The 262,345-nt window shown below is 30.0% G+C and overlaps 15 protein-coding genes across 38 annotated transcripts; 5 read left to right on the forward strand and 10 right to left on the reverse strand.

Annotated features, from left to right (window-relative positions):
* The first annotated feature begins 26,307 nt into the window (after positions 1 to 26,307).
* LOC132943307 (uncharacterized) lies at positions 26,308 to 28,216 on the forward strand. 2 transcript variants are annotated; one of them, XM_061012242.1, is made up of 6 exons: positions 26,308 to 26,498; positions 26,635 to 26,686; positions 26,760 to 26,877; positions 26,957 to 27,033; positions 27,545 to 27,812; positions 27,881 to 28,216. In XM_061012242.1, exons 1-6 carry the CDS (start codon positions 26,440 to 26,442, stop codon positions 28,099 to 28,101), a joined length of 795 nt encoding a protein of 264 aa, XP_060868225.1. In that variant the 5' UTR covers positions 26,308 to 26,439; the 3' UTR covers positions 28,102 to 28,216. The 2 variants fall into 2 exon arrangements, with proteins under 2 accessions (XP_060868225.1, XP_060868226.1); XM_061012243.1 differs by having other exon boundaries at positions 26,339 to 26,498; positions 26,588 to 26,686.
* LOC132943305 (tyrosine-protein kinase RYK-like) lies at positions 28,070 to 30,124 on the reverse strand. The gene has a single exon (XM_061012241.1). The coding sequence runs from the start codon at positions 29,827 to 29,829 to the stop codon at positions 28,231 to 28,233; it is 1,599 nt and encodes a 532-aa protein (XP_060868224.1). The 5' UTR covers positions 29,830 to 30,124; the 3' UTR covers positions 28,070 to 28,230.
* Positions 30,125 to 35,130: 5,006 nt separating this feature from the next.
* On the reverse strand, positions 35,131 to 38,340 carry LOC132943943 (uncharacterized). Its single transcript, XM_061013120.1, has 3 exons — positions 37,856 to 38,340; positions 35,637 to 35,729; positions 35,131 to 35,518 (listed from the first exon to the last, which is right to left on the reverse strand). Exons 1-3 carry the CDS (start codon positions 38,129 to 38,131, stop codon positions 35,393 to 35,395), a joined length of 495 nt encoding a protein of 164 aa, XP_060869103.1. The 5' UTR covers positions 38,132 to 38,340; the 3' UTR covers positions 35,131 to 35,392.
* An 8,031-nt stretch (positions 38,341 to 46,371) lies between these two features.
* On the forward strand, positions 46,372 to 48,292 carry LOC132943248 (ubiquitin-conjugating enzyme E2 N). The gene is made up of 2 exons (XM_061012140.1): positions 46,372 to 47,012; positions 47,420 to 48,292. Exons 1-2 carry the CDS (start codon positions 46,915 to 46,917, stop codon positions 47,775 to 47,777), a joined length of 456 nt encoding a protein of 151 aa, XP_060868123.1. The 5' UTR covers positions 46,372 to 46,914; the 3' UTR covers positions 47,778 to 48,292.
* Positions 48,293 to 53,429: 5,137 nt separating this feature from the next.
* LOC132942540 (dentin sialophosphoprotein-like) lies at positions 53,430 to 71,967 on the reverse strand. 16 transcript variants are annotated; one of them, XM_061011051.1, is made up of 24 exons: positions 71,584 to 71,967; positions 68,417 to 68,613; positions 67,921 to 68,229; positions 67,690 to 67,827; positions 67,463 to 67,563; positions 67,263 to 67,411; positions 66,989 to 67,201; positions 66,489 to 66,638; positions 65,606 to 65,770; positions 65,329 to 65,541; positions 65,116 to 65,269; positions 63,858 to 64,095; positions 63,547 to 63,584; positions 63,403 to 63,485; positions 63,020 to 63,169; positions 61,775 to 61,814; positions 58,680 to 58,700; positions 57,477 to 57,619; positions 57,003 to 57,305; positions 56,197 to 56,379; positions 55,922 to 56,134; positions 55,706 to 55,825; positions 55,491 to 55,631; positions 53,430 to 54,476 (listed from the first exon to the last, which is right to left on the reverse strand). In XM_061011051.1, exons 2-24 carry the CDS (start codon positions 68,575 to 68,577, stop codon positions 54,405 to 54,407), a joined length of 3,498 nt encoding a protein of 1,165 aa, XP_060867034.1. In that variant the 5' UTR covers positions 68,578 to 68,613; positions 71,584 to 71,967; the 3' UTR covers positions 53,430 to 54,404. The 16 variants fall into 16 exon arrangements, with proteins under 16 accessions (XP_060867034.1, XP_060867041.1, XP_060867037.1 ...); XM_061011058.1 differs by lacking the exon at positions 71,584 to 71,967 and adding an exon at positions 70,420 to 70,715 and having other exon boundaries at positions 67,263 to 67,405; positions 67,463 to 67,545; XM_061011054.1 differs by lacking the exon at positions 71,584 to 71,967 and adding an exon at positions 70,420 to 70,714 and having other exon boundaries at positions 67,463 to 67,545.
* A 6,824-nt stretch (positions 71,968 to 78,791) lies between these two features.
* On the forward strand, positions 78,792 to 80,442 carry LOC132943511 (NADH dehydrogenase [ubiquinone] 1 alpha subcomplex subunit 5). The gene is made up of 3 exons (XM_061012539.1): positions 78,792 to 78,945; positions 79,943 to 80,104; positions 80,164 to 80,442. The coding sequence occupies exons 1-3, from the start codon at positions 78,922 to 78,924 to the stop codon at positions 80,335 to 80,337; spliced, it is 360 nt and encodes a 119-aa protein (XP_060868522.1). The 5' UTR covers positions 78,792 to 78,921; the 3' UTR covers positions 80,338 to 80,442.
* Positions 80,443 to 80,507: 65 nt separating this feature from the next.
* On the reverse strand, positions 80,508 to 85,899 carry LOC132943510 (mitogen-activated protein kinase p38b-like). 3 transcript variants are annotated; one of them, XM_061012537.1, is made up of 13 exons: positions 85,425 to 85,895; positions 85,151 to 85,352; positions 84,931 to 85,094; positions 84,728 to 84,866; positions 84,507 to 84,636; positions 82,933 to 82,991; positions 82,733 to 82,874; positions 82,503 to 82,665; positions 81,916 to 81,987; positions 81,744 to 81,823; positions 81,430 to 81,508; positions 81,198 to 81,371; positions 80,508 to 80,885 (listed from the first exon to the last, which is right to left on the reverse strand). In XM_061012537.1, the coding sequence occupies exons 4-13, from the start codon at positions 84,826 to 84,828 to the stop codon at positions 80,827 to 80,829; spliced, it is 1,059 nt and encodes a 352-aa protein (XP_060868520.1). In that variant the 5' UTR covers positions 84,829 to 84,866; positions 84,931 to 85,094; positions 85,151 to 85,352; positions 85,425 to 85,895; the 3' UTR covers positions 80,508 to 80,826. The 3 variants fall into 3 exon arrangements, with proteins under 3 accessions (XP_060868520.1, XP_060868519.1, XP_060868521.1); XM_061012536.1 differs by lacking the exon at positions 81,744 to 81,823 and adding an exon at positions 81,601 to 81,680 and having other exon boundaries at positions 84,931 to 85,352; positions 85,425 to 85,899; XM_061012538.1 differs by lacking the exons at positions 84,931 to 85,094; positions 85,151 to 85,352 and having other exon boundaries at positions 85,425 to 85,896.
* Positions 85,900 to 89,600: 3,701 nt separating this feature from the next.
* On the forward strand, positions 89,601 to 99,793 carry LOC132943507 (trafficking protein particle complex subunit 8). The gene is made up of 17 exons (XM_061012533.1): positions 89,601 to 90,211; positions 90,281 to 90,442; positions 90,512 to 90,625; positions 90,728 to 90,893; positions 91,987 to 92,386; positions 92,447 to 92,547; positions 92,610 to 92,864; positions 92,933 to 93,212; positions 94,115 to 94,300; positions 94,364 to 94,628; positions 94,721 to 94,875; positions 94,942 to 95,124; positions 97,825 to 98,256; positions 98,311 to 98,643; positions 98,703 to 99,001; positions 99,121 to 99,213; positions 99,432 to 99,793. Exons 1-17 carry the CDS (start codon positions 90,064 to 90,066, stop codon positions 99,682 to 99,684), a joined length of 3,825 nt encoding a protein of 1,274 aa, XP_060868516.1. The 5' UTR covers positions 89,601 to 90,063; the 3' UTR covers positions 99,685 to 99,793.
* On the reverse strand, positions 99,662 to 118,492 carry LOC132943508 (tyrosine-protein kinase receptor torso-like). The gene is made up of 8 exons (XM_061012534.1): positions 118,369 to 118,492; positions 111,597 to 111,633; positions 110,471 to 110,622; positions 108,647 to 108,878; positions 107,386 to 107,646; positions 104,811 to 105,685; positions 102,923 to 103,150; positions 99,662 to 100,255 (listed from the first exon to the last, which is right to left on the reverse strand). The coding sequence occupies exons 1-8, from the start codon at positions 118,480 to 118,482 to the stop codon at positions 99,803 to 99,805; spliced, it is 2,352 nt and encodes a 783-aa protein (XP_060868517.1). The 5' UTR covers positions 118,483 to 118,492; the 3' UTR covers positions 99,662 to 99,802.
* Positions 118,493 to 122,419: 3,927 nt separating this feature from the next.
* Positions 122,420 to 145,009, reverse strand: LOC132943051 (histone-lysine N-methyltransferase, H3 lysine-79 specific). 4 transcript variants are annotated; one of them, XM_061011834.1, is made up of 17 exons: positions 144,494 to 145,009; positions 143,556 to 143,596; positions 132,955 to 133,029; positions 132,792 to 132,855; positions 131,335 to 131,469; positions 131,079 to 131,264; positions 130,755 to 131,022; positions 130,582 to 130,688; positions 129,543 to 129,590; positions 129,122 to 129,341; positions 128,543 to 129,057; positions 128,264 to 128,473; positions 127,545 to 128,174; positions 127,117 to 127,457; positions 126,844 to 127,046; positions 123,585 to 123,977; positions 122,420 to 123,332 (listed from the first exon to the last, which is right to left on the reverse strand). In XM_061011834.1, the coding sequence occupies exons 1-16, from the start codon at positions 144,569 to 144,571 to the stop codon at positions 123,586 to 123,588; spliced, it is 3,513 nt and encodes a 1,170-aa protein (XP_060867817.1). In that variant the 5' UTR covers positions 144,572 to 145,009; the 3' UTR covers positions 122,420 to 123,332; position 123,585. The 4 variants fall into 4 exon arrangements, 3 of the variants coding, with proteins under 3 accessions (XP_060867817.1, XP_060867816.1, XP_060867818.1); XR_009664325.1 differs by lacking the exon at positions 122,420 to 123,332 and adding an exon at positions 125,293 to 125,399 and having other exon boundaries at positions 123,841 to 123,977; XM_061011833.1 differs by having other exon boundaries at positions 122,420 to 123,977.
* Positions 145,010 to 145,297: 288 nt separating this feature from the next.
* LOC132943053 (protein mago nashi homolog) lies at positions 145,298 to 147,306 on the forward strand. Its single transcript, XM_061011839.1, has 2 exons — positions 145,298 to 145,548; positions 146,534 to 147,306. The coding sequence occupies exons 1-2, from the start codon at positions 145,506 to 145,508 to the stop codon at positions 146,932 to 146,934; spliced, it is 444 nt and encodes a 147-aa protein (XP_060867822.1). The 5' UTR covers positions 145,298 to 145,505; the 3' UTR covers positions 146,935 to 147,306.
* Positions 147,307 to 151,117: 3,811 nt separating this feature from the next.
* LOC132943052 (heme transporter FLVCR2-like) lies at positions 151,118 to 164,509 on the reverse strand. 3 transcript variants are annotated; one of them, XM_061011836.1, is made up of 9 exons: positions 164,356 to 164,509; positions 164,116 to 164,296; positions 154,745 to 155,082; positions 153,794 to 154,018; positions 153,009 to 153,150; positions 152,217 to 152,428; positions 151,989 to 152,092; positions 151,800 to 151,910; positions 151,118 to 151,708 (listed from the first exon to the last, which is right to left on the reverse strand). In XM_061011836.1, exons 3-9 carry the CDS (start codon positions 155,018 to 155,020, stop codon positions 151,429 to 151,431), a joined length of 1,350 nt encoding a protein of 449 aa, XP_060867819.1. In that variant the 5' UTR covers positions 155,021 to 155,082; positions 164,116 to 164,296; positions 164,356 to 164,509; the 3' UTR covers positions 151,118 to 151,428. The 3 variants fall into 3 exon arrangements, with proteins under 3 accessions (XP_060867819.1, XP_060867820.1, XP_060867821.1); XM_061011837.1 differs by having other exon boundaries at positions 164,116 to 164,223; positions 164,356 to 164,501; XM_061011838.1 differs by lacking the exons at positions 164,116 to 164,296; positions 164,356 to 164,509 and adding an exon at positions 162,417 to 162,441.
* Positions 164,510 to 172,485: 7,976 nt separating this feature from the next.
* On the reverse strand, positions 172,486 to 189,538 carry LOC132943509 (heme transporter FLVCR2-like). The gene is made up of 7 exons (XM_061012535.1): positions 189,126 to 189,538; positions 184,708 to 184,932; positions 179,453 to 179,594; positions 179,064 to 179,284; positions 178,898 to 179,001; positions 176,929 to 177,042; positions 172,486 to 172,989 (listed from the first exon to the last, which is right to left on the reverse strand). The coding sequence occupies exons 1-7, from the start codon at positions 189,420 to 189,422 to the stop codon at positions 172,692 to 172,694; spliced, it is 1,401 nt and encodes a 466-aa protein (XP_060868518.1). The 5' UTR covers positions 189,423 to 189,538; the 3' UTR covers positions 172,486 to 172,691.
* A 4,330-nt stretch (positions 189,539 to 193,868) lies between these two features.
* Positions 193,869 to 194,808, reverse strand: LOC132943823 (zinc finger BED domain-containing protein 5-like). Its single transcript, XM_061012940.1, has 2 exons — positions 194,799 to 194,808; positions 193,869 to 194,737 (listed from the first exon to the last, which is right to left on the reverse strand). Exon 2 carries the CDS (start codon positions 194,731 to 194,733, stop codon positions 194,089 to 194,091), a length of 645 nt encoding a protein of 214 aa, XP_060868923.1. The 5' UTR covers positions 194,734 to 194,737; positions 194,799 to 194,808; the 3' UTR covers positions 193,869 to 194,088.
* Positions 194,809 to 240,714: 45,906 nt separating this feature from the next.
* Positions 240,715 to 255,326, reverse strand: LOC132943523 (doublesex- and mab-3-related transcription factor A2-like). Its single transcript, XM_061012558.1, has 5 exons — positions 255,138 to 255,326; positions 250,132 to 250,327; positions 246,153 to 246,328; positions 245,187 to 245,486; positions 240,715 to 242,415 (listed from the first exon to the last, which is right to left on the reverse strand). Exons 1-5 carry the CDS (start codon positions 255,300 to 255,302, stop codon positions 242,059 to 242,061), a joined length of 1,194 nt encoding a protein of 397 aa, XP_060868541.1. The 5' UTR covers positions 255,303 to 255,326; the 3' UTR covers positions 240,715 to 242,058.
* Positions 255,327 to 262,345: the final 7,019 nt, after the last annotated feature.

Consider the following 262,345-nt stretch of genomic DNA (forward strand, 5'->3'; position numbering starts at 1 on the left):
TATACATACTTTTAGGTATTATACACATTTTTTTTCTTGAGCACTACGCGAATTATGTATGTAACTGTTCTAATTAAATATATATATGCTAATGATATATATAGTTAGCAGTTGCTGATGAATTTAAAAAATATTTATTATGTGATATGATATAATAATTATAAGACAAATAATTTGTTTAACATTGCAATGTATTAAGTAGTGCCGTACTGCGAAAAATAAAAAACAGATGTCAGTTGGGTAATGTTTTTGAAAATGTTAAAGATATCATCAAAAGTTGTAATATATAATAGCTTTCGTTCGTTTTTTTAAGAAGTAGATTTAAGAAGTATTATTATAGGAACAATTTTTAGTAATAGTATAGGTATACCTACACTGCATATATAATAGCGTGCAGAAAACATTATTATTTATATTACAAACACGCTTTTCATTGACGTTTGTGCCTTCTGTGGGTTAACTATTTTTAGATTATGGCCATAATATAAAATTGTTGGAACTTGTAAACATATTTTTTGCGACTGAACTTTGAAAACTTTTTTTTAGCTATAATATACAATTAAAGCTATGTCGTCGAAACAATTAGGTGTTATATTTATATAGTTATTATATATATAATAATATATAGGTACAATATGAAATAATTCAACAAATATATCAATTGGTAAGTTTTTGTTTTCCAAACAAAAAATTCATAAAAACAAAATTATAACAAACTACCACCCAACACATATTAATTATAACCTTTTTTTGTTTTTTTTTCTTGTGGTATCGACGACGTTGCTGGAACTTCTTGTGTATTACTTCGGCGAGATATCAATTATAACCTATGTTATTATAAGGTTTGTAGTTACGCATAAAAATGATGTAGCATAACATACAACTATACAATAATCAAATTGTTACCTGTTGGAGATGTTATATAGATCAATGGTTCTCAAACAGTGTGTCGCGACACCCTATAGTGTATCACGTATATTACCGTGGTGTGTGTCGCCAAGACATTATTAATTTAAACTGTAAGCTCTCAATGCAGAAATATATGATATTATTATAGCATTATGATGAAATAGTAAAAATCACAGATTATAAAAACAATTATGAAGATATTCTTATTGATTACCCTGTAATTATTACCGATATAAAACTAGATACATTTATTATAAATATCATCAAATACAACGTTAAAATCTAAATTATATATATATATGTCTCAAAATGATTCATTTTGGATTTCTTTGCAATAAGATATACATCCATACTTATATATCAAATATATCATTAATGGTAACAAACCAGTAAATGGTAAAATAACATACAGTATTGACGTATTGTATATATTATATAAAAGGATTTTTAGTGACTGCCTGACTGATCTATCAACGCGCAGCCCAAACCAATGGACGGATCCAAGTAGCTGGAATTTGGCTTACAGATAGCTATTACGACGTAAGCGCCCGTTAAAAAAGGATTTTTGGAAATTCAACCCCTAAAGAGGAAAATAAGGGTTGTGAAAATACAACAGCGGCATCATCTATCAAGCAAAATTAAATTAAAATATACAACATTGGTGCCAAAGTACAAAATGTACGAACTTGATATTTCAAATAGTGGTTCCTCTAATGATCTAGATGTGCAGTAAGAAAGGATTTTCAGATATTCGCATTTTAAAGAGATGGTCAAACAGGAATCATAAGATTCACTGTGGAAATTGAAACTTTTGAATCTAAATAAATGAATCCCGGTTTTTCACCTGAGGTGACTTTGTCCGGGCAACGCCGGGTGGGACAGCTATTATATTAATATTATAATATAATTCTAAACTGCATAATATGTACTAAATGTTTGTGTGAATGTAAAAATGTTTCATTATTTTCAGAATGCAAAGTCCACACGATTTAGGTATTCAGTTTGTGTTAGTTTTTTTTTTTATACTATCCGAAGGTTTTTTTTATTTTAAAGACCAACAATACATTTCAAAGGTGTACATCAATATTAAATAATTAAATATTTTGATAGATATATACAAAACATGTTTGGGTTATCACTCCCAGTGCAAAGAGGCTTCGGTCTTCGTCTAATATTTTGTACTAAGTAACAGTGGCATACACATTGGCGTGGAGAGGGGTTGTTCAACCCCCTTGATATTTTTTTACTTATACACATATATAGATGAATACAATTTATTTCAAAAAATATTTTGATATAAATTATACATATACATACATTTTTTTATATAACCCGTCCCATTGAACTTATTTATTTAACCTAATTACTATACTAAGTCATATGATCTTCGACGTTTTAAACGGCTTTTGTGTCTTCACAGTTATCACGTTATGCTAATTAAATTGATGCTGGATTGATGTGTTGGTTAATGTATCACAAAAATGTAGTAGTACCCTGCAGACTATAACCTATAATCATTAGCTATTCCTACACCAATCAGAACGCGTTATTTTCGATTTCTTAAGTTAACCCATAAGTTCATCTATCTCATTAGTCTTCTAATATCTACGATAGTTCAATTAAAGTAGTTATCAGTCATCGGTAGCTGCATGGTACGATACACGCTTTATTTGTACATTTGTGTACATTCTAGCAATCGTTAAATTATATATAAATTACAACTGAGGGTTTGAACTAAGAATGTATAAGAAAATTTCATATAAAATTACATTAGGAATATGGCCCTAAAAATTAAGAATTATGCTTTAAAAACCTATAACTACGATAAAAATATTAAATACCCATTGGCCATTGAAGTTTGTAAAATTTAACATTGGTAGGTACATAAAGTATACTATAAGGTACTATAAGTACATTGTATATATATTGAAACATATTATTTGGATTTCGATAGTTTAATTAAGACATTATCATGATAATTGATTTGATGTTAGTATGGTACTGAATTTGGTCACTTAGAGTTCAGTGATCACAAAATTATTTAGAAGATAGGTCATAATAGGTATCGACACATGTATCGATTTTAAAGGTGAATCATAGACCTTATACTTATTAAGTAGAAGGTCTATGTATTGAATGTAATTCTAAATGCAAGATACGATAGTATATTTTAATTGTTTGTGTTGATAGTAGAATATAATAATATATTATAAAATTCCGTTAAAATCTTTAGAAAACATTTTAGATTTTGAACGGATTAGTGAATGTACATATTGATTTTTACAATATGATGAGTGTAATGGTGGTACAGATTCACACGGAACGCCTTAAATATAATAAAATAGTGGGTATAGGTACTTATATATAATATCTATAATTCTTACCAAATTAATACAAAAAAAGATAAACGATATAAATATCTTATATAAATGTATTAAGTATTAACGCAGTATATTATATATAATATTTTATGTGTTTGTTAAGTATTCATATATGAACCGTTAACACCCTTGTTTAATAAAAATATATTCACAGGATTTTTACGACCGTCGGTGTATAATGATAAATATATATTTATACCTACACGACTCAGTGTCAAAGACGTCGTATAATGCGCTTAACTCGAAAATTCAATTATATACTTTCGGATAACCACCCGTCACACGTGTACACTTTTCGTAGCAACCATATACCCACGTCGTTCCGCCACCGACTTGTTTTGTCAAACATTGCGCGCAACAGGTTTCCGCAGGTTTTTATTCGTCTCTCGGAAATCTTCACGTATAATATAATATTATAATAATGTAAGTTGGAATTGGACTCGTATATGTATATATTTTTTTGTCCAAAGTAGCCACAAGAATAAAAACAATTTTTTTTTTTAAAAAAAAAATCTCGTGTTAACGAAAATGATATTTTCCCGTGATTTATTGAACACGTTTCACGGAATATTTTATGATTTATTTTTCACTCGTCCATTGTTTGTCGTTCACGTGTATATAGCTGCAGTAGTTATATATGTGCGAGTGATTTGTTACGGCTTAATCATAAAACGGGTGTTGCAGCGTCGCGGGTTCCTATATAATATAAATTATAATATATTACACGTATATATAATAGGTATATATTATATATATATATACATTTCATATAAATATACATGCAGGCGCAGGACTTTGTGTAAGTCTGGACGTAACGAAGACACATGCACGCTTGAAACTCGAATTAAAACTTTTTGCGATGATGGTAATACCCTATTATTTATATTATATCATTATTGAAGTATAGAAATTTATCTAAAGTATTAATTCAATTTAGGTACTACACCACAAATTCGTTGGATTAGATCGGTGACAAACTGATATAGTAAGAACGGTTACTACAAAAAAATGACCTGTAGCAAAATACCTTTTTAAGATATTCGTTTGCTTATAATAGCTAAACCCCGCCTGTACCAAAATAATTATCTTTTTATCTTTATTCTTATCATTCCACATTTAAATTTGTACATGGATGTTATCATTGTTTGATGACATTTTGTGTCATTAACCAGGAGAGGTAATAATTATAAAGGGGACTATCAATTGTAACCGTCTATTGGAGATGGTCACAGTAAAGAGTGACCGGTTTGTATCCAATGTGTTAGGTACAACGAATTAATTTTTTTCACCGACCCTAATCCGAAATAGACGTCAATGTCATATACACTGTCTTAGGTATAATATTATAAAAAACAATAATGATTATTGATACAGTGTATAACAATATAATGATGATGATTAACGATAGATAGATAATATGATATTATTGATATTATTATATTATTATTATGATTTTTTTTTTTCGTCGAGTTTGTTGGGCGGCGTCGGTATTTTTTCATACCTTATACAGATCAAAAAAGCCAATTTGTAAATCGGGTTTAAAGAAAAAAAATCGGTTGTTGGTCCTTAGTAAAATAGACAGGCGAAAAATCATATAATCATGCTGGCCGATTAGATAACTAGGCTCATCGCGGCAGTGGTGTCTGATTCCGGTGAAAACCAAATCGAGGCGACCATCCAGTCGGTGCTCCAGGGCATCGTAGCCATGGAATTTGGCTACGAAGAACATCTACTCCTGGACACCGACACCGATAATAAGGACAGAGATAAACGGATGGTCGACATCGTCGATCAGTTGGTGGACGCTATATGGTTTTCTTGGTGTCAGAAACGGTGTCCTCCGTGCCGCACGTACAGCCCGAAGACCCCTCCGTAAACGGAAAGGTTGTACTTCGGTGCGGAGATGAAGAGGACATGGTGAACACGGCGGGGACATCGAGGTCGTTCAAGACCACCTTCCGACCGAGGGCTCATTTGAGGCGAGGACTATGTTAGAGGTTCTGGACGGCAGGCTTGATCCGGGAGTTGAACAGGCAACCCACGCAGTAACTCCACGCGGGTGGATAAGGCGATTCGTGGCCGCCGCGTGGAGGGGAGTAAAACGGGCCGGGCGTGTGGTCATATGCCTAGGTTGCAACTAACGATGAGAAAGGCGTCCGCAGAACCCGGCACCTCCGTTCCTCGGTCGAGGGCAGCAGTCAAGGCGAAGCGATGTGGGGTCGAGGTAAAGTACGTGAAAGTGCACTTTTGGGATGATCGGCGGTAAGTCTAAAGTCACCAACACTCGTTCTCCGGCCACCGGCGGTAGGGTTACGGGATCGCAAGCGTCGCAAGCTCGAGGTCGCCGACACGCAAGAAGACCCTCTGGACGCGCGGCGGACCCCGGCTGCTACGGTCCGAGAGCGGCGGCGACGACGACTGCTGCAGCGTTGCACGAATACGACTCGCGACGGTTAGAACGATTTAGATAAAGTTGTTAGACGTTAGAACTCAATATAATGACAGTTAAACATTTTTATTATGAATATTAGGTGTAAAATGAAAATTGTAGTGCTAGAAGAAAATGGTGATTTAAAACCTTAGGAAAGTTGTTGGAGTAATTTTTCTTCTTCTACGATGTGTTAACAAGTTTGTTCGACCATGTTTTTATATGGTTAGGCACCAGATCTCAATAGATAGTTAGAAATTTTTTATTGGAATATCATTTTTCATATGAACCAAACTTAACTACTTAACACTGTTTAAATTCAGAATATTTTTTTAGTCGATGTCTAACATAATTCCAACATTGTCTTAAAACTGTATTAGTATATTTTTGGATCTGTTTTTAGCGTTTTATTTTGGTTTGTAGTGCTGGTTGTGAAGTTGGCACTACAAACTTCGAACTTGAATAACTTTTGAAATACGTTCCAACAAATTCCAACAAGTGTCCAATAATGTCCAACAATGTTATATGAGTATTGTTGGTAGAGTTTTAATGTTTTTTTTTTTTTTGTATATGTAGTTTTGGTCATGTAGTTGCACTACAAACTTTGAAATTGCATAACTTTTAATGTAGCTTCCAACAAATTCCAACAATTGTCCAACAACGTCCAACAAGCCCGAGTAGAGTTTGTTGGAATGGTTTTAGATTATTGTGCCAACTTTGTAGTGCCAGTTTTACGTAGGTGAAAAAAGTCACCGATTACAAGCAACGAATTTCTGGATACCATATAATAATTCATCGACTTATCGGAAAATTCGTCGATGCTACAGTAACGTGGCAATATTAAAACACATACCTATATGTACTCATCGATCTTTAAATCGGAATTGAATAATAATTAATTTCCTGAGCGGCAGTTCCATATTATGCAACATCATCATAATTTATCGATCTGATTAATTATTATCGCTCACGTGGCGTATTATAAGCACATTTTTGTTTTAAATATTTAATATTAGGTATATACTATTACTTATTGTACATACTGTATAGATCGTAATTTTTCAAATAAAGTTTTCATTCTAAAAAAAAAAAAAGGTATATACTTACAATTAACTCTAAATGTAGCCTACATTGTAGATGGTTCCTGAAAAATTTACAATTATATGTTACTACTTAACACGTCCATACTAAATTATACCAATATATGAACACGTGAACTAGATAGGTACAAGGTACTTAACTAATAACTAAGCTCAGACTTCGATATATTTGCATTTTTTTTTCTGTAATACTTGACACGATGATTTCCATGATACAAATGTGTTTTAAGTACATCCTGTGCAAACAACGAACTTTTTTGCTTTTTTCGAGGCTTTTTCTGTTTAAGCGCATTTTTAAATATTTTAGGGCATTATTTATTTTTTTTAGTTTATTTTTTAACATATTTCTAGAATATTACGAAAATTAATATATTTAATATATAAATACACATATTGTACTAAGGTAATTCGGTTTTTAAATAAAACGATTAAAAAATTTATCCGGGGTCAATTCTGGGGAATTTTTCAAAACCTATTTTACTTCAGCCAATTAATATAACTCGTTCGCCAGACTATTTTTATAGGTACACTGCACGATTTAAACGATCCCCCGACGGCCGACGGTATAAATACTGGTCACACACACGCACGTCACACACATTTAATAATACTTATGTGATAACTGATAAGATAGGTAAGTATATTATATAGAACTTAGGTACGTGAATGAAATCAATGTTAAAAAATATAAAATGGTATCTTTATATTATTTATATACGCTGTGTTTTCATTGTTATTTTATTAACATATTTTGTAGTAATGCATTATTTTGAGTTGTGGCAGTCTTGTTCTATAGTGTATAATATTTAGGACGAAGTATAGTAAGTTGTATACATGGTATACATGGTTATACGTGAGTGTTTGTGTTTGGCAGAATTTTTGATTGGGTACCCGCAGGTATCTGTCATGCCCGGGTGGGGGATGGCGGCATCTTGTTCTCCGGACACCGTGACTTGCCCAAAGAAAAATGCCGCCAGTGACCAAGGAATCGAACCGGCGCCTTAGACCACTCAGCCACTCCGTCCCCCACTATCAATTTATAATAATGCCTATAGTCTTTAAAAGTTAAATTGTTTTTGATTATTTTGATTTAAAAATAGTTAACAAAACGTTAAATTAATTAATTTAATAAAGCGTTAATGTTTTTATGTATATATGTACATAGATTACTGACATATTACAGCAATGACTGGTTATTGGTACATCATCATCATGCATGCAATTCGATGCGACGGTTTTAAACATCGAGCGCCCTTCGTGTCAAAAACTCTGGCAACATTATACGCTTATATGTACACTGCTGTCGTGTAAATCATTTAATTTAGGTCCCTCGCTCATAAAATCAGTAGGTAGTTACACTTGTTTTTGTAAACTGTTATTTTTTTTTTGTTTTTAATTAATATTTTCATAACGAAAATAATTGTGAACATGTTTATTGACCGTGAGCCGCTATATTAATTACTATATATAATATATATGTAGTATGTACCTACTATATATTCTACATATTCAAGCCATAGTTGTACCTACGTATATAGCTTTGACATAATTTTGTGGTATTAAAAAAGCGATATTAATATAGGTAGGTAGAAGGCGATTCGCATGAATTCATTTTTCAATATGTAGTTTTTCAGATCCTGATTTTTTGAATATACATGCCAGTATATTATATACATATGTTGTAAACACCATATTTTCAAATACTTAGTATGGTCGATATAATAAATTTTTTTTTTCAAATGAGAACTAAAACTATACCTATAATTGGTATACCCTTTTTACTGTATATTTTTAAGCATACTATATTATTTAAAAAAACGTTGATACTTGATGTAGGTACGTATTTATATATAAATCAACATTTTAAAGAGTATCTATATAGTTTCTGATTTATTTATGTAGGTATATACCTATGTAGTATTTTGTAGTATGTATTATTTGTGTGTATAACATTGTGATTATAAAGTCATATAAAACTTCTAAGGATAGTTAGGATATATATATCCTTAGGATACTATAAACGATACATTATTATAATGTTATTAATATTATAGCTACGGTATTGTAAATTTGACATAGTCCGTATGAAATAAATAAAAATACCTATAAAAAAAAAAAAGAAAAGAATGATCAGTGGGGCTAAAATTTATAAGCAACAAAAAATTTTAAAATATGCGTTTCATTTATTAAAATATGCAAAAACAAATTTTTAAACATTTACATATTTTGTTTGGAAATTAAAAACAATCTTATTGTTTTATTATTAGTGTATTCTTTACGATATAATATTATATTTTTACACTTTTAAATGACATATTTATTATAACTATTGTCCATATAGAAGCTGCGATTAAGATCAATAAAAAAATTAATAATAATAATATGGATATAGAAGTCCATGATAAATTATAATAGAATTAAAGATAATATAATATGAACATCATTATTTGTAAACTCCATCTGAGACTTGAGTGTATGCCGTATAGCGATGACTAATAAGTATTATATAATTATGTTAATAATTGTTAAGTATAGTATTGCCCTATTACATTGCCCCTCTAACCTCTTTACTTTAGTTAATAAACTGAAAACTAAGGTAATCTTTGAAATATTTTAAGTACCTAAGGCCTAAGAGGGGGGCCTCCTTCAGCCACCATAACCCCCACCCCCTTGTATCCACGCTAGCATAAAATCATTTTTAGTACAAAACGTATACAGTCTAATAACTCAAAAATTATTCGTTCAAATAGTGATTTGAACGCATCAACAAAAAAATAACTGCAGGATACTCCTTAACTGGTAATAAAAAGTTCAAATATCTAAAATAAAATGTAGGAACTTAAAATATCCAAAAAAATAGAATTTAAACAAATGCTTTATTTTAAAGGATAAAGTGGAAAGATCGTTGAGTCACCCTGTACATAGGTACCAAGGTACTTTAAATAGTTTATAAAACTAAGAAAGGTATATGTACTTACCTATATGCTATCATCAATTCCACGTTATGCGCGAGCACGCTGATTATAATTATATTATATAATACAGAAACCACGGAATAAACACGAAATATCTCTTTTCCAAAAAAAAAATACGGAATGATTCATTTGAATTTCGTATCCGCCTCTATATAAGTTTTATTATTACCGTCCGTTATATTTAAAAATAATAAATGATAATCACCATTTTTCTACACACTCGCGTGTGTATAATATAATATAGGTAGTAGCGGCGGTATATATATATATATATATATATATATATATATATAAGCTGCGAGGTCTATAATTTTAATCTATACCCGCAAACTTCATCTAGCATGTATAATATTATATATAAGTACATAATATCATTATACTATTATAACAGCTATTTATATGTCTAGTCGTAGTTAGACCGGATTACATTATTTTTTCGCTTGCGTTATATCACATTATTGTAGCGTGCGTGTTTTTAAACGTGTTTATAACAAATTAAAGACAATAATAATTATGTACATAATATGTTTCATATACACACATCATATATGCACGCGTAATATATCATGTTCCCCTGGTTTGAATATTTTTGATGCCTGACATAGAAACGGAATGTTTAATATAGGTAAGTGGATTATATTTTGTTCCGAATATATATATTCAAATTCGTTATCACAGTTGAAATCTTTCGAAATTGAAATAAAAAAATCATTATACTATATCTGTTACCTATCAATAATCGTTATACAAGGACGAATGTTTTTTTTTTTGGTTTTTTTTTAAGCTTTTTTACACAGTGTGGCGACCGTCTGAAATATTCAGTAGGTAGTGAAAAATAAATAGGGTAAATGTATTAATTTATGTAAATTCAATTTAGCTGTACAAATATACAATATGAATAGATACATAATATTACAAAGATCATAGTATTATTACCCAATATCTAGGTATAATATTATAATATGATATGTGTGTAATATCACATTCACATCAACGTACGTTTTGGGACTTTATGCGTGTGGTATATTATATTATTTTGATTCTGTTTTATAATAATTGTACATATCATATAATAGGTAAGGAAGCTTTTAATTTATTATTTAAAGTTTTATCATTGCAGTATTGCAACCATTGTACACAATTAATTTCTGACAATTATGTGCGAGTTATGACACGTACAGATACAATCGTGTAACGCAATATAAACTGCACAATCATTTGTAAAGTATGACAAAACTGAAAACATAGGCGAACTTATTACAAACTGCAAAACACAATCCTACACGTTAACGCATATGTGGTTCAACCAATATACCGCAGGCCAGCAATTATAATACTATTCATTACCACAGTACCACCCACTGTAGATTAGTGATGGGCCACACATTTAAATGCTGACAAGCACCGACCAATGGAAATACTGCAGTTACCACGAGTATAACGCAGTAACCGGCGGTGGTCACCGGTCAGTCCGGTGGACTGTGGTATAAATTTGGTGACTGCCGCTGTCTACGGGTAACCTTCGATATTTTTGGCGTTTGCCATTCCTTATAGTAGGTACTTACTGATCGTCAGCTTATAGCGAAAAGGCGGTTGACGATTTTTCTCCGTCGGGTCCGTCGCCCCATTAAATATTGTCGATTGAACCGTTTTACGCGAAATAATTCGTTAGTGGTCGTGTGGTACAACGAAATGCCATGAATCTTATTGTATACGCATATTTGCGAGTATCGTGATTTCTGTTCCGATTAAAAAGAAGAACATCGCCCGTTTCCTGAGGATCCACACGTTGACAGACATGACCACTGCTGATTCGGTTATACACATGACTGTAATTTGGAAGTCACTCTGATTGTAAGTCCGTATAGAGTTTTTAGACATTTTTTAGAATATTTGATTTCTTTTTTGCCCGAATTATTAGTACCTAATTCACAATATGACACTAGATGACTTCCAATACGGTGAAGTAAAATACATTCTCAAATACTTATAAATTCTAAGAAAATACATACTACATTGTCTTACTAAACGATGCAGTAAACAAGACTCATACATGCATACACGCATACATGAAAACAGTTCAAAACATGTTTGATGCATCAATAACTCGTTAAATTTGCTTTCAAAAAATAATAGAAAATATGTTTAACAACACGTTTAAGTCATTATGATATAGGTACAATATTATATTTATATAATATATAATATACCCACTTTAATAAATATAATACGTATTTGTGTCTACCGTCTACCTAATAAAAGTATATTGGTAGGTATACTTATAACTTATAAGTTATAACGTATCATAACACCGATGACTTGTACAATTTTAAAGTATAGTTATTTACATCGGGGGTCGGCAACCTTTTTGATGTCAAGAGCCAAAAAATAAATATTCATTTTACTCGGGCCACAATTTTAATATACCAAATTTTGTTTTAAACAAACATGTTTAACCATAGCAGATTTAGTTTATTGTTCATAACTGTTAGGTTTATTAATTTAACAAGGTATCAAACAAACAACGTTTTAATCCGCAGGTTCCAGTCCATAGGTACTATCTTAGTTCGTGATTTTTATACAAATTATAAATCTTTACTCTCGGGCCACAAGTGGCCCGCGGGTTGCCGACCCTTGATTTACATTATTGATTTTGTACAATATATGATTTATAGTGTAAACTATGTCAGGGAAGACTTATTCATCTATATGTTATAGTACAATTTGTTTTTCGATAGAGTAATAATTAATGATATTATAAATTTAGATTTATTCCATTTTCGATTACTATAATATTATATTAGGTAATGTAGTGAACCATATTAAGTAGTTAGCCTACGGTAACTAATAGATTACGAGATAATATGAAAGTACTTATACGCATATAAATTCCAAAAAAAATATGTTTAAATTACAATATCGAGTTTTATAGACATTGTTATTTATTCAGTCGTATGTACCTAGTAATAAGGATATGCGGCGTGTAATAAATAGGGTACCGAAGTGATTGAAATGATTTACACATAAATTATAATAAAATAGTCACGTTTATAATAAATAATGATATAGGGCTTTAAAGATGATGTGTTCAAAGTATCCATATAAATAGTATAGGTAAACGCGTAATATTGTTATAAATAATGATGTAAGTGACTAAATTATAATATACCAAGTGATTAAATTATTTTTCTTATCTCTAATACCTAAAATTATATATAATATTTTCAGTATACACAGTTGTAGAAATAAAGCATCTTTCTACAATTTAAAAAGTTTTATAGCCTATAGGTATTTAATCAAACTTATAAAAACTTTTTTAACTTCGGTAATCCGTCATTTTACAATATTCTACAAGCAATAAATTCCTGTTATAACTTAGGTACACATCGCAGAAAATATAAATACATATTTTTAATACCTTTTGATGTTGATGATAATATAGTAATATACAGAGTGTAACAGGAAGACCTGACAGATGAAATAACTTTTGTTCTAATCAATATTTTTAAATTGTTTTTTATATACATGATTATTATATTGTATAATTTACTATAATCACTTGTTTAATATAAAACTTATTTTTATTCTTTAATATTGAATATAAAAAATTCAAAATAGCCAACTTGTAAATCTGATTATAAGAACAATTTTGACGGTAAAAACATTAATCTAAGTTATAAGTAGTTTATTTTTTAGAATTGTTTAAAATATCAATATTTTTTGAGTCAATTATTTAAGAACGCAATAATACTTTTTTCAAAATATTATTTTTGGGAATTTCCTAAGATGAGTATATTTATTAAATTATTTATTAACCATATGATTTTTACAATTTTTGTCCTATACGCGTATTTTTTTTTTTTTTGTTAGGTCTTCTTGTTACAGTTATGCGGTTCATATTTAATTTATTTTATCATACGCAGATACATATCATGCATGACGTACAATGTGCATTTGAATCATGACTCTAATATGGTTATTGGTTAGTACTTACGTCAGAAACGTGATTAAATGCGCTCATTCGGTATAATGTTGAAATCGTTTGCAATCAAATAACTAAAGTACTCAATTACTATTAGAATATTATAGATAAGGTACTTTCTATACTTTCAGCTATGCCGGTAATCCTCAATTTATTATAATATTATAACACCTGATAGTTATTTTAATAGAATATTATTTTCTATCAATCTGTTATATGCACCTCCTGTAGGTAACTATTATGATTTGTAAAATATACGTGATATTTTTGGTTTAACTTGTGGTGGTTAGTGTTACTAAACTGTTTGGTATGAATAACTTAAAATAAAAATGTTCCGAGCATGTTCAGCGCATGCTCTCGCACATTCAAAGAATGATTTTAGCAACTTTTAAGTACATAATACTTGGATTTGTATGCCACTTAATTTGAGTGTCTTGTGGCGATAAAACTTTTTTATTTTTCAAATGAAAATCACACTTTTTCGGGCCCTATGTATAGTGTATTATATCGTTATTATTTATTATTTCATTACATAAAAATAATTCGCAGACGGCGGCGGTCGGGTAAATCCGTCGCGTAACTCGTATGCGGCTCGAGCGCGCGGGACCGTCGCGTCGTCTGCTCCAGGAGCAACACAATTGCTGGGGGGGGGGGGGGGGGGGGGTACTATACCTATATAAATATTATTATTGCAAGTCCTGCTGCGGTCGCGGAACCACGTCGTCGGCCGAGGGAATATAAATTTAAATCAATAAAATAATAAATGGCGTTTAGAGAAAAATCCTATGATTGTATATACGTATAATATTATATCGTGCACGCCTATATATATTATAATATACAGTTCCACGGCCGAGTGTACCTACCGTATATATATATATCATGTACATATACGCGTATTATATAAATACACTGTATAAATCGCACGCGTCGCCATTAATAACAATAATAATAATTATTATATTGCGGTCGCATGAGCTCGGCTGTTTCGCCGCTGCGGTGCACTGCGCGTATTATAATAATAATAATATAATAATTTTCTTTTCCTCTGCCGAGTGGAAGAAGCCGCGTACGCGGAGGGCAATAAAGACGTCCGACTGAATTACCGAGGACGTAAATTATCGCGCGCGTAGCGGAAACCGCAGGCGTCCCGCGTGCAACCTCCGACGCCGTTCGATCGCTCTGTCTCAGTTTATATATTATTATTATTATTATTATTATTATTATTATTATTATTATTATGTATTTGTACGCACAGCCACTGCTATATTATTACCGTGTAGGTAATAATCTCCGAGTGCCCGCGAAATATATAAAATTACTATTATTATTATTAATATAGTTAAAGTGTTGAGGGACAGTATTGTATTATGTAAGCCGGCAATATAACATACAATTGTATAGCCAGTGGTCGAAGGGAGGAAAAATCGTACGGGAAACTATGCTATGCAGTTTCTAAATAAACGTGTCCCAGACCATAATATATTTCTTATATAGATATCGCATATACTTGAGTCGCATAAATAATTTTTTTTTTGTTCAATAATAATAATAATTATATCAATTTATAAATATTATGAATAATTGTAATAACCGATAGGTATATGATACGATCTATATCAAATATATCGGTCATACCTATAATCGTATTATAGATCATAAAGAATACATATACATATAGGACGCATAGGCGCAAATATAGAGGCGGTTGGGTGGGCTTAGCCCCCTCCCAATACCAAATCTTATATATCATAAAGGATACATATTATACATATAGGCCGCATAGGCGCAAATATGGGGGTGCATGTTGGTATATAATTTTCTTATACATAGATTGTATAATATTATATCCCCAACAAAAACCCAACGGTGAAAAAAGGCCAAGTTCCAAACTCCCTCCCAAAAAAGTCGGCCTATCGAAGTAGTGAAATCTACATTGTGGCCAAGTCTGCTATTTTTTAATTCATAACCTCACTGCACTCATACATTAAAGAGCAACACTCCTCTTTTATTTTTATAGTTTAACACTTGGCCAGTTTCTGAATGAGGCATAAACTAGACTTGGCCGCAATGTAGATACAGTACTGTAGATACACTACTATGATTCGCTGTCTTTTTTGAGAAGAAATCTAAACCTTTTTCTTTTTTCTGAGTCATCTTCTCCTCATCACCCACGTAAGTCATAAGTGAGTACATTCGATAATGATGTTTTACTGGCCAAGTGTTAAACAATACAGTTAAAAGAGGAGTGTTGCTCTTTAATGAAGGAGTGCAGTAAAAGTTTATTAAAAATATTTTATTTTACTATCATCTATATCAGGAGTGGGCAACTGGCGGCCCGCGTACCATTTTTCACTGGCCCATGCTACATTTCAATTTAGCTTATAAAAATATAAAATGTCTAGATTTCTATGTATTTTATTTTATTATATTCAAAAAATTATTAAAATATTTATCGTAAAACGTAGATATAAATTCTTATCTATAGTATTGAACTATTAAATGTAAATAATATTATATTATTTATAGGGGTATAGTTAACATTAGATTTTTTATTTTCATTCTATGTTCTCTGGCCCACTACATTTTCGCACATTAGTAGCTTTGAGTTGTCCATCCCTGATCTATACTATTAAACATAAAAACAATGTCTTACAATTGTAATCTTAAATACCTAATTAGTTTTGAATAATAATGTTTATTTTATGGTTTTAGAGCGTATTTTTAAATTTTTTCACTTATGTGTGCATATATTATAACAATTTTTGGTGCACCAAATTCTCAGCCTAAATACATATTTCAAAATTAATTTATATAATATGAGTTATTTGAATATTTCACACCGAATCAAACATCATATTATAATGACGTTATTAGTACCTACCTACCCATATTATAATAATATAATAATATATATACTACACATATTATTATACCGTATGCCCGGTATGGCGTATAGCGTTTATTATAATATAGAACCAGTATCGACTTTTGCTTTATTAACTCGCAGACTATAAATTACAATTACAATTTGTAGGTATAATATAGTTTGAGGTGAAACACTGCAGCGTATTATAATATGTATATAAGCGCATTTATCATAAAACATTGTCACACGACTCGAATCTCCGACCCTTGCACACACATATTTTAATATTTATATATATATAATATATATAAATATTATATATTCCCGACAAGTGTATTTTGTCACACTCTGTATATACACAATTATAATTTACCTTCCTTCCTTTTTTTCTCTATAACACGATAATTTCATTATTATTACGACGTTATATGAAATATAAATTAACCGCGTTTGACATATTATTTTCTTTGCCCCGGTACGTTATTATATATTATATATATTATTATGTATGTACCTTTGGAACGTTCTTTATTGGAATTTACGTACATATACACGCATATACAAATAAAACGAAAATGAAAAATATATATTGTGTAACTTCGGAGACAACCTAATAAAAGTTTCCAAACGGTGGTAAATAACGATTTATGTGCGTCCGAAATATTAATGAGCTTCTAACGAGAGGCGCTATAAGAGATGTGTGTGTGTGTGTGTGTGAGAGGTAGCTGCACAGCCTGCAGAGAGTGTGAGGGGGGAGAAAAACTCGCACAGTTATTGTGTGCATATAAAAAAAAAAAAATGTTTTTCCCTCATTTTTATTTATACATTTTAATATTGCATTCACGCATAATATATATATATATCTTGAGTTGGCTGATGTAAGTATAATAATATATATTATTATTAATTCGTGCCCAACACATAATTTTACGAATGCTGCACGCATAATACACCTATGTAGGCTATAATGGATATGTTTGAGATTTGAAAATTATTATTGGGTAACGTAATTAGGTACAGGGATATGATAGTTACGTCGACCGTGCCTGCTATACCTACCTATAATATACGTATGCACATAATATACTATATGTCTTATAGTATTATAATATTGGCACTCATTCGTAGATTCAATAAATAATTCGCAATTCTATCCGTGTGCTTCAAAATTCACCCGCCTAAACGCCACGAGTATTTTATTTAGATCTCTCGACGGATCTTGTATTTAAACGAACCACGCGTGCAGATTTTCGTCGATATTGTTATGTGCAATATTACTGTAATCAGTGGCATATCCTGAATTTTACAATCGGGGGGGGGGGGGGGGGGGGGATTTGATACCCGTTAGCCGTTACCTTATACTAGGTCGTTTTTATACTATATAATCCTGTTACCGTAATGATCTCTACAAATAATTAATATATGCTTAATGATATTTATTAAGTATACTATGCCTTTTACTATATAAGATTTATACCATGAATAAAGCCCCCTTAGTGCCCCTGGGTACGCCACTGACTGTAATTATTATTCAGTTCTGTGCCTGAAACGTATATAATAATTATTATCATAATGGGTATAAATATAATTCATGAACTTTGAACAATAATATCTTATACAGTTTTACCGATATTACTGATTGTACGAGTGGATTGACTTGACATAAAAATGCGCCACTGTAGGCTGTAATATCAAACATTTTAGTCACCATATCCTCTCTCCTAAGTCTACAACATACTGTCACGAACAATATTATATCTTATTGTTTGCGTTATATTATTACTATAGGTGTGGTAAGTTGGAAGTATAAATTATGATGTAGGCAGTGGCGGCTCGGTGGAGGTATATATTTGAATCACGTGATTCACAAAAAATATTAATGGGGGGCGGGGGTTCCTATTAAAAATTGAACGAAAATGTAGTTCGAACAATTGTTAAGTGTTGTTTAACCATTATAACAACCTATGAATTCACTATTTGGAGAACAATGAAAATATGTTTAGAGTGGATGGTGTAAAAATATTAAAATATGTGAGTCAAGGAAAAAAAAGTTTAAGCCGACACTGGATATAGGCATTGGTATATCACAATAGGAATATTTATTTTAAAATTTTGTTTCTGACCGCAAATCGGACGCGGTCAATTTCTTGCTATTATAATACCTAATTGTATAAGAAATTAAGAATTATATATTATAATAAATACCAATATAATACCGTACCTAGGTAATAATATAATAATGTGTATAAAGACCGCATATAAACTAATTACCGTTTGATTGTATAAAAAATAATAACCCCTTTTTATTTATTTTTGACGAGCACCCATCGGGGGCATGTCCGCCGCGGTAGTACCTATACAGTACCTATACCTATACCTATACCTACCTACCTATGCATTATACGAGATGGAAACGTAATATTTATACTAATAAAGCAATTATTGTAGCTTAAGGGCACGCCATGTGTTTATCATCACGCTCGTATATATAACTTAATTATTTTCTAAGGCAAGCGCACACATACACGATATACACAAAGTCATCGTCGGCTGGCCGTTATCTCTGCCGACAGATCAACCCCCGAAACGAGCATATATGTACATATAGCTATACATATTATAACGTCGTCGTGTATACTGTAATATACGTATACATAATATTATAGTGACGTTGAAAAAATGAAATGACTGCATATTAATAATAATATATAGGTACGTGTCCAAAAAAAAAAATAAAAAAAAATTCAAACCGTTTTGTTCTTTGCCCCGCGCACGGACCCGATCATTTTAATATAATAATAATATGTATATAATCGTATATGTAGGTGCATATACCCGCACGCGTTTTATCGGATCATCACAATATTGTACTCTGCTTGTTATCGATCAAGTATTATAGGTATATAATATATTATAATACGCGTTTATATTGTGTTCAGTGGATCAATAGACCTCCGCCGACTCTTGTGATGTTATATAACACATGTGGTGATTACTCGGTATATAATATATATACCATATTACTATTATACCTATCCACCTATCATAGTACATCTACCCGGTGATTATTTTATCATAAACCACTCGTTATTTCAAAAAGTATTAATGTTTTTCAAAAAAAGAATTTACATGGTTTCTAGTCGAAAAAAACAACATTTAAAAAAAGTATACATTCATATACCTACTTGTTAATATTTTTTTCATTTTTTTCATTGACAACATACAGTTTAAATTTCATACGTAAATGAAGAAATTGTTTAGGTATTTAGGTAATTTATGTATTTTGATACATAAAAATCGAATTTACGGCGAGTAGTTTATGAGTTATTATACCTAAGTATTTAAAGCTTAGATGAGCGGAGTAGCGGACCAACAGGTACCACTACAGTCCGCTGATGAAACTGGCAAATGAGGACCCCTCTTTCCTTAGTATATATAAGACCATATAGGTCGTATGTACTTTGTATTTAATAAAATATATAAAATAATAAATAGTAAAAACATTATATCCATATATTTTTATGGTGATCTATATAATGATGCGCATACGAAAACTCGATTGAGACTCTCTCGGACACCCTTGTGGATATACGGTCGATATACGGTCGATTAGTTGATTAATCGCAATTGACAATTCACAATACCATATTATAGTATAGGTATCATGTGCTTGAAGAATAAGAACCCAGCTCGTTCCATATGTTCCGTATTGTTGTTCATGTATTGGACATTTAAACATTTTATACAAAAGGAATAATATACAGAGCTATTCACCAAGCGTATTCAACCACATTTTTCATTTAATGATACATTTTAAATGTATTCAAATTCTGATTTTTTGAATTCTTAAATATAATAAAAATACCTACTTAAAGTCCATGCTATCTTCAAATCCTTTAAATTGTTTGTACTAGTTAAGGAGTGTCCTGCACCGATAAGCAAACTTCTATTTTTTAATGAGATCCCACCTTTTTAATGTAAATTATTTAGTGGATAATTATTTTAAAAATTTGATATACGTACCTACCTATAATTCAAAATTTTCAGTTGACAAAATGTTTTTCTATAAGTATAAAAATAGTTGAAAATGGTCTTACAAAAATTTAAAATATATTTAATATTAGATCTAGTGCGATAATTATGGATATTTGGACCATTTTTACAAATTATAAATGTTGATATATTAATATTAGGTAATAACTAAAATGTTCAAGTCACCGTGATACTCATATAAACTGAACCCGCATTATAATGGACCTATTGGCATTTTTCCTTAGTATGTATACAAAGTTAAATAACTCAAAAATTATTCGTTCGAATTTTGATTTTGATACGGAAACATTTTCAGAAAAATGTACACTAAATGTAACTTACAGTAGAAAATAGGCGAGGGAGGTTATTATTTGAAAAACAGACGTTTGTATCTTCATAGAACACTCCATAAGACTAAAATAGTACAACAATTCTCAAAAATTTTAAATACATGATCTTTTGGTATATTTGAAAATTCTAAAAATCGGATTTTGAATAACATTATTGAAAAAAATATGGGTGATCATGTTTAGTTAATTACCAGGTTTAATTTATTAACTATCGTAACGGTTTTGAGCGAAAAAAACATCACCGCTGCTGCATAACGTGCGTGACATTATACCTATACATAGCGGGGTGATGGTAATTACCTACACATAAATTATTATCGTATTCGATAATGTACATGTGCTTTGGCCTAACCTAACCTAACCTAACCTTTGGGGGGAATATAAACAAGTTTGTCGTTAACAACAGTCGTCACAAACATATTGTATACGTACGTCATAATATAATATAATATATGTTGATTACTGCATATATATTATATATACCTAGCCAGTAGCCACGTATAAAGATTCGTAAACTAATAACACACACACACCCAAACACATAAAAGTGAACATTTATATTAATTTATAACAAAAGGGACTTAAAGATTAGATCTAACATCTAAGTTATTAGTTTTATTCTCAAAATCTAATGTAGATGTGCATTGCATAGTTTTCCAAAGATTATGATGTATAAAATAAATATCTGCTCTTATTACAATTATTTAACAAACATGGTATTTTGTATAATTATATGTACCTACCTACCTGCAGGTAAGTGTAACATTATATTAAAATCTAAAGTACATAGACGGTACCTATTTATAGCAATTTAAATGATGAACAAGTAGGTATAATATGTTTTTGTATAAAACATACATTTATTGTGCGATAATGAATGTTAATTTATACGCTGTTGAAAGACTAATCATCCTGTATATATTTAATTAACCTTATAGACTATAATATTATAGAGGCGTGTGATTTTGTAATGGGTATAAGACGTATATTGTACGGTGGCGACTTGTTAAGAGGTGCAGAATACGTGCCACCGAGACCCTAAAAACTATACTATACACTATTAGTTATTGGTTTCAAACATTTACACATTACACATCTAGGCATAATGCGCTTAATATATATTATGTAGGCCATATAGGTATACTGCAATAATGAATAATACGCGTGGTATAACTGTAGGTATAAGTACATAAGTAGGTAAATATAATATCTATCAAGGCGGTTGTGCACTACGCGGATAATACTAACTATAGATACATATTGTATGTTGTCTGTTTCACCGCCAGCAGAAATATATAATATTATTATAATACCTGTGAAAAAATACTGCACATTTCTACCGATATCGTGATGGGAACACGTTTAGATTGTTTAGTAATCTGAAAATCATACTGTATAAAATAATACATAAATAATATACAGAGTGCTGCAGATTCTTAGGGCGTGGCCCTCGACCGTTAACATTTTATCATCTAGTCCGCTGTTTACCGACGAAAACCACGCGTACTCCGATGTCCGTAAAAATAAATTAAAAACTGTGAGATCAGTTTTTCAGGAGGTAAACGGAAGCTGTATTTGGCCAGGACAAGAGCCTGATTCGTAGAGGATTATAATACTTGTTGGATAGAGTGAGAGCTTGTACGTCAGCAGATAATAGTGAAATCGTCTGCGTATAACAAAGGTGTGTTTGGATTTGCTATACCTTCAGAAACGTCTTTGATAAAGAACATATAAAGTGTTTCTGATATACTGGAACCTTGAGGGACTCCGTTTACTATGTAAAATATATCTGAGAGGGTGTTAGATGTTTTAACTTAAAGAATTACTGAGGAAGTTTGTGACGAAGTCAAGCATTTTTCCTTTAGAAATTATGTTTCTTAGTTTATGGACTATTCTGGGTCTCCATGTCGTGTCATATGCTTTTGCAATGTCAAATCTGATCGTTCCTAAGATTTGCTTGTTAATTAAAGGAGTATTAAAAATTTCATTTCATTTATTGTCAAAAAAAAAATAAATTGAATACGGTTTTGGGGGACTATTATAATAGGTGTTGCAGGGATGCGTTTTATACTTAAATTCGGCGGTATTAAATGGTTATAGTACGTACAACTCGAGTGCGAGTATAAGTGCGAAACATGTACTTACATTGTACATAATTTATAATACCTAAATAGGTATATCGTGCACGTGTATAGTACAGTCACCCCTTACCCCTATAGGTGCGTACTGCCTATGTATATAAATTATAGTAGGTAGTATAGGACAGTCGTCAGAGTACACTCAGCTGCGAGTTGCAACTGCAGGCAATTAAGTGACTATACAAGAATACAGAAAAGTTTATTACGATTGTCAAAGCAAGTATATAAACATGTATAACAATAACAATAATATTATAGCCTATAGGCTTAGTGGGCAAGTATATTATAGGTAGGTACCAATATAATATAATATATTATTATTGAGCTATAGCTGGTACCTAACTATTGGATTACGATAACGACATGATATTATATGTATACATACATAATATTATCATATACATGAATAACGCTGGAACAGAGACACAGAGTGTAGTAATATAATAATAATAATTTAATAATATTGTAACATCAGTGACATAATATAATTAATAAACAAACCCAATGGACGAAAACGTACCTTCTCATGATACATATATATATAATATGTACCTACTATTTATATTATTATATTATATATATGGTCATAAACACTGCTGCGCACACGAACCCGCATTATTATATTAGGTATATACTCGCGCTGATATAATATGAAGTACTCACAACTAATAACCCGGTATACATAATATACCGCATCATAATAATATATACTATTATTGTTATTATTATTATTATTATATAGCTATTAGCTGGTGGTACGTATGAGCACACTGCCACGCAATTTGGGAATTACGACAGTGTTTTAACGATTTTTATTTTTTTTAATAACTTTATTACACTCGGACTTGGACCGCCGCGCGCCGTTATAATTTTATACCTAGGTATATTATTATTATTATCATTATTATTGAATTTGTTGTTGAACACGGGGGCGATGTAGTGATCCATTTAAATGCAAGCGATATAATATTATACCTATTGTAGTTAGCGGCCATTGCACTAATTACCTCGGTCAATATTTTTGTTATTTAAAAACATTTCTTTATGATGACTGAAGCGTATGACTTGAGTAGGTAGTTAGTTTTACAAAATAGAATAGTTTATTATTTCCACAGTTGTTTTCAATTTATTTTCATAGAACATTTACAAGGTAGGCTGTGATTTTGCAATCAGAAGAATAATATATTAATATGTAGGTAGATGATAGGAGGTACGTTTTTAAAATTGATTGTTTACCTATAAACTAATATTTAGAAAAGTAGATATTTTGTTTTAGTGCTTCCGCTTCAAAATTAAAAATTTACTTACCTGGGGTCGTTGAAAAAGTTCTTCTTCTTTTTAGTGGTCTATTTAGGACCATCGCCGCTTTCAACACACTCTTCCGCTTCTCTCTATCCAACGCCGCTCCTACGTCCAGCAATAGGTCGATTTTCTTCAAGTCTATTAATATTTAGGTCATTGTTGTGTATAATGGTCCATATATTTTCCTCTCGAAACATTGCAGTCTTTCTTCACCTCTCTGAGTACTAGAACACGTGTCGCATGCGTATGTCACCATGGGTGTACTTTGTCCCTACTTCTTGAGTTTTGACAGTAACTTGGATGAGAACATATTTTCTCTCATTGTAAAGTAACATCTATAAATTGCTGCATAGTGCATTCAGTCTCATCCTGTATTTCTAATATTTAGTATCATCCTATATTTTTATAGTATCAACATTCAACATATTATATAATATAGACAATATAGTCTTGTAGAAAAAGTTAATAATAAAAAAGCGGGTAAATATGGATGTACAGTAAGTTACAAGTGGGTCACTGTAATGGATATTGTAACCTGTAATGGTATTAAATTAGAATTCAATTATATATCATTGTATATGAAAAAGATTCTGAACGGAGACGGTTTGTCAGTGTAGGATATTTTACATTATATTTATATTGTTATTGGGTACTTATTATTAATACGGTAGCCAGTTAAGTTGAATTAATATTATAAAATTACAACAATATAACTAAAATCGTTACCTATTCGTAGTTATTTAGTATGTAATTTCCTCCAAATTTCCTCCAAATAACTATAAAAAATAACAGTGATTTATATTTTTGAAATTTGTTGGTTACAGAATAACCTATTTACGTGGAACTTTGTTGGTTGTATGTTTTCTATCCGTATTACTTAGCTACAAAAGTTGAACATTTTATCAAATTTTAACTATAAAATCATTTTTGTATTTTAAATTTGATAAATGTTGTCAAAAATCAAACTTTAAATGCTTGTAAAAAAAAATTGTGCATATGTATTTTTAATATTTTTTTACTGCTATTTAGGCAATATATCAGGAGCCTTGTATTAAATTTTCAAACTTTTTGACCCAACAAATAAATAATAACAATTGAAATTAATCCCATAAAATATCAAAAAATATTAAACGCGATTACTATTTATATTATTATTATTATATTACTATTACTATTTAATTTAATTTAACTCTATTTTTGAACGAGTAATAACCTACATATAGTTATTATTTTAGTTTAAGAGGAAGTCAACGCGATATTTATTTTTTCTCTCAGACCCACGCGCAACATAAAACGCTTTACCTAAAACCCTTTTATTTTATGATTTTTGAGTAATTTATAAAATTTAATATTACAAAAATTATAGAGGATACTATTTTTGAGTGTATGACATATCTGTTATATAATTCATTGTCAATTGACGTTTGACTTTGTATTCGACTTTCAAAATAAACAAAAAAATTATATAAATTTAAATTATGTTTAAATTGTTTTGAGACAATAATTAGACAAATCGATGAGTAATACCCTCGAAAATATTATTCTCTATCGTTTTTTTTATATGATTTCAATGTGATTTTACTCTAAGATTACTTAAAAATATTAAAAAAAAATGATTCTGCGTAAATGCGTTTTGTCTATGTTGCGCGTGGGCCAGAGACGGAAAACAAAATAATCAAATTATAGTGCGCTAACAACCCAAGGTACTTAATTTGATGTAAACGAAATTGGTTAAGAAGGGTTATCTAGCGCACTCTATTGGACTTTTTACGTAGTTTTCGTTGATAACGGATAAGTAACAACCACAGAATAATATTATAATAACATATAGTCTGTGGTAACAACAATTTCGTGATAAAACCGCCGCGTTGTGACGTGATTTTGAATATGTGGACTTTTTAGTATTCAGATTTTTATGCTTTAAACACATCATTCCACTGTTGAAGTTTTTAAATCATAAAATTACAACTGAAATGGCGTCGATCACTGTCAATAGGTTATTGAGCGGAACGATCAAACGGGTGTGCAAAAGGTAAATATATTCATACCTTGTACACTCGCATATTATTATTAAATATTAATAATAATAATAAGATTGTGTGTGTGTGCGTGTGTGTGTAGTTAGAAGCGATTAGTAATCAAGATTTTGAATTTCTAACTATGAATAGAAGTACGATTTGTCTGTTCGATGTCGACGGTACAGTCACAGAACCTAGACAGGTATGATATCCCTGAGTTATGCCTTACATAGCACAGATGGTTGTAGTTTCTGAACGTTTCAAACATTTTGTAGCCAATAGATCCGTCTGTGAGGTCGTTCATGGTCGACGAGCTCAAGAAAAAAACACTCATTGGGTTGGTGAGTGGTTCAGATATATCAAAGATAGAAGAACAGCTTGGAGGCCCAGAATGTAAGACTACAAATGTCTAGTTGCTATTCCATTTTTGAAAAATAATTTTACTAAATAAACTTATTTTTTATTTGTTCAGACACAGCCCAATTTGACTATGTATTCGCAGAAAACGGCCTAGTTGCATTCAAGAATGGTGAAGAGTTAAAAAAGCAAGTATGTTAACCTATTATGGCACGTTACAATCTTTTAAATAAATGTATTCATATTTTAAATACTTTTGTACTGGTCTATATATTATAATTTAATTTAACTATTAGAAAATAATTTAAGATTATAAATAGGTAGGTAAAAATGGATTAAATTACAAACAATGATTATTACTTATTAGATACACAATAACTAATTGGATCATTATTATAATTATTTTTGTGAATTGTATTATTTGTGATTCCAAACGACAAGCCAATGGTCATCTATATAGACTATGTGGTAGGCATTGAGGTAACTAGTGGAAATTATAAATTCACATTTTGAACATAATTTATAAGAACTGATACAATTTAGATTTACAATTTTTTTTTTTATGTAAGAACAGTCAAATACCAAAATACTTCTATTAAGTTTTAGTATTCTAGTACTAAAAAGAATATGTAGGTACTTAAATACAATATTAAATGTAGTTTTTTTGTGTAATAATATTCAAAGGTATGTTTTTATTTAATAGACAATTGTTGATTATTTGGGCGAAGAAAAACTGCAGACATTCATTAACTTTGCATTGGGCTACATGTCAAAAATACAATTGCCAGTGAAACGTGGAAATTTTGTAGAATTTAGAACTGGCATGATCAATATCAGTCCTGTTGGTCGGTCATGCTCAAAAATTGAACGTGACAATTTTGAAGAGTATGATAAAGTTCATAACATTAGAAAGAAATTCATTGAAAGCATTAAAGAAAATTTACCAGATATTGGTTTAACTTACAGTATTGGTTAGTACTTAATTCAATTATATTGATGTATTTATATCATGTTTTGTAACACAATTATTTATGTTTAGGTGGCCAAATAAGTTTTGACTGTTTTCCTATAGGATGGGATAAAAGATTTTGTCTACGCTATGTTGAGGATGAGTTTAAAGAAAACATACATTTTTTCGGTGATAAAACATTTGTCGGAGGAAATGATCACGAAATTTTCAATGACTCAAGAGTGATTGGACATACAGTTATTAATCCAAGAGACACCATTTCGCAATTAAACAATCTGTTTAATAAATAATAATAAAATTTAAAGCATTAGAAATAATTTATATGTACACTTTAACTCTTATATAGGAGCAAATAAAAATAAATAAATAAAACAAAAATTATCACAACTGCAATACAAAACATAAGTCAATAGTAAATTTTATACAAATTTAACAAGTTGATTGTTGAATTCATTCATAAATATAGATAGTTGGGAAAATGTTGGCCTTTCATTAGGGGCTAATGCCCAGCAGCATGCCATCACAGTGAACAGTTCATCGGGACAGTTGACTGGCTGAGTTAATCTAAAACCATCTTGAAGGTAAGCCGACATTTCAAATGGATCAATGTCGGCATATGGTTGCTGGCATAAAGTCAAGAGTTCCCAGAGTAGAACACCAAACGACCAAATATCTGAGGCAGTACTAAATTTCTTGTGTTCTAAACTTTCGACAGCCATCCATTTTATCGGCCTGTTCTTGTTATCTCCTAGACAATGATAGTCACTAGGAAATAGATCCCTTGACAGAGCATTATCGGCTATCTGAATTTTTAATTCTTGGTTGACAAGACAATTCCTTGCCGCGACATCTTTGTGTAGATGTCTGTTTTTATGTAAATATTGCATACCAGTTATTATTTGTAGTGTCATGTCGATTATTTCTCTAGTTGTTAATGTGTATGAAATGCTTTCAGACGTCTTACAGTTTTGTAAAAATTTCTTTAAATTTGTATTATTGTTGTACGCATACAGAAGAAAAGGTTCTACGTGTTGTTCAACAGACACTGCTTGAATTGTTAATATATTTTTATGATTAAGTCCATACATACTCAGTCCTTCATGTAATAGCACAGATATTTGTACAGCACTTGCTTGATCGGTTACAGTCTTGACAAACACTTCTTCATCTTTTCCATTGACATCTGTATACAGACCTTTGTAAACTCGTCCAAAAGTACCTTCCAGTTCAATGCTCTGTAATCTAACTCGTTGCCTCTGTACACTTAGCTCTACAATGCATTCGTGTAAATCTTTCACCTTGGTTTTCGACCCTGGTAATGATTTTTGGTTGAACTTGTTGCTTGAATTTAGTGCTGATTTTAAAAACATGTTTACTTCATTGTTCTGGAAACCTTTAATTATCATGAGATCTCGTGCTTTATCACGGTGATAAGTGGTGGCCAAACAACAAATTATGGCTAGTGCTACTAATGAGGACGCAGCAGATATCATATGGTAGAAAAATGATGGTTCGTAGTAAGGTGGTACGGAAGAATCTGTTTCAGGAACAATTGTTGTTTCGTTGGGATGTTGATCTATGCAAAATTTTTTGAACACAAGATTGACATCAGTGACATCATTTGGCCAATTCTCTGACATTTGAATTGACAGACTAACTTCAGCGTTGCCAGACTTCACTGCACAAGGCAAAGATACAGAGAATACAGATGGTATGTCAGGCAAGGTACCCTCTTGAGCCATATTGAGTTTTGGCACCACAATATCCTTGTCAGCCTGTACAGACATTTTGTACAACAGAGTACTCTTGGAGCTCCACGTTAAGTTCAAAGTGGTGACAAACGACGGTACCTCCAAGGCATATTGCACAGCATTGACGTTGAGCTGGCCACCTCGCACATAGTACAGTCGAGCAGCCAAGCCCATCAACGGTTCCACGTCGTTGGCATCGAAATACAAATCAAATTGTTTGCAATCGACGATGGTCAGCAACAGCGGCAATATCAATAGATGTTCCATATTATTCGATTCGTTTATTGAGCGGTCACGGAGACCATAAAAGTGTAGTAGACATTAGGAACTATCGTGAACTGTAATTTACCTCGTTTGGGCGTAACGAGTACGTCGCGAAGACGTGTAAGCGGTCCCATTGCGGTTTTTTCACATTACAAAAATCAATAACAAAACCATAATATTTAGGAAATAATAATAATAAAAAAAAATACTAATTAAAATGCAGTTACGAGTGTTACGATTATCGCAAGCGACGGAAGTGCATTAACATTTCACAGTGTAAACAAAAACAAATTACTGTCAAACATTTGATAGCATTGGCACAGTCTGTCCACATTCGACAAAAACTTGTTTTTACAGTGTGCAACCATAGAATAGATAAATTATTTAAATTGGTACAACTTCCTAACGATCCAAGCAAAGATAATATTTTAAAAATGTTATCTTATCTTGTTATTGTTATATTCTGTGATCTTAATGATCTTATATTATCGATGGATCCATGTCATGGCTTAAGATAAGCTCTTAAACTACCCATTTTAAAACTTAAAAGTCGACTCTACGGATTAATATTAGTATATAACACATTGTTCTATGATTACACGGGATATTACATTATATTATATTATATTACTTTAATTAATCACTAAGGATCCGACCTAACACAACGTATAAGTTATAGCATATTATTATATTGAGATTATTACAAAGGGCATATTATATTGAAGTTATTTGAGATTATCATTATTATTCAGGCGCTGTGACTTGGACAAGATATTGCAATCAATCAGGAGGGTGTTCCGAAATAAGCCAGAATTGACCATACCATTGTTGGAACAATTACACAAAAGTATAAACTATCAACAATAATATCTTGGAATGGATCCTCGGATTTAACAATCATAAAACGATTACGGTTAAGGGTACACTAGCACATTTAAAAATATAACATTGTATAGTGATAGAAACATAACAAATTTAATTTAAAGTTAATTAACATAGAAACTAAGGCCACGTTATACTCGGGATATATGTGTAAGAAAAATTAAAATGAACGAGAGAATGTTAAACTTATAAGAGGCACATGGATTAGTGTGCAATTTTAAAGACAATACACGTTGGGACCCTAGTTACATACTCGATTACCCTAAATAAATAAAATACATATATATGAACATACATTTATTTATATTATATTCTTAAACTAACAATGTATTTAATATTATAATTTCATGTAAATAAATATTATTCTTATTATATACTTAATTAAAAATTACTAATAATTAACAAATACAAAAAAAAAAAAGGAATGTAAAATCAAATATTGTAAATGACATTATAATTGTAAAATGTTATAAAACATAAAATATATAACAAAATTGGCATTAGAATCAATAGAAGCTAAACAATTACATCTTTATGAAAACAACCACTTTCAAATAACCATACCCAAATTTAACCACATTTATTATAAAAAATATTTTTCATTTTAACCGATATGAGCACTATACATGATTTAAGATAAGATCTTACATTAATTTAAATAACAACAACAAATTAAACATAATATTAATAAAACAATGATAATAATTGTAGAATGTCACGGGTCATAATAATGACTATGTGTTGTATGTACAACACTATTTATAAAAGTTAAAAAGTATATAATATAAATATATTTTTATTCTACGACCTGGCTTTGGAATAACAAAGCAATCGTTTGGATTGTTCGGGCTAGCATATTTTATACACTGGGCTTTTGGGAATAAAAGTGTATGCATCCACGTCACCCACTTAGCAGATTATAGCCTTAGCCTATAAGCCTCCAAATAATATGAAAACAAACTAATGTTTAAACATAGATTATTCCGGTGAAACCTTGCAATGCCATAATATCTTGAGTGAAGACGAGTCAAACAAATATCTTTATATCACTCCAAACTGAAACTTTAAAGTATAGAGATATTTTATGAGAACAACCAGAATGTTACAAAATATGTGCGAGTACATGTTATATAATAAATGAATGTTTTACGACTTGTCCGTCTAGTGTAGGCTTATTTTATGTATTATGTTAAATGAAATTATTGCAATTGTTAATAATAATATAAATATTAATAATATATCATTATAAATACATCGCGCAAACCTAAGTTATTGCACGGTGTACTTATAGTATAATATGTATAATAGACTATATTGTCAAGATAGGTGCAGATTATAACTGGGTCACGGTGAAACGAAGACAGCTTTTAGATTGTTCGGGCTCAAGTATTTTATACATTGCGTTTTTGGGAATAAGAATATAATTTGCTTCCACGTCACCCAGTTAGCAGACTGCCTGTGGCAATAAATACTTAAGTACATTTTCATTTAAGCACCAAAATAATATGAAAACAAACCCACAAACTTACGTGTAAACATCCGCTCTCCAGGTGAAACCTAGCTGTGCCAGTGTGCTATATTTAGAATCATAAATGTCGGTCAAGTCCCCCCAATTCAAAATCTAGTAATTAGTACTAATTTTTATATTCTGTGGTACTGAGCAATATGGCCTATGGGGGGGGGGGGGGCTTGAGTCCCCCAAAAAATTTAGTCAATTTGCTCCTATGGGTAACCCAAATAAATAAAAGAATTACTATTTACCCAATTTACCTTAACTACTAACCAAGACAGGTGGTGTCCTTTGAAATTACTACCTACCTACTCCTTGAAATAGTTGAGCTGCTATTACCTATTATACCAGGTTTACACCTAACTGACGTAAAAAAAAAAAACGAATAAAACACCCAACTACTAAGCATTATTATGGTCTATACTCAATGGCAAATATAAAATACTGTAAAGTGTAAGTAATAAAATACAAATTAATTGTATTATGTCTATTTATAGTTTTGTCTTAGTGATAAGTGATAGCAAATAGCAACCGAAATCAAACAATTTTTGTTGTTGTACACTTTTAGTACATAGTACCATGACAAATTAAATTTAAATAAATTTAGGTTAGGTATGGTTAGGTTAGGCTAAAACGAAATTTTCACGCTTTTTTACCCAACAAATAAAATTTTATTGATATTTATAGAAAAAAAAACTAAAAAAATTGAAAACTGACAATGTCCATAAACAGCTCAAAAAGAGTCGAATTATTTTCAAAATGTTATCGTGTATAGAAAATGCTAGTACAAACATTCAGTGAAATTTTCAAGTATCTACAGTCATACGTTTTTTAATTAAAACAAAATAAGAAAATCGTTACACGAGAAATCGAGTGAATATCAAATGTTGTAAAATTATGAATTTCAAACGCTCATAAAAATTTAATTTGATTTTCTCGTAGACATTTTTTTTTTGATAAAGGTAGACGAACTTATGGATAATCTTGTATTACATTTTCAAATCTTAGATTTAATAAGAAAAATTTTTATGAATTCTCAACTCAAAATAATTTGCTAATTTTCGTGATTTTTCCGTATTTTGTCAAGATTTGAACTTTAAATGCTTATAAATAAAAACTGTGACTAAGGATTTTTAATATTTTTCAAATGTCATTGTAACAATATAGTAGAAGCCTTGTATTAAATTTTCAAGCTTTTTTACCCACCAAATAAAATTTTATCGATATTTGTAGAAAAAAAAACTAAAAAAAATGGAAACTGAAAATGTCCGCAAACTGCTCAAAATAAGTCAAAATATTTGGAAAATGTTATGGTGTATAGGAAATGTAATTATTATAAGCGTTCAGTAAAAATGTCATGCCCCTACGATCATTTGTTTTAGAGTTACACCAAAAACCAAAATCGATTTTCTCAAAAACAAATTTTGCGTAAAAATTCCCGTTTTTCTTAATTTTTTTTTTGTTTTTCACGTCGCTTTTGAAAACTACTGAGAAATGTTTACTTTTGACCCCCCAAAGTACCAACTAGATTCACTTTCCTATCAGAAAAATTACTGTTGAAGAAAATCCAAGCACTTTCACTGTCCTAAAAGGTGATGACAGACACTAAAATAAAAAAAAAACACACATCATTGTAAAATCAATACATTCATCGCTTCGCTTAGAATCTAAAATTAAGAAATCAATTAACGGACAATTTGCTAAGCAGTATATATTTCATCACGTTCAGGTTATTTTCCTAAAATATCTCGATACTTATTCAAGTTCGGCGATGGTGTACATAAAAGATGTATATAGGTATATTTTATAATATTGCTATTTAAGTAACTTATACTCACAAGTGACAGTATGTTAAATTTACTTTGTCGAAAACATTTAATTTTTTATACTTTAAAAGTTTTATGTACCCACGAATAATATTTTTAAATTACAAAAAAATAACTAAAAACGTTATTTTTCGTTTGGGTACATATCTAATTACTTAAAAGAACTTAAAATGTTTATAAAAAAACTGTGTGAATATATTTTTAGAGATTTGTGTTACAATATCAACTACTTATGAATAACTATGTTTTAATTTTTCAATCTTTAACTAAAAAAATTATCATTTTATACATTTTTAACTACAATATAATTTACAATTTTTCGTAATTTTCTTTTCATTACATACAAGCAAATTAAATTAAGTTTTTATGAGCGTTTGAATTTCATATTTTTTACAACAATGGATATTCACTCTACTTTTCATGCTGCGATTTTCTTATTTTGTGGTCTGGCATCGTCAAGCTCACTGCTCAGTTGCGATGCGCGAAAGCGGTCTGTTCTTATTCTGAATAGAGTAGTCAGTAGAGCATTTATGTAGTTTCTTAGAACTTTGGTGCGCTTGTACACATTTATGCATAATATGAAATACGTATGTATATTATATATTGTATATATACATCCCATACGCCTGCATAATTTGCTATCCTGTGTTTTTATTAAAATATAATTTGGTAATGTTTTATATTTATTACATATCCGATTAAAAAATAAATAATTTGTAATAAACTGAATAAGATAATAAACCTCAATTTGTGTTCTTAAATGTACGGTATTAGCATTGCTGCTGTTAATAGTTGAAACATTTTAGATTATTATACAATACATTTAAACAATATACTCACCGCACGTTAAGATCATGAATTCATGACTATAAAAAAAAGGTTAGGTTAGGTTATAGTCGCGCATTCAAAACAACTTCCTCCACCGCACCGCGGCTCTTCGTTGTGATCACGCTTACTTATATGTATGGAACACTTAACGTGAAAACAGAGTCGTGTACGTGTTTATAAAACAATATAAAAGTCACTACAGTAGTGGATTTTCAAAAATTTTCTGGGGGGGGGGGTCCTAAAAATGATATGTATTTCAAATGTTTTAGTTTTATTTTTATAAAATGAATTAATTATTTATGTATATATGATGTCTGGGGGGGTCCAGAACCCTTGGACCCCCCCCCCGTAAATCTGCCACTGGCTCACTTCATATTAATTTTGCAACAGCACTGTATAACTGTCAACAGATTAAAAACTGTCAAAAACCGGCTGCGCGTAACGTACGTAAAACGGTCCGCCGCCCGGTCATGATCTTAACGTGCGGTGAGTGTACATTAAAAAATTGTTACTTTTTCAATTACTTAAATGTTCCCTTTGATGTATTTTGTATGAAAATTATCATACTGCCTACAGATTGCTTGATAAATGGATGTTCTTTCAATTGTATTAACGTTATCAATCCAGTGATAAGTAGTACTAGTATCTATCAAAATAATTACCAAAATAAAAAGGAAAATATTATATTTTATTGTTTTATTATAATTTCTAATAATTAAAAAACACAATTAATTAGGTACTCAAATACTGAATTGCATACTTACAGATACAACAAGATTTAAATTTATATTGAAAATTCCAAAAGCTGTGATTTCGTCTGATTCGAAAATTGATATTTGGTTAATAAACAATTTAACCTAATAAATAAAATATAAATATAGAATTAGAATATTATAATAACAGTATAACATCAATGGTATTGTAACATGTGTTAATAATAACAATTTACAATCATACAATCTTTAGTAAAACATACTTATATTAAGGAATTATAATATTTTTTTAATAACATAATTGTTTTAATTATTTTATTTACTTGGATTTTTAGGTTTGCAGGTAAATTTGATATCCTTATTAATCGTAAATATGATATCATCTTCCGTTTCTGTAGATAAATATAATTCATACAATTACAATTACATAAATTCGTGTTGAATTCATTAATTTATTGCGAAGCATTATATTTTATTGTATTGTGTATTTATATTATATACCTATTATTGATATTATTGTAATTTGATATAAATATAAATATTTTATTTTTGTTTACCTAACCAAAAAAAATAATTTATTAAATAATATTATCATCAGTGTCGATAACCAAATTTTTATTTAGAGTATTTTTAAAGAATAAGTCAACTGTAAACAATTAAACTAACATTACCTATGCATATAAATAAAATCGTTGTTTTAGATTCCGAGCGAAGCGATGAATGTATTGATTTTACAATGATGTGTTTTTTTTTTTTATTTTTGTGTCTGTCATCACCTTTTAGGACAGTAAAAGTGCTTGGATTTTCTTCAATAGTAACTTTTCTGATAGGAAAGTAAATCTAGTTGGTACTTTGGGGGGTCAAAAGTAAAAATTTCCCAGTAGTTTTCACAAGCGACGTGAAAAACAAAAGAAAAATTAAGGGAAAACGGGAATTTTTACGCAAAATCTGTTTTTGAGAAAATCGATTTTGGTTATTGGTGTAACTCTAAAACAAATGACCGTAGGGACATGAAATTTTGACTGAATGTTTATATTAGCATTTTCTATACACCATAAAATTTACAAAATATTTTGACTCTTTTTGAGCTGTTTACGGCCATTGTCAGTTTTCAATTTTTTTAGTTTTTTTTTCTATAAATATCAATAAAATTTTATCTGTTGAGTAAAAAAGCTTGAAAATTTAATAGAATGCTCCTAGGTTATTGTTTCAAAGGCAGATGAAAAAAATTGAAAATACCGTTTTCGCTCAGAATTGTTTTTCCTATACAATGATATTATATCATTGAATTCAAATTTAACACCATTCATTACAGTAACCCACTTGTAACCTAATGTACAGCAGAGCGACATCCACTTATCCACCTTTTCATTATATCAAATACCAAAAATATTTATAAATATTAGATTGAAATTAAGAAAAGTGCCACGGAAGAAAAGAAAATTACACTGGTATAATATCTATATTTAAGTTATAAATTTAAATTACATTTATTTATATTAAAACAATATAGGTAATAAGTAACAACAGTAGCGCCAGATCACCAAAAAAAGGTGTGACAAGTGACAACATTTCACTAGGACCCCTCCCCTCAGACACTAATATATACATATATAATGAATTAATTAATTTTATAAAAATAAAATAATACATTTAAAATATATATTATTTTAGGGACCTCCCTCACCAGAAAAATTTAGAAAATCCGCCACTGGGTGTAAGTGTTACACATAATATTTTTTTCTACAAAATTAATCTTCTTCTTTAAAAAATCAAAAACTGTGGTCTGTGTTACACATAATATTACTTGCATCATTAATTGAATAATGGTTTTAATTTTTAAACTAATATTTTTACTCAAATTGAATAAAAATACCTAGGTATGTACTTAGATAATACTTTTTAGTAAAATAAAACAACATTAAATATTCATAATTGTTTTTAAACAACATCATGTAAAAATAAACGTACAACATATAGTAAAAACACGGTTGGCGGGTAGGTACACACATAATTCTATGTAATAATTCTATTAATTATACTAGAGACAGAGTGTTCAAATTTTTAGACTTCATAAATGAGAATTATATCTATGAGGTATTTATGGATGTAGCGTTTCCACTTTTTCGGTAATCTTGTTAGTTGTTATATATTAATAATAATTAATCCATTAATCTGTACAAATTTGATAATTCTTTTAAATTTTTACTTAAAACTAATAGTAGTGCCGTACTAATACTTAAATATTTGTATACATATTAGGTACCTACCTTATCATGTACTCGTGACGCAGCAATTATAATAGATAAAATAAATGTGACATTCTGTAGGCTCGCCATGCATATTATAAAAGTTTTTAGAAAATAAGTAAAAGTGAACTCTTCACTTTTCGCACTGTTATAATGAATCATATAATAAAAACTGAGTAGCGTATTGATATAATTGAATACAAAAAATCCTACTAGCATTTGTCCGTAACCCGCACTGAATATTCTTAATAGGTCCGACAGTTCAGCGTGTAACAACCGTATTTTATCCAGCGTCATTCCTGTTATAGAATGTGTTAATACACCAGCTGGGACGGAAATAAATCCGGGTAAAAGATATTGCCAGGAATCATTTAACGTTTGGAATCTATAGCCCAATTGTTGTAAGAAAAAACATGTGGAAAAAATTACTGCGACGTCCACGATGAATTCTAATCGAACTGAATACAGGGAGATCGTGAAGACGTCTATAGTATTCAGTGGCCATATTTTAAATTGCACTAATGTCATCATAAAATAGTAAATTAACGTGAAAATGAAAATTATGTTCCAATAATTTTTCTTCTGTGAGTGTTGGGGAATAAATAAAAATCTTGGAAGCGATGTTAGCTTTTGGTCGTACTCGATGATGCCATTCATAAACCTGTAAAAACCAAATAAGAAAAAAACCAATTACTTATTTTATTCTTTCGTTGCACACCTAGTAAGACTATACAATTTTCATGAGATAAAAGTAAAATTCATTACATAATATTTATAACATTTCGTTCCACCGTAAAAAACCAGTTCACGTTCCCCAATATTTTAAATCACTAAATTTTAAAAAAAATTTAAATATAATACCTACCTACAATATAATTTTCATCAGTAAAAATTAATATAAAAAAAAAGAAAACTAATAATATAGTACATTTAAGTACAATACAAATATATTTTATACTCTGTCACCAGCGAGGGAACGCTCCACGGGCCGACTAAAATTGGATATTTTGCTCATCCCCATCAACAAAGAACTTTTTTCGATAGCAGGGTGAAACGGAGGGATGCACAGAATCAGCGCGTTCCTCGCCAAACAGAATATACATAGATAAATTTGTAATTATTATTTATGTTTCGATATTTCAGTCACTATTTATTTTTAATTTAAAATGTCAATACCATATTATATTAAAATTATTTACAGTAAAATTACATATTTTTTTCATAAAAAAAATAATTTTAGTATATAGTTATTAAGTTTAAATTTAAATTGCCTAGAACAGAATTTTCTTCAGTCAAATTTAATTTTTAAATAATATAAGTAAATTATGCCCTATATGACTAAATAACCTCTTATGTATTATAATAGCTCCCGTGGGCCAAATGTCCTATTTTAATAATTGACCGAGACGAAACGTCCATGATGGTTTTTTTTGACGGGGATGAAACGTCCGTTTATATTTATCCAATGATTATAGGTTACAATCAAAAATTAAAAAATTTTATTTTTTAAATTATCCTAATTTATTATTAAGAATAGTATATTATTTATCTTACTGTATCACCCGTTTTTCTGATATTCTTGACGCAATAATGACGGACCATACATTGCATAAATATATTGTATGATGAAAAGCAGTATTTTTGTGTACATAATACGTGAATATTATTAATAAGATCATTCGCGTGAATTCAAGAAATGTATATATTATGTCTGTACTTCGTATTAATAATCCATCTAATTCTAATATGTGAGATATGTTAATAATACCAATAAATTTGCACAAGTATAAAATATTCCTTAAAGTTAATTTATAAACATTAGTCATTTTGAGAAAACGTTTTTTATAAACTAAATATTGAAACGAAATATTTTATTCATACAGTTATTTGTTATTAATATTCAATTATAAATTCAATATATTTTATTTCAAACATTTTGTTGGAAATTAATATTTATTTAAGTAGATGATATAATTATGCCGTGACAGTAAACAAAATCATCAAAATAATTTAGGTTCGATAGATTCGTATTACATAATATTATACGATATAATATTTACCTTCTTAATTATAATACCAGACGATTCAATGATGATTGACGTGCATGTCCGTGTCTTGTGTTTTTTGGATTAATAATAGCGTCTAGAGACACAAATTAATGATTTTTTGTTGTATAATATTGTAAACATAGGTATACAATATAGTCACCACGATTCAACCACTTAATGGTGAATTATTTATTATGAAGTCGACAACATAAGAGGTTAGGTTAGATATTCATAATACCTACGTTATTACTTATTTGCGGTCTTATAATAATAACAAACACATTAAATTAGCGACATTACATATTTTGTTGAGTATGCGCATGCACATATCTGGTGCATTTTTGATTAATTAATTAGTATGTTTTAGCTTGTGTTGACACTTAACAAATGACAAAGTGCTAGTGCCAACATTTTAGAATTCCAAAGCGTTACTGAAGCCAATTACACTCCCTAGATCCCCGTGAATCTGTAGGCATATCGTTTTTATAAATTTGTCCAGTGGTTTCAAAAATTAACTGTTGTTAGCAAAAATCAATTACTCATTTATATAGCTTCTATAGGTGTCCCCGTACTGCCTTGCTCGTAAGCAATGAAACCTCTCATTTGATTCAAAATTACTTTGTTATTTTCGAAACGCAATGACTAGTACTAAGATAGTTAGATAAATATTTATATTAAAATGAAATCAGAAAAATAAACGGAATTTTGCTAATTATAGGTAAAATCATTTTTTTATTAACTTTACATGTATTAAATCATGAGTCATGAGTGATGTATATGATTTAACATATAATTTTTAACTTATGTATGAGTATTAATTTGACATAGGTACTTGTTCTGATTTATGAGACGTAGTACGCTCAAAACCTAACGTACAATAACCATAGCGAATTCCTAAGTTATTAAACATTTTTTATTTTTCAATTTTGTTAATTTATTGGTGAATTTATGAATGGCGTTATGTATCTTACTGTATCACCCATGTTTCTGATATTATCTTGATGTAACAATAACAGACCATAATTAGAGTAAATATATTATGTGTAAAAAAAAAAAATATTTGTGTATAAAGAAAACATGGATATTATTAACATAATCAATAGTATGAATTCAAGACATTTATATACCTAATATTATGTCTATGCTTTGTATTAATAATCCATCCGATTATAATATGTGAGACACGTTAATGATACCAATACATTTACACAAGTATAAAATATTCATTCAAGTAATTATAAGCATTCGTCATTTTATGAAAACTTTTTTTAAATACTAAATATTAAAACGAAGTAGTCGATTTTAATTTGTCAATTGACGAGAAATTATTATTTATTTTGTTAAGTCAATAACAGTTTATTTATTATATTGTGATAGTCGACAAAATCATCAATATGTGTTAACCCCTAAGGTTGCCAAATTAAAAATATTTGACTTTTTGTTTAGTGTTAATTGATTTTCAAATATCAATAAATTAACAGTAAAATAAAACCGTTAGAATTTTTTTCTTTTAATTGTTTAGATGCCTAACGAAGAAATATTTAAAAAAACTTCAAAAAGGCAGTCTTAAACTTTATTGGTTTTCCATGTGATGGTGGTGTCATTATTTAATATTTATATTATATTCAGGATCGACTAAACAATTTTTGAAAGCTTTTTTTAGCGGGAGTAAAGTCACATAATATTCATGTATAAAGTGGTGGCTACAATTATTTATGATTGTTATTAGCCAATGACAAATGATCTGCTGTATCAAGATTATGAATATAGGAGTTGACAGGAATATACCAGGTTAAGTTAACAGAAGTAATTAGTTTTTTGTCTAATTTTAATTTTGAAAATGCTCTTTCGGGGAAAGCACTTGATATAGGGAGAGTCAGTACAATACCAAGTGCCGTGTATAGAGCAGGGAATGTATCTTTCAAACCGGCTTCATTGCATACTTTATACAACATGTGAATAGTACCATCACTATTATGCAGTCCTGTAAAGTATTCGAGTAAAAGTACTCAAATACTTTTTTAAGTATTGAATAACTTTTTAAATAGGTACTTTCAGCACCTAACCTAAATCATATATAAATAAGTTAGAATCATGTATAAGAATATTATCCGTTAATAAAACAATAATAATAAAGATAAAAAAATAAACTAAATATAATAAATATTGAGTAGTTTTTCTATTTTTTTTTACTGAGGTGAAACTAAAATATATTATTTACTTTGTATATCTATAATAAATATCTATTGAAACTCTATTGAAACAATATTCGTTATTTCGTTAGGCTATACCGGTTGCAAAAATGTTTTGAATAAGAGGTTTAAAAACTGTTAAAATTTTTCCGATTTCTTTGGCTACTTGTTCATCGTGTTTTAAATACTGGTATATACTGGCTATATAGCCATCACAATTTGCAGACTCCCAATTTTACCATAGCTGTTTATAACATAATTGTATCAGTTTTAGTTTTAAAATAAATAGGTTTGATTTAAAGTATTTACCAGTTTAACATTTGTTTTGTCGTTACAATGGTGACGTAAATCATTTATGCTTGACTGTAATATATTATCATTGTCTATTTGCATACTTCCAATATCTGGCGGTGATAATAGTCATGCTGTTATAAAAATAAATACCCAAGTATTAAGTAATAAAATATAACTAAAAATAAATAACCTACCTATGTTTAAAAAACCTTCAGGGGTCGAAGCAGATACGTCTTAGACTTGGTCTCAGCTACCTAGTAAAAGTTTTTAACTTTAATCTAGTCTTAAAAAACATTACACTCTTTCAGTTGGTATTGTAATTATTACTATTAGGCATGGCAAGATACAAAAAATACGGAAAAATCCAAGGCTGCTACTATTCAACGCCATAGCCGCGGAACTGGAGGCGGACCGCCTTGTAACATCAGTTTAACCAAAGTGCAATCTGATACCATAGCACAAATTAGTGAGGTTGCTAGCTATTACTGGCTATAAAACGAGCCTGTGTCAATTGTTGAAATGTCATTCAATAACAACACTACAAATGATTACAGTAAATAACTGAAAAAATAATTTATTTTCCAAAGAATATTTTTAAATGATTAAAAATGTGTAGATAGTCAATTGATTGATGATGAAAATATCGAAGTCATCATGGGAGATGATTATGATTGTAAGTATTTTGTATAATAGTCAATTTATTTATATAATTATTAATTTTAAAATATCAAATAATTCTAATTGCTTATTGTTACAAATTATTTTAAAACGTTCAATTGTCCGGAAAGTGAAGTTAAAGAAACTTTTGAAACTCCTTATGTACAACCAAATCAAATTTCTGCCAATGATCCAAGTATAACTAAGCAACAATTTTATTTGGTTTTTGACTTATTAATATGTCTGTTAATTACACGTTTTGCAGCTGGCATTGACATTTCTGGATCTAAATCTCAAAAACCTTCTTTTTACAAACACCAAAACGAAAAAGTTCTCAAAAGCCTAATAAGAATTTATATTTATTATTTATTATATTTTTAATTAGTAATCTTTTTCATTGGTACATCGTACATGACTATGGTACTGCAGAGGATATTTTAGGAAACTTTCACTAGGCAAAATTATGAAATACAATGATAATATTTTTTTATTTTTATGTACCTATTCTTTTCTGTGAAATATCAAGTGGACACGAAAACTACTGGCATCGGGCAGTTCAGCAGTTGGGTCCCCCGAGATAACAGCTTATCATATCCAGATTAATATCATGGAATAAACGCTTAAATCGGATTAGATTAAATTATTTAAATTGGTACAAGTTTGATTAAAGAATATTTTTGATTTCATCAGCAAAAAAATGCTATTTTACATAATTGTATATAAATTATTATTATTAATTTTAGTTTAAAGTATAATTAATGGATATTGGATAATAAATAAATAAATTATAATACCTATATAATGTAATTAATTTTAATTATGCTATTTATATCATTAACTGTTCCTGTTGGTCAATTAGATCACTAATTTTGAGATCATATAGATCTTTAGGGGAAAATATAAATTTGGTGATCTTAAATACCGTATATATGGATCTAGATGTCCCGAGGAGATTTAGTTGACAGGGGAACTAATTGACCCACGAGGATCTAGTTGACCACAGGGGATCTAGATAACCATGGGGATCTAGTAGGACGGGGATCTAGGTGATACGTCACCGCTTGCCGAATAGCAAATACCGATGGATTTATGAAATATTTTAATAATAATTATTAATTATTATTATTACATTTATTATTATTATTTAATATTTATAGGTATTTTATTACAGAAATATAGTCTATAGCTATAAGCCTATAGACTAGGTACTCTGGTACTGGCAGTGGCGGATTTAAGGGGGGGCTTTTCAAAGCAACATTTAAGCCCCCCCCCCTCAAATTTGATCAAATCTCCGCCTATGGGGGGCAGAGGTCCCCATAGGCCTAGCATTTAAGTTAATAAATTGGGCCATTTTTAAATATTTGTGTCTTAGAACCATAAACCTTTACTTAGTATAAGGTGTATACTTAGAACTTGGAAAAAGACAATGACAATAACCACTCATAATATTATCAGTGTTTGGAAGGAAAGAGTTCCAAAAGGAACGAATTCCTTTATATAAAAAAAGAACGAGAAAATGATCGAGTTCCTTTTTTTCAGGGAAAAGTAACTTTTCGTTCCTTTCTAGTTGGAATAATTTACACAGATATGTAAATAATTGAAATTAAGATATATTTTTTTAAATGTATAATGTAATGTATGTTGCCAATTTTATTAGTGAATGTTACGAGTATCGACGTTAATCGTTAGTCATTAGTCACTTTATTAATATTTCTTAAAGACTAAAGTTATAAGTTATAAATTATAATTTATATAGAAATGAGTATATCTATATAAAATATAATTATTATTATAACAATAAACGATAAGGCAGTCGACATACGTCGGCCAACAATTTAATTTTGAAGAAATCTCTCTACTAACTATTATTTTTATAGAATTATAAAGTTATAATAATCAAAAATTAAAGAAGTATATGCTCATGGAAAAAAACATAAATGATTAAATAAGAATTTTTATTTTATTTGGAACTAAAAAAGGAACTCGGTCATTTTCTAAAGAAACGACAAACGAATTCTTTTTTTTTTAAGGAACAAGGAATGGAATGAATTCCTTTTTATAAGGAACTTCCCAAACACTGAATATTATATAGGTACATATCATGAAATGCACGTGATGATTTACTGTTTAGTATTTATGTGGTTTTTACTTTTTACACAGACCTTAATACTTTATACTTTTTAGTATTTAGGTACCTATATAATATATTATACTGGTTAGTGAATAGTGGCTACAACTTACAAGCCTACAACTAACTACTACTACGACGGCATGACCCATAATTTGCAAACTATTGTATAGTTAGTAGTTACTAGTTGAAAGTGAGCAAAAGATACTTAAATAGTGACTTAATAGATCGACAAAACTGAGGATTTAAATCACGTGAAACCCGTAACTGGTTGGTTTCGCTATGCTCAGCCTCTATACTACAACTGTCTCCGACAGTCCCGTTTTCGACCCCAGAGTAGTTTTTTAAATCTTTTATTCGTAAATTGTATAATAATATTATAAGGTTTTGTATTTTATTGCCAAAAAAAGCACCACTCACAAGGTGGTTTAGGAACCAACTTGAGACACACGCACCATCATTTTGGTACAATCATTTTTATTTTTCCCTTTACGAATAATTTCAAATTAGGAATATTGCAATTCAACATAATATAACTACTGTCCCACAAGAGTACAGGACACAGTGTAATTGTCTTTACGTCGGTCGTGCGGTCGTCGATCGCTTAACGGCTATAGCCGCACTTGGGCGCCCATCAATCATAACCTGAAGGGGGGGGGGTGACAATATCATAAAAAAAATAACTAAGAACCAACCAAATTGATTTCATTAAATAACATAAAATAAATACACAACATAGGTAAACGGTGTAATAATATTATAGCCGCCAGTATATAGTATAATAGGTCAATGGTATAAACAATAAAGTACACACTATGGTCTATATAGTAAGTCAACAACAGTGCAACTATAACAACGTCCGAGTTTTTTCTCTCCATTATCATTAATCACGCATTCACGCGCGTGTGTTATAATACAGAGTTCTTTTCTTTTTTTTTTTTTTTTTTTATTGGTCTTGAAATCTATAAAATTTCTGCTTCGACAACTTGCTCATTAGCATGTTACTATAAATAATAGATACATAATATTATTTATAGTGGGTAATACAGAGTTCTGTACCATGAACATGATATTATTATAATCGCACACCGTACACGACACACGTCCAACACTTCCACCGGTGCAAATCGCTCTACACCCGTGCCCGGTGGTCGTCATAATATTGTTATTACTATTACTATTATTACCGTCGTCGACGCGGTATTAAACATTGAACACTCGTATGCGAGAATATGTACGTCGTGGTATCCCATCAACCCCGCCGACATGTTTTCATTTCGTGATAATAATATTCTCTATATAGTTAATGTGTACAATACCACGATTGTTGTTACTGAATATTGAATATTGTGATCATCCGTGAATCGTGAATAACAGCGAGTTTTAGGCACGACTGTCTAGACGACGCATAGTGCAGTTATTGCAGTTGATGTAGTCGTCGTCGTCGTCGTCGACCAACACCAACACACGCGACTTATTGATAATAATAATTTAAAAATACGATTATACAACAAACACACGTCACACGCACACACACACACACCACACAAACACACACACACACACACACACACATACCCCGAAACCGGTAAGAGAAGAAAATAATATCACATTATTGTACGGAACGGCAGAAGGGCCAACGACCAGCCAGCGCGCCGCATCAACAAACCGCCGCCGATTCCACATTTTGTCCGATTGCAGTGCGGTGTACGTACTCGGCATCCGTTCGATCATCTCTCTTTAGTTTAGCGCAATATTATTATGTCTGTGTTACCGCGGAGAATACTCAAGGAGACGCAACGTCTGATGCAGGAACCGGTGCCCGGAATCAGTGCCAAGCCGGACGAAGGAAATGCGAGGTGAGACGACGCGTTTTCCGCGCATAGTGTGCATCGATGAAATCGGTCGATTGTACCTACTTAAAAATGGCTGCTATTATTATTCTTGCGTCAACGTGTGCGCGGGCTACCCGTCTGCGCGTGATTGGGTTCTGTTTGAATTGCGTTTGTTGAGTTTTTTCCGTAGGTACCTGTACTGCAGTAGGGCGGACAGATAGAATTTGATGAAATCTGAGACTCCAAAATTGAATTTATAATCCGTATTTATATATTTTATTTTTTTTCGGTAAACCGGTGTAACGTCCCGGGAAATTCGGGACGAACGGCCTCCCTAACATATAGGTCCCCGAGTGTTCCCGGTCGATGCGAACAAATAACAATAATGGACGTCGGTTGTTTTATTTTATTTATTTATATTTATGCCGCAGGTATTTTCACGTTAAAGTCACGGGGCCCGAAGACTCACCTTTTGAAGGGGGCCTGTTCAAGTTGGAACTATTTTTGCCCGAAGACTATCCAATGTCAGCGCCAAAGGTTCGCTTCATCACTAAAATTTACCATCCAAATATTGACCGACTTGGAAGAATATGTTTGGACATACTCAAGGACAAATGGTCCCCAGCATTGCAGATCCGTACTGTTCTTTTGTCCATACAAGCGTTGTTGAGTGCACCAAATCCAGACGATCCATTAGCAAACGATGTAGCTGAACTATGGAAAGTCAATGAAATTGAAGCCATACGCAATGCTAAAGAATGGACACGCATGTATGCCTCAGAAAACTGAACAATACGCTTTAAGTGAGGAGTATAAAAATAAAGTTAAAAGTTAATAATTATAATAATATAAAATACTCTGAATGAAAACCATTCTAAATCGAGCAATATACTTTATATATTTTTTTCCAACAGTTGTCTTTTAACTAATGGAAATTTATTAAGAATTATAGAAAATGGTAATGATGGAATATAATTGTTAACATATTGTTGTTTCCTCAAATTGTATTATTATGCCTTTGGTATGTAATCACAATGATAACTTAAAAGGGTAGGAAGTTTTACTAGCCTATTCTACTGAATGAAATATAGAACTGTTAAGTCATCAGTGAATACTAGTAATTTACTTATATATATTTATGTAAAACCTATGTATTTTCATTTTAATGTTGTAATGCTTTTCATCAGTTATATCTTAATTTAAACTTGTTCGTAATCTTTTATTATTCAATTTTTTTTTATGATTATTATTATATTGCTGAGATTTATCATTCTTGTGTGAATAAAACATTTATTTAAGACTTACCTAGCCTTTGAGTAAACTATTATGCACCCAATGGGAATGTTTAAATCACTATCCTAAACACTGGTTTTTTTTTATCATTAAAAATATATTTTTGTTTGGCCTTCAAATGTAATATATTTTTTTCATAAACCTTAAATTTGCTCATTTTTTCTAGAATAAAATTGATAAATTGGATATATTAAATCTTGATTAACTACAATGACTAAGCAACTCAAACAGTCTTATCACTTTAAGAGGATATCAGTAAAATTATTTTATTGTTAGAATATATGATTAATTGGTTTTAGATTGTAAGTAAGACGCAATTTTTATATTATTGGTTTTGCTGAACAATACACTGTTATTCGTTATTATATAAGCCTAAAAAAATTAATGACTTCCACTTCACTTTGTTTGAGACAAAATTATTCTAATTAAATATATTTATAATGCCATGTGGTTTTAAAATTACAATTAATTAATAGTTCACAATATCTATGTTTTAAATATTTTAAGCGAACTTGACATATATTGTAATCTTGTCAGTGAACATGTTTACATTTTGTTTATACTATAATTGTTGTATACTTAAAATATACTTGTATACAATTAAATATGATCATTTTTTTAAAAATTATATTTGTTAAATATAAGAAAAAGAAGTAATTTAAAAACTCATCATGTATGATTTAAATAATCACCAAGATGTGTTCCGTATCTAAAACACTTCTAACTGTTGAGGAAAGTTCCACTCTGCACAACACTAGTTACTAACCAATATACATATTCATTCCAAATGCAATAATTTTTAAAATTGCATTTATACCTAACAACAAAAGTGGAATTATAATTTAATTTTCTGAGTTATGGCAGAATTCTAAGAAGCCTTCTAAAAAAATGTATACTCTACACCCTATTTCAAATAAATTTGGAAAAACTGCTCATCCTTTGAATAAATGTGATTGGCTAGTATTCGGCAACGCACCGACAGCAGCCAACAAGACTTCACATGTGCAAACCTCAACGCATTTTCGTCATGATTTTTTTACAAATTTATTTGGAATAGAGTATACCATCTACTGAGCAAAAAAAAACCTTGTTGAAAAGTAGGTAGACAACTTTTTAAACATCTTATGCATAGTGTACTAAAGTCCTTATGACACATTTCTCCGTTGAACATAATATTTTTGTGAATACTAAGGGAAGGTTAATAGTCCAGGGGACCTGATCTGCAGCTAAGTGAATCAACATCTATTTCTAAGAATAATATGTCTTATTACATTTGGATTATTATTAGTATTTTTAATTAGATAAGTTGAACTCATTTTTGCCAAAAACATTGCATAATATAACTTTATCATGACAAACAGTCTAACAGTCCTCTATTGTTAAACTATTAGTTGGAAAACAAATGTATTTAATTATTTAGGGAGGCCAGGGTTGGAAATTGTCCACTCCCTAAGTTTCACCAGCTAGTACACTTATTCATTTTCTTTTGTGTTTAAATATTATACATCTTAGGTAATGTAAGTTTTCTTGTATATATTGTATGTGTCATGTGAATTGTGAACATTGAAAATTTAAGTATATCCGTCATTGTTATTGTAAGTGTGGTGAAAGACAAGAGTAAACATGTATGAATGCCAAATATTGTATCATATTATTAGGGCAGAGAATTTTATTATTTTTTTATTTTATTTCAAAATATTGTAACAAATTGTAATTTCTAAAAAAAATTTATATATTAGTCATAATACGAAAACCATTAATTTTTTTTTTCAAGAAATATACAACAATCTATACATTCAAGCACAATAAGTATATATGAAATTAGAAAAAAAATATTATGAGGTTGCATGACAAAGAACATGTTAACATTTTTTGTTAATCTCAAAGCCATTAGTACTTGTTAAAATGTTAGCTCTTTAAATTTATTTTTAAACAAATAAATATAATTAGGTGCTTTTAAAAATACTTTTTTTTTAAATTGTCCTAAACATGTCTTTGCCACCTATATAACCCATGGATTACACAAGTTATCAGCTTTATTAAGTCTTGAACCATTTTTATTTATTCTGTACTTCATGATTTGACGAGTTATTAAAAAGCACAACTCGACATTTAGAAAATTCTGAAACTACAAATATATATGTACACATAATCATTAAAAGTGCGCCACACGAGCATTTGTTGTTTCTGTCTTACAAATGTTATGTTCACAATAATACATTTTACTCTAGAATTTCTAAATTTGGAGTGAATTTACCTCTTATAAAATTTAAAGGTAAGAATATTATCTAAGGCATCCTGAAGGATTTTATTGATATTATTTTTAAGTAAGTTATAATCATTTTAAAATGTACAGTCAAATGGTCATGAATTGCTTCTCAATAAAAGCCTCCAAGAGACCCTAGATAATAATCTTACCTTTAAATTTTATAAGATGTAAATTCACTCTTATTATAGAAATTATAGAGTAAAATGTGTTATTATCAACGTGAAATTTGCTATGTTGTAAGTTTGTAAAACAAAGACAACAAATGCCCGTGTGGGTGTGGCGTCCTCTTAAAACACATTTTGGCATAAACATAAATATCTTATTTAGGAATTGATACTTTTATAATTATTATTATTTACTGAACACTACTGTGGACACTCCATAAGTCCTGGTGTCCCAATAAGTTTCCAGATAACCAATTGTCCAAGAATTATACTTCAATACATTTTGTCTTTGATTAAACATTATGTATTACTTATTAGTAAAAAAAAGTGGACAAGTATAGGTACCATTCTGCTGTACAGTAGTTGTAGAGTATGTCTTTGTAACGGATGTGTTATATATTTTGAATTCAATGATAAACCATTACATACTATAAACAATTTTGTGCTGAGACAATGTGTTGGCCTAGCATATTTGTATAAATAATCAAAATGACTCAAAGTAGTTTGAAAATGATACTATGCATGGTAAATGCTTATATAAATATTTAGTAACAATGTCAAGAGAAGTTCTTAAAATATAATAATAGCTTATTCGTTTTAGAAATACAACAAAATATTTAAGATTAATGGGAATTTGTTTATATACCACTGAATATCAAATAGGTACTTAAAAATGATAAGTTCTAACTCATAAAATATTAATGTTCCGTTTCAATAATTTTTTTTTTGTTAAAGGTAGAAATTGCGAATCTTCTATTAAAATGTTAGCTATGATAAGAAAAGATTTTGTGAATTTCTAACTAGAAAAAAAATTTGAAAATTTTGACAATTTTGATGAATTTTCTCAACATTTTAGCTTTAAATGCATATAAAAATGTGTAGTATATCTTTAATATTTTTGAACGTCAATTAAATAAACTTATAAGGAATCTTGCATTCAATTTTCAAGCTTTTTTACTAAGTAAAAAAGTATTAATCGACAATAATTTTAAAACGATTAACAAATTTGAAAAATTTCTCAAGGTTATAATAAGCTTAGAAAAACACAAAATATTTCAAAAATGTTACTACTATACATGGAAAATGGTAATACAAATATTTGGTGAAAATTTCAAGTATACGGTTATTAATTTTTGACTTAAACCAAAAAAATTGATTTTGCATAAAATGTATCACTTTTTTATGTAAATCCTGACGTTTTCTAAAACTACTAGGAATTTTCTATTTTGACCTCTCAAAAGTATCAACTAGATTCACATTCCTATTAAAAATCGGAGCATTGTTGTTCTCTATGTCTATGATTTTTACTTTATAATAACATAATATGTTGTAGAGACAAGAGGGCTGACTGCTGACCATAGTATATTTGTGTGGTTGATCATGAAGTGGTTACATTTTTCATATTTTCCCAAAATAATGTTTGTCCTGATTTGAGAAACATAAAATGTCATCTCTTCACTAACCCCCCTACAAAAGAGCTGCTGGGTTTCATAAGTGCTCCCAATGTTCCAATTTCTTACAATTTAAATACACCTTAATTTATTTTAAGTAAAAATGTAAAGTCATATCAAATTAAGTTTATTTAAGTTCATAGCTGTTTGATTTATTAATTTATCAATGTATCTACAATTAAACAACATTTTCATCTGTAGTTTTCAGTCTATACTATCTTAGTTTGTGATTTTTATACAAATTATAAATTTTATTCGTGATTACTGATTAGGTTCATGGGATAGCTTAAAATTGGTCTACGTATTTTATTATTTATAAATACAAATTAAATAATATGTAATGGAAAAAACTTCAAGTCTACAATTAATAATATTTTTTTTAAATTTCAACAAAATTGTTGGAGAAATTTGAACTTCAAACATAATCTTGTAAAAAAAATTCATGTAGAAAAAATCTTGTATTCAATTTTTTGCCTTTGGGTATTAAATTTGAACATGAAGATTGAATAATATTTTCTGATCCAAAAGATAACTTGTTGAAAATAATGGTGATTACATTTAAACAAATTACCTACAAAGTAAAAATATTCTTCATTTTATATTTAATTATAATCAACTAAACATTCCATTACAAAGTATTATATTATAGTGATTTATGAATTTAACATAATTTAAAAATAATTGCAATTGTCATTTACACAGCTGTGATGACTGATGAAAGTGTAATAAATGTTTCAAGAGGGATAACCCCTCCATAATAAAATTTTGTTACAACCTAATTTTTAGGATGAATTGTGGTAATATGTTTGCACTCATTAAACTATTTTACTGTTATATAATTTTAAATTATATAACTTGATTGACTATATTGTTTCAAACAAATCAAGAATCTTAATTTACCTACTATTCTTTTTTTAATGTTTTCATAAACTCTTAGGAACAATTTACAGTTAAATGTATAAATATTTTGTTTTTAAGGTTAAATAATTCTTATGGTCTTTCTGCGTGCACACTTCAATTTAATTTTTTTTTTAATCTGAACCGTATAATTTTTACAAGGTTATGTAATTAATTGTTATTTAATATGTTCATTTCAAATGACCTTGTTGTATATTTTATTATTTTTTACAGCCCTCTAAAATTGGATGCTTTATTTTACAGATGAAGACATAATTTGTAAACTTTATACAGTTGAAGGCTTAAGAAGTATTTAAAAAAACTTTCAGTGGCAACTAACCACCAAACCTTTGGCTGGTAAAACACATTTTGTAAACATTATACATATTAATATATTATTATGTATTAACATATTATATAATAAATATATATTTTAAATATTTATTTTATTTTTATTATAATACATAATATTTAAGTCTAATGACCACAATAAATATTAGGATTAAAAATTACATCATAACATGTTCATTCACGACAATGACTAGAATAATTAGGAATTAGAATTGTCACAGCTAATGCGTCCATAGACACATTTTATGTATGATACGTAAATTTGAGTTGTTCAAATGACGACAATGCTGTTGTGCTTACAATGCTGTTGGTCAAAGTATAAATGAATACAATGCTACAGCAATGTCATATGCATTAGCAATAAAGTAATTATCACAAATAAAAAATAAAATAACAACAACATTAAAAAAATAATAATAAAAAATACCAAATAAAAGTATATAAAAAATAAACATAATGTATGAAAAATAAAAAGTAGGACCTTAATTAGATTGATTAGACTTAGAAAAACAATTCAATGTATAATACAATAATATAATAATTTTTTGTGATATGGCAATATTTGATAAATTGTGTTTTAAATGTGTACGCGATGTATATTAAAATCATCATGCAGATGTTCTCTTTAATTTTTTAGAGTTTTGGAATCTCAAAATGCACAAAATAATAACAAAAAACATAAATTGAAAATTAAAATCAAACAATATTTGGAAAATTGTTGTTTCCATATTACTTTCTTTTTTTCAATCCTTGATAATATTTATGATTAAAAAGGAAATGGGAGAAGATACCTGCAAAATTGCGCAAGAACCCTTTACTAGTCCACAAACTGACCAGGTAGTGTAACAACTGTTCAGAGAGATACAAAACCTAATGTGTACAATATATTTTGTTGAGTAATACTGCAACATCTCACAAATATACTTATAACTTAAACTCATAATGGCAAATTATTTATACATTCATTGTATAGACTATTCATGTTTTAAGACTAGATGAATACAGGTGTCTCTTGACCAGTAAGAAGACGAAACATGGATGTTGGCATTGTTTTCATCAAAATCTGTAAAATAAACATATTAAAGAACATAAATATAATATTTAACATTTAAATTATTATTGTGTTTGTGTATATTATCATATAATAAACTAATAGTTATAATATAAGTTATAACAATAAACAAAAATGTTTATTACTTATCACACTGTGCATGCAACATTTATTTATAAAAATAACTAGGTTTAGGTATAGTGATACTATATTACCACCACAAAAAAGTGCAATTTTTCCGCGCATTTAAATAATAGAGCAAGGCCTAATTTCTCCCACCATGCAGTCGTTTTATTTTACTGCCACGTGTTTAATTTAAGGGACCACCTAATTGCTCTCTCTTGCTGGACTACGTAAATTCACGGTCAAAAGTACGGATTTTATTTATTTTGATTACACAATTTGTTTTTGATTGAGAGGACGTCACACCTACATGTGTTGTCTTCGTCTTACACATGTACGTCATAGACAAAACACATTTATACAGTCTGAGTTGAACTCTCTCAAATTTGGCTCTAGAGTAAACATACCTATTATAAAATTGAATTGTGACAATATTTCTGAGAGCAAGTCATAGCGTTTTTTCCATTATACCTAATATAACGTTCATTATACAGTTTAGAAATAGAAAAAAATTTCAACATTTTTAAAATACATTTAACTTTTTAAAAAAAACACAATGATTTGCCTTTGGAAAATATTGTCATAATTTAATTCTATAATAGTTATTTTTACTCTAGAACCAAAATTGAGCGAGTTCTACCCAGACTCCGTAAACACGTTTTGTCTACGTCATATGTGTGACATCCTCTTAACTTAAAATAAAACTATAAATCAGATGCGATATTACAAATAAAACCATTAATTAATAATTAATAAATATTGTAGTATAATATTGTTTGCGTATACAATTCAACTCAAATCAATAACTTCATTCATCAGAAATAAATGCAGATGTGCTTCAAAAAATGGCAAGTATTTATTAAAGTATTTAATGTGTAATAACTAAAAACATTGTCTTATTACTTCACCGACTGAAGTTGCCAACAGGTTGACAATTTTTTCATGTGGCACAGCTACCACACTTTGATTGTTTATTTCAATAATTCTATGGCCAACTCGTACCCCACCACGTTCTGCAATTCCACCACGAAGTAAACTGCATATCTGTAAATAAAATAAAATATACATAATACTTTAATTTAAATACAAATAATAAAATAAATAGGATTATCACTTACCACACCATTTTGAACACTAAAACCAAGTTGGTATTTTGTGTCAGGTCTTTTTATTTTCACTTCGACCACAGGGGCACATGGAACAACAGTTAATTTAATCACTGTTTGAGGTTTAGAATTCTTTAAAAAATAAAAATAATAAAAACAATTTATTAAAATTTAAGTGCTTAAGCTAATTAAAGCAACAGTGTGATGAATAAATTTAATAAACAGTACCTTGATATAATTTTGACAAGTGGACAATGGGAGGCCAACTAGTGATACACCATTAATAGCAATGATTTGGTCACCAATATTTAACTGACCACAACGTGCAGCAGCTCCAGCTGGAGCCAGGTTGGCTATCACAACAGTAGGTAACATTGAACCCCAACCCGACTCAACAATAACAACACCGAGTATTTCACCTTTAGATTTGGGCACTACAACCTTGACAACCAAACAAAAAAACGTCAGTATAACTGACATTAGTCAAACAAATTATAACATACTTCTTTTTGCAATTCTTTTTTTGCAAACATTTGCAATTCATCTCCAAATATTTCTTGTGAATTTAATACTTCTTGATAGTCCATTTCTTTGACAAAACTATGATCTTCGATGCCGTTTGCTTTTAAGAATTCCATATATGCCACTTGAAAGGCCTGACCAATAGATTGGGCAATAAACTGTGCCTAATTATAATAAATAAAATTTAACATGTAACAATTTAAAATAATATGTTCACCATCTCAATATATCATTGTAAATATTTAGTAAAAAATGCTAACCGTCAATTTAAAACTTCTAGTTAGGTATAGTGATGTATGTAGGAAAGTTTTAAGAAAAAATATTATTTGTTTTTAATTACATACATTTTGTTGAGATAAAAAGGCAATACTGCAAATGCTATACTACCACGCAATTATTAATATTATCATTACCTCTGTACTTATTAATTATGTTTAAAAACAAAATACTTAAATTAATAAAATGTTTACAGTATATTTTTAATTGTTATGCGCCTTAAGTAAATAAGTTAGCTCTATTAAAAAATTAAATTAAATTAAATTTTGAAATTTCTGAAATTGTACACTACTAGTTAGATGTAAACAAAAACATGTATTATTAGTGATATAATAGGTATTAAATATTTTTGAAAACTACATAGTTAATATCAATAGTATATGACATGTGTCAGTCAATTTACACTTGAGTAAATATAAAAAAAAACTATCAAAAAATGATGGAGGGGCCAAATTTATTATCAAATTCTAGATATAATTATAAATAATTTAGAATTTTTTAGATATCTTACTTCATCACTTTCAAAAACGTGGCATATCATTTTGGGAGTTCTGTTGTTGGCTGTTTTGTCAACGCCGTTTACACTTGAAGGCACTAATGCAGTTTCTGTGGTGGATTCAGATGCTTGGTGTGTAAGAAAACAACGTCTTCGGGCCATTAACACAACCAGTTCACCAATATCGGCTATATAAGAAATGGTCCTGAGGGCATGATCCATCATGATTTCTTTCAAGTCAGTGTTGAGAACCATTATTTTTTCAGTTGATATGAAAAGATCCACTTCTGTACTTGGTTGAGTCTCGCCATCAGGAGCCTGCCAAAACAAATAAAAATTATTATTGCAATATTATTAATATTAACACAGTTGATTTATTTTACTCATCCAACTTACCAAAGCCTATTTTATTATCCAAATGTAACGAAGCAGAATAAAATAAATTGAATATAGAAAAGATTAAAAACAAAATATTATTAGTTACATTACTTTTATTCTAGACACTGCTTCTTCGGCTTGCATCATCCTAGTACTTTTTGTCGGTTGCCCTTCACAAGCCAACTGCGTAGAACCCAAGTAGCGTGCTCGGAATAATACACCTTCAATTAATACTGCAGGTTCATGAATCATAACTAAATACCAAATAAAAATTTAAAAATATATGAGAACGAATTTTAGGTAACTATACTTAAAATAGTTTTGTAAATTTAGTTTCACTTTCACATTCATACAATTTCAATCACTAGTCTTGTAAGGATTTAATATAAGGTAATAAAACGTTGATATGTAACAACTTAAGAAAATTTGTAATGAAGTATTAGATATTACTATTTTATTCTAATATTTTGCATGTATATATAATTAAAATTTAATCGTTGACAATTTCACAACGTTAAAATATTTAAAGCGAGTGTTTAATGTTGATTATAAAAGTTGTGTGTTTTATTGGACTTACCGTGCAATCAAGTGCAATATTGTGTTAATTCCGTGTTGTGCAGTTGATAAAAAAAAATAAAAGCAATATTGTTAGTGTTAGAATAATGAATTCAAAAAAAAAAAGAAAAAAATGGAAATAGTATTTTAAAAATATACTATACATTCTAGGTCACAAAACTTTAACAACTATCATTAATTTCTTTTTTAATATTAAATATGAATAATTGTTAATTTTTTTTTTTTAACACAACTAACAGACCTAAGAGCTACAAAACATCAAAATGTATACTATTCATTCACAATATTATAGTTTAAATAATAAATATTAATTGTTTAAAACTTAACACACAACTTCACAGTCACAATACTATTATATGAAACGTGCACTCATAGAAGCAAGGAAAGTAAATTAAATATATAAATCCAAATCCATTTCTTAGACAAAAATTTAACGTAATTCCACAGTAAACTAAATGGTATATTTTATAACAGAAAATATGATTTAGAGTGAGAATGTAAGGTTTTCAAATAAAAAGCGAAAAATTATTTAGCCAAAGTAGCGTAAAAAAATTAAATATAAAAATCAATAATAACATAACTTTATAAAAATTGAAGAGTATAAACAATTTTAAAGAAATTAATTTTATATTTAAGTCATAATAATTATGTATAATATATATTAATTTTAGTGCGAAATGTTGTTAAAACCGTGCAGATAAAGTTATAAGAAAATAATTCATTCTTATCAAAGCATACCTGTTTGGTGTTGAGGTATTCCTAACGGAATAACAAAAACAAAACAAAGCTGTTAAGATACATAATATATTATAGTATATTTAGACACAGATAAAAATTCTTTTGGATATTAGGTTTTTTGGGAACTTGTCTTACTTTGCTCTCTTGGCAAAATCCTATGTTGTATTAAATATTAAAATAAGTGTTTGAAAACACCTCTTAATGTATTTCTGTGTACTCAGTGTAATTGCACATTTTTTATGATTTAATTACTTATATAAAAATGTAAGTGAAAATTGTAAAGCCATTTATTAAATATTTTATTTAAAATAAAACTTTATATTAAAAAATATAATAATTATTATTTAATAAATTATATAAACAATTTGTATTAAATGTTAACGTTTTAGAAATCAAAATTATATATTTTATTTAAATAAATAAAAATGAATCATCATAATAAAATCTTTTTCATCAAAATGTATTAATACAAATATTAATCGAATATTCTGTTATTATGTACCCATAACCGGCTCAAGGGAAAAAAGTGAACTAGGCAAATTCAAATTTTGCCGCCCTTAACAATAGAATATTATCAGTATTTTGAAAATGCCGCCCTCTTACTAATGTGCAACTTATGTGCCGCCCTAGTCATGGGCCTATGTCGCCTACCCCTTGAGCCGGGCCTGTATGTACCCAGAGGCGGCTTGATCATGCATTTTGTGGTTCACTGAACCACCAAAAAGTTTGGGGTGGGTGTCATTTTAATAGGTAGGTATACCTGGTCTTGGTAATCAGTGTCCGGTATAGCCGTATAGGTAATATAAAAATGGTTAATTTGATGGCCAATTCATTATTAACAACAGATAGATACAATCACATATATTAACAATCAACTCATGAAGTTGTTATAATCTAGCCGTTGACTTAACCGCTTAGAATTATAAAGTTGCAGGTAGCAAGACCGATGTTGATTGGATTAATAGGATTTTGTTGAAATAATAATAGTGTCAGGTGTTGAAGTATAAGTTGAATTAAAAAAACCTGAAATTCGTTTACATTTTTAAAAACATTATTTCATCAACTCGTTATTATGCTTTTCGGTGATAAGAAAAAAACTAATTTATCATAATAATATCATTCATCATTCATCACAATTACTAAGAGGACGCCTCACCCGCAATGTTGTCTCCGTCTTACAAGTGCGTAACATGGCAAATTGTATGCTCAGCAGAATACGTGTAGCTCCTTTAGTTTTAAAAAAAGAGTAATTAACCTCTTATAAAATTTAAAGGTAAGATTATTATTATCTGGGCAATCTCGTAGGTTTTTTATTATGTTTTAATTTTAAAGCGAGTTATACTCAGTATTTTAAAATTGTAAATTAAAATATAAAATATAATAAAAAGCCTATAAGATTGCCTGGATAATAATCTTACTTTTACATTTTATAAGAGGTCAATTTACTTTATTTTTTAAACTAACGGAGCTACACGTGTTCTGCTGAGCGTATAATTTGATATGTTACGCACTTGTAGACGGAGACAACATATGCGGGTGATGCGTTCTCTTAGGCATTTTTTAAAATAAATAATAATTGTCAAAAAAGTTATAAAAATTAGGTAAGTTTTTGTACCTATAATATGAATTTTTGGTAGGTGGGTGGGTGGTATTAACTATTGTTGAACCACAAACTGAAAAATGTCAAACCGCCTCTGTATGTACCTATACTACAGTTGGGATAAAATATGGTTACCATTAACCATTAATGTTTTAAATGTTCATGTCTTAAATTAAAATGGTACATTTTATAAAATAATAACAAATTTCTAAAACTATATATACAATTAAAATAAAATAGGTTTTTTTTTTAAATATTTTATCCTGTATATAAACACTAAAATAAATAATCTGTGAACATTTTTAATATCAAGGATTAAAATAATAATGTGTAATGTCAAGGTGGGACACCGAATTTACAAATTAAACTATAACTGATTACTGCATTCACATTTTTATGTTTATGTACTTAGATTCATTGCATTTGAAAATGTCACTGTATGTAAGTATAAAATATAGTAATATATGGTAAAAGTTTCAAGTTCCCATACACAATATTTTTGAATTACCACCAAATAACTTAAATTGTTAATCCTTGTTTAAATGTATAATTTCATCCAAATTTGAACTTAAAATGTCAATAAGACAAAAAAAGTGCTTATATATTATATATATTTTTTTAAAAAACTCGGGAAAAAATAATTTGAAAATGAATCAAAAATAAAATTATGATATAACAGACCAGATTTTGATTATGCGATACCAAATTCTAAACATGTAAATTACTGTCTATATTTTTCACATACTCCAACGACATATTTAATAAAGTATAACTTTTCGTTAAATCATATTTTAGTATTTTATAGGACTTGATTAGCCACTTTCCCTCGTTTTTCACTTACCGCCCCACCTGACTTTACTTATAACCATCGAGAATCCAGTTTTAGTCAGGTTACATTATTTTGGACTACATTTTTAATTAAAAAGTTGAATTTTTTTATCTCATAAAAACTATTAGGGATTTAAAAAATTGTCTTACAAAGATATTAAATTTTTAAATTTGTAAATAAGCAAGATACAACTTTTGAAGTAGTCTTTCCACTCACTAAAAGTGTTAAGGACATATATATAATACATTTAACATTTAATATACTTCTACCTTCACATAGAAACCTATAGATATATATTAATTAATTTTACATATTGGCGGTGGTAATAATTTATGAATAATAAAAATATTTGTAACTAACAAACTCGACGTACTTTGCTGCTAACAGGCAAGCTGATAGCAAGTGTAAAAAGCATCATTATTCATAACCTCAAGTTTAGTTAAGTTTTTTAGTGAAGCATAATTATTGTTAAAATAATATTTTTATATAAAACTATAAAATATTGCCTTTAATGTGTTGACTAGCAATAAAAGCATTAAAACAAAATCATTATTGAAAACTGCTGAAAATTGCTTCTCAATTTTCCATGCGGCATAATATATTAGCGCTTATTCACTTTTTTACAATTTATTAAAATTATTATTTTATCATTTCAATTTTACTGACCTTCTTTATTGCGAGCTTTCTTCTTAGTTCCATCTTTCTCCTATGGGAAAAAAGTATTATCATCAATAAAATAAATAACTCAAACATACTTTGAAATTTTAACAATCCAACATAATTTAAAAACACTTCATTCCAATATTCAATACAGAGAAATAATACTACATAAATAATTAAAGGATTACAACATATGTAAAGCATTTATTTATATGGAATGAAGCAGATACAATAAAAATAAAAATCCTAACAACAAGTGATTATAAAATTGATTTTATAATATTAGTTTAAATAGTCCACATTAGAATACTAATAAAATTACTTCATTTGTACTTCAAACATATATTTTGAAATTTGGGTTAGATATTTTAAATGTACAACTAGACTTATTTGTTCTATAATTTTCAAGTCTTAAATTCTTAAGACTATAATTTCTTCTAGTGATAATCAAGTCAGCTTTTTTATGGTTATTTTTTATTTAAATATAAGTTATCTATATACTTATAAAACAACAAAATGTTGATAATCTTTAGGCAAATTTTGAAATGAAAATTGGATGTTATTACTTATTAATTATATTTTATAGGAATTCGTTAGATTTTAAGCTATTGCGTAACAATATATTTTCTTTTGGTGAATTAATTAAATTTAAAAAAATCATACATCATAATACAAATCTGTTATACACATTTGTAAGATACTTAAAACTGGAAAAATAGAATAAAGTACAACATTAACAAAAACAAAAAGTAAATCATATTTAATCAAATTGAGAATAGTTAAACATCTGTTTAAAATAATTTTTTTAGTTTTATTCTTAACAATATTTTTTACAGATTAATTTAAATGATTTTTTAATTTCACTTCTAAAGTAATCACATAAAAAACAACTAGTAACACAAGAGTGGAAATTTACAAGAGAATTTTAACTAGTTACAATTTAATATAAATGATAATAATTATTATCGTAATTCTAAGATGATTAACCGATTGTGAAAGAAAAAATATTTGAAATAATGAATCATTTTATTAACAGCACAGTGTTCTAATTCATTCTAAAAAATCATCACCTGTTGTAAGAAATGTAGGTAGTAGGTACTAAAAGCCAAAATCATAACTGTGTAATGCAAATACAAAAAAAAAAGAATAGTGTAAAATATATTTATCACAGAGAACTACAACCAAAAAAATGAATTAAATCAATAAACTATTAAAATGTCTAAAATTGAACACAAAAGCACATAGGCAAACCTTTTTTGCAGGGTTAAGGGTTTGGGTTACGATGAATGGTTTTTCAATTATAGCAGCCGGTTCTACGGGTGTAGGATGTGTGGACGTATTGCTTGACGACGACGTCAAACTAAACGGTAATATAGACCGTGTTTTTGACTTCTTCCAGTCCTGTGGTGATATTTTATACAAAACTAATTTGTTTTCTTTTAATTTTTTGTAACTTAAATACTTATTTTTTTTTCAAAAATTAAAATTAAAATTAAAATAATTGACCGACTGGGTTAGAAACACATGTCACAATTGCTCAAACAATATACGCCACTTGAGTAAATACTATAAAACCACTAGGGGTTATCAAAGTGTTAGGGAAACAAATTGTATAACTTATTTAAAAAACTTACAGATTTTTCATCAAAGAATCCAGTGTCATCAGTTCTTTGTTGTCCTAAAAGTCTATCTGTTTCTAAGTCTGTATCAGCTTCTTCTAGTAAATAAACACATATAAGTGAAACCGAAACCATAGAAAATAATAAGTAAATAAATACCTTCGTCACCACTAGGTCCAGATCCAGTTCCTCTATGCCTGTTAAAAAACAAAGAAGAGATTAAGTAAAAAATAAATAATTTTGTATAACAAATATATTATACTTCAACATTTAATACATATTTAACATTTTTTTTTTTATTCGTATAAAAAATAACCCTGAAATTACAATGAATAGCCTAAACATTTTCAAAGTTTTATGCTAAATCAAATAGACTAACAAATAATAAAAGTATAATAAAATGAAAAATACAAAACTAAATTTTTCTCAAAACTAATATATTGGTTTAGTATTTGGCAGTATTATTTTACCTTGGTACCCAAATAGGCAAATCTTCAGTTTTGGCAGTATTTGAATTCGTACTATCTTTGCTAGGGCTGCAACCTGGAGATATATCATCATCCACATTAGTAGTTTTCAAGGGTTTTGTTTGTCTAAGACTAGATCTTATTTCATGAATAGCAGCTTCAACCAAATCAGCAGATTCATTGGCACTGCGATGTGCTGTTGGTGCTGGTGGAGGAGGAGTTCTGCTCTCATCGGGTCTCACTAAAACCAAATATATGTTTTGTTGGTACTTTCCTGTTGTACGAGACTACGGCTGTTATCGCGACTACCACCCAAGGCTTATATTGTGGGGATGGCCAGAATAAAATAAAGAAAAATTTAAATACTTAGTAATTATTCGTAATGTATTTTACATGGTATACACGCCAAAGTGCCAAATTTGCCGTGGCGTATGGAAAACAATAAAATATTAATAATAATACAAAATGGTAAATCCACAAATAATATAATAAATAATTTATGTATTGTGGGGATGGCCACATTCAAATTATATCAAAAAAATTAAATACATAATAATTATTCGTAATGCACCAAATTTGCCGTGGCAAACACCAATTACAAAAACTAATAATATACGTAATGATAGATATATAATATAATAAATATAATCGCAGCTTATGGATATCGTTCAGCTATAATATCAGCTAAGATAGGTAGTCGCGATAATGGAGGTGGTCTTGGGTGGTAGTTGCGATAACGGAGGTGGTCTTGGGTGGTAGTCGCGATAATAGCCGTAGTCTTGTATAACAGGAAAGTATAATTTTGGTTATCTTAGATAACAGGATTGTGATGTTGTCAAACAACAGGGTAGTCTCGTATGACAGGAAAGTACCATTTTGTTTTGTACTTATTTTTAAGATACAGCGTGATTATTTTTATGATAAAGGTGTTAGTAAGACAGAGACAACACCTCTGGGTCCTCTTAAGTGTACTGATTTACTATAATTATGTTTTTAATCATGTTATGGTTAAAATCGAAAAAAAATTCAAAAAAAACCTAAAATAATATTAAAGTTCAAATTTGAACGGTTTAAGGAAAATTTTCGTTTCTGTTCGTGAAAACCTTAAATTTGACCCTTCCCTAATTATTATGTAAGATATCAGTAGCTGAATGTAAAGTTTTATTTTTTGTACTTTTTATATAACCAAAAAATTATTTTTCAATAACATAAAAATTAGGTACAACCACACTATCAGTATATATTTTATAAACAAACAAACCTAGTGAATCCAATAACTGAATTCCAGTTTCTTGGCTATTGGAATGTACCATCTCACTTGTATTTGCATCAATGCTATCACATTTACTGGCTCTATTTGTACGTTCTATAATTTCCCTTTCAATCTCACTAATTTGTCTTTTCATTAACAATACCTAAATACATAGACATGATATTATATAAATCATAAAAACATAAAATATAAATTACGTACAGTTGGATTATTATTATCTGTATCACTAGTATGACCACTAGACAATCCATCTTCTAAAACTGGCATGGTGATACAGGTTACACCACATAATGGAATTAGGTGTTGACCATCTACCATAGATGATGATTCACCATCACTACCCATACCAGCATCTTCACAGTCTGTTACTTCAGGTGATAAAGTTACATTACGACTATACCTTCCAACACAACTCTAAACAAATATTCATCACACAACATATTATTTATATACTGAGCAATTAAATAATTATACATACTTGATGAACTCCAGCTAAACATCGAGAACCATCTGATGAAGAATCGTGTTTATGTGGGGATAACTGTGAATTTTTGTGGACATCTTCATTTGATAGATGCATACCAACATATGTATTACCTTGTTCAGAAACTGGTATTCTTCTTCGCAATTCATACTCCAAATCCTAAGAAATTTATTAAGTTAATCAAATAAAATCATCACATAAAATATATTACTAATAAGTAATAATTAATAAATACAAATAAATCCTATCTCTATCAAAAATATAGGGTGATTCACCAAATATAATATAATTTATAACACCGGCATTAGCCGACTTAACGGCCATTAAATCCTCCCTGCTTTGCGAATATACTGACCATAACAAAATAATCAAAAACTCGACATGATATGATGCGTATAAGTATGAAACATTACGCTCTACATTTCTTTTACTGAAGTATAAAATAATTCTGAGTGCACTTTAATTTCATAACTCTTGTCTGAGCATTTACCCTTCTCATTTATTCCGTAGACCTTATACTAGATCTTGAGAAAATAAATTTATGTATGGTTCATAATTTGTAAATTGCATTGTGCATGCGCTTATGAATGGTTGGAAATATATTTTTATTTTCCTGGCTATTATAGTTGTATAGCAATAGTCCGGTAAGGGCACTAATGAATTTAAAATCAGGATCGTTGACACATCAAAGTAGGTATATTTCAAATTTGAACAAATGCATTACTGAACGATAAAATATTCAAGAAAACATAATCATTATTAGGTGAATCACCCGAATAAAGAAATAATTTAACTTCAATAAAAATTAAATATAAACTTAAATTAAATAACATTATAATTTATAGTATCATAAAAAAATTAATATATTATTCAATACCTGGAATTGTAACTGTTGAGTATCTTGATTTTCAGCTCCAGATTTAAAGAATTCTTCTAAAACTTTTCTAGTCTCTGAAAATTCATACAAATAATCGAAATTCATAGTTGGAGATGGACTGGAAGACCTAGAATCATCTTGAATCACTCTCTAAAAAAAATAAAAATTATTAGGATTAAAAACACGATAATATTGATACTATCATTGGTTATAAATACTATAGATTCTTCACTTGCCGGTATTTCGATGGCACGATATATTTACTCTCAGTAGATAGCGAGGCGACGTGACTATTACCGATTACAATGACATTACTAACCACAAGCGTGCACCCAAAAACACGGGCGCTTGAATTATTAATGTCTTGTAAAGTTGTATTTGCTAATAGTCACGTCGCCTCGCCATCTACCCGGAGTAAATATTTCGTGCCACTGAAATACAGGCCAGTGAGTAATCTATAGTATTTATAATCAATGATACTATGTATACAATAAGCATACTTGAGGAAATCCCGGTCGAGGCATATACAGTGTAGGAGATGATAATAAAGATGGCATTGATTGTTCTTCCTCCCTGTATTGTTTCGGTGATCCATTAAAATCATTTGCCTGAACTTCACATTGAGACCTAACTAATCCATCAGTGTTCTCAGTGCTAGATATTTCTGAACGATTACTATTTGCAATCATATTTAAATCACCATTTTGACTAGTCTATAAAAAAAATTAAAAAATATTAGTCATCATTGAAATTTAAAAAAAAAGCCTTACTTACTTTATAATTTAAATGGTGTTGACAAGAATCAATTGTTTGGTACGTATTTTTATGATGATGCATCCCGTAGTGCCCGATTGAAGCATCGTGTTGAACTTTATCCCACATATCATTATGTATATCATCAAACAAAACTGGATCATCTAATTCTAAATTAATTAAAAATAAAATTCATTTAATTTTTATATTTATTCACTTACCTAAAGATAATGGTCGTTGATGTTTGGTAGGTTTTACATCAGTAGAAAATACTGCTTCAGAAATCTCTCGTGAAGATTCAGTACTAGAAACATCAAGTCCTCTATAAAATACATAATATAAACATCAAATATAAAGTTAAAAAAATAATAATGAAGTACAAATGATTAAGTTAGGTACCATAAAATCATATTTCCCAATGAGCAACCAAATTAAATTTTCAACTTACCTATTGCGAAGTTCCCATACCCGGCCAGGTGATTTGATCCAATCAACTTCTGTAGGCAAAGGTAATTGACGAGTTTTTCGCCCAGGTTTACTTCGACTTTGACTATAGACTTCTCGACCTCCAGCTATTTCTATTATTCTGTAAGTTAATCACAAATATAATTAAAAATAGTTTGAACCATATGAATGCTCAACTATTTCAGATAGTTTAGATGAAATAATATTGGCAAACCTTGAATCTCTCAATTTATAGGTAGATTGTTGTGATGTCAAATTGATTTTATTGGAGTTTCTTGTTCGATTAGTCGCCCCAATGTCCACATTACACATGCCCCCGGATTCACTAGATGCATTTTTGATATCGGATTCATCATCATCGTCTTCATCCATGTTTTCATTAATTTCTTCCTCATCATCTTCAATACTAGTTTCTAATGATGAATCTTGACTAGCATCACTATCACTTCTTCTGCGAGTTCGAAATTTTCTTATTCCACGAATGCTACGTTTTCTAGTACCATTTCCACGTATGTTATCACACCTATTAATTAATAAGGAATGTTTTAAATTAACCTTAAAATTAAAGTATAGTAAAACTGTTTAAGTTGATTTCCAAGTAACCAGTGGAATAATGCATTAAGCAGAGAATCTTTCATCAAGGGACTTAAGGATGATGACTTTTACAGTAGAAAATTGTATTAAGCTTACTGTATATTCATAATTAGTACCTATTTCTTTGACGTTCATTTGACTGAGTCAAATCCATATCATTGTCTGTGTCGTCGTCACAGAGGGGATTTAAATTTAAGTCTGTAGATCGTACAGTAGATGGGCGACACTTAGGGAAAATCTTAGATAAATCATCATTGTCCAGTTTCAAGCCTATCATAGCTTTTCAAAATACGGGTCCCACCGTTTCTGAAATCTAAAACAACAAAAAAATATATAAATATTTTAGTTTACAAATTAATCAACTATTGTCATCACTATAATAATAAAATATTATAATGTTCTAAAAAGTATAGCAATTATCCATAGATTTTGCTGGAGTTAATAAATATTAGGTAGGTACCTATAATATTCAAAAACAATACTGGGCGGATGTTAAAATTTGTTTTTCTTACAAAACAGCCATTATGAGACACATATACAATTTGGCTACATTGTAGTTGTTATGGTAACCAACAACTAACATTAGAAGTTCAAGAAAAGATCAATTAGTAATTCATTTATACGGCAAACCCAACATGAACACTATTGTACTTTAATATTTTAGTCAAATACTGTATACATTAAAGTACATGTTTGGAGTACAAAATAAGTATTGTTAATACTTAATGAATATTTTTCATTACTGCATCAGTAATACTGATTTAATTTTAATAGCAATATCAGTGTATTTCAGTGTATATTATATTTATCAATTACAACTGTATCTAAATACTTATACACATTTATTAATTTGACAAAAATTCCACTAAATAAATATTGTTTTACTATTTACTAGGCACTGTTTCAATAGATTATTGTTTTAATTTCATAGACATTGCAATTTTTATTTTTACAAGTTATGAGAGAAGTTTGATAACAGAAATATTTCACATAGAAAATTGAATGCCCACGTATCATATACATTAATATCCCACAAAATTATGTATACCATGTATACATAATACTACCTATTATATGTGTATTAATAATTCTTCTATTCATATAATTATACAGATTGTTTAAATAACAAAACTGCTACAACACTTGTTATTTTTAATTATGTAGAGTGTAGATTATACCTATTAATTGTCATGAACATAATGTATAATAATTAATATGGGTTAGGTAATTATTAAGAATTATGAAACGTACAATATGGTTGAATGATCATACAAATATATCATAACATAATTAGGTATAAGAGTATTAAAAAATAAATTAAATATGAAATATTATATCGGGATACAAAATAATTATACCTAATATTAAATATTATTATCTTTGCAAATAATTACGCAGCTAACAAAAAACTAAATAATATTGATTAATAGTAATGACTCAAAAATCATTGGACAAACAGCTATGGAATGTGATATCCATAAGAAATAGTAGGTAATAGACTATAAAATGACACCTTACATTTAAAATAGGTCCAGAAAAAATGTCAAAAATTAAGTATAAATGTCAGAAGCTACAGAACTAAAATATAATAAGTTGGTATCAAACTTTCGGTGCAACGTATGATCTTGTTACAAATGTAAAATGTATCAAAAGAAATTAAATGTATCTATATAGGTAGGTAGATTGTCGTTTATGAACAATTTTTTTTTTAGTTTATAATAGGTAGTTTAAATATCAAACTAAGAACATGAAGGCCACCATGCTGGGTAAAAAGTTAAAGAATACTTTTCAACTAGAGGTTTAAACTAGAAACGATTACACATTAGACGACATTGGCCGAACAGCTAGCCCAGAGCAATCAGAACTGCCAGAAACGTGATCAGAATAAAATAAATCTAGTCACAGCTAGAGACCTAAACTGACCGGTAAGGCCAAACACTTCTGGGGCCACAGAGTGGCCCTTAAGCGACTGCGTCTATGACTCGCTAATCGAGGAAGCAGCAGCAGCAGCAGTGGCGGAGGCAATCCGCGATCGGTCACAGCGCCGGACAGACACGACTACCTACGACAACATTAACGCGGTGTGCGATGTAGGTAACAACAAATCGATGTGGCTCACCTTCCGAAACAGATGGATTTATATTTTGCCGACATTAAATTTATAATGATAAAACGGCGGTTGCACGGTTTCGCGGTGAGTCGACGGTCTCGGCCGATGGCGCTAATGTTGACAACTGGCACGGCGAGTCTGGCCCGGTGGCGGTGGCGGGCAGAAATCGGAGCAGCAGACGCCGCCGTCGTCGCATTCGTGGCCGTCGGGTCGAACGACAGTCGTACCGCCAGCACCGAAGTACAACAGTGAAACGACCAGCGAGCACGGCATACGCGTGTACGCGAGAGTAGAACGTGCGTGTATGTGTGTTTGCGTGTACTGCTTGTTCGCGGGCGCTCACTGTGTGTGTGTGCGTGTATATGTGTGTGTGTGTGCGTGTGTGTGTGTGTGTGTGCGCGCGCGAGCTGCTGTGTGTAGTGCTGCTTGTGATAACGTTATTGATTGTCCGTCACTCGCGGCGCGGACGGAACGCTCGGAAAAACGTGACTCACGGGGACGACGACGTCGTCGCGAGCCACAGTGGGAGGAACGGGTAGCGCGCGGTGTTTGAACGCGACAGACGGACGTCTCGCGCGCGCTGCGTGTGGCACGTATTCGTGCCGTGTGATCGCGGCGCCGGTGCGTATCAAGCGCGCGGCAGACGCTGATCGCGCGACAGACGGACAGCGTCTCCTCGTTGTTCCGGCGGAGTCGGGACCGCGGACGCTGCCGGAATCGATCTAATAGTCGGGGGGGACCACGCCTGCAAAGATCGTCGAGCGCGCGCGTTCGAAATATTATTAATATGATATAATATTATAGTCTATAGGTAAATGGTATCTGTGGTACTGGGCCGCGCTAAACGGACCGCTACTGTAATAATAATAAATAATTATACATAGGTACCCTATCGTTTGCTTCGCGGGCTGTCCGGTATAATCGCCCTGAACACAACTCGATGCACTCGAAAGCAGTGTTGTAGGTGGTTGCTGTATTGCGTTATAGTTTATAGCGCCTACAAAAATTACCGCTGTTGTATATTTTACGCTCTTCTACACACAAGATGTTATACCTAAGCGTATGTATACAGTATATAGTAATATAGTGACGTTACTTTTACAGTAGCTTTATGCCTATATATAGTGCTTAATAATAATGTATATAAATTATGTATAATATATAGGTATATACCGCGTCTTAGACGTGTTGACGCGTTGATGTGTTGTATATTCCACGCGTGAGTGGACTGCTGCAGGAGGCGGCGTTGTCGGCGTACTACTATAATATCATGTACAACCATAATACTGTCACTAAAACTTGAGTAAAACGTACGTTATATACTCATGTACAAAGTATATAACACCACGTCACGAGGCGGCGTACGGAGAGATCGCTGTCCGCGTTATTATATATATTTTATATTATATATAAGTACGCATTACATGTTATGTACATGTAAAGTACCTATGTGTGTGTGAGTGTTGTTGACTCCGATGGAGCGCATGTGCAAGACAAATTTTGTGATTATCGGATGCTGCGGCGGCGTACCGAGAGGGTCAACAGCAGCGGAGAGGGATGATGATGACGCTGTCTCGCGGTTTTCGAGTTAACCGTGTGCGTATGTATCATCTGTGTCAGTCTATTATGCGCGCGCACATAGAAAGATCACCCTAAAGCCCAACAACTTTCCTAGGAGGAAGTTCGCTTCACACAAACCACGGAACGCAAAAAATCACTATAATACTATATAATAGTCTATATACTAAACATGATACTATATATCTATATATATATATATATAACATAATATGTACATTTAGATATATACAATATAACATATATAATCTATATGGTATATATAATATATAAGCAGTAGTGTCGTAATTAAGGTTATGTCGAACGGCCAAATACCCTAAGGCTTCTTTCTTTTTATAATTAATTGTTTTTGATAAAATTTGTCTGCAGATTATCGAAATCAAAACACTGTCAGTCTTCATTTTTTCAATGTATTATAATATTGGACATTAGAAAGAGAGGACTTCCCGAACGAGGTCGATATAATTGATTTTTAAGTGTTCTTTTTTAAAAATAACTCTTTTTTTTTAGTTATTGCTGTCATGTTAATTAACCATACATAGGTGGATATAGAAGATAACTATATATAGGTAATAGGTAATAGGTATAGGTGGATAACATAAGTCAACAATTTAAATTTTAATTACCTATGTGACCATGTCCTATATATGGTCTAAGCTTTAACAGTTGTTTAAAAAATACCTAGGTAGCATAAAAGTGGGTACCTACAAAACATTAATGTCTTAAAACAGGCCATCCATTTTTTCAAATCTAAAATTTGTTGAAAATGTTTATTAATTTTTTATTACGAATAAATGGAGTGTTAATGGTAAAATAAAAGTGTTCTCTAAATTAGTGGAAGCATAAATTCAATAAGGGAAAAATATACATTTTGGGTTATCATTTTACTTGAAACCGATTGGAAAAATGTCGGTTTTGGTTTCGATTGTGTATACCGGTTTCCAATTTTTTTCTGTTTCGGTTTTGGTTTCAGTTTTTAAACGGTTTATACCTACTGGTTTCTAAAATCGGTTTCAAGGCCTGGACTATTTACGTTCATTCTTAGTTTTTATTGCCGGATCGAGCGTTCGCCTGTTGTGTAAAGTAAACTTTCCAAAATGTCAAGACACAAAGATTTTCGAAAAAATACCATTTTTTAAATTATATTTTCAGTATTGGTTTTTAATTTGGAGTTGGACTGGAGTACTGGACTGGAGAATTCGGTTTTCGGTACTATGGATTTTGAGCGTGGTTTGAGTACCTATACTGGCTATATATAACTATACGTGGAGCATGGAAGAGATGATAATATATTGATGTATAATAATGTATATTATATATACCCTTGCGGCTTGCGTTATTTTATAGTTAGCATTATATTTATAGGTATTTATATTTTATATCATATATTTATATATATTATTATAAACATTATTTACTAATTTACTATATTATATTTCATTGTCATAATGCTTATTCAGTGGAGGTTCACGATTACGATTTAGAAAGACGTTAAGGGTGCTTGTAAATTTGGCAAAAAAATTATATTAAATTTCCAAAAATCAAACGTATATATGTATATTATATAGACTTTATGATAATAACTTGTATTCAATTGTCAAGCTTCTTTACTCACAAACAAATATTTTATCATACATAAATCGAAATAAACTAAAAAAACTACAACATTTCAAATGAATAGCAAATAAAATTTAAATTATTCATTATGTCTAGAAAATGCTATCATACCATTACACACAGTAGGTGTGAGTCAGAGGGTCACAGTGGTCAGAGGGTCACAAAATAAAAAGTTCTGGAAGGCTACTTTAGGAATTCAGGAAATTTCCGAGTACATAAAAATGTATAATGTTGCTTATGTTGGTATATGTCTATCCAAATAAAGTAAAAGCGAAAATATCTAATTTCGCCCAAATTTAAAATTAAAAAAATGTCTACAAAAAAAACTGTGTTATTTAGTATGTTTATATATTTTTTAGATTTTTGGGTTATAGATTAACTACTTATGAGGAACCTCGGTAACATTTTCAATCTTTGGCTATAAAATTGTACTTTTTATACATTTTTAACAATAAAATGATTTGCACATTTTCATAATTTTGTCAACATTTGAACTTTAAATACTTATAAAAAAAAATAGTGCATATTATATTATATAACAACTTGTGAAGAACCTTGTTTTATACATTTACTGCAAGCTTATTGGCCCAGCGGAAATTACAATTATTTGTAATTTGTATCGATATTATTTCTAGTAAACAACTAAAAAATTTGAACGTTTCAAATATCTATAAATAGCTCGAAAACAGTAAAAATATTTTCATCGTGTATAGAAAATGGACAATGGTCAAACATACGGTGAAAAAGTAATAATATAAGAATAAAATAAAATCGATTTTGTGGAAAAATTGTTTTGCGTAGTACATTTGCTCTGCGCCCAGAATCTAAAATCAAATAAAAACCTCATTTAATTCACCAACAGAAATTGTTTTTTTATCCGCTTCCCAGATAAAGTTCGTCCACGTGCTGCCCCGCGTACGCACATATTTGAGTAGTTACTAGTAAGTTAGTCATATTAGCATGTGCAGACTTCGTTGCCACGACCTTAGGGAGAGGGCATAATTGTTGGTAAGGTAACACAATCTGTGGTCAATTTATTGTTATTATACTTTTAAAGATAATTTATTATAATATCGCAGTCATGATTCAAGACATAAGAATGCTTTATGTTTGCAATTTATATGGACCTAGTGACCTACTATATAGTTGGAGGAAAAATTATCCCACAGAAGGTGGGTACACCTAAGCTGCACATGATGGTCGTGTTCACGGGTAGGGTTTATGAGGTTTAAACTACCCTCATTGGCCGTTTTCTTACGCACCCGTTATTAAGTACGCCAATAGCCCCCCTATATATATTATGTTCCTAAAAATTAGAGAATAATTTCCTAAGATACCCATAACTCGCTTTAAAATTAAAATATAATAAAACACCCATGAGATGCCCTAGATAATAGCCTAGGATAATAATCTTACCTTTAATGCCCGGTTGCACAAAAATATATTGGTTTAATAAATAGTTATTGCCTATTGGTCCAATAAATAGTTATTGAATCGATAAAAATTGAAGTACGTTGCACAAAGCCATAACACCTTATTGAATCAATAAGTAATCGACCATTAGTCACTATTGATTCATAAATTGATAGGCCTGATTTTGGTACAATAAGTGTTATTAGTTTTATAAAATAAAATGTTATCAACATAATAATGAGATATCTAATTGGATGTTTGTTTTTTTATTATTTTCGAATAAAATGTCAATTCGCATATAATTTTTAAAAGAACTACCTATGTTTATATATTTTAAATGTCTATAAAAAACTCAAAATGAGTCAAAATATCTTAAACATTTTATGATGACATATAGAAAATGATAAAATAAATATTTTATGTAGGTATCTACAGTTATTTTTTTAGAGTTACACTAAAAAACAATATCGATATTTTTCAAAGACTGGTTTTGCGTAAAAATCTCAGTTTTTCCTTAATTTTTGTTTGTTTTTCCTGGCGTTTTTAAAAAACTATTTGGAATTTGTTTACGTTGATGCAATTTTACTGTCCCAAAAGGTGATGACAGACACAAATAAAAATACATGATAATAAAAAAAGACGCACATTGTCGTAAAATCAATACATTCATCGCTCCACTCAGAATCTAAAATTAGTCCCCAAATAAATGATTAGGACCTTCCCTCTAAAAAAAGTACAGTAATTTAGTCAAAATGTATACGTATTGTCAACAGTTTTATCTATGTCGTTGGTAAAAAATATTTATTGACTATAGAAACTATAAATTCAAGTTTACATTTTATCAGCTTATAGGGTCTTGTCTATAACTTGTTCGATATATTATGTATCCTATGTTTTGTATGTTAGAATATGGTTTAATGTTCCATTTAACTTTAACTATACGCAGGCTCTCAAAAGATTCATTTGCAGAAATTTATTTTTGATTTGGGACAAGATTTCACATAAAACCACACAGTTATGCTTTAACTTCACATTTACGATTATTGATCACACTCAGGTTTTATTTATAACCTAGGTCATTTCACCCTAATTTTAGAAATTATTATCATTACCGTAATATTGTGAACCTATAATATGTTGCCTGTTGGTCAGAGAGAGAAAACAAATTGTGCGCTGACATCATCTTTAATGCGGACCAGTCAGCTACGGACTGGCTGGGATGCTGGGATGCTACGGCATCCCTTGCCCTAAAATATATTTGCCTAATATTATTTATTATATATTTAAAGACTCTAGACACCTAATGAACAGCAGATCGTTACCAACTTACGATTATTTGTAATCTATAATATTGTATAATTTTGATTGAAAGTTTGTTATAACTTTTAGGACAGTAAAAGTGCTTGGATTTTCTTCAACGGTAACTTTTCTGATAGGAAAGTGAATCTAGTTGGTACGTTGGGAGGTCAAAAGTAAAAATTTCCTAGTCGTTTTCAAAAGCGACGTGAAAAACAAAGGAAAATTTAAGCAAAAACGGGAATTTTTAAGCAAAATCTGTTTTCGAGAAAATCGATTTTGGTTTTTGGTGTACCTCTAAAACAAATGACCGTAGGTACATGAACTTTTGACTGAATATTTATAATCGCATTTCCTATACACCATAACATTTTAACTTATTTTGAGCTGTTTACGGACATTGTCAATTTCCATTTTTTTTAGGTTTTATTTCTATAAATATCAATAAAATTTTACCTGTTTAGTAAAAAATCTTGAAATTTTAATAGAAGGCTCCTAGGTTATTGTTTCAAAGGCAGATGAAAAAAATTAAAAATCCTTAGTCACAGTTTTTGTTTATAAGCATTTAAAGTTCAAATTTTGACAAAATACGGAAAAATCACAACAATTAGCAAATTATTTTGAGTTGAGAATTCATAAAAATGTTTATTTTTAAATCTAAGATTTGAAAATGTAATATAAGATTACTCAAGTTTGTCTACCTTTATCAAAAAAAAAAAATGTCTACAAGAAACTTAAATTAAATTTTTATGAGCGTCTGAAATTAATATTTTTACAACATTTGATATTCACTCGATTTCTCATGTAACAATTTTCTTATTTTGTTGTAATTTAAAAACATATGACTCTTTTTGAGCTGTTTACGGACATTGTCAGTTTTCAATTTTTTTAATTTTTTTTTTCTATAAATATCAATAAAATTTTATTTGTTGGGTAAAAAAGCGTGAAAATTTAATATAAGGCTCCTGATATATCGTTCTAATAGCAGTTGAAAAATATTAAAAATACATAGGCACAATTATTTTTTATAAGCATTTAAAGTTCAAATTTTGACAACATTTATCAAATTTATAATTTATTAATTATTTTGTAGTTAAAAATGTATAAAATGTTTAACTTTTATGGCTAAGGATTGAACATTTAAAACAAGGCCCACGTAAATAGGTTATATATAAATTACTTTATTCACAATAATATCATCAAATATACTTGGTAATATCATAGGCTGACTGACCGTTTTCGCTCAGAATCGTTTTTCTTATACAATTATATTATATCATTGAATTCAAATTTAACACCATCCATTACAGTGACCCACTTGTAACCTACTGTACAGCAGAGCGACATCCACTTACCCACCTTTTTTTAAAACAAATATATTAATATTTTATAAATAATCTACATGTAATTTGCCCCAACAATTTTTGTTATTTGCCCTTTACATTGAATAGCAATGTAGCATCCCGTGCCCTATTTTACCACGCCCAGAACCAGTTGTGAGTTGTGACCAGTGCCCTGTAGTTAATTCCTAGATGGCCGGACGACATTTTTTAACATATTTTTCGGTGCAATGTGGATTATCCAGATTATAGGACATATCTTTAATCTATGGATTGATCAATCTAAAATCTTTGGTCGGTGATTCCACTCGTCACGGTGATTTGTGATTTATCTGTTATCATTTATATATTATAAGGTATATTTTACGAACAATATAATATAATGGTGATGTTAGCAAGCATACGCTATCCATTGATATTAATCATACCTAGTTCAATAGGTCAATAACGAGTCAAATTGATTTTTTAGTTTCATTGAAACAAGTTTTATGAAAATATTAAACTGTGAAATGTTGAACGCAAAGAAGGTGATAAATGATAATAATTAATAATTATTAGTAATGCCTTATGCTTATGACTTTTGTGGCACGGGCCATGGCAAAATAATATATAATAGTAATTTATTAATAACAAGATTTTTTTGTTAACTATCCATGGAATGGAAAACGGGGGATCTGACTAAGGTACATTACTTATACGAATCGCGGTAAAAAAGTCCGGGTAGAAAAGTCCGAGGCATAAAAAGTCCGCCGTAGATAAATCCTAAGCCTAAAAAGTCCGGAACATTATATTATATACATAACATTATTTTAATTAATTAATTTAAAAAATATATTAATACAATATATTCTCATATTCGATATATTTTCTTTGACGATGGTTCGTAGACATGTCAATTATTGTCAGTACCTTTTTTTTTCAGTTTTGAACCGACGACTCTGCAGGGTCTGCTTTCGCAATTTCGCCTTACTTCCGCGGTGTAATAAGACTATCTCACGTCTACATATCAGTACCTGTGTCACATATTATTGACATGTGGTACTGTGGACTATTATAATATGTTTGTGGTGGTAACTCGATTAATGATAATAATAGTTTAATGAAACAGCTGATGGTCATGGAAAATGAAGTTAGGAGTGTTGTATTTTTTTTATCAGTTTGACAAATTTAAAAATTGATAAATGATAAGTTCAGTTTCTTACATACTCGACCTGCAAAGTGTAAACTGCAAAACAACTTACTGAAATTTTTTTGGTTGCCCTTCAAAATGTCGTATAAATACTTAAAACAGGTAAGCATATCGGTTGTTTGATATTTCTTGAAACAATTGCGTTACAGTTTATATATGTTTACATTCAAACCGTTTAATGTAATTTATAAAAATATACAATATTAAAATTATTAATAACTAGGGCCTAGATTTATATGCTCTAAAAACCTTAGAAATACCTACTATAAAAATATGCATTTATGCTCTTATTTTGTAAAAATATACCCTTTAAAATAATAAATATGCAAAACATGTTTAAAATATTTTATTTTATTATTTTTAACATTAGCTTTAAATTGCAAGTATTTTTCATTGGTATCTCAATTTTCAATCTAACTTCACTCTTATGTCTTGTAACGACAAATGTTGGATAACTGTAAAACGTTATCGCCATTCACTTTAACTTTACATTTTAAACAAAACAAAACTAATCCATCTGTAGAATAAACACAATTATATTTGGCTACAAAGTTGTTTGGCCTACTAAACATAGTTGCACTAATTTTCAGTATTTTAAATATATTGCGCACACTCGGATCACAACAAACACAATGAAATGGATGAAACATGACTAAAATATGGCTTACAAAAACATTCTCAATATACAGATTATAACAACTAAATCCTGACCAAATGTTATTGAAGCGATAATATAATATAATAAAACAAATTCATTATGAACCATAGTCCAGTGGGGGGCTAAAGTCCCCTCCCCCACATTGACTGTGTTGACCAAGAATTTAGAATTTTATCAAGCATAATAATAAAATAAAAAATGTAAATAAAAGACATGTATTTGTATTTTTTGTATGCGGGCCCCCCCCCCATACAAAGTTCCTGGCTACACTACTGCTATAGTCTATAGGTATATTATGTGAATAAAACAAAAGAACAATTGTAAAACATATAGGCCGCATAGAACTGAATGTGTTAATAACACACTGATTACCTTATCAGCAGCTTGCCATAGTTGATTAGTTGTATTTCATCAAGTTATAAATTAATGTGAATTTTTTAGACAACTGGTCTTACTAGACTCAATGTAGCAAAAAGTCCACATTATACTTTAGGAGTTTTATACGGAAAGATTCTGCGGACCTTGCGTAAGATGCCGGAGGATGCAGCATATCGAAAGTATACTGAGCAAATAATTAGCAATAGAGCCAAAATCGTTCAAGAAGTATTGATATTATTGTATTATTGTATATAAGATTTATAACTGATTCACTTTTAATTCAGACCGTAGCAGTTGAAGATTTTGAAAAGAAAATTGATTGTGGACAAGCTGAAGAATTAATTGTACAGGCTGAAAATGAATTGATCTTGTCCAGACAGATGTTGGCATTTAAACCATGGGAATCGTTAATTGTCAAACCAAGTGCTGACCAATGGTCTTGGCCTCCGTCAAAGTAATTTGTTTTAATATTGTAAAATAGTTTGATTTCAATTTGTTAGATAATTTAAATATGTATTCCGCAAAATTTTGAATTTTTATTAATAAAGTGAAACATAAAGTAATGCTTTTTTTTTAAAAATTAGTAAATAACCTATGTGTAAAGTGTACTTTAATATATTTAACAATATAATGTGAAATAAAAAACATGTATTATTTAAAAAAACAAAACAAAAATATAATTATTGCATAGAATAAAACAATACGTGTTAAAAAATATGTTAGAAAATATTTTATATATAAAATAAAATTAATGGTATATAATTACATACTAAATTATCTTAATTAAATTCATAAGCATATGAATTTATTTAACAGTAACAATAATCAAAATATTAATCTATAAATGTAATTATAAACATTAATAAAACTTTAATGAAGCTGAGCATTCTTCTCACAATAGTCTGCAAAATTAATTACACAAGACATCGAAATTGTGTTGAAGTAACTTATGGTGATTCTAATTGTGTGGATGGAACATAACTTACAACTTCTTCCCAAACAAGTTCTATAACATATATGTGATTTAAATTAATGTATTTTTTTTATTTTAGTAATCTAACATAATATATTTTTTGTGAAGGCCTTTGAACAGTGTCAATTTAGATGAGTATGTATTCCCAGGTACATACAGGTCACACAATCAAAAAATAATTTAATTTAAAGATGCATATAATAACTTTTGATGACCATTAAATAATAATTTTTATTAAAAAACTGTATAATTCAAGTATGACAGTATTAGAATGACAAGAAAAACTTAGACTAAATAAACTCGAATAATGAAAAATACAATAAATATTCAAAATGAGTACTTCACCTTTCCATTTTTCTACATTTAATTCCATATCTTCAAAGCTTTGATCATATGGAGGTGAATTTGGTTCATCAGATGGATCAGCATATTGCGCCAGATATGGATGTGCAAGTGCTTTTTCAGCAGTCATTCTTTTATCAGCGTCCAATTCCAACATTTCTTCTAACAGTTTAATTGCTATCCACAAAATAATTCATTAAGAACTAAAACAATAGTTTTTAAATTAAAATGTTACCTAATGGATTAGCTCCTTTGAATACTTCACCAAAATCTTTTTTCGGCATTACCGGTAAAGACTGTATATATTTTTTTGCCTAAATTACAAAATAAAATCTTACAACACAACATAATGACTTATTCAAACGTTACCACAACCAAATAAATGGCAAATATAAGACACACAAACCTCCGAGCTTTTAATTTTATTTAAATATTCATCGGACGGTGTTCCACACAAAACTAATAAACGTGTTAATTGATCCACATCTAAGTTTAGACGCTGTTAAGGATTATAAGCGTATTTAAATTATGCTATAATATGGCACTTACCGATTCACTGGATATCTTTTGCATCAGTTCATTCGATGGAGTGCCTAATATTTCCAAAATCAAATTTAATTGTTGTATGTCTTTAAATATCTTATAAGAAAAATATATTCTATGTTAGATTTTTTTCAATAGTAAATTAGTATAGAAGACTTAAAATTATTTAAAAGGATACGATCTGTGCCAGGAAATAATGTTCTTCCTGTCAAAAGTTCAGCCATAATACAGCCTACTGACCAAATATCAACTATAATTAAAAATAATCAATTATGTGACATAAATAACTTATACAAGGAATATTATAAATATTGTACTTCTAATAATAAACTATTTTTGCACTTTTTTTTGGCTTATCAAAATCAAGATAAAAATATTAAATTAATGATTAACTTTGAGATAACATGTTCATACATTTTAATCAAACAATATATTTGTTATTATAATGAATAGGGGCCAACATTATATGCATTGCAGGTTTATTTTTATAAGTTTAAAAAGTAGCTTGGGAAGACATAGGTACTTTTGAATCTTAGCATAATAAGTTGGCCTGCAAAATGTTATTTTATATATTAAGAAATTTTTTAAGTATTAGGTATGCATATTTTAACATTTTAGATTCTGAGCGGAGCAAGATATAAATTATGAGTATTATATTATGTAACTCAGTCAATTGAAATGTTAAAATTAATGTTTAGTGTTTATCTTAAGATATTGAAATTCAAATAAAAATGCTGGTAAAAAAAAAATTTCTATAAACTAAACCTGTCTGATTGTAATGCATCCAGTTTAGCATAATCTCAGGTGCTCTATACCATCTGGTAGCCACATATCCAGTCATTTCACTTTCAGTTGGTCTTGCTAATCCAAAATCTAATATTTTTAGCTCGCAATCTTCATTTACACCAATATTTGATGGTTTTAAATCCTAAATAAATGTTATACCAGAAATGAAATGACAAATTGTATATAATACATCAATCAATTTTACATACTCTATGGATTATTCCAGCAGAATGGATGTACTTCAAACCTCGTAAAATTTGGTAAACAAGAAATTGGACATGATCATCAGATAATTTTTGTGTACGTATGATATTATTTAAGTCAGCTCCCATTAAATGGGTGACCATATATCTATAAGAATAAAATAAATATTAAGAATACATAAGTTGTATATAATACATAAACTTACAATTGATTAAAATTATTCATAGTATTTGCAGGTGTGAACACGTCTAATAATCCAATCACCTACACATTAAAAACATATAGTTAATTTTAATATCTAGGTTAAATGGTTTTTTAAAGACATTTCCTTACTAATAAACAGGGTATGGGATTTGAAGCACTTACAAACAGTCGTATTATAAGCATAAATTTTTTTTAAAAAAACAATCAACATTTTTACCCACCTAAACTAAAAAAAAAACTGGTCTTCTCTCAAAAACTTTCTTTTTCCTCTTCTAAAGAAATTCAGATATATGAATTTTTAAAACTGCACTAGCAGATAACATTTTTTTTTTCATTATATATGTATAAATTTAATAAATAGAAGAATACACACGTGGCCCGGCAGTCACTAACGGGTTATGAGGTCAAGCATCGGCTGGCGTCTCTAGTACCCTGGATGTGTAACCACCCAAATATTTAATGACAAATCCTCATCTGTCATACATGTATTCCTCAACCAACTGTAACCCCTTCTCCCCAACAAAATGGTAATAGCTGTAGTTGACAATGCTTAAGATGGATAAAATAAAATAGACACAACCGAGAAGGTTGGTTTGTAATAATTCCAATGTGTGGATGAGTGATTTAAAAATGTTGTTGTTTTAATGACCTTTTTTATTTGGTAACCTCTTTGCTGTATAGTAGGTGTCAAATGTACCTCAGCATTGAGGTCACTGTAATGCATTTGTTAAATTTAAACTCAATGGTAATCATTGTATATTATGATGTTAAAAGATTCTGAGTGGAAAAGTTCAACTTTTAGGTAACCAAGGTTACCTGACGAATATTTTCAAGATAATATTAAAATTTTAACAAATGTATATAATTTGTTTTGTAATTCCTGATTATTTTGAATTTTTTTACTTTTAATCCCTCAGTTGAATTTTACTATAAAGTGTCTTTAAAACAACACACATTGTTGTATTATAACTACAATCATTGTTCCGCTCAGAATCCAATACTAGAAATAAAAGCATTTTAAAATAACTACCGAACTTAGCAAAAAAATTATATCATATTTCATATAGTAATATGACATACATTTTCATAGCACTGTACTAAAATGTAAGTAAATCGAAGTAAACCCTGCTAATATTTAATAGAAGAAAAATAAACAATTAATTTTTATAACTGATATTAAGTACCAATATTCAATGTTTTAGGATAATATTTGACATTGAAAAGTATGAAAAAATTAACCTGTGTGGTGAAGTAATTCAATTTTATAGTATACATTTATATACTCTGCCATTATTTTTATTTTAAATTTTGAATGCATACTTAATATATTTGACAAAAATTACATATAGTTTAAAAATTATAGGCAGATATTAGGGGAGGCTAGTGAGCTAAACTCCTTAAGAATGTGTTCAAACCCACCCATAAGATCAAATTAATTGAAGCATAGTTCTTTGTGATAAAACATTTCAAGTCCCATGACTGAAATAAAAAAAAATGACCTATGACTTGAATGTATTAATGCAGAGTGAAATGTAGCCTTTAACAATTTATCAATTAATATCAAAAAGGACATACATTTTCGTGGTTCATGTGTTTTAACATGCGAAGCTCTCGATAGGTACGTTTAGCATGAACCGCTGACTGAAATGGTCTAGCAAGTTTTTTGATAGCAACTTTCAGCCCCGTCTGATTGTCAACAGCTGAGCTATAAAATACAATAATAAAAAAAAAGATCATGCAGTTTATTGAAAATAAGAAAATAATTTAAATAGAAATTAGTAGGTAATATTAAATACCAAACTTGGCCGTAGGCACCAAGTCCAACAGGAGTGAGCATTTGATACCTATCGGGTACTTCCCATTCGGTCTTGTTAATTTCGATTTTGTAATACTTCATCGTGAAACGCTGGTTTGAAGTCTGAGACGGACCTACGACTATAAATTATAATATTATAATAACATAGTATAATAACTGTACCGATATAATATTATTGTGTACTATTGAAATTTGAAGCTTATCAAATAAACGTGACCCTTGCGGCCTCACGATACGAATGAAAACGATTATTATCGAATCATCTTTGTGTATTTTGAGTTGTAAAATGGTGAGCTGTGGGAGTGCGGGCTGCTTCGGCACTCGGCAGTTCTACGCCGTATGAACACCTACATATATAGTTGATAGCTATAAGTGGGTCTATTAAATTTTTTAATTTTTTTACTTGAGAACAAGAAAAGTTTAAGATTATGTTTCTGAATCGTCGACTGTGATTGGTGGGACAACACAGTTCGAATGTGGGCTTTCACTTCGCCCTGAACCAAGAATCAAGATATTACAATATTTTTACATAATGATAAATTGATAAACTGCAGCTGATAACGCGAAAACACGTTAATTTCGCGTTAAATCGACAGTATATTAAACTGCAACAACAGAAAACGATTTACGAATTTACGATAGTGATTATTAATTAATAATTAGTAATTAGTGATTACCTTTTATATTATCATAACAACACTTTTGAGTCTTGACTTCTTTGCTCTAGTCTTGACGTGGAGCTCGTGGACTGGGAAGTTATGGTTTATCTGGCGTCAACAACAAAGCGAAAAGTTCTAAAACGCAATTTATCATTTATATCTTAAATCATAAAACGGGACGCGTGGAAGAGAATTGATACATAAAAGACGTGTGTGATTTGATGGATGCTAACCAATTTGTAATTATCAATAATCATTCGTCAATAGCTATAATATCGAGAAATTATCGACAAAACAACTATAGCGACGACTAGGAAATTGCGGAAAACTATAATAGAACTATCTCCGTGTAGAATACCTACAGAATACAGTGTTATTCCTCTTGTCTAACAACAGTTCTAACTAACTATACAATATGTCGATTACCAAGACACATTAGTACATTACACAAGTACGAAACCACGATTGGCGATTAAAGATAATGTATCTTTAATCGTGTACAAAACCGAACGTTATCAACTATCACCAATTTCGAAGGTCAATACTACAACAGTACAACTTAATTACTCATCATAGTCATTATTATTTATTTATCAATACTATTATTTATTAATATTCGAGATTGAGAAGACGAGAACCGGGACTTCCTTATCGGCTATCGCCATTAATTGTCTACAATATTTATTATTTTTTATCCGCAATAACGTGGTGGTGTCGTTACTCGCCAATCGTTGCTCACTAATTATTGCACACGTTAAAATTCTAAATTGCCTACGTGCACACTTAGTCGGATACTCGCTATTTATATATTATTATAACATTAATATTATAATATACTTACTATATAGTTACCTATATACTTAGAGATATAAGTGTAAATATTATATTACTATTAAATTAGTCTATTATTTGCGTTACATGTAATTATTAATAATAGGTATATTTTATTCAACGTTAATTGAATGATGGGCATTGACTATTGACACTATTATAAGTGCCAAGTGGTTTCGGTGGAGTAGGACATTTTACCCGTTGGTCTGATTTTTAAGGCAGAAATTTCACCTTCATTGCATGTATAAAATATAATTTCAGGGGGTTTTGGATATAAATTTAGATTTTATTAGTACCTTATACAGTATAACACTACAACACTACAACAGTACTACTGCAAATTGTAATGGGTTGTTGTAAAATATTGATCTGTCTAGTATTTGATGTAACTAAGGTTCATATACCTACACTATAATAAATTACATGTTATAATTTATAATCAGTATTCAGTGGCGTAGCCAGAGGGGTTTCAGACACCCGCATGGTGGGGGGAGGGAGGTGTTAAAGAGGGCCATTGTGAATTTTTAACCGCATGCTATAACTAATATTAGATTATAAGAAATTTTTATCTTGCCTCCGGTGGAATTTTATTCTGCGGGCGCGCTTGGGGGGGTTTTGGTTGTTCAATCTCTCTCACCCCACCGTCCATTTCCTTTTCACCATAATAAATGTATTATATTATTATTTATTTATGAAAGCTGTAAAAAACTTTGTTTAATTTAAACTTACCCCCCCCCCCCTCCCCTTTATAATCCTGGCTACGCCATTTTTATAATACTTATTAATATTACTCATTACGTTTTTTTATTTTATTACTTTTTTTATTCTATTAATATTCAATGAGATGATCAATCAATTATATTCAACATTAATATTTATGCATTTATATTTTATTAAAATATTTGGAAATTAACTTTGTTTTATTTTACACTCATAAAAAAAAATAAATATTAATATGAGGGGCAAATGTCAGTATTAAGGAGTTATTTTAGTTGCAACCTTAATTATAAATTATAATATTTTTCCTATAATCTACTGCCAGATACGTTCTGTTTAGGAATCTGCTCGGTGTGTCGGTGTATTATATTAAAGGACATCACAACACTATTTTTTTTTTTTTAATGTTAAGGTTATTGGTATATCACTGTAGTATACATAATGAAAAACGTTTTGGTAAAAATGGTAAAAAAAAAGTTAAAAAAATGACTATTCAACGAGATGATGAGAGTTGATGAATATCCGTGTGACGTCATAGAGCCGACGACTGAGAACCTTTGATTTACACAATGATTTTAATAACTTAAAATGGTACCTATATCAGAATTTTTTTTTTCATAATCCTAAGTGTTTAAGACGATGGTGTGATTTAAAATTTAATATATCTTGTCCTAACATTACTTGCATAGTTACATGGTTGCATTCATATTATAAATTATTGAGTTCGTGAATCGCGTTGTATTGCCGTTTCAACCAAATTTTACGAAATTCACTATAGTAGTTTTATCTACTATAAAAAAACTAGAAAGTATTTAAAAATTATAATCATACCAGTGTCATAAATACAAAAAACACTAAAGGCTACATAACAAAAATTAAAAAAAATATTATATTTTTACGATTGAAATCGTTTGGTGAGACCCACATCATACTTCTTAAATAATGACATATTTTAAATCTAAGCAAATTTGTTTTTAGTGATGTGATGTCCTTTAACAAAAATGAGTTCACTGGAAAGTTCTCAAGCATTGTAAAAATGAGAGATTTTGATAATTTATTTTTTATATGTAAGAGCTTAGCATTTTCTTCATTTATTTGTTGTTATATACTTATATAATAATATAATATACTATATAACTTTGAGATTAAATTATTATAAATCAGTACCTATTCAATACTGCAGAATATTTTACTCTATTCATTGAAAAAATAACAATCAAATTTGGTTGATTATTTATTTACATATATTTATTAATTATAGAGGACAGAATAATAATAATTTTCCCGTAGAGTGTATTTTTGAGAACAAAAATACATTAGTCCCGGGGATTCAATTTCGATACCGACCGTTTTTAAGGAATTAGATATAGGCAATTTTTTTTCATTTTGTAGTGTAAATGTGTGCAAGTTAGTGCAATGCATAAGACATTAAGACACGAGTGCACGTCGCTTCAAATTAAAAATTTAAAAATTGATAAAATGTTCATCTTTTATAGCTAAGAATTGAAAATTTAAAACAAGTTATAAAATATTATTCGTGGGTACTTGAAACATCTAAAGTATTAAAGTAAATTAGGTATTATAATATACAAATATAATAATAAATAAATATTAATAATTTCACTTAACAGGCTACCGTATTAATAAATATTAATAACAATATAAATATAATATAAAATATCCTGGGCTGACAAACCGTCGCTGCTCAGAATCGTTTTTCGTATACAATGATATTATATCATTGAATTCAAATATTTAACACCATGCATTACCATAAGCGTGCGCACGGGGTAGTCGTGGTAGGCACTTGACTACTCTGCGAACTCCCCCCGGCCTCTCTCAATATTCAATATCTATTATTATTACGACAATTGATAGTCAATCATAAAATACTTTTTTACTATGGTAAATGTAGTTAAATTGGGTTACCCCATTCAAATTAGTTTTTATAACTTCGGTGTGAGTATGAATATTATAATATATTATGCGTATTATATATTTTGTGCGTGTGGTAATATGTCTTATGTACTTATGTATATGACTACCCTGCCAGAAATTCTGCGCACGCTTATGTGCATTACAGTCACCCAATTGTAACCTACTGTACAGCAGAGCGAGTTCCACTTATCCGCATTATTTCGTTTATTTTTAAAAATACAGTATATTTTTCCAGTTTTATGGTGTTATTTTAATTAAAAAACTTGGTATTAGTGTGTTATAATTTAAATCATTTTAATTATAGAAAATTTCACAAATGTACACAATTATAAGCTAAAAATGATTTTGGATGGCCTGAAAAGTTGAAACTTATTTAGTGTTTTTGGTATTACCACAAAAATTAATTTAAATGTATAATTACTTATAACATCCCTCCCCCCCTTTGTAAATTCCTGAGCACGCCACTGTGAGCATAATATATAGGTTAAAACTCAAGTCTCAAAGTAACTGCACATCAGCGCCTTGGCAGTCATTATGATTTATGATATATTATATTTATATTAAATCAATAAACGTATAAATGTATTATAATAATATTATGATGATAATGTGTTCCGTGTGGTTGCGATTGCCCTATAAACTAAAGGGGTGATACTCCGGTGATAGGCGATAGCCCTATAAACTAGTTGACGATTGATAAGAATCGCGGTTGTGTATTTATTATATTTTATTTACTCTATAACATAGTAAAGTTGTGTGTCCACAACCGTGATTAGAACAACTGAATATGACGTCACGTTGCGGATCAATCTATATTATGATGTTCTATGATATCAGAATAATTGAATAATGTCAGTGGCCACGGCTGGCCAGTGCATAATAATCCTTATCCATTAGCCGTCACCGGATCGTTTCGTATCGCGATCTCTGATAGTCTGATGACTGATATGAAACATACTGTTAACTGTGTTGTATAACCGAACTACCGAGTACCGAAATAGTTGAAATCTGTGACTCGTGAGTACTGAATTGTAAGTTTGAAGTCGAACTCACTGTTGAACGCTGTGAAGATCGGGCGGTGACACCTTCAGTGGCCGGCACAATATCATCTCTTATGCGGCCATACTTGGTGTATCTGCCCTTTTAATTTACGTCGACCAATCCTGTGAAAATGGCTTGCGACGACGACAACGATTTCATTCGTGGCATATTTTGCCCGCATGTAGCCGTCTTGTGTTCGGAAAAGGCACAAGAAATGTGTCGTAAAAACAATTTGAGCTTTAGCGATCTGCTTAATCCATTTGCTCGGTTGACAGACGGTAAGTACACCCAGGAAATACCCTCATGCCATTCCATGACAGTACTTAATTAAAATACTGTGCTTACAGTAAATTTCAAAGACACCAATGGTGGTACGATAAATGTCCCAAATCTTCAGATAGTGTTTTCCAACATGAACAGCCAGCCCTTGTCGATCACCAAGGAAAGAAGTCGCTTACATGATTCTGTTAATATAACAACCGAACCAAGTAACATTACTGTCAAAATTGGTAACGACAAATGCATTATATATTATTGTAATTTTAACATCTGTAATCTGACAAAAATTTACTTGATAGGTGGACGGGAAATCACAATACCTGAGAATACGCCATGGTTTACTAAGTGGAGAACAACATTTTTACAAATTCAAAATGTCTCAGACCATGAGTATACTAAACATTTTTTAGGATGTATCCTTTACAGAACAAAGTTTAAATATTTAATTAAATCAATGTCAATATTTAATTCAATTAATTTTTGATCAAATAATTTCTTAACCAATATAAAAACAGGTATGATAGTAATAAGCTCTTCTGATGAAGAAAAAGTGTCATCATTGACACAGCAAGTTCAACAATCAATTTTACCAAATCAAAATCAATCACCTAAATGGTTTCATACCACTATATTAAGATATTATGTTGTTTTACATGAAAGCCTTAATCCTGATTTGAGCATGTAAGTTATTATACATTTCAATCAGACAATGATACAGAAAAAAATATTGGTGTGTGGGGGGGGGGGGGTTCTTAAATTAAATATTTTCATTGTTAATCTTTAAATTGAAAATTAAATTGTGCACACATTTGTGATAAATTATATATACACGTAGAGTATACAAATTTTTTAAATAGCTGTGTTGAAAAAAAAGTATCATTTGGAAACATTTTGGGGGTAGAGGTTACAGCTAAAATGCACTTTACCACGCCCCTCATAAATTTAAATTTTTTTTAAAGACGTATTTTTCAACGCTGATTTCAAAACTGTTTGAATTTTTTTGCGGTAACCATTATTTTGGAAGTTATAGCCATCTAAAGTTTGCAGTTTTACGTTTATACCCATGCGTAACACTCCTTTAATGTCGCACGGAGGAACTCGACTTTAGCCACCGGAGTTGGCAGGTGAAAGGAGCCACTATAATACACTTATGTCACTTCAACACTGTTCATCTAGTCTAGTGACCGAAGCCGGTAGGCGACGGAAGGTACCTCGAGTTTAAAGACCAGAGTAGCTTGTGTTACTTTAACTAACGAGGTTCAGTTTACTTGTTAGATTATCTGCATGCCCGTAAATCTAAACTTGTTTTAGGCACTGTGCGTGGCAGTAAAGTAGTGTTGCGCGTATGCGTATAAACGCAAAATTGCAAACTTTGGAAGGCTATAACTTCCAAAATAATAATTTCCATAATAAAATTTAACCAGTTTCAAAATTAGCGTCAAAAAACACGTCTTTAAAAAAAAATTGAAATTTGTGAGATGCGTGGTAAAGCCTCATACTTTTTTTATATACCTAATGAATAATAGTGAAGGTTTGGGACTTTTGACTTTTCCATGTTTTTTGTTGATATATGTAAATTTGTTTTGTAGAATGGTAAAATTAAATATAAAGCTTGGCTTTACATATTTACATGCATATTTCAAACATTTTTAGTGCAATAAGTGATAAGTCCTGATCCCTAATAATGATAGTAACTACAGAGAAACATTGTTTCATTTGATGTAACTTATTGACACTTTTGAAAGAAGATTAATATTTATTATTTTTATTTCAGAGCCAATAAAATTATTGAAACATTGCAGTCAACATATGGCCATAGTAGTTGTCATCTCCTTAGATTAAACTCGTGTAAATCTCCTAAAACCGAGTTAACTGAAGGAATATGGGATTACTTGAATAATTCATTTAGTTTAAATGATAATATAGATCCTCATGATCAGAGTGGAGAATTTGAAAACAGTTTGAACTCTGTAGATAGTTCTTTAATACATCCCCTAAGTCCACAAGAATATAACAAGAATTTGGATGGTGAATCAAAAATGGACATTCAAAAAGTATATGGTGCTTATTTAGATGAAAATGACCATAACAATATACGAGATTTAACCAAACATTTTGTTTCAAGATCACTAATACCGTATATTGAATCTCAAATACAATCTTTAAATGAATCGGTATACAAAAATATTTTTGACCCAATGTTATAATTATTATATTAATTTTTCTTCTTATAGGTAACAAACAAAAAAGGTGTGAGTAGATCACTTTTAAGTGCGACCAAAAGATGGTTTAGCACAAATAAACCTACTGCAGCAGCCTTACCAGCTACAGTTATGTCAGTACAACATAACTTAATATATTTTATAATATTTTAATAATGTATTATTATTTATTTAGCTACACTAATGATTCACCAGAGCTTCAAACCCGACGTTTAGCTGATTTATATATGATTTTGGGTGCCTGGTCTCTTGCTTTTCCATTATACCAGGCTGCCAAAAGAGACTTTAGTGCAGATAACGCTTGGATGTTGTATAGTGGTGCTATCGAAATGGCTGCTATTTGTGCTTTAATGTGCCCTAGTGTATGTGACAATCGAAAAGCCATAGAATATGCCAATGAGAGTGTGTTGACATATTTGAATACTTGCAGGTCTAAAGTACAATAAAACATATTGTTTATGTACTTTTTATAATTAACTGGTCATTTATACTGTACAGGGTTCCACAATTTGCAACAAGAGCTACAATACTATTTTGTGAATTATTTGTCAGTCGGGAAATGTATGGAGAGGCTGCTAAAATGTTTATTCAGATGACAAATGAAGACTCAGATTTACGTAGTGCTCTACTTTTAGAACAGGCAGCATATGCTTTCCTGAAATCACAAAAACCCCCAATGTTGAGAAAGTATGCTTTTCATATGGTTCTGGCTGGACACCGATACTCAAAAGCAACACAAAGAAAGCAGTCACTAAGTTGTTACCAACAAGCTTATCAGGTTGAATTTCATTGATAAATCAATTAAACCCGTTCATAATTATAAGTAGAAACTAGGGAAGTCGCTCTGGTGTATGGTAGATTTCAATTTTCAAGTATACCTTGGTCATTGATAAGGGTACTGTAATGGATGCGTTGAATTTGACTAATATTTGATAAATTTTATCATTGCATTCCAAAAATATTTTGAGCAGAAATGTAGCTATCATAGAAGTTTATTCTATTTTTGTCAAAACTGTATATTATAATATATAATTATTACATCATATATTCTTGTTATTAACTTATAAGTTATAAGTCAATACTAATATTGTTGAGTTTAGGATTATGTTTGTAGATCGATCTGGACAAAAATGAATCCACTGCTTTTAGTAATAAGTAACATTTACTAAACGCATGACATACACATAAGTGATATTATAATGTAGTACCTACAGTATGTTAAAAGTCGGCCTTATATACAAGTGACCTGACCTATTGATTTAAGTCTCACGCCACTGTTTAACAATATCCGATTCGCTAATAATTATACAACAATTTTGTACATTATTAATAACAACGATATTGTTGTTGCACAATATGATGATACTTTATTCAATATTAAATTATATTCAACAAATATATAGTAGAACAGTGTAAGTAGGTTCATTGTTCATGGTATAAATAAATGAAAATTAGTCTAGAAAATAGAAACTACCCTTGAAATTGAAAATTGAAGCATTTTTGGTGCCATAAAAGGAAAATTAAAGAGGAACAAAAGAGAAATACTTATAATTGTAAAACCAATACATTCATCGGTCAAGAATCTAATATATAATTATTTTTATTTAAAAAAAAAACCATTTTTTATTAAAATTGTTAATTTTTTTATGTGGATTAATAATTATTGTTTACATTTTATAGGTCTTTGAAGATACACATTGGACATTAGCAGAAGACCATATACAAACAGCTATTGGTAGACAGGCCACATTTTTAAAACACATGAAACAAGCTTCTGAAGCATATTCCAAATTGCTAGCAAGAGCTTCAAGTCAACCACCAGATCAACAATCTACTATTCTTAGAGATTATTTGAACATAAAATTGGTATACTATTTGATATTTTCCTCATTTAATTTACATAATTTCAGATGGATTATCGTTTTATAGGAATATGCAGCAGAGAAAAATGACTCGTCGATCATTGATTTGGCCCTACCTCTCATAGATCAGAAAAAAATCAAAATATTGTTAAATGCAGACAGTATAATAACTAAAGAACATAGTTTTGATGAAGACTTGTTGGACCCAAGGTGGAATAAAATGGAAGAAGATTTAATTACAGAAGCTCGTGGAATACCGCCATTAATATTTAAGCCAACTTTTGCTTTCTATGGTAGCAATGATGCAATAAAACAATTGTTGTATGTGAATGGTAAGATATTATTTATTTTAATTGAGTTCAAAATAGTAATTATAATGGTTTCTACTTATATTAAAATGTACAATGTATATTTGTATCAACAGAATTAGTGCAAGTACAAATGACATTATCAAACCCATTAAACATATCCTTATGCATTGAAAACTTATCATTGACATATTCTTTTGATAAAGAGTTAAATTTGGTAGAACCTCAAGTGCTAGATGAACTACTTTTAGCACCTTCCAGTACAACACAAGTAGCTTACACATACAAATAATAAATGTTTAATGATATTCTTAAACTTTTTCTCATGTATTACTAGGTTATTCTTGGACTGAAAACTAAAAGTATTGGGATTCTAACTATAACTGGTGTTCAGTTTAGCTTATTGATTCCATCAATTATGAGTGATGACATAGTCAAACGAGTAATAAATGGTTGGCAAAGTTTTGAGATGTTGAGTTCTATACAATTTAACGTTCAACCACAAACTTCCTTACTGAAGGTAGATTATTAATATACTCTTTAATAATTATCTATTAGTTATGACCAGGGCCCTTGACTTTTTGTGCTTAAAATAAAGATAAGTAAAGATATGTTTATTTTTAATTATTCACATTTAAATAGTTTATAAATGTACAATAATTACATATTGTATTATAAAAATACTCTAAAAGTAGTAAAAAACAAATTATAATAAAAATTAAATTACATTACATTTTTTTTTTGCGGGCTTGGTGGTTATTACTGTAGGGTTGCCAGATTTCTAAATTTATAAGGAAATAAATACTTACCTATATCCTTTTTTTATTTAAATATGAATTTTGAAAATATAAACGAGAATAAAAACCATAATATATATTGTACGAATAATCATTTTTAACTTAATGAATAAATAATTTATTTCTTTTCCTGAATAGATTAATATTAGAAGAGTTTTAGTGGAACCAATATTTTAGTTTATATTTAGAATAAGAACAACCAGGAGGTACAACGTTATATCACCGGGAACCATATCTATAATAGTCTAGTATACTCTAGTTTTCTCTCAGTTTCTATTAACCGGGGACAAACTTAATGACCGGCCAGGACACCGAGACATGCCGTTAAAACAGGGGACAAATGGCAACCCTAAATATTAGGGGAAATACGCTGGACACCAAAAATTAAAATACTCTAATATAAAATGCAATAATATTAAAATAATAAATATTAAATAATAAGACCACTTTTTTTTTCTTATCATCATATTCATATCATTCATATATATATTAATAAATATTTCTTCTGTCCGTGTGTAAGTATTCAAACTCCTCCTAAACAGTTGCACAGATTTTGATGAATTTTTTTGTGTGTGCTTGAGTGGCTCCTTGAATGATTTAGATTCACAATTGGACTTGGTAGCCGGTAGGCCCAACTAGGGAAGGTGCTCTTACAGGAATTTTGAGATTTACGATAAAAACTTCTGTTTATAAATAGTTGCTATTGGTTATAGGAGAAATAATTAATATAAATAAATTAGTATTTATTATTGGTTATTTGAGCAGATCAGGTAAAAGCATGCATCAAAATCAAATTTTCGCACATTGCCTACCAAGGTGGCTGAGTTGCACTTACTGCAGCAAATTACACCCAAAAGGAGTTGAACAATCACAATTTTTTTAAGAGTTGTCATTTTTTATGGGCAACAAAGTGCGTGGGATCAGCTAGTATATATTATATAATATTTTTCATAATTTAATAGCAAATCGTTTTTTGCATGTCATGTTAGAAAAATTTTTGATTTCTCGTCTATATAAATACTAAGCCCAGAATGATACCTCTACTATCCACCTATGTATCACTTACACCAGGTTGGTCAAACACGTGGCTCTCGGTGATATCGCTGTCTAATAATACAAACTATACTACAGGTTTTCCTGGACTGAATAAATAAATAATAATAATTTTATTTTATTTTGGCGGTCCCCAATATTTATTTAATATTAATATAATATATATTGTGAATCTGTAAATTGGCCTGCTTAAAATAATAGATGGATTAAGGTTTTCTATTATTCTAGTATACGGTTGACTAGTTACTAGCTAGAGTGACTAAGTCATAGATATCAGTATTAAGGAATAATTTATTTATTTCATTATGACAATATGACTATTATCTGTACTTAAATTATTTGTTTTGTGTTACATTACCTACATAAAATTAATTGAACATTTTTTTTTTAAAATAATGTTTTGTATCTTGATTATTTTGATAATATGAAGTTAAATGTTAAGTGGAATTATCTAATAATTACATTGTACCCATTAAAGTATTAGAACTGAATACAAAAATATATTTGTTATAATACATTTTTTTTAAAAGTTTTTATATAAAACAATCTATTTTCAAAATAAGTCATAGAGTTGTGATCTTATAATAATAGAAATAATATAATAACAACAAATGTGGCGTAAATATTTACTTTGTGCATATAAATATGTTATTGGGACATCCTAAACCAGGAGTCTACAATGGGCAGTCCGTGGAGGGGTAATAACTAGATCGCCAAAAATATTATTTTCAATGCTGGTTTTTGCCACATAATTGATATTTGATCTATTTGGATGTATTTTGGCTCCATATACATTTATTACACGAAACTTCGTTCTCAAACATTACGTTTTTAAAGAATAAATATTGTTCAAGATTAATTGATATCCACCTTGAAAATACTCCTCGCGTTAGTTGTTCTCTAAGCGTACTAAATTTTAAAAACTGGTTAATATATTATATTAAATAATTTGCTTAAAACAGCTTAAACTGTATTTTTAACACAAAAATAAATACATTAGGCAATTATCAAGGTAATATTTAAGATTTTTTTCCAATTATCTGGACTGTCATAGACTTTAATTTCCGATCACTGTCCTAAACAATGCATGTTTGGACGATTAAATATACTACACATGGAATATTTTAATTATATAAATAAGATAAAAGTTGTTCAAAATCGTTCAAACTTTATTGTACATTAATATAATATTGTGGCTCTCATAATATAAAATAAATATGTACATTCAACATTTATTTAAATTATTAATTAAATACATCCAATGGATTATTGATCGGTGTTTAAAACAAAACTCTTATAACTATTTAGTAGTGTTAATATTAAATATCATTTTAAGTATGTGGAAGGTATATTTTTTTTTTTGGTTTCAGGTGGATTTTGATGGAAATCAAGTTAACACATTAATTGGTGAAATGAACATAATACGATTAACATTAGAAAATGCTGGTACAATACCATTGCATAAAATCTATGTGTCAACTTCAATTGAAGATTCATTTTTCTCAGAATCAAATCATTCTTGCAAAAACAAAAAAATTCGAAGTTTGTTAATTCAAATGCCTCCAAATTCAAAAAAGTCTGTAGAATTTTGCTTCAATAGTCCAGACACAGAAACATTTAGCCTTGATTTGTTATTTTATTATGAATCTCAAATTGAAACTAAAAAACAAGAGTACAGATTATGCAGGGCTAGCTGGTTTATGACAGCAAAACCTTGTGTTAGGTTATCTGCTTCTGCGTTACTTGCAAACCAAAACAGTGAAACCCTTAATTTAAAAACAATTGTTCATAATTTATATAAGGTAACTTTTTTTTAATTTCGGTTGAAAATTTTTTTTATTAAATCATCATTTTAGGGAAATGAAGTAGAACAAGTGAAACTAAAGCAAGTATTCTTGTACAGTCCAGAATGGACACTATCTAAAAAAATATACCCTCAAGGAAGTATAAAAGATTTGGATCAACAACAGTCATGTCATTTATTCTTACAAGCTTGTCGAACAAACAAAAGTGGCATTTCCAAAATTAATTTTGATAATGAACAATTTCCTCAAACTGATATGTGTGAAAAATTTGTTTCAATAACAAAATCACTTTCAAAAGAAATTAAAATGCCAAAGTTTGATAGACACAAAGTTCAAACAGAGGTGTTGAAATGTATTGATCTCGTTTTGGCCATTTTATGGCAGGTAATGTGATATTTTTATTTTTATTGTGTTCCATTTTATATCTATAATTCTATTCTCAGGTAATAATCAAAGATCATTCAAATCAGTTGAGAATTATTTGTGGGATTCACAGGGTTTCGTTGACAAAATTAAATTTAAGTGTAGCATGGCCTGAATTTGGGTGTTTAGATGCGTCAAAAAATATCTCCAAGCCAATAGGAAGATTAAAAATATTTGGACCTGATAGAAATATACATCCATATGATGGGACACCTCTACCTAATGATGCAACAGGATTGTTAGAGTCGCCCATGAATCGGTTAATCAATATTGCTTTTTCACATCCTAGTACCGTTTCACATTCCTTTAATGACAAAAAGTAAGTTTTTGATAGGTATATAATTCTTTTTTATCATTCATAAGTTATAACTTATAAATTATAAAATTTAAAAATGTTATAAGTTAATACAAATGTAATAATAATTTTTATTATTTTAGAATGTGTATTGTATCTGTACTAATAATACTTAAGAACTGTGTTGAACACAAAATTGAAGTTAAAATTGATACTAACACAGCTAGTTGTTCAAAGTAAGTAACAAAAATATTTGCTATTTTTTCCCTAAGTATTCGTGGATTTGGCTGATTTAATAAAAATGTAAAAGGTTGCCTTGTCGGGTTACCTAATACACCAGGATATTTCAAAAAAAATATCACTTAACTTGTTAAATTAATATAACCTTATTAGTTTTTACTTATTATCATACAATTTAAACAAATATGTAACAGACATTTTTCTTTGTTTTCAGGTCGGATGTTGATGATCAACATTTCTGTTGGATCGGTGTTATTAATCCAAAGCCGTTTTTCTTGCCAGTTTCGGCAACGCGCACTATTCGCTTGTATGCTGCAATTGCTTCTCAAGGGTGTTATAAAATGACAGCTAAACTTGATGTACTGGCACGACCTTATCCACCTGCTCAACATGCATTCCTATCCCAAATCGTTTCGTCTTCTTCTTTATTAGTCATTAAAGACCCTAAATCTGAGGTAACAAGTTAATTGTTACTACTTCACTTAGGTCTTAATTTATATGTTATATTTTTAAAAAAAAGTTACGATAAAAAAAAATCATATATTATATTATATAGTAATAAAAAAATAATCATGATTATGAGTATTAATTTTCCATTATACCGTCGATCGTATCTTTTATTGTACCAAACTTCGGCCGGTTGGCCGGGTTCGCATGCCAGCACGCAAGCATGACTTCGTACAAACTGTAACAGCACAAAGTGGGCCTAGGCATACGGTAACCACTGCGCAATTCTTCGTATATCCTGGACGAGCTTATCGTCGGGTACGGAGACCCTCCCAACATCATGATTTCCCAGAGAAGCACACCAAACGACCACACATCACTCTGAGTGGTGTACAACTGGTACTTGAGCGACTCCAGGGCCATCCATTTTACTGGAAGTGGATCGCCACGGTTCGACTTCTGGTAGAGATTTTGTTCGTACACGTCCCGGCTTAGGCCGAAATCGCAAATCTTTATCGTGCGATGGTCGCTGAGCAGTACGTTCCGGGCGGCCAAGTCCCTATGCACGACTCGGTTTTTTTCCAAAAACAGCTAGAATTTGCATAAAATTAATGTACCATGAGATATTATAATCTTAATGTTATGTAAAATTGATTCCTTCACGATCCTAGATCTCATTATTTTCGATGTACATTGCCGCTCTACTCGCTCACATTCCCTGTTCCAACCCATAGATACACCTCAAGCCATCTTAAGGGGATTCGATACCGTGATTTTCTGTTTTTGTTTAACACATGCGCGACATAGTACTTTAGACGTGTTTTTTGCCAAACATTCCAATTGATCTATTGAAGCGATAAGAATTCTGAAAACACATTTGAATTCGTCGTTAAGTTTATTTGTAATCAACTTTCCCATATGTTTGATATTATGCCCCAAATTCCTAAGTGTATTAAAAAAAAGTATTTAAAAATTGTCGTATTTTAACTTTTGGAGAAGTTAAAATCAAAAAATCAATGTAAGAAAGTCGATTTCAAATAGACTTGACAACAAATTCAAATCTGTTTATAGAATTCTTATCACTTTATTAGATCAATGTATGTTTGGCAAAGAACTAGTCTAATCAGTAGACAGTAATCCTATGTCACGTTAGACAAAAACAGAAAATTATGGTATCGAATTTTCTTCAATCGTTCGTCTAATGCGCTTATGTGCATTGCTAACCACGCCCCCTCTTTTCACTCTAATTTATATAGGTATTTATGTATATATTTATTCTGTTTGTTTATTCATTAACTGTTCACTTTTGTTTTTAAGGATATATCCCATTGTATTTTATGTGGAAAATAAAATAAATTATTATAATACGCACGTTTCGGGACATTTGCATTTTTCAGCATCACGTTCACCTATGTGGCTCCGTAGCTTGGTTTCAAATTTTACCGTATTTATGTACATGTTATTAAAATCAATAATCACTGTATTCCGTAATTGACTGGCGTCCGGCAGTAAAGTAATGGCGTATTAGCCATATATACCAAGTGTAAAATATTGATAAGAATTTTGAAACGAGGAATTGCGGTGAGTAGGTAGGTAATTAAAAGAATGGATAAGTAGGTAGCCGGTAGGTATGTTATATATGGACGGCGGACTTTCATTTGGTCGAATGACCCAAAATAATATATCGTTTGGGCGAATTTATACATATAATTTGGGTGAAATTTACACGGACCCTTAATTTATCTAATATATCGTTTGGGTGAGCTATAAATATATATTTATTAAAATTTATATAGACTATCACGTTTTCCTTCCCATTTTTAGATTCTTAGGACTTTCAGTTAAGGGTCCCAGTGCCAGTTTTTCAAATTTTCCACAATTCTATAAAATTTGAAAATTATTTTAGTTGCCACCTTAATTGTAAGACTTTTCCACTAATCTATTACCCGACACCTATTTAGTGGGAGGGGGGGGGGTTGATAAGGTGTATTATATCGAAAAAATGACTACGGGAATAACTTTCAAACTTTATAGAATTGTCGGATTTTGATGACTATTTTTTATCTGAAAGAAGAAGACTTCCTACAGCCCGCATCAATCTCTTACTTTGTAATTTATTTCGAAAAATTGTATTAAACAATTTGTAAAAAAATGCTTTTTATCTTGTATTATTTTAGACATATTATAAAGTTTGACAATAAAATATTGAAAAACTGAGATCGATGCGGGCTGTAGAATATTCCCCTCTAGCAATTAAAAAAAAAAATATGAAATTTGGTTGATTTACAAGGCGGTATCGTTATTCCCGCCGAGTGTATTTTTGAGGACAAAATTGCATCGGTACCAGGCGCCTTAACCCTAACTGGTATGGTTAAAAATGTATTGTATTGTCATATAATTTATTATCTCAACTAAATTATTTTCATTAGCATGGTATCTCATGCCCATTTGTTTAATATAATCAGTCATTGGTAATTTTCCTGTTTGATATTCTTCCCATGATTTTAATGTATTGTCTTGTGTTTTTTTTAGTATTTATACGTAATATATTGAGTAAAATGTTTTGTCTCCGTCTTAGTACAATCTAACAAATTATCGTTCACTATCTATATTTACCAATCAGCCGAAACGATATACCTAATAATAATATTTGGCTGTAATAAATATTATAAAAAATATTGTATACTTACGTAGGTATGTTACTGCCCTATTATTCAATAATTTATAAATTCGCCTACCTAAACGATCGGTTAATTTCTCGCCCAAACGGCCAAATGATATATGCTTTACTTTGGTAAATTTTGGGTTATTCGCCCAAATTAATGACGCGTATTTTGACTGTAGAAAAAAACTTGAACTTCATGTTGGATGAGTAGGTACCTACTTACTACTGACTACTGTAGTTGTAGTACTACACGTCTAGTTATAACTAGGTACCTATTCTACATACATTCTACTATAGTGCAGTAAAGTGTATGTGTTGAAAACAAAAATATAGGGAGAGTCAGCGATGGATATTAAATAAAGACATTTTCTTCTTACAGTGCTTGTTCCGTCGCTGCTCGTCCGGCCCACGGTGTAGGTTCCTGTTTCTACTATAGTGCTTACGGCCTACCTACTAATTACTATTGTACAATGTACTGTATTAGTGTATTACATTTCTGTGTTGAAATGTGTGCTGTCGAAATCACGTTTTCGCAGATATCGAAACGGTATGAATATTAACAAATAATAAAATAATAGAAACTGGGTCCTTACCATGCCGTTTGCCGCTTGGCTGGCGAAACGCAACAAGTCATCCACCGTGAGGAATACGTTTTCATCACCGTGGTACAAGTAACAGTTGTTGAAGACGACCATCGGTGGCGGCGGACCCGTCGCCTCCTGCATCGATTCGACTCCCTTGCTATTCGCCGTAGCAGTCAGCGCTGCCGGATCCGTTCGGCCGACGTAAAAGTCGTTGGCGTACCAAGATTTAATGCTGACCTATGCACGATAACCCCAGACGGTTAATTTTGCAGGCTCTTGACCTTTATGTATAGGTATATTATACAATATACCTATAGCTGCCTTAGTTTATAAAGGTAGTAGGTACCCAAATTAAAATATATACAAGCAATTCAATTGTGCTCATCAGATTTACTAATTTTGAGTGAACGTTTCAATAGTGCGATCACTGCGATCAATATAACAAGAAGAAGTAATGGACTCCCAAATATGATTGTTATTTGTTAAAAATAATAACTACTTTAATCTAAAATTATAATACCTTTCGACTGTTTCTTTAATGTTATATAATTCGGTAAAGTACGATCGAGCATGTATTATTTTTTAGATTGAGATATGCGACGTTGTCACATTCACATTGCCGACATTTTGTAATTTATTATTTTTACGTGTAATTACATCAATTATTGTTATATGATACCAAACATAAACGAGCCGTAGCCGTGAGCTAAGCCCTGCTTTATCGACAATGTTATCGATTAATAAATTAGTTCTGGAGCAATAATTATTAGTTTTATCCTTAATATAGAAACTACGACTAACAAGATTGAGCATAAAGCAAATTTTTTACGACACGATTGAGCAAATTTGTCGGCGTATCGTGGATACCAAAGGATATAGAAATTAGAAATACAAAAGAAAACCTACTGCACGATTGAGCATGAAAAAATCTGCGATGTTGCCATTTTCAATTTTGAACTATATAATACGAAAAATATTTATTTAAATAATTATATAATTTATAATAATTCAAAATATGGCACGAGTTAAAAATTACCTAACATATTTCATAGTCAATAATAGTCAAATTTAATAGATGTTTGATACCTAATAGGTAATAATAGTAATAAAAATAATAAAATATTCATACTATTGCGGGTTACTGCCAATCGTGAAGTTAAAATTGATAATAATAATAAATTAAATTGATATACCTTGAATATCTGTTTCCAAGTTTGCTTAGATATAAATTATATAATAGTAGAGATTCCATATTCGTATATGATTTGAATATTAGTCGATGTCTTTTATGTTAAATTCTAGATTTTTTAAATTTTTTTGATGGGTTGTAATTGTGTGGGTTTATGTTGAATCAAATAATTAATCCTATTCAACGTTTCGGTTTGTGTTACGAGCAATACCCTAACAAATCCATGAAAATTAAGGCAAGGTAAATAAAACTGAGAATTATATTATGTGCGATAAAAGCTTTCAGCTGCATTGTTCATTTTACAAAGTTAAATAAAACAACAGAAATTAATATGAACGTTCTTTTAAAATAAAATAATTGTTTGTTTGGCGAAGAAAATTTAGCCCAAATTCTTGGCGGAAATTGGCCGTGATTTTCAATATAGCCGTGAAGATTAAATTTAGTCAGAAAATATAGAATCGTCGTCGTGTGGACGAATTGGTATTAATTCGTGAAATGCATCAAATATTTGTTAATACTATTTCGGCAATGTGAATGTGGCAACGTCGCATAAAATATATTTTATGCTCAATCATGTTGTTAAAAAGCCAAAAAGGTATATGCTCAATTATTGTGCTTTACCAAAGCCGTATGCCTATGATGGTTGAATTTTCCGTAAAAGGTTAGCGCCGACCGGTTTATATCAAACGTATTGTATAATAATCTCACCTTTCTCAGGTAAGTCTGCAAGTCACCCAACTGACAGTACTCGACGACTAGCATGCATCGCCGGTTGGCGTCCAGACAACATCCGATCATGGACACAATATTCGGATGCTTGCCGACCTTCTGCATGAGCAGTATCTCACGTAAAAACTCGTCCAAGTCTCGGCCATTGGGTCGGTCCCGGAGTGACTTGACGGCCACCGAACACACACGGCCATCGGCCGTCTTCAGCGTGCCCTTCCTGACCACGCCAAAGTGGCCGTGACCCAGGAACACGTCGGACACAGTGACCGCGTCATCGTCCAGCAACACGTCCACGTCGTCCAGCCCTTTTAGCACGGCCATGTCGTAACCGTCCGCCGACGCACCGCCCTTATTATTACCGCAATCCGAGCCGGCCGCCGCGCGCCGGTGCAAGCGCCGTCCAACGACCAACGCCGCGCTGAACGCCAACAAACCGAGCATTGTGACCGTCGTCCACGGCAGATCGAACAATGATTGACGTCGGCTCGAGTCCGCGGTCCCGTTGATGCTGCGCTGCAGAGGCACCACAAAATAATGGCTTTCGCCTATGCGTGAAAATGCCTGGACGCTCGTAAAGCACCCGTTGCCAAGCGGTATGTCGTCGAACGACGCCACGTACTCAGAGACGCCCGATGAATTCGTCACCGTGTTCGGCGACGACTCGACCGTCGAAATTATGTAGTCCTTGCCTGACACGTTCTTCGCCTCCTTGTCCAACTTGACCGTGAAGTAGTCCACGCCCTGGCCATTCGTGTTCGGACTCTTCCAGCGCACCTGGGCGTCATATCTGCCCTTATGAGTGCTCCGCACTGACGGCGTGTCGGACAGCCTTATGTCGTACGGTTCCCCCGGAGCTATAATACAGTATGATATAGTATTATATTGGTTTTCTCGGTAACCAGTTAACCGGCGTACCGGCTGTTACTCAGATATCACTTGAACGGTAAACCGTAATAGTTATAGGTACCCAATAACCTAACCTATTACAGTAGTATTATAATTACGAAGGTACCTATAACAATTATTGGGTTCATTGTTCACGGCTTGATACCGTTGACGGATTTTTACGGTATACTAGTTCTAATACCGCAATACCGGTATCAGATTTAAATACCCTAGATATACGCGAATGGCCGTTATCCAGTGCAGCTTGAAGGGACACGGAGGAATGGAGTCCCTCATCTCTTCTTTTAAAAAAATATTTATGAGTATACCAACCCCTTTTAATAACCTATATCCAAATCAATAAGACATTTAAATATCCAGGTACGCACTTTTTTTTACACTTTTGCATCCCCCTACTATTTTTCAAGCTTCAAATCAAGCAATCAGTACCTATTATTAGGTATATACTATATTAATCATGTACTGATGTACGTACGACAGCTCAACTTTTTAATAAAAACCTAAACCAGAATTTTTTTTCAATTTAACGAACTCAAGTTTATTTAACAACTGTACAATAATTCTTTATTCCAACCAGGAACTAATAAAATGTCTTATCAAATTACCAAATAACCGATATAGGTAACTACCAAATTTTTAAATAATTAATTAACCTAACCTTTTGGCTTTTATAGAGTAAATTTAATACAAAAATAAACAATAAACTTCAGAGTAGAATAGGTACAGTTAAACTTGGTAAGTAGGTATACCTATATACCTATCAATAGTTTATTAGTTTAAGTTTTAACTAAAACTTGAACGACATTATAGGTTTGTAATATAATTTATATAGGTAAACTAATATATTATTATAATTTATAATATTATATTATTAGGTACCTATACCTAATAACCTAATATATAACCTATATACTGTTTTATAAGATCAACCTACAGGTTACAAGAGAGTACTTGAAAAATACATCCACCTATGAGTTATGAGTTAATGACTTTATGAGTGATATAACCTATAATCAAAAAACACGACCAATGCCCTACGAATTTGAAAAAAATACCATTAAAAAAAAAACTTTACATATTTATTTATTTTTTATGATTACTGCAATATTTCATTAATATAAAAGTAAAACTGTAATATTATGTTAAATCATACTGTATATAAAAAAATATATACTGTATATAATTAATTATTTTTGAGTTTAAAATTACTTGTTATCTGAATATACCTATCTACATTTTGCATTCTGAAATTATAAGTAGGATGTTTAGAAAAATGGTTGAATAGAAAATGGTGGTTCAATAACCACAGTGACTATAACATTTGGGAAAATCCTAATAGGTACGATATGAAATATAGTTCTTCCAAAATTGAGCTTTGCATCCACCATTGATTAAAAATTAACCATAATAATTAATAAATAATAACTATAGGACGAATACCTAATGTCAAAGACCGAAAATAAAAATGAATTATTTAAGAATAGATTCATACCTATATGTTGGCATGTTGCTATATAGTTAAAAATGAAACATACTCATATTTTTAGGTAGCTAGGAAAACACATCATCACAAAAGATATTATCCTGTACAACACGTTGTAATGTTATACGCCTATTATGTATATAATTGTCAAATGTCTATACTTACGACACGAGTTCAAGTTGAAATTGTTGAATTCCAGACACGACGGCGTCGAGAACATAAATTCTACCTTATTGCCGGAGATGGTGGTTGACGAACCTTTTTTTTTGAACTTATAGTACGGTTGTATTGTGAGCGTGTACTTCCTGTCCGGAATCAAAGCGTTTAATATGTAAGCGTACGACTCTTTGACGTCCGCATAACGAGTTGTCAACCCTGCGGCTGCATAGTTTGAGTGGTAAATGATTTTGTAGTGACAATTCATGTCTATAATAATTTCAATAAAACTCTTATGTAATATATTTATTATATTACATATTATATGTATGTATTGCAATTTTCCGTATTGGAAATAAAAATGGCAATAAGACGCTTGCCGTAAAAATCTATTCCTATATATTTTATTGCTCGTGGGCCGCCGTGTTTGGTTAAGATGTCAGCGGAATATCTGTTTCCCGTTTCAGACTCATATGCGCAACATAAATAAAAACTTTCACCTGTAAAATCGTTTGTTTTTTTCTGATTTTTGAGTTATCTTATACCTAGTAAAATCACATTTAATCACCTATTACAAAAATTATTCTCTAATATTTTTGTAATGAATTTCTCCAAGGACTAAGATTACTCAAAAACACAAAAGAATTATTCTGCGTAAATGCGTTTTGTTTATGTTGCGCGTTAGACCAGAGAGAGAAAACAAAGGTGTGCTCTGACATCCTCAAATATCGGGGTTGTGGATTTTCTATAGAATGTGAAAGAGAAAGATCGATATCGTACGCTCATTCATTTTTTCACCGGCGAAGTCTCGGGTTATACAGCTAGTACTATATTATATAACTATAATATAATATTTACTCGTTATTATGGCCAGTGTCACAGTGTATATTATATAATATATCCATCATCATATTGAATATAATTAAAAAAAAAATTTTTTATTAGATTTAAGCCTTAACGCCTTCGACGTCTGAGGTCATTAGCCTAGTACAGTAGGGGGGTTGGAACGGTTGGTACGGTTGTTTATAGGAACACGTGTATGTGTAGCAAGGATTTTGCGCACTACGAACTCGGGTGGTCACCCATCCGAGAAATAGTGGCAGCGGCCGTTGCTCACTCTCATCACGTCAAGTGATTGATTTCAGCCACTGCGCCGCGCCTAGCCACACACTCATCATTATTATCAGGTCGTGTACAGTAGGTTCTTGTAAACGACGCATATGGCTTATAAGTTATGTTATAATTTATATATTATGTTATGCGTAGGTACCATTCGACGGCATCCAGGTGAGTGACGTGTTTAGTGTAGAATCGTTCGTCACGGTGAAATTGGAAATGTTGATCGTGTGCACCAATCCTTTGTTTTGTCCAACGTCTAACGTCTTGTGGACCTGCGTATCCGCTGCGTGATAATATGTAGTGCCGTTGATCAACTTCCGGAATCTAGAAGCGTACTCGGTGTTCGGCTTTAGACTGCTGAATCGAATGCTTGACAAATTCGTCTGGTACACGCATGATATATATATAAATATATATATGTTGTATTATATACGCATTACGCAGCCATCAAAAACCGAAACAGACATTTTTAAAAAATATAGGTATATGTTCAAAAATAAAACATTATTATTATAACTATCTATACGAATTAGTCTTATACCAAAATGTTGTGTATAATATATGTGTGGTATACATTTTTTTTAAATATCATTAAAAAAACCAAAAATGGTTTATAGTATACGTCTAAATGCTAGAAAGATTGTCGTTTATAAGGTTATTTATATTTAGTAATAATAATTAACTATCTAATTATAGTAATTATAGTAATTAGTAAATATTACTCAAACTATTATAACTATATAGATTCACCAATATACCTAGTCCTCAGTCTTTAGCCCCATCAGGGCCGTATTTAGTGGGGGAGGCACTGCAGGCTACAACTGCACCGGGCGCCAGTATTTTGGGGGCATCAATATTTTGTGGTCGGAAATTCGTTCCTTTGTGAATTATTAAGACTTTTAAAATTAAAATTATTTCAATAACAGTATAACCTATACGGCTATACTATTATATAATAATATAATATTAAAGTATTATGCTGCTTGTGATTCAAATATTTAATAAACATAATTACATTAGTTATTTATAATAATACGGCGTACTTTGTCATCATCGCGTGCAGCGTGTCTACTAAACGTGCAATAAATTATTAAGTACTCAACAAACTCGAGTTACAGCATTTGTGAAATCTGTGATTACTGATTAGTGATTACTACCTAAAATTTCTTTCACTACTAGTTCTGGCCTCTGTTGATTATTTACTATATATTTGTTTTGTACTATTTTAATTATGATGGCAAAAAAAAGTTAAGTGGATATCAAAACCGTTAAACAAACTTTGTTAAAAGACAAAAAACAACCTATGTTATTAACAAATTCAGAAAAATTCAAGACATGTATCAAAATATATTATATTAATTTGCATAGTTTATAATATATAGTTTTATTAAATTTATTTTTATTTTGTTCATATTAATAATATATTAAAGTGATCCATAAAGTACCTAAGCACATAAATATGTAAAAAAAAAAAACAACTTATACAATGAATTATAAGCAGGGCTCAAGCAGCATACACTCAATTGTATCTTTATGTGTTGGTGGGGGGGGGGAGGGTGAGGAGGATGGTTAGTAAAATTATTAAACAATACTTTTAAATAAAATCATACATTGCTGTAAAACAAATATTCTTTTCTTTGCTCAAAATCTAAAAGGTTTATAAGGATATATCCCATATTTCTCGTGGTTAGGCTCCTTACGAGGGCGCTAATTTTTTTTTACACCGTGGGCGCAAAATGTCTAAACGCGGCACTGGCTTCCATCATCATATTATCTGCAGTGCTTTTGATTCATTATCTTATAAATCAACTGATTTCGTTGCTATTTTTATAGTTGTAGAAGATATAAACTTACAATTTACTGCGGTACCTACACGCCGTGTAGTACACGGGTCTTATACATCGCGGTATATCTTTAGTCTATACCTACTATACATAAACATTAAATATATTTCATTTATAATTTTTAAAAATACCTCTAATATCGAATGCGTCTTTATTGTATCATGAGATATTAATTCCACAACTATTTTAACACCTTCAATTTTATTCTTCGTAGTCCAAACGTAAGTTAATGAATCAAGTTCACGGCACAAAATCCGCACATTGTCTAGTATATTTATGTCATCTGGAATATACATTTTATTTTATAGTAAAATTAATAATTATATATAAGTATAGACTCAGTGGCGCACACTCAAAAATAAATAGGGGTAGCATATTGAATCGGTTGCCTCTATATTTACTAATAGGCTAATTGGCCATAGCCTATAATTATTCAATAGTTTATTTTCAATATTTTTATACGTAGTAGAATTTTTATGAAGTAAATATTTTGGAGCCAGGGGGTCTACCCACCCGCCTACCAAAAAGATCAGGGGTAGCAGCTGCTACTATTGAACCCTCCAGTGTGCGCCACTGTATAGACTGAGTTATTGTTTTATTATATTCTGAATTCCAAAAAGTATTAATTTTTCTGAAATTTTATTTTTGAAAAATATATTTTCTATAGGTATGCAATTTTAACATTTTGTTCAACCTTATTCATTGGCGCAACTAGATATTTGAACTAGGGGGTGCTTAAGCTCCAGGTTTTTTTGTGACTCAATGGGACCTAACTCCCAACGATTTTTTAGAGGGTGCTAAGGACCCAAAGCACCCCCCCCCTCCCTAGTTGCGCCAATGACCTTATTATACATCATAACTCATAAGATAACCATACTATAATATAATACATTAATACCTACCTATCAATTTTTAATGGTACCTAATCTACAAGTTTTTTCATGATCTGAAGCAGAATCCCAGTGTAAAAGAATTTAAAAAATGAAAGTAGATATTATAGGTACCTAAGTAAGTATACTATATAAATATTGGATATTGAACGGACAATATTCTTTATTAATAATAACTTAATGTTTAGTTGAGCGAGGAGCGGTGTGAAATGGAATGGGATAACCAGAAAAACTTGTATTTCACTGCTTTATTTGTCTGAACTTTGGATGCTTAAAATATGTGCTACACTAGCTGTTAAAGTATTATTATGTTCATACATTAATCTTCATTTTTATCAGATGAAGATATATTAATTAATATAAATACCTATATTCAGCTTTGTATTGTTGCATGTGATATTTGCCTGAAAAAAAAATAAATACCTTTTGTATTATATCATGATTTTTCACAATAAAAAGTGGTTAGTACATTTTTATTTAGTAATTTATATTATATCCAGTGGCGTGCCCAAGAGTGGGGGAGATTAGGTGTTGTATCTCCCTCCCGTCAGTCGATTTTGACGTCAAAAAACAATATACTAAAGGAATATAAAAACCATTTTGTAACGTATGTATTGTATAATGTTGATTGTAGTATTTTGGTGAATGTGAAAATGTGCCATCAGCAAAAATATGAGTTGAACGACTGAATACATCGAGATTAGTCGGGCAAGTGAATACAACTATATTTGAAATTTCTTCCATGTAGCAAAAATGTTCCTGTGTATTAGTTTTAAGAGTATCGCGTAAGTTAAATAATTGAAATTTGGATTCTTCCAGTGATTTTGCAATTTTTGGCAATTTTTATTTTACGGAAGTCGTACATACTTTTCCTATACATATAACTTAATATCGGAATGAACGGTATGTAAATCATTTTCAGTGCTACGTAATTCATGTCGAATTATTTTATTCGGTCTCGTAAATAAGTCGTTTTCACATTTTCTTTTGATCCGGGAATTTACTATTTGTCTACTAACGATATTTTTTGGAATAATGTTATGCTTGTGTTCATTAAGTACGCTAAGCACTTTCGTCACACCATTGTCAACATAAATACTTGATTGACAATTTTTGTTAGTACCCCGATATCGAATACTGCCTACGTTTTTTAGTACTTTATATCCCCTATATTTATGACCATCATCTAACATTAGATATGAATAGTCTCAAACTTTTTTAGAATAGATAGATCCATGTTTAACACTTGTTAGTTTCACGATGGCACACTTACGAAACAAAAATATCAACACGTTTCACAACAACCAACAGTCAACTGCAGCTAAAATGTAAAATCCGGCTACAGTCTACAACAGTATCATCTTGACGCATACCTATCTGATATATTATATACAGATAAGATAAATTAACAATAAAATATTATCTCGATAATAATCTCATATATTATGTATATACAATATAATAATACTCCCCCTACCGACTTAATAACCTACAGTAAAAACTAAAAATAGCTAATGGCCTCAGCTGCCGGGCTCAAGATCAATTAAAAAAAAAAAAAAAAAAAATATAATAATAATTACCAAAATACCCGGTTATTACTTATTATTTAACTTATGCCTTATAGCATATCGATGTATTTACTCTTTAGTCTTTATCTTATACCTGCATAGGCATTGGGAAAATACGTTTATGAAAAATAATAATGTCATAATAATGTTTATAATGGCATGTATAATACAGTCGAACTTGGTTAATTCGAACTTCAACTTTGAGTTTACCACTTCGACTATATTTTTAAAAAGTGTATTGGGCAAAGACCTATATTTATAAGGGCAAGACACATATTTCACGAAGCGCAATCGTGTTGCGTTTTTTGCATGTAAAAAGGTAGGACGGGCGCAATCGTGTTACAGCCCGCAAAAATACCCTTATTTGTGTCTTCGGTATTACCACCAGAATTTTTTTAAATGTATTATTATTTATTACTTACCTATTACTCCACCCCCCTGCCCACCCACTAATGTAAATTCCCGAGAACGCCAATGAATCCTATATATACAATTAAAATCCATCTATTTAATTTAATATCTACCTTTTATTGAAATAATATTATATATTACATAAAATATGATAGTTAATAGGTAACTAAATACTAACGATATCCGACTATCGGAGGAACGTGCAAACCTTCAAACTACTTATTGTATTTTTGTGAATTTACGATATTTTTATACAAAGATAATAATTTTATTTTAAAAGCTTAATGTAAATGTCATAAAATATAATAGGAGTACGTACACTTAGATAGTTTTCACTTTCCTCCATGCTTTCAAAATCTCAAACGAGACTTTAAAAACTCATAATATAAAAAAAAATTCTAACAAAAGCATAAAAACTTTAGGTTCTTACTCATTTCAGAAATTAATTTTATAGGAATATTTCTAAGCTTATAGCAAAACATTTAGAAATCGGACTCTAGTAATATTGGGCCAAGGATTCAGGATGTTCAAAAAGTCAATCATAGGAGGTATGAAGTAGGTATTAATCGATACTTTATGGATGTCACGGTTTTAAAATAGATAGCTAATGATAGAGAAATGGGAAATTGTTATATTATTATTATAATAATCATAATTATTATTATTTGACTAATTTTATTGACCTTATATATTATATTAAATTTGTAAAATCTGCGTATGGCATTATTAAAAAAAAAAATTATTGTATTTCATGCATTATAAAAATAATTATTAGTTAATAAACATTATATTATATTTGTATATTTTTGGCCCAATCTCCAAGTACACTTTAAAAAATTAGATTTAATTTGTGGCCCAATCTCCGGGTAGTAAAATGTAAACAAATATTTTATACGAAGCAGGTAGATAAAATGTGGCCCAATTACCGACCACCCGAAATTAGTATTCATTATTTTATAGGTTGCCATTGGTTTTCGGGCAGATCTGGTACAAGCATGTATCAAATCGAATCACAATTTTTTTTAAGAGTTGTCATTTTTTACGAACAACGAATTGCGCGGGATCAACTAGTATAATATTATAAATATTTTATTTATTACAAATACCTCTAATGTTTACTAAATATTTATTTCATTCGGCAGTAGGTATGGCACAAGGACATATATGTTTTATTACTATTATACCTAGTGGTTAGTATACCTATTACAATATAGGTTGTAATGTGTATAGGTGGGTATTAGGTAGGTACGACAAACCAATATATTGGAATTTAACTATAGAGAGTATTGTGTATAATAATAATATGTTAGGTACATAATAATATTGTTTTGCTAGTTTGCTGCAGAACGTAGGCACAGTACCTACCTACTGCACGTCTGCACATAAATATTAAGTGATTTCACTCAGAACTATTTTTTTTAAAAGAGGATCCTAAGGAAAACATTTTTGAGGTTTTTAAAGTTATTAACGTGAATTTAATCATTGGATTGTTTCAATGGTACAGTACAAAATACTGTTGTAGACTTGTAGATTATTGATATTATGCATTGCACATAATATTATGTGTAGTCGTGTAGATAATAAATTGTGACAGTGAAATCAATCCATTATGCATTTGTAAAAATATTGATTGGATAGATATAATATGATATATTGATATGTATATATAGTTAAACATTACCTATACATACGCTCTATTACCTGATACCTATAGTATGTATAATGTTAAATGTTTTATTTTTCTGTATTGCAATAATCGCATTTAGCCAAGGTACTATTATGTAATACAAATATGAATTTTAAATTTTTTTATTTGAAATTCAAATTTAGATACGAGTCAATTCAAAGAAAATTCGATTAACATTATGCTTTTTAGTAAGTACCTACCTATGAGCTATATTATAAAACTTGAATAAACTACAGAATACGTATTTTGTAGGTATATCGACTAAAATATTACTAGCAATTTAATATAACTTATAGTCCATATTAGAAGTACCTGTATAGTGTATATACCTACAACTATTTGTAAAAAATTATAATTTAATAAGCATAATATGCCTTCAAATAAGTGAACAGTGTACCTACATAACACAGTTTAGGTATTGTCGGTATATATATTATAGCATTGAATAGATACCTACTCAATGATATTAGTTATAAAAGCTAAGGCGTATATAAATACGTTAAGGAGCAATTTTTTCTATACTTTGAAGTTCGAGGCCAACTGATAACACGCTCATTTTTTTTCAATAATAAAATACTCATAATAGCTTGTAAATAAATATTATGAATGAACGTAATTAACATATATATTCACTGTCGTTTGGCCGCTGGTACCAATACGTCCAGTCGTCAATGCATAATATAGACACATACAATGTTTAGTTTCCACACTTATCACTATAATATACAAATATATACAATATGGTATTTAATCAATATTGATAATTTGGTAAAGTTGTCGTTAAATAAATCGGTCTTCAAAATACAAATAGTAAAAAAAATGTAAATTATGAAAAAAATTACGTTTATATTTATAAATTCTAAGGTGTGCCAGACTAAAATTCATTTAAATGATATGTTCGTATATTAAATTATATCGAATTACATATACATAATAATATACATAATAAATACCTAAAATGATTATTTACATGCCGTGCTCAAACCATGTTATCGCAACGAAAGTTTTGCGACCTAAAGTGTAGGTATAGTACCTTGGTAAGTACTTATTTAGTATTTACGACAAATTGTACCGTGACCAATTTACTGTCTTTAAACTTATCGTGTTTAAGCTCAACACAATGTTATCACACTTTCGCGGTGTCGCTATAATATCTATCATATATTATGTCACTATACTATAGATGGCGCGTCTAGAATGAAAAGGTAAATCGTTTTTATGATATTGTCCAGGAGAGCAATTTTAAGGTTTGAGTTCAAATATTTTACTCTTTGAACAACCTTTTTTTTGAAAATTCAAGTTCTAAGGCATACAGAAACTTGTATAGTTTAATTCACAACATTATAATAACAATTTTCTGTATTGGTTGATATAACAATTAATAAAATACAAATTACAAAATGTTTAGTATGAAAAAAAATATATTTAATTAGAACTTTTTCATTCTTGTTTATTATGTTTATTATTGTTAGCTGAATCCTTTTCAGAATAATTCTTTCTCATTGCTACCAATCTTCTATCATGAAACAATGTAATAATTATGAAAATCTCGATCGAAAATATGAAAATTCTGTTAAATATTGATAAATGTAATAATTATTAGGTTTATTATTGGTAGTGATTAATGTAATTACTAATTAGAACCTTTTCATACTAATGTATTGTTAATAATTTGGTTCCATTAACCAATTTGATTAAATTGTGTTAATAATTTAAATTTTGGCGATTTAGAACCTTTTACTTTTAAAAAAATTGTCAATAATGATCGTATAATCATAAACGTTAGCTTAAAAGATGCGCCTTTGCATTCTAAAACCAAAAAGAGACTTTTGAAAAAAATGCGATTTAGAACCTTTTCATTATATTATAGACCCACGCAATATCTATTACCCAATAATTGTGTCGTGAAAATGTAAAATTGTATCGCCAATAAGGTAAATTGTTTCCATGTATATAATTTTATACACGTATATGTCTGTACAAAATTAAATTAGTCCCGGCAATGTGGCGAATAGTAATAGTTGGAAACCGATTTAGGTTTTAAAATTCAGTATCGAAAAATTATTAAAATACTTATTACACATGCGTCCCAATATCTGTTGTGACTTGTGAAATGTACGTACCTAGAGGTATTGTATAAATACAAGTTATAACACATTTGCAGCATACAGAACTGCACAAGTTATGACAAAAACTAAACCTAACTTTTTATTTGTTCATATTATATATTATATTCTGCGATCTACCTATAGCATCTACCTAGCATCAGCATTACTCGCTAAATTTTAAGATGTATCACAATCACAGAATCCACCTTGACCATGGAATAACTGCAACTGAGCCACTGTACCTATATATCTAATATTATAGTTAAATTATTTATAGCTCCGCACGATCTAATTAGTTACGATTAGACATTACAATAAACTGAATAAAGCGAATTAATTGGGATTAAACCTAAGGTTAAGGTAGCAAAATAATAGTAATTCATTTAATTCAATTTATAACGGAGATTAATGAATCTTGACGGAATAATCATTATTGCGAAGGGTACATTATTATAATATTCAGAAAATGTGGGCATAGGTATGTAACTATATGGTGTTTCGGTGTTTCATATACAATCAATTTTAATCAAATTTTTTAAGTGAGTATTTTGAAATAAAAATTACAACGATTTTAGGTACAATAGTGGCTATAAATATTAAAATTTAAATAATTTAACTACAACCTTAGTATTATTAAGGACACATAATATTCATAATATTAGGTAGATGGAAAATATAAAGATTCTAATTTTCGAGCGTAGCAAGAAATCAATTTTTTTTACTAACTATGGACTATGGTACAATATACATTGGTACGTTGAAGATATTTTTGGTCTTCCTTGTTAGCATGCTTTTCAGCCCCACACCCCATGTTAAAATAACTTAGATTAGTTAGAATATTTTACTTTATTTCAATATTATATACCTAGTGTCATAATATACATTTTTTTCTCATCCACTTTCCTACATTTAATGTACCTACATATTATAACTGGTATACATTTAACTATTACTAAAATGAAAAATATTTTTACTAAAACAAATTACAACATTTAGGTACTTACATATATATTATACTATAATTGTAACTGTCGATTCGAAATTGTAAATTTATATAAATACACTACTATCGAGTATCAACTATTATATTCTTGACAAATTGAATTGTTATCAGTAATATATTATATATATCGTAATTAGTAATTTGTAATACTTTTATTAAACCTATATTATGTTCTGTGGGTGGATCATGTGAATAATGAATTGTTCTTTAAACTGTATAAAATAATTACTTCAAACATTTACTATATTAGATGATTAGATAATTAATAAAGGATTTAATACATCAATTAAAATTTAAAATACAATTTTTTGGCAAGTCACCCCCGAATTTCGCCTATGCTTAATAGATAAGAAGGTACTTACAATTTGAATCGCGTTCAGTTTCCGACAAAATTCATCTTCGTTCCAAAAATTTTGGATTGCGGCAGCCGCAGTTAGGGCTACGCAATATAAGTATAGACACATCAATGCATACATACCGAATGGAAAAATCTGACATTAAAAATCCTAAACTGCGCTGCCGATCTCTCATATTATGTAAATCAGGTGATATTCAAATATCTATGAAAGTGTATACAACAATGAAATACGACACTGTACACAAGAATTTATTTAAAATAATGGATACATTATAAGGGTAATGTTTTTAGATTATGGAAATAAAAAAAACTATTTATACATTATGTATATAATATTTTATTTCATTTTCATAATTTAATAGATATATATATTATACCTACCTATAATATGGCTATGTAGGTAATAGTTTCACAATTCATTCTGTTTTTTTCATCCGTGCATGTGCGTCTGTTCGTTGTTATAGAGTAAATACTTTTTTTCGAAGAAGATTTAATGGGGTTAAAGTTTCATAATAAAGGTACCAATATTAATTATTATATATAATATTTAGTACACTTCTGTACATCATAAATGTCTGAAAACTTTTTGTATCTCGGGACCAATCAGAAGTTTTTGAATATATTTTTTTATTCAATTATATAATAATTTATTTGGTACTTTTATTTCGGTATACAAATTAATTTGAACTTTTTGTAAACTTTAAGATTGCGCGTTATATATATATATTATTATAATTTATAGGCAAAACACATTATGTCTGATGTCTCGGGATAAAGTTTTTAGTTTCTCGATTCATCTGTACAATATATAATACATTATATATGTACAATATTCAGTATAATAACTTATAAGAAAACAACTTAAAAACTAGGTAGTGTTTTCTTAAAGCCATATTGCCAAGTAATTACAATAAGCTGAATTTATAAGTATCTGTACAATGGTTTTTAACACCAACAAATATTTAAACAGGAAATTCACTCAATGTGAAATAAATCAACTAAAAATTATATTTATAGTACCTACCTGGGTACTTGCAATTTACTATGCATTTTAAAACATTAAACAATTATTATAAAAGTCAACAATCTATGTTTTATTACTCACAAATAAAGATCGATAGCTAATTTTTAAATTTGTATTTTATTGATTTTAGCAAGCCTAGGCAAGTTAATGATAATTGTTTATTGAGTTTAGTTAAGTTGATAGAAAACATTTTAAAATGTTAAATGTTAATAGTTATCCTAATTTTTTTTAACTCAGTTAAGTTAAAATTTATATGGAAACTTACAACTTAAGTTTATTTATTTATTTATTTTTTAATAAATAAATAGCCAGTAATATGGTTTGAAATAATAAAAAGTAAATGTTTATGCAATATGTATCATCAATAATAATTTTAATTATATTTATTATTTCAGTATTTATAAATTAACCTAGGTTATTTGGATTTGATTAAAACTAACTCAATATTTATTAAGTTTATATCAATAAAAATCAGTTAAGTTGAAAATTAAGTTAATAAATATTACATTTTAAAAAGTTAAGTTAAAAAGTTAAGATCAACTTAACCTTAACTTTTTAACTCGTGTATGCCCGTGAATTAGTACATATTCAGATATTTATGACAGGAATTGGTATGAATGATAATATGAATAATTTGTAGCTATAAGTAATATGTATTATACATTTATACAGGGTAAACAAAAATTAACGTTCAAATAACATATAATGCCAAATTATATAAAAAGAAAATAAGAAACATGGAAACGTCTGACGAGCCTGCACGGCTGCACACCCAATCCAAGGGCTGAGGCCTGAGGTTATACATGCGTTTGTTTACCGAAGTTACGAAAACGTAGATGGTAAAAATATCACTTGATTTGGCCAAATCAGTGTCGTAGCCCGTAGGCCTAGTTATGAAGTCGGGGTTACAATTATTTTGTAGATTTATTATAAACAAGTTGTATCAAATAAAAAAAATAATAAATAATTGTAACATTTTACCTTCGTTCTTGAATAGTATGACATTTTGACTTGATTTAATTAATTTTGTATTTTTAAGAAAAGTCACCTATTTTATTTTATAGACATCCGTATTGATTTCCTTGTGACATATTTATTTATACAATAAATAACAGATTAAACAAAATGCTTGCGGTATACCTATTCAAACGATCCCAATCCCAAGCACTTTTTATGTTGTATCGTGTCAGTATTTCGCATTCCTTTGATTCGCATTTTTGCATCTTTCATAATATTCTCTCACTTGTACAGTTGTACGAAGATATATTATATACCCACCTACATATACATTATATACATAGTACGTACTCACGCATGTGTCGTAACTGTATACATACTGTAACTTTATACTTTTTACTGTGCGCTACTGGAGGGTAACCAATTTTTTTTGGTAGGAGTGTGGGTGGACCCTTTAGCCACAAAATGTCTACATCATAAAAATTCTACTACGGATAAAAATATTAAAAATAAACTATTGAATAATATACAGGCTATAGCCATTAGCCGCATTAGCTTATTAGCCAATGTACACTATACAGAGGAAACTGATTTAATATGCCACCCCTATTTATTGTTGAGCGTGCACCACTGACTGTATATAGAGGTAAAACACTGAATTCATTGTCAGTGGCAGAGTGGCTTGTTATTAGGGGGCACGGGGGAGTGGGGACTGTTGTTTCCGCGGTCTAATATATTTAAATGTCTAAACGGCTAAACGCCTAAAGTCTATACTTATAAGTTATAACCTTTAACGTGTAATTTTCTTATAATACGCATTGACGTTATTATCATAGCGAATATAGCAACATTGCAGCATAATATTCAGTCGTCCGAAGTCGAGATCCAGTCACCGACTAACGGTCGAATTGATGTATCCAACGACCAAGCGATACACCAGCTAAAATCGGTTTGTTAAACTTACCTAAGGTGGCTTTCCATAAATAATAATACATTTTACACGTCAACAGACATTATATTGTATGACAGAACCTTAATATACAAGTAGCTAAATAGTATTAATTCAATTCATTTGTCATTCATTTAGAAAATAATAAAAGTTTGCAAAATCTGAAGTCAGTGGAGGAATGGGCCACTGTTCTACTGTGCAATTGCACAGTGGGCTGATGGCATATACAATATACATGTCTCCCGGACTGATACAACATAATCCACCTAGTGTAATATTATTATTGTTCGCAATATTTTTAGGACATCTTATATTTATAAAACCTTGGTAGTTGACCAACACGATCCATTTTAACTCCACTCAACTTTAAACACTTATAAATAAGGCCCTGATGTTGATCAGCTCGCAGGATAATTAATCAAACCTTAGGCAGAGGTATTCAAACTGTGCATCATACAGTAAATGTATATTAAATGATTTTTTAATGCATGAAAGATTCTTGCTCTAGTGATGACAGACACAAATAGTAATTAAAATCATATTATTGTAAATAATATATTCATCGCTCAGAATCTTAAAACATTTAAAATTTTAGTTGTTTAATCAAGAAAATCTAATTTAAAGAAATTTAATTCATTTATACGTTTTAAGTGTTTTTGCTAGAAAAGTTATTAGTATTATCTATATTTTATATTGTTATAGAGTGGAAAAAAGGATGATTTAAATTGTCATTCAATTAGTAAAATGTAACATAAAACTATCGTTATATAGAATAAATATTAAATATTCTAACATTTTAACTTTTAGCCACTTTACAAGATATTTTCCTTTCTTAAAGATTTTGTTTTCTATATGAAATTTGAACACTGCTATATGGATGTAATCTTATTGGTAATAAAATTAAGTAGATTGTGTTTATATACATATGTATTGGTGCAAAAAATTACAACACTTGTGGGCGCCAAAGATTTATTTGATCATTGTCAAAGTTTTACAATTAAGACAATTTAAGAATCACCGCATTAAGAGTTTATTTTCACTTATAGGAATATACAAATTATACATTTATTTAAGGAATATGTATAAATTATGTGATAGTACAATTAATTAAAAAACAAAAATATGTACCATCAAAACAATATATTTAACATGTATTTACAATACTTTATTAGTACGTAACATAATTTTGTACTAACAGTACAATGTTCTTAATAATATTATAAAAAGAAATAAATAACATCTGTCAAAAAGTCCACTAAAATATTCTGTACAAAATTGGAGAACTTTATAATAACTTAGGAACAAAAAATTATGCAAATTGCAATACAAAAAAAAAAAGAAATGGTTTACAATTTAAATTTGAACACTTTTAACGAGTGGCAGTTTGAAAAATGTATTATAAAAAGATATTTGAAAAAAGTCTAAGTTCCCCCATAACATAAATTTTTAAAAAATTGTTATACTAATTATTAATTTATAGAACTATAGGTACATATTTATAAATATGGGGGCCTCCATAAAAAGGCAGTGATGAGCTATATCGTCAAAAAAAAAAAAACAAATGATAAAACAGAGGAGACACAGATTTTGACAAAAAAAAAATATTTATAGATACCTATACTAATAACAATATTAAAAAAAAATTAAAAATAAACAATAAAGAACACATTATTTCTATGGTATTTGGGATGCCTAATTAATATTTTACTTACTGTACACATTTTTAAAGTAATTATTTACAATGTTAAGTACTTAATTTCTATTCAGAATATTTATTGTGAACAGATTATTTATTTGATTAATTATTATTCTAAAATCAGTAAATAGGATAACGAAAAAAAAAAAAGAAAAGAATAAATAATAATATTAATAAATACTAGTTAATGATAATAAAACAATCGGTAAACAAATCAAACTAAAGGCAGTTAAAAATATTGCTTAAAAATAAATTCATCAAAAGTATAATTATTATAATTATAATTTATTTTCTTTTCTTCAATAAAAATGTGTACTGTTGAAAAATACAATAACAAGGAACCTGTATTAAAAAAAAACTAGATTATTGTTATTAAGTCAATGATTTAATTAGAATGAATAACATTATTTCCTATTTTGTATAAAAAAAAAATACACCATAATTCGGATTTTTTTTTTTTAATCAAAGAACAATAAATATAATATATTGATACTATTGTTAAGGGTATGAAAAAGTTGTTTTAACAATTATAAATATTTAAAATCTAACTAATAGGGTTGTGGAAAAGACATTTTAGAAAAATAAAATACTTGCATTAAAAAAAATTGCTTGTGCTTTGAATTTCATCATCCATCCATTTGGCAGCCCATGTTTTTGCTTTAGGCCCAGTGGACCGATATTTATCACGAAAAGACTTCTTTTTATGGTTAGTGTGACGTTGATATCTTAATGGTATGTTTGGAGCAGTCACAGTCGGGGCAGGTACAGGACTATACGGCCCATCCAATGGAGCTGGGGAAAATGGGGGTGATGGTGATGGTGGTGGCTGTAAGGCAGGCGGTGGATCACCATGACCTATACCACTATCAGGGCTGGTATTAGCAGCAGCAGCATCTGAACTATTACGACGCCGTTTATCCAATTCTAATGATGCAAATGTTACCAAGCTATCAAATCTTTCACGAATGCGATCATTCCATTTCTCATCTAAAAGTAGACATTTTTTTAGTAAACATAAGAATTATATAGTAAATTAAAGACCAATAGTTTTACATTATTGTGATTATTGAATTATCCAGGCAAACAATTAGTTGTTTTAATTATTTTAAAATTAATACTGTTATAATATATGTTAAGTGTAATGGCTTTTATAAAGAAACAGAATATATGGAAAATTTAAATAGATTTTAGGCAGGCATGCAATAATACTTAACACTAGATATTTGTTTTACAAATAACCAAATATATTGTTTTATTACAGGAGTAAATACAAATATTTAGTAATACTAATACAGTGTTGTTAAAAAGTATTCAATTTTTTTTTTTTGATATGAATTTGTTAAGAAATACTAATCAAACATAATATTATGCAACTTAAAACAAAATTGTATGGTATGGGTATACATTTATGAAAGGGCACTGATTTTTGAAAATATATAACCCTTTTTTATATGTAATATAATAGATGCAAATTTTAATTTATACAGCATACACTATATTAGTATGACATGTTTTATAGAATACTGTCTTAAAAAATCAAATTGCTTCTTGACAGATTTTATGTATTAAATAATACAATATTTAAAGTGACTGCATATTATATTATATTTTTAAAAAATGGAAATACTAGTAAAATCAAATAAAAAATTGTGTTAATAACATTTCTGTAATTTTCTTGAATAGAATATTGCAATTTTAAACAAAGAATTAACTACAGAATAAAACCCAGTTATTGGTTTAAAAAAATAAAATAAACTTCAAAATATTATTTATATTTAAGAAGAGGACATTATCCTACCCAATTTGTAATCTCTGTCTTGCATGTGCGTAACATAGCTTATTTACGTTGTTTTGTTGGTTTTTATATTAGTGTAAATTGATACCTTATCAAATTTTAAGGTATGAACATTATTTGTGTTGGTACATCAGCTATTTTAAATATTTTAATTTTTAAAACAGATAGCAGTAAATTTAAATATTTTACGTTCATAACTTGCCTAGAAATTAAAATATTGTAAAACACTGACGTTCTTACCTAAGTGTGATAATAGGTCTGTGTTCACACTAATATTAAAACTAAAAAACATGAAAAGCAGAATATCTATTACGCACTTGTAAAAAGGAGACAAAAAAATATGCAGGAGTCTTCTTAATTAAAAAAATATATTTTGATTGAAATATTTTACATGCACCAAACCAAGAAAGGGTAAGATTTTATAAAACAATTAATTTGTACAAACAACATAAGAAACATGCCAAAATAAAATATTGTGTATTGTACAACGCAATGCAGTGCACTCACCTTAATATTTTACAATGTAATCCAAATCCATTAGGCCAGCTAAAGTCTCTATTTATACAGCTAAATAATACTTCTTGCGGAATACTTTAGAGTACGAGTATTAAATCCTAAAATAGAAATTAATAAGCGTGACAAGCAACAAAAAACCAGCAAAACATGCAATGAGTGTAAATAAATTACTCCATAAGAATCATTAGTATTTGGTTGAAAATTGTATTCATTATAAATTGATAATAGTAAAAAAGAATTGTCATATGACATTAAATAAATTTAATAAAATATTTTAATTACAATCATTGTAGCAGTAAGAATGATCAAAAGTATTTGTAAAATAATATATTGTATAATAGACTAAAATATGTATTTGGGAGTATTCAAAACAAGAGGATAATAAATTTGTAAAATGTTGGTCATTGAACAGTCAAGAAAAAAACTATTGATTTTATATAGTTTTAAGTTTATTCTATAAATAACAATAGCAATAATAATTATTGTAGCAGTTGTAGTAATAGTAGTAATAAGGGCAACGGCTTATTTCATGACCCAGTTCTTGACGGGACACAGCTGCTTTCAAGCTTATCTTCACAGATTTGCGAGAGTGGAGAGTTTATGCTGCAGGTCATGTGGGCACCCTATGGACAACGCGGAACACACATTCTTCATGTGCGGTCGATGGGCGAGAAGACTAATGGATCTGGAGTCCATAGCGGGTGAGGACGTAAAGCCGGAGTCAATAGTAGTTATTATGCTATTTAGCCGGGAAAATTGGCACACAGTGGGCAGCACATTACACGGATCATGGGCACCATAGAAAAGAAGAACCAACAGAGACAAAGGGATCAGCCATAGTACGACAACAGAGCTCAGGATGCTGATAAAATCCGACAAAAAATTGGATCATAATCATTTGTAACTATTGTAACTATTGTAAATATTGTTATTATCTGTAATATCTGCAAACCTTTATTGTAACTAATGTAAATGTCGTTACTAATTAATACTTGTTATGTAAATAAACGATGGCGAACCGGCGGGAAAGCAAAGCACAGGCAGTCTTCCCCCCGGTTCGACGAATCAGAAAAAAAAAAATGTAGTAGTAGAAGTGGTATAGTAGTAGTAGTAGTTGTAATAATAATAACAATAACAATAAAAATATCCATAATAATATAATAATCATAATAATAATAATAATAATAATCATAATAATAATAATAATAATAATAATAATAGTAGTAGTAAGTAGTATAAAATTAAAAATATAAAGATATAATTTTCTCGAGTAGAAATTATTTTTATATTTGCACATGGCCACCACCAGACTGTTTAATATTTTTAAGTTATTAAAACAAATACAGTTTACAAGACTAAATATTATGTCTGTGAAAATGTTTAGGTTAAGCCAAGCTAAATACAACATTAAAACAATCAGGCGACTGTCTGATAAGAAAAATAAAACATCTATTCGGAAGTGATGAAGTGAAAACGAATTCAAAATACACGCCAAAACCAAAATCTAATACAAGTGTAGATGAAATACTTAAAATCAAATACCTTCTTCAGAGGGAAGTCTGTCGGACATAGGTGTCATTTTTTTAGCATTTAGAGGGCCAGGTGATTCAGAACTGCGCTTGAGTGTTCTATGTGGTGATTGAGTGTCAGATTCAGTCTTTTCTTCTTTAAATGACAAGCCTTCATCACCATTACTATCATCTCCATCATTATCTAATAGTCGATCGTGTAATGATGCAGCCAGTCTAATCAACAACATAACATATTAAAAAATGTTTTTAAACTAGCAAATTTTAATTAGTATTCAACAATTACCCTTCAACAGGTTCCTCTTTGAGAGTGATTAAATGAGGTGGAGGGATATCATCACTAAATAATGATTCTTGGTAAGGTTTGAGTTCAGCTTTTGGTAATGGTATGTACATAAATGAACGTTTTTCTGAAGGCAATGAATGTATAGCTTGGGTGGTGTCTTTGTTTCTATTATGCATGGATAATGGTACAACGGCATTAATTATGGACTGATTGCTTATTTCTAATGTTCGATTATGTCTGTCCATTTCCAAACATCTTTCAATTTCATTATTTAACACATCACCAATTGTTCTTGTTATGACATTTTGTTGCTGTATTGGTGGACTGGGAGAAATTTTTTCCTAAAAGAATATTATTCATAATACAGATTAGTTGTAAATGTAAAATTTAACATGCTACATAATAATATTTGAATTGTTTAACTTTACCTGTGACAGATGCCTTCGTAAAGCAACTTTAGCAGGTGATACAATAGTATAATCTGGTCCTTTAGATGACGGTTCATTTAAAGCATGAGTTATGAGATCTTTGACATGTTCATCATAAAAAGGCACTTTAAGTGAAGTATCTGATGAATTTCTGTTATAGATCTTATTTGAGCGTTGATACCGCGTCGATAGTTCAACTTGTCTACCATTTTCTATTATTTTTCTGGCTTCAATTTGTCTACCAGTTTCTAATATTTTTTGTGCCAGAATTTCTGGATTTTTTTCATCAATTCTAGCTATATCTGGTACTTCTGGCCAGTCTTGGGAGCGTATTCTTGATTTTTTATTATTACACATTTGATTTACTAAAGAGCCATTGAACTTATTTGATGAATTTTGTTTTTCTAAGTTATCAATTTCAGTTTTGACTCCTTCAATAGTTGAAGACAAAGCATGTTTTCTTTTTCGATTGGCCATAAGTTCTGTCATTAATAAACGTTGGGTGTTTATTTCTTGATCTGTTGAGTTATCAGTTTGATGTACTAATAAATGTCCAGGGGTACCAACAGCATTCACCTCAGCAGCTCTTTTACAGTAATAATCCCAATGTTGATTTTCTAATACATTTGTCTATAAAAATAAATATTAATTAAAATTATTTTACTTAGAAAAATAAAAAAAAATATTACTAATGGATAATTTAAAAAAATTCAACTTACTTCATTTTTAACTTTGGCCACTTTAGTTTGTAGATCTTTATGACGCAATACGATTACTTTAGCTGCTGTCAAAACATCTCCTGTGGTATTAGTAGGATAAATATCAAGTTCCTTCATACGAGTCTTTAAAAGACTACAGCTATCCTTAATTAGATGGTCAATTTGTTTTTTTATTTGATTTATTTTCATGTTTGAATTTTGTTTTTTTTCCTGAAATAATATTTGATTTGTAAGTGTATATAATAATAATAATAATAAATAATGTATTATTTTTCTTACCTTTTCAGCAATTATTTGCGCTTCAACATCTTCGCGGAATTTCTGAGTCTTAAACATATTTATCATATTCATAAAGCCTTCTTTATAATCATCTAAAAGCAATTGTAATGAGTATGGAATATCTCCAGTGGGCGGAGGAAGTTCAGTATGAGTAGCTGCATATCCAGCTCCCACTCCCGTAATTGAAGTCAAAGTATGATCAACACATCCTTTTGGAGGCTCTTTAATACTCATTGATACTTCTGGTGTAGTACTTAATACAGTCTCACTATGTAATAAATTTAGAGACGCTGATATTTTAACATTACGTTTAGGTGGCTTTCTTTTAGCCTTTTGTTTGCGGTTAGTAGAAACAACTCGTTTTGCTTTTGCAATTTTTTCTACAGTCTTTTTTTCAGGAACAGTTGCTTCAGAATGTGATCGGTTTAAATATGTAGTAGGAGTGATTTTAAAACTACGACTACGCCGTGGTGTGTTACGCTTCATTACTTTTCGAGTAGTTCTACTGTGAATGTCTGTAAACATGAGTTATATTAATTAAAAATATGCAATAAGTTCTTAACTATACCACAAAAGTACCTGTATTATTTTCATTTTCTTCCTCACTATTTTGCCCACCTAGATCTGACCATGCACATCGCCCATTGTTGTTTGTTATAGTTTTGTCAGGTGTCAATCCAGTTGTAGCACTTCCATCCACACTATCACCATTCAAAGTACTAAACAATGAGTCTGTATCATCAGATGAACAATTATTAACAGAAATGGTTGTTGTTAATTTTTGTTTATCTCCATTCACCTAAAATTGATAAAATTTTAGAAACGCAACAAAAATAAAACTGCATGTCCTTTCGATGAACGTTGTTCGTAATTGGACAATAACTGCAGGTTGAAGAAAATAAAAGTTAAATAAGTAAAACAAATGTTCTATAAGTCATAAGCATAACAATATAAAATATAAACATTAATTTTACTCGCAGACATTTTGCTGTTTAATTACCCTTGATTTTGGAACGGGAGGCTTATTTTGAGTAAAATACCGCTCGAGCTGTTGACATTAAAAAAAAATAAAACTTTATACAAACAACAACTAAATGTCACTTGTAAATAAATTAAATCATTGATAAGCTTTGAAATAATAAACAAAATATAAATAATGAAAATATTCACCTAGTTAAATATACAAAATAATACATTTAAATAAAGATTAAATAGCATTAAAGTTAGATTAATACATATTTAATATACATAAATAAATATATATTTTATACAACTGAAAGTTCTTTTCAAATAATTATAGTTCATTAATTAACAAGTTTATTAAAAATTTAATTATTTTATAGTTGACTAAAGCATTACCAGTCAAGTCATGTAGTGCGTAATACAATTTAAGCACTAATATAATAAAATATACATCACTATAATTACAGAAGTTTTAAAAGGGATCATATTAGATTAGATGAAAAAATGGTTTTACTTAGATATAAATAGAATTATTTTAAACTAGAAAATCTATATAGTTTTCTTAAAATATTATTTGTTTATAATTTATTTATTATTATCTGATAATATTTTCAAAATAAAAATAATATTGTAAAACAAGTGTTGATATATGATATCATTAAGGGCTGCATTGTAAGAACGGCCCTGAGTTATGTTGTTCTACTAGTCTTTTTTTTTTTTAATTTGATAAATTAATAAAGTACCTAAAGAAAAGTTAACTGCAGACGTCCATATTATTATTTATGGGTTATGAATAAAATTTATAAAAAAAATTAAATATAAAATGGTACAACACATCTGTCCATAACACAGTATGAATTATATTGTCATATAAAACACGGGTATGAAATCATAGATGTACAAAAAAATACAATTTAATTAGTTTTATGAGATGATCAACAATGGTATTGCTTGTATGACTGAGGGTATAATATTATATGCTACAAAAATGTAAGGTATTCATGATTAATATTAATTATAAAACCATTAATGCATAGATTACTATGTGATAACTTAAAATTGAAAACAGTAATTACCTTTGTTCGATCAATAACATGTAGATAATACTTTACAGGGTTACAAGTCCAAGAAACTGAACCAGTTATAGGTTCCATCGCTGTTACATGCATTATGGTTCCAATATCTTATAAAACAACAAGCATTCATTATAATATATATATATATATACATAATATGTATATTTATTTACCACTTAAATTGCGTTCAGACATTCGAAAATTAAGAGGACAAAACGATCTCGAAGAAACTATTCTAGCTCCATCTTTCAGGTCAGCGAATCGTTGTTTTAACATATGGTCTACTTGTGGCCCAAATGCATAATTATTCACAAATACAATTGTTGCATTAGTTATCTTTTCTCTATGTTCTTCACTCAAAAAGTCACCCTTCATAAGTTGATATTGGCCACATTGTTTGCCATACCAAGACATCCATTTTTGAAAATTTAAATGCATAAACTAAAGAATAAACATATAGTTAACACAATTAATTTACTTAAATTATTATTTATTACTTTTGAGTATGATGAAGGGACATCAGCTTTTTCAACACCCCAGCAGATTTTACATTGAGTGGCCGCAGCCATTTGTAAAACGATTTGCCCTACACCAGATCCAAGGTCTATAAATATATCATCTTCCGTAATGTTAATCAGATCAATCATTTGACAGATGAGATCAAAAGATGTTTCTCCATATACCTAAAAGTAACAAAAATAGATACATTATACTTAAAGTCAACAAGTATTATGAATTTGGCATTGTACATACTTCAGGTGAAAATGGTTCATATTGATTTAGTTTATCAGGGTCGGTTACAGAAACATTGTAAACTTGTTGAATTATGTGTCGGAGAAGACTTCTAGATGCTTTTTTACTAAATTTTTGTAAAGAAGTTCCCTTATTCTGAAAAAATTGAATAATTTTGATTAAAATTAAACTATTTCATCATTTGTTATAAACTTATAAGCATAAATATTAATAATCATTGATAATAATTGTATTTTATTGAATAATATTAATATTTTAATTTGAAATAAAATTATAGGATGTTAGAGGACTTTGCCTCCGATTGCTTCTTTCCCAATCTCTAGATTACTTACATAATTAACTCATAAAATATTTATTTTTTTTTATAAATAGAGGGATAGACCCAAATGCTTTGATAAGAAATTATAATAGTAAGTAAATACTAATTCGTAAAACCGTATTTGACATAATTTATAAACCTTCTTGAATTATATTATTATTGGTCTAAGTTTTTAAATACAAGTTATGAAGAAAATACAATATATTTAATTAAGTGATGTAATCACAGTTATTACATTTTTAAGTTATATAATAAAGTAGACTACCATATTATATTTTCTAATAAAGCTTGGAATAGAAAATAGGAAAACCTTATACACATACTCGTTAAACGACCGAAGTCCAAAAGTATAACACACAATTGAAAAAGCTTATTTTAATAATACCAATGTTTTCAAAATTTTAAAATACAATATTTTATATACGAACAACCTACATATTATTTTTATATTGTGTATACTTTAACAGTATAACATACAATAAGAGGAAATATAAATACCATAGCTTAAGAAACACGCATCTGGCAAAGGCAGGTGGGGCTGCCAAATACGCAGGTTGTAAATTACGTTACAATGTAATATAGGGATTGCAATAACAGAGACGAAATAGAAGGGAACAACAGCTGCTTGTTGCCGCTGTTCATGATCACAACCAAATTATAAATTTCAAATAAAATATCTTATCGTCGACTAAAATACTATTAAGTCAAGTCTCGTAATAACTATTAACTAATAACCAAGTAACTAACATGTATAATAACAAGATCTGTTAAAATTAAGCGGTTTAGGGATAACAGATAATATATATTACCTACATCGGCTACATCCTTTACGTTCTCTAAATATATATAGGTACCTATGGAATATTATTTATTATTATTTTTCTAGTATTGTTTAGTAGGTACGTAGTTTGATATTCATTTAAATTTGGTAACACTGCGAAAATCACTCGATAAATTATTGTTGTTGTGGAACACCAGCTTCATGTATAAGAAGGATAAGGTCACGTAGACATTTTCGATGAATATGAACACCCTATTTTTTTGTCACCCCAATAATAAATGGCACCCATTTAAAATACAACCCTTTGAATACAAATCGGAGGGAAAAAAATCGATATTTTTTCAATTTTCTATTTACCAATTGAACCATGCTGTCAATGGCCTTGTTGAACCTGTCGCACAAAGACTTCATGCTGTCGTATCTACAACAGAAAATACATAAATAAATATTTCGTTTTGGGTAATTGACACAATGACATTAATGTGCGAGGTTATAAATGCAAGATGAGTCAATAACTTACGATTTTGTGTCGTAGTTGCAAAGTATGTTGTTTTCTAGAGGCATCTTCATGTCTGGGAAGTCATCCGACACCAATCTATAAAAAAAAAATTATGAAATTAAGTGGTAGGAAAACAATACATTTCCCAAAAATCTTAGGAGTCCTTAATCCTAATAAAGGACATCGATTTTATACAGACACTCATTAATTTGATAAATATATTGCACATATTAGATAAGAGTTTTCAATTGTTTTTGTATTCTAATATTTTTGTTTATGAGAATGAAGACAAACATTTTTAAATTTATAATCGAAGCAGAATCTTTTCTGAGAGCTTTGGTAAATACTTTTTTAACATGTTATACCTATATCTATATTAATTACCTACTTGCATTTATTATGATTTTTGTAAATACATTAAATGTATTATATAAATTGTATAGATCAAACCTTTATTTCAAATAAATGTTAAAAATGTTTTCGCTTCAGTGGAATTCCGAAAAATTATCCATACCTATTTTAATAAACGACTTCTCATCTAAACTTTAAATAGGTACTTAACAAATTAATAACTATAATTCAAAATTCGAATTTTATTTACCGATATTCTCAAAAAAAATATTCCGCCTAACAATATTATGAAATTAAAAATATATAGGTACTGTTATGTAAAAAAAGTTAAGTTAAAGTTAAGTAGGTAATATTAACTGCAAAAAATAACAAAAGTTATAATTTTATTTCAAAATGTGTTTTTTAATAAGTTATGACTTAAATTATGAAAACAATTTTCATAAACGTTAATACTTTTTGAGATAATAAACGTTTACTGGCACTGTTTTATCAAGACAGTTAATGTATGAATTAACATATTATGATAATTGATAACATCAATATCAGTACAATTATGGTAATTGTTATTTTTGTTTGTAGTTTACTGCCGTTTGTGAACTTGATGCACAAAATGCATAATAATAACATGGAATCGGGGCCAAGGTTATTATGAGGTTTTCCTCTTTCCACAATATTAATATCGGCAACTATTACAATGTTGATAACGTCAAGTTGTCCTTGCAATGGTGATTTGCGCAGTATATTAAAAAAAAAATTTACCTATTATCAATAAGCCGCTAAGCAAAAAATACTTGTTACCTGCCTATTAAAATTATTTTTAGAATGCTCATAAAACAATGTTTTGAACGGGGTTTTGAATAACTAGTAGCAAATCTTGATATATCATTGGGCAGTGTTGCATAAAATATTCAAAATATAACGCTTATACGGACTATTATACACTAAGACTAAGCGTTAGGTATCCATAATTTACGCAAATGACAAAAATTATACTATATTATTATAGCTACAAGGACACTCTATATAAAATGTTAAATATAGTCGGTACAAGATGGTAATTTTGAAAACACGGATTTAGTAAATAACTTACTGAAAAATATAATTCCTATTCATGAGAAATGTATCCGGACATAAACCGCAGCAACAGGTGCGTAAGTGCGTTTACATGTGACATTGAACAGAATATAATATATTATTAAAAACCCGGAAGGCAAATAACTACTAAATATACCTAATTAACATGCTATGCACACTACCAAGACACGTGGTACGTAACATTGTTTAAGTTAAATAAAATAACTGACAGTGAGCCACTATATAATTACACGTATTGTGACTAAAATATTTAGAAGGAATACAATAAATTATATGTGCACGAAATATAAATACTATATAATACACAGGTCACTGTTTATCAAGTGGTGTGGCCCGTTGTGGGTCACAAAGGAGTAGTTTTTAGTAGATAATCTATAATCGACACCCTTCATTTGACGCATCGAAAAGCAGTTTTGTAATAATCTCGGATAGTAATATTATAATGAACATTCGTGATTAAAACTTAGTTTTTAATATAATATTATTGATAAGTTGTAAGAAAAATAACCCTGAACATACAATACCGATAAAAACGTAAATATTTATTTTTACATTTCAGTCAGAAAATTCGTTTTACAAATTTACCGCATTACATGAAAGTTCTGTACATAATATAAAAATATAATGGTGTAATAAGTATTTACTATACAATATCAACTCAGAAACTAAAACAAATTAATACATTTTTAGGTATATCATACAAAAGTTTTAAATAATGAGAAAATAAAATATAATAATTAATAGCTTTTTGAAGCTTAAAGTTTATTACGTTGGTACACGAAATCTTTTTAGAATTCGAGCCAAAGCACGAGTAAAAACCAGTCTATTTCAAGGTTGACTCCTACTTCTATAATAGGAAAGATGTTGTAGAATACGCTCACGAAAAAACATTACAGTTAAAACTAGGCAATAATAATAAAGTCTCATAAAATATGTTCATTCGTATTTCTATAGAAAACAAATACTTAAATATTTTTAAATAGTTGAAAAGGTAATTTAATACCTTAAAAAAATTATTATAAATTCCACAAAAACGGTTTTTTAGACACTACGTTTATTAAATTACAATTATTTAAAAGCGGTTAGATAATACAGACAGTTGTCAGTTTATTAAAGGTATGAAGTTTTTAAATGATAGTCAATGAACGGGTTTTGCTATACAAGAACAATATTGAAAATAGCGTTTTGACATGGAGCGTCGGGTTTACACTGTACAGTGTAACACGGGCAATGTGCATAAACATAACGTTCTCGGCTGAATATTAAACATAATATAGGGGTGGCGAGCGGGCGCTGGTAATCACAAGGATCTCTTCTTGATTTTTGCCATCTGTCGTCAATAAAATACGGTCAGCGCCCGGCAGGGAGGGTTAGATATTTCATCTAGACGCAGTCTTCGAATATCACGTTTTGAATAATATTTGAAAACGCGTAGTGAGATCAACGGAAATGGAATATAATAAACGACAAAAATGCCGATTTGGAAAATACGCAAAACGGATCAAACAACAAAATGTTACTTCCCTTATACAAGACGAAAAGACTCGCGCGATCACCGAAATGGAACACTACCACACTCACTCCCCGACGAAACGAACAACCATGCGAGGGGAGGGGGTAGGAGGGGAATTTCAACCCTCGCTGACAGAATGGCACACACTTCCGTGACGTCATCCGGGAATGCGGCCATGGTAGTCGTCGTAAACGCTCGCAACCGTCCGGGGTTGGTCGGTTGGTGGCGGCGGTCCTCCGAGCGCCGAGGTCGAGGGCCCCGCCGTCGATCGATAATATAAAATAACATACAAATATATGCGTAATCGGGCTGCTGCCGGTGGTGGTGTGACAGTGCTCATCCCGCGACTACGGGCCCTCGGGCTCGGCGCGTGACCTCGTGATTTCCTTTCTCTCGACCTGCCCGCACACAATTCAACGGTTTCACTGTTTCCTGCCTGACCTGGGCAGGTAATGATATTTTTGAACGACGGCCATCCGAATCCATTGTTCAATATCAATATAAATAATATTATTTTGAATAAAATATATCATGATAAATCGATGCAAATACGTCATATTTAATTTAGTTGCACGTACAATGTTTCTGTAGAAGGTTTCGACGACGCGGTGGAACGGGTGTTTTTCCGTCCACGCACGTGACGAGACGAACGATATAATTCGTTTATTACAGTCGATATGTTATTATTAATATTGTTGTAATCATCGCGACGGTGGTAAGAGGTGGTTTATATTTTATAATACCCGTCGCCGATATGGACGAGTATGATATATATATAATTATTAGTACTATTACAACTACCATTATTATTATACTTATATATTATATTGTTAGTTGTAACCACGGACCGTTATGTAATGAAACATAGAAAACCGGTTCGAACTCGCGCGCAGTGGCTTTAGCCGCCACCACCATCTGCACAGGTGCCAGTGCACTCTCTAGTCTCTACTAGTAATAATGCGTTCGTTGCACGGAAAAAAAAAGAAAAAAAACCGTTATAAACCGCGACGACGGAGAGAAGTTTTCTAGGACATTTCTCCGACGACGAAGAAGAAAACAACAACAACAATAATAATTCGCAACAGTGAACGCGGTTGGCTTATAATGATAAATAATATCATATTGTTCACGAAACGAAAACATACGGCAACCTAAAGCTACGTTTTTTATTGCGAGGAAAACACCGTAATATTATTGACAGCGTTCACTAGTTTGAAGATTTTTGTAAAGCGTAAAAACTAGTTTTTTAAAACGTCTACTACTACCGCAATAATATAATTTTATAAAGTTTTTTAAAAAAAACGTCAAAACTCATACAAGTTATTAACATATTATTGTATATTTTCATAACTAAATTTAAGAAAACATTAATGAAGTCATCGGTCTATCCACGTTTAAAATACACGTTTAAATAGCTGAACGTGGACAGATATAAAACACGTTTAACAGTAAAATGACATTCAATATTATTTGTATCATGTTAATGTTCTTATATTTTTTTAAAAATCATACGAGTCGAAGAAAAATTAACCTAGTAGTAGACCTGAGATTAAAGCGCTTAAAGCTTCAATATCTTTTGCTGTTAAAAAAGGCTTACATTTTGTATGGAAAATATTTCAAATAAATAATGATAAGTTAATATTTATTATTTAATAATATTATTGGTAGGTAAATATCATCCAAAACGTGTACCGTTAATAATAATAGTAGATAGATACCTAACTAAAAATAAATATTAAACATAAGATAATAATATCAAGTTATTCTATAGCAGCGTTTCCCAACATTTTTGCAATGGCGACCCATAAATGTAATCTTTATTGGGTACGCGACCCGCTAAAAAAAAAAAAGTATAATAAATAAATAGTATAATAGAAAATTGCTGAATTTAGTGTGAATTTTGATTCTGGATGCTGTTGCATAAAATTTCCCACTGGGGTACAATTTCAGATAAACCTGATGCGCATGTCATGTGTGACATCTAATCTGTTTCTTTGTTTTGTTTTAATATTAGCCATGGTAGAAAATCCTTTTTCGCACAAATAAGTGGTAGGTAAAAGTAATAGTCATTGTTTTAATGAATTGTGTCTGTCGTAGGCATTTAGGTATACATATTTCCTATAAATTGTTATTTATGTAATATTAAGTTTTATATCATTAATTGAATTACTTAAAGATACCTATAGGCTATAATACAAGTTGTATTTAATAAACCTACCTAGCTTTATTATCCCCAAATAATAATGTAAAGAAAATATAATATTATAGAAAAATATCAGGTATATAGTTATTATATTGGTGTTAATCATATTATTATGTTAAAGAAATAAAACTAGAAAATAAACTATTTTAATAATTATTAGTTAGGGTTAGAAACGTCACGTCCTTTAATGCATTTATTTCTGCCCTGAAAAATCAGTAAATAAAATCACTCTTAAAAACAGAAACGTTTTGACTACGCTAAATGTCAGACAAATATTTTAAATGGTAATATTATTCATTTATGTTGTAAAAAATATTCACTGTATATAAACTATAAATACCTATATAATATATTAATAATGTAAGTTGTATGAAAAATAAATACATTTATTAAATCTATGTAACTATAAATCGATATTTATATTTTCAGACTTCGGATCTTTTAGATTCTGAGCGAAGCAATGAATGTATTGATTTTACAATGATGTGTTTTTTTTTGTGTCTGTCATCACCTTTTAGGACAGTAAAAGTGCTTGGATTTTCTTCAACAGTAACTTTTCTGATAGGAAAGTGAATCTAGTTGGTGCTTTGGGGTTGAAAGTAAAATTGTCCCTGTCGTTTTCAAAAGAGACATGAAAAACAAAAGAAAAATTAAGGAAAAACGGGAATTTTTACGAAAATTAGAAAATTATTTTGAGTTGAGAATTCATAAAATTTTTTCTTTTTCAATCTAAGATTTGAAATGTAATATAAGAATATCCATAAGTTTATCTACCTTAATCAAAAAAAAAATGTCTACAAGAAAGTCAAATTAAATTTTTATGAGCGTTTGAAATTCATATATTTTACAACATTTCATATACACTCGATTTATCGTGTAACGATTTTCTTATTTTGTTGTAATTAAAAAACGTATGACTGTAGATACTTGAAAATTTCACTGAATGTTTGTATTAGCATTTTCTATACACGATAACAATATCAATAAAATTTTATTTGTTGGGTAGAAAATCTTGAAAATTTTATGCAAGGCTCCTGATATATTGTTACAATAGCAGTTGAAAAATATTGAAAATACATAGGCACAATTTTTTTTTATAAGCATTTAAAGTTCAAATTTTGACAAAATGTATCAAATTTTAAATTTTATAATTATTTTGTAGTTACAAATTTATAAGATGTTCAACTTTTGTAGCTAAGAATTGAAAATTTGAAATAAGGTTCCACGTAAATAAGTAAAAATATAATTTACTTTATTCACAATAATATCATCAAATATACTTAGTAATATACAAATATCATAGACTGACTGGCCGTTTTTGCTCAAAATCGTTTTTCTTATACAATGATATTATATCATTGAATTCAAATCTAACAGTGACCCACTTGTAACCTACTGTACAGCAGAGCGACATCCACTTTCCCACTTTTTTAGTTATTAATTTTCTATAGTTAATTCAATAAATATTAATTATTACCCAAATTAACAGTTGTATGTTTTAACAACATCGTGTGATTATAATTGATAAAATACTAATATTAGCAAAACACAACCCATACTAATTACTTTGAATATTCTTTTAGGTTTACCTACCTACCTACATGCATTTTTTTACATAAAAAATAGAAAATTAAATTCTAATTTAAAAATATGCACTTAAATTGAGATTATAACAAAATATGCACTAACACGTGAAAAAAAGTAAAATATGAAAATAGACTCCTGGTATTAAGAAACAGATACCTCTAAGTTATGTTTTGAATGAATATCAGAAAACATGCAAACTCCTATAAATCTCTAGTCCTAATTATAACTAAATTAATTTTATTTATTTTTATCAAGTCGGATTATTAGAAAACCTTGAAAATATGTGATTTTTGAATACATTTTCAACGACGGAAACACAAAATTATTAGATAATTACATACACTCGAAAAATGATTCATTTCTGATAGTATGTATTCTCTTATTTTTCAAACTATGAAGTCATGTGTTTTATAGCATCATTTATAACTAATATAGGTCATAATAAAAATAATGTATAATATGTAGAATTCATCAAGTTTTTGGATAGTACCTATTCAACGTTTGAAATGCAACTTCTATCTATTTTAGGCATCATACTTTTAAGTAGAATGCATATTTAATCAAGTTTCTTATGATGATTACTATAAATCAGTTATGGAGCACAAAATACTAAATTGAATAGACATTTTTAAGATAAATTACCTTCGTATAGTTGCGAGTTTACATTATATAACTACCTAAATTTTGTATTTTAGTTAGTTACAAATAATTGTATGTAAGTATCATATTTTTCTAAATAATTATATTATAAGATTATTGCTAGAGAAAACTATGAATATTAATTTGATAATAGTAGCTAGTAGGTATACCAATGTACCTACCTAATCCTATGTATTAATTATTAAAGTATACCTAAATAAAGGAATGAATATTTTTCAAATAATTTTCGCAAGAAGAAACCAAGTTGATCAACATCATACAACAACGAATGTGAATAACCTTAACATAACTAGTATTCCGACTAGTATTTTATTTAACAAATATTTTTTTTTATATACACAGTTATTGAAAAAAAATAAGTATGTTTAAAATAAACTTCATTAATATTCATTGAATATTTAATTTTCATAATAAAATAAGAATAAACCTAATAAAGTAAAACTGCACGTGACGACCACTGAGCACGTAGGTGAACGAGGTTATTCGTAATAATTACGTCTGAGGAAGTATTATATAGTTCGTTTCGTGTAGAATGACTAGAATGTTTAGTTTAGAATTGTATACATTTTAGCCGGGTCCTTCGTTACACATTTATTTGAAACGACGTTCGCTTTTGTTGTTTAAATAATTATTTCATTAACGCAATAGTTGTTTTAATAACAATTTGGTTAATGAAATAGTAAATAATTCAAACGGGGCAAAAACAGTGAAACATGACGTAGACTGTATGGCTATACATGCAACAATCGTTGGAGTCGTTGCGAAAATGATATAATTCGAATGCAGATAACGACCAATAGGCAAAAGCACGCAGGACCGACTCTTCAGGTGCACCCGCCCGCCAAAACAAAAAAAAACCAGTCAAAATGCTAAAAACCACCCACGGTAATATAATTGTATATAAGTAATAATATTATTATATACAAGGATAATTTTTTTTTTTGTCGGCCAGACAATAGGAATCTTGTATTTTTATTCACGAATCCGGTTGATCAGGGGGTTACCGCCAAACCGTGTCCTTGAAAGATGCCAGCAGTGTTATTGGCCCCGAGCAGCAACCACGGTCATCGCTCTCCTGCCCGGCCGGCCGGCAAAACGATCGAACGACGCGCGCGCCAAGGAAACACAAACGCGCGCGCGATGATGACGAAAAAACGTCTGTTGTACACTCCGAAAAACGGGTGGAAAAAAATAACATAATACAATATCGTTGTACCGGTTAAAAAGCGAATGGGGCGGAGCAAAATAATATCAAAATGCATCAGCACCGGTTGTTTTCCGACCAAGGTTTCTTCTTCGTTTCGAATTTTTTTTTTTGGTCTTCTTCCTCTTTTGTTATACCGAATAATGCACGCGCTGTGCTATTGTTGCGTCTTTCTCCTTTTTCACCCACAGCGTGTCTAGAGACCAGCACGTAATTTTTGTTCGTTCTTTGTATATTTCATGAAATACAGCGACATACGTGTTCAATAACATGATCTTTTCCCCAGCCAGTACTTATTATATTGTAATATTCGTAGTTGGTGAACTGGCAATATTGGAATACGAATTGCTATAGTTGTGGATATAAACGACCCAGGGGGTTAATACTAAGGGTCGTAAATACTACAAAATGTCGGCCCCCCGACCAGTCACAGTAGAAAATTAAAAGAAATTGGACCGTTTCCCATGGAAATAGGCAAATTTTTCAGAAACGGAATACCCATAATATATTGATTATTTTATTAATATTATGTTTGTTACACTATTTATCCATTGTATACCTAATACATATACGTACCTACACACATTGTATAATTACGGTTAGGTACATGTACGACAATTATTAATATATTATTATTTTTAAGCATATGGCAATTACTATATTATAATATTTAGCGATGATGATCATTGATCAGCGAAAATATAAATGCCATCGTCACACGGGATGGATCATAATATAGCAATAGCTATGGCAGAGTTCGTTAAACCGATGATACAACCGGTTTGTGGCCTCCTAAACTGCTAGCCTGTGTCTGTAATAAATCGGTAATGATCTCCTTCTTCATATCGTTCTTATACAGACAATTACTCCCAGCAGCCAAACATAGGAAAAATTATTATCCTTGTACTCGTAATTTTTCAAAATTGTACAAACCATACAAAAATTATTAGACAGGAAGAACTACACCAAAATTATTTTTGGTTTAAAAATATAGTGCCCAAGGTCAACGTATCGGAAATCTGTGAAATCGTTCGTGCGTTTATGACTATTAATTAAAATAATTATACAATTTAATAAAACTTTGAGTCTAAAATCGACGGTTGTTCCTGGTTTCTATTTTCTAATATTTTTACTTTTAATATGGTTTTTGGTAGGCAATGTTAAGTATTGAAGTAAAAACATTTTATTATTAAAAATGTCAACTAAATGATAATGAGTTACACTTGAAATGATTAGATACATTTTTAAATAACATTGATAATCGATATAATATATTGTATACCTATATCTACTGGCTTTTATTAAATATTGTGACTAAAGAAATATCCAAAATACTACTACAGAAACATACATGTGACAATAATAAATTATGGGTACCAAACATAGCAGTTAATGCAGATAATATTCTGCTGAATACTGTAACACGTTAGTAAATTATTCATTATTGTTGATAAAATGTCAACAGCAGTCAATTTTGGACGTCAATGCATATTTAAATTTTTTGATTAAATAATTTAATCTATAATATAAATATTAAGACCTAAATGGGGTGGATTTATAGATCTGTATCACTGATATATTTAAATTATTATGAAATTAATTGTAGTGTTATGAGTAAGTAATAAATAAATAAAGATAGAAACAAACTTTAAAATACGAATTTGATGATTTGTAGATAATTGAATTAACAGCTCGTATTTAAAATTTAAATTCATGAATTTTAAATCGATTATTTGATAATTAAAATGGGGACGATCTAGCGCAATTTTTAAATTCTATTGCAAGGTTTTGCATAACTCAAAATTTAATTTTAGATCAATACTATGGGCTGTAAATACTTGACAATAGCAAAAATAAAATATGACGGTACCAAAACATTTTGCATAACAAAAGGCGTATGTCTATTAATTGTTACAAATATAAAACAGTTAAAAAATATATTTGCTTACGTATGCAATTAAAATCACAAGTTTTATGAGTAAAAAATAAATGTCCACTTTGTTACTCACTTTATTGTTTCTATAATTCCCAGTGCACCATCATGTTTGTCCTAAAACATAAAAGAATACCATCGTTAATATCAGACTGTGATTTTAGTGTCTATTAATTACACTATTGGTTTCTGTAATGATAATGGCATACAATCAGAAGACCCTCCCCCCACAAAAACAGCAAAATCCATTCATTCAAGAGTTGTTTAGTACCTGTTATGCTAACGTTAAGTACTAACGACCCGTGATTCGACTAATAACACAAACGTCATACCTATTATATTACGATTATAATACTACCAAGCATGTAGCAACGATTTAATAATGATCAAGGTGTCCAAAAATAGTCATTGTACCTATAAACTATTACCGATGTATCACCTTCATGTGTGTTTCGACAGTTAGTAGGATCATTGACATTACCTACACATTATCACGGTTAGCAATATTATTTATTATTCTCAGAAGTCGTCTCGTACACACGCGAGTTTTTCTAAAATAAAAATATAAAATATTGCACCCAACACACACACACACACAAGGGAAAAATCGATTCCAAAAAACCAAATCGAATAGGGTACCTCAAACAATATCCGAAAGGACGATTATGATGATAATATCACATCGAATAGAAAATTACATACACGCGCACACACACACACACACAAGTAATGTATCTCTATACGTGTACAACAGACTACAGAGTTCATTGAACCGCCATCACAACACGAATCGACATTATCACGGGTCGGTCGCGATTTCATCGTTACGGTGTATCGTTGACCACGAATATCGGTGTGTAAAACAACGACGACGATAATCGTTTTCGCGTGCCCCCCCGCCCCCCCCCCCCCCGGAAGATGGTTAAATCGTCGCTATTCATCGGCGGCATAGCCCCGCCGTCCCGCGCGACAGCGTTGTACCCCGTGCGAAATGTTATCACTGTCGTTACTCACCGATCCTCTGCCTATGATCATGGGCCATTTGTAGACGACGGGGTCGGAGCCCACGGGGCTGTGCAACCGCAATTCCATGTTGGCTTGAGTCGAAAATACTGGCGCACAGAACGCGCACCACAGCCACTAATTATACACAGCACTAGAAGCGCACCAACGACGGACACGGTCGCACTAGGCAATCGCGCCACTAAAACACACGGCGGCGAGCGACGATATATTAGAATCGCGACGCTCTCTACCGAACCGACGACCGGAACGGCGATGAACGAAACGCGGACGACAGGGATGATCGCGACATTTCTCGGTGGGAGGACGACGAATAAAAAAAAAAACAGAGGATAAATACGACGACCACTAACCAAAAAACGCGCCACGGGCAAGACTATCTTTTAGAGATGCGACCGTGATGGACGATGGTGCATCGACTGGCCCGAAGACGATTTTACGCTACTTTCCCGAACGCTTCCGCCACCATCACGCTGACCGTATCCGTCACGTACGTCGGCCTAACACAAATAAACGCACTTTGGCCATAAGATGGCGTCTCGGTCTGGCGGTGTGCGTCTCGACGTGTAGTCGTGTGTAAGTGTGTTTGTGTGTGGGTGCGTGTGCGCGAGTGTGCGAGCACCAGTGAACGGTGCCACCAATCGTCGGCCGTGCGCGGGCATGGAGGAAACGCGAGCTCGCCCTATCGATCATTCCTGCGCGCAACACCGTTTCCTCGGGTAGGCGAGGGCCGCCGTGGGAAATCGAGCGCTCTCCCGGCCGGCAGCACTGCTCGCCACCGTATCTGGTATCTCCGCGACCGCTTTATTTACCTCGTTTTCGGCGTTTTCGACGTTCGGCCATTAGAGTATTCCACGGACGATGGTACGATACCAAACAAACACTACCTGGATGCAATAAGCTCGTGTTCGTTGTTCAGATCGTTTCGTTGGACTTTTATGCGTAAACTGCTGAGGACCTGAAGAACCTGTAGAATCCGAGCTTAAACGTGCCCAGCGCAAAAATGTCTGGAGAATTCTATTTGCGTTATTACATAGGACACAAAGGTACGTACCAACTTTTAGTCAGTTGTCCTCGCAAAAAAAAATTGATATAGAAAAACAATATGATGCTTGCCGGTTTCAGTGGTTTTTTTTTTATCTTGACTTTTTCGTTGTAATATGACTTGTCTCGGGTTTATACCACAAGAAATGGCATTTCTACAAGTTACAACCTACCTTTGCCATTTGGAAATGAGAACGAATGTGTTGTAATATTTTACCAATTCTTTTGGAAAAACTACCTTGTTTGTTTAGTATTTTTAACAGTATAATTTCTATCGTCACATTAATACTATATGATTTAAAACAAAATTGTTTTAAATCTTAGGATATTGTTATTTCTTTATGTGCTAGGCTCAACACTTGTCAGTACAATTATTGGAGCTATCAATTTAAAACAATCGTACCTACCTATATTTATAACCTTATTAAACATTATTTTTACTTTTGTGAAAATGAGTATCTACTTTCTAAGCAGTGTTTGTGTTGAAGGCAGAGAATACTTACATAAAATATAAAGTTATAGTTGTATATTTTACGGGTACCTATGTGATATTAGCTTAATGGTTATGTAAAATATGTGTATGTTTTCTAATAACATATGCAAATTGTTGGTACATACTATTAAACAAAGACATCAATTAATATTGAGTAAATTTGTTTTATGGAAAATGATTTTTTTAAAAACATATTTCTTATCTATAAGTATATTAGTATCATAGTAAATCTAATGTTTGATGAGTTTTTATAATATATGTGCACTTATGTTAAATTTATTACCATTTTTTATATACATTTGTAACTTGTACTGTTACTTTTTTAATGCCACCTATTCTATGTTCAATTGTTTTAAAAAAAAACATAGGTACATATTTAATTAACAAATAAATTAAGAATATTAAAAATGTACTAAAACTTAAAGTGTTATAATACTATTTTCTAATAACTTAAAATATAGTTCAATAAGTAAACCAATGTTTTAATTTTCTAGGCAAATTTGGACATGAATTTTTGGAGTTTGAATTCCGTCCTGATGGTAAACTACGATATGCCAACAATTCTAACTACAAAAACGACACAATGATCCGTAAAGAAGTGTATGTTCACCAACCAGTAATTGATGAGCTCAAACGTATCGTATCCGATTCTGAGATTATGCATGAAGACGATGCTCTGTGGCCACCACCCGATAGAGTTGGCAGACAAGAGTTGGAAATTGTCATTGATGATGAACATATATCATTTACTACTTCCAAAACTGGTTCATTATTAGATGTAAACACATCCAAAGATCCAGAAGGGCTCAGAACATTTTACTATCTAGTTCAAGATCTAAAATGTTTCGTATTTTCATTAATATCATTGCATTTCAAGATCAAGCCAATTTCATAAAGAGATCCTTCGATAAATAAATTAAAGATAATTCATTTAATGTTCTATATCAAAAAAAATCCAAATGTTCTTAAAAAGTATAACCTAATTTTCTGTTTAATCATAGAATAAGTTTTCAATGTTTAGCCATTCTCTATTGTTTCAACTTTTATATATTCATCATCTGAGTTTTTGAAATTGTAAAGAAATTAAATAAAAAAGTACTAGGAATTTATATTGGTTTAATATTATATTTATTATTATTTTAAAAATACTAGTAGTTTAAGTTGACTTAAAAGTTATTATTTATAAATATTGACTCATTTTGATATATTTTCCATTTTATATTTACTACAAATTAAATAAAACAACAATTTTAATACAGTATTAAAATCTTAGTTTTTATGAATACATATCAATACATTATTTGACTTAATGCAGACTTTGTAGGTTGTAAAATTTCAAGTATTGAAATACAAGAATACAAAGTAACACTATTTATTTATTTATAATCACTGATGTTTTTGAAAACTCATCTCTGGCCAGACATTTTTTAATACGTGTGAATCATATTTAACACATTTAACTGGTATTTTATTAATTTTAAAATAATAACCAAGAAATAGTTAGGTATATGAAAGTATAAAACGCTTTATCGACATCAAAAAATTTAGTAATAATAATTAAGAGGACACTGCCATTTGTTTTTTTCGTCTTACAAGTGCATAACATAGCAAATGTATGCTCAGGAAAACGCATTTAGCACCGTTAATTTAAAAACTAGAGTGAATTGACTTATTATGAAACTTGATGGTAAGTGCATTATCTGTGTTTGTATGTGGATTTTTTACGATAGTTAATTTTTTTAGTAAGTTTTGCGTATATAATATAGTGTAAATTAAAGACTGCGCATAACTTACTAAAAACTGAACTAACCCAAAAAATCCACATTCAAACACAGATAATGTTCTTACCGTTTCATAATAGGTCAATTCACTCTAATTTTTAAATTAACTGAGTTAAACGTAATCTACTAAAACGTAAATTTGCTATGTTATGCACATGTAAGACAGAGACAGTAAATATCTGTATAGCCTCCTCTTAAAATAAATATTATAAATCTGACTAATAAATTGTACTCTTATATAATATTGGCTATATTATCTATACTGTCTTTAATGTGAAGGTTTGTACAATATATAAGTTTGTAATAATAATTGTATTTTTTTGTTAAAATAATTTTAAATTAATAATTATCTCAGTCAATTTTTTTTTATTCTTTGCTTGATGTATTTTGCCTTATATTTTTATACAATATTTAAGGAAAATAAATGTCAGAACACATTTTAGCTCAACAATAGTTTATTTGTACATATCTAACTAATTTATTCCTACATAATTTTATATAATATTATAAAATTTGGTCATTAAAACAATATTTTTCATTTGTCGATAAAATAGCCCTTTCAGTCTTGGTTACTCGTACACATAGGCAACTTCAAAATATCTACTAAACACAGTTTTTACCTTCATGGTGACCTAAATAATATATTAAAAATAATCCTTGATATACAAATTTCATTAAAAATAATACTAATAATTAAATTTTAATTTTAAAAACCTACAATTTATGACTATATGAACATGAAATAAAATTGGATTGAAAGAAAGGATAGTTTAAAAACTTAATAATTATTTGAATACAATATTTATGGAAATACCTTTTAAATATTACATGGTGTTTTTGAAAAAATATATTAACTTTTTGTCTGTATCGGTAAACTTATTAATTTGTATTTTCCTTGCAGCTTCATGTTGTTGGAACTTTTCTAAAATATATAATGAATGCTCATAATATGTTCTGTGTTCAGTCCCACTTCAATTTTAGACTTGCCTAATGCCTAACCTTTGAACTCGGTAGTTATTTTAATCTCATTTTGACATATAAAAAATTATACTTTAAAATATAATTTTATATTATTTATATAAATTCCACATTTTAGTTCCCAAATTGAGGAGCTACCTATCCTTCTAGTTATTCAAACAATTCTACAAATGTAAATATTTTTTTTAAATATTTTACCCTTAACATTTAATTATTTATTTGTTAAATTAGAATCACTCATTTTCCTGTAAAATATTAAGTAAATAGTACTGTAGTAGTATTAATGATTTTTTTATGAAAAATTGTAATATATTTAAATCAAAATTCAACGAATATTTTTTGGTTTAACTTTTTGTAAAATATTAAGATATTAGGAACTGAATAATGAATATAATAGGTGGATGAATGGGGGCTATGATGATTTAAAATTATATCAAATATTAATCTATTAATATTTTATAGTTTGTAAAAATTTCTTGAGTATAAAAAGTACTTACCTACTAGATTAAATATTACATTAATTTTTTATTTCTGTAATATATTATGATTTATATAGTTATTCGTAATAAATATTAGTTAAATTAATGTATTTAAATAACTTTATTTTACAACTTTAGTCTATAATCTTTATTATATATTATATATGTCCTCAGGTATATATTTTATTGTCTCAGAAATCACAAAAATAATACTTGAAATTTACACAAAATTATGTTTATTTTATTATTTTTTATACTAGATAAAATTTTCAAAATATTTTAACCCGTTTTGAGCTGTTTACGGACATTTTCAATTTTCAATTATTTTAGTTTTTTTTTCTATATTTGTCAATAAAATGTTATTCGTTGGGTAAAAATCATTGAAAATTGAACACAAGGCTCCTTAGACATTGTTACGATATCAATTTAAAAATACTTAAGCAAGATTTTATTTATAAGCATTATTTACAAATTATTATGTAATTAAAAACGTATAAAATGCTAAATTTTTATAGCTATCTAAGTATTGAACATTTAAAACAAGGTTCCACGTAAGTACCTATAGTTCATTCTGTAACCAAAAAATCTAAAACATATTAACACTGTTTTTATTTTATATGTAGTTATATTAAGCTAAAAATTGAAATTTCCTACATATTAAAACAAAGAAAAACGATAATTCTTGTAATTTAAAAATATTATTCTTAGGTACTTAAAACATTTAGAGTGTATATTTTTATATTTTATGCACACAATGACATTTTGAAATGCAATTTTTTTGACAAAAATGAATGTAACCTAATATATGTATGCCTAATAATAGCAAAATAAATTACTTCACGCAATAATATCATAAAATACACCTAATATTAGTAATATTATCGGATGACGTCATCACTGAGAATCAATATTTTATTTTTGACATCTAAGTACCAACTAGATGAACTTTCCTACCAGAAAAGATATTAAAGTTGTAAATAGAAGCATTTTTACTACTATAAAAAGTGTACCTATAGACTAAAAAAAAACATCATTGTCAAATCTGAAATCAATACATGTATCGCTTCGGTCAGAATCTAAAATTGTAGTATATTAGTTTATATTTATTAAATAGGTATTTTATAAAGGAACTTAAAACTAATACCTATACTAATAAGTTAAATTATTCCTTCGTTCATTTGTGGCACCGGTTTCCGTCAAGCAATGCCACATAATATATTATTATATATTCAGATTTTGTACAACAGTACCTATCGTTTGAAATCGATTCCTCAAATTTCAAAAACTGGTAAGCCATATTTCGCCAGTTCTCAACAGAAAGCAGAAATATAATTTTTAAGTTGAAAACAATTAAACACATATAATTGTATTGTTAAAAATGCCAATAACTTTATCTATAGAGGTAAGTTTAAAATAATTTTTTTATTTTGTTAATGAATCCACAACAAAATATAATTTAAACGTATTAATGTTGACTAATATTTTTAAAGGATATTAGATTTTAGGGTTAGGAACATCTCATTTATGCTTACATACGTCAAAACTAAAATATTTTTGCACCGAGCACATGGAATTGTAATTGTGGCACTGCAGGATAAGTCACATTGTCAGCCTATTTACTAAAATATCCAACTCTAATCAATAATACGTTAAAACTATAAACAAATAAATTAATATTAATTTGTCTGAAAGGTGAGAAATTTGGTGTCTTAGACATTTTGTTTTACTTCGGCAGAACGCAGACGTCTATTTCTATGGCGTTCGAATATGACATACCACTATGCTATTGAGGTAATACAACTATAATTTAATTTAAAAATAATATTCTATTAACACGATAAAACTGTACGATAAATACATTTTTAATTATTAAAATTATAAATAACAACATCATATAATAACAGTAGTTATATTATAATATTTAAAAAAAATGTAATAGGTAATGAAAAATAAATCCTTTATATTTTACTAAAATATGGAATCTTTATAGGTTTTCAACTTTAATTCCTTTCTAGGCGAATATGGAATATTATCAGATCCTTAAAATATATCAATATAACATACTTAAATACTTTATAATATATTGGTGGGGTGATAATAAATTAAAAATACTTGAGCCAATTATACATCGCTAAAACTATCATTAATTAATTAATTAACCAATGATTTCTTTTCTTGAGCCGCTTGCCTCCGCAAGTCAGATGGTATCATGGCAGTGAGAAAGGTTCCTAAGACGAGCGTTGCGGCCAAAAATAAATTGGCTTTCTTGTCTCCGAATCCATTATTTATCCATCCATAAATCAAGGTGAAAACGATGCCGAATACTTGCACCACTGCATTTAGCATTCCACTGGACGTTCCTTCGGACTCTGGGTAGGTCAATTCAGCCGCTAATTCGTACCCGACCGCCAAATAACCATTCATAAAAAACCTGGGAAAGTATAAACACGAAGTTGTATTTAGTAATTTGTTTAAAAACAAATTTTTATTATGATCAATATTTATTATTTTCAATCATATACCCAAGTAGGATTGCTGACAGGTACACAACTAATATGTGTCCGCAAGACAATGTGAACGCGTAGATTACCATGCCGACCAACGAACAAGCATACACCACTAAAGTCGTTTCTCTAAATTTTTAGAACATTTCACATTAACGTAATTTTACAGCGATATTAGGTAAAACAAAAACGTCTCTGCAAACTCACTTGAAAAGATGCGTTCCGTCCAAAATAAAACCACACACCACTGAACCCACCATTCCTGCAAGGACGATCATTAGACCTATCCTGCCGGCATCTACCGCGTTTTCCTGCAACAGGATAATTATTGTTATTTGTTACATATACATACTGCATGCCTATTAATAGGTATACGGTCAATCGTTGATAATCATCCTCTAAGCGAAATCGAATAAAAGTGTTCTGAATACTCACAGGGAAATGTTCCAATATAATTTGGTTTAGCAACGTAGAAATGGCATAAAACGAACCGACGTTCATGCCGTATGACAGTAATAGCAAAAGGAATCCGTAGTTGTACACTAGTCTCCACAAAGACTTAACAAAGTTTTTCGGGTCGCTGCTACTGGTCGACCTCTGATTCGCTTGTGCCAAACTCGGTGGTAATGGCGGGGATGGCTTGACGACTGTCAACAGATAAAATGACTGTGAGATATTGTGCAGGCGTTAATTAAATATTATAACTGCAGCGGTATTCCAGCTTGTATCCTGGAGTAGTATAAAAACTACCGTGGGACACATTTTTAGAAAATTAGCGACCTATACCGGCTATACCTAATATATAAGAGACAAGAGCGGTTATTATTTTACGAATTATTTTATTTTTAATCAATTAATTTTTTACTATTATCGGGGCACAAAATATCTAAAAAAGTGGTATACATACAGAATGAAAATTCCTGAAAAAATGTGTGAAAATCATAATCAACTCTTTGTGTACAAGGCACTATATGAAGCGCAGGTAGAATAAATAAATAATTGCCATGATTCTTTAATTCTCAATGTGAAAAAAAAACATTATATTATTTAACTTATAAATATCCACACTGTCCATGCCTATACCAGTTAAAAGTATAATAACAGTATTTTGCGAGGAATAATAAACGAGCCAATTATGTTTAAAAATAACGAAAAAAAAAATAAAAACGTTCAAAGAGAACGGCAGATCGAGACGGGATAAATGTTACCAATAGTTTTTAAACTTACAGAAGTATATTAGTATAAACACTAGTGTCGAACTTATGGCTGTGGCGTAAAACATTCGTGACAAGCCCGCGGATATGGCGTACAAATCGCCGGTGTCTTGAACTAATAACGGTGGCAACAAGAAGCCCAGAGCCACACCGAACTGAAAAACAAAACCAATCATTACGGTGTGCGAAAACGTACATAGTATTTTAACGTTTACAGTCATAATACCAGATGGAGATGGTACAGCATAAACCAAGACTTACTATATAGCCGTGCTTTATGTTATACAATTTACTGCAAGGCTGGGCAAGTTAACAATTTTTTTTAACTCGTTAAGTTAAGTTATTTTAAAATAATTAAATTAAGTTAAGTTAAAAGTTACTAGTATTTTTTTTCGTTAACTTGTTAAGTTAAGAGTTAACTTTGAAAAAAAAGTAACTTAACTTGGTGTTATATTAAAATTTGCTAATTTACAAAAATAGAAAATTCCAGACACATAATATGGTTTATTTGATAGTTTTTCTTTGTGTTCAAGAAAATAACTGGGGAAATTTAAAATGATACATCAAAGTAAAAACACATTGAAAAATTTGCATTATTCTTCGGACGAAAGTTAACTTAATTTAGATATTTTTGAAATAAAATTAACTGAAGTTAACACGTTAATCTTGAAAAAAAATAACTTATTTAGTTAGATGTCAATTTGAAAAAAAAAGTAACGAGTTAATTAACTTAATTAAAATTAACTTAATTTTAACTTTTAACTCGTTAATGCCCAGCCTTGCAATTTAGGCGTTTACCTGATTTCCAAACACTCCGATCGAACATGCCGTGGACACTTCAGACGGGCCAAACCACACTGCTGCCAGGCGTGCCGGCAAGTTCAATATGAAAACTTGCGAACTAGCCGCAATCGTTTGACCCAACATGGTCATATAAAATCTGTCCGGACTGGAAGACGCCACTTTAAACCAGGCACCGACCATCGTGCCGCACGAGCCGGCTACCATGGCCACGCGAAGACCCTATATAAATATATAATACGGACTTAATAATATTATGTAGAAAATCAATTATATCTGCAGGGAGTCAAAACGCGTTTGAAACTGCATGTCGAATGATTTAATCCTACCACGTGAAAAAAGACACGGGTCATTGTTTGAAAATCGAATATATCCAGTAATGTGATTTTCATTGCTAGGCACTAAATTGTTTTTTTTTGTTTCTTAAAATATTTACAGTCTGAAAAACATATTGTATGGATATAAATTGTAGACTATTCTAGGAATGTACTACTCGCCAAGGTACCGAATAGCGAGAAAAACTCTATATAGGACTATAATATGTTGCCTATATTTTTCGATATTTTTTTTTTGGTGAGTGAAACAGGTCTTTAAAAGTTCAACATTTTATGTTTCCCAAAACCCGTATTTCTAAAAAAATGTATATTGCTAACAAAAAAACATATTATAGTATTGACTATTATTGACACGTAAAAGTATGTAATTATTGAAGGTACGTCGGTGTATGACCTTGTAACATGTATTTGGTATCTGTATGGACCACGAAAATACTAATTAAGTAAAAAAGACTTGAATTTGTGTTGTAAAAATCGTTGTTTTGTATTTGTTATTATAATTTTTTTGAAAATTTTAACTATTAGCCCCCCCCCCCAACCAAGTCTCTGGAACCGCCCCTGTCAATCATATTGTCAACTATACTTAAAATATATAGGTATGGATTATATTTACCTTTTTTTCTAGTATCCACGACGCCGGGAATATAAGTGGTATGTAGGTGATCATGTAGACGATGGATGTGAAGTCCACAGCAAAACTCGACACATTATAAAATCTAATAACCACGTTTGATATGATGCTGTACTGTATCCATTGTACAGCGTTGATCATCGAACACAGGACAAATAGCACCAACATAAGCCATCGTCTTTTGTAAAGTTTACATTCTGTGATAGTCGGCTGTACGTTATGAGTCCCGGTGACCCCGTTATCCGTCGTGCCGGACATGATTTCTGTTCCTCAAGACCGTTCACCTCGATGCCATAATTTGATCACAACAATATAATATACTGTTAACAAATTTTCAAAGTTTTGTTTTAGTAATTTTGTACTTGACATAAGTATTTTATGTATTACGACTTTTACTTTTTATTAACATTACATTAACCACTTTTGTCCCTGCGATTATTTGATTTACAAAATTGGTCAATGTTTATATTAGGTATCTATGTAGATAAATAGATTATATAGATCTATGTAGATAAATAGATTATATAGATGTGTTGAATATGAATAATGAATAGTTAATTAATTGACAGAATATATATATCTTATCGAAGTAATAAAATAATAAAATGTATTCAAAATCAGACACATAATCGTTTGAATCAAATGAATGATAATAATTCAAATTATTAAAATAATATAATACAAAAAATAATGTTATACAACTCAATATAAAACAATTACCTATTAAACTATGAATCGTATATGTATTCATATTGAAACTTCTAAGTTAATTAATAATAATTAATATTTAATATGTTGACTAACAACAATCATAGGCCATTATTAAATGTTCATCATAATATTTAAAAATAATAAAGTGTACCGAATAGAAACAAAGAATAATAAATTATAATAATGAAAATAACAATTTCATATTATTATACAAATGGATATTTTTGGAGCTGAGTCCGTTTGTTCGTAGTGACTTTCGTTTTCAACATTTTGTAAAAATATATTTTTAATAAATAATCTCAAGATAACAATAATACAATATAACTTGGTTAATGAGTACTCAAGTTACAATATTGAGAAACTTTACAAAAATAGTTGAGACACGCCTCGCCACAACTATCAATCATAATATGGACACAGTCGAAACGTATGTCGTTAAGATCACTTATCAGAAGATTTTACTAAAGATCATAATTCAAAATGTGCTATCTGCGTGAATGACCACTCGTCCAGTCTTAAGGTCCTTCATCCAGTATTCAAAGCAATCTTAGCAATCCTCTGCAACCGTCTAAAAAATTAATCATTTCAACTGTCAAGTAAAACTCTAATCCTAAAGAAAATTTTTCCGAGCGTCTCCCCCAATACATTCTTAGGCCTATCTGTCATATCTGTTACTTATGCAGGTCTGAAACCGAATAGCTTACCTATAATTTAAAAAATCCAAACATAAAATTAGCATTATAAAAATTCTTTTCTGACCTATCGTCTATAATATATTATTCAATCCATTCTCACCGCTGCACTTAATAACCAAATAGGTGATAACTGCCTTATGTAACATTGTATAACTACCAATAACCTAGCTTATGTTTCTACTCCATTTATTTTGTTATATTATTATCTGTAAATTGTAACTATTAAGCTAAACTTACTGTATTATATTGTATACGATATTTACGAATAATTTATAATTGCTAATAGCTTATAAGATTTGTTTACGGTTTTTTGTTACGTAAATTTAAACGTAATATTTAACAATATAAAATTGGTTATGTATAGTAATAATTTATAAATATTTAATTTTAAATATAATATAATAACGTACAGGTAGAAATCATATGCTTTCAACTTAGTGGCTTTATATGGCATGCTTCACTTTGGTAGTCAATTAAACTGTACAAATTTTAAATTAAATACATATCACATTATCACTTTAGAAAATGCCAAAACAAGTACTAAGTAGTAAGTATTAATTGATCTCATTAATGTTGTATTGTATCGCTGCAACTTGCAAGGAAAAGCAAGGAAACTATAGTATTTTTTTTTCTTGAAAATCGGCTGGTGTGCTTTCCAATAAAATATTAATCGCAATGAAAATAATTAATATATATTATTTATATTAGGTAAAGGTTGTTTTTCTTTTAAATTTTATTATTATTTATACGGTATATACAATCTGTTTCTTTAGGAACAATAAGAATATGTGGTAATAGAAAATAATATATACATGATTATTTGATGAGAGGAGTCACCCAGTGGTAACACAACCCTTACTTAATATTTTTTTTTTTTTTAATGTATACCTATATTGTTATACTTAAGATTACCCATTGATAAGATCTCGACACCATTTCCTTCTGAGCCTCCTTGTTCCCAGGAATTGTGAAAGTGGCAAGGTTTGAAATGAGGGGGTTGGTATGAGAAGGGAGTTTTGAGTGGAATCGTTTGTAAAAAGTTACTGGTTCTTCGTGGACTGTTTTAATTTTTAGATCGGTGTGTAAATAAGTTAGGTTTGAGATATAAGGGTAAGAATTTGTGATTTTACGAAGGATGTTATTTTAGAAGGTTTGAATTTTTATATTAGATTTAAAGAAGAAAATAATAAATTAATACAAAATAAAGAGACTTGTAGAATTTATAGCACTATAATTTAATATAACACATGCTAATATGCTATGTATATTATATTATACGCCTGTTTTATGTTCTCGTTACTTGTTATTAGGTTAACCTATGATTAACGTGCAATGTACATATTAATACATTATTATTAAATTACTTGTTAACCCTCGATGATATCTGCAATAAGTAAATTGAACTATATATAGGCGGCATGTTGTAGACTTTAGACCACTGTGATTGATGTTAAACTAATGGGATTAACATTACTACTAAATAAAGTTGAATAATATAGATGTGAAGTACTAATTGGATAAAAAGAGCCAGCCGTGAAAACCAATATAATATATTAATATTACACCCCTAATATTGTGTTCCATTGTTTTTGTTAATTTAAGTAGTGTGTCAATAATAAAATATGGCACAGGGAATAATCTTACTATAGAAGATTATCTCTTTACAATTTTATAATTATCTTCCTTAAATGAAATATATTCTTTTTAATAAAATAATAATTACAATCAGTTAGTAATTTGTATAGGTACTAATCAACATATTAAATGCGTTGGAATACAAGTATATTGTATGATAAATAAAAAATACTTAAGAATTGAGACATGCATTCGTGAGACAACTATAGTGAAGAAAATCACCCATTTGCAGAACTCCAAATTTTATTTACATAAAATAAAATTTTTAAAAAATAATTTAGTTTAAGGAATACAATTAATATGAAACCATTTTTAGAGACTTTCGGGGAAATGTTAGGTCTTCAGTAAGTTTTCTCTGAATAGCTTATCGTATATACTGATTTTATGATGATACCCTATTTAATTATATGTATGTATATATTTTTTAATGAAAGTATGAAACAATACGATAGAACTTTTCAAATTCATTTTTTATTATTCCATTCATTCATTATAATTTTAAATAACTACCTATAGAATTCTTATTAATTTTATAGTATACATAATACCTATTATATGGCTTACACTTCTGAAAAGTTTGACCAGTTTTTTTTTATATTTATCACTTACAAAAAAAAGACGTTTGGTGATAATTTATTTTCATGGCATACTTGCATGAAGAAAATATATCTAAAATCTCGTAAATGAGCCTACCGAATATACCAGTTATAGATGATATTCGATTTTGAAATATACAAATTTGCATTGGAATTTGGAAGTTTCATAATATACTATATATATTGATACAATTCATTAATAATAATGTTGTGTAACGTGATATGAGAATGGTTTAAAAAAAACAAGAACATTAATAATTATGCTAAGATAAAGTTAATTTTGTGATGGCTTTATGGCTGAAATGTAGTTGAAGCTGTTTAATCAGTTTTCTCTGTATCAGTATAACATTAAATATGTACATTTTCTATTCTAATATTTCTAATACACCATTGAAATTTCCATGCTTTCATAAAAGGCATCAATAATTTCTTTAAATTAGTGTAACATATGACATACCACATACCTATTAATTGTATGAAAAAAAAAATAATATTTATAAAGTGCATTTTATGTATAGGTACCTATAAATTATAATGATATTTAATATATTGATATAATGGTATACTCCACATGGTTACGTGTCTATGCTGCTGCAATACTATGCACGCGTATTATTGTACCCCCATTAACTCATGCACAGAAACATTAAGATGTTTAACCATCATTGAAATGATTTACCAGAATAGGTATTGTTGTTTATTTTTTTATTCAAGATTTAATTTAGGTATTTTAAAAATATTATAATTTATAATTTTAAATGCATTTAAGAATAAATAAATATAGATACTAATCAAGTGCAATGCTGAAATGTACCTACATAATTGAGCCAATTTCAACGGCTAACGGCCATTTGTAAACCAAAACTTTGAGTGATGGATGCCACTTGTAATTTTCAACTGTAAGCCGTTGACCTCGAAGTTAAACTCATTATTAGATTATTTTATTGACTTTGGAGAGTTAGTGTGATTCAGTCAATGTTTGAGTGTGATGTTTAAGCTTTTAGCTGATAATCTTTAGTTGTACGTACATCATGTATTTGGATATAATGAAGTACAAGAACTTAAACATTTTGAGAAGTTAATTTTAAAATCGCAGTGTCGTATTTAATTCAACAAATTAAGAAGTAAAATAACTTCTTTTCAACTAAAAAAAAAAAAAAAAAAACAAGTAGTATTTAGTAAATAATTAAAAATAGGTTTAAAAATTGCCGTAACCGGTAGAGTGGTAAACATACAATATGTAACAGTGACGAACTGTAAAAAACCATTTATGATTTCAAGGCTTATATTTTACAATAATATTATTATTTCAAATAGACGGAAATACGGTCATTAAAACAATATCAGTAACGCTGAGTTGCAAATTTTAAATTGAGATTTAAATTTCGACGGATGTAAACACTTCAAATTTTAATGTGGGTTGTGACAAAACGTGGACAATTTATGAATTATTATTATATGCATTATAAAAAAGACCTTCATCTAATTCAATCTTTACGGGAGGAGTTTCCGTGCAGTTAAAAGTTCCTAATAGAATTATTTATTATTTACTGTAAAATTATCAGGAAACTAAATCATGAACTTCCATTAATTATTATAATATAAATATTGATTTTTAGAATTACGTATAATGTTTGTACTTATTAAAATATAAATGATTGTTGATTTTTTTTACCAAACAGATATAAATTATATTGAATATCATATTTATAAATTAAATTAATATATTAATATAGGTATTTACATTGATAATGATTTTATCACAATGTTGATAATAAATAGATATACAATTGCAGTAGTCATATTAAAAGTAGGTACGAGGTACCAAGTACCTTTATTCATAATCTAAGCACATCAATTTAAATTCTCACAAAACTAGTGAAATGGTAAAATACTAATAAAATATAATACTAGGTATACTAAAATGCCAATCTAATAAAAAAACAAAATATATAATGATGAATGCCATATTTTATCATTATTATTTATATACCAATTATACATTTATTTGAACAATTTTGAAAACTCATATATGGCTATATAATATTTATTATTTACCAAGACAAAAAAGTGGTTTTATGGTCATAGTATAAGCTGATGATTAAAAATTTAAATAACAAGTAAAATGCAAGTAAACACGATGTAGATAAATCTACAAGACTGTATCGGAGACGAAATGTATTAATATACCTATTCCACTTCAAGATTTTATAACCTTACATGGTCACGGGTTTACCTAATTACCCAAAAATCTTCAGTTCTTAATTTTGGAGATTTTCTTATCAAACTCTTTAGCTTTGGGAATTGTTCTAAATGGATTAATTTTATCGATTTTTATTGTAAGCATTTAGGTACATCATACATGCAATTAATTTAAATATTTAACTATCTACCTTTAGTATTCAAAAGAAATGTGATGATAGCAATCTATTAAAATAATATTGCCGTTTTATTATATTTAAAACTATAAAGGCATTGATTTTTGTATTTGTCATATCTAAGAAATCACATGTATAAAAGACAATGTGTAGTTGGTGTAGAGCAGGGGTCTTCCAACCTTTTTAGGCAACGAGCCACCAATCACCTACTGTTTTTAAAAAATCTCGTGGACCGCATGCGGTTACGAATGTATTTGTAATGAAAACATACATTAAATGATTAAAAATGTATCAAGAAATACATGCTATACTCTTAATGTGTTTGTGAGACTCAAATAAAGACGAAACAGGCCGCGGGTTGATAACACCTGATATAGAGCATTAAGATGAAGAAAAATATCAATTATAAATAATAAATAGTTGATACTATACTTATTTAAAATTTAATTTTTCACAATACTTAATATTTATAAACAAATTATTCAATTTACGATTCATGATTATAAATTATTATAGTTAACAGGACAACTGTTTAATGTTATATACTTATAGATTATACTCCTTTAGTTGTCACTATATGTTGATTTAATATTATAAAATATAAAAGAGAGTGTATTCATTGTTAAAAATGTTTGAATAATCAATAAAATAATATTATATACATAGATAATAACAGTGAAACGTTTGGTAAAATGCAAGTTGTTCAATATTTTATTCTTTAAGTAATTGTATTATATTAATTAAAGAATACGTTTCAAATTATGTTTAGGATATCTGATAAATTTTCATAATACGGTGAGGACTGAGTTTATAAGCTGCTGTATTCTTACATACATATTTTAATTTTAAGACTAGGCAATTCGTTAAAAATAAGTACCATTATCTCGGAGTGAATGGAACAAATAGTTAAATGATAATTTATATAATCTTTTGGTTAGTTACCACGTCCAGTACTACAATAATTATACGTTGATAGTTAAATTAGTAAATTGTACCTATAGGCAACTATATAGGAATTCCAATTGTAGATAATAAATTAAATACAATTAGCGAATAGCGATTGGATTGTGTAAAAATGTGTTGTTAATTTATTTGTCTGTGGCTTGTTGATCTTGTCATCCTAACAGATAAGCTTCATACTCTATTGATAACAATAATAAAAAAAAACTGCATGCGTGTTTATTAAAAAAAGTATTATTCGTCCCGCGATAATTTGAAAACAAGAAAGTACCTGCATCAATGAAGTTGTTTACTTGGTTTTCGTAGGTATGTAAATGTTCAGGGAAAACAATTCAAAATCCAAAGGATTAAAGAAACGATAGTCAAATAATTCATAATCGAAAAAGTTTGAGAAATATAAAACAACAAATTACTTGCGAAAATCAACATTATTAACGGTTACCACCATCGCCGTACAACGACTATCATAACATACCTTTAAGTAGGTATTTGGTATAATATTATACTGTATGAGAGAAAAAAGAATAACATATTATTATATTGTAATTATTTTAAATATAGATATAATCAAACTACCCCACTAAATTACGCGAGTATTGAGTCATAGGTAAAACCTTATAAGATACATTCGTTTTACGCTCACACGGTAATAGCATTTTTTCACGTAATTAATACGAACTTTATACAGGAAGGCATTTTTTTTTTGTCGATAATTCATCAATTATAGGTGGGTAGGTACTCTGGTTGTGGGGCGAAAGACGTCGTCCACTGAGTCCTGTGTGTTACTATGCAGTTTCACGGCCATGTTCGATTTAGAAACAGATTAAACAGTCCGTCTTTCGCGGGAGGAGAAATTTGAATATTTCGCACGTTAAAAAGCACACGAGACTGACGAGACGACGACGACGACGACGTCAGACGATAATCTGGCGAACAATAAATGCACACAACAATTTCGCGGCGATGGCAGACGACAATGTTTATAACAGCGTTAAAAATTACAATAAATCGTTATTGGAGGTTTGTGGTGCACGAATATAATAATAATAATGTTGTGACAGAGACGTATTTTAGGCACATATCCCCGCGGCGTTTCGAAAATCTCCGTGCGCGCGCATCGCGGACATAATAATGTTATACGCTAGCATAACAATAATATTATATTATTATGCCCGCTGAGAGCAGTGCGGTGGCGTGGTAGATGTATTATAACACGGCAAGTCGTACTCAGAGTGCTAAAAATAATTTCGCGCCCGTTCTGTGGCGCAGCGTCTCGCCCGAATCTGCCGCCGCCACGATCACCAAGCGCGCATTATTACTATTTAGTATTTACTTTTATCGTTTATAATCATTATTATCATCATCGTTAAAAGACAACATTTAAAAAAATAAATATTTTTTATCCTCAACATTAAGTTTTTTTTTACTTTTTTGAATAACAACATACAGTTTTAATTTCACATGCCAAAGCAGAACATTTTTCTAAGTATTTTGATATATAAAATTGAGCTTAGTAGTTTAAGCGAAATAGGTAAGTATTTTAAGTTTAGACGAGCAGAATAGTAGCCTAACATGTTGTTGGGTAACCGTGTCCCACTCCACACCGCTCATCAAAACTTCATATACTTATTTCTCATAAACTATTAGTTCTAAATTCGATTTTCTGTATCAAAATACTTGGAAAAATATTCTGCTTAGGCATATGAAATTAAAACTGTATGTCGTCATTCAAAAAAGTAAAACAACTTAATGTTGAGGAAAAAAATATTAAAAATTATGTATATATTTTAAATGTTGTTTTTATCAGCTGGACACCAATGTAAACATTTTTTTTTTCAAAACATTTTTAATATACTAATATAATATTATATAATATTAATATAATATTCATACTTTTTGAATTAACGATTGCTCAATGATAGCAAGTGAATTTAAGAATCACTCGGTACATATAGATTATAATAATTAGATCCAGATACCTACGTCCTACAGGGTTACTATATATTATGCAATTCACGCTGTGAGTTTTATTATTATAAACACTTTAAAGTAGGTCCTATATAAAATATTAAACAATACACCAATATATATATATATATTTAAATATATAAGTATGTACCAAAAGTCCGTATCGCCATACAAACGGGGTTTTCTGCAGCAATTGAATGATCTACAAGAAATGCACGCCGTTAAATTTAAATTGTAACAGATAACTGTCGAAAGAACAGCGTTTAAATATTATATTGATATATTGTGTCAGTCACAGTCTCATTACAGACATAATATACTCAAGGCGATACGGGACTTTTGGGACACGCAACTGTTATGTACATAACAATAAAAATAATAAAAGGCGGTAATTTTGAATATTTGTTTACCTTGTTATAATTTAACACCTATATTATAATATGGATGATGTGTGCGTCTCGTCCAAGTCCGCGGGTCTGCGTCGGGTGTACTGCAGGCTACAGGTGCGCGACGGAAAACTGAATAGTAAATAGATGAACGACCGGCGTAACGCACGAGGACGGCGGTATTATTACGATAACGACGTAAACACTAATATTAATATTATATCATATTATTATTATTATTATTACAATTTATTCGTCTAATACCGGTTCTTCGTTGCACTTTGCTGCTGCAGTGGTGTAGCGGTTGTGGCGGCGCGAGTCGTGACCGGTGCAGGCTGAAGGTGCTCCACTGGTGGCGTGTGTTTGCCGACTCCCGGACTCCGACGACGGCGGCAACACTGAAACCGGTTCGGCGGCGTCACGGCGGCATAATCGATGACGTCGCGCGTGAGCTGATCGGCACCGCGTCTCGGGATTGGATGGACATCCGTGCGGGATGCGCGCGCTACTCGCCCGGCCGCGGCCTGCGGGCCGGACAGGTAGAGTGTAGACCGTGTTGACTCTCCCGTAGCCCCGTCTGCACTCTGCAGTCGTTGGTCTAGGCTACTTGTTGATTAAAATAGATCATTATAATATCACAAATTACCGCGGTACACGTCACACTCATTATTTGTGTCGTAATTCATCAGGATTAATAATATTATGAGCTATAGTCATCAGTCATCGCGCCTTAAAATATCTGACTGCATGAATATCAGAATGTGTATTTGGAAAATATCGGAAAAACCATTAAGCACAATTCATAACTAATGAATAATGATTACAGTAGTAAGTACCAACTACCAACTCGTACGGTGTACGCTGCAATGAAGTGTATGTAACAGTTACGTACTTGCGTCAATAAATTTATGTACCTATATAATATATTATGTACTCAGCTTAACATAATATGTGTAATAAATACAACAGAATTGAAGAAACGGCCAAAAACTATGTTAGGGGCATACTGCAGAGTGCGGAGAGTGTGTATAATATTATACAGAAATGTGGAATGCACACAGCATTTTAGTTTGTTTGTTCTTCGATAATTTATGATCTGTGGAGAGGTAGAGAGGAACGGCATGATATTATATATTATAAAAACGCTCGTTTTTGTCGTATCGGAGCAGCAGGTATTGGGGTATACCTCATGTCTCGTATGAATTTAATTCTTTTATGACAATATCTAAAGTAACAAAAAAGATAATAATAATAATATAACGCCATACCATTATGTTTCTACCTGCGCAGTACGCACTGCGACGGCAGTACAGGGGTTCGTGTTTCAAACGAATACCGGAATACGGTTCCGATGTCCGTTTCAAAATCACGTCGTTGGGAAATGATATACACGCAACACGCATTTTTGTGTTATGAAATTATATATTTCATTTGACGCGCGACGGAGCATCGCAGCAATACACAATATTATATTGTCATTATATACATGCGACTACATTACTATATAAGCACAAAGTGCATAATATGACTATCGCACTCGATCACGCTACAATGCATCTGTTCTGTAAGACTGTAGGTACTTTACTACTTTTATAAGTAGGTAGTAGGTATTATGTATAACTTATGAACTAACTTATTAACTTATATGAGTCATGACTTATGACATTGTATTCTAAGTTCTGGTCTGGTCTAGTCTGATGATGGACGACCTAGGAACGGGTTCATCACACGCGTGACAATTTCCACCCCGCGATGATAAGTGAAACCTGCTGCGCCTTCAAACTTAGTGCATATTTACAAGGTTTGTTTTAAAGGAATAGAGGCCCTGTGAACTATTTACTATGGGCCCTTTGTAATAAAAATATTGGTAAAAATTAAGAAAAAAGGTTAAGTTAGCTGACTACAAAATACAAGTTTAACCCGTAAAATCACAACAATTTTTTCAAAGTTAAAAATTACAATACGCACTTTTTTCTTTTCTTCTTTTTTTGCGAATTCAACCATAGTAGGTACCTATCTTCAAACGTCAATATTTTTTTGTTGTATATTATCATGATTGATTTCCAATTATGATAAAGAGTAATTTTTTTGTGTTGAAGAAGAGCGCGTGCGAGTTTTTATATTATGTTTAACTGTTTACCTACAATTTTTTTGGTATAGACTATAATATAGAGTTGTAAAGACTAGGGAGCTAGACATTTTGAGGCCACGTATGCTAGTGCACTGCATGCGTATGCACGTAAATCAGGGCCTACTTATAATATAGCCATATAGGTATCGACCTTGGTACCGATAACTCATAACTGATTGATATATTTATTTATTATAATTTCCAACGCCAAAGGGGCAAAAAGTACAGTTTTAGTTATATGCGATGATATAAACAATTCATTCAATAATATTGGTATACATAATATTTTAAGAGGTTAATATTATCATAAAAAAATCAAAATTATTCAAATCCATATGACTGTATTAATACCGTAGTACCTACTATACTAAATGCTAATATACGGTTTATTGGGCTGTATAGAGCAAAATTGAAATTACAATATCATAGAGCGAGTAATTATTTGTGGTATTCTAAAATTAATTGTATTTAACAGTTCAGGGCATACTATTTTACTGGTTAGTATTTTTTATAGAAACAAGACATCATTATAATTTTTTCGCGATGATAAAGATTAAAGACATTATATTAAATTTTAATTTTTCTTTCTATATCAGATGTTGGTTGACCCGATAAACTTATTAATTTAAAACCGATCGTACGCGTAGAAATCGTCTTAGAAGTTTAAACCTTATCGACTTTTGTTAATCATATACCTATTTTTTAAAGGGTCCCATATGATATATACTAAATATACGTAGTGTATTATATGCACTTGACTTTTGCCGATTACTGAAACGATTAAAGCCTTAGTGTTTCTATGTCGGTTCAGAACTGATTTGATGGCGCTGAATAATTAAATTTTTTCCGTCTCATATTACTATATTAGACACACGATTATAATATATCATATAGTGTAACGACACTATAGTGCAATTTTACTTCATTATGTGTATATAAATAAAGAATTTAAATATTCAACACGCACGTGTTCTTTTATAGCTGAGGTAGTTATTATATAGGAATTTAAGAAAAATAAAAATGCCGTGTCAGAAAATATTGAAATTGGAATATACGAAATATGTCCGATTAATGATTATGATAAAAACATGCGACAAACCGTGAGATCTAATTTTATTGATATATTCCAGTTTAAAGTTGTACCATAATGTAGTTATTTATACATACACCGATACACCACATCACTATCACACGTATTATTATTATAAACTATGCAGAACTTAAATAATTACGAGCACTTGCATAACACGCTTTCATACAGCAGCAACAGGGACTATACAAATAGGTAATCATTTTTCGCTAAACAAATTTTTACGTATTAATATTGTATAGGGAGGGTAGTTAATACATATAAATATTATAGGTATGAGCCGATTTTTAACTAAATTAATCGAAATATTTGCAGTTAAATTGTTCATTAACAATATATTGCTATATTTTATGCTTGAAACTGTACCTACTTCTGAAATCTGAATACAATTTTGAATTTTAACTTTTAGGCATTAGCCGCTTTATAATTTTGTAGATGGTAGACAATATTTAGTACCTACATAATAAAAATGTGTGTTACCTGGTATTTCCTATTATTAAAGTATTAGAGTGCATTAGTTTAAACAGTGAATTGCGACATTTTTATATTGAATATATTTAATAAATTCATTAGTTTTTATTTAAGAGTTGTTGTTATTTGCTACATGCAAGTGTGGGGGCGTACTTATATCGATTCTGCTGACTTAGTTATCGACTAGTTAGTATCGTCTCCATAGACTACACTGTTCATTGGCGGCGTGAACTTTTTATTCATATGGAGCAACTGCTTTAAATAAGTACTACCTAACCCACACCAATTTTTTCATATTACTAAATGCATATTGAACGAGTATTATGAACTCTTGAACTATACCATACTTAATTTTATTTTTTTTTTTTGAGTTGGTGTTAATCAGAAATTATCACTAATTTGGTGTGTGGGTAACATTAATTTTTTGATATTATTTTACACATTTTAAACGCAGGTCATATCACCTATGCGAGTATAAAATATTATAAACTAGTGCAGGCGTCTAGGTCTTGGAGACTGGAGTCACTGGGATACCGACCCACACTTTTGCATGAGGCGGCTGCCTCACAAAATAGATATTCACGCACCAATGATACTGTTTATAATATCTACATATCGATTCCGCTGGCTATTGATTCCATTGGATATTGTTCATAGTAAGTAGGTACATATTGATTATGCCTTATATTAATATTGCATATTTTGTGTGAATAAATGTGTTGGTACACATTTTTACTCCATGCCTCACGGTTTGCAGGGAACCGATAGTCTATACCACAATAAAGTATAGTGTTATTTCCGATTACGATGACATACATCATCCCTGAATTTTTTGTTTCAGTCTATTACCAGAAACTATCGTCAATCATCGCTACATTTTTGAAAAAAATACAGAAAAGCGCACGGTTTAGAAGCAGGGACCGATATTGATACAGGCATGTAGTTTACGTGCTATGGAATTTTTCCGTGCTAACTGCTAATGACTGTGATCTTCTTGATTATTTCGAGTTATATATAAATTATATTTGATCTAGATAAAATGAGGAATTTAAATTAATGTTATTTTTGTAAGAACCGTGCTGAAACCAGAACAGACATTTTTGTTTTACTATAAATCAAACTGAAATCGTTATTATACAATTTAAATATAGGCATCCATGTGTTAATAATAATACATTGTGTACAATTGTAGAGATGTTTGTAATGTTTTGTAACTGTAGATAAACACTCATAGATAATTAGTAATAATGTCTGATTAACACCACCTCAAAAAAAAAAAAAAAATAAAGTGAAGTATGGTTCAGGAGTTCATGACATTCGTTCGATGTGCATCATAATTATTATTATGTATTTATGCATTTGTGCAGTAACAGTAATCATCACTAATCACTAATCTGTATAATATATTTTTTTTCGTTTTAGTACCTATCACTAATTTATGGATACTATAATGTACTGTTTCCACAAGGCTATTGGCACAAACTAAACATTGTAGGTACTACACTACTACGCATGCAGCTGTATATTTGTAGGTACATATATCAGTAGGTATAGCATTTATCGTGGCTTATATAATACCTACCTATTTGATGATACGGTATTATTGTTAATTACCACTTAAGTTATTACAAATAATATAATTAAAACCTATTAAACTGTGCTTTATAAATTATGGGTACTTTGTAAACTCCTGATTTTGTACACTCTTTGTATAAAATCTTATTTAAAAAATATTATTTGCAAGTCATGATAAATTTATAAATTTGTTTTTAGTTCTTATACGTATTTAAGTATTTTATATAAACTCTTGATTGAATACTTGTACGTGTGTCCACGTTACAACTACACTATATGTTACGATTTAGGGTTTACAATACTGCAACTTGCCAAAACGAGTGGTTTAAACAATGGATGGAATTAAAATAGAACGCTGAATGCTGATAATCATATTAACAAATTGGCAGTTTGGCAGCCATTAAAATGTAATAATCGATTTTTGAGAACAACTATTTTATAAATTGTCATCGTTTTTTTTTGCATTATTGCATTTAACATTGAATAAATAAATTATTAAAAAGAAATAACTGAACTACCGAAGGAAATGTTTGATTTCTGAACAAAATGTTTAATAATAATATTATTATGGTTCAACAATTGATTATTAATTAGGTAATTAAGTTGTTTCATATGATTGAGTAAAATACCACTGAGGCACTGAAGGAGTTAGAAACGACATACGATCAATAAGTTATCTAAAGTGATGTTAAGAAAAACATAACGTTATAAAATGTCCATAGTGAACTTTTTAATATTATAACCAAATAATATTAGATGAATTATCCTAACATATTAATATATTATCCAGATACTAGATAAAATAATGCTTATGACAAAAAGTTGTAAAATTAAAAATTTCTATAATGGTGAATAGTGATTATTGATTGCATTCAACTTGTACTAATAATTTTTTTTATGTGAAACATTTCAGTGTTGTAACCAGAAATATTTTTTTTTTTTTTTGGAGGGGAGGCATTTAATTTTTTTTCTTGTGTTTGCAATGCTATAATATCTAATTATGACCCCTTTGTTCATAAGTGGATCTACTCTTTTTATGACTATATATTTATGTTAACAGCTTCCTATGGTACCTACATTTAATATAACAATGTATTAACATTATTGTAAATCATAGGTGGTTAATGTATTCATTAATATAAGTTTATTAATATATCATTATATCAATATGTGTTGTAAACAAAACATTTCAATTTTTGTTCGAATATTATCAAAATTTACTTACAAGAAGACAAAACTATATTAAGAGGACGCCACATCCGTATATATTGCGCGTAACATACAAACGCGTAACATACCAAATTTACGCTCAGAAATTCACGTTTTATGCCGTTAGCTTAAAAATTAGAGTGAATCCACCTATTATAAAACTTGATGGTAATAACATTACTTGTGTTTTGTTGGAAGTTTTTTTATGATAATTCAGTTTTTAAGTGAGTTATGCGTGTAAAATAAATGTAAATTAAAAATGCTCATAACTCACTTCAAAACTGAATTCTTGTAAAAAAACTTCCAGATAATGTTCTTACCATCAAGTTTCATACTAGGTCGATTCACTCTAATTTTTGAGCTAACGGCTTAAAACATGAATTTCTGAAAGTAAATTTGGTATGTCACGCGTTTTTTGTTCCAGATGTCCAATTTTGGTGTCCAAGAATCTTAGCCGTAGTTTATCTAACATATAATAGTATAATATTATAATATAAAACAAGCTTAACAAGGGGGAGGGGGTGCACTGGGAACGGCACTGAAACACCTAATGTGGCGGGAGAGACCGGCTACATTCGTGACGAGGAAATATGCGGAAAGCACGCAAGCCACACGTGCGAATTTCAAGCGCCTTTATGAGGACGTTACACCAAAATTTGTTGTCTCCGTCTTACAAGTGCGTATGTGCCATGTGCATTATATTTTAATTTTAAAGCGATCTATGAGTATTTTAAGATGTGCAAACAATTTACAGTTTTAAAATACTCATAACTCGCTTTAAAATAAAAATATAATACAAATGCTATGAAATTCCCTAGATAATAATCTTACCTTTAAATTTTATAAGAGGTAAATTCACTCTAATTTTTAAACTAACAGAGCTAAACGTGATCTGCTGAGCGTAAAATTTTCCATGTTACGCACTGGTAAGACGGAGACAACAAATGTCGGTGTAACGTCCTCTTAATTAAAGAATAATTTTTCTTAAAAAAATCTGAATATTTTGTTCATGATTAAGGCATGTTTATTTCTTTTAAGAAACCATGCTTTCAATTGTCATGCTTATTTTCTGTACAAAATAATTTCGATGTTTCACATCTGCCAGGCGTCCCGCGACGGCTCACTTTTTACTTTTTTTAAAATATTTGATAAATTTAGAAATTTGATTTTTTTTAAATAATTATTGTTACTTAAAATACCAATCTTTCAAAATAATTTATATCTTCTAATAATATATGATTATTAAATTATTATTTAGTATAATATTCACTAACATTTTTATATTTAATACCATTAGGTACTTACAGAATATTTTTTGAAAATATTCATAAAGTCAATATGCATAGGTATTGTTAACACAAATAAATGTCGTATTAATAAAGTATTTGGACATGTGTACCAATATTCTAGGTATTATTTAACTTAAAAAAACACATATTATAGTTTAAATTTTTCCAGTTTACAAAAAATCAATATATCAAAGACATGTTTTAAGATTAAAAACGTTAACAATCCGAAGAATTTCAGTAATTTGGGGATTCTAAACAGAGGTCGTACAAACGAGTAATGTCGTATATATATATATTATAGCCGTAGTGTTATCGTGTCGGATGATACAAAGTGAAAGGGAAGAAGGGTGCAACCGAATAAGAAACGATGCCTAATGGATACCAGCACTGTATAAAATATATCTATCGATCTATACATTATACCAACGTTAATACACTATACAGTATTTACCATCCTAATTCCACAAATTCGGTGCAGGAAAACGTTAGTCTGGTTGTCCGTGACCCCGGGCTCGCTTGCATAGTTGTATAATACTTGTATGCATAATATGATAATTTGTCGTACATTCATAATAATAATAATTATATTATATTATTATCATATTATCATATAAGTAATATTAAATATATCATTTTATAATAATTGTACTATATTATTATATCATATAATATTATTATGTACACAGTATTATACAATTATAGTATAATAATAAAATATTACCAATACGAATTTAAAAAAATAGAATACATCAATAAATGAATCCGGTAACAATAGAAGATACGACGTAGATCGCAATAAAATATTTTACGTATAATATAATACAATCTTTATTATTCAAAGTCCAAATTCCAATTTTTGTTTGTCGTCGATCGCTTTGTGTGCGGCTTGCCTTTTCAGGTCAGCCGGTATGAATATTGTCAACAAGAACCCGAAAGTCAGCAACCCGACGATCATCATGTTGGCCGCCAAATCACCCATGGTGCTGAACACCCAGCTGTAAATCGACGTTAGGATGAAGCCAATCAGTTGGGTTCCGCCGTTCAATAAACCGCTGGACGTGCCTTCCGGAATTGGGTACGTCAATTCGATGGCTAACTCGTAGCCGACGGGTAGATATCCAGTCATGAACAGCCTATATCATGTATGGCCATATATAAGTTATATTATATGATATAGGTAAACCGTAAATGTTATAATACACATTGTACAATTGTACATATTGTATATATTACCGGAAAAGATAATAATTTAGGAATTGTCGTGATTACCTAGTCATTATTGACAATGACTGGAAAGGCTATAGGCAATGTTTGATATTTCTTAGTTTTATCAACATTTCCGTATTATATTTATTATTTTGCAATGTTATAAATCCGTATTAAAACAAACATAAACACCTTTATCGGTGATCGGTCTGATTGTGGAACATAGTATGGTCAATCAGGTTTTATGTTGTCGTTATTCGTTTTTATTGCTTGTAACTTATAAAAATATGTTCAATACTATAGGTGTCGTTATGGACACTTCCGGTGTGAGACAGTACTATACTGGATTCAAATGAAATGCGCTTAAAATTTGACAATAACCAAACTTATTATTAATTGAAAATAAACGTAATGTCAATAATTTTTTTTCGATAATGATGAATATTGTGAATGAATCGAAGAAATAAAACAGTCCAAAATCACGCTATCCACGGCTGGAAAAAAAAGTATACGAAAGATTATAGGAATATTCGTAAGATATTCTTGCCATCAGCGGTAAAGATAGTCTTATTAAAACCATAACCGATGCGACAGAGAGTGAGCGTTATTGCTTATTAGTTTATTACGTACGAAATTGTTTGATATCATTCATTCTACACATACGGACAAGGCTGTAGCTGGAACAAATTTTTTTTTTTTTTTTTTTGGGGGGGGGGGTTAAATCAAATAATATTTTCATTGTAGGTAATTAAAAAGAACCTACAAAACTCCTCCTCATATACAGCTTTGCATACAGAAATCGGTCATGTCTGAGATGACTGAATTTAAATTAAAATACTCGAGTGTGACAAAGGAAATAATAATGGTTTCAAAAAAAAAAATCAATGTAATAAAGAATATTATATTTAATTAAGATTATGATTTATTCTAGATAATAAATAAGTAGGTATTATATTATATTATTTGATTTTTAATTTTATCATCAATGCATTCTTTTATTAGGAAATGTCATCAATTACTAGTCGTTACTTCTGACCCCCCAAGTACTAACTAGATTCACTTTCCTATCAGAAAAGATACTGTTGAAGAAACTGTCCTAAAAGGTGATGACAGACACAAAAATAAAAAAATTAAAAATTAAGTTTAAGCACTCAATACATGCGACGAAATACAAACATACTTAAAATTAGTCGATCATGGCGACTACCAATTTTAGAGATATTGACAGTAAAAATCTTCATAAATTATAATTAGTTAAATAATATCATATTATTACAGAATTTCATCGAAACTGAGACGACGCGCAACGCGACTCAGACGACTTCTGAAACAACCAATCCCGGGTTTTTATTAATATTACATTACTTATGATCGTTTCAAGTTATGATAGTAAGTTTGTAAAATCGTACGAATTTAGTTTAAAATACTTTTAGCACAAAATATGTTTTTGTAATGCTTTTTAATTTAACATAATATTATATTTAAAAGGTACTTTACAATATTATAACAAATTATTGTATATAAGTTTTTAGATTTTAGGCACATTATTATTTTGAGGGCCAGGAAGTCTAAGACCTGTACTTTAAACTCCTGGGGGGCCTGGTCTAGTTCCACCTCCTACTTACTATCATAATTCATAATGTTTGTATTAAAAGTAAAAAAAGGTGGGCAAGTGGATGTCGCTCTGCTGTACAGTAGGTTACAAGTGGGTCACTGTAATGGATGGTATTAAATTTGAATTCAATGATATAATATCATTCTATAAGAAAAACGATTCTGAGCAAAAACGGTCAGTCAGCCTATGGTATCAATAATATATTTGATGATATTATTGTGAAGAAAGTAATTTATATATAACCTATTTACGAGGAAATTTGTTTTAAATTTTTAACTACAAAATAATTATTATTAAATATTAAATTTAATACATTTTGTCAAAATTTGAACTTTAAATCCTAATAAAAAAAAATTGCGCATATGTATTTTTAATATTTTTCAACTGATATTGTAAAAATATATTGCCATTAAATTTTCACGCATTTTTACCCAACAAATAAAATGTTATTGATATTTATAGGAAAAAACACAAAAATAATTTAAAACTGACAATGTCCATAAGCAGCTCAAAAAAAATCAAAATATTTTTAAAATTTTATGGTGTATAGCAAATGAAAATATAAACATTCAGTAATATTTTCATTTATCTACAGTTATTCGTTTTTGAATAACAATAAAATAACAAAACCGCTACATGAGAAATGGAGTGATTATCCAATATTGTGAAAATATGAACTTCAAACGTAAAAATTTAATTTGACTTTCTTAGACATTTTTTTTTTGATAAAAGTATATAATTTTTTAAGGAATCTAGTATTACATTTTAAAGTTTTAGATTTAAAAAGAAAAATTTTTATGAATTCTTAACTCAAAATAATTTGGTAATTTTCGTGATTTTTCCATATTTTGTCTATTTTTGAACTTTAAATGCTTATAAAAAAAACTTTGACTAAGGATTTTAAATATTTTTCAAATGTCAATGTAACAATATAGTAGGAGCCTTGTATTAAATTTTCAAACTTTTTTACCCAACAAATAAAGTTTTAATGACAACCTTAGAAAAAAAGACTAATAAAATTGGAAACTGAAAATGTTAATAATTAGTTCAAAACAAATCAAAATATTTTTAAAATTTTATCTTGTACAGAAAATGCTAATATAAATGAACATTTCATGTGTATACGTTCATTTGTTTTAGAGTTATACCAAAAACCAAAATCGACTTTGTGGAAAACCGATTTTGCGTAAAAATTCCCGTTTTTCCTTAATTTTTATGTTGTTTGTCACTCCCCAATGACCTCCCTAATGCACCAACGATATTCACTTTCCCATCGAACAACATACCGAAGTTCAAAATCCAATCATTATTTCGACTACTTATCGTGTAAAAACAGACACAAAAATAAAAAAAAAACACACATCATTGTAAAATCAATACATTCATCGTTTCACTCAGAATCTAAAAGCTAATAATAAATACAAAACAAACATTTAACAAAAAACTAATACATATTAAACTGATTGCATTTGTGAATTGCAGAACATTCAAATGTTATAAAGTCAAATTATTTAAGATAAATTAACTAAAGCTATTAAATTTAAATTAAATAATGTTAGATAAACTATGATTAAATCCACGTGGCGATTATCACAATATGGTAATACCACTGAGTAACACATTTTGAAACAGTGCTACTTGCTGTATAGTTATTGTCTATCGGCTATCGTACAAATTAAATACCTAGGTATGTATTATGTAAGATAATTTACAAAACCTTATAATACATGCTTTGGATAGAATTCTTTATATTTTATCAATTTGAACACCCGATTGAAAATTAATAATAGTTCCTTAATATTATTCTATAAAGTTCAAATATTGTAACGATTCACATTTAGGTACCTGCTGATTAATATTTGTTTCGGCATGAATACCGTTACTCTATTATTTTAGAATAGAATTTTATCTATTAATACTATTAATTAGCTATGTGCCAACTAATTTTAAGAAAAAAAAAAGATTTATAAAAATGTATATTTTAATTTATATAATAACGGAAACGATTCGGTTATATAACCTTAAATATCATATTATATTATTTCTCCTTTATTTTGTGATTAGGCATCTATATAATTTAGGTAATATTTTAGAACGAAAATAAAGATTTGCGGTGAAATTTCGCTCTAGAGATCACCTACATCACCCTACTTAGTATGCCCCCTCCTATAACACGGTATTCTTACTGATATTCCTTTATTGTTTAAGATACAAGTTACAGTGATAGATTATTTCCGGCGACCAAACTCACCCCAATAACGAAGCCGTAATGTATATTATCCAAATAGATTGACCATGCGACAGACTGAACGTATAGATCAACATCGAGATCAATGTACTGCCGTAAACCATCAGGGTCGTCTGTCTGTAAATATGAATCATCTTATAATATTTTACTCTCAAGTTATTATAGGGTTAAATTATTATTATTTTTTCATTTATCTGAGCCGCAACTACTAAGGTTATTGGCTTACAATATTTACAACAGTAATATTTACATTTAAATCATGAGATTAAATATAACAGAATTAAATTATTGTAAATTTTGTAATTATTGTAATTAATAAAATATGCATGTAACATCCATATTGGATTAGGAATTTTAAAATGAGGTATGCAGTACGTTAGATAAATTATGTCAACTATATATGCTAGATATACTATATAGCACCAAACATCTAAATAAAATCCACAAAGGTCGGTAATCTGGTAATGGATAAGAAATTGTTTTTTAAATATTATATTGAATATATTATTGTATTACTTCATACTTGGGTTACTTATATGATAAGTTTAATTAGTTGTTCGGGTAGTGAATCGATAAATATTTACCGTTAAAATGTAAATATACTATATTAATTGGTAGGTACGATCCCCGCCTGGGCCTGGTGACAATTTGGGCTGCTTGAATAAATTTGGGCCGAATTTTCTGTTTCTCCGGGGCCAATTTTATTCCCAGTCCACTACTGATGTGGTATGTCATATATTACACTAATTTAATTAAATGATTGTTGCTTTTTATGAAATCATGAAAATTTCAGTGGTGAAATAGAATAGAAAATTATATTTTTAATTTAATACTGATATATATATAATGTCTTGTTTTTTTTTAAACCATCCTAATTTCAAGTAATACAACATTATTGTTAATGGATTTTATCAATATACATAATACATTATGAAACTTCCAAATTCCTATGCTAATTTGTTTATTTTAACTCGAATATCATCTATAACTGGTATATTCAGTATGGTCGTTTACGAGATCTTATATATATATTTTCATGCAAGTATGAAATGAAAATAAATTATCACTAAACGTCTTCTTTTTTTTCGTAAGTGATAAATATAAAAAAAAACTGGAAAAACTTTACAGATTTGTATATTATGCCCAAAAAATAGGTATATTATAAAATTGATGCGACTTCTATAGTTATTTAAAATTCTGATTTTTTTCTCTTCTATTTTTATTCTTTTCTCAATTTTTAATTGAATAAGTTATTATTAAAATGTAATTGTATACAAATAATATGCTAATGGTCTTAGTAGTCAAAGCAGAAATTTAAAATGTTTTATTTATAATTGTTATTTATTAATTATATATATTTATTATTAATTCATAATTAAATTTATAATTTATTATTTATATTGACTAAAACTCGTCGTAGATTTTAGGTACTAATGAAAAGCAAGAATAATGTAAAGGTAATTCGGTCATCAGACCAAGACAAGATTAGATAGTAAATTTACAACAATTCGACAAATCCCAAAAATTATAGACGTTCCATTAAATAAATAGTAATTACCATTTAAAATTCATACATTTTGATTTCAAGCTCTGATACATCAATCAAATCAGTGATCTAATTTATAGATTATCATGATATGTGTTAGGATTGTTAAAACGAGGTCTTTTTAAGCCTTATTTATTAATCAAAAGTGGCCGTTGTACAAGTATAAATAATTAATTATAATAGTACCTACTATATTTATTTTTAATATTCTGATTTCTCGGAATATATTGGTGTTTGCTGATATATACGATCATGGCGTGAGGTAAGGTCATGCACAGAGGTTAATTGTATGATTAAATGTTATTGAGTAATAATTATACTAGGTACCTTCTACCTAATAAATAATAGGTATTAGACAATTATATAAAACATATAGGTATAAGATAAAATGTTACCTAGGTTTAGTTTATATAATAAGTGTCTTACTTATAGAGATGTGTTTTATCTAGAATGTATCCACATATAATCGAACCACCTAGGCCACATAGTACTAATGTTAGGCCAATTCGTCCGACGTCTTTTTCGTGACCCTAAAATAAAACGATAAATGCACCAAATTACTTTGAGTTATTTTAATTTTAAGCTTACTCACTGGGAAATAGAGCAAAATAAATTGGTTGAGCAAAGTTGATATAGCAAAAAATGCACCGACATTAATACCGTAAGATATAAGCAATAAAATGTATCCATTGTTTTTTAGCAGTTCTTTAACCGAGCTCATGAATACGTCTTGTAATATTGCCGGGTCGTCTCTTTTTTTTCTTTGTACAACTTGGGCATTACTTGGTGCTATATGTGGTTCGGCTTGTATAACTGAAATAATATAACGTATGGTTTTGGTTTAAGACATTATTAACAAATATTATTCAACTTAAAAACGTTCACTCAATAATTACTCTTTACAAACAAATATTTTTTTGTTTTTTTAAGTTTAAATTTTCATTTTGAAGACACACACACACACACACACACAATACTTACGCCAAATAACTAAAAAGAATACTACAGTGTTCAAAATAGCAAAGGATATAAACATTTTCCATAAATCATATCCTATTTCTTCTAAGTTGTCACTATCCTGTACTATCATCGGTGGTATTAAAAATCCAAGTGCTGCTCCTAGCTAAAAAAAACGGAGTAGATTAAATTTTAACATAATTTAGATGCAGGTAGGTATATAATATTACCATCTATATTATGGTATTTATCACCCCTTAAAAAGATGAATATATAGTATAAACTATTTATATATTATATGAAATCATTTTATACCTGTTGATACATTTTGTCGATTTAATATAAATTTCAAATTAATAATATTAGCTATAGACAAATGTAAATTTTCAAATAATATCTGAAAAAAATAAACTGAGTAGCAATAGTCACTTTTTTGTATACTAGGTTTCGAGTACCTTCTAACGTGGGGCCTATTATCTTCTTGAAGAATAAATAAAGATAAAAATAAAAATAATGTACCATTGAATAGGTCATTATAATGGATGAAATAATTCCTGGTAGAAATGGTATGTCAGCCTCTATTTCTAAATATACTTTATAATACCTACATACAACTGAAATCAATATTTTATTTTTCTAATAGTATAATACTGCAGATTTAGGTACCGTTGAGCTAGAATGCTAGATTTTTCAAGATGCCTAAATAATATCGCTCGCATTATGTAATAATAATTATAATTTATAATATTTTATTGTTTATAACTTATAAATGAATACCGAATAACTGTAGATCGATGTAAATATCTGCCTAAATAGTTTAAAATCAATCTAAATATTTTGAAAATATTATAACGCAGAGAAAATAATAATTTTCAAAATTGCGAATTATGTCAAGTCCCTACAATCATTTTTTGAGTTACAAAAAAATTACAAATATTGTTAAAGATAATTTGTTAATTTTCGTCTATGTCCAATTTCGTTAAAAATTGAACTGTACACGAAAATTATGCGTGTGGATTTTTGATATTTTTTGATGACTATGAAGAATAGTGTATATTTGTAATTCAAACGCTTAAAAAAATATGTGACTGTGTATTTTCGATATTTTTAATCACGTAATAGCAAATTACAAAAAACCTTGATTACATTTTACTCACAAACAAAAATGTTATATTGTTATCATACATAAATCAAAAAATAACTAAAAAAGCAGAACTTTTCAAATATTTATAAGTACAGAGCCAATATATTGTATAATATAAAAAGTCAAAATATTTTGAAAATTATAAAAATGTTAGGAAATGCTAATATCTATACCTAAATATTTGATGATAAATAATTCTCAACTGCTATTTTGTGACAACAATAAAACAAAATATATTTTGTCGATTTGGGGCAAACATGTCCGTATTTTATTTTGTTTTTCCTGATTACTTTGAAAATTACTTTTTTGAAATAAATTTGTATCCCCCCTCAAAAAAAAAAAAATCTCACCGTCACGAAGTTAAAGATGAAAAATGTTTATTGCTGTAATAAGCGTTTCATTCTTCAGACGAACAAATTAATAAGAAAAATATAAGAAAAATAATATATCGGATAATAAATTGATACATACAGGATATGAATATGAAATAATAATTATTTTTATTTAATTAAAAATATCTATTCTTCAATAGTATAATAAAAACTTTCAACATGTATTTGTTTGGCTGTTATTTTATACAAATATTGGTAATGTCGGTTTATAATAGGTGAAAATCAAAGGTCTATTATAAGCTTCACTATAATGTTACCTATCTATAATCTATTTATATTATAACAGTTGTAATTTTACGCGAAATTCTAATAAAAAATAAACTATAGGTAATCATATAAATAAATTCAAAGTAATTAAAAATGTTATGATTTTCTCTACTCTAATAAAATTTTCATATAATTCTAAATCGATAACAAAGTTAAATATTAATAGGCAACCATACACGCATTTAATACAAATGTATTGCTTTTCACATCTCATGGTCTTGTTATTGATACACGGTAGTGCGGCTTAAGTGCTCATATTATAGTTATGTGGACCCATTTCTATATATTGTCCCCCTATTCACGGCTTAATATAAATGGACCTAATTTAACCAGATATACATTACCGTTACGAGGGCAATGTCGTTAACACTAATTATGGATATTGGTAACATCCTGTCAAAGGTTCCTTTATGAAAATATAACTACATAATGGTACTGGAAGATATTGCAGCAAAGTCAAGAAATAATGTAAGTAGCAAGTGGTACATATACATACAGTTTGTTATGATTTGTAGTGTAATTAATCAAATATTTACTAGATTAGATAAACAGGATGTTATTTTTCTTGTGATCGTAGCATATTTTTTTGTATATATATATTAAAGGGTCTATAAATTATGGTAGAATAACATGACAGTTAACCTTTGTTTTATAGAATAATTATACTAGGTAACAATTTATTAAAAATATACGATATCCTACATGATTAAATTACATACATAATATTATTAAAAGTATAATGGTTTAATTAGTTAATATAGTAATTAGGAAGGTGATATTTAGTTATTAATTTGAATGACAATATCTTATCACGTTCTACAAATGTAATTCTAATTAACGAATTTTTAATAATATTATGAAATATCAAAACAATCAATTTAAATGAATAGTAATTAGTAATAGCCAAAAGGTAATAGGAATACTTAACAAAAAAAAAGATGAGCAAGTGGGTGTACAGCTCTGCTCTGCTGTACATTAGGTGTCGTGTGTGTCGACAATGGATGTATTAAATTTGAATTCAATAATATAAAATCATTGTAAAAGGTCTGTCAGCCTTTATTATTAAGTATACACTATAATTTATGATATTATTGATATTGAAGTAATTTATTTTAATATTTAACGTTGCAGGTAATACCATTGATTATATTAAATACTAGTATTTATAATCAGTAGGTTGAATTAATTTTTCCAAAAACATTGCACTTGAAAATGACATTGTGTGTATAAAATATAGTACTATACTTTAAAAGTTTCAAGTATTCACGAATAATATTTAATTTTAATTACATCAGAATAACTATTATTGTTATTCTTTGTTTAAATATCTAATTTCGTCCAAAACATGGTAAGAGGAACCTTGTATTAAATTAAAAGAAATTTTATTGACATTTAGAGCAAAAAAAAATTGAAAAATTAAAAATGTCTATAAATAAATTAAAACTAGTCAAAATATTTGAAAATTTTACCATGTATAGAAAATGATAAAATAATCATTTGGTGAAAATTTCATGTATATTTGGTTATTTTTTTTAGTTACAACTAAAAACCACATCGATTATGTTAAAAACTAGTTTTGCGAAGAAATGTCTGTTTTTTCTTAATTTTTTTTTTTTTAACGACGCTTTTGGACCTATTTGGAATTTTCTTCTCTCGACGACCCAAAGTACTAACTAGATTCATTTTCTACCATAAAATATGCTGAAGTTGAAAAACGAAGCTTTTTTTATTGTTCAAAATGGGGTTCTGCAGACATAATTAGGGCCACCATATATTAATGTAATACAGTCATATACGATTTATTTATATTAATCAACATTAAATAATTACTTATATATACATATGGTGTAAATTATTTATAATTTTGTAAAATAATTTGAGTATAAAAATACCAAATAACAAAAAAAATTATAATTTAAGTTAAGAAGCCCCATAAAAATATTAGCCCCGGGCCTTAAAATTTCTAAGTAGGGCTTGCTAAAACGCGATGACAGAATCAAAAAAAAACTTACACATCATTGTAAAATCAATACATTTATCGCTCTACGGAGAATATAAAATGTTGGATAACGATAGTTCTTACGCAATACCGGATTACGATAAAGTTAACTATGTTTTATTGTTGTAATTAAAAAAAAAATAACTGTAGAGACATACAATTTTCAAAATAAACTTATAGGTAATATTACACATAATCAAAAATTAATCGAAAATTCAACCTGCCGTTTAAATATTTCAAAAAAAAATTACAAACAGCAATATAAATGCATATATAAATTATAGACTGACAGACCGTCTCAGCTCAGAATCGTTTATCATCATATTATTCAATGATTTATCATTCAATTTAAATTAAGGCATTCAACAGTGACCTACTCAAAGACTAGGTACACTTGACACCTACAACTATACAGCAGAACAACTACCCCCGGGTTTTTTACGGATAGATTTAATATTTTATTTCATAAAGTTAATTAGTTTAAATATATTTTGCTTCACTATATTTTGACTATTTCCAATGCCATGATGGTATTAATTCTTAAAATTAACCACTCAAAATTACTAACTTAACTATGTGTAATTAATTATTTATTTATTTTACATTATTATAATATTATCGATTGTGTTATTAGATGTCTGGATAAAATTTGAAATGTAGTAGGCATTTTAGATATAAAATAAAAATTTACATTTTAAAATTCAGAAACTATTACCAGGGTCCAGTAGGTACCAGGTACCTACATTATAATTTAGTATTTACAATATAATATAAGTAGGTAGTATTTAGTATTTAAATACAAGTGCATTTTTAAAATGTAATTTTTGGATACTTAAGTATTTGTTATTTTAATTTATTGCATTTGTTGACTTTTATATTAATAATAAATGTAAAATTAATTATTTATGGCATTTTCATTTTATTACAGATTGTTTTGGTATATAGATATTTGGCCGTTTAGCCTATTGAGATTTAGAAAAGGTTATTGATCCTCATTAAATTACTGTGCGTTTGTAGGTATAATATTAATGACACATTTTCATTGAGTATACAAGGTAACTATATTATGTGTCTGTGTTATGTCCTAAATAGTTTTTATATGAATTCAGAATTGTATTATATAGTAGGTACCACCTAACACAATACCTATTATGTATAGAGCGTGGATACTATGCTGCTATATCAACTTCACTAAAAACACGATAGCCCACCCTGTACTTGTGAATATTTGACAAGTCACTAGTTATTGATGTGTGGTACTGTAGTATGGTTGCACCAATACGACTATACATATTTATATAAGCTGTCAGTATTCTAAATACGTTTTGAACATTATTTGTTTAGTTTGTAATGGATTTCAAATCCATGATAACATGAAAAATATAATTTTTTAATTTTTATTTTTATCAGCGTATTGAATTATTAACTATCTCACAAACTTTTGCTATGTCCTGAAAAAAGGTTAAGACGCATTTACCTGGTTGCCAAAAACTCCTAAAGAACATGCGGTGGAGACTTCGGTAGATCCAAACCAAACTGCTGCTAATCTGGAAGGTAAACTCAGGATGCATGCTTGTGAGGACGCCACCAAACCTTGTCCCAACAGCGTGATCATAAATCGACCCGGCACAGCAGAAAAAACCTTAATCCATGCGCCCAGACATGTGCCGGCAGCGCCCATCACCATCGTCACTCTAAGACCCTAAAACATAATTACAAGCAACTATGTGACAAAGTTGTCTATTCGTACATATTAGTATATAGGTATTTATAATACACGTTCTGCGTTTAGTCATTGGTTAAAACATTTTATTATTTTGAAATATTCCAAAATAACCATCATTTCATTTGTTCTGATTTCCTAAAAAACTTAATACCAGGTTGTCAAGAAGTAACAGCAAATACTCAAGTGAAATTTGCATTGATTTTGTAAAATGTAATTAATAATTAATTTATGATGAATATTTTGATGAATCTGAATTCAAATTTAGAGATTATTATAAAAAATTTATTATTTAGGGTGGGAATTTATGTACATACATTTTATACCCATAGTTGTTTAAATAATTACACGAACATATTATTTAACATAAATATTGTTGGGCTGAAACTAATTGTATAAAAAATACATTTATCAAATAAGGTATAATTAAATCTGCTATATTGTTTGAGGTTAAATAATTGAATTGTGTAGTCGATTGATCATCCTGACAGCATTTGATTTGTTAATTTAAAATATTTGATTGCCTTGTGTAATGTGGACCGTTGCAGGTCTTCGTTCACAATAGGGGTCGGTAACCTTTTTGATGTCAAGGGCCAAAAAATAAATTAAAATTGTTCACGGATCACAATTTGAATATACATTATTTTATTTTAAACAAAATTGTATTGTCATATAAAATGTAGTTATATTAAGTTCATAACTGTTAAGTATAATAATTTAACAAGCTATATATAAACAAAGTTATAATACTTAATAATAAATGTTAGGAAAGCTGCGAGCGTGCTAGTTTTCCAGTTTCTAAACGTTTTTTAATACAACGCAATAAAATATAATTCCATATTATACAATTTAAAAATAATTTTTTGGATACCTTTATAATATTATTTGGTACATATTTTTTTTTAATATTGAATACTATGAATCCAATATAATATCAAACACTCACATTTTGATTTTTTTAATACTGGCTAGTATAAACATACTTTGAATAGAACCGTGGGTTATAAAATCTTAATACAAACAATGGTAACTATGTACTGGTAACTAACGGACGGACAGGCGGATGGAACCGGGATATAACTATATAAAGTGTTCCAAACTTATGTTTAGAAACCTAAAATACAAAGTAAAAGTTAATGTGATTTTTGAATTTGAATATTATCAACCAATTTGCTGATAGTAAGTTTGATATTCGATGTAAAAATTCTGAAGACAGCATTTAAGTGATCATCGGTTAGTCGCAAAAGCATTTTTGCTTTTTCGATATTTCATTAGTGAAAAAGTTGCTCACAATTATGATATTATGTTCTTCCAAACTCGTTCAAATTTTTTTTAGCAAAATCAAATATTGTAATAGGTTTTGTTCCATAGAGACTCGAATAAAACTGTAAGTTATGACTTATGGGCAATGGGCATAGTGGAACTTGAAGGGCAGTTTTAAAACTTCATCAATTTGTAACTCATTTTCTTTCTTCATAAACTTTACAAGGTACCTACGTGCCTCCTGGCCACGCGTTATCACATTGTTTCTTATTCTATATTTTAGTGTGTGACTTTCAATAATTTATTGTTCTTATAAAAACTCGACCAATTAAACAGATTGAAGTTAGTTTGTATTGATGTTAAGTCATAGATTTCATGCTAGATTCGTGCTACTATTAAATATTACTAAACGTGCAACTATATGAATGAACAATTTTTAAATGTATTACAATTTATTATAATGTATCTTGCATATTTGTAAGATTTTATATATATATTAAGAATTGTACTACGTTATATGGTACCTACCGGCTACCATATAAGTAGGTAGGTATATTATATATTAACGATTTTTTTTTTTTTTTTTTGTTATTTACGCGTGTTATTCACGAATACATTGTCAAAAGAATAATAATTTAAATAGTCATTTAGGTAGGTAGGCACTGGTTAAAAAGATAAGACACCTTAGCTATCAGATAAAATTTAAAGTTTGTTTCGATCGAAGCAAAAATACTTTTGAAAGTTTTTTGACAAAGAAAGCTACAAAAAAAAAAATAAATCGTACTTATATAATATAGAGTTGCATAATATTAAGTTGCATATAGTACATACCTAATAAATAATTAAAAAATATTAGATATGTAGGTACAATTATTAATAACGCCGAAGCAAGAATGGCAACCAGAACTTTTTAGTCCAGTCCAATTACCATTTACCAACTTAATACAGTCAAATAACCATCATAATGCCACTCCATATTAAACGTCAATGAATTGCAAAGATGTTTGCCACTAAACTGGACAGAAACAAAATTATATCCACCGTCCAATGATGTCCTTCTTTGCAAGCCATTTTCGAAAATGCAACATTAAATTTAAAAAAAACCTCACGTCTGAAGTCTTCAGCATTCCTCCATGGACTACGCACTCATAAATATTGATACCATTCTAGCCAATCTAACCAGAGACTCAAATAGCTCTCATTTATACATACAAGATTTAAAAAACATGTTATCGTAATAAACTAAGTATATTAAAATTTAATATATACACCATACTCTTCCAAAATAGAAAGTATGTAATGTGGAATCGCTATTGTATATAAATATAATAAGGAAGTAACAACATTCGAGCTCACACTAGAGTGATCCATATACACTGAACAATGATGAAGAAACTGCTATTGTGAAATACTAAAATCCCTTCATTATACATTTGAAAAACAATTTGATAATACTTATCATTCTAAGTTACTCTTTTAGCACAACTGTAAGTATTGCAAACACACGTAAATCTAATGAGTAATGACGTAAAGCAAAGAATATTTACCACCTTAGTTTCCACCAATCACACCAAAGGAGAATTATTGACAAAATTCTTGTGGGTAACAGGTCACTGGTTGCCGGTCAGTCGAAGGAATCAAAAAAGCCGACATACACGCCAATAATATAGCATCCTCGACCGCCGCAGACAAAATTTTGCTCATCACCTTTTGTGATATTAAACGAATAATACAGGTAAATACCTAACAATCCTGGCAAATCCTTTGGTCAAAACAAAATATCAAATTAAATGAAATTAAGCCTACTATTCTCCAGAACAATCATTAGCACAGAAGAAAGAAAACGATATCAACTGACTAAGAATAGGTCATATACTGAACTCATGGATATGTACCTACAATGTCTCGTAGGGAGCACCCACTATAGATGACATGTACATGTTATATTTTCCACCAAACACATGTTGGTTGAATGCGCCACCAACTGTAGTACCATCAATCAAGAAACGTATCAAACAAATTATTTTAAACCCTTGGGCTGGACTTTACAATTGCCTACTTACTCTTTTTATCTGGACTGAGTAACCGATAAAGTAATTTAGTATGAGGTTCTTCAATATTTATCATTATTATTCATTATATATTTTATAAATTTTAATTTATTTTATTATATGTGCATTTCTCGATGGTGATGCTGCAGACGGTTATTCTAATATGACAATTTGTATATATGTATATAATTTAACTATTTCATACGGTTTGGTTTTACCTGATAATAAATTATATAGGTATATATATATATATATATATTAATGGGCATTGGGCGCGTTTGATTGCATATTCACCACAGTGGAGTCTAAAACCAATTTTGGGGGTGGACATTTTGTCAATTTATTGATTGTCGACCAATTATAACCGATCGCCGGATTTATATAATATATTATGTGTATTGTGTATTGCGTATAATAAATTACGGACGATGGTAATAATGTTTCTGATGCTGGTATTTACGTCATCATTGACGACTATGTACAGTCGCACTAACAATAGACAACAACCACCGTGACTATTCACCACCTACACCACAGTCCATGGGGTGTTTTGGGCTCTTAAACACCCTCCCCCTCCCCCAAAATAGGCAGTATTATATGCAATAAATATAATATTATGTAGGTACTATTATATGATTCAGATTTATTCAAAATACGTTGTCATATGGTTCTATTGCATAGGTATTTTATGCCACCAATACGAAGATTGACAAAAACAGTGTATTGCGATACCCCCACATGTTGTATGAATATAAAACTAAAACACCCCCTTGCAAAAATCGTGGCCACGCGCCCGACCACCACCGGCACAGAAACAACGACAGCAATGGTGACGAACGAACGCAATACAACACTAACCAGTCGGTCGAGAACCCAGGACGCCGGTACGACCAGGGGCACGTACACGATCATGTATATGGTGGACGTGGTGTCTATGGCGAAGTTTGACACGCCGTAGAACTTCACCGTGATGTTGGATATGATGCTGTACTGTATCCAGTGCACGGCGTTGGCCATGGAGTACAGCATGTACACGGCCAGAATTATCCATCGGGCCTTGTACAGCCTCAGGTCGTCTGGCTGGAGGCCCATCACCCGAGCGTCGGGCGGCAGCGGCTTGTCCACTTTTTGCATAACCGAAGCAAAATCGGCCATCGCTGTACGCGCGTCTCACTGACTGCTCGCCGTATCGCATCAATGCGAACGGGCACGGAAATTATTCGCGACTGCGGCGGGATCGTCTCGTGATCGGGTCCACGTATAATCGTTTTAAACGGTCACAATCACGGTCGCTAACCGCAGTACCTACCAATTTATAATCCACATCGCATAGAGGGGAGATGGGGAGGGGGGGGGGGTTCAGCTGATTTCACCTAATCGGACGTATGTGTAGAGAAAAAAATATCATTTGGGATGTACCTATTTAGTATTTATTACGAGACCGATATTTTGTGTGGATAGATCACGTCACAAAATAAGAAACATTTATGGGTAGGTACCTATATTCTTATTTACCTATTACCTGTTATCTATTATAATATAGTTATGCATTGCTCTGACGCGGATAATGTGGTATATTATCATTTATAAGTATAGTATATATATTATTTATAGTAGGCAACTAAATAAAATATACAACCGGCCGTTGTATAATGTTGAGGTATAGGCGTGTTGTAAAAATACCCCAAACAAGTATTACTACCTAAGTAAAATTATATATAGTATATAAAAGTGAAAGAACTCAAACGAAGTGGCGTTTCTACTGTAGAATTGTGAAAAAATGTTCCAGAAGAAAAATACCCACTAACAAAAGAGTGTTCTGAAAATACTTATTTACATTTTTGGGACTACTTATGTGTGTACATCATTGTATTCAACGCATAAGTTCATTAAATCTAAATATCGATCTGAACTAACTGATGAACATTTAAGTGAACTTGTGCATACTGCGCTTACCAATTTTATTATCAGCCAGAAAAACTAACAGAAACAATTAACACTCAAAAAAGCACTTCTTAGTTCTCATAACTATAAAATCTCATTCCTTGATGTATACCTGAACAATAATGTTAATAATAATGTCAATAATTATTATGTTCTGTGTAGTATAGAACATTAATATTTGAATTAAATTCGATATAAAATGAAAAATGTGTCTTCATTTTATAAACATCTCTTAACAATGTGGCTCTCCTCAAATTAGTTTTATAAATTTGCGGCTCTCAAAATTAAGGTTACTGGCCACCCCTGATATATACTTTTAGTATTTAGTTTTACAAATTTCTAAATTATAATATTATTAGGTACGATTTATAGGGTCACAGATATACAGGATATTTTCCAAGTAATTTTAAATTTTAAATATAAAAATTTGTTTTTTTTAGGGTCTTAACAACTAAATTTAAATTATTTACAAAATAGTACCTAGTTAAAATATTAGTTATTAAGACGAATACATTAATTTATTTATGAGAGTTCTTTTATTAAAAGGGATTTGATACCGACCGTTTTTAAGGAGTTTAATATAGGCAATTTTCTATTTTTTCGAGCGGGTCGTGTAAACGTGTGCGTAATACACAATTTTAAGTGTGAATGGTTTGTGTGTAAAATAAATAGTGAAGCGCTCCCTCACGCGCACACACATAATATTATCAATAACACATTAAACGAATAAGAATTCTTTTTTTTTTTTTTTTTGGTCAAAAGTATCAACATATTGATTATTCAATCAAATTTCTGAAAACGTTTTTGAGTTTGTCATGGAATTTTTTTGAAAACAACCAAATAATGCCACCGAAGCCCAAGATCGAGAGACACCGCTGCAGGTTTGGCCGGCCGAAGCGGACGCGCCGCGCAGCAGTCGAGCCGTGATCTCGCGGATCCACCGGTGACGCCGTTCTAGTTCGATGCCGAACGTCGAAGCGCGGGTTCACTCCGGCCGACATCGAATACGTCCGCGGGCGCGAGTTTCGACCCAGTCTTAAGACCGCTGAACATGACCTCACGTGCAGACTTCAGCCGTGCATGCACGCAAGTTTGCCGGAGGAGCCTGTTATCCGGCGCGCCGGTATGTGATGGCATAGACCCAGCAACCGCCACGGTTAAACCCAAGCGCCGCTTCAATGCGGAAAAGGGCAAAGTGACTCGTCCGACGGTTACCTATTTTGTTGCGCTTGATATCAATCCAAAAAAAAAAAAAAAAAAAACATGGACCGGATCAATCGGGTTCCAGCCATCTGAACGCTAAGTAATTCAGTAAAGGACGCTATATAGTTGGAAAAAAAATTGTTATACCTAGATTATAAGATTATTAAAATACAAATCCTATTAAGTATATGATTTAGTATTCACACAAATAAACGTTTTGGTATGTTACCTATAGTGAATAGGTTTTTATTTAATATTATTATTGACTATCATTTATTATTAATAAACGCGTCAACACGTTGTGGCGAAAAATTAATAAAAGGTATGCCGTATGCGGCTTGAAAAAATCGTGACTATATTATATTGTATATGAATACTTTCGGTTTTTTTTGTAACCGGTGAAAACATCTCTATTTTTATCGACATTTTAAAATCGATATTTATTTTTTCTGGAAATAGAAAGACGTTTTACAGGGCGTATTGGATTTTGATTTTCAAAATTCTATTTCTGAACCATCTAAAAAAATTTTGAATATGACTAATTTTCACAAAAGTTTATTTTAAAAATTATTTTTGTTTTAAAAATGCAATCAATAATTGAAGTACAATTCACTCTGTAGAAAATGATCCTCTTTTTATTGAAAAATAAAAAATTAGAAAGGAGAGTTAAAAATTAAGTTCTTAGGTTATTTCGTATTCTTGGTTATCTTATAGTAAAATCGGAGTCCGTTGACTGTATCCGACTGAGTCGTGACTGTAAGTTGTCATGGACCGTTGACGTGGTATGCGGTTAATGGGCTTATTATGTAAAAAGTTAAGATTTTGGATTGTTATCATTTATTTTTACAACAATTCCAAAGTTTATTAAATTCAAAATAAGAAAAGGTATTTGAAGGAAAGTAATTAATGGTGTAAAAAGTATTTAAAATGTACTCAAATACTTATAGATATTTAATAGTATTTAATACTTGAAAAATTATTTGTAGACCAATACTCAAATACTGTATGACACTGGGACCCAGTAACTGGGTATAGCCGAATTGGCGGCATGGACTTTTTTTTCTATGAAGTGATTATTTAAAACAAGTACCCACCTACCAAGTGTTCCCGTGCTAATGTAAAAGCCTAGTATAATACATTGTAATGAAAAAAAAATTAATAGGTTTATAGAAAAATTAAATTAAAGTATGTATAATGTAGTCCTAGAAGTATAAGTATAGGCAAACAAACAAACATAATATAAAAAAAGGAAATGCGAACTATTTAGTGATAGATAGCGCCACATAAATTTATTTCTGATGAAATAAGACTTCGAATATGAATTACACTAGGTTGGCACTATAAATTCAACCATAGGTAATAATAATAATTATAATAAGTAATATTGTATTACAATCTATATAGTGGTCACTTCGCGTAAGTTAGTAGTTTATTATAATTTTATTGCAAATCAGAATTGGTACGATGAAACATATCAATTTAACAATTCTTATCATGCTGAGGTTTATTATAGTATTATTATAGAGTATAGTACATCATACCTAGTTGGCTAGTTACCATATTTCCCTATTAGGTATGTGACTCAATGTTAAAACAATTGCAAGGAATTCCTCTAAGAGTGCGTAACATATTATTACCTCACAGTACGAGTAACACAGCACATTTTTACTTTTTTAAACTTATAAAATGTATTATGATTAAATAATATTTTGTGCACTCATTGAATGATGAATATAACCAAAACCTACGAATATTATGTTAATATAAATCTAAAAATTTAAATTTAATATAATATTATTGTCGTAATTTGATTTAAATCCAAATAGAAATGGTAATTCAATTTTAAAATTAAACTTTTTGGATAACATTATGAGTTATGACAAAAGTAATATGTAATGACTAACATTTTTTAGTCATAGCATGAATTGCGTAAATTTGTTGTGCACCACTTCATGACTCATTAATACAGCTTAAAAGCAGACAGTCTTGTTTACTATGAAAATACTTTTCTTTTGGTATTTCAAATACTTTCAAAATACTTTTTTAAAATTTTATTCCAGAATACTAAATACTTTTTTCTTTTTACCGCCATATTTCAACTAACAATATTTTTGTTTCGTATATTACAATTTTAAAAATTAGTCTTATATAATATTTTATAATGCTTTTAAGAATTTTTAAGATTTCATTATATACGCAGATAACACAATATCTAAAATGCATATCCAACCGGCAATTCACGATTCCACACAAAACTAATTTGCTACGTTGCCAATTGTATTATAAATATTTTAACATAAAAATAGTTGATATTAATATTACATATAAGTAATTTAAGATTTTTGATTTTTACCCAAATACTAGCTTATCTGAATAGTCTACAGCAGCGGTTCCCAAACTGTTTTTTCCGCGGTGCCCTTTTAGAGGCACCAAGTTAGCCACGGTGCCCTGCTGTATATAACATGAAAGATAGAACAAAAAAAGTACTCATTGAGAACCAATTTTATTAATTTTATTAAACCTAATACAATCTAAGCATTCTAAGCTACACAACTAATTTAATTATAAATTAATGCATTTTTAAAAAGATAAATAAATAAAAATTATTGTTATTATGATTATAATTATTACATAAAAATATAACAAATGAAAAATATTTACAATTTAATTTTAATTAATGTGATGTATGTGGCTGCTTATTTTGGCACAGTTTTGCAATGTCAGGTTTTATTTTTGATAATTGGAGTCGGAGGTCAGGTTCAACATTGAGGCGATTGCGGTATTTGGTTTTAGTTGCAGCGTATGACGAAAATCCTGACTCGCATAAGTAAGTAGTGGCAAAGGGTAAAAATAGTGTTTTCGCTTTCTCGCTTAAACCTTCATAACTTTTGTCTTTCAAACTTAACCAAAATTCGGCATACGCATTGCTGTTGAAGGAAGATTTTAATATTAAGTCAGAAGTTAAATCGATCAACCTTTCGTAATCACTTGAAGATAAGCTTGAAGGTTTCATACAAACTGAGAATGGATTCAGTACCCATTCATGGTCTTTCAACAATACTTCCCGATCTGCAGGAAAATATTGCTCAAAAGAATTTTTTAGCTGTTTGAGGTGCTCAATAATCTCGTTGACAATATTAGTAGAAGCCTGCTCATCATTTTCTTCCAAAAAGGCTTGCATTATTGGAAAACATTCAAATTTGCCTTTAGTAGTACACTGTGCCCAATAATCAATTTTCCTTTTGAATGCACTTACTTTGTGGCTGGCATCAAAAATTGTCATAGTCCTTCCTTGTAAGGAAAGGCTGAGCTCGTTCATTTTGCTAAAAATATCAGCCAAGTATGAAAATTGACAGAGCCGTGTTACATCATTCATGATTTTACCCAATGTAACGTTGTGGTCCATTAAAAATGAAATAACTTCAGTTCGTAATTCCATTAACGGCGTAAGAGCCTTGCCAAATTTTTCGTCAAGCATACAAGTTGCTATATCAATAAGACATGGTTTTATAAGCGTTTCAGCAATAGTATGAGCTTCACCTTTTTGAGCAATTCGGTAGTTCACCATGTAGGAAGCTCTCAGTGCATTTTCGTTGTCAGTTTGAAATAACAGACTAATAAGTAATAGTTAATTGAATACATCGTCTGACATGATTAGAATATAATAAAGGTACAATCAGTCAACAATCAACAATTATTTGTAATAATTTATTACCCATAAAATCATATCTAGTAATAATATTATACTGATAAATATCAAACCCAGTAATTGGGCATATGGTTTTTATATACATTTTAAACTTATGAAACGTAGACCGCGGCGCCCCCAGAAAGTGCTCGCGGTGCCCCTAGGGCACCGCGGTGCACAGTTTGGGAACCGCTGGTCTACAGTGTATTACAGATATGTTGTATCTGAACTCATCAGTTACCTGTTCGATACTCGTCCGTACGTATATATATTGCTATCGCAATTTTGTGTTTTAAATATTGTTATTATAATTATTAATTATTATTCAATTTTTATCACAAGTTGGTCCTCAATATCAAGGAAAATAATTGTAATTAAAAACTTATTTTGATTATTTATTTTAACTAATTTGACTATTTGACCATTTTTTTAAAATTATTAATTGTTTTATTTAATATTATTATTATAATTATTTTTCCTCATAACTGGCAACGTCGCAACAATTTTTATACGGAATCGTGTTAAATTTGGGTTAAATAAAAAAAATCTTTTGTATTACGAAAATGTGCGGAATCGGGTAGGTAATAAGGTATATTGTGCGGAATTGTGTGCCGCCCTATCTAACTTACTGAAGTTTAACTTGACAATGCGACTGGTATCTGACATCCGAATTTTTTTAACCAATTAAAGAATCTACTTATTTACTTATTAGTTATTTAATTTAAATATTTATTAATAATTTTAAGTATATATTTGTGATAAACTTGAATGCATTTTAATATAGGTACTACAATAAATACTTGTAAAGGATTTTGAATACTTTTAAAATGTGTTTGTATTTATATTAAACTATTAATAGTGAAATGCAGTATTCGAATACGTATTTCATATACAAACTATAAAAACGTTTAATGAATACATTTGAAAAGTATTCTTGTTTTAAGCATAAAAACGCGTAATTTTTAACATATTTATATAATATTATAAAGCATAACCTATAATGTATGATGTATGTAAAAATATTATATGATACAACATACAACATACAAACATTCTTAACAGTTAACAAGACTGCAGTTAAAGCGCATTAATAATATAAAAAAACAGTTATTAATTTATTATTATTTTCTAACCTAATATCACAACATAATATACAATTATATTGTCTTGCGCAATTTTAACATAAAATTTTTATTTTTTTTATAAAACTGTTAGGTTAGGTTTAATACATCCAAATACCTAAGGAATAATATTGTAATCTGCTACTAGGGTATATAACAGTGGCGTGGTGAACTTCATTAACTTATGAGGCACAATAATTTATATTAGTAATTATAAATACTTAAATAAGTAATTACGTATTTTACGTAAATGGTAATTATTGAGAAAGATTGTCTTAGTCTTGGTGTGTACTTAATAAATTATTTATTATTTGTGATATGCCCGCCCTAATCTCCAGCGACTCCAGGACACCTACCACCTTTTAAATTGAGGCACGTGCCTAAAATTAAGTCCTCCGTCATGCTACTGGTATTTAATATTTAATAGCGCTAATAAGTTATAATATTTTAAGCTAATTTTACTATACTTGGCTATTAAAATTTGGTCTTTTTAATTATTTTTGATATACAATATACATTATACAATATATAGTATAGTAACAAACTAATCACAAATAATTCAATTTATAAAAATAATTATATTGTAGAACACGTTTTTCGTGCTTATGGCATCAGCTAGAAGTGGTTTACTGTTAGTGGAACCACTTGTTAACATCTTAATTTTTTTAATTCGTCGGGAAAATTACGTGTTGAATGCGCTTTAAATTTTGAAGTTGGTAGGTAGGCATTTTTTTTTTTTATAAATATAAAATGAACCTTTTTAATTATTTTAAATGTTTATATTATTTAATAAATAACACACACAAGTAGTAATGGAGTGTTCCAGGGTTATGAGTATGAAATATTGATAAAAACATATTTAAAAAAAAAAATTTTTTTACTGTTTTTTGGTATGTTTCATAAAATTATCACTAGATAGTCATACTGATTTCATACCTGATTAGTGATTATCAGTATTCAAATCCGGATCATGATATACAGAAGATATTATATACATATTATAAGATAAATAATTGTTGTTATTTGTATAATATTGTATACTATGTAAGAAATATTTCTATAATACTTTTCATTAACAATTAACTAAGTAGAGGTGTTTAGTTTACTTTCTATTAACTATAGTTTCAAATTAAAATTTGTTTTTTTATCTTTCATTAATATGAAATATTTGATGAAATTTCAAAACCCTGAGTGTTCCTAACAATTAATGAACATAATATTATTTTAATATTTTTTTACTGGTTAAGCTGGAATAGTGTAAAGACTTTGTGTATATAGAAGCATACTTTCATTATAATGCACGCGTGCATGAATTAATATATTTCTCTTATACCTAAGCAGGAGTAAAGAAATTTTTTTTTTAAGAAGTTGTCGTTGAGTGTCTGTCATCTGAAACACGTATAAGTACAGCATTTTCCAGACGTACTGCCGTGCATGCAAATATCGTCTAACCACGGTTGTAGTCCTCTCTCTCTCTCTCTCACACACACACACACACACGCATATATATTTTATAAAGTCTTATTCTGCGTTATACACATATATATGTACACGTAGAGTACGTCTGAAGACAGCGGCGGAGTTTGATTAAACGATGTGTGTCGTCGTCCGTATAGGTGGCAATAAAATGCGCAATATATGATGTGTATTATATCCAAAGTTCGGTTTCGCGAACACATGCGCCCCACGCACTAATACCTTTATATATATTATATATTTGCGAGTTATTCAAACATTCTGGAGATTCTTGGACCGAAACGATTTTAATATATCACCTTTTGACGGTAAGGAATATATAATATATGTATATAAAGTGTGTGCATGTGTATTAATATATATATACACATACACCGCAGTCGTCTTGTGCATATATCCGGAATCCTCTATTCGTCTTTCACTGCGTCCGGGCCGCCGTTATCCGCATATAGAGGTACATATATATATAATATTATATTATTATATACACGTATGCGATATGCGCTCGTGTGACTTCCGAGTTCCGACAGAGCAAACGGCACATCGGCAAACCATCAGCGATCACCATCACAATACTACTATAATATATTATAATATTATAATATTGTTGTAGGTATCCGCCGTATACATGCGCGTGGCGACGCATTTCAACGTTATAATTTCATTATTTATTTCCGTAATAATAAATACTTATACACTATATAGCCATATATATATAGGTGCACACAAGATACGCATTGTAACAATATAATATTATACTAGGTAGTTGGTATCTACGTAAAATGTGTACCTAAATTCTATTGTTATTATAATCACTGTCGACCAGCTACAGCTATATTATACTGCACGCTATGCACACAGTTTATACTATTACCTATTTATACGACATTTCAGGGGGGGCAAACATTATTAACATCAAATATCAATGTGAGTGAGGGGGGCTTCGATCCTATTAAACTAAAAAGAAGGGGGCTTGACGGACGTTTGGGGGGGGGGGGGGGGAGGATTTCCCGATTTCCGCCAATGCCAAAATACCTAGATACCTATACAATAAGACCTAATACGCATAGGTGCAATTTGGGTTAAATTTATGGGGGTGCTAGATTTATGTCAACTAAAGTGATTAGTGGAGGGCTTTGCTCCACACACCCCCCTCCATTCATACACCTTCACATTAATCTTAATATAAAGAATTATTTAACAGAATACATTATGATCTCTGAATATTGTTCTGATATTATTATTATTATAAAAATGATAAGATCTTAGAAATAATTGTATCCAAATACCTGTGACATAAAATTATAGTCAATAAAAATTCGATGATGTTTTCAAAAATTTGGGGGTGCTAAGAACCCCCAAGCACCCCCTCCCACAATTTCGCATATGCTAATACGTTTAGATATCTACGGTAGGTAGGTACATACATATAGGCACTTAGTACTTAATAAGATTTTTCAAACTATTGTATTTTAGAGTTTCGAGTTTATAGCACAAGATAATCAAACAAACATTGACATTCGAGTAGTTTTATATAGCTACACAAGTACACAACATGTAAATGAGATAAGCTACGAGATAAAAAAAAAAATTAAAAATATATTTTATTAAGTATTATAGATTATAGAACATAATATCAATTTTTAATAATTTAGTCGTTCATAACTTTGTTGTCGATGAACCTAATCATTTGTGGCTGGCCACCTCGGCGGGTGATGGCCTCGAATCCGCTTCATTGACCAAACACGCATCATGTTACGTTGTAGTTTCTTGGTTTGCTATGGCAATCCGTCATCAGCGATGACTCTTCAGTCATCATATTTTACTTGCCGACTTGATCATCTGGTCGGTGCCAGGTACCTCCGGTTTTTCGTTCGTCAGTGGTGTCCTTCAAATTTTAATAGCACTCGACAACTTGGTCTGTGTCCGTACCGGTGAATTCATTTCGTACTAAAATCGAAACGCAGAAAAGTGTTCAGACAATAATATGGATGATAAAAAATGATTTTACTTATAATTCGGTGACAAGTTCACAAATGCAAAAATTGGTTTGTATTGCGAATTCCAATCAGTTGAGAACTTGTGTACTTATTACTTGCGACACAATAATCATATAATATTCATAAAAACCAAGTACGATAGGTATTATTATTTACGGTAGGTACCTATTAAAATTTGGAGCATCTAATTGTACTTTGTGTTTAAAAATCCTAATTCTGTTGTTTCTAATGCACTATATCTTAGTCTTTGCGTAAAATTATTAAATTGTTCGACCAGGTTTGGTAATGTTTAGCCGTTTCTTGGCAGTTTACCTTAAAAAAATTATCAACGGTATTGTGTATTTGGAATTGAGGGTAAACATATTATAAAATTTACACCTGTTTATTTATTTCATTTTGTTAAAAGGCAATGCCGTGATGGTCGCAGACAACAGCCGTTTGGGGAACTGATTATTATATAATAAAGGACTGCTACAGTCGGGGTGACCGAAAGGCTGTGCTGCCTCCAAAGGTTACCGTGGTTATGTCAAAACCGTCCGTTAAACGGAAACCTAAAATGAAAATGCCCGTAACACCGGAAACGTGCTACGGCTAGGTCGGTGCAACAACGACTATTATTTTATGCGTACCACCACATATTAATATTTATAAATTATAATTATAATCAATGGTACCACGTTTGGTCTGTGTTCAAATAAAATACTGGTGCAGTGCTATTGGATAACTGCAAAATGGTAGATAACCATATCAAGACATCGATAATGACTCTAAAAAAAATATCGACCTGTTATAAATACTTGGTTTTTTGGGTTTTGCGATTACTATTAGTACGTAACTTTTTTCAGAACTTTATTTTACGTTCACCGTAACTATTGCTACCTTTGTGCTATGTTGACATATAGATGCGGTGTTGGTTGAAACTTGAAAGGAAGAAACGAACACTAACACAGTAGACGGTCTTCAGACTATCGGTGTGTCTGTTCGTTACTGAATATTTTATATGTTGGTCACTTGTTCGTATTAAGCGTAAGTCGATTCTGTTGTAAGAAAAAAACATACGTAATTCGGATCTGCGACAGTATTTAGCGCAGTAGTTTTAGCTATAACAACAATCGAGTGCTGACATTTAAGCGAGCGATAAAACCCGATTCACACTAGTACGACAAGTGTCGCACTAGTGTGAATCGGCCTTTAATACAGCGTATACGACATTTTCGAGCAAGACTAGTCAGCGCATACGACATTTGAGCACCTAATCCGAGCTGACTTGTCTAGTCAGCGAACATCGCGTTTGTTAATATATACTAAATTAATCAAATATTAAATTTTATTTAAATACACCCTCATAATGAAGTATGTATCAAATTAAAATCGTGTTAAAAATATTATTATTTCTAAATACATATTTTACCTGTCCGTAATACAAACTATACTATAATATATATTATAAATCACTTATTCAAATTGAGATTGTGGGTTATTCTTTGTTAGTAATCATTGAGTGTTTGGTTTTCGAAATCTCCTGACATTAAAAATATGTCTGCATTCAAAAATATACAAGGGAGGAATATCCTACTACACCGTAAGTAAGAAAACTGGTGTGTGCAACTCAATACGATGATTTATATACTAAAATATAGTTCTACACGGTTGTATTTAAAGACGCAACCCAATCTGCACTGCAGTTTACATTGCTCTAAATTATTTTATACTAGTTATATCAGATTTTCTCGATTATCTATAGGTATCATTGTACCAATATGCCAATATATACTGTTGGCGGCAGTCTGCTGTTGCGCCGATAACAGTATAACACTTAATCATGTGATACGCGTCCGGTTCATTGCAGGTATCCGACTATTGCAGTTTCTAATACGCTACCCAACGATAAATGTTACTCTAGTCAGTGGTCACTGGTCACTGCAGGTACATATACCTTTTTTTAAACGTTTTCTATCAAGGTTCAAATAATAATACTTTTGTATATTATACAATATATATACATACAGAGTGATTTTTTAAGCACCCTCACACCCTTTTAATGCTTGAACGGTCATTGAAGCAGACGTCGTTGCTTAGCCCACGATTATTTCTACAAGATTTAACTTTGATTTTACAAATGTAACCAGGTATATTATAGCCATAGCCCTTGTTATATACACGTTTATATTATAATAATAGGTATGTGAATAGTAAAAATATAAAAATTCCAAATATCTCAAATAACTGTCGTATAACCATGTGAAAAATTAAAACTACTTATCCCTACAAACTACAAAGACCTTTGATTAACATCGGTGACACTATATTATATCGTATGATGTTTTTCTATGATATTACCTTGATCGGGGATCGAATGGCACGATGCGCGGAAAACATGACAACGACGAAAACATTACAGTGAGTGCAAGTCGTTTATAGGTATAAGTAGGTAACGCAAGTAATTGGTATACCTCCGGTCTCCACCGTATTTGATGTCCGGATACAATGTGGTATCTACGATCAATCACTATTTATAATTTTGATTTATACCACGGTATAGTACCCGAGCGTGTAGGTAACTACAATAATGTCCGGAGACGGCGCAGAACCGTCTGAAATCAACGTTCAACACGGACCACCAAGTCGAGTATGAATATTGTACCTATATGCAACTATAACATTTATTTTCCTTTTATTGCATACACAGTATGCATAGGGTACTCGACTCTTAAATACAGTAACGACTGCCGCTCACGGCAACGTCGGCACAACATTTTCGGTAGACTAACGAACGGACTGATATAATATATAGGTGATATAATATATATACAAATTATATATATACGCGTTCAATCCAATATAATATGTTGTGTCGACATTTTTTTTTTTTGTATTCGTCTAACTTCGTATAAGAAACGATTTTTACTGAGCTCGTAAACGTTATAATTTTCACATTTCACACACGAGTCGTACAAAATTTAATAGCATTATTACAGGAATTGTTGGGAACTAAAATTACTTTTAAAATATAAAATGTCACGATTGAAAATGTATTCTTATGAAAGTGTGTATACACATTTGAGGTGCATTAAGCGGTATGTCTCATCGCTGGCTGCGCCGACGGTATATAATATTATAATTGCGTCACCGGCTGATGTGCGCAGTAACATTATTAAGTGTTATATTAATTTGTCATTCGTGCACATCATTACACGGCATTATGGTACTCGGTGCTGTTTATACGATAGCAAAAGTTGTTCGAAAGGGGTTGGTGTTTATGAATATGGTCCGCGAGGGGATAGATCCGACCAATGAACGACAACAAAATGGAGAACGTTACAGTGTAACGTTATTCGAAAGGCAGGCGCGTGCGGTTCGCACAAGCGCACACGACGGCGCACATAATACAATAATACAGTTGCAGTGCGTACGATATGAACCTGAGTCGCGCACAATAGGCGAATGCAAATATTTTATTTACTCCAATACATTATTCACTCGTAAACAATACGTAATGTAATACTGTGTGTTGTGTCAAGTCGTAACTATATTGTAAGTATAGACGTATAATAAAGATCGCAGTATATACCTACTATAATAAATAATGATAAATGGATAACTGTATCCCGGGTACATCATTTACATTCTTGCCGGATTAAAAACTGTTTCTGCGGATTTGATAAAATCGTAACAATTATTATTGCACTAGGTAGCGATAATCTAATCTTAAATAGGTGATTTTTACTTTTTGAGTACTATAATAATATAATATATTATAGACAGTATAATGTTACGAAGATAGTATATAGTATCAAATTAAATTTTCTTGTTTTCATACTATAGTCTTAGTCTATAAGTTAATTAGTTTTACACTTTTACGACTATGACGTTCACAATAAAGGACAATAATAAATTATAATTTATAATCTCAACTTTTCTCTGATAAAGTTCTGTAGAAATTGAAGAAATCATCTCCATGAAATATGTAAAATTTAGTTATCCATGCATATATTATATACGTACTGCGTGCTATTTTTTTTTCAAATTTGTATTCCTCATTGAAAACCCAAATAAAATTAAAGTATAATAATATTTAAAAATATTATTTTTTCGGTAAATCATAAGCTCAAATAATAGTTATTGATCGCTTCGCTTGCATCGTAATTCTTATAAAGAACTATATTTTATGTGCACAAAAATAGATTATAAAATGTTTGTAAAAGTCATGGATATGGATACCAAATACACTTTGTTTAGAATAATTTATCTGGACACTTTACTTTTATAATTTACCTGTTAAAATATCGTATAGTAGTATGTTCACAATAATAATAACTTAATTCATTTTATACGTATATTATAAAAAATGTATAATACATAATACGAAATAAGAACCTTATGTAAATTTAGTATTAGTACTAAATACGCCGTGCAGGTAGGTTTAAATGGGAAATACTTGTATAGATAACAATATGTTAAATATTGTTTCAATTATACCTACTATAGTTAGTTACTTACTATAGCTGATCTTATCCATATGTTATTACACACGACATGATAGGAACTATATTTTTCAAAAAATGGACATTTTCTATTTTAACTACTAAGTTGTAAGTAGGTTTACCTAGTATTCTAATTGTATAGTAGGTTCTATATGAATGAATTATAGGGCGTTATACGAGTGCTGCAATTTACATGTATGCGTATTCGTTTGAACCCCAGCACAATTCAAATTGGTTGAGCTGCGTTATTTTTAATTGTTGACTTGAACGATTGTATTATATTATATTGCATGACCAAAAGAAAATTATAAACATACGTGTGCCTTCAAAACCAACGGCAGAATGGGATACCTACTCGAAACGGGCAAAAGTATAGTTCGGTCTAACACCGCGCGTGCCGAACTAACTTGAGCCAATATTATTGTTCTCTTTCTCTATTGTCCAATTATTCGTGTTTACCTCTTCCACTTATGTAAATCAAAAATAGCTCATCATACTTTCGCAAACAATTTCAATACGTTTTATTTTATCTATATTATATTATTTTTTCCAAACGGCTATTGATTTAATTTCACTTACAGTACAGTTGTACTATACTATAAATAATTACGGTAAGTAGGTCTAAAATATACATAATATTATGACTGCAGTATTGTCTATAGAATATTACAGGTGTTTTTTTTTTACATAATTTATTTATTTGTTCATTACAACGTTATAATATACAATTTAAAATTATTTTTACTTCCGAATGACATTTCAAAAAATGTATTATATTTATTATTGATCATCAGTTACATTATATATTTATCTCATGAATCATGTAAGTAATACTACACAAACAAGTTGCTATACGATCTATTTTCAATATAGCTGGCATATAATGTAGACCTGATATAATGAACACTACCTATATGGCTATTATAGCTATATTACATCGCTTATAAATACTCATATTCTTTACACGCGTGTACTTATAAAGTATGTAATATTTATAGATTTTTTGATGAGTTATATTATATTTTCAGTCTATGGATGAGTCGGAGAATCCGAATATCCATTGTTTCTACAATACAATTCGAGTATACGATTTGAAGTTTTAATTATAATTGGAAGTGTTTTGTTAACTTTTCCGGTTAAATTTCAGAACTTTCAAACGACGTTCGAGTTAAAGTGTTTAGGGAGTTTCTGATCAACATAACTTTCCAATTGTTTCCGTACAAATTTGGAGGGTGTGTTTTTAACGGGTATATTTTTTTTTATTCTCACTAAAATTGAATATATTCACAATGCTAAAAAACAAATCTATTGTTTCAACCAGACCTACAAGACAAAAGAGTGTAATACCCGCCATTTTGTTGTGCCCAGCGTGGAACTTTAAACTCCCCCTATTTTTAACCATCAGAAATTATATATAATATATATTCTAACAGAAAAAAATGTATGTCAATGGAGGGAAAATAACGTTTAGTCGATATATAGTACAAAAAATAGGGTACTTGGTACAAGAGTGAACGTCCCGCAGAGAGTAGTTCTTTCGAAACTATATAATTTCCCCCTACATTCGATTAAAACTGGCCTTTTATGATATTTTGTGATTTCATAGTCGGCTTAATCTGGTACTTCCGTTTAAAATCTTGATAAACATCTGCCCAAATATCTTATGTAATTTAAAAATAAACTAATCATTATTTGAATGAATGGTAAGCTTTTTTATAATACTTTTTTATAAAGATAACGATATACATTATACATGTATATATTATTAATTATTATACTTTGTATGTATCTACCTATCTATAATAATTCCCGACAATGGTATATTGTACGACTATACCTATTAAAATATATTGTACAATATACATTGGTTGTCTTTATTACCTATATATTATTTTATTAATTGTAAAATTATTATTGTTGATATTGGTAGTAAACAGGTAGGTACTGAATACACCTTTTAAAAAAATATCATACTCATAAATTAGTTGTGTTTAGTATACATTAGCAAGAATGACCGAGATGTTTTAATTATCTTACTCAAGTTTTTAGTGATTGTACACTAATGAATAAGGAATAAACTAATAACATTAAAACAATAGTGTAATCATTATTTACAGATAACAATGAGCATTTTGTATGTAATCCTATTTGTGTATATCTTGTGATGTCAACTCATAAAAATACATAAAAAAATATATTATTTGAAACAAATATTCAGTCGAGGGGATTAATTATTTATGAGACTTCCGGAATAACTTGTATACAGAGAATACACCCATTTTATTTTAACAATATTCAATTCCATAATCCATAATATGCTTAAATATTTTGTTGCTTCTGTAAATTATTCTCAATAAAAAATCATAATATTCATAAAAATATCTAAATAGCAAATACCTACCGTTTAGTAACATCATGAGAACAAAGCGTTTAGATATAGGTACCTATGTCTTTATTATCCAGTCCTAAATTTTAATAATACTACGTGTTTTGTCACGCTATATAATATTTCTTGATTTTAGTTTCTGACGGGAGCGATGAATGCATTGGTTTTACAATGATGTGTTTTTTATTTATTTTTTATTTCTATTTTTACCTAACATCAGTTGTTAGGACAGTAAAAATAGTTGGATTTTTATCAACAGTACCTATCTTTTCTGATAGGAAAGCGAATCTAGTTGGTACTTTGGAGGGGAGGGGGTGGTCAATAGTAAAAAATTCTCAGTAGTTTTCAAAAGCGCCGGGCAAAAACAAAAACAAAAAAAAAATTAAGGAAAAAACGGTAATTTCTACGCAAAATCGGTTTAGTATCATTGAACTCAGATGTAACACCATCCACTGCAGTGTCCCACTTGTAACCTACTGTACAGCAGAGCGACACGCACTTTTTATAATATAATATACTAAATGATAAATATAATATTACAAAACCAACGTTCAAGTAAAATGTGAAATTTAATACGGTGGATACGTTATTGTTAATTATTATTATTCCTATAATATATTATGTATATTGTGTAATATGGAATGCGTGGAATCATTATTGGATGCATTTAACCACGGATGATTATGATGGTTATAACTTGGATAAGTGTGGCGGTTGCCGGTGTACAATAAATAATGCGTCTATACCGTTATACTATAATAATATATTACGTTCGTTCTTTATCATTGAAATATGACGTGTTGGTTTGAATCGTCGTTGTCTCGCGAGTCATATTTTCGTGACGATACACCATTGCGATTATCTTGTGCGTTTAAGTGTTTTACCGGCGCAACGTGCACAATATAATATATAATATAATATTATAATGTACGCTATCCATACGTATATAATAACATATTGATACGATGGTAATATAACGAACGCGAAGGGATTACGCGTCCGGCCAGCGGCGGCATGGACCGCGACGGTCGCGTGCAAATAATCTCGCAGTCCCGAGTACAAAAGCTATTGTGGATGGGCAAAAAAAAAAAAAAGCGTGCCCTTAACGTCATATTAGCACGCAGTGTAACGGCTATAATAGCACTGTACAATACGACGGAGTGTGCGGGAGTAGGCACGTAATATTATATATTATAGACGGCGTGTCACACAATGGTCGCGTTATTAATAAAAATATTATGTATACTATGGCCGGGCACCACCGTCGGTGATAACATGATAAAATAAAAACAGTACCTATTTGTCCCGTATATTGTTATTATTATACGGCAATAATGATATAGGCACCTATTATAAAATATATTGTACATAATATTATACGACGTATATTTACGGTGCGTCCGGAGGCGTTGGCGCAGAATTCCTAAAAGCCCGCCGGATATGTATTAGCGTCTATCGTCACCTCGTATGCCGTCGTCATCCCCTAGCGCCGGTGGTGGTATATCCGCGAGCGCACGTCATATTATTGTGTGTGTGTGTGTGTGTGTGTGTGTGTGTGTGTGTGTGTGTGTGTACACTTTTTTAATCCGAGATCGGTAAATCTACTGCAGAGGACAGTGATCACGCGCAGACGTGTCCTGCGCATTAAGTGTCATTATTATTATCACCGTTTGTTATAATTTATGTTTAGATTTTTGTCCCCCGCACATAATACAACGTTGTTACTATAATATGATATTATAATATTGTACGACGCGTTTATATTTATTGCGCGACGACGGCCGGGAAAAGCCATCGCGACCCTCCCGAAAACGGTGTTGGACCCGCGAGCTCTGCTCCGAGTAATTGTAAACGAATTATTGAATGGTGGGTGGGCGTGAGTGGGGGTTTTTTTTTTAACAATCATACGTAATTTTTGTCAAACGATCGCTCCATTCGGTATATTAATTTTTGCTAACGTAGTAAAAATGTGAAATTATATTCGACGATCACGTATAATTAATTTGTTATTAATTTTTTTTTTTTTTTTTTTTGATTGCAATTAAACTCGTTAATTTCCATAATATTATGATACTCAAGTATAATACATTTATTATTAAGTATCGTATATCTATTATGAAGAGGTAGTTGACCTTGTTTGTTTTTCAAAATGTAAAGTTATGGGTAGGTACTTATATCATATTATTCTTTCAGTAGTTGTACACCTTTACATATTAAAAATATTAACTACATAAATTATAAGACATAAATACAATTATACAAATACTTTCAATAAAAATATATTTTAAGAAATCCAAATTGTTCGAAAACAATTTATGAAATAACAATTATAAATTAGCAACATTTGCCAGGTGCAATAAAACATTGGAATCGTTCAAATTTAAATATAAAGGAGCTAGTGTATTATAATTAAAAACGATTTAAGTTTAAAATTTCTTTTTTATTAATACCTAGGCACTTAAATATAAAATAAAAAACAGAACAATACCTACTAGCTACTACTATATTCGGGTAAACCCAAATCGCAAATGTTCATCTGAAAATATTATTTATAAGCATGTCAGGTATTTAAAATTAAATATTACTTACGAATAATAGCATTGTTAAATGTTAAGTATAATATTATAGTTTATGTCTATGGATATCGTATACCTACCTAATAATATTATGTATATTTTTTTAGCAGGATAGGTATAGGTACAGCTGAAACGACAATAATACTATACGACATAATATTATGTATTACACATGGTATTATTCGATGTGATATTATGTATATCATTTCGTTTATGAATACGTAATTCAACTGTGCACGTGAGTTAAGTACTGCGGAGGATGTCGAGACTCGAGAGCGTGCTTGAAATGTAACCAAAAACCATCAGGCAAACCGGATAATGACGACGTGTTTTGGAGGGTGTGAAAATTAGGCGTTTCTGTAGCAAACACTCGTTATACCCTTTCGTTGACACTGTTATTTATACAGAGAACATACGAACTGATACAAATATCATTATACACCCATGAACTTCCGTCGAGGGTCTAAACTAGTATGTGTATAGTTTAATGTTATAATGATCTCGAAAAAAATAAAACCGTTAAATATCTAATATATATATATAATATATTACTGCGTACCTACACGTTATTCGCCGCCGTGCAAATCTCATACGACATAAATGAGTTAATCGTAAAATATAGACCATTATAAATCCATCTAGTTTCCAGACTTAACACCTAGTTAATTGTATCTTATATTGCTCATGAATAAATCTATGAATTAATAATGCTATATGATGTTAACTATGAGGCTATTATAATACGAACATATCATATTTTATAAGGTGTATAATTCATAACGCCGCTATTTATAATACGTCGCTATAGCTAACAGCTCAATAATTCATTATAATTTCGAAATTATCCAACTTTCGGCTAAATACGAAAGTATCTGGAAATAATGTGTCCAGGCCACTTTTACTTTTTTTAATAATTGTTTTTTTTCTTACAGCTTATTTATGTAATAAAACTTTCATAAAATACTGTGAAAACGTATATAGTATCATTTTGTTGGGGATATTTTTTGCGTTATTTAACTATTGGTATACTAAATACTTAGTATTAAAACTTTATGTATAAATAATACAAATATAAATGGTAATACTTTTCAATAAAGTTATTTTATAGGCAAAGTTGTTGCTTGGAAACATTTTCAACTGAATTTTCAGTTGAAAAATTGACATTTTGCCAAGAAATAATCGCTGTAAAACTTTTCCCGAACTCGAAACACGACTTGCCGAGAAATATTCACCACGGTATTTGATTCAATATCGCCAAGAGTGTTTTTTATTGCCTGCAGACCATTACCACTGCAATGATACTGTCTGGCGAACCCTTTAAATATCCGACCCTCTGCTTTTTATAACCCGTCACAGTAATAAAAAAAAAAAAAAAATACGTTCGCGTTTGAAACATATACTCCGTACAAATATATATGCAAATTTACACATTTTCTAGAAATTCATTCTATTACACTTATAACTCGTTCTTTCCAGAACAGACCGATAAAATGACATATTAATATTTTATATTCTTCCTTTAAATAGAACGACATTTTATTGTGGAAACCAAACCAAATACGAAATAAAAAATAAATATATATATATATATATATTTATCTATACATTATTTAAAATTTAAACCAATAAATAAATATAAAACTAAAAGATATTTCGCCTGTTAAAAAAATTAAAATACATGAAATTGTATAAGAGATATTCAAAATGATGATATTAAAATACACTGGAAACAAGTAAATCTGCAGTATTATAGACTAAGGGTGTTAACTTTTTAAGAGTTACAATAGGTACTTTATATAATTATATATTAAATTATATTCACGAAACATTATTGAATGACACATTTTTAGATTGTATACAGGATAATCTCTATAAGTGCCTACTACTTTAACTATGTATAAATAGTAAATACCCATTTAGGTATTTAGTTTGATAATTTAAAACAATAATTAATTTTGATGCAATGATTATTCTGCCAGTATATCAGCAGGTAATCTCATAGGTATACTACATTATCACAATACCACCTTAATAAATAAATTTTACTATTATCTCGTAACTAGTTTAAAATTAAAAAGTTTAATTAATACCATTACAAATTCATGTTTTAAAAATTATTATTTTATATTGACTAGGTACCATTATTTACATTTTCCATTTCAACTATTTCAATAAAAGTGGGTACATTTATAGAAATTATATAGGTATAACTCACTTACGTAATTAAATGATTTACATAAATTGATGAATTGGAAATATTTTGTAAATAACCTAGAATGTATTGTAGATGAAAATCCAACCAAACGATTTTGGACGCATATAAAATTATCTTTTGTGCTTGAGCTGCAGTATAGAATAAATAATAATATTAATAATAACATATATTATAAAATATTGCGCGGGGTGATTTATAAATTAATTATAGGTATATATATTATCAATGGTCACGTGGTGGCGAGTAAAAGAAACTGCGTGCGCAAAAATAGTTGATTTCCAATGTGTCATGTGTAGGTATTATGGGAAGAAGAAATAGCAAAAGGGTAAGAGTAGGAGAATGAGACAGTGTGTGAGTGAGGCAGGAGAACGGGTGAAGGAAGGAGAGCGAAACGTTTTATATAAGAGGGAATAGAATTCGTATTTTATATTGGTGACGGTGAGGGTGCAGCAGTAAAGTTATTCGAGGACTCGACAACCAGGGCAGAGCTATTGTTATTTAAATGTCTCAATAGAGATCAGAATCATCGTGGCAGGGAAGAATTTTCAATTAATTTATATACACCCGTTTAAAAGGAGACATTTGCCCTTGCCTCTCTGCCTCCCACGTACTGAGTCTTATTATTGTCCTTGTTTTCCACCGCCGCGGAGAGAATTAATTTCGCAGCAAATATATTATTATAAATTTTGTCGAAAGCTTTTATATAAAGTTCGAAGAGTTAGAGAGAGATGAAGACAGAGAAAGATAGAGAGAAAGACTGGTACGAGAAAGAGTGTGAAAGAGCATAGGATAGAGTGAGTTAGAGCGCGAGTGGGAGGTTAGAGGGAAGAATACCTACTTTGTCCCTTTTTGACAAAAGCTCCCTCTGTATATAGTAGTGGTAGTCTGCTGTTTCTCCCATTGTCTCCAAGTCTCGTGTCCTGCTGTGGCGGCGTCCGTTCCAAATTATTATTATTATTAATACGACGACGCACCCGGAGAGATATTTACGCTTTGTCACCCTCGACCAATATAAGACACCCTCTCCGCGTCCACCTTCTCCTATTATTACTAATTTCAATTTAACACCTACTGCAGGGTCACTGGTGAGTGTGCGTGTGTATAATATATGTACACACGCACGCACCGACCGATAATACTCCGTGGAGGGTCGAGGATATCAAGACAAATAATAGTGTTTAAGCTTTATTAAGCCATCCATCCGGAATTCTTGATGCACTTTATTGTCACTGAATCTTCCAATACATTGTTTATGGATTCACCGTAATTGCAGTGCCCGGTGCCGTATTCCTGAGTATTGCTCGTACTAGTAATATTATACTTATTAATTATTATATTACTTTACAACGATTTATAAATATATCGCTGCAATAAGGGGAACATTAGTCGTTCAGTGACCGCACAATGACCCTACGAATAAAAATAAAGTGTCTTTTGAAATAGATATAAATTATGTGCATTCAAATAATCCAGAAAAAGATTGCCAACATTTTTTTTTTGTGCATGTACCCAACTTGAATCAATACTTTCTCAGTTATCGACACACTAATTTGTTTAGAAACATTCACCTTCTATGATAAATTGAATTTACAATAAACTGATTAGTAAAATGTTTAGTTCTTTGAAAACCACGGAACCCGTAAAATATTTTTTGCTTGGACAAATTTATTAAATGTTTAGGTATATATTATAATAATATTAAATTATAATATTATATTATTATATATCGTAGATAATCTCTAATATACTTATTATCGATGGAAAGTATTACTTTATAGAACATTTTTTGTAAGTACCTACAGTATTTTAAAGAAATATAATAATATAGGTATATTGTATTAATAACATTTATTATGTCTAAATGTCTAATTAATAAAAAAATTCAAACATAATTACTATAGAGGTAATCCAATCATGTAACATATTTATACCAAATTGTATACAAAACAAATTCTGACTGATAAAATATTTGGAAGCGTTGACACATCTCGTAGTATCTATATTACTCAATTTAATGCAGTTTTAACTACACTGTTAAATAATTTTAAAAGTTCACATTAAAACAATTATTTCACAGTGTTATTTATTGTATAATATTTATGAAATTTATTAAAACTGAAATCTATTATGCTATAATTTAGTAGATGTGTACTCTATAGTAATATAGTAATATTTAGTAATATATAGTAATATACCATAGAGTTTTTAAATTTGTGAACAAATAAGGTACCCTGAAGATGTCTATAATATTTACACTGTACAACTTAAATTTAATAAAAAATAAATAATCATAGATATTGTCATATGATGCAATACATAATTATTTTATAGTAAGAGTACATTTAAAATAAAATAAATAATTACTGAATCTTTTGCTATGGTGCTTAAGTGGCAAAACGTGTCATAAGCTGATGAATTATGGTGTTTTTTTGTTATTATTATTGTCAGAAGTAGATTTTCGATAGATGGTGAAGTGAAGACTGTAGCTGATCAAGTCCGGTAATACTAGTAAATAATCCTCGGAACATACCTGAGATAACATAATCATAACTATTAAATTGGTATAAATTATATAAAATTTCTTATGAAACAATACTCACATGAGCCACAGTTGATTAGTTTATTAAAAGACAATAATGTTGTTTTAAAACTACTGATTTTTGTTGTGATCTCATCAACGATCAAATCGTATTTAGTGAACTGGGCACAACAATATTGTGAAAGCAAATACCTCAGCAAATTATTTAATTGGAAACCTTTTTTTTCGCCAAACTTGTTAGATGCCTATAAGAATTTATTAGTATTTATTTATACGTATTGATGTAGCTATAATATAATATCAATACACAGATAAAATATGTTCTCACCGGTATCGATATTTGAAATATTACGTTATTGTTGTTGTTTTTAAAATGAGATTAAATTTCATTTTTTACCGCTATACATAGGTAACAAAAAATATTACGTTTATTTAGACACACAGTTTACGGTTGATCTGGTAAAACGATAAGAACGTTTAAATCGACCTCTTATTGTTATTCGATCATCTGTTAAAGTAATACGTATAGAAAAAAACGTGGTTAGAAAATTAGTGTTCCGTTATAGTTAATGTAATGTTTGATTGACAGGTCGTATAATAAAACGCTTTATTCGCGATTCTCATACTAATAATATAAAATATACAGATTAAAAAAAAAAAACAAAACAGGGTATTAAATATATTATTAAAAACTCCACGAAGCGGGTTCGATCGAACAAGCCAAAATACTTAAACTTTAAAACATAGGATTTGTGTATAAATTAAATTATTATTATCACGCGCGCTAACTATGGAACTTTTATAATTCAAGTTTGATTTTGGTTAAGAATAATTTCTTGCACATATTTCACATAACATTATATAATACATGGAAAAAAAGTCATCGTAGATTTAAAATATTAGACTTTTAAAACTTGTCACGATCTCTATTTTTGATAAATTACAGACTATTATGACATTTTGTCGTTGGCTTATAACACTTGCTCTGCCGTCGTCGTCTCTTGGAGGGTGACTCCTCGTCATCATGATTAATTATCATCCTCATCGATTCGTCTGAAAGAAACACCCCACAATATAATATATTTGATTTACTGCGCTCTATAACGGGGAGTTGTTTATACACTTTTACATTTTAAGGTGGCCGGCCGTCTGTAATTGGGTCTTTTGTTGGACCTCAATTGAATGAATCGCAAACGTGAATACTTGACACAACATTTTTTTCCCTTTAGTTTATTCCTTCTACTGTAGTAAGTTTTCAATTATTTAATAAACTGTGTTTGAAAACGTTTCGGAGCGGCTATCTGCCAGTGACATTTGTTTACTCTTTCGAGTTCACCGGTGCGGTAATCAAATTCAATTTACCATGTTTATTTGTTTTTTTGGATTCTATTGATATAAACACAAGATGTAATATATCTATAAGCGATACAAAAAAAAAAATAAATTATTTTGACCTCTTAACTGATAAACATAATTTTTATTTTGGTTTTACGTCAAACATGTTTCATTTTTAATGCTAGGTGTAAAATGTACCTGCAATAGTAGGTGTCTGATCTATAGTGTGTATAGATTGTAAGTAGGTATACAACACTTATGTAATTAGTTTGACTGTATGCCACATAGAATTGTGAAATTATAATAAATACCTACCTACATTGTTTTATGAATTAATGAAATTGTTAGAAAAAGTTTTAGAATATTTATATATAATTAATATTATAGGTACCTATTGGCTATTACCAATGAAAACCTATGCAATTATTGTAATTAAAAACATTATATTAATTGTAATAGTTGAAATTGTTGATCAAAATACTTTTTGCATGGGCATAATATTGAATTTATATTATCTTTAATTCTATAAAAACGTGTAGTACCTATAGTCTATAGAATATAGGTAAGTGATAAGTTTGACATTATAATATAATAATATTAAAGTAACGATATAACGAATAATACATGCTACTCGTGAGTACCTATATATTTGAGTGTAACAAGAAATGTATTAAGTTTTCAATGATGTTTTTATTTTCATAATATATATATTATATTTTCTCTTCAATATTTTTTTTTTGCATAGATATTATAATATTAAGTGATTTTAAATGTACATATTATAATCCCTATTAGATCCTAGATATAGATCATTAATTTTATCTATAATATAGGTAATACTCGTAGATATTTCGATTGTCTGATTAATTTTTCTAATTATAAAGATATACTACTGCTATGGCAATCATTGAAAAAAACTGCAGACAATCATATTTCTAAGCATGTTTACATATTAATATATTATGCCCATGTACTTAATACCTCGTGTCTGATTAAGTTCTATGAAGTTTCTATTAAGTGTATTATTCGTAGAGACTTCTTTCCTCGCTTTATTACTTGAAAATATTGCATAATATTATAATATGTGATATGATGTAATTAATTGCTCTTACATACCACCAGCACAGGTTACTGGCTTTAATAAATTAAAGAACAATAAGTTGATATGTTAACCCACATAATAGAAGTAAAACATGACCACTTATGTTTGAATATAATTATTATTTGTACTTAATCCTAAATAAGCCCAATAAGTTTTTAGTCGATTTTGTGAAATAGCACAAGGGAAGTGGTCCATTTTTCGGTATACTATTTGAATTTAAAATTAAAACCTGATGGTAAACTCTAAATACAATATTGTTTTTCATAAGTGAATTCCTTGTTACTAATACGTGTGGAATCGAATACCTATATTGTTATAAATAAAATAAATGCTTGATTGTGTTAACAAAAATCTACGGTGATGCGTGGAAATCAGCAACCGAAAAGAACTTGTTAAAATTATAGTTTGGTTAAATCAATTTTTTTTTCTTCGTACGACAATTTATTGATGTAAGGTGTTGTTAAGAAAACTACCTATGTATAACATGTATATATATATTCTGTAGCCACAAGTGTAGTATAAATATATATATATAATATCTGTTATCGATTAAATGATTTTTGTCAATGAATGAACAGCGTATCGTATTGTATGGGATGTATCGCGTTGAGTGCACCGTGCACGCGTAATTTGATCGCAATCTATATTTTTCGAAAAAAAAAAAAGAATGGAAAAAATGGAAACTGAATGGCTGCGGAGTCAAAAGGTCCAGCGGGTAAGGATGGAATCGATAGGATTTTTACCGATGCGCCCACATTGATGACAGTTGTGTTCCACTTTTGTATAATATATTATATTATCGTGTCACTGCGCGTTCAATTATGTATGCTATGAAATAATATTGTCATTGTACGATTATAATCTGTGGTCGAGCGGACTGTGTGGAAACAAAACTGCCAATCTCTAATCGCTGTTGGAAATCTGGGTACAAAAAGAAAAAAAAAATCCCTCTATTCATACCGGACGTATCGATTAAAACAGAACTGTTTCACGGGGACTATTTCAATCGTGGTAAGACGATACACGGTGGTAAATCGGATATTTTATTTTACAGAAAAAAACCGAGAGAGAGAGAGAAAAAAAAACAATAAAACGTGTACTTTTTGTTCTATTTCATAAGCTCCATTCAAAAATATGTTCTGACGGTACAATATAATTTTTATTATTATTCGGTAGGCGTTTCCGGCAGCTCTGTGTTTTTTTCCTTCAATTTAAACAATATAACTGCCAACTGGAAAAACCACAGAAACAGCAGCACTAGCAGCAAACATATCAATTATCCCATTGTATCCGAACACAAATCGGACACAAAGATACCCCATCGGGATTTCACATATTATATACATACACAATTATTATATTAAACTACGTCTTTTTTTTTAATACGGTATAATGTTTTAATAATAGCCAACGAGCTACGTTTTTTAAATTATGATTTTTTTTAATTCAATGCTCTGAAATGGGCGGGTACGTCAACGCCCATCTAGTCGGTCCATAAAAACGTCAAACGAAGATATTATCCTGCTTACTAACTAATTACCTATAACATTCAAATTGTACATAAATGCTTTATCTGTTTTTACTTTTTTCTCTTCAAAATAATTGTTTAAGGATGATTTATTACTTTAATAATCTATACATATAATATATTGTAATCTAGATTTTCTTTCCAAAAATTGTTCTAAATGTTTACTTAAATTTGAAGATACACTTAAAAATAAAATTTAATACCATATTTTTTAATATTTTAGTTCATCGATTACATTGTTACATTATTATATCTTGATAATTCCTTAGAATTTGACTCAACAACAAAATTGTGTTGGATATCAGCTGTTAAGAGCAGTAGAGAATCATCGCCAATTCCGTTAGCATTCCTTGGATTCACCAAAAATCAGTAGAACTAAAATGTTCTATTATGATTTCTCAATTCAAAAGAAATCAAATAATAAAAATCAATAAAAATATGCACACTCGTAATTCGTCCATAAAATCTGTGGAATGTCAGCGTTTACAAACTGACATGTTTTTTTTTAATAAAATTAAATATATAGGTACCTATATATATATAATTATTTTTTGAAATATAAATGACGTTTTAAGTGGCAGACATTTTCAATAATGATTGAGAGCGGAGAAAAATTCAGACCTACCCACTCCAAACGCGGTTTGTAATCATTTAGCTCAAGCACAATATTGTACGGGCATACAGCTGGTATAAATTCAATGACTTTAACATAGGTACTACACACGCTGTCGTTACTAGTGAGTACTACATCTATATATATTATATATGTATATATATATACAATTAGATGGTCCAATAACTTAATTGTTTATGATCTTCTTGCAGTAGTGAACGTTTTTATCGAAGGGTTGTCAGGACGATCGAACCCTTATTGTTTATTTAGTCATTAAATTATAGTCAAACTGAACTTTCACAAAACAATTTGAAAAAAACCAATTTATTAATTGATATAAGTAGTATAGTAAGTATGATTATAGGTATATGTTATTATAAAATTATGTTACGGTAACAAACATTTTCTTGAAATTGTTTCGAATTAAAGTTATATACGTATAATAGTTGGTAATTCATAGTATTATTAAAAGTCTTATATGGTTATATGAAAATGTTATCTACTTGGATGTAATTTATGACGTTTTTTAATTGATTGAATAACTTTTATTGCAAAAATGAATAATAATATTGGTAATTTATTGTAATATTGTAATTTAATGAAGATACATCTGATCGATTTACAAAATGTGCAGTAAGAAAATACGTATACTTCTACGGGTGGACATTGGACAAGATAGGCACTTGAAAAATTAAAATAATAATCTATTACTAGATACCTAATATATAACTGAAATATGAGTCTCGATACAAGATACATTCAAAATTTTCGTTAAGATAATAAATACTTGGTTTTTTTAAGCTTTAGATATAAATTACTAGATTACTTTTGTTTAAAAATTATTCTCCAAGTAAAATTGCTAAAATGTAAAATATCCTTCAATATTATTTATTTAAATATTTAATGTGGTTAAATATGCTTAAAATACCTAGTTATAATTGCTATCACTATTATTAATTAATATGCCTATTTACTTATTCAATAGAATTACTATTCAGATTTTAGGTAATGAAAACAATTACCTGTACCTATAAAGTATAAAAACACTTGCAATATCTGAGTTTAGGTACTGTTCAAAAATTATTTGTACTACAATACATTGCAAAGTACTGATCTTTTTCAGCTTTTCTTATGAATTTATGATTAAATTTCTGATTCCAACAATCGGCTAATGCAAATTCGAAAACTATTATATGACAAAATTATTATTATTATTATTATTATTATTATTTGTTAAATTCCAAAAGCTTTGCTCTAGAGGACCTTAATCAAAAATGACCCAATGTTTTGTACAACAATATTTTTCGCCACTGTCATATTTCGCACTTAAGATGAAGACATTCTATGAATTGACGTGTCCAAGAAGATATCAGAGAATAAAATACATAAATATAAAACACGTATCAATATATAAATTGTCATTAATGAATGAACTATAAATTATAAATGTTGATAACATCCTGATAATGGTTAATAAAATGAAAAAAATTAATTTAGGTTGAAAAAATTATATATGGATGAAGCTATTATTAGGCTTTCTGGGGAATTAAGTTGAATATTCAAAACACATAACCGGACTGAACATTTTAACAACTATTATTACCTACATTTGAAGTTTCAGGGCGGGGGAGGCTAAGACTCCTTGTGTACATGTATCTATAATCCATTTATGTATTATCTATACAATGAGTTATTTATTCAAACACGATAACACCAATATTGAGATAAACATGTAAGAATATATTTTGTTTGATAATATATCGCATGTTAAGTACATAGATAATATAAGAATGGATAGGACATGCCTAAACCAGTTCCATATGGGGCCGTGTGCTTTTTTGGGGAAGAGAGAACGTAAGGAGAGAAAGACGATATGGGGCTTTTTAAGGTTATGTACAAAACTATTTTATTAAATAATAATGATAACATGATAGTCAGTTATATTTAGATATTTGTCAGTTTGTATTTTGATTGTTGTGCCACTTGTGCCTGGAAAATTACTCTAAACTTTGTTAAATATTTAAAATATTTAAAATATTTATTATTATTTATCAATTATCATATCAATATTTGTCCCATATAACCAGTGGTGTATTGGTACGGGTACGCGGGCATACGCCGTATACCCATCAGAAGATTTTCGATTTTCGGCGTATACCCAATGTAAAATCTTATTTTACGGGTATACGCTTCCAAAATAACCAGAAAACCAAATGAGATTTAAAATTTATTTAATAGTTCATATAGGAAAAAAACGTTATTCGTATTAATAAATTGATGTATTAATGAATTATTTATCAATTGAAGTAGGTATTGAATATAAGTTATATAACAATATGCGTTGTGTTTAATGTATTTTAAGACTTTAAGTTCAATTTAGTAAACCCAATATTGAATTCAAAAAATCTTTGTGGTAAATTCTATAGATTGTACCTAAAATAATAATGTTATTATTATTTTAATTTTTTTGACATTCGAGTTGATTTTGTTTTATTTTCTATTGTTACATTGTACAAAAATTAATAAAATAATGTTAAAAACTATGTACTAATTGAACTGCAATAACGTTATATAATATATACGATGATATAATTTGATCGTTTAGGTTACATACAATATATTTTATTGGTGCGTCGTGCGTATACCCATAAATATATTTACCAATACACCACTGCATATAACCTTAAAAATAGTATCACTTAAGTTTCATGTGATAAGTTCTTATGTCCTATCGATTTTTATATTATCCATGGTTAAGTTTGTTAGATATTCATGTACATACATTATTTAAGATCTAACCAATTATTTGCCTACTTTATAATTTTGGGTATAAACTATACGACTATACATATTTAGGGAAACCGTTAATCAAACTCTAATACTCTATGATTGTACTTATATTATGTTATAACTCATAACTTAAAAATATTAATTTCAACAGAAAATGGTTTCATAAATGTTCGACTGATTAATATTTTAATTTCAGTTAAATCACTGTGAATACATTTGTATACAGATATTTTTCGTTTCATTTATTTTGAATAAATATAGGTATTAAAATTACAATAAATAAAAAAATATAAATTTGTTTTATTTTCAGATTTTTTTAGTTTATTTTTTATTCTAATATCATATATCATTTAAATAATTTATGTGGGTGTAAATAATCGACAATTTACAATTTACATAATAGCTGCTAGGTATATATCAATATATGTTATATACACGCACAAAATGCACGACTGTTTATATTAATTTTAGTATTTTTTATGTATGTTTTAGTATTGAAATAAAACAAAATATTTACGGTTGTGCCCAAAATCAGTGAAATTATAATAGTATTATAGTATATACATATATACAAATATATTTTAACGATAGAAAAAATTCAAAGTACTTATATAGTTGATGTTTCGTGAAAAGCGCTCTTATAATCCTTTATAATGAGTGCATCGTATACTGTCGATATTTTTGTGGTAAGACTGTTTATATGCGCAGTTTCCAAGGGTTCGAGGGACCCTTAAATGAAAACAATTAAAATAAGGTACAGGTTAAGTTCTGTGGCGGTAAGGGGTGGTGAAGTGGATCACGTGTCTGACACGATCTGGCTCTCGGGTGTAGGAAAAAAATATTGTTAAACTTTAGTCAGAGAAAGGAATCATTAAAAACACGTTTTAAAAGCACCAAGAATCGTAATGGGGGTTTTCTAATGACGGCTGGGGAATGCGATCAAAAATGAGGATATATAATACCGTTCCAGAGTGGAATGATTATTGCAATCTATTTCCAATTAATATCGGTCTCATTCCGGAGTTTCACCATGTTGGGCAGTTTTTAATGAACAAAAACCTGTCACTGGTTTTAATTAAAATTATTATAATTCAGTGTCGTATCTAAGACGCTTTTCTACGTGCTTTTAAATTATTTAAAATCGCACATCTCATAAAAGATTATTGAACATTAATAACGCTGAACCCTTCCGTAGTCCTGTTCCATTATTATAACGTTTTGTTCAGTCATAATTTTTAAATACTATGTCAAAAATTAAATTATACGGTAAAAATATGTAGGAATAATGAATATATATATAAAATAATAATACTTAACGTGCAATCAATACAATATTAAGGAGAGTATGAGACAGGTACTAAAATAAGATACCTATTAATATTCTCTGTTCTTATACAAATAGTTTTCCCCGCTAACAATCGTATTAGATGAGATTTTGTCTTAGCGCTGCTGGCAATAAATGTAACCGTATTATTTTCTAAAGTTTTTAATACTACGGTACATGATGTGATAAATAAAAAATATCAATTACGTGATCGGTCATTTCACTTAGTGGAATTATTATAGATTCATATATCATATCATATACATCTACCTGACTATCTGCCGTGCTTATTATTAACTATAGGTACGTACGCACTACGACTATACATATAATATGGCCAATAAGAGTTATTATACATCGCATAATACAACTCGAATACCTACGCCTATGTAATATTGTAATCGAAAAACATCTTCAAAACAAAATGTAGTCTGTACAACAGCAAGTATATAGCAGCAGTTATTATTGTAAGCGACCAATATTCACACGGGACAAAAACATTTCGACGACAATTGTCGGTCCTTTTGTACGAACCTTTATTATTATTTTAATCAAAGATATAATAATAATATATTATATCAAAAATGAAATGATTGCGTTATATATACCTTAGCGGCGCGGTGGCGTACATTCATCGTAATATATACATGTATAGGGGTACCGTAAACTCACCTGTTCGGCAGAGTCGGTCACGTCTCCTCGGGACATGTTCGCTATTGACAACGATACAGTTTTTTTAACATTTTTTTTTTTTAGCGGATAACAGAAATAAAATAATAAAGTGAAAAGAAACGAAACTCGAAGGGGTTGCAGTGATGTGCGTATCGTGGGAGTGTTATGTAGCGGGTCCGGGCATTAGTGGTTATAATAATATAATTATATATATATATATTATTATACATATGCACAGAAATGGGAGCGCGGTGGTGCGGCGGTGGCGAGGGAGGGCTATTGTGCCAAGAACATATAGCCAGTTTTAGGTCTGCCATTGTCTCGGATTGTTTTAGAATTAAACTATATAATACCCGCCCGTGAACCAGGACCAGGGTATAAATTTTGTATATATGGAGTGATTCATAACAGTGGCTGCCAGGAGCATAGTGTGTGTTCGACTCTATTGAATGCGCCGCCGCAGCAGCAGCAGCAGCATTGTGTTTTGTATTATATTAAACTGTGTTCCTCTCTCTAAACGGTTTCCTATTGGCCTTTGTTCCCGTGCGTGCACACACACACGCGCGGGCGCGTGCACAAATAATATATATGTATTATATTATTATGTTATATGTATACGTGTATTATATTATTATATGTATAATATATTATTGTGTTTATGTAAATATCTATATATATATATATATATATACGTGTAGTATACACCGCGATTCTCTCGTCCTCCCCGAAAGGATGCATCCACTTAACACCGTGGTGTATAAATATATACACTGCACCGCGGACACAGAACTGAGCTTATAATACTATTGGTGCGTTACGTACATATTATAATATATTATATAAGACGATGGGGTGGTGGGGTCCGGGGTCATTTACATGTGGTCTGCTTATGTCACCCCCGAAAGTAGGACGGAATCATTATTATTTACCTATATTATATTAAATATATATTAATAGGTAATGCACCGAGTTCTATAAAATATCAAGTTGTATAATGAACATAGTCTTATACTCATATATTATTGTGGTTTATGACTTTAATTTAAGTTGCATATAATATCTATTATTATTTATTTAGAAAAATAAACCCCAAGAGGCCAGTGTATAGTCAGTAAGTACATATTACAGGTAAGCGGTATTTGGTATACCGAACTAAACTATTGATAAATAATTTTTAGTATGTTTATAACATTATATATATTTATGTTTTTATTGAAAATTTAATCCAATTTTACGAATGCATTGGTATCAATCATTCGGTTAGTGCAGGGAAGAGAAGCTAAAGCAGGTAATTTCCGAACCATAGTAAATAAAATAAAATATTGCTTGTGCTTTGTATACTTTGTTGCAAGATCGATGTCCAATGTTGTACGGTCTAAAAATTTTCTTAAAATAAATTGTTGGAGAAGAAAAAAAAATTCAAATTTAACTGTTATTATGTTCATATAACTTATTACAGTTTGTTATTTTTAATTTACCTAACTTTTACAGGTTTCAAAAAAAAATTTTAATATTTTACAAAACTCTTTTTGTAAAACTTTATTTTATAGGACTCTATCCATTAAATGAAATAATTGTTTAGAAATCGGTTCCAATTCATATACACAGTGGCGCCGATCTATATTTCATGTTCCGGGGAAAAAATTCTGGTATTAGACCCACCTACTTAAAAAAAAATTTTAGCTACTCTCGATAATCGTGATATACTGCCTGGTGACCTGCCATACTCATACTATTATTGCCTATTCTTCACACTTACCATTATTGTTAAATTATGATGATGTTTAAATATAAAATACCACTAATGACTGATCACTGATTATCACCCACCCACCTGACCCAACCATAAATAGTTCTGGAGAATTTTACACAGTTTACACCCGTGTTTAGCGCCACTGCATAAACAATATATATATATGGTATTATAATAATTATATTATATTATGTATTAATATCTAAAGGTGTATAATATTAAGGTACTTACAATTATCTCGAATAAAAATAATTATCATAATTATCTTCGGGTCTATCGACGACTGTTCGTAAGTAGGCCTAGTAAATATAATATAATAATATATATTATACACATAGGGTGAGCTATCGTGTTTTCCTATTTTTCTGATTTTTCTGATTTTCCTGTTTTTTTTTTTTTTTTTGTTACAGCTATGCAGACCTAACATTCAAACATAATAATAATAGAAGAAAACTTCGTCCATTTTATTCCTTCATGACAATCTATAGTTGGATGAGTTAATCAGATAAATCTTATTCTTTACGCAGTCCTCCCAGCGTAATTGAAATCTTCCCAACGGTCCCTTACCTATTCCTTTCGGATTTTCCTTAAATACTATCTTCCTCAAAGATTCTTGTATTTTCTTTACATGACTTGCCCATTCCAGTTTTTAATTTTAATTTTCCGTGTTAGGTACGCGTACAAAAACGGGAAAACACAATGCCCCTCCATGTATGTTTATAGAAATATATAGTGTTTTATATATTGTTCCACATGAGTGACCGAAGCCTTAAGTTATGAATTTAATCCCTGCCTCCGCCCCCCACCGAATAGGGGCTGTTAATTTATCGCAAGAAATATCAAACGGGTTTTCACCATTTTTACTTTGCTGCTTAAATAATTATATGTGCATACATAATTGTATTTGCAATAAACCTTTTACAGTACGTGAGTAGGTACATTAGTATACTCGAACGTAATTATTATTTTCATTTTCAATTGAGACGCTTTCTGCCGATAAACGTTTCCGTGTAACTTTTGTAGAGTGGCATTTTGTTGTGCAATTAAGCCTGTTTATGCAGCGTCGAACAAAAGAATGGTTTTCTTCAGGTTACTTTGATTTGGTAAAAAATATAAAAATGTTATAATGGTTACTTAAGAACGCTTTTACGAAGTTCTGAGTAAATGTTATTATTAAGTGAAATTGAATCGAGCTTACACGTGGTAACAACTAAAGGTTAAAGGCGTCTCTTATGCAATATCATTGTAATTTATCCCTATTTAGTATTTAGCTTTGATATTTTCTCTCTTGAAGTCAGCATTATAACATTGGTTTGTTAAAAAAAAAACTTGGGTCGAAATTTTAAAAAGGTTAAAATATGTCAAACACATAAAATCGTTAATTACGATTTACGACTACAAAACCTGAACATTTTCTGATATCCTACATTTTGTTATTTATACATACCTATTATATTAAAGTGCAAAAATGTATTGCTATTTAACTTCGGAAATTAGTTATACGCAATATCAAAAATTTGGGGGGGGGGGGGGGTCTTAAAAAGTCCGTTTTTAGTTGTGTGGGATCGAAGCCCCCCCCCCCCCCCTGAAATTGTAATGGATTTCCACTTATAGTTGTATGTATTAACGTGGTAGTTTTCGTGTACTTACCTAAGTGACTAAGTCCTACGTGAATAATAATATCATATGAATGGTAATAGTTTTTAAACGACAACACAATTTTAAATTGTAGTTTCTCTAATGTCTAATGTTCACGAGTAATGACTGTAGTCGGAGTGTCGGACAGACTGTTTAGTACAGTATACCTATACGATGTTTCCACAAATTAAGATATATAGTTTAAGATATCTCGAGAAAGCCAACGGGATCGCGATCTTCAAGGAGGACGAAGTTCTGCGGTCGAAGTTGAGTGACGATTATCCGGTCCACGGTTCTGAGAAATGTATTTTTCTATACCTAGTCAAAAAGTTTTTACTTATTATTGTAGGCGCAGAATAGTATCAATCGGACGCGTGCAAATCAACGAGACCGTGTCTTTTGGAAGTAAAAAAAAAAACTCACACACGGCATGTGCGTTAGACAATATGTTATACGCGCACAACGAGAACTTTTAAACTGTATAATATAATATACTATGTATATACCTACTACCGCTATCCGCTTGTCGTCGACGACCGCAATTCATCATCATCACATTTTATTGGAACACTCGAGAATACATACGAGTACGCCGCCACGGTTTTTAGAATTGGAGTGTTTCCCTCGCGTATTATATTATCATCCCTGCCGACGGTCGTACCTAATACGTATATATAATATACAGTGACCCCTCCATCACACAATCGACTGCAGGCCATCAACGAACATTTCGACAACAACAATAATAATATAAAATATTATATTATATTATATTATTGTTGCGCCGGCGTACGTGTATATAATATTTATAATAATGATAATATCATATAATATATTATTATGGAACCGATTACGCCGAGGGTCAGATACATACACACACACACACACATACACCCATATACATAAATAAATACTACGCGCATCACGACCATTATAATATTATGTGTGTGTGTGTGTGTGTGTGTGTGTGTGTGTGTTGTTTGTATGAGTGTGCATGGCGTATATAATACTGTATGTTGACGAGATACAAGTATAATGTGGTGTGTGCGGGTTCAAGTGCGCTCGTTATAAAAGTTTCTGTCCGAGTATCGAAAAAAAAAATAATAATAATAATAATAAAACGTGCCCACATACGCGTGATTGCTCTTTCGAGTGTCTCCGCTCCTCTCCGTCCAGTGATCGCAGCAAAGACGGTGCAAAAAATTCAACATACAAAATCCTAATGAAACATATTTTATTTTTAATGTCACTGCGGTGGCGGGTAGGCGAGCTGACGGCAAGCCGCAGAGGGATATAACGAGCAGCTGTTCCGCGTACATAATATTATAGTGTACAATATTGTACAATAAATTAACGACGACGACGACGATGATCATCATCATAAAAGTAATAGTAATAATAATAATAATAATAATACGATATAATATAATCGTTTGCGCAGCAGCAATAGGTACTATTATCGTGTCTACGAGTTACCCCCTTTGCAGCGTAACAAACATATGCACTGCGCCACTGTGTACTTTATATATATAATATGTGCCTATATTACATATATTATATTTAATTGTGCGTATTATTTGGCATCACAATATACACCAATTATCATAATAATTAGTGTAACGCGCGGTCCGCATTATATATAATTTATCGAGTTTAAATGGTTCGAAATCTGTTGTTTTACTTTTCATTTTCGCGTAAATCACAGTCTATTTATACGTACGCGTAATATTATATAGCTTTTGAAAATCTCGTTACATGATGTTACGGTCAAAACTTTATAGTATTTTAATAATAGGACTTGGTAGATCGCAATCGGCTGATGGTTCAAATTCTATTCCATGTTATAAAAATATGCTGTGTACCTACGAATGTTGTTGAAGCTCAGTCGACCCACTATACAGCTAATTTCTGCAGGAAAGTGTATCTTCTTCTTGCATTATAAATTATAGTACGTCAAAGTTTCTACATTACAAGAGTAGGTAGCTCGACTTTCGTTGTACCGCAACGATAGTAGTATGTAGTGCCTACTAGTTGTATTATGTACCTAGTGAGTTATATAGTTTCTTATAATGTTTCAGATCTGAATAAATGTTATCTAAATAAAAATAAAAATAAAATGTTTGCGAATAAAATTCGTAAATAGATATTGTTCCTATAAAAAAAAATAAATTATTTCGATACTGACTGCTATAAGTGACTTTTATAGACATAATTGTTAAGTTTCACCATTTTTCGTTTTTATACAAACTCAATTCATCTATTCGTAGATGAACGGAGACTGTTGTGCCATCGTACGGATTATGTTACAATAATTATCTATTACACGTGTATACGATATATGTAAGAAAATATTTTTTGGTTAAAAATAAATAAAATATTTTTACAGTGAATAGCATGGTTAATTGTCTATAATATAAAAAATATATATATATATATAATATTATATACACAATACACATGTAAAAATTCCTTTTGTTTAGAAATATAATCATAAACTCTAATATTTAATCATAAGAAGTTTTCTCACCCGATCAACTAGTGCATATCATAATTATTGTGACACTGGGTAGATCAATTTCTATAGGTGAACCACAATGGTTTAGTGGAAAATAAGAAAGGTAATTTTTTTTAAATATTTATCCAGAACATATTCATTGAAACGAACGTCGGCACTACCTACTCACTTTATACCTACTCACTACAAAACAGATGAATATCTGACCATTAGAAACCAACTACGTACCTACACGATATAATTTGATATGTGTACATACTGTGCACCCTTTTTACGTTGTACTTTTTTTTGTCCACTCTAAATAAAGGGTTAAAACTTTGCTTGTTTCCCAATGACCTTCGTCAGTTCATCTGCCACTCATTTTTTTTTTTTTTTATTCACAACTATAATATACACAGACGTACACAAATAAATGTGTGCATAATATGGAAATATCAGATGTTCCTATACATATAATCGTCATAATATAGGTACTCGTATATAGGGTAAATGTGTTTAAACCGAGAGAAAAAAGATTCCACATGACGAGAGAAGGAAATAAACGAAACGGCAGAAGAGAAATACGTTCAGTCACAACTAACTGTATATGCGTATACAGCATACTAATAAACTATATATTTTTCCAAAATTTGAGTACATATGGTTTAATATTGTATTTTTCGGTGTATAAGTTACCAAAAGGACCGCCGACGTTTATTGCATGTTTAGTAGACGTACATGTAGTATACATTCTCCAATTACATTTTGGAAGAGGGAGGAAAAAAGAACTCAAAAAGATCTATCTTGGTTGTTAGCGATGACACATACATATTATACCATGTACAGTATACACGCGTATATAACATACAAGCGATCCATAACATTTCAAGTGTGTTCATTTTATTGTGCCAGAGATTTCTTTTTTGCCCTCTGTAAAATGCTTTATGATATAAAATATTATATCGCGTACATATTATATTATGTTTGAGACGTTTAACCATAGTCTATAAGGAGGTGTACCTACCCGCAAATATACACGACGACAAGCCTTTTGTCCCCTATAGAAAACATTCTAAAAAAAAAAAAAATAACAAGTTTACCGCATTGTCCGTGTATGCAACTGTACAGATACTTAAATGTTTTATTTACGATGTATTCTGCAGTTGTCGGTATGGTATTCCAATTTCTGGGAATAATGCATTTTAAAAGTTGAAAATCGTTGGAAGTTTTATTATACATGCATATTGTACGTACTGTATACCATGCTTTATGATTATTAATTTGATACGACGCATGTAGGTACACTTTATTTTATTTATGTACAAGATAAACCTACAATTAATTCAATGACTCAAAACTTGTAAAAGTGGTGTATTATAGATAGCTAGTTAATAATTATTTCTAGTTTTCAAGTTAAAGCCATAATTATTTTTAAAATAAATAAAGGATACATACCTATACATCATTTGTATATGTATAAAATATATTGCATAATGTATAAAACACCATAACACCGTACCTACAAAACACAATATTACTACAATGCAACGCGTAAAATGGTCATGTAGCTCACGGTTACAAAATAAAAAATATATAAATATTCATACGTATATATTTCAACGTGGGAGTATTTAAATAATAACGCTACTTATATACTTACATCATATTATATTATACCTATTAAGAAATTGCACCCGTAAACCTATAATACGACTATATCATTATGATCCATCCATACGAACACTTCGATCGATACGTAAATTATTTTAAAACGATAATGGCGTAAAACGTACAAGTTAAAGTTATTCTAACGCACGCCGCTCGCGTGTAAAAAATCGTCGATGGTCTTCGACTGCTGCTGTATATACAAGCCCCGATCCAGCTCCACGCGGATGCTGCTGCTGTAGCTATTATTATTGTTTGAGGAGAAAAAAAATTACCAAAAAAAAAAAAATCGGTTGCTTCTATATACATAGGTAGGTACCGCGTTCGTTTAAAAAAAAAATGAACACATTTTCTATACCTCACGGTGTGTATATATACCTGAGCAAACAGCGCTGGACCGCGTGCGTGTTTGCGCAGCCATTAACGCGCCGCCACGCCGCCGTCCGCTGCAGAGTAACCAAGTGTAACCAAGTGGCGAGCAAACAGTGTATTAAAAAACAAAACATGTATACATAATCATTTTTAATTTATTCCCGTGGTCTTTTAAGGAAAGTTAGACATTATTGAGGCGTGTACCTACCCATAGAGCGGTACTGTGCAGAAGACAAACAGTGTACATATTATATACCTATATATATATATTTATATATTAATATATATATTATATATTATTATGTTAAGTATTATTAAGTAGCGCACTGGCCGCGCGCACAGTCCACGACGGCTGTTTACTAACGCATAATCATGTTCCTCTGGTCCATGGTTGAAATTGTACACATGGTGAAACTCGCAATACGAATGTAGCTCCACTGCATTACAACACTGTGTAAGTGGGTATATTGCTGAATTGTAGCAATTTCGTTGCACAGTATTACATCCGAAAATTTAGCTTTAATAGACAATAGTTTAATTTTATTTTAATATGCGCAACGCGTCTGTGGGGGTTCGTACACAAAGTTTCATTTTTTAATATTTGGAGGGTGATGGAATCGCAGTTTCTACACCACCACCTATCACCGTTGTATCTCCACACGCATCGACCATCTATAAACGAAACCGACCGACGAAAGGGGTTAAAATTAGTTTTAATTGGAGACCGTTGCCACGATGTAAATAAGGGTCGAATGAATGTATGTGACACAGGACACATGCAGAGTGATTTGATATTGAATAGGAATTTTTCAAGTAGTAAAGGATAAATTCAAATGCGACTTAACGTCCATCGCAGTTACGATATACCCATGCCACGTGGCCGACACAACAAACAATAACACAACATTATTGTCAACACAAATCTAAGATTAATTAAATTCTGATTTATCGTCTCAACCAATCTTGTTTTTATCCATTGTCCTGCTATTGAAGTTTCTGGCGTACACGCACTATAAATGCACGCGCATATATAATATACATAAATATTATAATATATTTTATTGTTTGTCCAGAAACACCATGTTCGTCCCACATAAATCGCGTTTCCATCCCATCGCGTATTTTTCGTTGTCTTATTGAATGGACTATATTTACGATTATTTTAAGAGAGATAATAATTGACCGCTATCGATTTTATAAACGTTCTGCAGTACGTGTTTTTATGAAATACAACCACTTTAACTAAACGCCTACAAATATTTTCTATTACGAGGCTACAGTTTTAAATCCTTAGCGATGCATTCTCAACTCACGAACAAATCAGTATATTTACTTTGAAAAGGTAAACGAACTCATTCGTAGTTATTGCATGGCTGTGATTAATTAATTTATACTTATATGAACGGTTTGATATAAATTAAGACGTCATATTACATATTTTTTATATAAAATAAATAACTTAAGTCAATACAATTAGATAAATATAACGTGTTGATTGTTGAAACAGAATGTTCAAGTTTTTACGAAAATAACGAATGGTAATGAAACATACAAATATCATAGTATACTACACACAAAATATATACCTAGCAAAAATTATAAATGTTTTATATCAACATAGTACCTATTTGTTATCGCCTATTTTTAATTAAAATAATAAAAACAATTTTCAGCAGAGCAAATAAAACTTTTTCAATTATTATATGATGTTGATTCGTTTCTTTTTTAAATCGTACTATAATTTCATGTTTATTTAGTTTTTATACTATCATAATTAGTGAGTGACATTAATGGATGACTGCTCACATCAAAGCTATCGTATATGAAAAATAAAGAAAAAATTACTAAAATATTATTATTACCAGGTAACGTTCTTATTGTATCATGGAAATAAACAAATAGTTTACTTATTTTTTGTGTAAGTTTAAATTAGTTATACATGGGTACTCATTAACATTTGCACCAGAGTGCCAGATCGCCCCAATTCATATACCTGCCTAACTATATAATAAATAGTCATAAAAATGTCATTTTTTACGAGACAAATACGCATTATAAATTAGGTAGGCACATGTAACAGTGACGAAGGAATAAAATATTAAATTATAATATTGTTCAAACATAAAATTAAGCTTAAGACTCGCATTTTGTCATAATACATTTTATGTAAATAATACATAATATGGTTACCATGATTTGTGAAATAGAACTTTTTCAATTTTAGTTACAGTTAAAATAACAATAATTGATAAACATCTTGCACAAAGCGTTTAAGGTTGTGTTAAATTGTAAGGTCTTAAAAATGATAATAAATTGCAAATTTCGTAATATAAATCCAAAAATAAAACATTACGTTAAAAATAACTATTTTAATAAAATATAACTTATTCAATAGGTACTTATACACCAAACCTTCAATGAGCAAATACATGTTTGAAAAATGATATAATTGTGTGCACCGTGTGATATTTATGAAACCATTTCATTGTACATAACTACTTTACAGTACCTAAAGGTATGTTAATAATAAAAATAACTTTTATAAATTAAATTTGAATATTAAACTGTGTAGTATCCAGCTGTGTAGCACTCAGGTATACTTTGGTGGAATGTGCAGGTATCGCTCGCAATCTCAGTAAGCGGAAAAGGGAAGTTATACGTACACTTTCGGCGGATTATGACCTACATATTGGCCACAATAAATTTCTCTAAACAGTCACTTTATATGCGTTCTATAAATAAATTGAATGGTTCAATGTTAGTTTCAAATACACTTCAGTGGGATTCTGTAATATAACGGAACTAAAACACAATGGTAGGATTATGTAATAACAGCGAGGCATCTGTTCAAGTATACCAGGTAATGTAGGAGTTAACCATCCATTAGTCAATTGTTTTAGTCAAGTGATATTACTATATAACTATTAACTATGTGTATACTTTCCAACGGACTTTGAAAAAAGGATATTTATTTTTGAACAAATAAACGGTGTGTAACGCTGTGTTTTTTAAATTTACTTTTATAAATTAAATTTATAATTTTTAATATATTCAGTTTACGTTTAAAATATATTATGCGTTCGTTGTTTGAAGAAAAAGTTACGTTTTTATTTAGGAAATATAATTTAAAATACATATTAAATAAATATTGAAATGCCATTCACTTTTGATGATTGATAATTAATATATAATATTTTATTATTTTACCCTTCTATAAAAATACAGTTTTCTTTTGATTCAGATTTTTCAAAACTTATAGTACCCACTTAAATATTTTCTTAAAAATAAAATGAGCTAATATTTTTATTTCTTATTAATACTAAACGATTAAAACCGTATTTAGATAATATACCACGGACTACAGTACTACACTATAAAAATATTATTTTTCTTTTTCGATTCTCCGCGTTGTACTCTTGATGATGGTTTTGTCCCGTATTAATTTATTAATTTATTTTTTACAAACTCAAATGAACCCATGCACCTATATATACCTACATTTTATATTAAAAAATTATTGTACAATATGTATAATCCAGAATAAGTTCGCATTTACCACTTATACATTTCATCATTGGTGCGAGATTGTATAGATTGTATAATGTTGACAAAAGAGGTGTCGAGGGAAATTGAAAAACGGTATCACGATAACAATGGATATCGCGAGGGAAAAAATAAGAGAAGTTGCTTCGTCACCGATATAGTATAGTATATATATAGTACATTGGGTATTTTCAAAATGTATTTCACGGAGGACGGGAGGTGAGGTGCGCGAGTTAATCAGATTTAAATTGAATCGCATGTACCCAGAAAATTGATATTCCACTGCGGTTGACACGTCTATTTGCCCCGAAGGGTAGGGCCTGTGGATACTCTTTGACAAGTCTGCTGTGGTGTAATTGGAACATCCAGTTCGTAGACCGCGCCGCAAGGTAGAAACCTTATTAATTTGGCAGATAACACCTCTGGTTTTTCCACCCTGTCACTATCAATTTTCCCTTTAGCAAACGTGTAAAGTCGCGCCCCTTTTCCTTTCACGCGCTGCACCATTACAGTAATATATATAATAATACTGTTAAACAGAATAATATCTGCTAGTTCGGTTTAACCACCTAGGTACTTATTATATAAACTATAAAGAAAATACACTTAAAAAAAATTTTAAAAACACACTTTTCCATAAAAACATTTAAAAAAAAATTTTAAAAATTGCACTAAAAAGACAAAAATAATTCTCTGTACTTAAAAATAATGAAAAATTTATTGATGAAAAATTTAAAAGTGTGTGGTGCATCATACAAAACATTAAAAGCCGAGCTAAGTCTCACATACACTTCTTTGTTCAATCCTGTTTATAAGATAGTGACTGGCAGTATATGTCAAGTATAAGAGCAAAATAATGAAAAATTTACTGATGAAAAATTTAAAAGCCAAGGAAAGTCTCACATACACTTCTTTGTTCAATCATGTTTATAAGATAGTGACTGGGAATATATGCCAAGTGTATGAGCACCACACACTTTTAAATTTTTCATCAATAAATTTTTCATTATTTTTAAGTACAGAGGATTATTTTTGTCTTTTTAGTGCAATTTTTAAAATTTTTTTTTAAATGTTTTTATGGAAAAGTGTGTTTTTAAAATTTTTTTTTTTATTTTTTATTTTCTACTTTTTAGTTGAAAGTAAATATTTTTATTAAACGTTTAAGAAATATGTTTGTGAAAATAGAACATGAAGTTACGAACAGTCTGTTGCTCTTATTTTCACTGCTGACTGTAGTGTTTAAAGAATATCGGTATCCGGTGTTTTCGGTACCTATATCAGAATACCGGTATAATGTTATTTGGTAATAATTACCGTTGTTACCATAGATATTATAATAATGGATAGGACACGCCTATACTTGCTTCGTAAGAGGTTGCGGTTTTTTTTGGGGAAGAGAGAAAGTTCAATATCTGCGAGAGATATTACGGCGACGTCGTGGGGACAATCCTTTTTTTTTTTTTTGGTCCATGTCCCAAAATGACAACGGATTATTGTATTGTCATCCAAGACCAAGGTCTATACCAATTTTCAGAATTTTTCATCTTCAAAAAGTGCCTCAAATCGAGCGTGCAAGATTTGATCACAGACAGACGTGAAACCAAACTTAAGAAAAGTGTTAAAAACGAATATTTTGGTCGAAGAACGATTTATGTTTACAAATTAAATACTATATTCTTATAATAAAATATTATATTATATAAATATTGTTTTTAAAAAAATATATATTAACAATAATAATTATTACATCTCAACCATTAAACAGAAAAAAAATTAAATGTAGATGATAAACATTTAAATTTTTAAATCTATATGTGAAGGATGATGTGTAGAACGGCTTTGTAGTCGTGGTGTGCAGACATGATAGAGAAAAGAAGATCAGTAGGTACATACATAAGAGAAGTTGAAACTGGAAAAATATATAATAAGTATATTAAAATGTTGTTAAACATAAACAAATGATATTTAAACGGTCAAATGTATGTATCTACGAATATTCCGCACATCAATCAAATAATATGTTCTGTTGGTCGTCTTTTAAACTAGGTATATAAAAAAGTGGGCAAGTACCGGTATATATACTGGTAACTGCTATGTTGTGCAGTAGGTGTACCACGTCATTAAGTCACTGTAATGGAAGCAAAGGTGGATACAGATGTCATTAATTTGAGGGGGGGGGGATAAATATTATATTTTACTAAATTAATTGTTAATCAAATATCTTATACAACATATTTTTTTTAGTCAACAGGGTGGTGAATTTTCCAAATCTTCCTTCCCTAGTATCCGCCATTGAATGGAAGTGTTAAATTTAAATCCAATGATAAATCATTGCGTCAATTCCGAGTGGAGAAGTTTTGTAATTGGGGTGGCGGAGGGTGTTTTGGTTTTCTCGGCTGTATTTATGCGAAAGATATATTTACTAAGTGTTTCAAGTACCTATATAAAAAGTGTGACCGGTTTGGTAAAACAAATTAATTTTTTTATCACCGATTCTAATTTTAAGGGGAAATAGTCACAGATTACAAGTAACGAATTTCTGATTGGATACACTACACTGCGTATTGGACCGCTGGACTAATTGTGCTGTGGTTGGACCGGCCTGTCGAGCCAAACACACTAAAAACAATTAAACAGTTGAGACCAGTCCGGTCCAAAATCTCCGTTTTCGAACTACCACCCCCGGCTTGGTGGCTTGAACTCTCTACCCCACATACCTCAATTTTGGATTACAGTCTGGTTCGCTGGTCTAAAACCGCGGCCTAAACTCGAGTGCATGGGCACCTTTGGTATTTATATAGAATTTAATTTTAGGCGAGATCACGACTCAAATGTTTGTGTAAATGTGTGTATTTTGCTTTTGCTTTTGTTACAACTTCATAAATATCTTGAGATTTTCCAATAATCAACATGAAAAATGAATTGCTTACTTCTTAAGTATACTTGTTTTTGTACTTGGAGAATATTAGTTGAAAGAGTGATATAGAGTTAACACTCGATAGATTGTTGGCAATTATTACTAGAATATTGGGTACCTATATACACATTATACATATTATTTCAATAAAACCATTTTAGGCCAAATTATAACCATAGTTGTATTGTTTGAACAATTTTTCAATTATCTCGAGGCTCTGTCGATTGGACGATTGTAATTGTACATAAAAATTACATTAAATAGGTACCTACTGTAAATTGTATTAATTTAGCACAAATACATATTTTCGTTGAATAATTCAATTGGTTTTTAAGTATTTTTAAGTATTATTAGTAGACGCCAAAACGCTATGTAAAATTAATTTATAGAAAATATTGTGACTAGTAATTTAGGTTTTTTTGTAACTGCTTTAAATAAGTTTATATGAGTGACCTGAAATTGAATTTAAGATTTTTACCCAACAAATAAAATTTTATTGATATTTATAGAAAAAAAAACTAAAAAAATTGAAAACTGACAATGTTTGTAACCAGATAAAAAGAGTCGAAATATTTTTAAAATTGTATGGTGTATAGAAAATACTAATATAAACATTCAGTGAAATTTTCAAGTATCTACAGTCATACGTTTTTTAATTACAACAAAATAAGAAGATCTTTACATGAGAAATCGAGTGAATATCAAATGTTGTAAAAATATGAATTTCAAACGCTCATAAAAATTTAATTTGACTTTCTTGTAGACATTTTTTTGATAAAGGTAGCCAAAGTTATGAGTAATCTTGTATTACATTTTCAAATCTTAGATTAAAAAAGAAAATTTTTCATGAATTTCTAACTCAAAATAATTTGCAAATTTTCGTCATTTTTACGTATTTTGTCAATATTTGAACTTTAAATGTTTATAAAAAAAATTGTGACTAAGGATTTTTTATACATTTCAAATGTCATTGTAACAATATAATAGGAGCCTTGTATTAAATTTTCAAGTTTTTTCACCAAACAAATAAAGTTTTATTGACATTCATAGAAAAAAAAGACTATAATAAAATTGGAAACTGAAAATGTTCCTAAAAAGTTCAAAACAAATCGGTCAGAATCGTTTTTCGTATACAATGTTTTTACATTATTGAACTCAAACTATTTAACACATTCATTACAGTGACACTCTAGACACCTAATCTACAACAGAGCGTTACCCACTTACTCGCTTTTTTTTTGTTATGTTTGAAGAATGTTAAAACCCTAAGACAGTAACCTAATTTTGAATAAAATGAATGTAAATTATATGTTGTAATTTATTTAACCACCTACCATGTTGTATTATCATAATAATAATTGTTCAGACGTTACCTGGTTAACAACACCTCATAGGTAATTATTATTTTGTAAACATAAATATTGTATTACGTTATTTTTTAAATCGTTTACAATTATATTAAAATTACGTAAAATTTTTATTTTGCTTCGTTTTTAGCTAGTGTCAGGTGTCGGCATTGAACATTTTATTTTAAATAACATATACAGCATTATAGTGCTGACTGGGTTTTCAGTCTTAAACGAATCCGATAGACACTTTTACCCGTACGCAGGCATTATTGTCAGGATAGTCTGATCATTTTTAAATATTCACGTTTAATCTTTAATAGGTGGGTACTTTATTATTTAAACTTGTAAGTTATATTCTGAAAACTATTCTGCTGAAGTTGAGTAGTCGAGGTGGTAACAATTCTTCAATCGCCCTTACGATCAAACACTCACGTTACCAGTTCATCTAGTTAGGTGCATCGGCGCAACTAGGAGGGGGTCTAAGGGGGCTAAGCCCCCAACTAAGATTTAGACCCCCCCCCCCATAAATATTCCTTATTTATTTAGATATAAGCCGTCTATGGGTTATTTTAAATTAATAGTTTTGTTAGGTGGGCCGTAGCCTCCCTAGAGTTTTAACCCTAGTTGCGCCTATGGTTAGCTGGGTTAGGCACATAGTACGATAATCACTGGTATAATCACTGCAGAAACGTATCATGAAATATAACGATCGCTTACAAAATTACAGTTATTGTAAACCATATGATACTATATGTGTCTATAACAGTAGTGAGTATAGTAACTATTCGCATTCTACGCACAAAGGATATATTTTGCACATAAAATATGATATACCTATTAGGTATTATAATTTATAATTGGTATATTTTTTCTACTTCAAATACGTTAACGCCTCCACGGTTAATATTATAACAGTACCTATATACAATGACATAATATAGTTTTATTTCGTATACACATTATATCTATATAATCGTGTTAACCTGGAAAAATGTGCACAGAGTAGTCAACAACCCATCCCGATTACACCCTGTGCTGACGCACTTATGAATACAATTTATAATTTTAAATTAATTGTTATGAAACACGATATAATATATTTTATAACCGAATGTATTTCGGAAAATATCGTCAACGTCAACCATTGTGTGACGATATAATATTGTGATGAAAACCTAAAATTTGAAATGAGCACGTGTCCTCGTTATGCATATAATGCAGCTGCCCCGTTCTTTGGCGACGTCACTGAATTATTTTCACTCGACTTTTATTATTTCGAACAAAGCATCCGGGTGAATGATACGCACACACTATATGATACTATGATATTGAAAATAAACTTTAAACTCTCGGGCATTTGATCATTGGTTTTTTCGTTTCGAAAATTTGAATGACGCTTTTTCAATATTTTGTTACACTTTTTTTTCAAACTGATATTTGAATGTTCGCTATAAAAAAAAAGGTTTCTGTATCAGTTATCCCGTTTAATAACGTGCCTGTCGTATTAAGTGTTTTTTATATATTTGATGATTTGCGACACACTCAAAATGTCGGTGTACGATTACTTGTGTACGACACATATGTACCTACTAAACAATAATAATATTATGAGCGGGGTGGCTGTAAACCAATATAAAAAGAACAGCGTTTATTTCGACCAGTGTTACACTCCTGTTGAATCGGATTTCAAATGCGGGACGAACGAACAAAAAAACATCAATAGTCAATACTACATTTTATTTAAATTTCAAAACAGTTTTTAGACACAGTATAAGCAAACATTTGTATTCGTTAAATAAAAAAAAAATAACGTAGAAATAGTAGAATCCTATAATAATAATACATAATAATAATAATAATATGTTAAAGTGCTACGGCTAAATTCCGAACACATTTATAATAATAATAGGCGCTTAAAATAATATGAAATGTATACATATAATATTATTAATTATATTGAGTTTTATATCATTGTTATTATTTACAGATGACATAATATATCAATACTTTGTGCATTGATATTAAATAATGCTGTACGTATAGTTACATGTTTTACACACAATACACAAACAATATGGAGTTTAAAAATGAACTGCAAGCGCGTGTATGTGTATAGCATATTAGGTATAATATGAAATAATATTACTGTACATATTATTATATTTTATATTAGGTATATATAGTTATAATATATTTAATAATAATTATTCGAAAGAATTATCTTATAAAGAGTTGATGGCGAACATTTTAAATTATTCAAATACATTTCAATTCAACAACGCTATAACTTGTTCTCTAATATTTACATACAATCATTCAGCTGATTTTTTTCTCTTTACATTGTATATGATTACACTAAAATTCTAAAAACGATTTTCTTAAAGCAATCGCACCTATAATATGTAAATATGCAGTGCAGTATAGGTACACATAATTATTATAAAAATGTAATAACTTTTGTTAGAAAATGTATCTTACGAAACGAAATATAATTACGTAGGTACTGTAATATATTATACATAATATATAAAAGTAGGTACTCGAGGAAGATCCGCACGTGTTGAAATTCAGAAATCGTATAATTGTTTTTTACGCGATATACTCGAACAACTCGGCATAATCGCTCGCGTTCACCCCCTAGTTAGTCGTTTATTACGCCGTCTATATACACTTGCGCCGTCCGATGTTAAACAACTTTGTTATTCCACAAATACATAAATATCGTTGAATCAAATAAAACGATAAAATGACAAATAATCCGCATATTGTATGCGTCTAATCACGACGTTGTGTACGCACTCATGAGGTCGAAGGAGGATGAGCAGCAGCAGAGGGAGGGGGGAAGAGGTCAATTCCCCGAGGCTCCCCCCTCATATTATATTCACCCTCAAAGTATAATTAATTTTTTTTTCGATCAAAAAAACATACAGGCCTGTATAATAGTTGTCATATCGTTGCTCTACGCATTGGTCACGTTCGATGGATGGGTGGTCGGATGGATATATGGATGGATGAATGGCTGTGCGCGGATGGGTGCGGATGGGTGCGCTGCGGTGCGTTTCCATCAATCCGAGTACGACGTCTTGTCGGAACCGGGCGACGGTGACCGCGGTGACGTCGCGGCCTGGTTCAGGTGGTGCGACTGGTAGGTCATGGCGTGCGGGTGAACGGAGGTGAGGTGATGCAGCTGCGGCTGCAGATAGTGGTGAATCGGCGCGGTGAGAAATCGCGGTGCCTGCTGCTGTTGCTGCTGCTGCTGCTGCTGTTGCTGCTGCTGCTGGTGGTGGTGGTGATGGAACGACGTCATCGCGGCCGCGGCCGTGCACACCGTGGCCGCGGCCGCGGACATGGGCGAGAACGCCGAGTGCGAGTCCATGAGCGATGGATGTCCCATAGTTGGCAGCTGATCCGACGAACACATCTGAAACACGCGACGTGCAGGTTGTGTGTTATGCGTGAGATCGACATATCGTACAATAAATGTTAAGTGCCTATCGGCATTGACTGTAGGCGGAGGGGTGTTTTTATGTGTGTGTGTGTGTGTGTGCGTGTGTGTGTGTGTGTGTGTGAGAGAGAGAGAGAGATTCCTAGACATTGATATTAAACTTATGAGTTATGACTACAGTTTGGTATACAAATCTATGAACCAACCACTCAATTGCTACCATTGTTAATCGTAACAGTGGCATGACGACGTCGACAATTTTTAACAGGCGAATCTTACATTCACTCACTTATCCTCCCAAAACCCGATAAAGGCATTTACCGTCATTTTATTTTTTTTTTTAAATTTTTAAATTTTTAATAGCCCGCAGTAGTATAAAAACTGTCATAAATTATTTTTAATAGCTTGTCGTATTAAATGCTAAAATACTTCCTAATCAATACTAAATTATTACCCGGCCACCCACAACTCTAAAAAACTCAGATTTGGCCGCTCTCGATTTCCCTATTCCGAACCACGACAGCGTTACATTTCTTTACTCTCTTGTTTAAATGCTAGTTTCTTGATCTCTCAAAAGCTTCTACTATAGTTTATCCTTCCGTTATGTTGTACACTTGTACCTACCCTAAATATGTACCAGAGCTTGTTAGAATAGTGACGATTTGATAGGATAGTATTCATAATACGTATGTATAATAGGTTAGGTAATATGTACATACAAATCGTATGTATAATGTTTAATATCATTAGTCCCAACATTGCTGTGTACTATATGTCTTAATTATTGTGAAATGATTTTGAAGCTAATAAATTATAAAATTATGAGAAGTTAATAGTAGAATATTATTTATACTATATTATGGTAACTATTATTGTTATTTACAATTTTAAAGGTGAGCAAACAGTATAAAAAGAAAAATTCCCCTGACGGTTAACCGCATTTTCGCAGAATATCGAAAATTCGAATCTTACCACAACCAATTTGACATCTCCGACCGCCGAGAAAATCAGCCAATCCCTGCCTAGGACCCATCACCCAACCTTCAATATGTAATGAACCTATTTTCATTGCTTAAGAAATCCAAGTCGAGGAATTTAATATAAATTTAACGTAATTTCTTTAAGTGTACATACTACGTCATGCACAAATGGCTAAGTAGCCGAAGTATTAAATAAGAAAAAATAAAAATGAATAATGATATATTTTTTTAGCGCATTCAGTATCGGAACAAAATCGTTTAAAAAATACCAATAGTAACTATGAATAATAATCGTAGCTACAGGCCGTGATATAATATATAATTATTTTCAGTCTTAGATTTTACGAATGGGTGTGCGCACGACACTACAGTGTATTCTCATACGGCGAGTGGATACGAAGACAACAATAATAATATTATATTATAATATTGTGTAGGTACATACTACGGTATAGTCTACACACATTATAATATATAGGAACAAATAATATTTTTTACAATATGGCCGCGCGTCAAAAGGGATCGACCCTAAATGCGTTTTATTTTTTAACATCATTATAATATTATTGTGTCGAGCACGAAAAAAAAATAAACCGTACGGGTACGCGTATAATATACGAATTGACAATATAAATAATATATCACAATGTGACGTGTACGTATACGTATAAAGGGGTACGAGCGGGGACTTTTTGAAAACCCGACTGCACCGTGAAATATAATAATGATAATATGCTTGAGTAAGCGTCGAAAAGTGGGTTCTCGCGTACGCGTGTGCACCGCGATATAGGACGAGAGCTGTTAAAACGGTAAGACGCCATAATCACCACCATCTTTGGTGCATAATCAGATGTTTGAACATTTGATATTATTATTATTATTTGTATATTTCAGTTGAACGTCTATAATATGAGTAGGGAAAAACGGTCACCAAAGGTGCACCGCTAAATGAGAAGTGACTTTGCCGCTGCAATGAATGGTATGATATATTTTTGACATTTTCTAATGGCCGTCCTCTTAGATATGTTGATACATTAAAATTTGGACAGTAAAATAAGTTCATGATTTTACTGCAAGGGTTTAACCAATATAATTTATACACAGCACGTCATTTTCCGTGCATTAGACCATGTTAAAAATAATATTATTATGTCCATCATTGTTCTTCACCACAAATCCTGTTCGATTATCGCCGTTATTTATATTTTCGTATATTAATATACAATATACTATTATAATATAATATGTGTCAGTCGCCGATGTCATGGTCAACTATTATAGTTATACCTAATATCAATTAATAGCCTATAGTCTATACAGCTTCAGATGAAATCGAACAACACCTAAACGTTTTCCATAAATATATTATTTTGATTATGCCGAAACGTAAATTGTTTAACGACCGTGAATACAATTTGTAAAAAGCTTAAAAAATTTGACGTAGAGTATGGAATTTTGATGATTTATATTATTTCTAAGTGTATTTAAAAATCCCAAAATAGTTATTAAAGTATAATAATGTTGTAATAATATCAAAAACATGATGTGAAAACATACTATACTGTCTATATTTTTCTCCTTAAGTTACAATTCAAACATTGAATGGAGTTTTGCCGTTAAAGTTTCGATTTTCCAAATGGTTTCAATCTGACCATACATTATAACGCTAACCTGACCTAACCTTTAAAGTCGAATAATTATGGCGTCGGTTATAACGACCGCTTGCCAGCTAGTACCTACATAATATAATGTACGTGCGGTACTTACCATGAGTTCGATTGCGTGCAACACGTCGCCGTTGCACCTCTGCAGCACGTTCTCGATGTCCACTCGTCTCTTGTACGGAAAAACGCGCCTGAGCACATCGACGGCCGACCGCCCGGCGGAGTTGACACCGGCGGCTGCGGCTGCGGCGGCCGCGGCGCTCGTTTCCAGGAAACTGGAGAAATTTGGATAGTTCGACGGCAGCCGGGAACGGTCGGGTTCGGTCGGCGAACTCGAGTCTCTCCGTTTGGGCAGCGAAAGATTTTCCGGGGCAGCTTCGTTGCTGCTCTCGTTGCTCTCCACCTATTATAACATATTATATATACACGTATTAGAGATCATGTAGACAGGGCGAGTAAGCGTAACTAAACCGTCGCGTCAAATCGATATAGGCATTATTGTGGTGCAATATTATGACATAAATATATCATGGGAATTCCGAAACATAGAAGTTATTTAGAATTGTGGATCTCAGCCGAGATTCATTTTTCGTTCGCTCCCTCGTGCATGCATATAATATTATGATGGTTATGCACTTATACATCATAATATAGTGCGTATATCGTAGGTACCTATAATCGTGTAGTTATGTAGCCGGACAGACTGCGAGACGAATCCGGCCGGCAAGACAAGATCGATTATTTTCCCAAGTGTGCATCGTCGGAGTTCTCTTATTTTATATTAAAGCACACGTCACCAAACACGAAAATCGGAATAGGAAATGTATATATTGATAATTATTATCGTACGCGAAAGAGTTATAACGAAAAAACAAAGCTTCAGCTCGCATATATAGGTATTATGTTTGGTCTTTAATGTTTGTGAATAACGTATACTTTGAACAGGCCAAACCCGTGAAACAAGACCAGCCCCGTGATGGACTGTGTGTCGATTGATCACAACCACGTTATAATATGCGGACCCGGTGTGAGAAAATGTTATTATACTTTAGAGAAAAATCGAACTTACCTCCGATCTCGTCGGACTGTTGAATTTGGCGGCAAATTGTGTGGACGTTACTTGGGTCGGAGCGTTCGGCGACACGCTGGACGAGCGGCTTCGTGTGCTTTGATCTTGTGTGCCGATCGTTTGGTCGTGTTTTGCATTAATGGATTCTTCCGAACTGAGGCGCGCTCTTTTTTCGTCTATAATCGGGCAAATATCGAAGTTGTTCGATTAATCGGTTCGGTGGCGTATAAGTAAATACAAAAGTGCGACGTTTGAGCAAAAATCCGTATGGAAAGTGCAATAATGTTATTATTACGTGACAAGAGCACGTGGCGTATATTGGACGTAATTCATATATTATTATATAATTATTTCTATATTCATTAATTATTATTGTTCCCGTGTTAACAAAATATCGTGCTTGAAATATAGCATACTACTTTATCGTTCCGTACCTGCATGTAGGCACACTTAAAAAAAAATAAAGTGTATACACATAACACAATAATGTCAGTACGGACGAATACAACGTATTTATAAAAGTCGAAGGCATAAGTGCGTATACAGTATAATATAGTAAATAATTATTATTATTGATGAATCGTTAATCACGCGTTTGTTAGATTTGTGTGTGTGTGTATATAACGCGTGCCGATATATAAAATTATAATATCATTGGCAAATGGTATAAAAAAAATTAATAATAATAATAATAATAATAATACGTAACGTTTCGAGGTTTATATTTTATTGTGCGTGCGTACGTGGTGGAAAAAAATGTTTAAATAATACAACGTTCGTCGAAGATATTCGAGTGTATAATCATGTATATGCATATTAAAGTATGTACATAGGTTGTATAGTGTATATGAAATGCGGCAATTATTTTTTTACGGCTGAAAAAATAACACATCGACGATGTAGCGGAAGGGCGATGAGGGCGCGGTAGAGGGTTCGAGATGGACAGGGGGGGGGGTGAGAGATTGAGAGAGGAAGAGTGAGAGAGAGAGAGAGAGAGAGAGCACACTAACGCGGGGGTGGCGGGATTATAATATAATAATATGTCTAGTATGGCGATCGCGCTCTTAAAAGCCCGACAACCCTCTTTGCCACGGGTGCAGTACACCGCATAAGTGCGGAGTGAATCGCCCTAGTACATTATAATATACAAAATCTCTATTGTACAAACTCGCCTGCGGGATTTCGTTATTATTGAAACGTTTAAAATATATAATAGGTATACCTGCGTCGCAGTTGTTTTCTGCACAACCATATAACATAATATGTATAATGTATAATGTATATAATACAGTCGAGTATATTAATTATGTAGGTGAACTACCACAGTCTACATTTATATATATAATATCATAAACATATGCATATTAAGTCAGTAAGTCACAACAGCTTATGTACAAAGTGCATACTTAAATAATATACATATATATGTACACAACGGTACAGGCGTTCGGGGGACACTCGACGCTGTACAATTGTTTACGCAGAACTATAACATAATATTATATTATATTATAATATATTATCACGACCATATAACCAATTACCTAACTTCCTCTAATCCTACCATGTATATTGTATATTATTATATTATATGTATATATATAAATTTGTACCATCGAGACTACATTATTGTTATTGTTATGTAGGAAGGTAGGTTAACTTTACGTTTAACGAGTTTAACGCGCACTTGAAAGTTGGAAGTTTTTATTTTTTAAAAAATGGTTTCTATATTAACTATATCTTTATTATTACCACTGCTGTATATAGTGTTTAAGAGGCCGAGTTAAAACGAAAAAAAAGTGCATTAAATTATAAAAACACAATCATAAAAGTTATATATTATTATACTGTATATACCTCTATCGTATACATATTTATTTAAGTTATCAGAGAAAACAAATTGCAAATAAAAAAAGAAAATACTAAAATAAAAGTATATTTTGATACGTAATTTTTCAAATGTTATGTAAAAATCATTATTTTATACTTCATTATTATTATTTTTTTAACTATTTCTAAATGAAATATTCTCGTATGTTAATTTTAGAGATATGCTGATAATTAAAACAAATAAACTTTACGTGAAATGAAAAAGTTCTATTATACCTTTAGTTGTATGCATCATAGTATAAGATTAACAAAATATATAATTGTACAGAAATATCGTTAATATAGTTTCATACAACTTTTATTAACAACTTTATGGGTAGGTACTTACATATCATACCTAGCTTATTATTTTATTTTAATTGCAATATATGTACCGTTTTCAAGTGCACTCTATAGTCTCTAAGTAATAATTTTGAACAACAATAAATCGAGATAGCGTCACGAAGTCGTGAGCATTTCTATTAAGCTGCGATTTTTAACCCTAAGCCACTGCTCTTTTAACGTAAAAAAACATAACGCCACCCTTGGCATATTCAACCACTCAAGTAATATAATATATACGTTTATATATTTCACCGTCTTTTGTTTAATTGTACGGCGGTTTGTATTCGTTTATTTTTAATTTAATAATTGACTAGGAAAAAACACTATCTCAGCGAAGAATACAGTGGGTAGCTGATATTGTGACCAAGTGAATTTCAAATGATATTATTGTTTTATCGTGTAATATCTGCGGCAAGACAAAATTTGAATCTGTAAAAGCAATTACTCAGCTACTACTTTTTGCAAATCCTTTCCACCCCACGGATAACTGCTCGAGCGTTTAAACTCGTAAGATAACATTGTGTAAAACCGCGTCTTTGGAATATTCATACAATGTTATCTGTTCAACAAAAAGTTTAAAGTGAATTAAGGAGGGTAAAGAGTAGAGGTTAATTGGTAGTTGTGTTTAAGTTGTGTGTGCGTTGTTTTATAATAACCTCTTAGCCACCATTGTGAACGCACACATACAACGCGGCTCTAATAAGAAACACCCTTCCCTATAAAATATAATATAATATGCACACACACACGCGTATAAATAAATATGATATATACGCACACACACCTATATAATAATATGCCCCAAACAATGAAGACGATTAGGGGCGAGTTGGAAATCGTATATAATATACTTAATATAATAATGCAAGCAATTGAGGTCAAGAAGAATTCTGCGGCAATAAAAGAGGAATTCGGATAATGTTACTAGTGGTTATTATGTGTGCGGCGTGTGTACGTCCATATATACATCACGCACAGTCATAAACAGGGTCTTCTGTTTTCCTCGTCACCCCTCGCTATCGATGGCAGCCCATAATAATAATTATATATTTCCTTCGGTTGGCAACATAAAATATTGTCGCAGACGTCATCGGTCTACCCGCCTCGCGTCAATTAAATAGTAATATATTATATCCGACTGTAGTAAGTTGCGCGTAATGCGTATATTATAGGTATGTAATGTGGCTGGAAATTTCGAATTTGGGACAACTGTTGTACATATAATTATTACATTGTGCTATATCTGAAGTATTATGAAACTTTCACTCTTTTTATTATTTTTAAATTTATAGTACCTGCTTAATGGTTTCCATATTCAAGTTATCATACTTATCATAGTTATATATTATATAGACTATTATTAATGCTGACGTATTTTTCCCGTTAAAATATATGTTAAAAGAATGTCAAGCGCACAAATAAGTAAACACGTTATTGTTTTTTCTTAACTTCGTATTTTAGTAGTTACATACATTCAATATAATATTATATTGCGCTATTTCAACTATTGGTGGAAATTATATTGGACTCATGATCTATCGTTAGCTTATGTAATATAATTTTGACTGATTATTTTGCGTGATATAATAGATTGATTATTAGAAGTAGGTACATAATATCAATACGGCCAAACATGCATAGAATTTACAAATATTACTATTTACTGGGTAAGTTGGTAATGTAATAATACATAGTATATAAACTTCGATACCAATTAATGTGTGTGGAATTCGATTAAGAATGTTATAATATTATATGAATATACCTGGACTTGATCTAGCAGCAGCCGAAGATGACGACGATGGTGGTGGGTATATCAATCCTAGTTCCCTGGCCTCATTTTCCTCTTGAGCCTGTTGCCGTCGTAGAGCTACTTGGGCGGCCATCACTCTCTGTCTTTCTGCTATCAAAGTACATTTTGCGCAGGCACAATCTCTCCAACGACAGTAGCGTTTATGTCCCTAAATAATAATTTTATAATATTTATAATTCATAGCTATTTCAGACATAATAAATAATAATACACAATGTTATTTAAAAATTGAACCACTTAAAAGGATAAATAGGCTTATATCAAGAATATGTAAGGTATACTACATGTAACTTAGCCCTTAGGTATACTACAACACTAATAAAATATGAGTTTGATAAAATGTCAAAAAACAATTGAATAAACTACAATTTTGTATTTTCTACATTTATAGGTAGGTTCCTACTTACTATCTAAATCTTATGATGTATACCCACGATTAAAGTCAATTTAATACCTAGTTTTTATACTTAGTAATTACATGTAGTTACACAAATAATAGTATTAAAATTTATTATAATAATTATTTGTTTTACTAATCAAATACATCTGCGAACTAATAATCAATAGTAAACATAAGTTTTGCAATATTATTATATATGACCTTTAAATAGTTGCACTGAAAGTTAAATCAATATTAGTTCAATGAGTAATGACATATAATAATATATTTGTTAAATATAACACCAGTAGTTGAATATTTGGAATAACTACGAATGAGAGAAACTTAGCAACCATATTAATAATATCTTGTAACTCCTTATTTTTGGTTAAAAACCAACATTCATTCATATTCATGAGAGCGTTATGCATAATAAATATTATATTATGTACCATTATACATGTTGTAACTATATAATATATTATATATGTATAAAGAGAGAGTAAATTATTATTAATTATGTAAGTACATATTATACATGCATATATATTAGTAATAATATAAGTATTATTTTTTGATTATAAATAATGTATTCAACAAAATTAAATAATTTATATTTTTTGATTTAATAACGATTATGAATATACGTGTAAAATATCATAATATTGGGTAGGTACATTTATCTGCATACATTTTTACACCAGACCTCAACACACCAATAATTAGAGAAACGAACAAATTCAATTTTCCACTTCTCCCAATTATTCAACGAATTTATAACTATGTATATACATTTTTAAGTCTTCAGCGAATACAGAAAATGTACTTATGAAGCGGAAAACGCTATTTAGGTCATTAATATATAATAAATAAAGCATGCGTTATATAAATAATTACAGTGTAATTAAAGCAATTAAGAAGATTTATCAATTTCTCACTTATAGGTACATTTAATTTAAATTTCAACAATATTTATTGTTCATCAAAAAGTTAATTTTGGCTGTTTAACATATAATTGTAATATAAACTTAAACACGAGCAAAATTCAAATGTAGGTAAATCTCAATTTATTTATACGCGTAAGTATAAAATAAGTATAAAATATACAAGAAAATATTTCACTTAAAACCTAATCAAATAAAACGTAAAAATATTTATTTATTTTGGACGAGTTAATATTACAATTTATTATTTGAATTGAATACTATCATGTTAAATTATTATATACGTAGTCTTCACTGTAAATAATTACATAACGTCATAAACTCATAACATAAAACGGTTGTTGCTGTATTGAGGCAAAATACAAGTTTTATCAATGTTTACGGTAAAACTTAATTCTCATTAATATTCTGCAACACTGTACGCAATACGCAAACAAAACAAAAATTATTAATTTTAATTTTTTTTTTTATATTGATACTTACATAATTTGTATAAGCAAGATAAAACAAAGTTACTTATTTTTAACGTGACATTTAATAGTTACTGTGTGTACGTTTATATAGCATTAGTAATATTGCTATTTACCATATTTAGAGTGTAAGTAAATAATCTGTATATAAATATCTGTTAAATGAATGATTTTGCCGCATACCTAATAGTTATACATTTAAACAAAATATCAATGTCAATTAATTGTGTAAGTACAAAAATAAGCAAGTTTTTTTACAGGCATTCCTATAAATAAGGGTACCTAACCTATAGTTAGTCTCAGTGCTGTTCAGGGCAGTAAATGTACAAAACCATGTTGGTTTGTAAAATGTGGCGATATAGTATAACATGTAATTTGACAAGTTGTGTTACGTCTAATTGCCACACGTTTAATGTTTAATAGGTCAACCAAATATGTCTTGACAATATAATTAAATGTACTTATATTAGTATATTAAATAGGTGTATACAAATAAACTTACAACTTCAAATTATTATACATCTGTTAAACAAAAACTCAGGAAATAACGAAGCATAGTTTCAACGAATTTAAACAAGCGTGGGTTGTTCTTTAAATTAAATTATATAAGCATTAATGAGAGTGAAATTAAATTCTGATTTATACACGTCGCGTACGTGGATTTTTATTCACGTTAAAGAGCTGCTTTTGAATATTTCTCTTAAGGAATAATATAGTAGAAAAGTATGAGTATTAAGTACCTACATGAGTCCTACGAGTACCTATACTCGTATATGTATTATAACCATAAGAGATTTATTTATAAATATGTCTTGTCCATCAATGTTGATAAAATATGTAAGATTCGTGGGATATTGCGTTTCATTTTATTTAAGTAATTAAATACATATTAATAAACAAATTATTGATATTATACATTTTTTTTAATTATTCATTTATAATTTATAATCTTTGTAATATTTTCTATTTTATTAGTTATGATTAATGATTTACTAAATGTTAATAGAAAACGTCCACAACGTGGTTAAACAAATGTGATGCAGCTTACGACACGTGCACTAACATCATAAATAGTAATTTATAACTTAACTGCCAACTTCAAACTATATAAAAATTAATTAATTTGATTTACGTTAGTGCGCAGTAGTATTAATATTTATATATTACAATTATAAGATATAAAATAAATTAACTTTTTATTTTTTAACTTTAGGTAGGTGCCTATTATAAGTGTTACTTGATATGTCCAGATCTAGCTCCGAGAAGAATATTTGTACATATTATATTGTTAAGATGTACATTAATTATCTTCGTATGTATTATATTAAGGTACTACAGTTATAATTTATTATATGCATATAGTACCTATTTATAAAATATAAATATACTGTTAATGAAGTATTTATGAAATGTCAACATAAGATTATTATATTTCAATAATTAGGCTTAAAAAAAATTGATAAGAACAAAACTAAATAAAGTATATTATGTAAAGTTGATCTCTTATAATATAATATAGTATTTAAATTGTTAAGCCTGCAGAATTAAGGATTCGTACTATATATGTATATCAATATCTATAAATGTTACAAGCATTCTCATCCCCATATCCTATAATTGCGCATTATTGTGTATTTATTTAAATTCTGACTATTGTAATTTTTAGATGCACGCACTTAAAGTTCATATGTATTTTCGAATTCAATGTTTGATACCCTTCAACGAGTATACTGCAAATTCATATTTTTATTTTTATTTATCACTGTAATATTTTATTGTAGATAATTTTTTTGAAAATGTTGGTGCATTCAGATCGAAATTTGAACCATTGGCCCTATGTTATTAAACTTCATGCACTAATAAGAGTAACAGACAATATATTATTCTTTAGACTTTAATAATGGTTTTACATATTATATATTTAATATAAATAACCTCTATGTTTTCTAAACCTTTTAGACACGAAGGTCTTGGCCTATTACCCAAGTAAGGCTTTAAGAATAATACCTCAGAAAATACTTATTCAAATTTCGATTTATAATTAATATATAAAGAATTTATAACTATAAAAATTTGCAATTTAAAAGGTGGATCTCATTTGAAGAAAAAAGTTTTGTTGTATCTTTTCTTTGGACACTACTTAATGTTTTAAAAATCTATTTGAATTTTGAAAATATGGTCCTTATTGGTCCAAACATTAGAATTTGAATAAATGTATTATTATAAAATAAAAATGGAGGGGAAAGTATTCTGTGCGAATTATCCTGTATATAATATATATGTATAATTAGTGACGATCAATGTACCTAATCTATAATCTGCGTGATCATCTAAGACCAATAATTTTGATCGTGTATGAGTATAAGTACTAAGTAGGTTTATACGAGTAATATTATTATGAGTGCAACAACAATCCCTAGAGAATACATATACTTACAAAATATTAGGTAGTAGGTACTATATATTATGTGAAGTTGTAATTCAATGTATGACAAATGAACAATATAAATTATCGGGTTATTTATATAGACTATAGATGTATATGCATATAATACCTAGCTTTTAAGTTACAGTAGTTAGACTTTATTGTATAAACATAATAGTTTATAACTTTATAAGTCACGAATAATATGCAATTATTCCGCAGGAACGTCAATAGAAGTTTCTTTGTTTTTAAGGCTTTTTTCTTATATAACTACTGTAATATGTACTTAATTGAAATGTAGACAGCAATTTTATAGTGTATTCGTACAAATAAGAACATGTATGGGTGTATAATAATATAATATGTGTGATCAAAAACATAATGAATTTCATACATTATTTAGTATATATGCCAAACTTATATTATATAAGATTTAAAAACATACTTATTTTTCGGAAAAATTATGTAGGTAGGTACTCATAATAATAGCCAATATAGGTATTATGACATGCGCACTAAGCCAAAATATATCTTTATATTATTACCTACAACATCTACAGTGCCTATAACGGTTCGTCACGAACTCGGGGAGCGTCTAAAACCATCGCCCTTCCCTCTAAACGATTCATTTTTTTCCTGCGTTCGCCCCCCCCTCCCACACACACCAGCAGTCGGGGTTTATGCCGATACCTATATTAGGTGCCCGTAAGCTATTATACACATAACACAAACACACTCACCTTCAGGGCCGACACGACCCCGTGGTTCCTGCACCGGGCACATTTGGGAGTCCGCTGGTACCGCTCGGACGCTCGTTGCAAGAAGAACGCGGGAGACAGTCCTCCGAGAGCGGGATGCTGCGACATGAGGGCAGCGGTCATGTCCACACCGTTTGGCAAACTCATCGTTACTGTCGGCGGTTACTCGTACACAACGACACCCGGACGGCGACGCCGAGTCTCTCGAGCCCGGCCGGGCGCGGCGACGGGGGTTTGGCTCCTCCCCGCAGCGCCGCAAAGTCCCGCCCCGCCGGCACGCGTATATTTATTCTTACAGTACTCTGCAGCTCTTCCGCGGCGGCTCTACACACACACACACACACACACTGTAAATATAATTTTATATATTATTATTATTATCATTGTATTACTTTATATATATATATATATATAATATTATAAATATATATACCTAATATAATATCGCGTTCGTTTGTATTTTGGCGGAACAATAACGCACACACTCGCGGGCGTGTATATAATATAATTTCAGGTGAACAGTATACATGATATTGTATAGGTGTATATAAAGCGCGCACACACGCACCACTATATTATTATATACGCGACTATTATACCGAAATGATATAATAATAATAATAATAATAATCATAACACGTACACGTCTCGCTGGGTAAAGTCGGCGGCGGGGGCCACGTCGAATCACCGACCGCGTTTACCCGGCCAAACTCCACCCAGTTGCCCGCGGTGTACATAATATTATTATATATTGTATATATATGGACCGGTGTGAGTATATCGTATATAACGTATATACCTACTATATGTATATAGGTGTATATCGTGCAGTGTATCTACACACGCACACATAAATTATTATGTATATAATATAATATGCATATTATAGGTACGTGTGTATATTATCGACATAATATATTATGTATATTATATATAGTTAAATAACTTATAAATATAATATGTCCCGCGACTATAGGCGACATGTATACGCGTGCGATATATATTATTATATATTATAATATCATATTATGGATTATAGGTATATATATATATACATACGTCGTTCCTATGTATAATTTACATTTTTGTCGGTTATTGTTCGATCCCGGCGGGATATATAGGTATACCTATATTATATGTATACACGTAAATTGTATTTGTATATATATTATAATATATATACATATATACATTATATACATTGTCCCACCAAAAGATCTCCTGCAAGCATACCCGCGACCCCCACACCACGCGGGCTATAACCATATGCTCAACACCCGGCCGCCACTATGTCTACTGTGTAATATAGTTATCAGTCATTATTGGTATACACACATATAGCATATTATATACTTAGGGTCCAATGCGTTCCGTATTTTACAGGTTTGTCTTGTATTTGAAATTTGAATCAATAGCATCCCCGGGGTCCCGACAAACTGTTCTAATAACAGCACTATAATATAAAACGCCTTACTTAGAATCATTGTGTTCTCCGGGGCGAGAATTAAGTTACGAATGGTCATAAGTTCTAAATAATTACGACACCAAACACGTCAAGAATGGGTAACACTTAATCGACAACACACAGGCCTAATTAATTTAAAACGAAAATATCTAAATCAGATAACTTTATCTGCAAGACATATAAAAAATTAAAAAATTAAATATTTGTTTTTATTGTATAAATGTAATGTACTTAACAATGTTTTTAATTAATCTAAATATATACTTTATAAGTCTGACTGTCTGAGGTATATAGAATGATACCATTGATACCTCGAAGTTAAAAATACATTTTTTTTTTATATAAACAAAATAGTAGGTATATTTACAATCTGTAATATTGTATATTATACAATAAATACATTTGATAAGTGAGTTATGAGCATTTTTAATTTACGCTATATTATATACGCATAACTTGCTAAAAAAATTGAATTATCGTTATAAACCAACATCCGAACACATAATAACAACAACAGATAATGTTCTTAACATCTAATTAAACTAACGGAGTTTAGTTCTTCTAAACGCAAATTTGATATGTTACGCACTTCTAAGACGGAGACAACAAATATCCGTGTGACGTCCTCTTAAGATTGAAATAACAACATGAAATCACGAGCAAAAGCAGGCCCACCATTGTGGAAACCCTCTAACTTGGGGGGGGGGGGGGAGTTAACTCTTTTAAATTAATACCGGTCGGAATTCAATAATTCCCGACACCAGTGCCTTTTTAACCGACGTGCAGGGGCATAGAGGACTGTGTCACTGTGCTACTGTCAGGGTTATTGTTATGTTTAAAACATTAATTTAAAACATTTGTTTTAAACGTTTTTTCATTGTTAAAAACGAATAAAACAGAATATGTTTAAAACAGTGTAAAATCCAAGTGAATATTGTGTTATATTATATTATCTATATTGCCATCTTTCATTTTAATTTCATTGAATTAAACACCAAAATTAAAATTGTTTACTTAATAGTTAATATACACATAACATAATGTCCATATAAAACATCCATTCAGAATATATTAAAAATACATTTCAAATACTTTTATGATTGAAAAAAAATAAAAAAAAAAATTTTAAAAACACACTTTTCCATAAAAACATTTTAAAAAAAATTTTAAAAATTGCACTAAAAAGACAAAAATAATTCTCTGTACTTAAAAATAATGAAAAATTTATTGATGAAAAATTTAAAAGTGTGTGGTGCTCATACACTTGACATATATTCCCAGTCACTATCTTATAAACATGATTGAACAAAGAAGTGTATGTGAGACTTTCCTTGGCTTTTAAATTTTTCATCAGTAAATTTTTCATTATTTTGCTCTTATACTTGACATATACTGCCAGTCACTATCTTATAAACAGGATTGAACAAAGAAGTGTATGTGAGACTTAGCTCGGCTTTTAATGTTTTGTATGATGCACCACACACTTTTAAATTTTTCATCAATAAATTTTTCATTATTTTTAAGTACAGAGAATTATTTTTGTCTTTTTAGTGCAATTTTTAAAATTTTTTTTAAAATGTTTTTATGGAAAAGTGTGTTTTTAAAATTTTTTTTTTTATTTTTTATTTTCTACTTTTTAGTTGAAAGTAAATATTTTTATTAAACGTTTAAGAAATATGTTATCCGGTGTTTTCGGTACCTATATCAGAATACCGGTATAATGTTATTTGGTAATAATTACCGTTGTTACCATAGATATTATAATAATGGATAGGACACGCCTATACTTGCTTCGTAAGAGGTTGCGGTTTTTTTTGGGGAAGAGAGAAAGTTCAATATCTGCGAGAGATATTACGGCGACGTCGTGGGGACAATCCTTTTTTTTTTTTTTTGGTCCATGTCCCAAAATGACAACGGATTATTGTATTGTCATCCAAGACCAAGGTCTATACCAATTTTCAGAATTTTTCATCTTCAAAAAGTGCCTCAAATCGAGCGCGCAAGATTTGATCACAGACAGACGTGAAACCAAACTTAAGAAAAGTGTTAAAAAAATACACCAACTCTGGCTACTGTGCAGTTGGCACGGTGAGCCGGTGTCATAATATACGATGTCCCCCAGGCTGGTACAAAACAATCCACTTGGTATTATATTAGTATTGTTGACAACTTTTTTTGGAACTCTCCTATTTACAACACCTCGGTAGTATACCAACATGATCCATTCCGCTCAACTAAACTTTAAATATCATAACTATTGGGCCCTCATTTTTATGCAAAATGCATTATTTTTTAGAGAGACCGCAATGCTTTTCAAGTACAAAATCCGTTTCAAACATCAAAGAATTGAAAACTTAAACTTTTATATTGCATTTATAAATCAGTTTTGGCGTTTTTTGAGCAATTACTACTGTAATGTTTAGGTTATTTTGTTAATTTTTAGTGCACCTTTATACATGATGTACATTTTTGGATTAGCAGCAAAGTGGCTTAATATGATTAAGCTCAATTAAATAGACACGGCACCGACTGAAGAAACATTTAAAACACTATTCCTAAAAATTTTCTTTTCTGAAGACAGATTGTGGGATAACTTTATAAAATGTACAGAAACAGGGAAAAAACCTATAAACAACAAATTTCAGGAACATTTCCATTTTTGGATGGTGGAATTAAAATATTTGGAATCGCCAAAAATGGACGAAGAACAAGCCATAAACCTAATAACAAAACATTTTCCTGTAGCCATACAAGCATATTTACAAACGGAACAGGAGAAGTAATTTTTGAATATTTGGGAGAAATTAAGAGAACTAGAGAAAAACCATGAAGGAGTTAATCAAACGAAAGAAAACACATATAACCGTCAAGTGAGGACGAGATAAGGACCGATAAAAAAAAAAAAAAATACAATAAATCAAAACATACAGGGGCAAAGACAGGCAACACAACCTACACCACAACCAATAACAAAAATGCAATCTCAGCCAGCACAAAGAACGTACAAACCAGTATATGCAACAGATAATAGACGAATGGTAGAACAAATCACGTTAGAAAATTTAGAAAAACTATATATAGTAAAAAAACTACCGGACAAAATATCCATACTAACAGCATCCGACCTGACAAAATACGAAGATACAGAGCCGAGAGAGACAACAAATAATGGGTGTCCGTACATAAAAGTAAAAAAATACACGGACACATACATTAAATGTTAATAGACTCAGGAGCAGAAATCTGTGCCATATCAGAACAGTATCAGGAACAGATACTCAAAAATGACAAGAACACACCAACCATACCATTGACAGTACGGCAGTACTATGCATTGACAGTACGTCAATAGGTACTATGCATACAGAAGACAGTGGGTGATAAGTCAACAAAGGTATCAAAGCAAATGTTATTAGTTATAACTAGGGCTGGGATTTTAATGTCCTTAAAAATCGCAAAAAATGACCTTAAAAAAATGCAAAAAAGACTTAAAAAACTCAAAAATGCATTAAAAAAATGTCTTTAAAATGTATTTAAAATAGCTTAAAATAGCTTAAAATTTAAAAAATTACATTACATGCACATAAATGTTTTATTTTTTACTTCGTGTTTTCATATATTAATAAATAAAAAATTATTCTTTATTGTTACACTGAATCACGAGAGCGTGCTTCAGGTTTTCAAATAGAAATGCCCTCCTGTTGTCCGCGAATAAGTTTTAATATATATATATACTTCAAATATGTATACTTCATTTACATCAATTTGATTGGTCAAGTCTTTTTCAATATACAATATTGACAAATTTTCTAATCTCTGTTCACCATTGATACCCTAGGCTAAGTTTTAATTTTTCTTAAGGCTGAAAAGGATTTTTCACAAGTAGCTGAACTGATTGGAAGTGTGAACATGAAAACAATGGTAAGAGTGTAAAATAATTTTGCTAATACCACTGGGACAGATGACAGTGCAAACTTTAATTTTAGTTTAGAGATTTTATAGGTTTTTATTTACCGGTAGTGGCAGATATTTCTCCATTAGCTTCACAATTGGTAGTTTTTTTGTTATATTCATACTTTTCAAATATTGAAAACATTTTGTTATGAGGACAATTGTATGACTAAATTACTTATAAAACAAAATAATCCAAATGGTTCTTTCAAATAAACTTACGAATTCACACGTTCGCTGTTGTCTATTCGAGCGGTTAATTGTTAATGAAGTGTGCACTTATGTAGATAATAAATACAAGCAAATAGCAATTCGAAAACATTGGTCACTAGTATAAATAGAATTATTTACTATCATTATCAATGATAAAATTATAACAGTGGCAATAGTGGATTGGGGTTTGTCCATAGAAACATAGAGTATTCTGAGTAATGTATTTTGTCACACTGCAAATGTGTCCAGCGATGCGTTTTCGCCGAATTGTAATATAAGATTACTCATAAGTTTGAATACCGTTATCAAAAAAAAAAAAAATGTCTACACGAAACTTAAATTAAATTTTTATGAGCGTCTGAAATTTATATTTTTACAACATTTGATATTCACTTGATTTCTCATGGAACAATTTTCTTATTTTATTGTAATTAAAAAACGAATGACTGTAGATACTTGAAAATTTCACTGAATGTTTGTATTAATATTCTCTACACACGATAAAATTTTTAAAATATTTTGACTCTTTTTGAGCTGTTTACGGACATTGTCGGTTTTATTTTTTTTTAGTTTTTTTTTCTATAAATATCAATAAAATTTTATTTGTTGGGTAAAAAAGCGTGAAAATTTAATATAAGGCTCCTGATATATCGTTCTTATAGTAGTTGAAAAATATTAAAATACATAGGCATGATTTTTTTTTTATAAGCATTTAAAGTTCAAATTTTGACAACATTTATCAAATTTATAATTTATTAATTATTTTGTAGTTAAAAATGTATAAAATGTTTAACTTTTATGGCTAAGGATTGAAAATTTAAAACAAGGCTCCACGTAAATAGGTTATATATAAATTACTTTATTCACAATAATATCATCAAATATACTTGGTAATACCATAGGCTGACTGACCGTTTTCGCTCAGAATCGTTTTTCTTGTATAATGATATTATATCATTGAATTCAAACTGAACACCATCCATTACTACAGTGACCCACTTGTAACCTACTGTACAGCAGAGCGACATCCACTTACCCACCTTTTTAAATAATAATATTATTTATAAATATAAATAAAAAATAACATAATAAAAACCTTTTTTTTTTACATAATGACTATTAAAATGTAAATTAACATAAGCCTATGCGTATATCAATTAAAAATACTCGATATTATTATAACATTTATAACTTTTATAACGATTGTGCGTTACGAGGAATACACAACCAAGAATAAAAAATTGAAATAAAAATAAACGCAAATTGTGATTGTTTGATTACTTACAATATAAATGTTTTCACACCACATGACTAATTAAAAATAACGTTGAGGTCATCAAAATATACGGGCTGGGAATGAATAATATTAGGCATTATACGGTGGTATTATCGAGCCTATTATGCTCTGATGACTTGGTGCACAAGATCGACTAATTATTGCTTTAATTGGGAGGCAACCGTTTGTAAATTTAATAATTAAATTGCAAAATTATTCACAGTAGTTTTTTTTATGCAGTGTGCAGTCAGCATTAACTGACATTTATCATTTTTATAGTGTTTT

Source organism: Metopolophium dirhodum, chromosome 4 (assembly GCF_019925205.1).
Source record: "Metopolophium dirhodum isolate CAU chromosome 4, ASM1992520v1, whole genome shotgun sequence".
In the NCBI taxonomy this organism is placed as follows: domain Eukaryota; kingdom Metazoa; phylum Arthropoda; class Insecta; order Hemiptera; family Aphididae; genus Metopolophium; species Metopolophium dirhodum.

What these genes read in the sequence shown, in the direction of transcription:
- LOC132943307 (XM_061012242.1), top strand. Translation starts at nt 26,440, where the DNA reads ATGGCGTCGATCACTGTCAATAGGTTATTGAGCGGAACGATCAAACGG. An exon ending in ATCAAACGGGTGTGCAAAAG is followed by an intron (nt 26,499 to 26,634) that starts GTAAATATATTC and finishes AACTATGAATAG; the next exon opens with AAGTACGATTTGTCTGTTCG. An exon ending in TGGTTTAACTTACAGTATTG is followed by an intron (nt 27,813 to 27,880) that starts GTTAGTACTTAA and finishes ATTTATGTTTAG; the next exon opens with GTGGCCAAATAAGTTTTGAC.
- LOC132943305 (XM_061012241.1), bottom strand. Translation starts at nt 29,829, where the DNA reads ATGGAACATCTATTGATATTGCCGCTGTTGCTGACCATCGTCGATTGC.
- LOC132943943 (XM_061013120.1), bottom strand. Translation starts at nt 38,131, where the DNA reads ATGACGCTGGATAAAATACGGTTGTTACACGCTGAACTGTCGGACCTA. An exon ending in CGTCACGAGTACATGATAAG is followed by an intron (nt 35,730 to 37,855) that starts GTAGGTACCTAA and finishes TTTATTTATTAG; the next exon opens with GTTAAATTGTTTATTAACCA. An exon ending in ATTTAAATCTTGTTGTATCT is followed by an intron (nt 35,519 to 35,636) that starts GTAAGTATGCAA and finishes TTATTTTGATAG; the next exon opens with ATACTAGTACTACTTATCAC.
- LOC132943248 (XM_061012140.1), top strand. Translation starts at nt 46,915, where the DNA reads ATGTCTGTGTTACCGCGGAGAATACTCAAGGAGACGCAACGTCTGATG. An exon ending in CCGGACGAAGGAAATGCGAG is followed by an intron (nt 47,013 to 47,419) that starts GTGAGACGACGC and finishes TTTATGCCGCAG; the next exon opens with GTATTTTCACGTTAAAGTCA.
- LOC132942540 (XM_061011051.1), bottom strand. Translation starts at nt 68,577, where the DNA reads ATGATAGGCTTGAAACTGGACAATGATGATTTATCTAAGATTTTCCCT. An exon ending in AATACCTCAACACCAAACAG is followed by an intron (nt 57,620 to 58,679) that starts GTATGCTTTGAT and finishes TTTGGTATTTAG; the next exon opens with TTATGATTCATGAACCTGCA. An exon ending in AAGCAGTGTCTAGAATAAAA is followed by an intron (nt 57,306 to 57,476) that starts GTAATGTAACTA and finishes TTGTTTTGGCAG; the next exon opens with GCTCCTGATGGCGAGACTCA.
- LOC132943511 (XM_061012539.1), top strand. Translation starts at nt 78,922, where the DNA reads ATGTCGTATAAATACTTAAAACAG. An exon ending in CGTATAAATACTTAAAACAG is followed by an intron (nt 78,946 to 79,942) that starts GTAAGCATATCG and finishes TGAATTTTTTAG; the next exon opens with ACAACTGGTCTTACTAGACT. An exon ending in GAGCCAAAATCGTTCAAGAA is followed by an intron (nt 80,105 to 80,163) that starts GTATTGATATTA and finishes CTTTTAATTCAG; the next exon opens with ACCGTAGCAGTTGAAGATTT.
- LOC132943510 (XM_061012536.1), bottom strand. Translation starts at nt 84,828, where the DNA reads ATGAAGTATTACAAAATCGAAATTAACAAGACCGAATGGGAAGTACCC. An exon ending in AACACATGAACCACGAAAAT is followed by an intron (nt 82,992 to 84,506) that starts GTATGTCCTTTT and finishes TTTAATGTGTAG; the next exon opens with GTGATTGGATTATTAGACGT. An exon ending in ATTATTTCCTGGCACAGATC is followed by an intron (nt 81,681 to 81,915) that starts GTATCCTTTTAA and finishes GTCTAAACTTAG; the next exon opens with ATGTGGATCAATTAACACGT.
- LOC132943507 (XM_061012533.1), top strand. Translation starts at nt 90,064, where the DNA reads ATGGCTTGCGACGACGACAACGATTTCATTCGTGGCATATTTTGCCCG. An exon ending in ATTTGCTCGGTTGACAGACG is followed by an intron (nt 90,212 to 90,280) that starts GTAAGTACACCC and finishes CTGTGCTTACAG; the next exon opens with TAAATTTCAAAGACACCAAT. An exon ending in CACCTTCCAGTACAACACAA is followed by an intron (nt 94,876 to 94,941) that starts GTAGCTTACACA and finishes ATGTATTACTAG; the next exon opens with GTTATTCTTGGACTGAAAAC.
- LOC132943508 (XM_061012534.1), bottom strand. Translation starts at nt 118,482, where the DNA reads ATGTATGCATTGATGTGTCTATACTTATATTGCGTAGCCCTAACTGCG. An exon ending in AACTGAACGCGATTCAAATT is followed by an intron (nt 111,634 to 118,368) that starts GTAAGTACCTTC and finishes TTTTTTTTTCAG; the next exon opens with GCAAATATCACATGCAACAA. An exon ending in TGCAGACTTACCTGAGAAAG is followed by an intron (nt 103,151 to 104,810) that starts GTGAGATTATTA and finishes TATCGTGCATAG; the next exon opens with GTCAGCATTAAATCTTGGTA.
- LOC132943051 (XM_061011834.1), bottom strand. Translation starts at nt 144,571, where the DNA reads ATGGAATTGCGGTTGCACAGCCCCGTGGGCTCCGACCCCGTCGTCTAC. An exon ending in ATGTTATTGATCGAACAAAG is followed by an intron (nt 129,591 to 130,581) that starts GTAATTACTGTT and finishes TAATGTCAACAG; the next exon opens with CTCGAGCGGTATTTTACTCA. An exon ending in CAGACTTCCCTCTGAAGAAG is followed by an intron (nt 123,978 to 126,843) that starts GTATTTGATTTT and finishes GTCTACTTTTAG; the next exon opens with ATGAGAAATGGAATGATCGC.
- LOC132943053 (XM_061011839.1), top strand. Translation starts at nt 145,506, where the DNA reads ATGTCTGGAGAATTCTATTTGCGTTATTACATAGGACACAAAG. An exon ending in TTATTACATAGGACACAAAG is followed by an intron (nt 145,549 to 146,533) that starts GTACGTACCAAC and finishes TTAATTTTCTAG; the next exon opens with GCAAATTTGGACATGAATTT.
- LOC132943052 (XM_061011836.1), bottom strand. Translation starts at nt 155,020, where the DNA reads ATGTCCGGCACGACGGATAACGGGGTCACCGGGACTCATAACGTACAG. An exon ending in TCGGAGTGTTTGGAAATCAG is followed by an intron (nt 153,151 to 153,793) that starts GTAAACGCCTAA and finishes TTTGTTTTTCAG; the next exon opens with TTCGGTGTGGCTCTGGGCTT. An exon ending in CTGTCAGCAATCCTACTTGG is followed by an intron (nt 151,709 to 151,799) that starts GTATATGATTGA and finishes ATACTTTCCCAG; the next exon opens with GTTTTTTATGAATGGTTATT.
- LOC132943509 (XM_061012535.1), bottom strand. Translation starts at nt 189,422, where the DNA reads ATGGCCGATTTTGCTTCGGTTATGCAAAAAGTGGACAAGCCGCTGCCG. An exon ending in TAGGAGTTTTTGGCAACCAG is followed by an intron (nt 179,595 to 184,707) that starts GTAAATGCGTCT and finishes CGTTTTTTTTAG; the next exon opens with CTAGGAGCAGCACTTGGATT. An exon ending in ATTACGGCTTCGTTATTGGG is followed by an intron (nt 172,990 to 176,928) that starts GTGAGTTTGGTC and finishes TACATGATATAG; the next exon opens with GCTGTTCATGACTGGATATC.
- LOC132943823 (XM_061012940.1), bottom strand. Translation starts at nt 194,733, where the DNA reads ATGAACGAGCTCAGCCTTTCCTTACAAGGAAGGACTATGACAATTTTT.
- LOC132943523 (XM_061012558.1), bottom strand. Translation starts at nt 255,302, where the DNA reads ATGAGTTTGCCAAACGGTGTGGACATGACCGCTGCCCTCATGTCGCAG. An exon ending in TGCTGCTAGATCAAGTCCAG is followed by an intron (nt 246,329 to 250,131) that starts GTATATTCATAT and finishes GCCCGATTATAG; the next exon opens with ACGAAAAAAGAGCGCGCCTC. An exon ending in TGCACGCAATCGAACTCATG is followed by an intron (nt 242,416 to 245,186) that starts GTAAGTACCGCA and finishes CGCGTGTTTCAG; the next exon opens with ATGTGTTCGTCGGATCAGCT.